The sequence below is a fragment of the Sander lucioperca genome, chromosome 5 (genome assembly GCF_008315115.2).
Source record: "Sander lucioperca isolate FBNREF2018 chromosome 5, SLUC_FBN_1.2, whole genome shotgun sequence".
NCBI classification, from domain to species: Eukaryota; Metazoa; Chordata; class Actinopteri; order Perciformes; family Percidae; genus Sander; species Sander lucioperca.
Window position 1 is genome coordinate 36,051,646 of NC_050177.1, and position 268,502 is coordinate 36,320,147.

At 40.1% G+C, this 268,502-nt stretch overlaps 9 protein-coding genes and 4 long non-coding RNA genes across 16 annotated transcripts; 10 read left to right on the forward strand and 3 right to left on the reverse strand.

Moving 5' to 3' along the window:
- Positions 1-9,780: 9,780 nt before the first annotated feature.
- On the forward strand, positions 9,781-11,718 carry LOC116038896 (general transcription factor II-I repeat domain-containing protein 2-like). Its single transcript, XM_031283595.1, has one exon. The coding sequence runs from the start codon at positions 9,781-9,783 to the stop codon at positions 11,716-11,718; it is 1,938 nt and encodes a 645-aa protein (XP_031139455.1).
- A 12,409-nt stretch (positions 11,719-24,127) lies between these two features.
- LOC116039009 lies at positions 24,128-25,547 on the forward strand. Its single transcript, XR_004102220.1, has 3 exons — positions 24,128-24,351; positions 25,168-25,304; positions 25,467-25,547. It is a non-coding gene; the product is annotated as an uncharacterized LOC116039009 (long non-coding RNA).
- A 4,437-nt stretch (positions 25,548-29,984) lies between these two features.
- LOC118495025 (THAP domain-containing protein 6-like) lies at positions 29,985-31,618 on the forward strand. Its single transcript, XM_036001124.1, has 3 exons — positions 29,985-30,158; positions 30,319-30,408; positions 31,340-31,618. The coding sequence occupies exons 1-3, from the start codon at positions 29,985-29,987 to the stop codon at positions 31,616-31,618; spliced, it is 543 nt and encodes a 180-aa protein (XP_035857017.1).
- A 90-nt stretch (positions 31,619-31,708) lies between these two features.
- LOC118495175 lies at positions 31,709-33,054 on the forward strand. Its single transcript, XR_004897500.1, has 3 exons — positions 31,709-31,860; positions 32,079-32,621; positions 32,774-33,054. It is a non-coding gene; the product is annotated as an uncharacterized LOC118495175 (long non-coding RNA).
- A 7,901-nt stretch (positions 33,055-40,955) lies between these two features.
- LOC116039002 (alpha-2-macroglobulin-like) lies at positions 40,956-201,582 on the forward strand. Its single transcript, XM_036001714.1, has 36 exons — positions 40,956-41,077; positions 41,230-41,410; positions 41,885-42,041; positions 42,867-42,919; positions 43,353-43,373; positions 43,861-44,026; positions 44,106-44,190; positions 44,296-44,446; positions 44,726-44,843; positions 44,969-45,078; positions 45,177-45,344; positions 45,547-45,774; positions 46,992-47,055; positions 47,158-47,303; positions 48,052-48,201; positions 48,603-48,749; positions 48,856-48,952; positions 49,074-49,245; positions 52,717-52,942; positions 54,301-54,427; positions 54,563-54,684; positions 54,780-54,831; positions 55,201-55,284; positions 55,581-55,757; positions 56,193-56,268; positions 56,455-56,611; positions 60,685-60,759; positions 61,759-61,933; positions 62,030-62,217; positions 62,840-63,052; positions 65,315-65,433; positions 65,651-65,741; positions 65,828-65,896; positions 65,980-66,085; positions 68,070-68,111; positions 201,408-201,582. The coding sequence occupies exons 1-36, from the start codon at positions 40,992-40,994 to the stop codon at positions 201,410-201,412; spliced, it is 4,404 nt and encodes a 1,467-aa protein (XP_035857607.1). The 5' UTR covers positions 40,956-40,991; the 3' UTR covers positions 201,413-201,582.
- LOC116039011 lies at positions 75,811-76,509 on the reverse strand. The gene is made up of 3 exons (XR_004102222.1): positions 76,465-76,509; positions 76,227-76,346; positions 75,811-75,881 (listed from the first exon to the last, which is right to left on the reverse strand). It is a non-coding gene; the product is annotated as an uncharacterized LOC116039011 (long non-coding RNA).
- Positions 89,838-107,566, forward strand: LOC116038992 (alpha-2-macroglobulin-like). Of its 2 annotated transcripts, none has more exons than XM_036001698.1 (36): positions 89,838-89,932; positions 90,086-90,266; positions 90,527-90,683; positions 91,250-91,302; positions 91,733-91,753; positions 92,583-92,748; positions 92,828-92,912; positions 93,012-93,162; positions 93,442-93,559; positions 93,689-93,798; positions 93,897-94,064; positions 94,264-94,491; positions 95,231-95,294; positions 95,381-95,526; positions 96,523-96,672; positions 97,103-97,249; positions 97,355-97,459; positions 97,581-97,726; positions 98,185-98,410; positions 99,813-99,939; positions 100,071-100,192; positions 100,290-100,341; positions 100,699-100,782; positions 101,079-101,255; positions 101,702-101,777; positions 101,957-102,113; positions 103,072-103,146; positions 104,644-104,818; positions 104,915-105,102; positions 105,614-105,826; positions 105,957-106,075; positions 106,307-106,397; positions 106,484-106,552; positions 106,636-106,741; positions 106,915-106,956; positions 107,392-107,566. In XM_036001698.1, exons 1-36 carry the CDS (start codon positions 89,853-89,855, stop codon positions 107,394-107,396), a joined length of 4,380 nt encoding a protein of 1,459 aa, XP_035857591.1. In that variant the 5' UTR covers positions 89,838-89,852; the 3' UTR covers positions 107,397-107,566. The 2 variants fall into 2 exon arrangements, with proteins under 2 accessions (XP_035857591.1, XP_035857592.1); XM_036001699.1 differs by having other exon boundaries at positions 89,853-89,932; positions 97,355-97,451; positions 97,582-97,726.
- Positions 120,716-135,665, forward strand: LOC116039013. The gene is made up of 3 exons (XR_004102224.1): positions 120,716-120,919; positions 129,019-129,024; positions 135,655-135,665. It is a non-coding gene; the product is annotated as an uncharacterized LOC116039013 (long non-coding RNA).
- On the forward strand, positions 133,147-134,759 carry LOC116039001 (aspartic acid-rich protein-like). The gene is made up of 3 exons (XM_031283756.2): positions 133,147-133,554; positions 133,679-133,870; positions 134,022-134,759. The coding sequence occupies exons 2-3, from the start codon at positions 133,790-133,792 to the stop codon at positions 134,439-134,441; spliced, it is 501 nt and encodes a 166-aa protein (XP_031139616.1). The 5' UTR covers positions 133,147-133,554; positions 133,679-133,789; the 3' UTR covers positions 134,442-134,759.
- On the reverse strand, positions 139,745-162,610 carry LOC116038991 (alpha-2-macroglobulin-like). Of its 3 annotated transcripts, none has more exons than XM_031283737.2 (36): positions 162,439-162,610; positions 162,106-162,286; positions 161,474-161,630; positions 160,595-160,647; positions 160,109-160,129; positions 159,453-159,618; positions 159,289-159,373; positions 159,030-159,180; positions 158,631-158,748; positions 158,392-158,501; positions 158,123-158,290; positions 157,639-157,866; positions 156,360-156,423; positions 156,112-156,257; positions 155,201-155,350; positions 154,644-154,790; positions 154,439-154,535; positions 154,173-154,317; positions 153,442-153,667; positions 152,133-152,259; positions 151,848-151,969; positions 151,700-151,751; positions 151,248-151,331; positions 150,775-150,951; positions 150,258-150,333; positions 149,963-150,119; positions 145,953-146,027; positions 144,724-144,898; positions 144,439-144,626; positions 143,603-143,815; positions 141,899-142,017; positions 141,591-141,681; positions 141,436-141,504; positions 141,247-141,352; positions 141,032-141,073; positions 139,745-139,933 (listed from the first exon to the last, which is right to left on the reverse strand). In XM_031283737.2, exons 1-36 carry the CDS (start codon positions 162,522-162,524, stop codon positions 139,929-139,931), a joined length of 4,377 nt encoding a protein of 1,458 aa, XP_031139597.2. In that variant the 5' UTR covers positions 162,525-162,610; the 3' UTR covers positions 139,745-139,928. The 3 variants fall into 3 exon arrangements, with proteins under 3 accessions (XP_031139597.2, XP_035857589.1, XP_035857590.1); XM_036001696.1 differs by having other exon boundaries at positions 154,173-154,318; positions 154,431-154,535; XM_036001697.1 differs by lacking the exon at positions 160,109-160,129 and having other exon boundaries at positions 154,173-154,318; positions 154,431-154,535.
- Positions 181,445-200,226, reverse strand: LOC116038993 (alpha-2-macroglobulin-like). The gene is made up of 37 exons (XM_031283738.2): positions 200,088-200,226; positions 199,274-199,361; positions 198,943-199,123; positions 198,521-198,677; positions 197,995-198,047; positions 197,550-197,570; positions 196,588-196,753; positions 196,424-196,508; positions 196,168-196,318; positions 195,774-195,891; positions 195,542-195,651; positions 195,273-195,440; positions 194,821-195,048; positions 194,016-194,079; positions 193,778-193,923; positions 192,631-192,780; positions 192,054-192,200; positions 191,867-191,954; positions 191,593-191,737; positions 190,907-191,132; positions 189,745-189,871; positions 189,492-189,613; positions 189,346-189,397; positions 188,904-188,987; positions 188,433-188,609; positions 187,933-188,008; positions 187,599-187,755; positions 186,509-186,583; positions 184,808-184,982; positions 184,526-184,713; positions 183,724-183,936; positions 183,476-183,594; positions 183,164-183,254; positions 183,009-183,077; positions 182,820-182,925; positions 182,604-182,645; positions 181,445-181,633 (listed from the first exon to the last, which is right to left on the reverse strand). The coding sequence occupies exons 2-37, from the start codon at positions 199,357-199,359 to the stop codon at positions 181,629-181,631; spliced, it is 4,368 nt and encodes a 1,455-aa protein (XP_031139598.2). The 5' UTR covers positions 199,360-199,361; positions 200,088-200,226; the 3' UTR covers positions 181,445-181,628.
- Positions 201,583-204,405: 2,823 nt separating the features above from the next.
- Positions 204,406-223,072, forward strand: LOC116039004 (alpha-2-macroglobulin-like). The gene is made up of 37 exons (XM_031283759.2): positions 204,406-204,632; positions 205,359-205,446; positions 205,597-205,777; positions 206,043-206,199; positions 206,673-206,725; positions 207,144-207,164; positions 207,967-208,132; positions 208,217-208,301; positions 208,407-208,557; positions 208,834-208,951; positions 209,074-209,183; positions 209,285-209,452; positions 209,677-209,904; positions 210,646-210,709; positions 210,802-210,947; positions 211,734-211,883; positions 212,308-212,454; positions 212,554-212,641; positions 212,772-212,916; positions 213,377-213,602; positions 214,659-214,785; positions 214,917-215,038; positions 215,133-215,184; positions 215,545-215,628; positions 215,923-216,099; positions 216,523-216,598; positions 216,788-216,944; positions 217,957-218,031; positions 219,558-219,732; positions 219,827-220,014; positions 220,606-220,818; positions 220,948-221,066; positions 221,288-221,378; positions 221,465-221,533; positions 221,617-221,722; positions 221,897-221,938; positions 222,898-223,072. Exons 2-37 carry the CDS (start codon positions 205,361-205,363, stop codon positions 222,900-222,902), a joined length of 4,368 nt encoding a protein of 1,455 aa, XP_031139619.2. The 5' UTR covers positions 204,406-204,632; positions 205,359-205,360; the 3' UTR covers positions 222,903-223,072.
- Positions 223,073-237,436: 14,364 nt separating this feature from the next.
- Positions 237,437-245,847, forward strand: LOC116038998. Its single transcript, XM_031283753.2, has 9 exons — positions 237,437-237,526; positions 241,519-241,717; positions 242,634-242,709; positions 242,838-243,097; positions 243,299-243,355; positions 244,635-244,708; positions 245,122-245,288; positions 245,408-245,602; positions 245,687-245,847. Exons 1-9 carry the CDS (start codon positions 237,468-237,470, stop codon positions 245,797-245,799), a joined length of 1,200 nt encoding a protein of 399 aa, XP_031139613.1. The 5' UTR covers positions 237,437-237,467; the 3' UTR covers positions 245,800-245,847.
- The last annotated feature ends 22,655 nt before the right edge of the window (positions 245,848-268,502 follow it).

Sequence of the window (268,502 nt, forward strand, 5' to 3'; positions counted from 1 at the left end):
TTGTATGCAAGACAGCTGTGACTGTCTAAGATTGTACCAAACTAGCATTCTTTTGTAGTAAATAAGCAAACTTATTTAGGTTTGCTTGTTGCATGCACTTTACAGAAACTATTAATCCTTTTTGTCAAGATTTTCAGAGTTGTCAGATTTTCTGGTAAGCTACCCTTTGGTTCCTAGTAGTTGACTTAAGAGTACAGTATTTTTGAAAATCTGCTTACTCTTCATGTTAACCCCTCTCTTGGTCTTGTAGTAATAGACCTGTATTTGCAGCAATTAAATATCACCATATTTGAAACCCTTTTAACAATAGACCCAGATAAAATGTACAATAAAAGGCAGATGTGATGCCATTAGGTTCTTAGTGTGACAGCGCTTATTAAATTTAAGCAGGTAATAATGAAAATAGCTCCTCACCACTTTTTATTACATTTTTGGGAGGATGATTTGGATTGATTAATTAAATAAAGTATGAGCACCAAGTGCCTACTGATGTCTGGCAATACAAAACTAACATACTACAAAGTTGTGCATTTCTTTGGGCTACTCAAACAAGCTGCAAAGGAGATCTATGCTTGATTAGTGTTGCCTGACCTCCTCCTTTACTGATTGGGTGATTAGAGTTCAAATCTATTGGCTGTGAAAGCCACAGGGCGGAGTTGATTATCAAAACGCCACCAGATGTCTAATAAGCATCTGGTGGCGTTTATTAAACGCCTGGTGACGTCACACGCGTGGTGGCGTTTAATAAACGGCAGGTGGCGTTTATTAGACGTGTAGTGGCGTTTAATAAACGCCAGGTGGCGCCACAAACGTCGTTCAAAACGCCGAACGAATTGTGACGAAATGTGACCCTTTTGGCGTTCCATAGACTTGTGTTCTTGTGTCCCTGTGAAACGTCATCTCGTGTTGCCCAAGTACTGTCCCAATACACAAGTTCGCATTTCACCAAAGAATTTCACCAAAGCGCGTCTACGGAAAGCCGTTCCACTCCCTATTAAGCCCCACGAGAGAGTGGAACTTCTTCCCTTATTAGAAATTCTTTGATTTCACCAAGAACAGTTAAGATTCCCGGAAATGTTCTTGACACGCCCATTTTACCGAGGATGCATTGGTTGGTAACTTGTATGAACTTCGCTGCACCCGTATCCCAACATTCATTTCGTCATTCAATGATGGTCGGGTTTCCGGTACATAGACAGCCCAAAAACGACAATTTGCTCCAAGGTTTTCGGAGTTTTCGGAGCTCCGTGAAGTGAGGCAGCCGCCAGCTTGCGCCTGCCCCGGCCGCTAGCTCGTCGCTCGGATAGTCACGCTCAGAGACCCCGCTGGAAGCCGGAGGTCTTTTAGACCGGTCCCGTAAATAAGAGGCTTTTATTTCGCCGTTGACGGATCGTTTGTTTAAATATCACAACGCACGCACGCACACACACACAAGGGGGAGAGAGATATACACGTTTCTTTTCGGGAGACTTGTTTAAATTATGCCATAGGCTATACATTTACGTATATATAGATTTAGTATTTTTTTGGTGTATTTGTTTTCTGATTTATTAGAAGTTGAGTTTCAGTCTGTATGATAAATTAAGAGTTGTACATAAAGTGGTAACATGCTGACATGTTATGTAGACTAAAGGGGAGACACCAACCTTTATAATTTGAATTGCTAATGTCCATCTCCCTGGGCATATACAGGGCACTACAATAAAATAGAAATGATCACGATCATGAACACATAGGACACACCAGTGCATGCCTACTTATTTTTTAATTTAAACTGACTTAAACTTATACACTAATAATAGTAGGGATCACGTTCCACTCTTTTGAATAAGTAAGGAGTGTTTGAGCTAAACCATAAACAATAAAATTAAAGCTCAATAAGTTTTATTTTTCAATATTATTGCAATAGTTGTAACATTGTGAGGTTTTCTTGTCCGGAGATTGTTTTAATATAAAGTGGTTATATTGTTGTGGTTTTTATTTCTAGCTGTTATTTTGGAGCCCTGCTGGTAGCCTCTGTGCTGGGGGGGTTGAGCAATAACAGGAAGTATGCATCGTCTCAAACTCTTAACAGTGTTTTCTGTGCTTGTGAACTTGCAAGTTCATTCTTCCAGGTACAACTAGCAAGTCCGTTCTTTGCATTCTTGGTATTGGGAAACGCCCCTGGACGGAGACCAGTGAAGGCCGTTAGAAGCACTTTTCCGGTGAGCGCTGAGCGTTACCAAAGCCCGTCTACGGAAAGCCGTTCCACTCCCTATTTAGCCCCATTGTACCTACTTTGGTTGCAGTTCCACCAGAGTTCTACTGGGGGTGATCACGGTCCAGTGCAAAATGAATGGGACCCTATGGAGCTAGACGGCTAAATTTGTCTCTTTTGCCTGATTGTCGTTGAGAAATATCAGATTTGATTGTAGTTTTTGCAAGTTCAACATGGATTATAGGTCAAAAGTTGAATGAACGAGTACTTATGCCCTTTCGATTTGTTACAGGTTGAGTCGTTGTTGCCCATAACACGCTAGCATTCTGCTAATGAATGCTGATTGGTCAGTGAAGGACTGATTACGATCGGAGATCGCGCTTGACGGCATCCGAAGCAGAACCAGAATGCCAGAGTGATTATTTCGGCGTGGTCTTTAAAACATTAGCAAACCTCTTTCTAGCACGTGTATTGACAGGGAGAGTCTAATCTGTCAGCTGTGTTGTCGATGCCTCGAGAGAAAAAAGGAAGCGACTCAGAGCTTGCCGTAAAGCAGAATCTCTGGCCGTATATGTGTATGACGTCATTGACATTTTAAAAGGCTTTTTAGAACAAAAAAGCCACTTTAAAAAAATCTAACACCCAGCAGTGTGTATATTCTTAGCCTCCCCTTTCAAATGCAACATTCAAATTACTAGACAAAAAATTATATCCTGAGAAAAGTGGATTTTGAGGGGTATAGCTCCATAGAGTCCCATTCATTCTGCACTGGCCTGTGAGCGCCCCCTATATGGAACTCTGGTGGAACTGCAACCAGTTCAGAAGCCGGAAGTAACGAGAGAGTGGAACTTCTTCCCATATTAGAAATTCTTTGGCGTTACTGCGCAGCCTCCAAATGAGAGAGACGACGTAAATGTGCCGTGAGCAACCTGTCTGAAAGTTGTAAGTCTTCTGGTAGCTGTGCCAAGAGAAATCTCAATAATTCCCAATCTTGCAGAGACGGAGAGCGTAGGTATATGTAAGGAGATAACAGGCACAGGCTAATTATTGCTAACTAAAATGCTAGTTAACATTAGCAATTACACTTAAACAGCTAATGTGAGATGAAACTGCCTGCGCGCTTCGCCTGTACTATACGGTAATTCCTCTACTATGCGATAGTAAGTCGCGTGGTTATGACACAATCGTATGGAACGCCAAAAAGCTCACATTACGTCACTTTCCTACCTGTTTTGAACGGTCAGGACGCCGTTTTTTACGTCGTCTAATGACAAAACGCCGTAAAAAGCGCCGTGGAATGCTCATCTAACGCCGCTTTTTACGTGGCTCAATACGCGTATCATGCAAAACGCCGTAAAAAGCGCCGTGGAATGCTCATCTAACGCCGCTTTTTACGTGGCTCAATACGCGTATCATGCAAAACGCCGTAAAAAGCGCCGTGGAATGCTCATCTAACGCCGCTTTTTACGTGGCTCAATACGCGTATCATGCAAAACGCCGTAAAAAGCGCCGTGGAATGCTCATCTAACGCCGCTTTTTACATGGCTCAGTACGCGTAACATAACGCGTCAAAAGACACATAGTATATATAATAATGAGCTCCACCCTTTTTTTAAATGGCCCAACTATATAGCATAAAATATTTTGTCTGATTTGACTTAAGGCAGAAGATTTACTTGCTTTAGATGACTATGTAAAGAATCTGCTCTTAAAAGGATTCACAATTACATAAATGTAACACATCGTAAGATCCACCTGATCCGAAATTATTTTCTGCTTAAATATGTAAATGCAGCCAACCCGTAAGTATGGTACTGAAAATCTTCACACACATATTTGCCTACCTGTGGACGAATGTACAGGTTTGACCGGCGCAAGGCATTATTCCGATGTATTTCACTGGGGCACATAGTGTTCAAGTTCAGAGGAATGACCAGTCTTTGGCCACTGACTCTACATAACTGAAAACCTTGCTGAGCATGCAAATCAGGAAAAGTGTCCCTCAGGACTTGAAGGAATTCATCTTGCTCTAAATCCAGGGGTACAACAACCCGGCGAGGTTCAGTGGCATCTGACAAAGCATCAAACAAAAGCATTACCTTTGTCAATAACCCATTCATTGCAAGCTGCTAAATATGATTTCAGTAATAGCTGCATGTTGTTGCTTTGTACCTAGGGACATGTGCAATGACAATAAAGTGGAATATCAAATGAGTTCAGTGATGTGGGAATCACTTATTCAACTAAACACATACAGTGGGTCGATAAAGTGAAGAACACATGCATAAAGGGTAAGCAGAAACAATGGAGACCAAAATGTCATGTAACAGGATAGACTTACCCATACATGAAGTGATCCTCTGAATGGAATTCTTCAGAAGTGATACTTTAAAAGTAATTTGTCGCCTTGCTCTGCACCTTTGTCGACGACGTAGGGGTCCACTGCTCTCAGAATTTCGAAACATCTGTAATCTGCATCAGGAATTCATTGCATTACTTCATTTAGTTTCTTTTAAATAGTAATTAGCATTGAAAACATTTTTATCCAATTTTAAAATGTAACATCAAATGTTGAAACATTTTCATGCATAACCAACTAATTTCTTAAAACTGTTTCAAGAAATTTGCCCGTGCTTAACTAAGCGGTTTACTTTGATTCATACTGTGAGTCAGCTCTAGAGCAGGCAAAAACCTAAGGAAGAGACTGGCAAGGACCCCCCTTGGTGGTCCAAGTTGGCCTCCAGTAAGTGGTTATTAAGTGTTAAACAAAAAAAAAAAGGCGTGAACGAAAAGTTTAGTGGAGAGTCAAAATGTAGGACAGCAATATTTTTCAACCAGCTGTTGACTATACCTGTCAAGATGAGATTTGAAAATAAGGAAAATATGCGTTCGCACGCGTCTATTTTTAGGGGTATATGCAAGTTAAATACTCTGTAGAACGCAGCGCCAGCCATCCTTCCCTCCCTCCTTGCGCTGCCGTTGTTCGTTTTATTGACTGTGCCGCTGACTTCTTGTCACTGTTGAAGCTAATGTTCTACATTAGCTTACCGGAGGGTAGCGTAGCAAACAGGAGCCAACTTAATCATAGACTGATGCTAAGCCATACAAAACTATAGTGGCATAACGTAATATAAATAAAATATAAATGCAAATATTAAGAAAAGGTTGTGCCTCTTGCCTTGATAAAACATCAGTTTCCTCCTCCGGACCATCCTCATTCAATAACCGATTAAACTGTGCGTTCATTCTGTCCCTTAGGTCATTTATTCTTGACCTGAAACGACTTCTCCTCTCAGCCATCCTCTTCCCAATGAAACAGAGTTTATAAAAAAAAAAAAGGCGGGGTGAAAACACGGGGAAATATTTAAAGCGCACATTTTAAATTAGGTAACGTTATAGTAGAACACAGTGAAAATTATTTTAACCCTTTAGTGCCCCTACAAAACATTAATTTTTTTGGTTCTGGATGAGCAAAAAAAGAAAAGAAAAAAATGTCTTTATTATATTACGTCAATTAGATAGACCTACAATTTTAATGAGGAACACGTAAAAATGTGTAAAATTCATGGTAATTTTGATCCAGTAATTAATCTTTGAAAATCCTCTCCAAATGCATATCCTAAAATCGTCTAAATTTCAGTCACATAAAGGTTCAGCATATTTCATAAGATATTTGAAAATGTGGAGTGTACAAAATTCTCTGAAGTTTGTGGGCTATTTAACAAAAAGACATTTTCTTTATATAAAATACAAGGGAATATCCTAACTGATCAAAATGTTAAATTTAGTGATCAGTGTGTATAAAAAAAAAAACAAAAAAATTCTGGATTTAGAATGTTGAAAGAAAACACACCTTCACTGCAGAGTTAGGGACCCTAGGAAAGACAAAACACCATGCATGATGTCTATTCCGAGGCGATCTCTGGGGCCACTAAGTGGATCAAATCGTGCTGCAACCTGTTCCATGATTGTGCTGTCCAACATGTACTGGTTAGGAGGTACAGTCACTCTGTCAGACCAGTCTACCAGTGGTGCCCTTACTGAAGTAGAGGCTTCTGCAGTGCCAGCACCATCTGGATCAGCATCACCTCCTATTGCTCCTGCAGCATGAACACCTCCCTCTGGTGCAGTTCTGGCACCAAAGATGTCCTGCATTGTAGTGCTTGGTCGTCCCTGCTGTTCCATGCAACCCCTTACAAAAAGCTGCAAGGGGCTCTGATGCCTTTCTGTCCGCAACCCATGGTTGTTCCATTGCTGTACGAAGGCTGTGATGTCCCTATTGATTTGTGGCAAGTAGACATAATGAAGAGCCCACAGGTGCATCTCATTGTCAATGTCCACAACACCGTCACTCTCCAGGAAATTGAAGAGGTCGTAATAGACATTAGTCAACCCTCGCCACACATCACCCCAGAGCCTCTCAATTCGTTGATTATGAGTGCTCCTTCCTCGGAGAGCACTTCCTCGCTCAGAGCCTCTGAGAACGTTCATCATTAGACACACCGATTCATTCTCCCCACCATAATCTGTCCTTACACGAGAGGGCACGCCATACCTGGTCACTGCATGCATGAAAAGGTCCATCACTGTGCCGCTGCGGTTGTTGTTCGAAGCACGGAGGAAGATGAGCTGACTGTAGCCATCGATACCCCCATGAACAACAATCCTCCACCTTAAATAAATATGAGAATATAAAAAACATTCACACGTAGATAATATAGATCGAGAGGAGAAATAAGCTTCTTTTAACACACACACACACACACACACACACACACACACACACAGTTTACTTGTATTATTATTAATGTATTTACTCCTTGTTGTTGTTTATATGTACGTTTATTCTTATGCTTTGGCAACAAAGATGTATTTTTGTCATGCCAATAAAGCAACAAACGAACGAGAGAGGGATAAATAAGCAATACAACTTAAACTTTGCATACATCTACCTTATCAGTTTGTGGTTCCCATCAAGGTGCCACAAGGAATTTGGTCCAGCCACGCGGTATGCTCTTCGGTGCAATCTCTGTGACATTGTTCTGAGGGCGGCTGCCCTTGGATCAACCCGCCACATACACTCTCGCACTCTGCGTCTCTGTACACAAATTCCCTGTGACCGTAGTTGTGCCTCTGGTCCAAGTAGGTCATTCCCAACTACAAGATCTTTAACCATTTCATCCAGGGCAGAGTCTGACATGTCAGAGTATGACGCAGAGCGGGTCAAATTGAACCTCCTGAGAAGTAAATTGCAGAATCACTGTATAGCTTAGGTTGTGCATTTAAAAAAAAAAAATCCCTTTTTAATGTTGTACATAAACCACACATTTGTAATCCATAAACTGCTTGTCAAGTCAGCAACCTACCTGAAACGTCGTTTGACTGTAGCTGGAGAAACATGCAGAATATCTGCAGTCTGTGACACTGTAAATCCACATGACTTTAGGAACGACAGTTGCTCTGGAGAGATGGAAAAGTGAGGTGGACCTCTAGCACCAGTCCAAGCCAGTGGAGCCTGGTAAGATAAACTGGCTGCAACAGAATTATGCACAATGTCATTCAAGTGAATTTGTTAGAATTGCAGTTTGTGTGCTGTGTGTGTGTCTGAAGGATCTGATCTTGATATTCAGCTGTGTTGTAATGAACAAAGACCAATGCCATTAACATTTTCATTTGAGAATACTGAAGCAAGAGAGGGAAGACATGAAGCAATCTAGCTACAAATGTACCATCATAATCTGTGATGCAGTGTAATTTTAACTTACCTTGTTGTTCATGCCCTCTACAGGTCGTTACTTCATGGATATATTCAGCTAGGTCTCCAAGTAAGCAATCTGTTGCTTGAACATTTATCAGCCTCCCCCTTGCCCATTCAAGGCTCCTCTGCATGGTCTCCAACCTAGAACCCAGGAAATGTAAAGATTTAACATCAAGATTATTGGCAGGAAACAATTCAGTGGAGTGCCAGTCTAAGTTTGACTTTTAACATAACTGGAAAGGAGAATTGCATTGGGATAGGAATTCTTAGGACTGCAGAAACATGGAGACAATTTAAAAACGGGATTCAATCAGGAACAAGATTTATACAATGCTGTACATCAAGGGAGAGAATATTTCGTTTCCCATTAAAATTCACAAGCATCTCTCATTACACATGCACTCTAAGTATCCTAGACAGGAAAAAGGGGTGTCAACAATTACATGTATGGGACAGATGATCTGACAATTGAAATACCTGATGACTTTATAGTCACTACAACTAACAGTCTTCACGTGAGAGTTCGTCGTTCGATTTTTAATCCTGATCATTAACTCCTTTAACGACAAGAACGATGGAACAATGTGCAAAAATAAAAACTCTGAAAGACAACAGCAAGTTGTTTTATAGTTTTCCTTGAGATCCAGTTGATTCACCTGCGGCTTAGAGTGCATAGATTCAACGTGTTAGCCTATATAAGCAGGCACTCATGAATTAACCTTCTGACAAATGTATCTGCAATGCATTAGGAATAGAACGTTAGCTGGCTAAACGTTAGTTTTACAATAACAACTGTTCGCCACAACAGCTAGCTAATAACTTTAGCCCAAAATGTTTTGTTCACACTGCTAAAACTAACCAAGCTAACATTAATCTTTTAGATCTTCGTTTGAAATGAATTCTCTAACTGTTAACGTTACTTTCCCAGTTAATTCACAGGGAATAAGATGGATACACAAAATCTACGAGCCAGGTTGACGTTACGTTACATTGAAGTTAACCCTAACCTACAGAAGTCATGGTCATCCTCTTACTAATTATATCCAGGTGCTTTGACATGGCTAACGTTAGCAAAAACTAACCCAGTCACTAGTTCAACTTGACATTCACTAGCAATATTGTAAACGAAACTACATTTCTCTAGCAATTTCACTATTACAGAAAGGTTTTTACAACTCAAGCTCTCACCTTGTTAATGTGGATTCCAACACAGCAGGCCCAGCATCATCTGTCTGCAGAAGACGAGTGCAGTCATTTAATGTCCACTTGCACTGGGAAATAAAGTTTATCCTAGCCATCTTTTTCAAAAAAAAAAAAAAAAAAAGCAGGACAGTAGCAGTAGTAACTGTCGGTACACGATCCGTTCTGCCTGCACGATCCGTTCTGCACATGCGCAAGATAATACTGTTTTACGTATCCATACGACCTGCACGATCTGTTCCACGCTAGCCTATGGCTAGCCTCCACCGGGAAGCTAACGTTAGTTTAGCTAACAGCTAATTCGGCTAACCGCTAGTTGACAGCTAGATTCAGTCTAAAACAGGGGTCGGGAACCTATGGCTCGCGAGCCAGATGTGGCTCTTTTGATGATTGCATATGGCTCGCAGATAAAACAAAATATTCTCACTTGTTTTAATCCATCCATCGATTTTTCACTGCGCATGTCCTGTTCAGGGCTGCAGGAGCAATTGTCCATTATTTTAATTGAATGATACTGGCCTACGTTTGCCGTTGCTGGGTAAAACAGGTAAACGCCCCCTTTTGAATCAGTCTGAGACTGCGTCTGCTCGGTCATTAGCTCAAAGCTAACCCTTCGACGAAGAAGATGGCGAAAAGAAAAAAAGACGACGAGTATCGTACATTTCAGGACGAATGGACCGAAGAATTCGCCTTTGTGGAGAGAGCGGGTTCTGCGGTGTGTCTAATTTGCAATGACAAAATTACATCGTTGAAACGGTCGAATGTAAAGCGGCACTTCGACACGCGCCACGCTACCTTTGCATCAAAATACCCTGCGGGAGACAGCAGAAAGAAAGCGTGCCAAGAGCTTCTGAGCAGGGTGCAAGCTAGCCAGCAGCAACTCCGCGTATGGACCCGGCAAGGTGACTATAATTCGGCTAGCTTTGCTGGTTCTTTAGCAATAGTGAGGAACGGAAAACCATTCACAGATGGCGAGTATGCTAAAACATTCATGCTGGATGTAGCCAATGAACTTTTTGATGATCTTCCGAACAAAGACAAGATAATCAAACGGATACAAGACATGCCTCTGTCGGCAAGAACTGTTCATGATCGTACCATCGTGATGGCAAACAAAGTGGAGGAAACGCAAGTGAAGGACATAAATGCAGCGCCGTTCTTTTCTCTGGCTTTGGATGAATCAACAGACGTGAGCCATTTGTCGCAGTTCAGCGTGATTGCAAGATATGCTGTTGGTGACACACTGCGCGAAGAAAGTCTTGCTGTTCTGCCATTAAAAGGGTCCACAAGAGGTGAGGATTTATTCAAGTCTTTCATGGAGTTTGCTCAAGAAAAAAGTCTACCTATGGATAAACTTCTCTCAGTGTGTACTGATGGTGCTCCGTGTATGGTGGGGAAAAACAAAGGATTTGTGGCGCTTCTCCGTGAACATGAAAATAGACCCATCCTAAGTTTCCATTGCATTATACACCAGGAGGCACTTTGTGCTCAGATGTGTGACAGGCAGTTTGGCGAAGTGATGTCGCTGGTCATTCGTGTGATCAACTTTATTGTTGGCCGAGCCTTAAATGATCGCCAGTTTAAAACACTGCTGGATGAAGTTGTAAATAACTATCCTGGTCTGCTTTTGCACAGCAATGTGCGTTGGTTGTCAAGAGGGAAGGTGCTTAGCCGTTTTGCGGCTTGCCTGAACGAAATCCGGACTTTCCTTGAAATGAAAGGCGTCGGGCATCCTGAGCTAGCCGACACCGAGTGGCTCCTCAAGTTTTACTATCTCGTAGATCTGACTGAACATCTGAACCAGCTCAACGTGAAAATGCAAGGCATTGGAAATACAGTGTTATCCCTTCAACAAGCTGTATTTGCTTTTGAAAACAAGCTGGAGCTTTTCATCACGGATCTTGAAACAGGTCGTTTACTACATTTTGAAAAACTGAGCCAATTTAAAGATGCATGCACAGCAAGTGAGCCCATTCAAAACCTTGATCTCCACCAGCTAGCTGGCTGCACATCCAGTCTCCTACAGTCCTTCAAAGCACGCTTTGGAGAATTTCGTGAGCACACTCGTCTTTTTAAGTTCATCACCCATCCAAACGAGTGTTCACTGAACACAGCCGACCTGAATTACATCCCTGGTGTCTCCATCAGAGATTTTGAAGCAGAAGTGGCTGACCTGAAGGCCTCAGACATGTGGGTGAATAAGTTCAAGTCACTGAATGAAGATTTGGAAAGAATCACACGACAGAAAGCGGAGTTGGCAAGCAAGCACATGTGGACAGAAATGAAAAAACTCCAACCTGAAGACCAGCTGATTCTCAAAACTTGGAACGCGCTTCCTGTCACATACCACACACTGCAGCGTGTGAGTATTGCTGTATTGACCATGTTTGGATCTACGTATGCATGTGAGCAGTCATTCTCACATCTTAAAAACATCAAGTCCAACCTACGATCACGTTTAACGGATGAAAGCCTCAACGCTTGCATGAAGCTTAACCTCACCAAGTACCAACCCGACTACAAAGACATCAGCAAATCCATGCAGCACCAGAAGTCGCATTAATGGTGAGTGTTATAACAACATTATTTAAAAGAATAAATTCAGAGGCTTATTATACTGACATTTAGTTGAATTCACTTTTAAAATATATTATATGGCTCTCACTGAAATAAATTTCCAAATTTTTTGCTTTCATGGCTCTCTTAGTCAAAAAGGTTCCCGACCCCTGGTCTAAAATAACGTTAACTCAAACGTAATGGGAAAAGCAGGCTACAGCTAAATTAAGACTTCACAGTAATAACAATAAAGACAAGTATTGAGTGATTGTATTTTAAATGAGCACAAGTAAAGTAGAACTGACGTAACAGCTGTTATATATGTTAGGTGTTTGTTATATATGTCAACGTTTATTTTCAAGTTTTATTTTGAGGGTCTTTTAAAGTTATTACATGCTGTCTCAGCTAGCAGTTAGCTTGGCTGTCGACCGGAAGCGTGGAACAGATCGTGCAGTGTCGTAAATCCTCGTACAACCGCGCATGCGCGAACATTTTGCGCATGTGCAGAACGGATCGTGCAGGCAGAACGGATCGTGTACCGACAGTTGTCGGTACCGACAGTAACCCTTCTATACTGTCTATGGTAGTAACAGTAACAGTAACAGTAACCGTAGTAGCTAGTAGTAGTAGTAGTAGTAGTAGTAGTAGTCGTCGTCGTTCTTCTCTCTTCTTTTGATTAAAAACAGACTGTAGCGTTATCCTTAAATAGTAAAATAATAAAATATAATAATAATAATAATAAAAAAGTGACCGCCCCCCTTATTTTGCGGTTCAGGTTCCGGTGTTACACCGAAATCTGTGACCCATTGAGATCGGTGTCCCCCTACCTCAACCTGAACCAAACCCCTGTCCCTAACCTTAACCACGGAAGGGGGCGCTACGCTTTTAACAGGAGGGACACAGATCACGACGGGTCACAGATTTCGGTGCAACACCGGATTTAAATTTCACATACATTTTCCAAAAAGCCTTATTTAATATATATATATATATATATATATATATATATATATATATATATATATATATATATATATATATATAAGTAACATAGTTGAATGGGTTCAGGTTAAATTCTACTAAATTGGCACAACTACGCCATCTACTGTTAAAAGCCGTACCTGCTTCGAGTAGTTGTAGCGCAGCATTATGGGAAATTCCTCACAACAACGGAGGATTTCCAACGAGGTAACATGTCTGTGAATGCTTGTGGACAATATCGTGTTAACTACTTGAAAAGCACTTAAAAGTTGCCCCAGTTTGTTTGGTTAGATATAATAATTGTCTGAAGCTAATTTGGCAATGGTTGTATTTAGTTACCAGCTGTTTTATTCATGTTTAACCACTCGAAAAATATTTTCTGCATGCTAACTAGCACCTACATGTGCCGTTTTTCCAGACAGAGCATGCTAGCTGTTGTCCTTTGAGATGAGCATTCACACACTGTTGTTTTCCATTGTAAATGCAGGTACATTGCAGTATGTTGTATATTGCTGTAGTCTGTGGTGAAATGTTTTGTATTGAGATATTTACTGTTGTTTTATACTGTGGGAAAAGTCCAGTACATAATTATTATTGTTAATGGTTAAAATACTGAAAAGGATATAAAAAAAAAGCAGTCCAGTATGAACAAGCCATATTGTAATTTTGTTTATATATTGACTCCTTGTTAATTTGCAAGAGAACTGCTTCAATTTTGTTTTATTTCAAATACATTTATTATTCATGTATATTGCTTTGCTAAAGTATGTGTCAAAGTTTTGCAGAGAGAAAATTAGGTTGTAGAGATGGGAAATTCCTCACAACAACGGAGGATTTCCAACGAGACAGAGCATGCTAGCTGTTGTCCTTTGAGATGAGCATTCACACACTGTTGTCTTCCATTGTAAATGCAGAGGCTGAATAAACTGGCTGTTACCAACTCGACTGGCTCCGAGTGATACCACAGACATCTCGCATAGGTCACACTGGTGCCGTGACTCGTCCATGACTACGCTGGACCGGGTGGATGTCTTCTCGCCATCAATTGGAGCTGCATATCTTTCATCTGTGTATTAGATTGTTGGGGTTATCTAATTGGTAAACAGCTATAGCCTCACAGGCCTATCCTTTTTGATACACTCAGGAGCTCATTTTATTTGATTGTGAATTTTGCTAGCAAATATGAGTCTCAGCAAATTTGGTACCTTTCAAATGACTCCTCATAATGTTGGTAGAGGGAGAGGGTTACATAGCAGTAGCACACCAGTGCCATTCTCGCTGGGTGATCATCATAAGACAATGTTGGATGTAGATTATGTACACAGTTCTCTTAGAGGTGAGGATGTAATGAACACTCACGGCCAACCTATAACTGGGACACATCCATCACCAAATACAAGCACATCTGTCCCGCACCCTTCCCCTCCCCTTGATGAAGTGAGACTGGCTGACCAGATGAGCACTATTGTGCAGCAGATTGGACAGCAAATAGCTGATAGTGTTATGACACACCTCAACACATCTGGCCCCTCAACTGCTGCACATACCAGTCATTATGAAACACACAATAAAAGAGGCCCCTCCCCCAGTCACACCCTGGATCTCTCCCAAGTCCAACTGGTCACCCAGGGCAGTGTCAAGGACCCACCTGTGTTTAGAGGGGAGAGTTTGGATACATTGTCTATTGACGATTGGGAGGAATCAATGGAAAATTACATCAGGAAGAGTGGTGTTCAGCTGGAGAATCAAGCGGAGGAAATTCTCATCCACCTGAGAGGTAGAGCCAAGGATGTTGTCAGGTTTGGGATTAGAAATGGAGAAGTTGATGTCCGGCATAACCCACAGGCCATCTATGGGCTTCTTCGCAAACATTTCAGCTCTAGTCATTTCTCCTCTGTTCCTTTAGCTGACTTTTATTCCACCTTGCCAAAAGAACGAGAAGATCCATATGAATACTGGCTGAGACTCAACCGAGCAGCTGATGTTGCTGCAAGCTGTCTTGAACAGCAGGGTAAAATGTTTGATAACCCCAGTATGGAAATCACACGTATGTTCGTCAGACACTGCCCCTGTAGAGATTTAGCTCTTACCTTCAGGTCCAAGACAATTGATAAATGGTCAGCTCGTGAAGTTCAGGAGGTGCTGGACGAATACCATTTGGAGAAGGGAGTTAAGTCTTCTGCTGAAATGGGTGGCAAAATCAGTGTGAATAAAGTTGAGCTAAGCCCTAATGCTAATCCAACTTCAGACATTCCTACACGAGAGCCAGCTGTGAGTCATGACCATCCCACTCTAGAGAGGTTGATTGGCATGCTTGAGAAAGTGCTGCTTCAAGGCCCAGGTTATGCCCGAGCAAATAGAAGGCCACCTGCTACCAATAGGCTCCCTAGAATAGAGGGCTTAACTGAAATGCCATGCTCTGTATGTAAGGACAGCTCCCACTCTGCTCTCACACACTGCCGGGAGAGCAGGCTGTGTTTCCTATGTCACTCACCTGGACATTCCCGACGCAACTGCCCGGAAGGAGGACGCCTTCCCTTTGGTCAGCAGGGAAACTGAATGATCTGCGCGTAAGGGAGGACAGCGCAGATCCTAGGAGTGAGCCTCCCACCTTGGATTTGTCAGATAAAGATGATCTTGAAACATTGTACAATACCTACAGCAACGTGGTGGAGCCTGAAAAAACATTGATTGTGCAAGGCCTGCATAGACTCTCAAAGACTGACAGCCTTTTCTACACAGACGTGACAACTGGTAATGGAGATGTTCTCAGAGCATTAGTGGACAGTGGATCTATGGCATGCACTTTGAGTGAGGCAGCTGACATGAAACTTAACCAGTCTACCCCTAACATTATAAAGTATTCAGCTGAAAAATATGTAATTGTTGGTTGTGGCGGTCACCTTGTCACACGTACTGCCATGTACGACCTCACTGTATCAGTTTATGGCTATAGAGTGATCGTTCCAGTCCTAGTCGTGCCAGGCCAGACTGAGGAGATGATTCTCGGCAGCAACGCCATAAGGTGGCTCATTTCACAAATGAAGAATACTGTTAATGACCAAAATGTCACATCGCCAGTGAACAGTGACCACCATGATGAATTGGTCCAATTAATGTCAAAGTTGTCTGCCTCAGATGAGTGGGAGAGCAGAGCAAAGCCAACCTGTATCAGCACAGCTAAGCTTAAAAGAGCGGTCACTCTGCGTCCAATGACTGAACATTTAGTTTGGGCTAAACTGCCTGCCACTGACATCTCCACAGTAGGTAGTACAGTCGTCATTGAGCCCACCCAGTCCAGGGCCAGACCTGCACAAATTCTGGTAGGGAGAGTTGTCACTTCCTTGTCAGGAGATGGATGGGTTCCAGTGAAAATAGTTAATCCCACAGAAAAGCCACTAACCCTGAAAAGGAATGCAAAGGTTGCAGATGTATCCCCTTGTCTTTCTGTGCAGGATTTACCTGAGCCAGACTACATCCAGTCAAACGCACAGTACACACAGAGCCCGTCCCCTCCACCAAGGTCAGAAGAGGAGATATCATTCATCTTAAGGGATTTGGGTTTGCAAGATTTGGACCTCTCATCCTGTGAAGTCTCCCTCGAATGGAAAGATGAACTGTTGCAGATCATTGAGCGGCATGAATCTGTCTTCTCGAGACACAAAATGGACTGTGGTGAGGCGGTGGATTTTGTCCACAGGATACGCCTGCTGGATGACAAGCCCTTCAGACTGCCATATCGGCGAGTCCCTCCATGTCACTATGACAAACTTCGGACTGCTCTAAATGAGATGGAAGAATTGAGGATAATTCGTAAGTCTCAGAGCGAGTATTCATCCCCTCTCGTCCTTGTTGTCAAGCCAAACGGTGATCTCCGCATCTGCAACGACTTCAGATGGTTGAACGCAAGAACAGTGAAAGATGCACATCCGCTGCCTCATCAGACGGAAGTCCTTGCTGCACTTGGTGGCAATGTGTTCTTTTCCACAATGGATCTCACTTCAGGCTTTTACAATGTTGGACTGCACGAGGATGACAAAAAATTCACTGCATTCTCCTCCCCATTTGGCCTACATGAATATAACAGGATGCCTCAGGGCTTGACAAATAGTCCTGCCACTTTCATGCGAATGATGATGTCCATCTTTGGCGATCAGAACTTCACAAGCCTGTTGTGCTACCTGGATGATCTGATGGTCTACGCTCCGTCTGAACAGGTTGCACTTGAGCGTTTGCAGATGGTTTTCTCACGTCTTGCTACCAACAATTTGAAGCTCTCGCCTAAAAAGTGCCATTTTCTTCGCCGGTCTGTCAAGTTTCTGGGACACATCATATGTGAAGATGGTGTTAAGACAGATCCAAGTAAAGTGCAGGCTATAAATGATGTGCAGGAGGCTGACCTGATGGAGTCCGATGGGGAAACACCGTGCGCAAGAAAGATCCGGTCCTTTTTAGGAATGGTTCTTTACCACCATCATTTCATTGAGGGCTGTTCTGCTAAAGCTAAGCCACTGTTCAAACTTGTGGCTGAGCCTGCCACAACAAAGACTAGAGGGAGAAGCCGCAAACCCAGATTTAAGAAAAGCTCTGCGAGACTGTCTCCGACTGACTGGACTGACGAATGTAGAGCAGCATTCCAGACCTTGAAACATGAGCTGGTGCACAGTGTCACATTAGCCCACCCTGACTTCACAGATAATAATCCATTAACATACATATTGACTAAGCCAAGGTTAGATGCATGCGAACAGAGATGGGTTTCAAAGCTCGCAGCATACAGTTTTGACCTTAACTATGTCCCCGGCCCGAGGAATGTGGTTGCCGATGCACTTAGCAGAGAGCCATTTGTTCAGTCATGCATGGGCCACCGTCTCTTAACTGAACCTTATGCCTTGTTACAGAAGCAAGTGAGTGGAATGATGGACAGGACAGTGCAAGACGCGTTTCACTACACTAATAACTGTCAGTTGGTTGATGAGTCTGCAGAAGAAACTGCCGTTGCCCCTCCTCCCCCTACCTGCTCCCTCTCTTCACAGGATGTTTCGGCTGTGTTGGAAGCACACGTCACGGGGGGTGTCAGTCAAGTGAGAGGCACAGGACCAAATATCCCACAGCTTGTCAGTGTCGATCTGGGTGCTTCGCTGCCAAAAAGTGAACTGGTCAACCTACAAGAACAGGATGACGTCTTGGGCAAGGTCTTCTGGTATGTCCAGCGTCATAGGAGGCCCACTAGGCGTGAACGTGCTGATGAGTCTCGTGGTGTGATGAAACTGCTGAGACATTGGGCCAAGCTCTGCGTCAAGGATGGCATGCTGTACAAAGTAAAGAAGGACAAAATAATGAACAAGACTACTTACCAGTTCATTGTTCCAGACTCCCTGAAGGCGCAAATCCTTCATGGTCTCCACGACTCAGCCGGTCATCAGGGGCAGGCTCGCACACTTTCCCTGGCCAGACAGAGGTTCTTTTGGATAGGGATGGAGCGTGACATCATCAATCACGTAAGAAACTGCTTTCGCTGTGTGGTCGGCAAGACCCCTGAACCACATGCCCGTGCCCCTCTGGAGACCACTGTGAGTTTGTTTCTCGCTTGAAACGCGACCTGTCTGAAGCGGCATGTATTGCCCGACAAAAAAGTCGTACGGAGCAGGCTCGTCAGGCGAGGTACTACGACCGCAAAGCAAAGGGGTCACCCCTCACTTTTGGAGACAGAGTCTTGCTTGCGAATCGTGGTGAAAGAGGGAAGAGGAAGATCGCAGACAGATGGGAATCCACAGTTTATGAAGTGGTGTCTGTCAAACCTGAGATCAATGTGTATCACATCAGAGATCCTGTGACATCTAGGGAAAAAGTTGTTCACAGAAACCTTCTGCTTCCTGTGAGTTTTCTCCCTGCTGGGGGGGAAGATGCCTTGGAGTCAAGTGGCCCTTCTGTTGCTGGTAGTGACGAGTCTGACCTTGTGGTCCCCACGGATGTCCAGGACAGTGAGACAAAGACAATTAACTGGCTGATGCAAATGGATGATGCGAGTGATGGTGATGCGGCTGCCAACATGTTTGATGGTCATCCAGTTGTGGCTGTAAGTGCTCTGCCCTCAGAGAGTGAAGTGGCTGTAGCCCCAAATGCTGCGTGTGAAGGTTTAAGTGTCTCAGGATCATCAGTTTATGCTGCACAGTTGCCTTCTCCCGAGTTCTCCGCTGAAGGTGTGGCATGCCAGGACGCACCCTCCCCGCCCTCAGCAGTAGTTCAAGTCCTCTCCCCTGGACGTACAGCTGACAAGACTGTCCCCTCCCCTGAACATGCTACTGACACACAACCAAGTGCATTTACACAGGCTGATGTAGTGTGCACACAGCCACCGCCAATTTTTACCAGGGCAGGTAGACATGTGAAACCCCCAGCTCGCCTTATTTGTGAAATGAACGAGCAGATTGTAGATGACTCAGCCTCAACGGTTGATTCTTTGTTTTCCTTTGTGAGGAACATGTTTTCTGAGTAGTTTGCTGGATGTTGTGGATTTTTTTTTCTTTTTGCACTTGTATTTACCTGAAGTATTATGGTAGTAGGAGTAATGTTTATCGTACGAGAGGTGTAAACGGCATCTTTTATGTCTGGGTTGGTATGGGGATTGGCCACTCCCTTGCTGACTTTGTTCCGGATGGAAAGTCTCTGACTGACTTAAACCAAGTAACGCTCCTATCGTCACACAACTTATGTACCTTTTTGTGAGTTTGTAAATCTCATCTTGTATTGTTTTCCCTTGTTTATTGTACCCCACTTTAGCAGAATTTAAGGGGGGTGTATGTAACATAGTTGAATGGGTTCAGGTTAAATTCTACTAAATTGGCACAACTACGCCATCTACTGTTAAAAGCCGTACCTGCTTCGAGTAGTTGTAGCGCAGCATTATGGGAAATTCCTCACAACAACGGAGGATTTCCAACGAGGTAACATGTCTGTGAATGCTTGTGGACAATATCGTGTTAACTACTTGAAAAGCACTTAAAAGTTGCCCCAGTTTGTTTGGTTAGATATAATAATTGTCTGAAGCTAATTTGGCAATGGTTGTATTTAGTTACCAGCTGTTTTATTCATGTTTAACCACTCGAAAAATATTTTCTGCATGCTAACTAGCACCTACATGTGCCGTTTTTCCAGACAGAGCATGCTAGCTGTTGTCCTTTGAGATGAGCATTCACACACTGTTGTCTTCCATTGTAAATGCAGGTACATTGCAGTATGTTGTATATTGCTGTAGTCTGTGGTGAAATGTTTTGTATTGAGATATTTACTGTTGTTTTATACTGTGGGAAAAGTCCAGTACATAATTATTGTTGTTAATGGTTAAAATACTGAAAAGGATATAAAAAAAAAAGCAGTCCAGTATGAACAAGCCATATTGTAATTTTGTTTATATATTGACTCCTTGTTAATTTGCAAGAGAACTGCTTCAATTTTGTTTTATTTCAAATACATTTATTATTCATGTATATTGCTTTGCTAAAGTATGTGTCAAAGTTTTGCATAGAGAAAATTAGGTTGTAGAGATGGGAAATTCCTCACAACAACGGAGGATTTCCAACGAGACAGAGCATGCTAGCTGTTGTCCTTTGAGATGAGCATTCACACACTGTTGTCTTCCATTGTAAATGCAGAGGCTGAATAAACTGGCTGTTACCAACTCGACTGGCTCCGAGTGATACCACAGACATCTCGCATAGGTCACATATATATACTTTTTCTTTTTTTTTAGAAAGGTGATTTCACCAGCCTACATATCTTTAAACTTTCTCTAACAACCTGCTTTAGTTGTGGGAGTTAATGAACAGAAAACCACCTAAATGAATTTCAAAGAATATCTGTTTCACTTCCTTTAATTGTTTAATGCTATAGCCTGACAATACCCTACACCCAGTCTCAACTCTTCAAAAGTCTAAAATGTAGCAGCTTATAGGCTACTGATTGGTCTTTTTAAAAGTCCAAGTAATAACAGTTTGTTGGTGGAAACATCCCTTGTACCATTTATGGACAGCTGGGGTTAAGATATGTTCTTTTGTTAACTTTTCATTTTAAACCAACAACTTTACTTGAGCTCTTAAATGAAGCCATTGTGTAGCGATACAGGTGCATTTCATAAAATTATAGTATCGTGGAAAAGTTTATTTCTGTAACTTTATTCAAAAAGTGAAACTTTCATATATTCTAGATTCATCACAGAAAGTTTATCATTTCAGGTTTCTTTTTTTAAAATCCTGATGATTGATTCTTCTCACGTCCACATTTCTGTATTATACATTCTTTGTTATAATATTCAAATATTTTGAGGTACGGATTTTTCATTTCCATGAGCTGTACGCCGTAATCATCAAGACTAAAACAAAAAAGGCCTTTTATGTGTAATGAATTTAGAATATATGAAAGTTTCACTTTTTGAAAAAAATAAAAATAAAAAAATAAACTTTTCCACTATATTATAATTTTATGAAATGCACCAGAGTCATTTTAGGTAGCAAGTTTTGAACCTGCATCTGTTCACAACTCCATCCTTGATTAGGAGAGTGAGAGCAGATGGGAATAAGCACAGACAACATTTTAAAATATGTGCTTAAAATGATTAAAGTGGATGGAAACCCAGCTTTTCACAGGCCAGGAAGTCCATCCACAATGTCATGAAGGTGGCTGAAAACCAAAATCAGGTATGTTCTTTGTGGAGAAGTTCTACCAGACCAGGTTTCAAGGTGCATCATGTAGGAACACACTTGCTGTTCTGCCTGCAGTGGTCCAATCGTCTGTGCTGCTGCATCCAAACCAAGACCTGCAGAATGAAAGCTTACACACAAGTTGTGCATTTGCTGAACAGTCAGTTGCACACACCAATATAGGCTACTCCCAGTTGAAAGCCTATAATTTCACTATTTACTTTATTATCATTAGGCCACTTACTTGTACTCTTAGCTACATCGCCTTGTACCTAATGTAGGAAGTAGGCCTAAGCATGTTGGTGAACTTGTTACATCAATACATTGTTGGTACGGATGTATACACTTTAAGTCTTTAAAGCCTGTTAAAAACGAATTTCTAGTGGGTGAGTGCCCCCTAGTGGATATATTGCATTATGTTTGGATTGTGGCTCTTCAAATCAACTGGATGGTTCTATCGGTTCTATTATGTTAATAAAAGTAGGGGGAAACACAGACGTTATTTACTTAATATGTAGCTACAATGCAGCGATATCAATCAAAACTAGCTCATTCATTTTCCGAGATGAAAGTCCGTGGTTTTAATTGTTGGAGGTTGGTGCACTTATTTTACCAAGAGCGAGTTAGGACAATATCAGTGGCCTTTAGTTAATTATATCTGCAGCAAACCTTCCACAAATGAAAACCTATTAAATGAAAACACAATACAGTTTATTTGCCTACAATTTTAGTTTACCGATTGCCAAACTAATAGAAAAATAGACTGTACAAAAAAAAAAACCTCTCCCAAATCCACCGAGCTTTGTTCATATTTGTACTGGGTTGGATTAATGTGGTCTGTTGTTGTTCTTTACTGATTGGGTGATAACAGTCCAAATGTATTGGCTTTGGAAAAGACAGGGTGGAGCTCATTATCATATATACTATGTGTCTTTTGACGCGTTATGTTACGCGTACTGAGCCACGTAAAAAGCGGCGTTAGATGAGCATTCCACGGCGCTTTTTACGGCGTTTTGCATGATACGCGTATTGAGCCACGTAAAAAGCTTTTTACGGCGTTTTGTCATTAGACGACGTAAAAAACGGCGTCCTGACCGTTCAAAACAGGTAGGAAAGTGACGTAATGTGAGCTTTTTGGCGTTCCATACAATCGTAGCCTATTTTTTTACAAAAACGTCTGCTACGGAGCCATAACGTGAGGTACAAGGTAATGGAGCCTTTTATACATTGTCGTGTTTCTTTAGAAATAAACAATGGACAAATAGAGTCTTTAAACGCTTCAGATGTAAAGTTATTCGCTGTCAAAGTGGCGCCAAAATGAATGGCAGTCAATAGAATGCTAACGGAAGGTGATCGCTTTGTAGCATTAAAATGGCACCATAAGAGGTTCGCGGTCCGAGGAGAAGCTTACCCCTTTGCCTTAGCCAAGTTCATACTCTGTCAACATTAGCTAGCTACACTCGACATTGATGATTGCCATTATTAACGTTAACAGGTTAGTTAGTTAAAACATTAGCAGTATTATGTCCCATATTGCCATTCTACATGTTACGACATGGTACTTAGCTAGCTAACGGTACTTAGCTACAGTTGACCATCGAGCTAGCTAGCTAACATTAACGTTAGCTATAAAACTACTGCGTCAGAGGAGAAAAAGCGTTTTTGCTGCCGAAAAGTCTTTTCTTCTGACTTATGTTAACGTTAGCTATAAAACGTTAGCTGGACTGCGTCAGAGGAGAACGATAAAAAGCGTCTTTGCCGCCTAAAAGTCTTTTGTTCTGAAATATATGTTAATGGTAAAGCAAAGCCATTTGGGTGGAATATGACTATCGGTAGCCAGTGAGGGTTTGAAATGATGATTTATTCTTTATTTTGTCGTCAAACTGTCTTAGAACATTTTCGTAAAACCATGTAATGTTAACGTTAATTAACCTACAAAGACTAACGTCAAGTTACAACACCAGTCACGTTAACGTTAACTGACAGAACCGACCAACGGTTAACCTCCCTTTCGAGTAGCTAGCTAAGCTTAACATTTAACGTTAGCTAGCTAGCTGCTGTTTTCAAAATAACCCGATTATTATCATTAATAAAAAAAAGTAAGATAGGCCTAACGTTATATTAATATTGTGTGTGTGTGTGTGTGTGTGTGTGTGTGTGTGTGTGTGTGTGTGGGTGTGTGTGTGTGTGAGAGAGACACTTTTCCAACGTCTCTAATGAGGTACGCCTAAATACTTGTGTTTTTTTTTTTAAATATTATTTGTTGGCCATTAATAGACAGGACAGCTGAAGACATGAAAGGGAATGACATGCAGCAAAGGGCCGCACGTCGGAGTCGAACCCACGGCCGCTGCGTCGAGGAGTAAACCTCTATATTTGGGCGCTCGCTCTACCAACTGAGCTATCTACAAACCCTACTTTGTGTTTTTATATGGATATTAGGTCCGGACCAAACGGACGATGATAGAAAAGCGTGATTGCATAATGTGCTTCTTAAATGTGTAACCCTTGTGTTGTCTTCCGGTCAACCTTGAAACCTTTTTTTTGACGTTTTTGATGCCTTTTTTTTCACAGTTTTTGCTTTTTCCAGCGTTTTAAATTGTTTCTTCTACACATTTTCAGCGCTTATTTCTACGTCCCATATTTTCTGATATAAAACAAAAATTGAAAACGGGTCAATGTGACCCGAAGTCAACACAAGGGGTAACGTTACATTATGCTGTTACCACGGTGGTGGTTAACATTGCTGTTTTTCTTTTCTGTATTGTACGTTAGATAATGAAGTTGACGGAGAAGCAGTGGACTATGGATTGACTGAGAGGATGGTTTCATACCTCTTTGAAGGATCGTTTAAGAAGCAAGCCAAATTTGAACCGATTTGTACAGCAGTGGAAAGAAACCGTGACACTAACGGTTGAGCCTGTCCCGGTACATTCAGAGAAGGCTACAGTGGAATCAAGGTACCGGTAACAGTAATGTTATGTGATAGTTATACCATTAGGCCCAAATAGAACCATGGAAAATAACTCTATAATCTCATAGACATATAAATAATATAAAATGTAAAGGTTACTACTGAAGAAGTTTTTATCTCGATCTGAATTCACCTGGCTCCGGTAGTTTATGTAGTGTAACATTATGCATTAGGGTGTACACACTGTAATGCATAATCTTGCACAGTCTTTGTAGTCCGAATGCAGGGGTAGAATGTAACTAAGTACATTTACTCCAGTACTGTACTTAAGTCTAAATGTTGAGGTACTTGTACTTTACTTGAGTCTTTTCTTTTCATTCCACTTTCTACTTTTTACTCCACTACATTTATCTGTTACAGCTTTAGTTACTAGTTACTTTACACATTAAGATTACTGCTCACAGAACACATGTAGTTTATAAAATCTGATGTTTGATTCTAAAGTAAACTGAGATGATTAGTCCATTAAACACACAACTGGTTGGATCCTTCACACTTTCTAACATGTTTTAATGTTTAACTACATTATCCTGATAATACTTACAGACTTTTGCTTAAGTAACATTTACACTGCAGGACTTTTACTGTAACAGTATTGTTACAGTATGGTTAATTTGCCATACATTTTAAGACTATTGTTTTATTGTAAGAGTCCATGCAGGGTTTGTCTACATGTTTTATTTCCTTATATTTGTGTTGGAGTTCATATTAAATTACTAAAGGCTCTCTTTGAAATTTAATTTTAAAATCCTATGATAATGTTGTGACATGTTTCCTGTTTGTTGTTTGTGCTGTGTTGCAGAATGAATATCTGCCGAAGATTTTAAGATGGCTTTAAGATCCTAGTACCCACAGTGCTTAGACTGACTCAAAGGAAATCTCCCCTTGCAGATCTGGCTTTGGAGGAAAGAGAGGCTGCCCTCACCGAAGATGTCCCCGGTAAGTGACTCACTGATCAGCCGTGGTCACCCCTAGTGTTGTGGAGCCATTTAAGCTTAATTTCTTTTCTATTTGTCTTCAGACAAGATAAGGCCTAACCAACCAAAATACACTGTACATTCACCTAATACACTTTCTTTTATTTTTTTACTTATTTTTCAGGGATTGATTTCAGAGCTGCAATCCTGCTGTTGCCGATCCTGTTCAGGGAGAAAAATGACATTCGCATCATACCTGGAGAGGTTTGTAATTTGCATATACTTATTTTTTGTTTACATTACTTCACGCAGAGACTGGGAGAATTATATACTGGGCCTTGGTGTGGACATGGGGGAACGCAAAGCTAAATATGGAGAGAAAAAAAAATGCATGCACAGTAAACATAAAAAAACAAAAAATGGTGTAGTCTTTTGATAGGCCATTAAATGATGGTTAAGGGTTTTACTTACCGGAGACGTTTTTGTGGGGGTGTGTGTGTATGTATATTAAGGGTGCTCCGATCAGGATTTTTGGGGCCGATCACCGATTGCTGTGAGCAGTATCGACCGATGCCGATCACCAATCACCGATCACCGGGTCTATTTGAAATCTTCTATTTATCATGTCATATATTTATCATATATTAATTTTAATATTCTTAACAACAATGAATGCATAAGTATTAAAATTAACAGAAGATAATGTATTGTGAATTGTCAACGGTTTACTTTTATTGACAGGAAACGTTCAACATTCCACTTCCTCTGTTAGAAACACACCTTAAACAGCTTAGAGCTTAACATATAGCTAAAGCCTTATTCGGAATAAATTACAAAAAAACTGTCAGTGTGTTCTTCAGCGTGTTCTGAGCAGGGTGGGGCCACTTAAATTTTTTACCAGCCACTTTTTCCAGAATTCAAATTTATAAAAGAGTGCACTATCATATTTTGAATTGCTTTATTAAATTATGTTTTATTATTAATACATATTTTATTAATATAATGGATTTATTATGTGTCAGTAGCTTGTTGATCTTTACATTGGAAGTTAATTTCCTATCCTGGCCTGGGACACACATTCATACGGTTTGATAAAGGACTTATTGGACTTTAACTTATCATTGATTTTACAATAACGAGTGTAGCTGTCCTCAATTTAGGTCATCCTGTACGTCTCATCTCCGGCTTTTCCTGCATCCACCGTGTGTGTGTGTGTGTGTGTGTGTGTGTGTGTGTGTGTGTGTGTGTGTGTGTGTGTGTCTCGTCAATCGCGGGGTAGAACTGAGCAGCAGAGAGCCAACAGGATTAAAACGGCAGCAACTTTCAAGCGACTTAAACATCGTTACAGTCTACATTGACGTTAAAATGTAAACAGGTTGGCAGGACGGTCTGAAATGTTTTGCACGGTCTTTCGCTGTACGTTTTGTCAATGCGCCACTTGAAAAATACCTTCTCTTTTTCTTTACTTCGCCCTCAACAGCTTGTACATCCATAGCTACTGCTGACTCCGCGGCGGGCCTCTTAACACCGGGGATATGTCGCCACATTTTTTTAACAGAGAATTTTCCTTTCGTCTGTACCTCAGCTCAGCTAGCTAGCTAGCTAGTTACACGGCGTCCGGGACTAGCGCTGAAAACTAGCTACTCGACTATGCGTGGTCAAAGCCCCGGCTGTGAACGGTTTCATTTCCTGTAAGTTCTTCACAATAAAAGTCCTCCGTTATTTTGGTATTTGAATGTTTTTATTATGAAGCAGCAAAATCCGGAAATGTTAGGGATTCATTAGCAGTAACGTAACGCGATTCCTATAAGCATTGTGCATTGTTTACTTAGCAACAGCATTCTTTGACAAAAACTGTCCAATCCATTACAAGGATACAAGGCTAATTTCCCACCCTGGTTCCGAGGCACTTTTTTTGACCAACTCGGGGAGACTGATCAGTCCAACTGCTTTTTCTGCCAACGGTCGGCCGTCTGGTTGGTGTGTAACTTAGCTGCGTATAGAACATTTTCTCACGAGTAGTACGTCATCTGATCGGCCTATCTGATCGGCCTTTATGGAGACCACCGATCAAACTATTTAAAGCCTTTATCGGCCGATAACGATTGGTTCCCGATCAATCGGAGCACCCTTTATATATATATATATATATATATATATATATATATATATATATATATATATATATAATTTATTTATATTTGAACAGTTGTTTTTTATGAATGTTTGTGGTAGATTTCTACAATTTAACTGAGTGAATACTACTTTATGATCTCTTGCAGGATCAGCCTGGTTGTAGCGCTATCCTATTGCATGCAGAGGGAGTTTGAAAGACAACCGTTTATCCCGCCCTTCGGATTGAGCCCTGTCAACGGAGAGTTCCCTGACCCAACATCTTGATGTGGTCTGGCCAAGCCTCCAGGAAGAGCGCCGAGTCTAAAAGCCACCATGGGCTTAGCGGATAACGGTGGTGCTGCACCCCATGGCCCAGAAAGACTTTTCACATAGACTTTGCATGGTGAAAGAAACGTCTATATTTCAGCGGATAATTTGTTTCGGGGTAAATCAACTTACCAGCCCGAACACTGAAAGGGTCCTTGGTTAAAACATTACGTTTTTAACATTTTTAACATTCACTAGAAGCGAATCCAGAATTATTAAATTTTTTAAATATATATATTCCACTAAGTTAAACCAGTCTCTTATTCACTTGCTGTACAGAAACCATTCTATACCATTTTACGTCTATAGAAAACTGAGAAGACTAGATAAAACAAAATAAATAGTATGATAATAATCGAATCCAACGATTTTATTACAGCAGCAGTAATGAGGAACCTGGTCCTCCAGGCGCCGACGGAAGCGGAGGCCGAGAAGGCCATCAAAGAGTTTCTCCGGCTGGCACCTAATCGCCACCACCACCGGCCAAGATAATTCTTTATTTTAATGTTTTAATATTTGTTAATGTTTTTTTTATGTTTATTGATTAATTATATAGTTCAAAATAAATGTTTGTTCAGCAAAAAGTGAGAAGTTTACTGGTCTTGTTTATACCAGCGATCCTACAGAGTGATTTAAGATGTTTTCAAGTAATTAGGTTAATAATTGTTTGTCATCTTCTAGACTATGATTTCTACAGATTAGACTGGTATTATTGGACTGTAGCTATAGTTTATTATAAAGTAGTAGTAGTTATAGCAGTAAAATGTTAATTAGGCCCCCTATCTAAAATATTCTCGGCGTACTAAGGTAAGTAATTAATAATTTACCGTATTTTTCGGACTATAAGTCGCTCCGGAGTATAAGTCGCATCAGTCAAAAAATGCGTCATGAAGAGGAAAAAAACATATATAAGTCGCACTGGACTATAAGTCGCATTTATTTAGAAATTGATTTCACAAAATCCAAGATCAAGAACAGACATTTAATTTGGAAAGGCAAGTTATTCAACTATACAACAGCACACAGAACAAGGGGCTGAATACGGTAGGTGTCCGGTATGTTAACGTAACACATTAACAGTTATTCAACTATACAACAGAATACAGAACAACTACCAGGGCGTGGAGACGTAACTGCACCGTTGACGTGCATCTACATCTGTGGACTCGTTCCCCAGCTCTGGCCATCTTGCTTTCAGCGCGCAACTAGCTTTCTTTGTTTCCTTCATTGCAGTAAGAGTCACCTTTACAAGTTTCTCTCTCACTCCAAACTTTCTTTCTGCTGGTCGATTACCGTTTTCGGCCGCATATTTTACTACCGTACTTGCAGTCACCTGCAGTTTCTTTTCTTTCTCAGTTGTCTTTAGAAGTAGCATTTAGTCGTCAGAAGCCTAGAGCGCCTCTGGCGGCTTTAGACGGTAATGTTTTCAGCATGAAATAACATTTAAAAACGTGAAATTATAAATATTTTGATATATAAGTCGCACCTGACTATAAGTCGCAGGACCAGCCAAAGTATGAAAAAAAGTGCGACTTATAGTCCGGAAAATACGGTAGTAATTTATTTTATCAACATTTAAAGAGTAAAGGTATGTTAGGATAACATATACGGTATATAGCGCCTGACATCTGCAGACGGTATAAATGATATCTGGTGGATGTAGAGCCTGACATCTGTACTATGTATAACAGGAAGATGACCACATCTGTAAGATGTATAGCAGATGTTAGAACGACGTATATAAGCCTGCATCTCTACGACGTATGGCCTACGTTAGAACAATGTATATATGTATACGCCGCGGAGAGAGCGGCTATGTGTCGCTGAAACATTGCGCAGCGACGTCGCGGGGACGTCGTGCCAGTGATCAAACTACCAAAATACTATGTATCCCCGATGCATTTTGATTACATCGCCAATACGTCGCCGCGACGTATGTGTGCTTACTGGGATAGTATTACAAGATTGTTGTTGACCCAAGGCTTTTTAGAAGTTTGTTTACACAATCGCTGAATCGCTGTTTCTTTTGGACACCTTTTTATAACTAGTTTAGTGTGGTTGTCTTATTCTAAAGTACATACATGATGCATACATGCACACATGCATACATAAAATTACCCCAAACATATGATAATTTAGGTGTGTATTTTTGTCCTTACCATTAATGTTGAAAGAAGGAAAAAAGGGTTGGAAATGTTGACAATAATTTATATATCTGGGTACATTTGTCATGTTTTTAAGGTTTCCCAAAACCGGAAAGATGAGGAGGCAGTGGGAACTTGCTCTAAGAAGGGACGGTTTTGTTGTCTCTGACAGGACACTGCTCTGTAGTGAGCACTTCAAGAGTGAGGACTTTGACAGAACGGGGCAGAATGTCCGGCTTAAAGATGGTGTTGTGCCAACCATTTTCAATTTTCCAGCTCATCTTCAAAGGGTATGTGTATCATTGACCAACAATAATTCAAGGTGTATACGATTGATATATCGATATGTGATTAAATGTCACTTTAGTTTTTGTTACTGCAAGTTATATAATGTGTTGTTTATTACAGCACGTTAGATACTCAAAACGTCTTTACTTGTGTTTATTTTAGCTGGTAGCAACAAGAAGCACAACCACCTCTAGAAGAGCGGAAGACAACCTGCCAATGGACTTGTCTCAGGATGCACCTCAACCTGATGTTGTGAGTATTTGCATGTGGAATATCAAACAAATGAGAGCATCATATGGCTTGTTATATTAAATCCTTTATCTTGGTGGTACCCAGAAAGGTCTATGATGGTGTTAGTAGTCTAAGAGCCCAATATTATTTGAGGTGGTACTCTGTGTAAAAAGTTTGAGAACTACTGGCTATCTCACCTGCTCTGTCACTCATACACTTGAATGAATAATCATGTGTGAACATTGAAACTACACCCAGGGGTAGGCAACCTTTTCAATCAAAAGAGCCAACCCAGAGTTGGGACCAGCAAGCAGAGCTGCTGTCTGTATAAAATCCTCCTCCTCACCTATAAAGCTCTTCATGGTCAGGCCCCTTTCACATCTTAAAGAGCTCATAGTACCCTATTACCTCTTCAGAACACTATGTTCTCTGAATGCGGGGCTACTTGTGGTTCCTATAGTCTCACTCAGTCACTCACTCACTCACTCACTCACTCACTCACTCACCCCAACTGGTCGAGTCAGACGACCACCCACCTAGAGCCGAAGAATCTGTCCTAGGTTTCTGCCTCTTAACAGGCAGTTTTTCCTTGCCCTTGTCTCCACGGTCTTGCTCATGGTGGTACTGTTGAGTCTCTGTAAATAATGTTATGAGGAGTTCGGTCTAGACCTGTTCTATTTGAAAAGTGTCCTGAGATAACTTTTGTTATGAATTGGTGCTATACAAAAAAAATTGAATTGAATTTTTGTCCAGAGCCACAAAACATATTTTTGCCTTATAAGTGGACAAGCCTATACAATTTCTTAAAAGTATGCTGTTGTGTTTTCTGTTGGAGAATTAAAAATGTATTTAGGCTCACAGAAATGAAAAGTGAAGATTGAATTGTTAAAAAAGTAACTTATTAATTTCCATATTACTATTATTTATATATTTGTATATTTTGGCAAAACAGGGAGCCACTGGAGAGAGGAGTTTGAGCCGCAAGCGGCAGGCCACTGACCACTTGTATGCATTGCCTGCTTGCCCTAAGGCTATAAAGGCCAAACTTGAAGAAGCCTCAGCGAGAGTGAGGAAACTGCAGCGGGAGAAGAGTAATGCCTTGAGGAGAGAAAAGAGGGCCAAGATGAACATGCAGGCTCTTCTGGAGGAACTGAAGGAGAAAAATCTCATCAATGAAGAGCTGAAAGACAACCTTGAATGCTACTCAGGTAAAATAAAAATATTACATTGAATATTTTGTGTATTTTATGTTCTTTGTTGACTTCCTAGTTACTATTAAAAGGATACCTACTGAATCACTTTTGCTAATTGAATTTCAGATCTTCCGGTTCATCTCCTGTCGAGGCAGGGCGTAGAGTACACCAAGGCCCAGAGAGATTTTGCCCTTACGCTCCATCTGCATGGTCCAAAGGCGTATCATTACCTGAGAGATACCCTGCATATTCAACTGCCACATCCCAGTTCATTGCAAAGGTATTCTTCATGATGTCTAATTTTATACTGAATTACATTAAGCACTACAGACAATATTATCATGAATGGTTAAACTTACTGATCTAACAGCTCATGTCTCATACTGATACATGTTGATATTATAGCTATTTTTGTATGTCCGGTGTCCACAATAGGGATGCTTGGGTTAGTGGTTAAATGGCTACATGGTTAAATGTCTACTTTTTAATTTTACTAAGGTGGCTGAGCTCTCTTGATGCCAGACCTGGTCTCAATAAAATGATGTTGGACATGCTGGAAAGACGACGTCAGGAAGATGAGGTCAAGTACGGATGTGTCACTCTGATGCTGGATGCCATGTCCATCAAAAATCACGTCCAGTATGATCCTCAGACACAAACAATGTCTGGATATGTGGACATGGGGGATCGATTGAATGAGACTGACATGGCTTCTGAGGTTCTTGTGTTTATGGTGGTTGGGCTTCAATGTTATTGGAAAGCTCCAATTGCGTATTATTTGACCAAGTCCCTCACACCACAATCACAGTCTTAGTAGAGCATGCGTTAGAAGAGCTGCATCGTCGTCAGATAAGAGTGGTGTGCATGACAATGGATGGTCATGCATCCAATGTCAGTATGTGCACTCAACTTGGGTGCGATCTCAAAGCAGACCCCTGTGAGCCCTTGAAGACCCATTTTCCACATCCAGTAACCCATGACAATGTTTTTGTTATGATGGACGCTTGCCACATGCTGAAGCTGACACGCAATATGTTGCAGGTACATGCTCATTGTTGCCTACATTATTGCGCATATTTGCTCTGGTTGACTCTGTTCTGCTTTTTATACATGTTGATTGTATTTACATAATTGTGCAGAATATGGTGCTTTACATTTGACGTGTGCAGTGAAAAAAAAATCTGATTCTGCAGGCATACAGCCCAATCAGAAGCATAACTGGCAGTATCAATTGGAAGTACATAGTTCATCTGAACAATGTCAAAAAGAAAAGTGGACTACATGCTGCCAACAGAGTCACAGATAAGCATGTGAACTTTGCTAATCAGAAGATGAAGGTATGTTTGTATGATGATTTATGTATTGAGGGCCACAATAGTAATGTGCTTTAGGACTTTATTGTGTTTTTATACTTTTTGATGATGTTTGTATCTTGTAGCGCTAATGTGCTCTTCATTTCTCCATATAAACTCAATCAAGGTCTCCCTGGCTGCTCAGACTTTGAGTAGCTCTGTGGCAGTGGCGCTCCGCACGTTGCAGGAGGTGGGCTATGGAGAGTTCAAAGATTGTGAGGCTACTTCAGAATTCATTGAGGCAATGCAACTAGGGATTTGCATCATTGACCAAAATCATTTCCAACATTTGAGTGATTAATTGCTTTAACCCTTTAACACCCACCTCCCTTTGTGGTTGGTCTGTTGGTCAGCAACCCCAAAACGAGGGTGGTTGTTAAAATGTGAATGCCACCAGGATTAACCCTTTTATCTTTTTCTTTTCTTTTTTTCAATTTGGGCATTGGGAACGATTAAATATTTATGACCATCCTCAAATTCAACAATATGCAAGAACTTGGATAAAAATGTTTATACCTACCTCATACTTACCTCAGAAGCACCCTTATTGTCACATCTCAGATTTACAGGTTTAAAGCAGTGCAGCAATTTAATTTTAAAAAGCATAGCCACAGAGGAAATGGAGAGAAATCAAACTATGCCTCTTGTTTGTGTTTACTATCTGATACCTGTTGACACTCAGTTATAGTGATGATTTCAGTGCTTCCAGTTAATTTAGATATTTGTTTATAGATAACAGACAGGCTGTTTGACATCTTGAACAGTCGCAATCCCAGAGCCAGAGGGTCAAAAGCCCCCCTTGGTTCTAGGAATTGGCCAAGCACCAGGGAGTTCTTGTCAAAAGCCAGGGGGTACTTGCTCACTTTGAAGATGGAAAATGGCAAACCCCTTTACCGAACAAAGAGGTCTTTTAAAAATAGTGACTGTTCTATTAGTGATGCACTGACACCATTTATAGTCGCCATTACCCAGTAGAAATTCTTTATTATAATTAAATTATCAGAATGAGACTGCTGATTTAGAAAATATGGGTTTATTTTATTCTTCGTTAGATGTATACAAGTAGTCAATTTAAAATCATTAAATTATCTAAGGTAAAACTCTACTGGTTTCAGTGCATCCCTCAAGTCCATGATATAAGTTCATGAGATGCTCTGTTCTCTTGTTTATCTATCTTCTGCATCAAGTTCAGATGCTCTGTCCTCCTGTCTGCATCAAGTTCATAAGATGCTCTTTTCTGTCTGCGTCAAGTTCATAAAGTGGTACGTATTATTAATATACTATCTTGCTCCAATGTGTTTGCTGTCTGCAAATTTGTTTCTGTTCCAGTACTCTTGTATTCAGCTTTTTCTCCCCAGATGCGGGTGTCAAAATGGTATGTATTGGATGGTCTGCATGTTATGTTGGGAATTGATTTCAAGGTTTAGTGCACTAAAAGTAATTTTAAGGATCCTAAACCTCACACTGATTATACTTTTAAAATCAAGGATGCAAACTAGTCAGCTTTACCCCAAATGTGGCAATGAAGAGAATTGTGTGAAATGTGGATTTGTGTCTGCCCTGAGAAGTGCTGCTCTGGGAGCATTCACTATTTTCACCCTATACTAGGGTTGGGTTAGTTTGCATCCCTGCTTTCTTGTGTCCTGTTTTGGCAGGATCATCATAGTAATACAGTATTTGCTTTTGAAGGTTCCTCTCTGTCCTGGGCTTCATCATAAACATTGACACGTTGATGTCGATGGTTCCTGTGTTGCTTGAAGGACAGCGATATGTCCTGACCTACAGGTTCAGCCAGGACCACTTGGAGCTTCTCTTCAACTCCATCAGAGCATCTGGTAGGGTTCATAATTTATATTTATCAGCCGCAACACTAAGTGACACAAAGTGTTAGCAAATGTTTGTATTGTTTTCAGTTTGTCGGTCCATATGTTTTTTTAATTTTTTGGTTAAAATGTGTTTTATATATATATATATATATATATATATATATATATATATATATATATATATATCTATAATATATATATATATATATATATATAATATATAATATATATCTATAATATATATATATATAATATATAATATATAATATATAATATATATATATATATATATAATATATATAATATATATATATCTATCTATATATATATATCTATATATATATATCTATATATATAGATATATATATATATATATCTATATCTATATATCTATATAGATATAGAGATAGATAGATAGATAGATAGATAGATAGATAGATAGATAGATATATTGTTGCCATTCTGTACACTGAGTTTTAGCAGCCTATATATTGATTTAACATAAATACCTTGTGCGTGTGTATATTCATTGCACCTATCTGTTATGTTTAATGTTATAAGAAGGCCGCCAGGTGCGGGCGTCGACCTCCATTGGCCAGCAGCGCGGACGAGACATCTAGCCTTTATATATATCTATGGTTAGAAGCAGCTGTCGGCTATCAGAGCAGAGAATACATCAGCATTTTATTTGTTAAGTGGTAGTAAATGTACAGTGTAGGTTTCCTCTGAATAAATGCTCCAGAAAGAAAGTTTCCGTGTCTCGCTTCTCAACATCACAACAAAACAAAAAGAGCCGCGGCAGTAGGGGAGAGCAGCAGTCAGCTGAAAAAACTCCGACACAGAGAAGATACGAGAGGACGGGGAAGCCCGTCTACAAACCAATCAATTATAAGTATCTGGAGACGCAGCTCACGTATGTGATGACGGCAGGACGTAGTTTTGTCACGTATAGATCTTTAGTGCGCTTGCATAACTGCAGTGTGAAACCAAAACTTACCGGATCAAATGTATACAATGTAACAAAAACATGAACCTTGGTCCAGACCTTGGTTCGGACTTTCATGTGTGAAAACGCCCTTAAACAGCTAATGTGAGATGAAATTCCCTGCGAGCTTCTCCTGTACTATATGGTAATTCCTCTACTATGCGACAGTAAGTCGCGTGGTTATGACACAATCGTTAGCCTATTTTTACAAAAACGTCTGCTACAGAGCCATAATGTGAGATACAAGGTAATGGAGTCTTTTATACATTGTCGTGTTTCTTTAGAAATAAACAATGGACAAATAGAGTCTTTAAACTCTTCAGATGTAAAGTTATTCTCTGTCAAAGTGGCGCCAAAATGAATGGCAGTCAATGGAATGCTAACGGAAGGTGATCGCTTTGTAGCATTAAAATGGCACCATAGGAGGTTCGCGGTCCGAGGAGAAGCTTACCCCCTTGAGCTGGTCTGGGTGCGCTGTAAAAAATGTCGCCTATTTATGTTTTTAACACTTGGCTGCCCACAGATGCCTATTAATCGGCTTGATATACTGGGATATTGGCAAGGGGGTAAGCTTCTCCTCGGACCGCGAACCCATGGATGTATTAAGAGAACCTCCTATGGCGCCATTTTGATGCTAATAAGCCATCACCTCCCGTTAGCATTCCATTGACTTTGACAGCGAATAACTTTACATCTGAAGTGTTTAAAGACTGTATTTGTCCAATGTTTATTTCTAAAGAAACACGATAATGTATAAAAGGCTCCATTACCTTGTACCTCACATTATGGCGCCGTAGGTTTTGTAAAAATAGGCTAACGATTGTGTCATAACCACTCGACTTACTGTCGCATAGTAGAGGAATTACCGTATAGTACAGGAGAGGCGCGCAGGCAGTTTCGTCTCACATTAGCTGTTTAAGTGTAATTACTAATGTTAACTAGCATTTTAGTTAGCAATAATTAGCCTGTGCCTGTTATCTCCTTACATATACCTACACTCTCCGTCTCTGCAAGATTCGGAATGATTGAGATTTCTCTTGGCACAGCTACCAGAAGACTTACAACTTTCAGACACGTTGCTCACGTCACATTTATGTCGTCTCTCTCAGTTGGAGGCTGCGCAGTAACGCTCAGCGCTCACCGGAAAAGTGCTTCTAATATCCTTCACTGGTCTCCGTCCAGAGCAACGGGATCTGTTGGTCCATTCGGATATTGGCCATGCCGATTATGTAAAAAAAAAAGCCAAACATCGGCCGATTAATTGGTCGACCTCTAGTCGATATTAGTAGGCCTAGTGCTTTCTTCTCTATCCCTGTAGACAAGGACAGACAGTTTTGGTTCGCATTCACCTAAAAAATGAAAAGATACACCTATACCAGAATCCCTCAAGGGTTTTGTGAGTCTCCAACCATGTTTTTGCAAATAATGTCTGCTACCTTACCAAATTTGAATCTCCAGCAAGAAGTCAACTTTTGCTTTATGTCGATGACATCTTGGTGTCTTTTGCGCCAACTTCAGGCGTATTTGTTTTTTGCAACGTGCGCGTAAAAGCATGGCGAGGTATGTACAAACAGGCCGCACTGAGGTAAAAGAGCAAACTGCCTGTTGCAGGAACTGAAAATGGAAAATTGCGCTTTTCCGTGTCATGCATATGCATTCATGGGAGGGTGAAGGGGAAACTGGGAGTTTCCCATAAAGAGATGGGAGGAGAAGCGTAAAGTGCGCCTAATTATGTATTCCGCGCTATGTAGCCTACAAAAACCGCCCGTGACAGCGCACCTCTATTTTTGCGGTGAAAATTCTCCACCTCTTAAAAGCAGGTGTAAACCTGCCGTAAGCGGGTTTCCTCGCATATGCCTCCTGGTGAAATGGCAGCAGTAATCCGAGCAAGACGAAGACATAGGCCAAGGAGACTGAAAAGATTTTTTCCACAAGGATCACACTTTTTCAGATTAAGCTATGCAATATTATAGTTATTGGAAGAAATCAAAGATGACATTGAATCTCCGACTCAATGTTCACATTCCATTCCAGCAGTTGTTAAACTCATCGCTACATTACAAATATTGGCATCAGGATCATTTCAAACAGTCATAGCATCAGTAGTGGTAATATCGCAGTCTGCACTCAGCCGTATCATAGCACCAGTACTTGACGCTTTGCTACAGCGCATTAGTCAATACATTTCCCCACCACTAATGCCGAAATAACAACCATGGCTAATGACCCACACACAACAATACACAACCCAACAACAGCAGCTCAGCAAAATTACAACCGGGCAACCGGATGCGCTGCTTGGGCCGCACAGCTGGAGCGCAATTTACAGTAGGCCTATAGTGGGCGGAGAAAAGGCGCTGATTACCCGATGAACTGTAGGTTTGGGAAATACGACAGGAGCTGAAATATCACAGTGTGCGCTTTCTGCGGGTTGGCCATGGCACTGATAACGCTACTTTCGCAAATGTACGTAGGCTACATCTGGCCGTCTGGCTTTAAATCATTTTGGCTAATATTATCTCTGCAGCGTTTAACATGTGATTTACCCATAGACTGTTAATTTTACAGTCAGTGGATTTACCACAGCAGTTATCAGAACAAAACAACGTTTCACCAGGGATCAAGTGGTGTTACACAGTTGTTGTTTTTTTAAACAACATAAAATCGACATTCGAGACAGCTAGGCTACATTTAGTGCACACATATTATAGACTATACATAAAATGCAATTACTACTTAAAGTAGAGCATTTAAGACAGACAAGGGACAGGACAGACAACAGAAGACAAAAGACAGGGCATAAGTAGACTTGTAACAGAGCACTGATTGTTATAAATGAGGTGAAGGTAGAATATACAGAATTTAGCAGAAAAGAAAAAGAAAATAAAAAAAGTGCAGGAGTGGATTTCAGTTCAGTGTGAAAAATTTGTCTGACTGCTGCTTGAGGGAAGAAGCTCTTCCCTATTCTGGAGGCTGGGAGCAGTTATACTGCGGTACCTTCTACCTGACGGCAGTAAGGAGAAGAGTGCATGCGACGGGTGTGTTATCCTGTACAATGCTTATGGCTTTGCGCAGACAATGGGTGTTGTAGATGTCAGAGAAGGAGGGAAGAGAGGCCCCAGTGATCTTTTCAGCCATCCTCCCAATCCGCTGCAGGGCCTTTCGTTCTGCAACAGTGCAGTTACCAAACCACGCTGTGATGGCACGGCTGAGGATACTCTCAATAGTCCCTCTGTAGAAGGTTGTCAGGATGGGGGAGGGAAGGTGTGCTTTCCGCAGCTTCCGCAGAAAGTAGAGGCGTTGCTGGGCTTTCTCTGTCATGTATGTAGTGTTCTGAAAGTGACGCCAGCAGACGGCGCTCTCCCCATTTATGCAGGAATTTAACAGAACCTATATACAACCGGTACACCAATATTACATATGGTTAAAGTATCACTCCCATTTTATGTACAGATGGCAGATATTATAACTGAAGTGCAACATAGACACATACATTTAAAATATTAAATGTTTAGCCCTACGCTGACAGTTTAATTACCTTGTTGCTATCCTGTACAGCTCCAGCTGCTTTTATTCTCTGCATCCACCTTTTCTGCTTGAAAAGCATGAATAATCACGGAAAGAAGCATTATTTGCATATACATTTTCATAAGAAGAAATAGTAGTAGTAGTTTTTTATTCAGCCATAATACAGTCTGCATGGAGTGCTGCTCTGTTGTTTAGAAGTTGTCCCTCTGGTGCTCTTCAGTTTGGGGATCCTATAGTTTAAAAGGTTGAAGGAATCTGAGGCACTCAAGTGGTTACGAAGTCTTCAATATCTTATTGACTATCGTGTCATGCCTTGGCATGTTTGAATGATTACATTTTAGTTTAGTTTTATTGTTTTTCAATGTACAGCACATTTCTTCTCTACTGTGTTGTAACTCATTGCCTGCATGTAACTTTATCAGTTCACAAATATTTACTTACTGGAAAATGTGTCTACTTTGGCCCTAGTAATCTTTAAGAGCTGTTTGCATGACAAAAGCAAACATACCACGCTGAGTAAAGGGCAATGTTGCAGAACTTAACCTACTGTAACATTGACACGTTCAATTGATTTAAAATAGTTAGCTACAGCAATATCATCTTGGCATTGTCACTATGGAAGGAACAAAATGCTTAAAGGTGTATGTGCATATCTTAAAAAAAATAAAACTTGGGGGGTGGGGGGTGTTTTCATGCAGCCAGGTCTCCGTTATCACCACAATAATCTGTGCGGTGGTTGGTAACCACAACTATGCAAATCATATGCATTATCAAAAAAATCTAAACTTTAGGCCTTAAAAGTCTTACATACAGTATTGTGTTCTAGGTCTTAAATCATTTTAAACAGGTCATAATTTTACTTCGTTCATGCAACGCTACTTCTAATGCTCTCTGTTTTTTCTCTCACTAGTCCCAATATTTTGCTTTATTACGACTACAAATGAGACCAACATGCAACTTGTATTGCAGCCAATCAGCTTTCGTGTTATTGGCGCAAGTCTCTTTCGGATTTTATCACAGACATAAACAGATTTTATTCTTCAGCTATGGGTAAGTTCAAGTTTATTGATACTACTAAAAAACAGAATTCATGGCATAGTTGATGTTGTGATAAAGGTCTTAAATATCGTTCATAATAGACTTAAAGGTCTTAAAAAGTCTTAAATTTGAGTTGGTGAAACTCTGGCCAGGCTGTTGTTTCTGTGCGCTTCACTGAGCCAGTAATCTCGCCAGGATGGAGCTAGATTCTCCTGGGACTCATACATCTTTTAAACACAGAATCTCAGTTACATTTTTGAGGACGTTGCCAGGTTTGTTGTGTGCCAAACTAGTAAAAAGTAAATCATGCAGTTCTTGCACAAGGTCAAATGCTGCTCCTATTTATTTATTTTTCTGGAGCATGTGGCAAGGAACTACACGTTGCACCTTTTTTTATTTGCATATTCTAAAATTATATAAAGTATAACAGACTAATTCAGTAAAAGAATATCTTTTCATATTTACATTATTATAGTTGGAATTAAACTATCAGGACTTCAAACATTGCCTAATTAAACCATAAAAAATTGCAGTCAGCATTACACACCACAAGAGGAAGTCTATAAATGATTGAATGGGTTACCTTCAAATCAATAGAGGGGATGTAGGGGTGGGTTTGTGGGGGTGGGATTCTCTATCAGACTATTAAACAGATGCTGACTCGTGATCATCTCATTCAGTCATGGATCGTCCTGGGATTCAGATGTGGACATGGAAACTGTGTGTCTTCTTGAGCTGGATGTGCGTGGGCCAAGCGGTGGCAGGACCGTAAGTTACCTCTACAGTTAAAAAATAATAATAGCCTGTGATTGAATGAATTGATGATGGGCAAGGATTTATGCTGCATAATCTTCTGAGTTGGGGTTATTTCCATGTCAGATCCAGTGAGATATGTACTGTATGTGTGTCTGTGGCTGTAGGCAGTACATGGTAGCCATTCCTGCAATTCTTGAATCTGGAGCTGAGACCAAATTCTGTGCGAGTCTCCTGCAGCCCAGCGAGACTCTGGAAATAAGCGTCACTCTGATGTCCCAAGAGAAGAATACAACCCTTCTGAAGGAGACGTCTAGTAAAGAATTTCATACCTGCACTGAATTTAAGGTCAGCAGCTTTCTGGATTTGATTGAGTTGCTCATTTGCACAAAATGTGTTGAAAAAAATTGAGTTGGAAAACATTGATGGGATTTCATAACTCATACAGACACAAACACAAAGATTTGTAACAGAAAGCACACAATATGAATACATAAATTGTGTAAATTGACATGTTGTAATACATTTGTGATTTAAGGATTTTAACAATTCAGCAGCTTTCCTGATTTGATTCACGTTCACATTTCGATAAAATGTGTTGAAGAAATTGAGTTGGAAAACATTGATTGGATTTGATAACACATACAGAACCACATACATTTGTAACAAAAAGCACACAATAGGAATAAATAAATTGTGTAAATTGACAACTGCTGTTGTAATACATTTGTGATTTTAGACAGATCAAGTTAAATATTCATAAATCATTTTTTAATAGGATGTAATGGCTCTCGGTGTCTATAAAATATCTTTCTGTCACAGGTTCCTTTAGTGCAGTATGAAGTGGTGCAGAACTTTGAGGTGGAGGTACGAGGCGACACATTCTACTCTAAAGAAGTCCGAAAAGTTAAGATCAAAGTCTATCGACCAATGACATTCATCCAAACAGATAAACCAATCTACCTCCCAGGACAAACGGGTAATTTTGAGCTGATGGGTTTTTACTTGATTTATGTTGGTTACTTTATATTTGCTTTTTTAATCTAGTTTTGCTTGTTTACTTATGTAGATTATTTGACTTTTGTATTTGCTGATAATGAGTAGTGTTTCCTTCCATAAGCCTCTAGGTTTTTTTGTGTTTTTTTTCCCTCACCTGCACAACTTGCTTCTTTTCTTATGTTGTCCTGTTTATACCGCTTTGTGTTATTTTGCAAATAAATCAAATCAAAGATCTATGACGTAGTACATAATATGGTACCATATATAGACAAGTTTCCTCTTTACAAATAATTGCAGTGCATGCAGAACAGAGTAAGAAATTAGATAATAATAAGAAGAAATGTATTGCCACAATATCATTATATTGTATATTGACATTCCCAGGATTTAAAAAAAAAAAAAAGCCCCACAATGATAGACATCTGTCAGCTCTGACTAACTATTGGCTCTAACAGGTAGTGAGAAATTGATTGTGCCCCAGAATATCAACAGTAATTTTAAAGCAACACTATGTAACTTTTAGCTGCAGCTGTAATTCCAATGAGAAAACCTGTAAGGGGAACTTGGGATATTGGGACATTTTCCACTGACCACTTTATTATTTATTAATGTACGCGGTTCTATGGCAGACAACAAGAGGGAATGCCAATAGTAAACTATCAATTGTTCTCACCTTTTCTTCTTTCTTTCAAATTTGATGTACTTTCTCATTTAACAGAAGACCAATCACTGGCCTGTTAGGATGTTTAACACTGCTGTAGAAGAGCTGTAAAGGCTCCATGTAATCTCTCTGCATGTCTCTCAGTGAATTTCAGAGTCATCACACTGGATACCAAGTTTAGACCTGTCAATCAGCTGGTGAGTGTTTGAACGGTCTTTCCTTTCTTTAAGTCTTTTTCATAAACAGTATCAGTGATATGGTTTGATAATGGTGTAGGTTTTAGTTTTGATTGAACCAGAATATGAGGTTGAATTTGAAGGTTGCTGACCCAGTAATAAATCCATTCCAACACGTGTTTCTCATTTTGTCACACATTATCCCATTTAATTGGAAATAACTGTGGAATCAATACTAAAGATTACAATAGAAAAATTATATAGTCTACTCTTGATGACAAGCCTTTTCGAAATGTTTTTTTTTCTTATGTTTTGTGTGTCACACGTTCATATATATATATATAAAATCATAAATATAAGAGCTGAAGTCTGAGTTTATCATCTTTAACTCACTTTGTGATGAGCGCAATACAAAGCAGCTTGTCCTAACAAATCTTTCTTTCTTTCTTTACAGTACGATACAATTGAAATTGAGGTAAGACTAATATCCACACTTAAACACACTACTGTGTATAATAAACTGAAAGTTAAATTCTTTTAAAGTTTGATTCAATACAAATACATGGACCAAAATATAAGATGTATTTGTCAAACTACATAAAACCTGATTTAAAAAGGATAGAAGACAAATGTGTGTATATATACTTTTTGAAGCAACTTCTTTATGTACATTTGCCCATTATACACTAATCAGACCAATATCTGTAACTGGGCACTGACATTAGCCTGCCAGTACATTCATCAGGATCTAATTGAGAGTAGTTGTTATAATATGTTGTTAAAGTGTATGCTTCAAGTTTTCATAATGTTTTTTCCCACTGAGAGTCAAGAAGTCAAATTTGTTTACACCAAACCATGGCCCAGTTTTTTCTGCCATCTTGTGGAAGGAGAAGAAGAAACGTGCTCTTCCTGTATTCATGAGTTTCCTATTGTCACATGTTCTTCTTTACTTCACTTAACAGGATTCTAACAGCAACAGGATTGGACAGTGGCTGAATGAAACATCCAATAGTAAGATATTGCAGCTTTCTTACGCCTTGAACTCTGAGGCCCGTGAAGGAGCCTACCAAGTTACTGTGTCGATTGGGTTAGATCAAATACAACACAGCTTCAAGGTGGAAAAATACGGTAAGTTAGTTTTTATTACCATCCATTTCAATCCATGTGTAATGAAGCAAAAGTTCTAATGATCGTATTTTGTCCCCAGTTTTGCCTAAATTTGATGTAAAATTAAATGCATTTGATGAAGTAAGTATTAATCAGGAAGAAATTGAAGCTGAAGTATGTGCAACGTAAGTAAAAGCTATTTCACTCATTACTCTTAAATAATCTAAAATAGGTCCAGTTTAGGGAATGGTTTCTTTTCAATAACAATGTTTTTTTTTCCATTTATTTAGGTATACATACGGCCAGCATGTGCCAGGCAGTGTTGACTTTAAGGTGTGCCGACCTTTAAATGCCTTTCATTTAATACTCCTTGTAATCACCCCTGAACATCCAGAGGGAATCCCTGAAATACAGATGCCTTGCTACGAGGAGACAAAGCAGGTACAGTAGCTATGGTGACAGTCTCATGAAGCAAGGTGCATAGACCTTACATATCCTCCTACATAATGTACACTGTGCACATTTAAAAGTACATATTGTCATCTGTCTTGTCAGTGTAATGTACAAATTGAGGAGTGTAAAAGTTCATTTTTATACAATGCAGATAGTAGTTAGACAAGATTTGACAGTTAAAAGTTTTTAAGAAGTAATGGTGATGACGTGTGGAAAGTTTGAAATGTCTTCACTTTTTCATTTTATTTTATTTAATTGTGTTTCTAGACGGATAAGAGAGGCTGTGCCACTTTCATCTTCACAATGTCAACTTTCACAAAAATTGACCAAAAGGCGCTGCTAGATGTACTGCAACTCAGTGCAAATATGGAAGAGGAGGGGACAGGCAAGTCATAACATATATTGTACTTATATTTTAGAGTTAGTAGGCCTATAATAACAACATTACTATGCCATGTATTGAAACAATATGGCGTACACATTGTTGTAACATGAAGACTTCTTGTACAGGTATTTCACGCTCCCAAGAGAAGACTACTGTGATTTCATATGTTGTTGGAAAGCTGTCTTTCACTGACACTCCCAAGATTTATAACAAAGGATCAAATGTGGAAGGAAAAGTAAGTGCATTTGGTCTTCACTTCTTCAATGTGATTCTATACACAGTCCAACTGAAGCAGTGTGCATTCTCGGTGATAAAACGTTGTGCTTCCAACAGGTTAAAGCAGTTTATTACAATAATACACCCATTCCTGACATGCCGGTGTTCCTGTTTGAGGGTGAAAGGTGGTCAGCGCGTTGGTTACAGAATCTCACAACCGACAGTGATGGTGTCGCCACTTTCTCATTAAGCACAGCTGACTTTGAAGGGGACATCCACTTACAAGTAAGAAGTAGAAACTACAATCTGTAACCCAACATTTGCCAGCCACATTATAACACTTTCATGAAGATGATAAACAGTCCAAAATCTAAAACCTAAAATGGTTTCTCAATATGCTGCAACTGACCAATGTGCCATAGGTATTCTTCTACTTCAACCACCATGATCACATTTATATTTTTTCTTTTTTCTCTCTGCTCTCTAGGTTAGCGACACACCGACACTGGGCTACCCTCCTTACAGAACGCCATACTATGATTCTAAAGATCACACAGTGTCTTTGGCCACACTTTCTTCTCCTGATACTAAAACAGTCAGCTTCCTGGACGTGAAGAAGAAGGATGAACCACTTTCCTGTGACAAAGAAGAAGACATCTCCATCCAGTACACCGTAGTTGGAGAGGCCCAGGGCTCTGTGGATGTGATGTATCTGGTGAGTGGTTGGTGAACTATTTTCCCGTCACCAGTTGTCTTCCAGAGACATGACCATGGGGAAGATGTTTTTAAAATGACCTTTACATCAGATAACTGACATCCACAGTTTACCTGGTAAGACTGGAGACACCAAATACCCAGGAGAGTTTGTGTTTTGTGCTACATTTAAGCATAGACCATGTTGAGTAACTAACATTAGGGCTAACCCCGTTTACAGTTGCAAGTATGTATTGAACAAAACTGTTAAACAAATCTGCAAAAGAAAATTCAGATTAATGTGTGTTTCCATCCACTACTTTTATCCAAATATTAAGAGTTGAGTGCATCAAGCTAAATGTCCAGTCTGGTGCGATTAAACCACTAGAGAATCACAAACGCCTATTTAGGAAAAAAGATCACAATCATTGCAGCAGAACCAGAGATTTTTTATTCCATAATTTCTTGTCAAAACCCAGCAGCTACATTACCCATAATGCAACTCAACCACTGACAGTGTGTTCAGACATTCTTGTGTGTTATGCTAGTAGTGGCTAATGTAGCTAATAGCGGGCTACAGAGGTCTTCTTTCTCCAAACCCCCAGATTATTTACATGTTCAAACTGTAGTCTTAGCCCCAACTAATGCTGACTCATGCAACTTGTGGAGTCGTAAAAGAATACATTTTTTCCACATATGCAGTAATACTTCAAAAACCTCTGTAAACAGTCTTGTGTTCAGATGGATAACATTGTCAGAGTTCCCCTTTTATTACACCTCACTGCAGGAATCAATAATAATTATATCAGTATCTTATTAAGCCGCTCTGGATATGTTGATGTTGCATTTGATTGGCTGTTTAGTATAAACCCCTCCTTCTTCACCTGCGTCAGCACATAGTTGGTTTGCTAAACTCAGAGTTAACAGGGCTAGTTTAGTAAAGTCAGATACCTCAAAGAGAGCCAGAGTAAATTCAACTTGCATCATGAGACAGGTCTGTTCTTTTAGCAACTGTATTTTAGTCAGGCAAGTGTTTATTGATGTTATACACACTAAACTTTTATGGCAAACATTTTGACATAAACCATATGAACACATTCCACTAAGCAGCCTACTTAATAACATGAAATACAACCACACATCAGAACAGCAGACAGTGTTGTAATCTGCTGTTAAAGGAAATGTGGTTTTATTGTTGCATTACTCATTCTTTGTGTCATTTTCTTTTAAATTTCCCAGGTCTTATCAAGAGGAGTCATTGTTATACAAGGAATTAAACAGGTTGAAGTTAAAGATAAATCAGGTGAGCAAAGAATGACTTGTCTTAAAATGATCCTTTGAATTAGCATGGCCAATCTATTGATCTATGGAGGCATGTGAGTGATTGTTGTTCATGTTGTTTCAGTGAATGAGGGCGAGGTGTCCTTTAAGCTGACAGTGTCTCCAGACATGGCACCAGACGTCCAGGTTGTGGCTTACGCCATCCTCCCCAGTGAGACTGTGATCGCCAACAGCGCTGACTTCTCTACTGAGCAATGCTTCAGTCACAAGGTCAGCCTGAGAAGATCTAGGACATGTGGCAAAGGTTTTTTTGGGAGATTCTAGATGCAGAATTAAAGTATATGCTATTTGTGTTACATAACATCAATATGTAGCATTTAATTTAAATAATCATTTAACTATGTAAGATATATTATTTGGAGCAATTATAAATATCACACTTTCTTACTTTAACCTTCTATTGCATAGGGTGGTCTAATCCATGTGCAGTCCTTGCTAGTTATACTTACTAACACGAGATACTTTAGTTTATGCATTAAGCATGTCCCTTGTCTGAAGCCATGGCATGCAAATCGGAGTTAGTTCAGTCAGCCAATTCATGTTAATGTAGAATAACTGCAGCGTTGCTTTTTGGCATCTAGGCTCTGACCTCATCACATCTCAAAAGGAAGCACCAGCCTTAGCAGAGCAGGGAATGGGGAGTGACAATAATATCATAATCCCCAAAATTACATTAGATACAGAGCTCCATTATGAGGAATGTATTAAGCGTCGGCGGGACCGACTGCCATGTGGCCATTCCTCTGGCAGGAAAATGCTATCTAGTGAAATCGCAGAAAGATCAGTGGTTTCATTAAAAAGCTATTCTGATGGGGCGACCTCCAGCTCACCTGGTAGAGTATGTGCCCCATGTTGGCTGAGTCCTTGGTAGCAACCCAGGTAAAGTTTAAAAATATCCCAGGTTCTCATCTACCACTAAAGTCCAGATGGTGAGATGTGTCTTTTCTGATTGTGGCAGGTGTCGCTGGAGTTTTCTCCGTCCTCGGCTGTCCCAGGAGAGGAGACCATCATGCAGGTTACCGCCCAGCCAGAATCTCTGTGTGGTGTGAGTGCTGTTGACCAGAGCGTCCTCATCAAGGAGCCAGGGAAGACTCTGGATGCAGACAAGGTAACTACTGGAATCAATCAAAACTACATGCATACATAATTTGTTAATTCTGCATGATCTTTTGCACATTTATCATCATCCATTTTTACTCTGCTGTTATCTACTTGTGCCATGGTTAAACTATGCAATGTAGCTCAAAGCTGATTTTGTTCTTTTTACCCAGTTGTAAGCATGCTGTTATGAAAATGCTATAGTATAAGATTATGATCACATATGTGAGGTGTAGCCCTCTGTAAGAGTCTGCTTTATGGATAAAGGTAATGATTTGACAAATATACTTTACATCCACGTTTCAAGATATAAGAGTAGGCCTTAGTGTCCAAGAGTTTCCCAATTGTCAGATCTTCATAGAACATCAAACATTGTCAGTTTATAACTTTGAACCAAACCTTTCTTTTCAGATATTTCAATTGTTGCCGGTCAAAAAAATATCCTATATTCCATATGATGTTCAAGATGATTTAAAATGTTTGCATGTGAGACCGAGAAGATATGTTTTGCCATACCCCCATGGTGATGGGAGAGCTGATGCTTATACAGTTTTCCAGGTACTTCCTGCACAAATGAGTGTACAAAATAAAAAATATACTAATAAGTTAGTGTTGCACGTTTATCAACTTTTCAGTGATGCCTGTTTGTTGTTGGATTATCTAGAACGTAGGGATGAAGATGGCAACGAACCTGGTTATCAGAGAGCCTTCATGCCTCAAATACAAAGGAAGAGAATACCACCAGGGCCATGGTGGCTATGGTGACTTTCTTTATTGCTCCATCAAGTGACACATGCTGAAAATTTACTACCGCATTAAAACCGGTAACTGTGTCATTGCTTCCATTTTTTTCTAATGAAAGATGTTCTACTTTCTTCTCAGGTGTTAGTTACTTGTATGATTCGGCTCCTCCAGCCAGAATGAGCGAAATGGGACCCCCTGTCCCTGTTGGAGCTGCTGGGGCCTCTGATAGGTCGTCTCCTTATAAATCACCAATAGAGACAGTCCGCACTTTCTTCCCTGAGACCTGGATATGGGACCTGGTGGAAGTTGGGTGAGTTTTTGCCACAGAGGGTTTTGATGGTAATAAATGTGTTTGAGTGTATGAGTGCATTTTTTTTGCCTAAAGAGTATGTGTACCTTCCTGCTGTCTCCCTCCACACCTGAATGGCATGAAACCAATTAGCTGACACTGCTCCTAAGCTTATTTAGGGGTCCAAGCCCGAGTCTGTAAGAACGGGCAATAGCAAAGCTATGCCATTCATACAGCAGGGCTGTAGAACCCTATTGTTTTTCTACTGATTATTCATTATTAGGGGTCCAAGCCCGAGTCTGTAAGAACCGGCAATAGCAAAGCTATGCCGTTCGTACAGCAGGGCTGTAGAACCCTATTGTTTTTCTACTGATTTTTCTTCATTATTATTCTTCTCCGCGTAAAACTCCGACTACAGCCTAAACCGTACATGGTGGGGGGTTGCCGTTTTCAGGACTAGTCCCAAATGCCGCAAGGACCTCAGGCACAAACATTCACCCACTTCCACCACTAGGTGGCGCTATAGCAGAAAAAAAATTTGATGGGCACCATCTAGGGACACTTCTGAGGCCATGTCTAGAGTGGGGTACTGAGGGGTCAAAGTGGGCGTGGCCTATGGGACCCAAGTCTAGATTCACCACTTACACTAATGTGAACAACTTTAAATTTACAGGGTAGATAGACAATGGGTCATGGACCACAACTACCAAAAATTACACATGTGGACAACTAGGTGGCGCTATAATGGTTTTTTGCCTTTAACTCCCACGTTACACGTCGCACATTAGAAATCCTTACATCCACATGTTCCTTGAATCAAGCTGAATCACATGATATAGGCCACGCCCATTTTTGCTTAAAATCTTTTTCGCAATATCGCGCAATGTGCAAAACCAACTTTTTCGAACTCGTCCTAGGCCGTGCGACGGATCAGCTCGAAACCTGGTAGGTAGCATCTCCAGATGGACCTGACCAAAAGTTACTCAAGGAATTTTGCTACGTTAAAGTATGCGCATTTGACGACCAAACAAATTTTCATAGCTAGCTACCACACACGTATCATATCATATCTCGGCCAAATTAAATGTTATCAGCAAAGAACTTGGGATTCTTGTTCAAAATGCCACTATGATGCTCTCTACCAAATTTGGCGATGATCGGCCTTTAGGGGGCGCTATAAGCAACGTTTATTTGTTTTGGCCAATGACTCAATGCATTTGAATGGGGAATTTGCAATTGCAATATCTCTGCGACGGTAAATGCAATCGACACGAAACTTGTGGTGCTCATTCAGCATGCGGCTCTGAGGCTCAGTACCAAATTTGGCCATTAGGGGGCGCTATAATCAACGTATACATGTTTTGGCCCTTTTACTCAATTTTAATGGGATATTTGCAATGGAAATGTACCACAGACCTTGCAGCTCACACTTCTCAATATTTACTTATGTTTCCCTCTTACCGTTAGGTTTTGGTCTTCACTTTTGCTTGCTCCTTTGGTTTTTTACAATAAAACAAACTTCTTAACCCACCTGACAAAGTTTCTACAACCTTCACAGCGGACAAATTCAACTCTTTTCTCTCACGTTTTCAATCCAAAATCAACACCATTCGTAGGCGGCGATACCGTGCAATTAAACATTGCAGTTGGTGCTAAGTGGAGCGTCTGTGATAGCGTGATCGGTTATGTCGGTGGCATTGATGCTTAATTTCCCACGAAGCACCCACGGAGGAAAACATAAATCGGCGCCTATGACGCCGTTTGCAAAAACTTGACCGCCTCCCCTGCTCCTTCAACCACCACGCCTGCCTCCCCCCTCCACCCTCTCGGTCACTCTCTCATTTCTCTCCGCTGTCTCCCGCGGTCAGGGGGGGTTAAGAAGTTTGTTTGTTGTAGAGCATTCTTAAAGGCGGTCCGTACACGCTTGGAGGTGAACCGTCGACCGCTACGTTTGCGACGGCGACGTACCGCAGGCGTCGCGGCTCGCGCCTCTCGACGTTTCGCGACGTTTGCCTCCCCGCCGCCCGGCTTCGGGTTCCGCTTTCGCGCGCTCCCCCGGGGCGTCGGGGGCGACTGGCGTGGGTGGCTTGGGCCCCGTCATAACTGCTTGCAGTTCTAGTTTTTCATTATTCTTCTCCACCTAAAACTCGGTGTGGGGGGTTGGCATTTTCAGGAATGGTCCCAAACTCCGCAAGGACCTCAGGCGCAAAAATAGACCTACTTCCACCACTAGGTGGCGCTATAGCAGAAAAAACGCGTTTGGCGCTATAACTCCCACACCGTACACCGGACATTCAAAAACCATATATCGCCGCGTTCCCTGGATCCAACTGAATCACGTGATATAGGCCACACCCATTTTCGCCTAAACTTTTATGCGTGAAAAATCACGATTTATCAAAAACCTACTTTTTCGAACTCCACCTAAACCGTGCGACCGATCGGCACGCAATTTGGCAGGTTGCATCTCCAGATGGGCTGAACAAAAAGTTATTAAAAAGAATTTTGATAGCGTAAAAATTGTGCATCTTACGCACGAACAAATTTGTGTAGCTAACTATGAAAACACCAACTTTGCCATATCTCAGCCAAAATAAAGGCTATCAACGCCAAACTTTAGATTCTTGTTTGCCATGACCCTCTGGAGGTGCCGCACGCGTTTTACGAAGATTGGTCACTAGGGGGCGCTACAAGTACAAAAAGTTTATATCTCATGAACGGCTCATCCAATTTTTACAAAATTTGATGGGCACCATCTAGGGACACTCCTGAGGCCAGGTCTAGAGTGGGGTACTGAGAGGTCAAAGTGGGCGTGGCCTATGGGACCCAAGTCTAGATTCACCACTTACACTAATGTGAACAACTTTAAATTTACAGGGTAGATAGACAATGGGTCATGGACCACACCTACCAAAAATTACACATGTGGACCACTAGGTGGCGCTATAATGTTTTTTTGCCTTTAACTCCCACATTACGCATCGCACATTAGAAATCATCCGCGGCTCGCGCCTCTCGATGTTTCGCGACGTTTGTCTCCCCGCTGCCCGGCTTCGGGTTCCGCTTTCGCGTGCTCCCCCGGTGCATCGGGGGCGACTGGTGTGGGTGGCTTGGGCCCCGTCATAACTGCTTGCAGTTCTAGTTTCATTTTTTGTTTTATTAAACTGATGGCTCAGTCATTTTAGGACTGTTATTTTAGTTAGTTATTCTAAGCAGAATGTTGTGTATGGGGAATAGTCTTTTTGGGCTAGAGTACACACTAAACCCAGTATAACTGCATTTATTGAGTTTCTGAGATCTCAAGGATGCAGCATATGAAACAATTTCACATTTCCACATTCTTTTTAGGTAACAGTAACTACAATGTGGTGGTGTTACTGCAATTAAGTCTACACATTAGTAATCTACTCATAGTTGTTTTTTTGACTAATCTTAATCAAGCAAGTATGTTTTTCAAGTTCACCGTATGCATCTGTGTATCTTCTGATCCAGAGAGTCTGGAACGAAGGATGTGTCCCTCACTGTCCCAGACACCATCACCACCTGGGAGACGGAGGCTTTCTGTCTGTCCCCTCAGGGTTTCGGCTTGGCTCCACGTAAAAACATCACCGTCTTCCAGCCCTTCTTCCTGGAGCTCAGCCTGCCCTACTCCATCATCCGGGGGGAGCACTTTGAACTGAAGGCAACCACCTTCAACTACCTGACCAGCTGCATCATGGTAATGCGATTTAAAAAAAGTTTTAGTGTAACATTTTACAATGGAATGCTAACATGCTGATGTTTAGCAGGTGTCATGTTTGCCATTTCCCCCACCTTTAGTGTGTTAGCATCTAAAATTAGCTAATTGGCACAAAACAAAGTACAGTAAGAGTGATTGGTCTGCAGGTATTTTGGTCGTAAACCAAAGCACTTGGCAAAATAATTATTTTCATTTTTACAATTTACCTGATGATGGCTCTAGATGAAAAGTTAAGGGATCACCAAAAACCATCCTGTGGTGGAAATGTACTGAATTAGGTGGAAATATATCCAATATTAATGCAGTTTATGGTTTTGTAATACCTTGTTTGTGTTATTATAGTTTTTTCTTCTCAGAGAAACACTGACTATCTTTCTTTTTTCATTATCTGGAACAAAAAATAAAGATCATAAATAACAGGACATGTACATATATATATATATATATATATATATATATATATATATATATATATGTAAGAGCCAATTATTGCCCTTGGTATAAACAGGAACCAATATTTCGTTCCTCGGGTGCAACCCAGAAGCACATACAGTTTTTGACCACACGCACACCAACACCACAACACCACACAGGCATACATACAAGCAGTGATTTGTCTGGAAACCCAACTAAGATCTCATGGAAATAAATGGAACCAAAGGTTTTAACTGCAAATACGACTTCAACTTTCATTGATCAAAAAGGTAAAAAGTGCGTCAATTTCTCTACCCGTGGAACAGCACGCCAGGGGCTTAAAGCTTGGGTTTAGCCTCTACAATATACATATATATAGTATATATACGTGTGTGTATATATGTGTATGTATATGTGTGTGTAATATATATGTATGTATGTATGTATGTATATATGTGTGTGTCTACGTATGACCCTAATGAATCCAAACTTTTGGATGCACAACATGCTTACAATAATTGGTTGGGTTATGCGTTGAACCTAAAGACAACTCCTTTTTCTCATTAAGCAGATTGTAATAGATAATGACTTTACCCACTCCCTTTACAATGTGGAATTAAAGGCACTTTTAAAATATTGTTGAAACCTTTAATTGATTGCTGTTTAACTCTACCGACCTCTCTAGTTTCCTGTCAACTCCCTCAAGACTTACCAAGGTTATTTTAAATACAAGGAATAATCATAATTTTCTTAATTAAGTCAATCTTCAAACTGCTTGATAATTAGATGTCACCTTTAATTTGGAAGAAAAACGCTTGCAAGATGTACCGGGGAAAGGTTAAATGCTGCAACATTGTGCTGCAGTTTGAACAGTTTTTTGCATTTGCCATAAATCTCCAGATTTAAAATTCTCTCTTGAACAGGTCACTGTGACTCCAACCCCCTCCTTAGATTACACCCTCACCCCCCTCTCTGGTGACCAGTACACATCCTGTCTGTGTGGCAGTGAGCGCAAGACCCTCAGCTGGACCATGGCCCCCTCAGTCTTAGGTGAGAGTCAAGCTTTTATCCACAAAGCTGCCGAGGTGGAGGAGCCCTTTTTGATCTGTTAAATCAGTGAGATCCACCTTAGTGACAAAATAAATAAATCTTAATCAAGTTTCACACTGTTTGTTCTTTTGTAAGGAGTTGTAAATGTGTCAGTGAGTGCTGAGGCCGTGACATCCCAAATTTCATGTGACAATGAGGTTGTGAGCGTGCCTGAAAGGGGACGAATTGACGTGGTCACACGACCTCTCATAGTAAAGGTTGGTACCTTAAAAACAAGATGATAAAGGGAGAACATTTTTATCCATTAACCAAATGGAAACTCTGTAACTCACATAATTTATTTCCCTCTCAGGCTGAGGGAACTGAGATGACAAAGACCTACAACTGGCTGCTCTGCCCAAAAGGTCAGTACGGTTTACACCAGGCCTGGCCCATCAAACATGTGAAAAGACAAATACTGGAAGTCGGGTAGATTGCATGTTAAAAACATGTAATGGAGACCTTCACTACTTGCAGATAGCACTTAGTTTCAGTGTGATTATGGCAGTTGTGCCAAGTTTAGCGCAGGTGCGTCAGATTGATTTACTGTCATTAAATACATTTGATCAAAAATACATTTTATCAATCGAAGTGAAAGAACCCTCCATTTTTATGATTTTATATTTCTTAATCCAGTCTGACCTGTTTCAATACATGATCCACTAACTGTCCATTTAATCTAAAAGACATCTTTGGTTTAGTGCTGAGTGTTTGTTCTCTCTCTCTGTTCACAGGGGAAGCTTTGACAGAGGAAATGGACATACAACTCCCTGAGAACGTGATTGATGGATCTGCCCGTGCTTCAGTATCAGTCCTTGGTAAATTAATAGAAAATTCATTTTAATTGAGAGTTGCTTTAACCAAGAAAATTCTAGGAAGGGAACAGGCTTCCATCAAAAATAAAAATCTGTGGTTAGAATGAAAATGAATCAATTGAACAATGTAAAGTCAAAATACAAAGTGCATTTATACCTTCAACATATTCATATAGTCGGGATAAACAAAAGGTGGTATAACAACATAAGAACATACAGTTTGTCTTTCAAGCCCCAGTAGAAAGTAAAGGTCAGGTTAGTTACGTGTTCGGTCTCAGTGATTCCGTGTTTTTGGGCAGGTGACATTCTGGGCCGGGCTCTGAAGAACCTGGATGGGCTGCTGCAGATGCCGTATGGATGTGGTGAGCAGAACATGGCGCTCCTTGCCCCAAACATCTACATCCTCGAGTACCTGAGAAACACACAGCAGCTGACCCCAGCCATCAGGGAAAAGGCTACCAACTTCCTGACCAGTGGTGAGTCTCCATTTACTTTGGTAGCTAAAAGAACACGTATGCCAAATCTACCGTCTGCTACATTCTGGTGCTGGTTGCACAAAATATAATAAGCAGCGTGCATAATAGCTAGACAGTGCTCGTCATTCATATTAGAGACTACAGATCAGGAGCACCCTGCTGGCCTCTGGGTTATGGTGCTGACAACAGGCCCCCACAACACCATAACTTCTAGGCCACAAGGGTGACCTTGTTGCATGTCATTCCTTCTTTCTCTCTCCTAATTTCCTGTCATCTTTTTACTGTCAGCTGTCCAGCAAATAATGTAGTTTTTCTTTACATCTGTACATTAACACTTATATATTTTATAAACAACTGTACCGAAAATCATGAACTTATTATAAATCCTATCAAATCTGTAAATGCCCTAATAAAAGTATTTCTATTGTTATACAGGCTACCAGAGACAGCTGAACTACAAACATGAGGACGGTGCTTACAGCACATTTGGAGCAGGACCAGGGAACACTTGGTGAGACCATTACTGGTCAATCATCCACAAAGAATAATTAATTATATATGGATATGTGCAACATTTACTATGACACACAGTTTACCTTTTATACTTACAACAGAGTAGATGATTATCGTGAGCCATTAAACGGATCATAAGTGCTTCCTCTTGTCTTTTTTCTGTCTTTTATTTTATTATCCTCAGGCTGACAGCATTTGTGTTGAGATCTTTTGCCAAAGCCCAGTCTTTCATCTACATTGACCCAGCGAACATTGAAGCGTCCGTGACTTGGCTGAAAAGTAAACAACGAAAAAATGGCTGTTTTGAACAGTCAGGAGAGCTCTTCAACAACAGAATGAAGGTAATTAAAGTCCCTCTTTACTAGAGTTTGTATAACAATAACAATGATAACTGAAACTGAAGAAGGTCAGTATGTTAATTTTACTAAATGACGCTTTTGCTGTAGCAGTAGTTAAATGGAAATGCACCATCAGGACTTTCATTCATGTCTCAGTAGTAAGAAATGCAGACTGGGACCCACTTCACGAAAAATGCCATAATTGTGACTCATGCATTCGAGAGCCATGTGGGACTCACAAATGTATTTGCAATTTCCGACTGACAAGCATTTGTGACACAATTAGATTGCAAACTACGTAAGAAGATCTCAAAATCACTTTTGTGAGTGTTGGAGGTACAGTGATCTATGTCTGTATATACGTAGGCCACAGTGTCACATCTGGTAAACTCTACCAAATTTGAGCCCCCCAAAAGTGACTTGTCTTTGAATCAAGTCTTATACCTACATAGTAAACAATCTGATCAGTCATCTTGTGTGAGGTTATGAGCTGAGTTTATGGTTTGAATTATGGTGGAGGTGGTCAGTTAAATCTATTAGGACTCCATTATACCAACCAGGGAATCCTAATACTAAGCTAAAAGCCACTGAAAGCTGAAGAGTGTAGTAGTGGGATGGGCAGGCAGCACTGGGATGTAATTTGAGTCAACAGCTCAATGTCGGCGCACGGCTGTGGCTTGGTAGCGTTGAATTTCATGTCCTGGTTCTCCTTCTCCATAAACAACATGAACTCAAGGAGAGGGTTAACTTTTCCTGCCACAGATTTCCGACCGTGGTCAAAAAGCACCGGGGGAGCAGAGGGGTATGCAGCAAAATGTTTGCCAGAAAAGTGCCAGACATCATTATATATGGGGTTTAAATAATACAGGTTTACTAGGTAGGCCTAGCATAATTATAAATAATTATATGGTATATATATGCATATATACTGTAAATGTACTTTATTTTCATTACAATAAATAAATCATCATTGATGGCATTTGGACATATGTGTTGCGGATGATTAAATTTGCGTTGCGTTTTTTACTACGTTCCCACTGTCAGACATAAGCTAATTGTTATATTTCCCATATGTGCCGGGTTTTGATATAGAAATGCATTTTTCATTCACAATGGCAAGATTAGCCTAATATGATATAAGGGACCGTTCGGTATTTATGGAATGGACCACCGGAGGAAATAGGGGAGGGTCATGTCTTTTTATTCTTTGATGAGGGGAGGGTCATCCAACATTTTTTAGTCTAGGAGGGGGGGAGTCACCCAACTTTTGTTTTCATGAAAAAAAGCAACATTTCAATGTGGCTTGTTTGGTGCATATTTATCCATGTAGCTCTTAGTCTCTGCCCTCCTTCGCTACCAGATGGGTCTGACCCATGAGTTTGCTGGGGGGCAGGAGGAGCACTGCCCCCCTGGTTGCTATAATTGCATTGTTTAAAAAATGAGTGGAATAATTATATCTGGCATGACCAGATCTTTTATAAATATCTTAAAAAACACAAAACAACTAAATGATGGTAGGTAATACATCAGATTCCATATACTGCTTTAGTAAAAAAAAAATATTACCTGATGGGAGCAGCAGGACGCAAAAAACGAAAGTTTTATTTAAAATAAAGGTTTCCTAAATGCCATGTATATAAATGTGATGTCAGCTTACTAATTGATTACGGGTTTTGTGTAGATTTGGATTTTTATACGTTTATTCCACTTTCTTTAAACGGCGAAGTGGAGAGGCCTCGTTCACCTGTTTGGAGCTGGCTGGTGAATGTGACGCTCGTATAGGCCTTGCTGGATACACCGTGACTCTGTTTGTGGATCTACTGATCGCTGTGGATTACTTTTTTTCCGTGTCATTGGATTACGGCAAAATATGAATCTTTTTTCTTAACGTGTCTTAACGTTTTATGGTGAGTTTGGAGAGGCATCTCAACAGCCTGTAGGTCCAACACTGATTGTTCACTGTTACATTTTAGTTGAATTTAAGTGTCGGGGCATTCAGCCACCGTCTGTTGCGTTCCAAAACAGCCGTGCCGCGATTGGATTTCATAAGGACGAATTGTTAAATTGTTACAATGTAATTTAAAATCTGCTTTAAAAATAAACATATGTGTTTTGGAATATAATGTTCAGCTTTGGCAGCTTTACCTATGTGATAAAATATACAATGACTGAGGAAGCCTAGTGACGAGTCCATAGCAACCAGTGTTGAATTGTTATTTCCCAGTGTCCTTTGCTGAATGGTCTCAATGTTTTATTGTTTTATTTCATATGAATACTAGTTTACTAGAGGAGTAACTTAGTATTTGAAGTACTGAAGTAATGCAGGAAGTGTGCATTTAGTTTCCATGCTTATTGTGTCTCCACAACAATGTTAGTGAGTAAATCTACTGAAATGGCCACCACACCATAACAGAGGAGTGGGATGTGTAAGATGAGAATGCAGAGGTTAACTTCTGTATGTCATGGCTGTAAAAAATCAAATGTCTTATGTAAATCTTTATTAAGTGTAAACTAGCACATAAGGGGAGGCCACTTTTTCAAGTCAGTTTGGGGGGTCATAGAAAAGTTATTACTGGTGAGGGGAGGGTGAAGTCTTTTTAGCCTAAAGGTCCCAAAACTCCTCTGGTGGCCCCTTAAATAAATAATGAACAGTCCCTAACAAAACATGTTAACATTATATTGCAAAATGAAACGAATGTGAGGAGGACTCGGAACTTGAACTGGACATTTAGTTTTGTGTGGTCTAATAGAACTCCTACCTGATGTCATCACTGGTCTCATCTCTACTTGACGCCATCGCCGACCTCATGTCTGTCTCATTCACTCCTTGCCTGTGTTCTTCTCCACTAAGACATATTGTCAGACATTATGTAATATATGTATATATTAGTTTTTCCATATTAATAATATTAAGAAATGAATCTGTTGGTATCAAGTGGCTCCCCCTACACTTCCACCTAATGTTAGACCTACCTGTTGCCGTCCCCTGTCTTTCCTGATCCACCATCCTCACACCTGAATGAAATGAACTCACTGTTAAATATAGCAGCCTAAATTCAATTCTTATCAGCCTAGTGATGGCATCTGATAAGACTATTATGCAGTAAGGTTGTGCTGCTGTTGAAATTACATTCGCATTTTGGATTTTATCGCATTTATTCCTTGGCAAAATGCTGCACATTTCCCTGTGACAGGTGCATCTTGTCTAGCAGCATCTACAACTTTTAGACACACCAGCTAACAAGACCCAAAAAGGGCCAACTTCTTCTTAAGAAGGGCAGCGCTGTTGTTGCCAACTTGGCCTTAATTTGTGGTGTGACTGATTCTAGTCACTAAATTTTTCAGATGAATTTAAATGAAAAGGTTGATGATTGATCATATAATCATTTTCAAAACATTCAAAACTGTTACTGTGTTATTTCTGTTTCAAAAGGCAGAAATAAATAACACATTCAAATCTAGAGTGTTCATGTAATTTCATACATTAGCAGTGAAATTAATTAATGCATAATAATCGTGATAATCGTGAGATGGTGATTATTTTTCAGACTATAATCGTACCAACAAAATCTATAATCGCTGCATCCCCAGTCAGTACTCGCTCCAAAGCTAACTGCCGTCACTCTCTCACTCGCTCTTCCACACACTCCCCTCACACACACATGCCGGCCCTGCTATTCTCTTAAAAAGATCAACACACACATCAACGCCCAAGTTTAAACTTCGGGCCACTTACGTAGGCTACAGCGAAAGCTCTCTGTTGAGCCTCCGCAGGACCATAAATCAGTCTTAAGTACACAGGGCCCTCGTGTGAGGAGGTCTCAAAAAGAACGAACGAAGAATGAACAGCTGTGGATGTGGGAAGGGGCCCATTGAGAATGCCTTTGTACCGGGCCCAGAATTTTGTTCAATGCCCCTGGCTATACAGAAAAAATACTGGCATTGGCTATAACTGATAGTGGAGATAGCAAAAAGGGAGAAGAATACTGTTTGAAATATGCGGCCAATGACAGGCCTACATTCTGCATCCAGTGAGTCAGACTAGATCACTAATTACTTATGCTTCCTCTTTACAGGGTGGTGTGTCTGATGAAGTTACTCTCAGTGCCTACATCACTGCTGCCTTCTTGGAGATGAATACTTCCATAGATGTGAGTTGATTATTTGTAATATGAATGTATATGTACGTAAGATGCATTGTAGCATTCATTTGAATTTAAATATCTATGGCATAGCACTAAAGATCCTGTGAACTGTCGTTGTAAACACTAACATATTTTTCAATTTTTTAAAATGTTTTTAAATGACCAGTGTGTAGGATGTAGGGGGGTCTATTGGCAGAAATGTTTTCATTAGTGTATAATCACCTGAAACAAAGAATTGCTGTTTTTGTTAGATTCATATCTACAGTAGGAGTGGATCCACTTTCAAAGAGCCCGCCATGTTTCTACAGTAGCCCAGAACAGACAAACCAATCACTGGCTTTAGCGAGGGCCTTTCATGTTTTTACATTGAAGTGAAGGCCACTGTAGGTTCTCCTACACGCTTGGACAGAAGGGAGTAAGCGGAGGTGTATTCAGTTGGTTGCTGCAACCTCACCGCTTGATGCCACTTAAGTAGTAGAAATACCTATTTAGTTTTGAGTACAGGCAGTATTAGGTTGTAGTGATGAATGAAACTGTCTATAATAAAAAAGTCTCTTTTTCAAAAAGCTGAGCAAAGGAGCATTTAATTAGTTAGAAGCCCAGTCTTACCCTATTATTTTTTCTTTTGCGGTGCTTCCACTCTCTCACTTGAGTAACAAGCCATCTGATGACTCAATATTTCAAATATAATGTTAGTCTTTTTTAAACATATTTCTGTTTGTTGGTTTGTATTGTATGCCTCATTTGACAATGACATTTGTGGGTAGTGGTTTATTTTGGTCGATGCAAATAGTTTTTTGTTACCTCCTTTATCATTCAGATTAGTAGCACTGGTTAATACTTGATTCCTGGCTTGTTTCTTTTTCCGCTGTGCCCTCACTTTGTCTCTAAAGCTCACTTTCTGCTTTTTTGTGTTATTGCCTCCATTGACTGAAGTCGTTCGTCGAATATGTGAATTTGTTAACACAGCGGCAAAAGACAATGTATTCTTTTAATCTGTTCTAGGATCCTGCGGTTCATGGACCTGTGAATGCTAGCTTGTCTTGCCTCAAGGAGTCCATCAGTGACCTCAGCAACACCTACACCACAGCTCTGCTGGCGTACGTCTTCACCCTGGCAGGAGACATGGAGACCCGTGCTCACCTACTGAAGCACCTAGACGCTGTTGTATTACAAGAAGGTGAGTCATCCTCCTACAGGAAATCATTCTGGCTTCATTACTGTGACGAAGCTTACCCTGTGCCTGTTTGTCTCTTTGTGGATGGCTGTTTTTTAGGCGGTTTCCTCCACTGGTCTCAGATAGCAACAGAAACGTCAGCCTCTCTGTCTGTGGAGATCAGCTCCTATGTGCTGCTGGCTAAACTCAGTGCCTCTCCGACTGTTGAAGACCTGGGCTACGCCAGCCGCATCGTTAGATGGCTGACTAGCCAGCAGAACTATTATGGAGGATTCTCCTCCACACAGGTACAGCCCCGACAGGGTTAAGCTGGACTTTGAGTCCAACACACAGTAATCTCTTCTGGGACAAATAAGATGAAGAAACAAAGTTATTTAAAAATGTATGGCTTAGCTGTGACCTTAAGCCCAAACAATGGCATGGCACAAGAAAAACAGCCCTATTTTCATGTTTGTGACAATGCATTTTTCTGCTTCTTCAATTCAATGTTTCTTTAGATGTTGTATTTAGCTTATGAAGTAAAGGAGCATTTTATCCACTTATAAAAAATGCTAAAGGCTTCAGTTTATCTTTCAAATTATTTTAAAACTGAAACTCACGTTATTTAGACATGCATAGTTCTCACAGGACAGCGACATTGCCCGATACCTCAACAGTTTAGTGTCAGTAAAACCATACCGAGAACAGCATTGTTTTAGCCCATTAACTACAAATAAAACAAAATGTGCATACTATTATGTTTTATTTTCTTAATTGATTTCTGTATGGAAATCAACAATTGGAGAGACCTGAAATTGATAAAAGTGAACTCCTACATATGAAAGCTGCTACAGGTGTAAACAAAAGAACATTTACAGTTGTATAAATTTAAGCACATAAGTATTAGGTATTTTCTTTTGTGTGTGTTAGGACACCGTGGTGGCTCTTCAGGCTCTGGCTCTCTACTCCACTCTGGTGTTCAGTCTAAAGGGTTCAAGCACAGTGACGGTCCAGTCTCCCAGTGGCCAGCTGATGTTTGATGTGAATCAGAACAACAAACTGCTCTACCAGGAGAAGCAGCTGCAGGACGTGACAGGAAAGTACAGCCTGGAGGTGAAGGGCACTGCATGTGCTGCAATACAGGTCAGTGGTTTGATGTACATAAACCACCAATCCTGATGCTTCATACTGTACATTTGAAGCAACTTGTTCACCTTTTATGATTGAGTGATTGCTTTTTTTTATTTACGTGTCATGCCTCTAAGTGGTAGCCTGGTCCTACCAGACTCTGGTACATTTCATTTGTACAGAGAGTCTGGCCTCTCTCCATTGACAAGTGTTAACTTCCTTGAAGGCGGGTACTCTGTTGAAGTTTAAAACTATTGGATCTGCCCAGAGCCACTCTGGATCTGCCATAACCAATCGCTAACGTTTGGTCGTGACGTCGGCTTAGCATCGCTAGAGTTCGCCTTAGCCACTCCTTCACCACTAACGGAGTGAGCTGGAAAATCAAACTGTTCCCAAACCCCGTGGGGAGGAGGGCCACAACATCATGGCCACCAACAAAACTCAGCAAAGATTGTTCTTGCTCGGACTTTAAAGCAGCCATATTATGCTCATTTTCAGGTTCATAATTGTATTTTAAGGTTGTACCAGAATAGGTTTACATGGTTTAATTTTCAAAAAACACCATATTTTTGTTGAACTGCACCGCTCTCTCTCACTGCTGCAGATCCTCTTTTCACCTGGTCTCTGTTTTAGCTACAGAATGAGACCTCTTTTCTTCTTCTTCTTCTTCTGTACTATCTTTGATTGCACTGCACATGTGCAGTAGCTCAGATGTAGATCATGTCAGCTAGCTAGCTCCATAGACAGTAAAAGAAAGGTTGTTTCTACAACTTCGGTCAGTTACAAGGCAGGATTAGCTGGGAGACTTCTAAATGAGGGCGCCATGTAAGTAGTTCTTTTGTAGATTATGGTGAACTTGTGTGTGTTGTAGCAGTGCTTTGCTATTGAGAACGAGGTAGCATGCTAGCGTTAGCATTGTTAGCATGCTAACGCTAACGCTACGAGCTAATAGTTGCGGTTAGCCTGCTCGTTTCGGCTTGTGACGTCACAAGCCGTGCCGATTTTGAACAGCTCACCCGGAGACTAAAGGCAGGACACATTCAGAAACCGTATCTCACTCTAAACAGCATGGATGGATTTTTTTCAAAGTTTGTATGTGTGTGGAAGCACCAGAGACACAACATAACACCCCAAATCCCAGAAAAAGTGTTTTTTTCACAATATGGGCACTTTAACTTCTGGATTTTCAGCAGCGTTGCCACAACGGACCGAATGGCTTCACTCGCATCTTTCTCCGCCGCCATTACGGAACTACAACTCTAGCACAACCTCAACGTCATCGTTCTCAGCCACTCCCTCTGTTCGCTGATTGGACCGCCAAAAATTTGGCTGGAGAAAACCCAAGACTATACCGCAAACCGCAAACCCAGAAGTATGCTGCGTTCATAGACATCGAAAAAAAAAATCGTCTTCATTCACGTCACTTCCTGTGGGAATCAGAGGTGGGAAACTCGGGCTAGATTTTGCTAACCGAGTTTCCCAGTTGGTGACGCTTTGTTGACAACTGACGTTTGATGTAGGCGACTTTGGTTCACTGAACATATTTCAATGACAATAAACTGTTTATTGTGGACAAATGCCTCTGCCAAGAAACATAACATGTTTCAAATTATTTATAAATAGGCCCATATATAAAAAAACAACACCTTATCCGTGTCCTTTCCTGTCCGTTGTCCTGCAGAAAACACAAACAAACAGCTGTCCATGTGCTGTTTCTATGCTCGTATAAGAAAACAGCAGCAAATCTTTTGTTATTGTGGCCTCCATGTTTTCACACACCTGATGCTCTAGGCTACGGCCAACAGTTGGTGGCAGACATGCAACAAGTTGTTATGCCAAATGCCAATATAACAGAAGAAGAAGAACACGCATCCAGACCATGTGAACGCTGGCAGTCGGAGAAACAACGTAAAAACGGGGGCGGCCCCTGTTATTCCCAGGTGGCATGAACGTAGCAGTAGTACTGAAGGGAAATGAAAATTGAGCGTAAGTACGTAGGAGGGCGGAACCAGGCTATCTAAGTGGCCCGTCCTACACAGAATTACATGACACCAATACAACAGTAATTAATTCCACAGCTTCCAGTCCAATGTCCACACACAACATTCACAAATAATCACAAATAAAACATACCACAGCAGCCACAACACAACAGTGCAACACATAAATTGTCCAACTAGAGCCAAACACCTCATTCACACAACAAAACCACAGACACAAAAAAATTATGTTTTCTTTTGTTTTTAATTTTATAAATATTAAACTTTCCTTGTTTAGATTTCTCTTGTCTATAACATCCCAACTCCTGCTGATGTTACCACTCTCAGTGTTGAGGTCAAACCAGAGGCTGACTGCACCAGCAAAAGACCCAAACTCAGTCTGACCCTAACGTCCCTGTAAGTAATCAACAAGCAGATCCACGACATTGACAAATACTGAAGTTTTGGCCAAATAATCCTCTGCATCTACCAGCTTGAACTATGGAACTGTTGGTGGATGGACAGGGGAGGAATGTTTACAACTTGGTAGCTAAAACTCAGCTCAAACAAACGGTAAATGGAGCCTTCCAAAGCACCAGATTGACATCATATTTTTATGGTACTTGCATTACAGATATAGTGGAAAGGAGTCCAGCACAAACATGGTTATCCTGGATATCAAAATGCTCTCTGGATTTGTCCCAGACCCAGAGTCTTTGAACATGGTGAGTGATTACGCTAACTTTAAACTGAGTAGTATTTGTGTCAGCTGTTGTTGTCATGATAACAGCTGATTATTGTCTCCTCACAGCTCAAAGGTGCCCTGCTGGTGGATCGTGTTGAACAAAAGGAGGATCATGTTCTGGTGTACATACGGGAGGTGAGAGGGATTTAAAGTGACAAACAAGAGATGATTCTCTCCAGATTTGTTACTGATCATGTCGTCTGTTTTATTTCCAACAGTTACCGAAGGACACAGGCATCAACCACAGCCTAAAGCTCATACAGGAGCACCAAGTGGAGAACCTGAAGCCAGCCGTGGTCAAGATCTACGACTACTACCAGCCAAGTAAATCAGTCCTCTCTAAACCTCATTCACAGAAGTCACAGCACACACTGCTCCGTGGTAGCTGTACAACAACCTGAACAGTTATTAAAATAGTCCTTTATAGTAGTATTGTTAATATATGATAAGCTCAAACACTGTCTAAATTTTAAGGAATTAGCTTTTATTCAAGGAGACAAACGTGTCCAAGATCTCAGAAAAGAGCTAAAGCATAAGATCAAGCTTGCTAAGCTTAATTACAAGAACAAAATGGAGGAGAGGTTCACCAGGGAAGATGTGAGGGATGCCTGGAAGTGTATTAACACCATGGTGGGCAGGACTCAGAATGCTGGCACGATCCAATGCCCAGATCCTGCTGCCTTTGCAGAGGAACTGAATACTTTCTATGCCAGGTTCAACAATGCAGATCCTGCTGAGGGTTGGATCCCACACAACATCAGCCATTGCTCTGAATTCATCTATGTGGAGGAAAAGAGGGTTGCCTCCATCTTTACCCGTCTCCATTCTACCAAAGCTCCTGGCCCGGATGGACTGAAGGGACGCATCTTAAAGGAATGTGCACCTCAGCTAGCTGGTGTGATGACACAACTTTTCCAACTGTTCCTTGATGCCAGTTTTGTACCTAGGGTGTGGAAGGAAACTACCATCATACCTGTTCCCAAATGACCCAATGTCAAAGCGATGAACGACTTCAGACCTGTGGCGCTTACCTCCCATCCTCTGCAAATGCATGGAGAGAGTTGTTGCAGATGAAATCGTCACCATGGTCAGAGAGTGCTTGGACCCACTACAGTTTGCTTATAAATCAACGTGAGGTGTAGAGGATGCCAGCCTGACTCTTCTGGACACTGTAACAAGACACCTTGACTCTCCCAACTCGTTTGTCAGGATCTTATTTATGGATTTCTCATCTGCATTCAATACAGTGAACATCAACGTTCTTCTGCACCACCTCCAACAGCTGCAAGTTAACCCAACTCTGACACTCTGGATTAAGGAGTTTTTACAGGACAGACCACAGCATGTGAGGGTAAATGTGTTTAAGTACACCAACACTATTTTAAACACAGAGTGCCTCAGGGCTGTGTGTCTCTTGTCCTATTCTCCACCTATACAAATGAGATCACCTGCAGCAGCAACGGACTCAAGCTATTTAAGTATGCTGATGACATGGCTTTGGTGGCCAACCTCACTGATGACGACTCTCTGTCCACTTTCAAGCAGTATGTCAACACAATAGCACTTTGGTTCAAGAGAAGCTCACTGGAGCTTAACATCACCAAGACCAAGGAAATGTGTTATCATAGGGGCCGACTGCTTGATACTCCTCATCCACTATCCACACCATTGAGACGGGAAGGGCAAGTAGTGGAACAGGTTGAAAGTTTCAAGTACCTTGGTACTTTGACCACCATCACACCTTCACCCTGCATGTTAACACAATTTACAAAAAAGGCCCAACAGTGCATGTGTCTCCTCAGAAGGCTTAAAGGATTGGAAGTGAGACAGGACATTTTATTCAGAGTATATCAGTCACTGATGGCCTGTCATCGCTTTCAACATCACATCTTGGTACAGCTTCCTACCAACAAATGCAAGAGAAAGCTGGCTAGGATAGCCAGGCAAGCCGTTAAGATCATAGGCATTCCACAAAAAACAGCCATCTGATATTTATATACAAGCAGTGGAAAGAAAATCCAACTTCATCTTCCAGGATGCCTCCCATCCTCTCCACCAAAGCTTTGAGGTATTACCATCAGGAAGAAGGTTCAGAGTGCCTCTGGCTAAAAAGTCATTATACAACAAATCCTTCATTCCCAATGTAATACATATACAAAACTCATGCTTACTGACAAATCACACACACTCTGCCTTAAATCAAAAGAATTTTCTAACATGGCAACATATTAGACAAAGCTTTTTGAATCTTGAATCTATTAAACACATGATGCAACTTTGAGTAATTTTCTACTTTTTTCTCCTTAAGGTGACCAGTCTCTTACAGAATACACCGACCCTTGTGTTGCAGGTAACAAACTATAATAACATACTGAAGCACTATGATGTATGTCAATTGGAATTGCTTAAAAGATTGTAAAAGTACCAATTTTGAAACCTAAAACTAGGGATGCACCGATACCACTTTTAAGATTAAGTACTTACTTACATTTGGGTACTTGCCGATACCGAGTACCGATAAGAGTATTTAATAATCCCTCTGGGGTTTGAGGGTGTTTTCAGACACACAGATGATGTTGGCCTTCTCTGATATTGTCAATTATAGCAGTATTTTGAAAGTATATGCTTGTTTTCAATTCATAGCTCAGTGCCTGGACATTTCCCCCCCGCTAGTGTTGATAAAATAAATCATTGATATCAAAATATTAAGAATGAAGAACGTCTGACGTCATTCACGTGCACATTAAGTACCCATGTGGATTTACCGATCCAGCGGAGAGGATGGTTGGTTCACGCCAGCAGCTAAGTGCACAAGATTTTGTCCAAATTTATAACCGTTAAAACGGTTGGACTACACACCAAGCTTTCTTTTTAGCCAGTTTGTTAGAAAAAAAATAAAATCGCTACTTACAGAGTAGCACTGTGGTTGTTAAAACAGCGCGGTGTAGAAACTGCATGCAGACCGAGCAGATTGAATAATCGCTTTCTTCATGTTTATGGCCATTAAGCTGATGAGGCATTGGGCTAACACCGCTACTCCAAATATCGGTGGTGAAGTTTACAGGCAACAGGCTGCTGATTTGCTTTTCCACAAAGCAGCTTTGGAAACATGGTTTCTGTGATGTGACGACTGTGAATCTCTTGGCTCCAGTACACCGAGTATTAACGACAGACAATGGCTGGTCGCCAAGTGCAATCATGCATTGGGCAAGAGCCTAGTGAGATTTTTACAGCCAAAAATCTCCAAACGGCTGGCAGTGCTCCTTTTCCGTCGCCTATACCTGCTTGATGGAGAAGTTATTGTCACATTACTATGAGGTGGTATCGGGTGTGGTAGTGTAGGAGGAATTTTAGAGGAAAAAAAGTAAGAGTACACGAGAATGGCATCGGACAGATACGTACTACCGGCACATACGGGTTGATGTTGCAGACGCATTGCAAGTTTACCCTCGTCTTGTTGCAAATCTTTGGTATGAACAGGCTTAAGTCTTTGCAACTAATTTTTATTTTTCATTATTTATTTTGCAGTTTGAAGAGCGTCTGGTCAGTCTTCGAGTCGTCTAGAAAATACATATTATGTACTTAACACCATGTCTGTTTGTATTTCCTTGTTAGTATTCTGCCACAACCCCTGACAGCTGTGTAACTACTGTGTCTGAAGTGAAATACATGCATAATGGACAATTAAATAATGTGACGTTAATGTCCTGCTTGAAACTGATCTTTTGTTGAACTTTTTCCACTGTTTAATCTTTCTGCTGTGTATTTATGGTATGTGTTTTATCCAAAGACCAGAAGTTGTGCAGCTCAGCTTAGTGTGGAAATGCAGTCACAAAAGCAAAAAGTGTTCTTTAGATAACATCTAAACTCTCTCAGAATCTTGGAGAATCTACAACTCCCATCTCCTAAAGCAGTTGAATATCAAAGTTTAGCAAATATATTGTTTTTATAATATGTAAACCCTCACCAACTCAGGTGAATGGGCTGAGACAAATTACCTTTGTGCTGCAGCAACAGATTATTTTACAAAATGATGAAAAGTCTTAGTCCATACATCTTAACCTACAGACACCTGCAATACAGAAGTATTTTGAGAAGACTGTTAATCTTAAAGTGACTTATTTTTCTTCAGTTGCAGCTTGAAGACGTGTTCCCAGTCACATTTTAAATAAACCATACATTTAAGGATTGTGTATTCAATGTCTGCTTGTGTATATTTGTGTTAAACCTGCATGTATTCATATTTTTCTGACCACTTGGGGGTAGCAAATAAGCTGCCAACACAAGACTGATACTATTAGTTTATGAACATGTTGGCAAACAATTCCCTAGTCACACAAGCAGATGCAGGCAACATTAGCGTAAATTTGGTTCACCTGAAAAATGCAATATAATATAATATATATAATATATATACAATACTACTTTTAGCTCAGTTTTGACTTAAATTAGACTTAAAGCTATCTAGGTGACCAGAATTACAACTTTAATGGAATGATTTGAATTGTTTGCTGGATAAGTTGATGCTACTGTATATCACGGGTCTGCTCCAAGAAATAGGTTGTTTGGATTAATTGGCTCCCTCAAAACTGGAACATGGACCGGTCCAAACTAAGAATAAAACCAGGGGAACCTGAGATCAGCAGGTCACTGAATGTTTAATTACTAGGAATCATTTTGCCTTTACCTTTATGAGGAAAAAGAGGGAAATTATCTTTGAGTTAAAGTCAAAATGAAAAGTTGTTTCACAGCTGAGAAAACAAGGAAAATGTGTTTCATATTAATAGTTTTATATTGCCAATATTAAGTTTTTGCATTAAGTCAAGTAATTAGACCTTACATTTAAACAACAATACATAAGATTATCAGTACCAGCTGCAGTGTTATTCAGGAAGCGACTGTCATGTGCGAGTTCAATAAGAGGTGCTATTTATTACATTATATTAGTGCATATACATAGCTGAGCTTGCACTTCTTGTGATGGATTTCAACATCATTAATGTACTTATTGATGTCTAAAAAGTCCCCATGTTTGAGAATGAAGAGGGCAACCACTGCTGTGATGGTACTTACCTGCAGTATCTCTAACTGGACAGAGTGGCCTTCAGTGATCAAATTAGAAAACAGGACATCTGCAAGCTCATCATAGACTCTGCTGACAAACTAAGGATCAGTCATTCTCTATTACTGAGTATCCACTTTGGTTTTTACTTTAAACCCCACACAACGGTTTCAAAACTGCAAGGTTAACCCTAACGTTGACAAAGCAGACTCAAACAGCAGGCAGCCAACAAGTAAGTCAAAGTACCTGAAATTTAAATCAAAACTTTACTTTGTAGACAATAGTATTTTTATAGGTGTGATTGGCAAAGGACAAAAAAGCAGGAAAATATATGGCGCACCCATGACGCTGCGACAGCCCCCTCCCCCCCCTCATTTAAAAAAAAAAATAAACCATTAAATGGCACTTTCTGGAGAGTTTTGTGCAAAAAAATGGAGAAATTGAGTCTTACATGATATGTAGGTATTAGGGCATTTAGCATTTACATTACTGTTAATCAGTCATCACTTGATCACACATTGCATTACCTTGTTATAATATAAATAATAATAGTGCCACATGAAGAGACAGTACAGCATATGACAGTAGCAACAGCTGAGAAGATTTGGGTCTGTGGTGACCAGGTCCACCTCACACAAACTTCCTTCTCCTATTCTCTCTCCTTACTACCACACCCACACCCACACCAACACACACCCATACCCACACCAGCCCACATTACCACGCCCATGCAGCCCCACCCACGGACATTTACGGATTTTTAAACATTTAATGTAACTGGCAAACAATGCTTTCTACTTTTTAAAGAGCACACGTTTATAACAAATTTTTATTTATGCCATTTGTATGCTGTTACTGTCATTCTCTACAGTATGTAGGTATGTAGTATGTATGTTGTCACTGTCTGTTCAATTGTCCGTGTTTCTCTCTGTTGACACTGTACATATTAAGTTATAACTCTAACTCTGCAATATAAATGTTTTTTATGGCTGTCTGTGATTATACTTCAGGGTTTTTCCTTGCTCAGAATTTGTTTTTGCGGGAACACACAAAGCAGGGGGGGAGGGGGTCTGGGGGTCCTCCCCCAGGAAATTCTGAGGGTAAAAAACTTCAATTCCTGCATTCTGATACATTTTTAGGCACCAATTTATGTTAAAAATGTCAATATTTATTGCAAGGAAATCACAAAATTCTGGTGGCAGGTAACAATTCAAAATACAAAATATAATGGAATATTATTATATTCAGTAGTCCAGTAAGGAGGCTTTCACATCCGGGACATGGGCCGGATACAACAACACTTGACCCTAAAGTCCAGTTGTTTGTTGGATTGACTTAGGCTACTTAATCAGTGATGTTGAATATAGCCTAGAGTGTAACGGACCACCACAGTTCATACATACATGTGAACCGCGGATTAATTGCAGAGTTTAATCTACATAGTGTAAAACTACTACGTGAATGGGGCACAGCAGAAAGACAGAGCAGAGCGACGCTGCTTGTTCAGGGTTTTCATGTGTACTCCTATAGGCCTACACTTTGCATCAGGCGTTAAAACCAACTGTACCAAATTAGACTACTATTTAACGCGAGACGTTTTTAACCGCTAATAAAACTGTCTCAATTTAATACTGATGCCGTCAGACGGCCACGCGGACAGACAGCAGTTGGAGTTCTGGCAGAGCTCTGCGCCGGTCAGCAGCGGCTTCTCACTGTACAGCCGGTCCCCCAGAGCAGCATGATCACCGGGAGGGTCCAGCCTGAACCCTGCAAACAGAGATCCCGTTTGAAGGTGACATGCTTGATTTTGACTGAACGTCTCAATTTAAGTAACCTCTGATCGGGTCGTAGCAAATTAAGTAGCTACACTAAGTTTAAGATTAGGTGTTGGGTCATTCTCAACACCTTTCTACCCCCCCCCCACACACACACACACACACTTATCAACTCTGGACTCTGTGCTGCTGCCAGCCTGTGTAACGTACGTTACTCACCATCGATCGACTGTTCAGCTGGCTAACGTTAGCTGTCAACCTCCCGACTAGCTAGTGATCTAGCGAGGATTAGCCCTTCAGACCGCAGTGGACTTCAGTGGACTCTCCATCCAATCTCCCGACTGGACCTTCGTCTACCACAACTGCCGGACTCTTTCAAATACATGTACTCCCTGTCTCCGCCGATCACTTGGTAGCGTTGGTCAGCTGTCAGCTTACGCCAGCTATCTTCTGTTAGCTTTGACCGACTGACGGCTCGCCCAGCACATCTTTTCGCTGTAGAGCTCTTTTAGCCATGTTTCCCGGCTCAACACTAAGTTAGTGTGGGCCACTACCTTTCGGCAATGCCGAAAATGGTGCTCCTAAAATATTCCTCACTGCAACTTCTCAACGTCATCTGCTACGTCGCTTCAGCTTGCATTGCCAACATAAAATAAAAATATTGTCCCGTTGTCGGCTTCAGCTAAGAAGATAGTTCGCCCCCACATGTCCAAAATTCTTATTCAGATAACCTTCCGCAACGACTGCAGCGAGATGTACTTGCTCTTTGGTGGAGCTCTGCTTTGAATGAAGTTACATCGTGACAAATTAATGGACCACTTGCGGAGTGATATGAAGACATGAGTCAGAGGTACAAAAAACGTTGACAGCAGTGACCGGTCATTATGTTTACCAATACCCCCGACCTGTGCCTTGCGACACCCTCCCCCCCCCCAAAAAAAAGAAAAAAAAAGCCGGATTTCCGGAATTATCCGGAAGAATCACACCCCTGTATTTTACGTGCTGATGATAGAATATCTGTGAATTCCACCCAGGATGACACACAACCACTAGAGGGCTCCAGTGCACAGACCCTGGTGTCCCAGCTGAAGATGTTTGTAAGAGCCAGGTCAGGCTAAATGTGACAGAAATTGAATCTCAACTGTGCCCCTGTCTGTCCATGTTCAGTGTGATATGTGGATATGTTTATGAGAGAGCCTACACTCCTCCATGGTAACAAAATCTGGTGTGGTTTTGCTTTACATCAAATTCTAATCTATACAATTCATTTATTTTACCTTCTTATGTTTTTTTCTTACTCAATTTCCTGTTTGTGGTGCGGTGTTCTTGTTTTCTTGTCATCACCCTCTTCACTCCAAACAGGAAAAACCTCACTCATTATTTTTCTGACAAATTATTATTAGTTGGGGAGACAGTGAATTATTTGAATGCATATATTTAAGTTGAGGAAAGGTTCTTCAAAGATTTACAGATGTTTGCTACTGTATTTCTGTGGTTTACGCAGTTTGCATTCAGTAAAAGTTAAAGGGTAAAGGTCACCCATGGTATCTCACCTAAACAGACTTAGGTTAATGCACATTAGTCTGTCTCTTGGACAATGTATTGATCACACACAAAACGTGACACAAATCATCAACAGTTGGTGGTGTACTATGGTTGATGTGTTGAGTAATTAGTAAAAGTTGTTTCTTGAGTGTTTCATCAGCCATCATTGTTCTGTCTGCTGTAGTATTTTATTACCACTTCTATTTTATGCCCTTCAACAATCAGCATTACTCTCCGATAATGGCCTTTTGTAAATATTGCAGTGTTACAAAGAAACACAAATACAAGTTTCAAAATAAGGTCCATGGCGTGGACCCTTTTTCACAGCAAATATTTTAAATTGTCATAGCAGCAAGCACACAGTCAAGTCCAGTCAACTTGATTGTCATTTCTGCAAAATGTGCCAGACATAGAGCAATTAAAAATACATTTCTCTCCGACCCACAAGTACAATATAAAAGATAAGAAATATAAACAAATAAAGATAAAAAGATAAGTAATATATACATTAAAAACACAAGTAAAAAAAAAAGCAAATTAGATAAAGAAAGAAAATTTATATATATATTAATTAATTTAAAAAGATAAGTATTATGTGCAATACAGTAAAAAATTCAAATAAATGCAGGTGTTACCAAGTCTCTGTTCCATTCCAGTGAGCCAGTTTGCAAAATACCAGGGCCCTCAACTTCATCAGCTGAATTCAATGCAGCCATCATTAATGTTATTAGTTACACCTGCTTTTCCTACCATAACATGTCAAAATGTCTGCCATGACAAAGGGTATTTTAGCATAATAAAAAGCAGACTATAACCATACAAAGGCATCAGTGAGAGATGCTGGATCCATCTGTCCTCAAAGTGCCAGAAATCTACAAGGACTACACCTCCGTTCTGCACCATCACCTGCATAATCCAAGTGATAGAAGAGAGAACACACTACTGTTTTCTTTGCTTACATGAATAGGTGCATGTAATGTCTGCTGACATATATTCAATTAAAATCAGACATAAGTATGTCTGATGTTTCTTAAATCGTAGTTTTTCAGAGCAATACAAAGCAGATTATTAAAGCAATGTTCATATTTGTAACAAACTAAAACCCTAATCAAGGCAAATAGGTTTTTCATGTTCAGTAACCTTAAACAAAATCCTGTACAATTAAATTTACCAGAGCTGACACGTGCAGGTTGTTAAATAGCTTTAATTAACCTTAAAAATCAAAACAATGAGTAATTCATAACAAACTGCACAATATTTAACACAAAACCTAAATAGCATATAGTTCATACGCCTGTGAAGCAGTACACTTTGTGTCACATTCAGTGTAAATGTCTGATAAATTGCATTAATATTCTCCTACACAGTATTATATTTATGTGTTAAAGGAGAACTCCGGGCAATTTTTACGTTAATCTTGATCGCTATGTGAGTACTGTCGATACCAAAAAAAAACAAGCCGAATCGGTGCTAGCTAACTGGAGCTGCTGCAGCTAATGCAGAGAGCTCCCACTTAGCTAGAATGCCAGTTTTGGGGGCATATCATAAAGAGTGTGTGCCTCTTAACAGACACAAAATACAATTAAAGCTGCAAGCAGCGATGGACGGGCCCTCGCTCCTCTGCGTGCGTCGGGGTTACCGGCATTCGCCGCTCCTTGCGACCGTGCATTTCCGCGGCATTCAGACACTGCAAATCGTCACCAATGAAAAGGGAACTCCCTGCCGAGTTCAACGATACCTCACAAAAGACTCTACGTTATACAGTTCATTAGCTGTGACATGGGGTGTGGCCAAAGCATAGGGGTCGGGGCAAAACTTTATCAATTAAAAAGAAAGTCTCTGCTGAGTTCGTTGATACCTCACATAAGACTCTACCTTAAACGTGTCACCAGTTATGAAGCATAGGGGGGCAGAACAAACCATCACCAATGAATAAGGAACTATCTGCTGAGTTCAGTTATACCTCACACAAGACTCTACCTTAAATGGGTTACCAGTAATGAAAGGGGACGTGGCTAAAGCATAGGGGGCGGGTCAAATGATGACCACTGAAAAAGGAAGTCTCTGCTGAGTTCATCGATACCTCACGCAAGACTCCACGTCATACAGTTCATTAGCTGTGAAAAGGGGCGTGGCTACATTATAGGGGGTGGGTCAAACCATTACCAATTAAAAAGGAACTCTCTTCTGAGTTCAATGATACCTCACACAAGACTACCTTAGATGGATCAGTATTTATGAAAGGAGGCGTGGCTTAAACGTAGGGGGCGGGCCAAATGATGACCAATGAAGAAGGAAGTCTCTGCTGAGTTCAATGATACCTCACACAAGGGTCTACCTTAAACAGTTCAAATGTTATGCAAGGGGGCGTGGCTTACGCATAAGGGGCGGGCCAAACCACTAAAAATGGCTGCCACACCACGCCCACACTGTCTGACGAAAAAAAATTCTTTTAATAACTTTTCATCTTTAAGGTGTTGAAAAGATACAGACCAAGTTTGAAGTCCGTCGGATGAAATCTCTAGGAGGAGTTCGTTAAAGTATAGCACCTTGACTTTTAGGCCTACTTCCTGTTGCCACTAGGGGACACTATGACTTTAAGTAAATATCGGCCTTTATTTGTCCTCAGAGTTGGACTCTTATGAATCCTGAAAAGTTTCGAGCCAGTTAGACAATGTACACTCAAGTTACAGCCACTTCCTGTTTTGATGGCGAAACGCACAAAATGGCCGCCCCTATGACGAAAATGTTTTTTCATCTTTAATGTCTTAAGATGGCGCAGACCGAATTTGAAGTTGATCGGATGAAATCTCTAGGAGGAGTTTGTTAAAGTACGACATGTGGAAATGGCCAAAATCGCACTAATTTCGAACTTTGAAATCAAAATGGCGGACTTCCTGTTGGGTTTAGGGCAGGGCATGAAATTGGCACCCGCCCACCCGCCAAATGCGGGTAACTTTTGTGATTGGCGGGTGAAACTGTCAATCTACCTGCACATTGGCGGGTAGCCAATGAGAATTGAGTGATTCAGACTCGTAACTATCGGTAAGCAGGGTACACGGTTGCTTACGGGCCTGGTCCAATCAGGGGCCCGCATCACTGGAAGACACTGATTGACAGCCGGGGCCCCCTATCGCATTTTAATTACTCACACAATCCCAGCATCCCACGTGCAGCCACTGACCAAGCGGAAGTGAGAACGGGTCAAATTAATTTCCTAGTTTCTGATATGAAGACGAGACGTGTATGTGACTCGAACGTCTAACATTTACCAACAAAACGTACAGCGAAAGACTGTGCAAAACATTTCAGACCGTCCTGCCAACATGTATACATTTTAACATCAATGTACGCTGGAACGATTTTATACTCTAAAGTCAGCGCTGCTGTTTCAAATTGTCGGCTCTCTGCAGCGGGCGGGGCTGCTCCGTTTCCCCCGCGACTGACGCGCACACACAAACACACACACAGACACACAAACACACGCACGCACAGACACACACACACACAAACGCACACGGTGGATGCAGAAAAAAAAGAAGAGACGTACAGGATGACCTAAATTGAGGACAGCTACGTTATTGTAAGTGTAATGATAAGTTAAAGTCCAATAAGTCCTTTATTAAACCGTATGAATGTGTGTCCCAGCCCAGGATAGGAAATTAACTAAACAATGTAAAGATTAACAAGCCAATGACAGTGACAGATATGTTCATATTTGATTCATCCAATAAATTATTTTGTGTCTTAAATCCACCAGCCTTTTTCATATTTTACCAACATTTGCAGCATCCTGAGCCTTTTTGGTAAAGTTCCTAGAAAATCTCAGCCCAGAGTAATTAATTAATATTAATAAGTATTATTCTCCCCAAAACAAGTTTCCTTTTTATTTATTTATTTTTATTTTTAAGAATTATACAAAAAACATTAATGTGTTATGGTGCGCATTCACCAGTGTTTTGTTGTTGTTGTTGTGGTGTGCGTAGGCTACTCCTGATTTTGTCAGTCATCTCATCTCTTATATCAGTGGCATAACGAGCCAACACCGGGCCCCTATGCAGGATTATCAAGGCGGGCTACCATCAATAGGACAGGACAGGATCATAGAGTCACAGCAATTCCTGTTTTTCACCTTTATGACGCAAAAAAAAAGTGGCTGGTAAAAAGTCCCTGTGGCAGGTGGATTTAAAAATCCACCTGCCACAGTGGCTGGTGGTCAAAAAAGTTAACTTCATGCCCTGGTTTAGGGTATGGCTCTAATGACGTTTTTGTACATCTTGACATGATACATATGTGTACCAAGTTTCATGAGTTAAACGCACTGCAGGGGCTCAATTTTTTTTAACTTTGTAGGGGGCGCTAGCGAGCCATTTTTGTACGCCTCTTCCTGAAACCCATAAAATACGTGAATTTTCACCAGACCTGATACGACCACCAAATTTGGTGAGTTTTTGAGTATGTTAAGCCCCTCAAAAAGCCAATTTACTTGCAGAAAATAATAATAATAATAATTCCTTCAGTTTCAATAGGGCCTTCGCTCGGGCCCTAATTAAAATGTCTGTGCAACATGAACAGGACCCTTACATGACAACAAAATGTGTTTTCAACTCAGACATTTTTTAAATTCACCTACCCTGTTAGCTGCAAGCTGCCGTCTGGGATGAGCGAGCCAGGCTTCGGTAATAATCATCACGCAGCAGTTCCCTGTGTATTTGTAGCATATATATCCATTTTGTGTGCGATCCATCTGGCGTTGGTGACTAGTAGTCTCTGCATTGGCAAACTGTGTGTTAGTTGCCTTGTTTGAGGACTTGGTGGACCCTCGTGACTAAAAGTTATCAAAAGAATTTTGATAGCTAAAACAATGCGCAAGTTATGGAGGAAAAACTTCCTGTAGGTGGCGGTTAAAACATGAACGGTTGTATCTTGGCAAAAGTTATTCCGATTTACATGAAACTTAGAATGTGTGGTCTACATGTAATGTTGCGTCTGCCAGTACCCCCGACTGCAAGAAGGCGAGGGCCCGTTCATCGCTGCTTGCAGCTTTAATAATATATTGCATTTCATTTAAAAGAAGCATGTGATATTGTATTTGTCATAATAGCTTAAAAACATTTCATTTCATATTTCATATTGGTTATTAGTTAAAATGATTTGTATTGGGTGTAAACATGATTAATATGTGAACATGATTTATGTGCGAATTATTTGTGAAACTACATAGATGCATTTTGTATTTTTTCTGTTTTATTCTGCAGTTTTCACGGTGTTCATGGTGCTTATGGTGCATGGTGTTCGTTGAGAGGAAGAAATAAATCGACACTTGATCAATTTATCTAAGGGGCCGCTACATCCAGTCCCCGCTCTTATTTGTTTGTTTCACGGACTTCCTGTTTTATTTTGATATGTACTGCCTGTCTGCAGTCCCGTTCACTTGTCTTCCTCTTTGTTTGTTTCCCGCCTTTTTTGATTACTTGTCCCCGCCCTAATGTGATTCACCTGTGTGTCGTTGTCTTCCCATCCCCCGTGTATATATTACTCACCTTGTTCACTCATCTGTTGCCAGATTGTTGTAGCTCCTCGTGTGTATCTCTTTCTAGCGTTTTCCTAGTGTATGTTCCAATGTTATCAGACCAACTGCTTATTCCTGACCATGTCTTCTGCCTGTCGATTCTGTACCTTTGCCTGCATTTATTGTTCGTTGAACAATAAATCCACTTACCTTTTACCTCTGCATCCTGAGTCGTGCATTTGAGTCTGCCGTTGTACCCTGACGCTTTGCCTGTAGGATTAGCAGGTACATTGATACTGGCAGATGACCCAGGTACAGGTGAGTTGGTGAGCAGGGTTATGATATGAACTAATATAAAGATAAGATAAGCCTAGTGCAGCTGTTGATTTTCACTACAAACAAAACTTGCAAATGGTTATGGTTGTAGTATAGTAGTCGCAGCAGTGGGACTTCCAGCCTTCATGGGTTGGCGATATGTTGAACGACAGATAAATGACCATGTATATTTTTTACTGACCCCGCTTTGTATTTTTTTCCTCGTTTGGTTAACCATGTTCCTGGGGATTTGGTTAATTTCAATTATAACTATATATATTGTAACTTGATATGTCCCACTGAAACCTTTTTCCCGTTTGCTGGTGGGCGCAGTGAAAGTGTGTCGACCGTTCTGTATACATTGTTGACATTCTAATAAAGCATTGGACGGCGGGGGTAAATAAACCCGGTTATAGAGTAGCCGCCTGCAATGGACGTTCTAAAGTATAGCGAACGCACTCTCAACGGGACAGGGATCATTTCATTGGTCAACACTACACCTGGCATTCTATTGGTTGGGGAATTAACGTGGTTAACCTTTATTTTCCAACCTCACATAAACACCTTTTGTTCAACAGTATTACCACGCTACATTTAAGCACTTGTCTATGTGTGTCTAAGTTACGTTTTGACTTTGGTGCATGCCGGTTTAACATTACTAACTGTGGCTAACTTAGCCCCCATTAGCTGGGCGTACCTAGCTCCAAAGCTAATAAGCTAGTTAACGTGCAAATAATGCTAATGTATAACTTTAACATAAAGTAATATTTCACTCACTGAAATAACTGGAGCGTAGACTTCTGACTGGGTGCATCACTGACGTCTGTTAGCACAATTACATCATGTGTCGGATATCTTCGTAAAACATTCTCCGAAAAGCACTAACACGGCCGGGGAGGTCAAGTGTAGCTTCAGGTGAGGATACTAGACGCCTACCAGACCTGCAGCCATGTTGCTTGAATGTGGTTATGGCCATGCCCAGTCAAACCCACCAATAGGAACTCTAATCTAAGCTATTTTTGACTCAAAACCTTTTGACATGCGAGCAAACCTTTTTCACTCACAGGAAAAACGTTTTGGTTTAAAAGCAAAACTTTTTGATTCAAAAGGAAAACATTTGTGATTTTGTCAAATCATGGGCGCCATATTGGATACTATCGTCAGATGACTCTACAGTGTAACCCATAGACTGTATAATATTAATGGACAGAGCATGTGTGACGTCACCCATTGGTTTGTGGAGATCTGCTATGAGTCGTCGAGTTTGCCGTTACGGGCGCAGCCATCCTGGTTGCGGATGTGACGATTTTAGACGTGAGGGAGGAGCCCTTGTACGTTACCTTATACACTTTCACTGTCAATCACATCATAGCCACGCCCTAAACCACCCCCTGCTTTATCACCGATTTTAAAATCAACAAGACCATAATTCAAAAAATGAACCTCAATCCCTGCTGGAATTCAGATAGAATGCAGGTTTAAGGCACTTTTGCATTTGCAGCACTTCGCCGAACCGGATGCTTTGTCCATTAATATTATACAGTCTATGGTGTAACCCTATGGGGCGAATATGCTATCTTGAAATAAATCGCTTATTTTCACCATAAACAGGCATATACATGTTATTATCAACGTTTGTCAATCTGTAAAAGGCCCTTACGGAAATATTCCAGTGTATATTTACCTTCTATATCATAAATAGGCCTCTAAAAAATGCCCATTGTAGTGAGTGACCACGTCGCCTAGTAAGTCTCTGACCAGTGTTTACCTTTCTTTTTCTCTTAGTCTCCCGAGTCCTGACGTAACCTTTCATAGTTCATCCATCACAAGATCACAAGCATTTCTAAGCATTTAGGTACATGGAGTGCTAGCAATTCATTTCTAAAGCAGTGTTAGAACTTTTTTGACAGCATGGTACGCATTAACAATGGTATTACTATATTTGTCCTATGTAATTTGTTATAAGTCAAAGAGAGAAACTGCCATTTACCTCAGACAGTAATAAGTAGTCACTTGCCCTCCAGTTTGCTCTTTTCACCTTCAGCTCCCATACTTTTCGCCTTTTTGGTTCACGGGGGAACTTGTGAAATCTTTTGCCGCTTCCCTATCTTTCATTGCAGCCAAAGCGCAACCGTAGGGCATTTTTTTTCAGTGATTTATGCCATTGTTTTAATAATTTATTAAATTTTTCCACTAGTCCCTGCACTATGTCAGTGGGAATCAGATGAATGTTGATATCCAACATGGAGTCCACGAAACACGTGACCACCTCGGAACCAATCGCATAACGGGATAGCTCAGAACATTCGATTCCCTAGTTGGCCAAACTCTCTATATACAGCTCTGGTCAGGAGTATGTTTTTTTTTTTTTTTTTTTTTTCCTTAAAAACTTTATTATTCAAGTACAGATACACAAACACACTGAAAACATTAAATGCATACATACATGAAAAAAGGGGCTCATGAAATTTACATTAAAGAGGTTGTAAGGCATTGTAAATGTTCAGAGTCCGGATGGTTTTCTTATTTGTCAGTCCTTTTTAAAGTTTCAAAATATAACTTCATGTCATTTTAAAATTGGTAAATATTTGTTTGTTTTTTTAGACCATTTACATTTGTGGATATAAAATTTTCCAAATAAAATTAAAAGATTCAAAATGAAAACATGGCATTTATCGAAATCATTTCCTTCATAGAAAAAAATGTCTCTACATTGTAATTTTATCCTAGAGCCACACAATACATGAAATACATCCTCCACATCAATCCAGAACAACATGACATAAAAACATTCACAAAACAAATGTGCAATTGTCTCTGTGAAAACACCACAAAATATGCAAGATTCAGAAAGATCAGATTTATATTTCTTTAAAATCTGATTTGTTGGGCAGATGCAATGGATAATTTTGAAATATACTTAATTTACATTATTACTAATAACATTTATTATAATAGGTCCAAATCAAATTCCAATTGATATTCCCACAGTGGTTATTCCAATAATGTTTGCATTGAGCAACTGTGGGGCAATGTGTCAAATGTCTAAAATATATATTATTGCACTTTTTATCCTTTATGTTATAGCCATTTAATAAAACATCTGTTCTAAATGTTGACTGGTCATTAGACACATTACTACCCTGCAGCAGTCTTACAGCATCAAATACTGTGCTATATTCTTCGCGCAATTATTGGCATATTAAACTTCATTAAGAATTCTGAATATGTAAGTAAGTGACCAACTGGGAAGTCAATAAAATATTGTTTTGGACCCAATTGGGATAAAATATTGACTTGTTCTTATACTTCACATCTTTATTATTCCATATCAAATGTTTGTGGGGTGAGAAAGCCAACATAAAAGAACCTGTCTATGTAAGTTAGATAGCTGAAGAGGGATTTTATCAATATTAAAATTGCACTTTAGTAAGAATTTAATACCCCCAACTTTTTGAAAAATAAAGTTTGGAATGAAATACCACAGTTTATCTTTATTTGTTTATATAATGTTAAATCCTGTTCACCTTGAAAATTATATTAGATGTATGGAAATCAATAACATTCAAACCTCCATTGTATGGATTACATAAAGTATTTTTGTTTAAATAGTGAGGCTTATTTTTCCATATAAAATTAAATAATGTAGAATCTATTTTCTTAATAAAAGGTTTTGGAACATCTAAGACTTTGGCCAGATAAACTACTCTGGATAATCCTTCAGTTTTGGATAAAAGTACTTGACCTTTGAGTGATAAATCTCTCACGAGCCATCTATCCAATTTATTTTTAACTTTTGGAATTAGAGGTTGAAAATTGGATTTCATCCTTTCTGTCAGATTTTTACAAATATTAATTCCTAAGTATGTTACTTTAACAGGAATACCCTCAAATTCTGTTGTATGTATATTGCTTTCTTTGAGTGGAAAAAGGGTAAAAAAAAAAAAAATATATTTAACGCTAATCCTGAAATTAAGACAATAACTTTTTTAACCTGAAATTCATCTTTTAAGAAAATAGCTGTATCATCAGCTAGCTGGCAACATTTTATTTATTTCCCTACAACTTTAATGCCTTGAAAGTTTTCATTGTACAAATATAGGGCCATTACTTGCATTACTAAGAGAAACAAGAATGGGGATGCAGGATCTCCTTGTTTTATACCATGGGATATGTTGAATCTATGAGTTGTTCCCCACGAAAGTATAACTGAACTATTGCAGTCATTATACAAAGTTTGTATTGCTCTTTTGAAGTATTGACCAAAACCAAAAAAATCTAACACGTCAAATAAGAGTATGCTTTACAGTATCAAAGGCTTTATATATGTCTATGAATAAAATGTAGCTGTTGTCTGTTATGTAATCCTTATAGTCAATCAAATCTAAAATCAGACGAATATTGTTACTGATGTGCCTTCCTTGCATAAATCCAGACTGGCAGTCATCTATAATTATGTCTAGACATGCCTTGAGTCTTTGTGCAAAGATGTGAGAGGATAATGTTGTATCATTATTAATTAGGGTTATGGGTCTCCAGTTATCAAGCACAAGTTTGTCTTTATTAGGTTTAGCGATCAAGGACATTATACCCTGACACATAGTTGGTGGAAGTTTGTCAGTGTCTATAGCCTCATTGAAAACGTAAAGTAAAAATTCAGACATGATTTTGATTTTTGATTTTGAAATACCTTGTAAAATTCACCAGTGAGACCATCATTACCTGGGGCTTTATTATCTTTCAGTTTACTAATATTCTTTTTTAATTCATTGAGTGACAGCACTTGATCACAGATGTCTTTTTGAGTTTGGTCTCAGCCTCGTGCCTCGTTTGTTATAGAGATGAAAAAAATCAGATGTGTTAAGACCGCCATTTTGCTTGGAATATAATTTTTTATAAAATTCTTCCACAAAATTTGAGATTTCAGGGGGATGTTCAGATATCTACTCTTTAATATTAAATGTATGTATATTATTAAGACTGGCATTTGTTTTTTCTAAACTATGAAAATATTTAGTGTTCCTTTCACCATGTTCCATCCATCTCCGTCTGGACCTGATAAAAGCCCCCCGTACTAAATATTGATATACATTTTCCAACTCAGATTGTAATTCGGTTAACTTATTGATATCTGAGACATATTGTCTTTTTCATAAATAGACATTATATTCTTAAGTATTCTATCTTGTTCAAATCTTTTCTCTTTTGCTAATTCTTTACCCCTTTTAATTGCCATATTCCGAATCTGAAATGTTGTATATTCCCAGTGTTGACCATACATTTTTTCTTCTTGAGCTTTCCTCCAGTTTTCATTTATAATTTCCTCAGCTTTTTCTTTAAAGATTTTATCACATAAAAGTGTATTGTTCAATTTCCAGAAATTTGGATTACATCTACAGTAATTAACTGGTTCTTTGTATGCAATGTTAAAGATATCATTTTGTGATGATTGAAGGTTGTATTTTGACTTATTTTACTTTATCTATTAATTAATTTGATATAAGCTAAAAGTCAATCCTGGATATTTTTAATTAATCTTTGTTATTCCAAATGAACTGGATTTGATTTGGATTATTTACTCTCCATATGTCACAGCAATTAAGATACAAGCATAAGTTATTAAATTCTCCATATGTGCCTTTTCAAGAGGTGACAATCTTTTGTGGGATTGCTGATACTATTCCAATCCCCTCCTAATAGTTTAGCATTTATGAAGGTATTCAGTAAAGTATAGATTTCATTTTCAAATTCCTCAAATAAAATTGTGTTTCATTTAGCTGACTAAAGCAACTTACAATTGCTGTATATGTCAGAGGCCGCACACCTCTGGAGCAACTAGGGGTTAAGTGTCTTGCTCAGGGACACATTGGTTGATGTATGGCAGTGGGTCTCCCACACCAAAGGCATGTGTCATATCCACTGCGCCATCACCACCCTCATATATACATATATGTTACCCAGAATGAAAATATCATCCATAAATTCAGAAACTAAAATAATCCACCATCCAGAATCATGAGCAACTGTTTTAACTACTTTTCCCTGAAAGGATCCTTTCAGAATAGCTATACCAGCAGAGTTATTATTACCATAAGCCATCCATATGTTATCTCCCCATTGACTTTCCCAAAAATTAAAATCTGAAGCTAAGGCATGCATTTCTTGAAGAAAATAAAAATCTGCCTTGAAACTCTTACAAAATAAAAAATAGCCTTCCTCTTTATCTGTTCTCGTATACCCCTTACATTAAATTAACAAAGTGACAAAGACAGGTTGAACAATAGAGCAGAAAAGTATCTAGAAAAACTAGCGTTAAATTAACCTTGTGCTAAAGGCTTTTCTTCACCTTTTGAATATTAATAAATTGCTACAAACATGCATACAAGTATATACCTCTGACCCCTGAGACTGTGCTTCATTGAGAAAAATCATTTTTGGGATGAAAGTGCCTTAAAAAGTGAAATCTCAATATTCCAATTACTTCAGAACACCACTTCCTTTTGTTTCATTTTAGATTAGATTATGCTTTAGAACTATGCTTTCAACAACAATTTGTTTCCACCCCAGTTGTGTGGAGTTTATTTTCCATAAACTATTATACTATATTTCCCCTGCTTGTGTGCATCTTCAATCCGTGGTTTGTCTTCCTTGTCTTTTGAGGTCAAGTCTTCTCCAAAGTCAATGTGGTAGATCGCATAGCCCCACACACACACACGCACGCACGCACACACACGCACACGCACACGCACAGACACACATACACGCACACGCACACCCACAGTCACACACACACGCACACCCACAGACACACACACACATCCACAGACACACACACACACATACAGACACTATTACAATGGTTTATCTCATTCATCTTATCTTCCATTGCTGTTATTCTCTTTTGATGGTCATGACTGACTTGTTTGACCATTGTAATCTCTTCTTTCATGTCATGTACTTCTTGGAAAAGACACTGATGTTTTCTTCAGATCCTCAATTGTATCAGTATTCTTCTTTATCAGTATTGCGAGGCAGTCGGCATTTTCTTAAATTTTTTTCAGCCAGAAGCCTTACAATATTATCCTGCATCTCAGAGAGAGTGGGCTCCGTTTTCCCTTTTTTTGTAGCAGGTGTACAATGGCGCTGAGTCTGGGAGTGGAGTTACTTCTGAGTCAGCATTAGTATATGAGTACATATCTCCCACTTTCACCACTTCCATGACGTCCTCTGTCAATTTTTAGTTTGAGAATAATGTGAACAACTTGTTGATTTTTTTTACCTTGGTCTCTTGTTCTTTTATCCGCCATCTCTTTTTAGTATTGGTCTTCGTTGTAGTTTTCCAAGTTAAAGGTGCACTATGAGTTTCTGCATGGTTTCAGCATGATTTAATTTTTGTCTCAAATCGCAGGCATCTCTCCTTGATCCGCTAGCTGCCTGCCCCCTGAACACACTGTGAAAAAGCCCGATCTCGGGAGACAACACAGGGGTCGTAAACGTCAAACAAACACTAGGGGGACAAGCTGTGTAAAATACAACAAACCACATTCCAGCCAATCACCGACAAGATGGTTGGGGGGGGGTTTGGTATTTACTTGGAATGTTAACAGAAGTAACGTCATGCAGGAACTCATAGTGCACCTTTAACTAGCTAGACTCTCGTTAGCTTGTTCGTCTTCGTTGGTTGTCAGTTGTCCGAGTTAGCTAGCGCGACTCCTGTTAGCTTGTTCGCCTTTTTGTCAGTTGTCACAGTTAACTACACTCCCGTTAGCTTGTCCCAATTGGTTTTGCAGCAAATGTAGAACATAAACGGCCAGAAAAGGGTCAATGAGATTCACAAGCTGTTTGCTTCAAGTAAATTCCACTTTGAAGGTAAGATAAAACATTTTAAAGTTTAGCAACGCAATTTCCCAACTGTTGCTACCGCCATCTTTTCCAGCCCCTGAGGTCTGGAGTATGTGATATTAGCTGTTCACTGAATATGACGTGTAAGCCCCACCCATTTCTAGCACTTAAGGTAGTTGTTTGCTTGCTCCTGGGTGGACCCACTTTCATCCTGATTTGCATAAAGTAGCCTGGACCACAACTATGCAAATGAGAAGAGGTTAGCTCGACGCCCTGCTTCTCAAAAGTCGCTGCGACGCTTCCAGAATGCTTTGCCTTGTTGCTCACATAGACAATGAATGGAAAGCGTGGAAATGACGCTTCCCAGTGTACACGTACCATTAGCCTAGCCTGGATCCTGGCCTGCTTGCCTCGCATTCATTTAAAATTAAACATTGCAGTTGGTGCTAAGTGGAGCGTCTGTCATAGTGTGATTGGTTGTCGGTGGCATTGATTCTTAATTTCCCACGAAGCTGATCGTGGTTACGTGTCAGTTAAACTTTTCATCTCCAATCCCATTTGTGAGAAGTGGCGCTGTACTGAGTTAAAAGCCTACTTTACGGCTTTATTTTCGAGTTAATAGGCGTGTGTGTTTGTGTCGGCCACTGTCCATTTCCTAAGGTTCTGAAATGCAAACAATTTTGGACTACTTTTTTTTTTTTTAAGGGCGTGCGCCTGTGAGCACCCACAGAGGAAAACATAAATCGGCGCCTTTGACACCATTTACAACAACCTGACCCACCTCCCCTTCTCCTTCAACCACCACAACTGCCTCCTCCCCCCTCCACCCTCTCAGTCACGCTCTCATTTCTCTCTGCTGTCCCCTGTGGTCAGGGGGGTTAAGAAATTTGTTTATTGTAGATAATTGTTAAAGGTAGTCTGTATATGCATGGAGATGAACTGTTAACCACTACATATGCAATGGATCGCAGATCTCGTGACTTACACCTCTCAATATTTACTGACGTTTGCCTCCCCACCGCCAGGCTTTGGGTTCTGCTTTTGCGCGCTCCCCGGGGCGTCGGGGGCGACTGGCATCGGTGGCTTGGACCCCGTCATAACTGCTTGCAATTCTAGTTATAGTTAGAATGACAAACTTTCTGGACTTCAAACATTGCCTAATTAAACCATAAATTGCAGTTAGCCTTTGTTGGGGATTTCCTCCTCTGTGTCCCCCCTTTTGGGACAATGTGTCTAATAAAAGACCTATATATCCCAGCGCATTCATTAAATGTGAATTACATTGATCCTAAGCAAGAGCCAAATGAGCTGATAAGATAAAGACAAATACATTGTACATGTTATACATGTTTAATCAGTCAAGCATCGGAGTTTCAATACACAGATCTGTAGGATCACAAAGCACACAGAGACTAAGTTTCCCTAGCAACAGACAAAAAGCCTGAGCCAGTCCAGGTATCTCTAGATTGTCAGACCTCGTGAGCCCCGATCTATAGGCTACTTCCCCTCATCTCTTATACTTTCTTTCTTGGGCCCCCTCTTTTCTCCAGCACAGCGAGTGTTATCTTCACACAACACACAGCAGGGTGGGGGCCACTGTGCTGTCTTGTCTTCATTTGCGCTCACGCAAAGCGGTACGTTCTGTTCCTGTTTCACTTGTTATTATTACTCAATGTACTTTGCTCGAGGCCACTGTGACCCTAACTATCTTATATTTACCGATTAAGCTAAACCATCTGTGCGTCAGAGTTTCCTTTGTTTGGGGAACCACCGGCTCTATGACAGGACACAACTCTGTGCAATAAGCATACAAAAAACACACTTGGTCTCTTATGGAAACCTTTTACATTATTATTATATGTATCTGCAATTAGTAAGAACATTATTCTACATTTTACACACCACAACATGAAGTCTATAAATGATTGAATGGGTTACCTTAAAATCAAATAGAGGGGATGTAGGGGTGTGTTTGTGGGCGTGGGATTCTCTATCAGAGACTATTAAACAGATGCTGACTCAGGATCATCTCATTCAGTCATGGGTCGTCCTGGGATTCAGATGTGGAAACTGTGTGTCTTCTTGAGCTGGATGTGCGTGGGCCAAGCGGTGGCAGGACCGTAAGTTACCTCTACAGTTAAAAAATAATAATAGCCTGTGATTGAATGAATTGATCATGGTTAAGGATTTTATGCTGCATAATCTTCTGGGTTGGGGTTATTTCCATGTCAGATCCAGTGAGATATGTACTGTATGTGTGTCTGTGGCTGTAGGCAGTACATAGTAGCCATTCCTGCAATTCTTGAATCTGGAGCTGAGACCAAATTCTGTGCGAGTCTCCTGGAGCCCAGCCAGACTCTGGAAATGAGCGTCACTCTGATGTGCCAAGAGGCGAATACAATCCTTCTGAAGAAGTCGTCCAGTAAAGAATTTCATACCTGCACTGAATTTAAGGTCAGCAGCTTTCCTGATTTTGATTGATTTCGAAAAATTGAGTTGGAAAACATTGATGGGATTTCATAACACATACAGAACCACACATAGATTTGTAAAGGAAAGCACTCAATATAAATAAATAATAAATTGTGTAAACTGCTGTTGTAATATGTGATTTTAACCATTTAAGTTACAACAGCTCAAGTTAAAGATTCATAAAAAATTGTTTAATGGGATGTAATGGCTCTCGGTGTCTATAAAATAGCTTTCTGTCACAGGTTCCTTTAGTGCAGGATGAAGTGGTGCAGAACTTTGTGGTGGAGGTACGAGGCGACACATTCTACTCTAAAGAAGTCCGAAAAGTTAAGATCAAAGTCTATCGACCAATGACATTCATCCAAACAGATAAACCAATCTACCTCCCAGGACAAACGGGTAATTTTGAGCTGATGGGTTTTTACTTGATATATGTTGGTTACTTTATATATATTTGCTTTTTTAATCTATGTTTGCTTGGTTACTTATGAAGATTACTTGACTTTTGTATTTGCTTATAATACTGATTAAGGTGAGATTCCTTCTATAAGCTTCTTTTCTTATGTTGTCCTGTTTATGCCCCTTTGGGTTATTGTGCAAATAAATCAAATCAAAGACGTAGTACATAATATGGTACCATATATAGACAAGTTTCCTCTTTACAAATTGCAGTGCATGCAGCACTGCGTATAAAATGTATTACCACAATATCATGCTAATACTAATTATGCACACTGAGCTAAAAGTGAGGTTTCCTTCTTGGGATACTGGGAAATTTTCCACTGATTACTTACAATGTGTGCAGTTCTATGGCAGACAATAGAGGGAAGACCAATAGTAAACTATCAATTTATTTTTATTTGTATAACAGTTAACAGAAGACCAATCACTGGCCTGTTAGGATGTTTAACACTGCTGTAGAAGAGCTGTAAAGGCTTCATGTAATCTCTCTGCATGTCTCTCAGTGCATTTCAGAGTCATCACACTGGATACCAAGTTAAGACCTGTCAATCAGCTGGTGAGTGTTTGAACGGTCTTTCCTTTCTTTAAGTCTCTTTCATAAACCGTATCAGTGATATGGTTTGATAATGGTGCAGGTTTTAGTTTTGATTGAACCAGAATATGAGCTCCTGGTGAAGCTCTGGGTCAATAGTACAACCACAGCCCCTTTAGGTAAACTACCAAGCTGCTTTGAAGGTTGCTGACCCAGTAATAAATCCATTCAACACATGTTTCTCATTTTGCAACATTTTGTCATACATTATCACATTTAATTGAAAAATAACTGTGGAATCTATACTAAAGATTACAATAGAACTGTATTTCTTTTCTCCAGAAAAACTATAAATCAGAATAAATATAAGAGCTCAAGTCTTTAACTCATGACAGTGTGATCAGAGGAATAGAAAGCAGGTTGTTCTAACAAATCTTTCTTTCTTTCTTTACAGTACAATATAATCGAAATTGAGGTAAGAGTAATATCCACACTTTAACATACTGGGTATATTAAACTGAAAGTTAAATTTTTTTTTAAGTTTTCTAATACAAATACCTTAAAGCAAAATGCTCCAGTTGACTTATTAGGCTATAAAAGTTCAGCATGTTAATCTCCTAAAAACATGAAGTGACCAATAAGCTGTCAGGCCCGAGCTTTATGGAATGTTTCACTGATTCTGATGTCAAATGTGACAAACACACAGTGCGTTGTGTGGAGGCCTATTTTACAACTTGAACGATGACAGTAAAGTGTAAGAATTCATGCTTGACCTTGGACACCAAAATTCTTGTTTTACATGCTGCATTTTTTGATGAAAAATCAGTGTTCAGTGTCAAAAAGTGTTTGACAAAAACCTTAACTCAAGGTCCATTTACGAGCATTTTCTGAAGATATTAACAGCCTCTAATGTTCATCAGTAGATGGGAGGTTTTTTTTGTTGCATTGCACAAACTCCAAGACTAGCTAATACAAGCTAGTAAGTGGACCAAAAGTTAAGATGGATTTGTCATACTACATAAAACTTGCTTTAAAAAGGAAATAAGACAAATATTTATCTACTTTTGCAGCAAATTCTGTACAAACGCCCATTATACACTAAGACCAATATATCTGTTAATGGGCACTGATATTAGCCTACCAGTACACTTGTGTGTTTGCGTCACGTTTTTATATTTTTCCTATTTGTACAACTTTACACCATGGCCCAGTTTTATCTGCCATCTTGTTGAAGAAGAAATGCCGCTCTTCCTGTATTCATGAGTTTCCTATTGTCACATGTTCTTCTTTACTTCACTTAACAGGATTCTAACAGCAACAGGATTGGACAGTGGCTGAATGAAACATCCAATAGTAAGATATTGCAGCTTTCTTACGCCTTGAACTCTGAGGCCCGTCAAGGAGCCTACCAAGTTACTGTGTCGATTGGGTTAGATAAAATACAACACAGCTTCAAGGTGGAAAAATACGGTAAGTTAGTTTTTATTACCATCCATTTCAATCCATGTGTAATGAAGCAAAAGTTCTAATGATCGTATTTTGTCCCCAGTTTTGCCTAAATTTGATGTAAAATTAAATGCATCTGATGAAGTAAGTATTAATCAGGAAGAAATCAAGGCTGAAGTATGTGCAACGTAAGTAAAAGCTATTTTGCTCATTACTCTTAAATAATCTAAAATAGGTCCAGTTTAGGGAATGGTTTCTTTTTAATGGTTTTTTTTCCATTTATTTAGGTATACATACGGCCAGCCTGTGCCAGGCAGTGTTGACTTTAAGGTGTGCCGACCTTTAAATGCTTATGTTGGTATACCCCTTGTAATCACCCCTGAACATCCAGAGGGAATCCCTGAAATACAGATGCCTTGCTACGAGGAGACAAAGCAGGTACAGTAGCTATGGTGACAGTCTCATGAAGCAAGGTGCATAGACCTTACATATCCTCCTACATAATGTACACTGTGCACATTTAAAACTACATATTGTCATCTGTCTTGTCAGTCTAATGTACAAATTGAGGAGCGTAAAAGTTCTTTTATACAATGAGATAGTAGTTAGACAAGATTTGACAGTTAAAAGTTTTTTAGGAAGTAATGGTGATGACGTGTGGAAAGTCTGAAATGTCCTTCACTTTTTCTTTTTATCTTATTTTATTGTGCTTTCTAGACGAATAAGAGAGGCTGTGCCACTTTTATCTTCACAATGTCAAATTTCACAAAAATTGACCAAAAGGCGCTGCGAGATGTACTGCAACTCAGTGCAAATATGGAAGAGGAGGGGACAGGCAAGTCATAACATATATTGTACTTATATTTTAAAAAGAGTTAGTAGGCCTATAATAACAATATTACTATGCCATGTATTGAAACAATATGGCGTACACATTGTTGTAACATGAAGACTTCTTGTACAGGTATTTCACGCTCCCAAGAGAAGACTACGGTGATTTCATATGTTGTTGGAAAGCTGTCTTTCACTGACACCCCCAAGATTTATAACAAAGGATCAAATGTGGAAGGAAAAGTAAGTGCATTTGGTCTTCACTTCTTCAATGTGATTCTATACACAGTGCAACTGAAGCAGTGTGCATTCTCGGTGTTAAAACGTTGTGCTTCCAACAGGTTAAAGCAGTTTATTACAATAATACACCCATTCCTGACATGCCGGTGTTCCTGTTTGAGGGTGAAAGGTGGTCAGCACGTTGGTTACAGAATCTCACAACGGACAGTGATGGTGTCGCCACTTTCTCATTAAGCACAGCTGACTTTGAAGGGGACATCCACTTACAAGTAAGAAGTAGAAACTACAATCTGTAACCCAACATTTGCTAGCCACATTATAAAACTTTCATGAAGATGATAAACAGTCCAAAATCTAAAACCTAAAATGGTTTCTCAATATGCTGCAACTGACCAATGTGCCATAGGTATTCTTCTACTTCAACCACCATCACATTTATATTTTTTCTTTTTTCTCTCTGCTCTCTAGGTTAGCGACACACCGACACTGGGCTACCCTCCTTACAGAACGCCATACTATGATTCTAAAGATCACACAGTGTCTTTGGCCACACTTTCTTCTCCTGATACTAAAACAGTCAGCTTCCTGGACGTGAAGAAGAAGGATGAACCACTTTCCTGTGACAAAGAAGAAGACATCTCCATCCAGTACACCGTAGTTGGAGAGGCCCAGGGCTTTATGGATGTGATGTATCTGGTGAGTGGTTGAACTATTTTCCTCTCACCACTTCCAGAGACATGGACATGGGGAAGATGTTTTTAAAACAACTTTACATCACTACCCAGGAGATTTTGTGCTACATGTTAACATTTAAGCATTGACAACATTGAGAAATAGAGTTTGACAGCTAACATTAGGGCCAACCCTGTTTACCGTTGCAAGCACTGTACTGGAAACACTGTAAAAGAAATCTGCAAAAGAAATTCCAGATTTGAGTTTCTACTACCTTCATCCAAATATTAAACTGAGCGAGTCAAGCTAAATATCCAGTCTGTGCGATTAAGCCACTGGAGAATCACAAATGACCGTTTAGGGAAAAGGATCAAATTCGATGCGTAATGCAACTCAACCACTGAAAGTGGTCGGACATTTGGGTGTGTCATGCTAGTAGTGGCTAATGTAGCTGAAGGGTTCCACACCCCCAGACTTTTATCATGTTGAAACTTGTAGTCTTCAGCCCCCAACCAATGCTGACTTATGCAAGGTAACATGTTATTACATTTTACTGAGTATCTCATTAAATATCCTGCTCTGGATATGTTGATGTTGCCTTTGAATAACTCCTCCTTTTTCAACTGTGACTTAAATGGAAAACTTTTTGACATGAACCATATAAACATATTCAGCTATGTACTTAATCACATGACAGAACCTCACAGCAGACAGGTGATGTTGCATTACTCATTCTTTTTTCATTGTCTTTCAAATTTCCCAGGTCTTATCAAGAGGAGCCATTGTTTTACAAGGAGTTGAACGGGTCGAAGTCGAAGATAAATTGGGTGAGCAAAGTGACTTGTCTTAAATGATCTTTTGAATTAGCATCTATTGATCTATGGAGTCATGTCAGTGATTGTTCATGTTTCAGTGAATGAGGGCAAGGTGTCCTTTAAGCTGACGGTGTCTCCAGACATGGCACCAGACGTCCAGGTTGTGGCTTATGCCATCCTCCCCAGTGAGACTGTGATCGCCAACAGCGCTGACTTCTCTACTGAGAAATGCTTCAGTCAAAAGGTCAGCCTGAGAAGAACGAAGACATGTGGCAAAGGCTGTTCTTGTCAGATTTTAGGTGCAGAATCAAAGTGTTTGTTGGTTGTTACAAAACATCAATATAGCATGTAGCCTTTTCTTGAGGAAAAAAAGCCGGTTATCTATGGAAGACATTTTTTGGAGCAATTTTTAAGTATCCCACTGAAATGAATTACATTAACCTCCTACATGTTGGGGCAACGTCTATTTTCTGTCATGACGGACAACCTTTTCTAACTCTATTGTATGGGTAGGGTGCTATAATCCATATGCAGTCTTAGTTAGTTATACTAACACAACATTATTTATGCATTAAGCATTTCCCTTGTCTGATGTCATGCCAGCCAATTTAGGTGGAATGGTTTATGTAAAAGTTTAATAAATGCAGCATTGATTTTTGGCCTCTAGGCTCTGACTCTGTCACTCCTTGAAAAGGAAGCACCAACCTTAGCAGAGCAGCGAATGCGGACTGACAATAATATCATACCTCCAAAATAACATTAGATGCATTATGAGCAATTAAGCGTCGACAGGACCAACTGCCATGTGGCCATTCCACTGACAGGAAAATGCTTTCTAGTGAAATCGCTGTGTGGGCCTGGAGTGAGGCAGTTTCCCTGCTAGGCACTTCCGATCACCAACAGAAGGATGTCGGCTCAAAGAGAAGATCAGTGGTTTCATCAAAAAGCTCTCCTGATGGGCCGACCTCCAGCTCACCCAGTAGAGTATGTGCCCCATGTTGGCTGAGTCCTTGGTAGCTTTCTGGGTTAAGTCGACCTGTGGCCCTTTGCTGCATGTAGACCGCTCTGTCTCTCCCCCCATTTCCTACTGTCAAAAACAATCTTTTAAGAACAGGCCTTCTGATTTAAAAATCAATCTGGGAGAAAAAAAATGCACGATTGTGTCAGGTTGAAAAGATCCCAGGTTCTCATCTACCACTAAAGTCCAGATGGTGAGATGTGTCTTTTCTGATTGTGTCAGGTGTCGCTGGAGTTTTGTCCGACCTCGGCTGTCCCAGGAGAGGAGACCATCATGCAGGTTACCGCCCAGCCAGAATCTCTGTGTGGTGTGAGCGCTGTTGACCAGAGCGTCCTCATCAAGGAGCCAGGGAAGACTCTGGATGCAGACAAGGTAACTACTGGAATCAACCAAAACTATATGCATACATAATTTGTTACCTCTGCATAATCTTTTGCACATTTTTACTCTACTGTTATCTACTTGTGCCATGGTTAATCTTTCTTCCTTTTCTCTCTCTACCAGTTGTACATTGTTATCAACTGTGCAATTCCGCTCAAAGCTGATTTTGTTCTTTTTACCCAGTTTTAAGCATGCTGTTATGAAAATGTTAAAGTATAAGATTATGATCACCTATGTGAGGTGTAGCCCTCTGTAAGAATCTGCCTTATGGATAAAGGCAATGATTTGACAAATATACTTTACATCCACGTTTCAAGATATAAGAGTAGGCCTTAGTGTCCAAGAGTTTCCCAATTGTCAGATCATCATAGAACATCAAACATTGTCAGTTTATAACTTTGAACCAAACCTTTCTTTTCAGATATTTCAATTGTTGCCTGTCACAAAATTGTCGTATATTCCATATGACATTGAAGATAGTGTAGAGTGTTTGCCTGTGAGACCGAGAAGAGATGTTTTGCCATACCCCAATGGTGATGGAACAGCTGATGCTTATACAGTTTTCCAGGTACTTCCTGCACAAATGAGTGTACAAAATAAAAAAAATTACTAAAGTTATTGTTGCACATTTATCAACTTTTCAGTGATGCCTGTTTGTTGTTGGATTATCTAGAATGTAGGGATGAAGATGGCAACAAACCTGGATATCCGAGTTCCTTCATGCCTCAAATACAAAGGAAAAGAATACTACCAGGGCTATGGTTACTATGGTGACTTTTTATTTTTTTTGCTCCATCAAGTGATGCATGCTGAATATTTACTTACTCATTAAAACAGGTCAGTGTGTCATTGCTTTGGTTTTTACCTAATGGAATATGTTCTACTTTTTTCCTACCATAGCCATAAGGAAAGAAGTAATGGCAGCCGGTTTCCCTGTCCCTGAAGGTGCTGGGGCTCCTAATATGCCATCTCCTGATATTTCACCATTAGTGACAGTCCGCACTTTCTTCCCTGAGACCTGGATATGGGACCTGGTAGAAGTTGGGTTAGTTTTTGCCACAGAGGGTTTTGATGGTCCTATGTGTGTTTGAGGGCATTTGTGTGTGCACCCGAGTCTCTCTCGGACTTCCTGCTGTCTCCCTCCACACGTGAATGGCATGAAAGTAATTTACTGGCACTGCTCCTTTATTTTAGCATAATGTATGTCATTTTACAGGTGATTTTCTTTTAAAATTGTGTATGGGGAATGGTCTTTTTGGGCTAGAGTACACACTAAACCCAGTATAACTGCATTTATTTGAGTTTCTGAGATCTCAACGATGCAGCATATGAAACAATTTCACATTTCCACATTCTTTTTAGGTAACAGTAACTACAATGTGGTGGTGTTACTGCAATTAAGTCTTCACATTAGTAATCTACTCATAGTTGTTTTTTTGACTAATCTGACTCATGCGAGTATGTTCAAGTTCACCGTATGCGTCTGTGTATCTTCTGATCCAGAGAGTCTGGAACGAAGGATGTGTCCCTCACTGTCCCGGACACCATCACCACCTGGGAGACGGAGGCTTTCTGTCTGTCTCCTCAGGGTTTCGGCTTGGCTCCACGTAAAAACATCACCGTCTTCCAGCCCTTCTTCCTGGAGCTCAGCCTGCCCTACTCCATCATCCGGGGGGAGCACTTTGAACTGAAGGCAACCACCTTCAACTACCTGACCAGCTGCATCATGGTAATCTTTTTTTTTTATGACCTATAAATACTAATGTTAGCATGCTAACATTCCTGCTATGGTAACATGCTGATGTTTTAGCAGGTGTCATGTTTGCCATTTTCACCACCTTTATTGTGTTAGCATCTAAAATTGGCTAATTGGCACAAAACACAAAGTACAGTAAGATGGTGATTGGTCTGCAGGTATTTTGGTCGTAAAGCTAAGTGCTTGGCAAAGTGAATCTAGATAAAAAGTTAAGGGATCACCCACAATCCTCCTGTGGTGGAAATGTACTGAATTAGATGGAAATTCATCCAGTATTAATGCAGTTTATGCTTTTGTGATACCTGTGATCATTTGATGAATCACTACTTCACTGGTTGTTTGTGCTATTAGTTTTTGCATTATTTGGAAGAAAAAATAAAGCTCATAAATAACAGGACAGAATGTATGTGCTGTGTATATAATGTGTGTATACACATATGAATCCAATCCGCACAACATACTTATGAGTTGAAACTAAAGACAACTGTTTTTTCTCATTAAACAGATTGCATCACTGCACTGGTTGCCCATTAATACATTTTTAAAATTTGTAATAATTACATACAAGGTAACCCATGGTCTTGCCCCAGATTACATTAAAGAGTTTTTAACCCCTTAAGGCCCAGCCAAGCCCCTACGATCAGCTGATCAAAATTATTTAGCTACTCCACCAACCAGACTGAAAAGGGTGACCGTGCGTTTTCGGCTTTGGAGAAGCCTTCCTCTCAGTGTGAGATCGGCTGACTCCACAGCAGCTTTTAAACGCCTCCTTAAAACTCATTTTTATGAGATGGCTTACACTTAACTGTCTTCTCTTCCATTCTCGCAACACTGCGTATTTCCTCTTTTTGCTACTATAATTGATTGAACTGATTTCTAAAGCCCTGTTCGTTCAGGGGGGGTGGGGGGGGGGGGGTGTAGATGGACTTACATTGGTTTCTGATTCCGAATTCATATCCTGTAAATCTTTTAATCTGGAAAGCTTAATGCTTGAAAAGTGCTATATAAATAAAATTATTATGATTGTATTAGATTTTACCCACTCCCTTTTCAATGTGGAATCAAAGGCACCTTTTTAAAACATTGAAACCTGTAATTGATTGCTGTTTAACTTCACCCACCTCTCCAGCCGGTCCTGTCAACTCACTCACCAAGTTTCAAGTAAATATTAGGAATAATCCTATTTTTTCTTAATTAAGTCAGTCTTCAAACTGCTCGATAATAAGTTGTCTCCTTTTTATTTGGAACAAAAACATTTGCAAGATGTACCGGGGAAAGGTTAAATGCTGCATCCTTTTGCTGCAGTTTGAACAGTTTTTTGCATTTGCCATAAATCTCCAGTTTTAAAATATATTCTTCTCTCTCTCTTGAACAGGTCACTGTGACTCCAACCCCCTCCTTAGATTACACCCTCACCCCCCTCTCTGGTGACCAGTACACATCCTGTCTGCGTGGCAGTGAGCGCAAGACCCTCAGCTGGACCATGGCCCCCTCAGTCTTAGGTGAGAGTCAAGCTTTTATCCACAAAGCTGCCGAGGTGGAGGAGCCCTTTTTGATCTGTTAAATCGGTGAGATCCACCTTAGTGACAAAATGTTGTTCTGAATCAAGTTTCACACTGTTTGTTCTTTTTAGGAGTTGTAAATGTGTCAGTGAGTGCTGAGGCCGTGACATCCCAAATTTCATGTGACAATGAGATTGTGAGCGTGCCTGAAAGGGGACGAATTGACGTGGTCACACGATCTCTCATAGTAAAGGTTGGTAACTTAAAAACAAGATGATAAAGGGAGAACATTTTTATCCATTAACCAAATGGAAACTCAGTGTAACTCACATAATTTATTTCCCTCTCAGGCTGAGGGAACTGAGATGACAAAGACCTACAACTGGCTGCTCTGCCCAAAAGGTCAGTACGGTTTACACCAGGCCTGGCCCATCAAACATGTGAAAAGACAAATACGGGAAGTTAGGAGAAGTTGAGTAGATGGCATGTTAAAAACATGTAATGGAGACCTTCACTACTTGCAGATTGCACTTAGTTTCAGTGTGATTATGGCAGATTTGTCAAGGTTAGCACAGGTGTTAGATTTACTGTAATTAAATACATTTTTATCAACCTAATGAAAGAACCCTCCATTTTTATGATTTTATTTTTCTTAATCCAGTCTGACCTGTTTCAATACATGATCCACTAACTGTCCATTTAATCTAAAAGACATCTTTGGTTTAGTGCTGAGTGTTTGTTCTCTCTCTCTGTTCACAGGGGAAGCTTTGACAGAGGAAATGAACATACAACTCCCTGAGAACGTGATTGATGGATCTGCCCGTGCTTCAGTATCAGTCCTTGGTAAATTAATAGAAAATTCATTTTAATTGAGAGTTGCTTTAACCAAGAAAATTCTAGGAAGGGAACAGGCTTCCATCAAAAATAAAAATCTGTGGTTAGAATGAAAATGAATCAATTGAACAATGTAAAGTCAAAATACCAAGTGCATTTATACCTTCATCATATTCATATAGTCGGGATTAACAAAAGGTGGTATAACAACATAAGAACATACAGTTTGTCTTTCAAGCCCCAGTAGAAAGTAAAGGTCAGGTTAGTTACGTGTTCGGTCTCAGTGATTCCGTGTTTTTGGGCAGGTGACATTCTGGGCCGGGCTCTGAAGAACCTGGATGGGCTGCTGCAGATGCCGTATGGATGTGGTGAGCAGAACATGGCGCTCCTTGCCCCAAACATCTACATCCTCGAGTACCTGAGAAACACACAGCAGCTGACCCCAGCCATCAGGGAAAAGGCTACCAACTTCCTGACCAGTGGTGAGTCTCCGTTTACTTTGGTAGCTAAAAGAACACGTATGCCAAATCTACCGTCTGCTACATTCTGGTGCTGGTTGCACAAAATATAATAAGCAGCGTGCATAATCGCTTGACAGTGCTCGTCATTCATATTAGAGACTACAGATCAGGAGCACCCTGCTGGCCTCTGGGTTATGGTGCTGACAACAGGCCCCCACACACCATAACTTCTAGGCCACCAGGGCAACCTTGGTGCATGTCATTCCTTCTTTCTCTCCCCTAATTTCCTGTCATCTTTTTACTGTCTGTCCAGTAAAGGCATAAAATGTTGGTTTTTTTGTTTTGTTTTTTTACATCTGTACATTCACACTTACAGAGCTGTTTTAAACAAATTCACCTAAAATCATGAGCTTATCAGAAATCAAATCTGTAAATTCCCTATAAAACGTGTTTCTTTTGTTATACAGGCTACCAGAGACAGCTAAATTACAAAGATAAGGACGGTGCTTACAGCACATTTGGAGCAGGACCAGGGAACACTTGGTGAGAACATTACTGGTCAATCATCCACAAAGAAGAATTAATTATATATTGACATGTGCAACATTTACTATGACACACAGTTTATACTTGTAGAGTAGATGATTATCGTGAGCCATTAAACGGATCATAAGTGCTTCCTCTTGTCTTTTTTTGTCTAACTTTTATTTTATTATCCTCAGGCTGACAGCATTTGTGCTGAGATCTTTTTCCAAAGCCCAGTCTTTCATCTACATTGACCCAGCGAACATTGAAGCGTCCGTGACTTGGCTGAAAAGTAAACAACGAAAAAATGGCTGTTTTGAACAGTCAGGAAAACTCTTCCACAACATAATGAAGGTAATTAAAGTCCCTCTTTACTAGAGTTTGTATAACAATGACTGATAACTGAAACTAAAGAAGGTCAGTATGTTAATTTTACTAAATGACGCTTTTGCTGTAGCAGTAGTTAAATGGAAATGCACCATCAGGACTTTCATTCATGTCTCAGTAGTAAGAAATGCAGACTGGGGCCCACTTCACGAAATTTGCAACACAAAAGCTCAAATTTGCAATATGAGATATTTCCCTCTTAGATTAATTTCAACAGGTTTCACTTATCAAAAATGGCATAATTGTGACTCATGGATGCGAGAGCCCTGTGGGACTCACAAATGTACTTGCAATTTCCGACTGACACGCATTTGGAAAGAGTGGCAATGTCCTGTTTCACAAATGCTTAGGAAGACTTAAGTCTACTTGAGTGGGGTGGTCCAGTGATCTATGTCTGTATATACGTAGGTCTATATACAAATATGTATGTGTAATAATATATTTTTAATATACAAATTGTGCATATTTACTAATATACTAAATACATTTGCCCATCTCTCCTTTCAATTTATTAAATAAAGGTTTATTTTTACCAAAGTGTCACATCTGGTAAACTACCAAATTTGAGCCCCCTATGTATTGAAAGGATTTAAAATCCAAAAGTGACTTGTCTTTGAATCAAGTCTTATACCTACATAGTAAACAATCTGATCAGTCGTCTTGTGTGAGGTTGAGCTGAGAGTTTATGGTTTGAATTATGGTGGAGGTGGTCAGTTAAATCTATTAGGACTCCATTACACCAACCAGGGAATCCTAATACTAACCGAAGTGCCCAGGGCCCTCGCGTGAGGAGGGCCCAAAAAGATGCTAGAATGAACAGCTATGGATGTGAATACTGTTTGAAATACGCGGCCAATGACAGGCCTGCATTCTGCATCCAGTGAGTCAGACTAGATCACTAGTTACTTATGCTTCCTCTTTACAGGGTGGTGTGTCTGATGAAGTTACTCTCAGTGCCTACATCACTGCTGCCTTCTTGGAGATGAATACTTCCATAGATGTGAGTTGATTATTTGTAATATGAATGTATATGTACGTAAGATGCATTGTAGCATTAATTTGAATTGAAATATTTATGGCATAGCACCAAAGATTCTGAACTGTAGTTGTAAACATAACAATATGTTTTTGGTTTTTTACTGTTTTTAAATGACCAGTGTGTAGGATGTAGGGGGTCTATTGGCAGAAATGTTCATTATTGTATAATCACCTGAAACAGAATTGATGTTTTCTTGATTAGAATGAGCCCTTCATATCTATATGAGGAGTGGATCTGTCACTACCCGATGTGAGTCAAGTGCAGATGTGAGTTGCGCATGCGTCACTTTGCGAAGAGTAGCCTACAAGAACCTGCTAATGAGAGACTTCTGTAATGTTAGCAATCAAACACAACAAAGGCTGTCACTTGAATGGCGTTTTGAGCTAACGTTAGCAATCAAACAATCATAGATAGCTAAAACGTTTTTGAAATGATTTCCATCTTCTGTTTGTAATGAGAAGTTCATTATTTTATGGATTTCACAAATTTCAGTGACACGTTATGCCGTAAACCGTTTAAATCTGAGCATGCGCAACTCACATCTGCACTCGACTCACATTGGGTAGTGACAGGGTCCACTGCCACGGGGCCCGCCACGTTGCACCGTCATGTTTCCCAGAACGGACAAACCAATCACTGGCTTTAGAGAGGGCCTTTCATGTTTTTACATTGAAGTGAAGGCCACTGTAGGTTCTCCTACATGCTTGGACAGAAGGGGGTAAGCGGAGGCGTATTCAGTTGGTTGCTGCAACCTCACCGCTTGATGCCACTTAAGGAGTAGAAATACACATTTAGTTGAGTACAGGCAGGAAACCCCAGTATTAGGTTGTAGTGATGTATGAAACTCTCTATCATAAAAGGTATCTTTTCAGAAAGCAGAGCAAAGGAGCATTTAAAACAGTTTTTTTTTTTTTTCCTCTTTTTGGGGCATTTTAGGCCTTTATTAGTTATTTAGGACAGTTTAGACTTGAAAGTGGAGAGAGAAGAGGAATGACCTGCAGCAAAGAGCTGCAGGTCGGAGATGAATCTGCAGCTGCTGTGTCGAGGAGTGAACCTCTCTATATGGGCGCCCGCTCTACCAGGTGAGCTAACCAGGGGCCCCAAAGGAGCATTTAATAAGGAGTCTCACTGGTCTTTTTATTTCTTTATTAAATGCTCACATTGTCATACAGTTCCAATTTTCAACAATGCAACTTCAGTAACAATTAAAAATGTAAAAACATAAAATACAACAATAGAAGTTACAGTGCAGTATAAGAAGTGAACAATTATTTAAAGACGCAGCATCAAAAAGGGGTCGTCAGCCTTGCTTTAAAAGAACAGAGTTGCGGCAGACCTGCAGTTTTCTGGGAGATATGTGGAGCATTAAAACAGAAAGCTGCTTCCCCCTGTTTAGTTCTGACTCTGGGGACAGAAACTCAGCAGCGAAAGACAATGTATTCTTTTAATCTGTTCTAGGGTCCTGCTGTTCATGGACCTGTGAATGCTAGTTTGTCTTGCCTCAAGGAGTCCATCAGTGACCTCAGCAACACCTACACCACAGCTCTGCTGGCGTACGTCTTCACCCTGGCAGGAGACATGGAGACCCGTGCTCACCTACTGAAGCACCTAGACGCTGTTGTATTACAAGAAGGTGAGTCTTCCTCCTACAGGAAATCATTCTGGCTTCATTACTGTGACGAAGCTTACCCTGTGCCTGTCTGTCTCTTTGTGGATGGCTGTTTTTTAGGAGGTTTCCTCCACTGGTCTCAGACAGCAACAGAAACGTCAGCCTCTCTGTCTGTGGAGATCAGCTCCTATGTGCTGCTGGCTAAACTCAGTGCCTCTCCGACTGTTGAAGACCTGGGCTACGCCAGCCGCATCGTTAGATGGCTGACTAGCCAGCAGAACTATTATGGAGGATTCTCCTCCACACAGGTACAGCCCAGACAGGGTTAAGCTGGACTTTGAGTCAAACGTACAGTAATCTCTTCTGGGACAAATAAGATGAACAAACAAAGTTATTTAAAAATGTATGGCTTAGCTGTGACCTTAAGCCCAAACAATGGCACAAGAAAAACAGCCCTATTTTCATGTTTGTGACAATGCATTTTTCTGCTTCTTCAATTCAATGTTTCTTTAGATGTTGTATTTAGCTTATGAAGTAAAGGAGCTTTTTATCCACTTATAAAAAAAATACTTTTTTTAGTCCTGCAAGGGAAATTACATTTAGCCCATTAACTACAAATAAAACAAAATGTGCATACTATTATGTTTTAAATGGTAATTTTCTTAACTGATTTCTGTATGAAAATCAATAATCGGAGAGACCTGAAATTGATAAAAGTGAACTACATATGAAAGCTGCTACAGGTGTAAACAAAAGAACATTTACTTTTGTATAAATTTAAGCACATAAGTATTAGGTATTTTCTTTTGTGTGTGTTAGGACACCGTGGTGGCTCTTCAGGCTCTGGCTCTCTACTCCACTCTGGTGTTCAGTCCAGAGGGTTCAAGCACAGTGACGGTCCAGTCTCCCAGTGGCCAGCTGATGTTTGATGTGAATCAGAACAACAAACTGCTCTACCAGGAGAAGCAGCTGCAGGACGTGACAGGAAAGTACAGCCTGGAGGTGAAGGGCACTGCATGTGCTGCAATACAGGTCAGTGGTTTGATGTACATAAACCACCAATCCTGATGCTTCATACTGTACATTTGAAGCAACTTCAGCAAAAAAGATTATTGAGATTCTTGTTCACATTTTATGAATATTAATTACTTTCCTTGTTTAGATTTCTCTTGTCTATAACATCCCAACTCCTGCTGATGTTACCACTCTCAGTGTTGAGGTCAAACCAGAGGCCGACTGCACCAGCAAAAGACCCAAACTCAGTCTGACCCTAACGTCCCTGTAAGTAATCAACAAGCAGATCCACGACATGGACAAATACTGAAGTTTTTGGCAAACAATCCTCTGTATCTACCAGCTTGAACTATGTAACTGTTGGTGGATGGACAGGGGAGGAATGTTTATGTTAATGTTTATGTAACTTGGTAGCTAAAACTCAGCTCAAACAAACGGTAAATGGAGCCTTCCAAAGCACCAGATTGACATCATATTTTTATGGTACTTGCATTACAGATATAGTGGAAAGGAGTCCAGTACAAACATGGTTATCCTGGATATCAAAATGCTCTCCGGATTTGTCCCAGACCCAGAGTCTTTGAACATGGTGAGTGATTACAGTAACTTTAAACTGAGTAGTATTTGTGTCAGTTGTTGTTGTCATGATAACAGCTGATTAATGTCTCCTCACAGCTCAAAGGTGCCCTGCTGGTGGATCGTGTTGAACAAAAGGAGGATCATGTTCTGGTGTACATACGGGAGGTGAGAGGGATTTAAAGTGACAAACAAGAGATGATTCTCTCCAGATTTGTTACTGATCATGTCGTCTGTTTTATTTCCAACAGTTACCGAAGGACACAGGCATCAACCACAGCCTAAAGCTCATACAGGAGCACCAAGTGGAGAACCTGAAGCCAGCCGTGGTCAAGATCTACGACTACTACCAGCCAAGTAAATCAGTCCTCTCTAAACCTCATTCACAGAAGTCACAGCACACACTGCTCCGTGGTAGCTGTACAACAACCTGAACAGTTATCAGAATAGTCATTTATAGTATGTTAAATATTATGGACTATTGAACACATGATGCAAGTTTGACTCACTTTCTACTTTTTCCCCTTAAGGTGACCAGTCTGATACAGAATACATCCACCCTTGTGTGGCAGGTAACAAACTATAATAACATACAGAAGCACTATGGCGTATGTAGATGTAAACTGGAATTGTTTAAGAGATTGTAAAAGTGCCAATTTTGTAACCTAAAACCAAATGAAGCATACAGCTAGTGTAGACTGTAAAGCTCGCACCAAATATTTGCAACGAGGAAAAAACATTTTAGAACGTTGCAGCAGTCTGATGGTGTCGCCTGCGACTCAGCTTGTCAAGTCGCCATTGGCTGGTTTTAGAACGTAAGGCACGTCACCTGTTTGAACAGCCAATTAGCTCGTAGCAAAGTCAGCTGGTCAAGTCAGTTACAAACTGTTAGCTGGTCAAAAATGGCAGAGTCCGGAGAATACTTTTAATTTTGCTCAACTGTTACATCTGCCCTCTTTTCCGAGGTATTCGCACTGAATTTTTATTTTTCATTATTTCTTTTGCAGCTTGAAGAGCGTCTGGTCAGTCCTCGAGTCGTCCAGAAGATACATATTATGTACTTAACACCATGTCTGTTTGTATTTCCTTGTTAGTATTCTGCCACAAACCCTTACAGCTGTGTAACTACTGTGTCTGAAGTGAAATACATGCATAATGGACAATTAAATAATGTGACGTTAATGTCCCGCTTGAAACTGGTCTTTTGTTGAACTTTTTCCACTGTTTAATCTTTCTGCTGTGTATTTATGGTATGTGTTTTATCCAAAGACCAGAAGTTGTGCAGCTCAGCTTAGTGTGGAAATGCAGTCACAAAAGCAAAAAGTGTTCTTTAGATAATTTAGATAATATATAAACTCTCTGACTCTTGGAGAATCTACAAATCCCATCTCCTAAAGCAGTTGGAAATCAAAGTTTAGCAAATATATTTTTATATGTACATAAACCCTCACCAACTCAGGTGAACAGGCTGAGACAAATGACCCTTGTGCTGCAGCTAACAGATTATTTTCCAAAATGATAGTCTTAGTCCATACATCTTAACCTACAGACACATACAATACAGCTCAAGTATTTTGAGAAGACTGTTAATCTTAAAGTGACTTATTTTTCTTCAGTTGCAGCTTGAAGACGTGTTCCCAGTCACATTTTTTAAATAAACCATACATTTAAGGATTGTGTATTCAGTGTCTGCTTGTGTATATTTGTGTTAAACCTGCATGTATTCATATTTTTCTGACCACTTGGGGGTAGCAAATAAGCTGCCAACACAAGACTGACACTATTAGTTTATGAACATGTTGGCAAACAATTCCCTATTCACACAAGCAGACGCAGGCAACATTAGCGTACATTTGGTTCACCTGAAAAATGCAATATTCACTCTACTTTTAGTTCAGTTTTGACTGAAATTAGACTTAAAGCTACCCAGGTGACCAGAATTACAACTTTAATGGAATGATTTGATGCTACTGTATATCACGGGTCTGCTCCAAGAAATAGGTTTTTAGGAGCCATAAATTGGGTTTGATTAGTCTTTTATGATCTTTCCTCCTTTTTCTTGCACTGTTGTGTATGTGCACGCGCATAGTGACGTCGTTGGTTACTGTGGGTGTCACCGGGGGTGTATTAGTCACCTGTGCGGGGGCTGCGGAGTGTTTGGATGATTGCTGCAGGGTGAGCACGTCGAGAAACTCTGTTGACCGTCACCATCGTTGTCTCCTGTTACTGCACTGTCTGAGGTATCTTTGCACGGCTTATGAAATGCATCAATTCAAGCAAGTGCTGTTTCTTGCTAACCTTGTGAAATGGATCAATAAAGACATCCCATCAAGGGCAATGGTTCAGCGTGAAGGCCGTGTCACATTGTACGCAGCATGCGCTGCGCTCGCCGTTAAGTTTCCCTATTCCCAACTATATTTGTTGTGCTTGCCGCCAGGCTCAGCGCAAATTTACGTCATACATGCGCCAATATTTGAATGTACGTCACGTCTGCGTCTGTAACAGAGCAATGGATGAAAGTCTGTTAATTTTAAATAAATCTAAATTTAGATTCCCAGGCCACACCAACACAGCGAGAAGGACACTGTAGGTTCGTATAAAAAAAAAATAGTATTTTATTCTGTTAAAAATTAAAGTTTAAAACAATATTAGAATGGCATCTCCTCAAATAAAAACCCGGGAGACCATAAAACCATGGATCATCCAATGTTCTGTCCCAGGGTAAAACAATACCCGAGTCCAGTCCAGCCTGGAGTCAACTCCGTGTTTCCCCGGTCGCCGGCCCGGAATGTCTTGCTTCAGCGGGGCTTCGAATAACCTATTCCAATCCAGAGATCCGGGACCAGGAATTCTGTGGTGCCGTTCTGCTTCTGTCAGTGGAGAAATGTAAAATCAATGGGTAGCCTACTCGTAGCCCGGCAACTTTAAAACAGTCTCGGATGACTAGAGTGACGACTTTCCTTTCCTGTACTTCATGTGGGCTCGTCAACAATACTGCCGTTTCTGCTGCTCTGTCGTCGGCCCCTGGATCTGGCACCTTCACAGAAATAAACCACAACTAAAAACGACTCCTTTAGCTCAAAATGCTAAAAAAAAAACACACACGCATCAGTGTGGGAGAAAAGGACCACTTCCCTTTAGTCGGAGTTTTGTGAGCGTTGACACTGCAGAGTCTGGGAGTCGGCTCCACCAGGACACAGGAGATCCAGTCCGCAGCAACACCACGGGGAAAGAAGCTCAGCAAGCCAGTCCGCTGCAGCACACGGTAGGTCCATCCGTCCAGAGCGTTCCTCTAGTAAGAGATCTAGCCTCCTTTTATTGGGAGTGGTCTGATCAGCTGGCAATCAGATCGCTAATGTGAATGGGGTTCTACAGGTGTGTCAATTAGTGTTTGTTGTTGCAGTTCGTGAAAGAGGGAAAACAATACTATGCAATGTCCACAACAAAATATAATAAAGTAAATCCACAGCAAACAATATAAAAAAACCACAGCAACCAATAAGGAAAAACACAGCAACCGATAGAGTTTTAAGGCAAAAATAAATCAATAAAATTATATACAAAATAAACTAAGGTCATCAATCACACTGCTCCACTGGTTTTATATTATGACACGTCCGGTGTTTACATCAGACTGTCGGTACACGATCCGTTCTGCCTGCACGATCCGTTCTGCACATGCGCAAGATAATACTGTTTTACGTATCCATACGACCTGCACGATCTGTTCCACGCTAGCCTATGGCTAGCCTCCACCGGGAAGCTAACGTTAGTTTAGCTAACAGCTAATTCGGCTAACCACTAGCTGACAGCTAGATTCAGTCTAAAATAACGTTAACTCAAACGTAATGGGAAAAGCAGGCTACAGCTAAATTAAGACTTCACAGTAATAACAATAAAGACAAGTATTGAGTGATTGTATTTTAAATGAGCACAAGTAAAGTAGAACTGACGTAACAGCTGTTATATATGTTAGGTGTTTGTTATATATGTCAACGTTTATTTTCAAGTTTTATTTTGAGGGTCTTTTAAAATTATTACATGCTGTCTCAGCTAGCAGTTAGCCGAATTAGCTGTTAGCTAAACTAACGTTAGCTTGCCTGTGGAGGCTAACAGCAGTTGAGTTAACGTTATTTTAGATTGAATCTAGCTGTCAGCTAGCGGTTAGCCGAATTAGCTGTTAGCTAAACTAACGTTAGCTTGGCTGTCGACCGGAAGTGTGGAACAGATCGTGCAGTGTCGTAAATCCTCGTACAACCGCGCATGCGCGAACATTTTGCGCATGTGCAGAACGGATCGTGCAGGTAGAACGGATCCTGTACCGACACAGACCATATTGATCAGACGTGCAGTAGGCTACATGCGACATTGTGTAGGATACACAGTAGTGATTTGGTGGAGACGATGTTTCTGTCTTTGAAACATAGGAAAGCCTTGTTCCGTTTGTGGATCCACTGTGTGTTCGGTGTTTACTTTTTTTCTTTTTATTCAGACACATCACAGCGCACCGCGGCCGCTCTTGCGCATGCCGCGGTCAAAGTTGAACCATGTTGAACTTTGACCGCGGCACGCGCAAGAGCGGCCAGCCGCAACATGCCGCTTGCGCGGTCGAGACAGGCAAGATGGCGGACTAGGCGGTCGAGCCTTTTGGAGCTCTCGCTCAAGTTCCTCGAAAGTTAAAAATACTGATAGTTTCTCCTCCAAAAAGTGGTTGAGTACAAGTTTAAATGCCAAAGAAAGGTAAAGGAAAAGTTTCCAGCGATACATGTCAGGAAATGACGACAAACAAGGAAGCTAATATTAGCCAAATGGCTAAAGTACCGGCGGCGCTGCTACAGCACGACTATGCGATGGAGGACATGGAAGAGACGTTAGCGGGACCGGACAAGCGGCACTTTGAAGAGTTGGAGGACTGTTCATCCAAGGAGAGTTCCCACCCGGTTCGAAAGTATATAAGGCCTAATGAGGAGGATTCAATGGCTACAGTTCTGGCTGCAATAAACACACTAGGCACCAGGTTTGATAAACAGGAGAAACAACTTGGAGATATAAAGGCTCAGATCAAAGAGAATACCGTAATGATTGGCAGCTTGGCAAAAGCCCTGGAGTTCAATGCAGCAGAACTCAAAGAATGTAAAAGTAAAGTGGTTAAGTTAGAACAGAAAATGACACTGCTGGAAAAAGAGAACGCGGACCTCAAAGGAAGAACGGCTGAACATGAAAGGAACAGTAGGAGGTGGAACTTGAGAATAAAAGGAATGAAAGAAGGGACAAATGAAAATACAAGAGAGGAGGTGATTAACCTGCTGAAGAAGGTGGCTCCGCTCTGGGCACAGAAGATGGAGGAGATGGTAGACACGACTCATCGAGTGGGGAGAAAGGAGGAGAAGAGAACACGACAGGTGATTATCCAGTTTGTGAAACGGCAACACAGAGATGGGATCTGGAGGATGACGAAGGAGTCGGAAGTGTGCAAGGAAGCGGGGGTTCGTTTCTCTGAAGATTTAACCACGGCTGAGAAACAGGCCAGAGAAGCTTTATGGCCGCAGATACAAGAAGCGAGGAGGGCCGGGAAGAAGGCTTACTTTCGAGGGCTCTTTGGATTCATTAATGGGCAGAAGATTTAGAAAGAACAGACATGAGACTCAACAGGTGATATGAGAGACTTTATACAAGAGGGGGAAATTAAGTGGTTTATGATGAGGAACCTCTGGGCAGAAAGGGCACCTAAAAAGAGGTTAGTTCTATACTTTGGTTAAAAAGTTTTGGGATATAAGGTTAAGGTATTGGCTCTGGCTTTAGTTTATGTTCTTCCTTAAGTCAGAGATTTCTTTTCTATCTTTAAATGTAAGAGGTCTAAAGGACATGGTAAAACGTAAAGCTATTTTTTTGTTTTGCAAGGGACTTAAAGCACATTGCATATTTTTTACAAGAGACTCATTCATGTGAAGAGGACACATCTTTTTGGAAAAAACAGTGGGGAGACGAGATATTTTTTTCTCATGGCAGCAATCGGTCTGGGGGTGTGGCAATATGTCTGTATGGATTTCCGGGAGAGGTAGTCACATCTAAAGTGGATAAAGATGGTCATTGGATAGCTGTAGTAGTTAAATTAGAAGGGGCATTTGCAATCTTAATTAATATCTATGGGTTCAATACGATTAGCCAAAACAAAAGAATTCTGGGAATGCTGACTGAAATTATTGCAGATTATAACAAAATGTATGGTATAAGGTTTACACTAATGGGTGGGGATTTTAATATGGTACCGGATGAGTGGTCCGATAGGTGTCCTTCGATTTACAATGACTTCCACTATAATACTGTTCTGAAGGAATTCATACAGGTTAATTCACTCATTGACATCTGGAGGGAAAAAAACCCTTTTATAAGACAGTTTTCTTGGATAACACCTAATGGGAGATCAAGATTGAGAATAGATCTTTGGTTGGTCACTTCAGAAATAATAAGTGCTGTGACAGATGTTTCAATATCTGCTGCTCCTTTAACAGATCATTGTGTAATTGGCATTACAATGAAACCAGGAAGCGATCATACATTTAGGAAGAATTATTGGAAGTTTAATGCGGACTTATTGAATGCAGAAGAATATGTTGAGGAAGTGAAGGCTTTAATAGGGGAAATTAAGGGCGATGTGGAGGTTGATACATGCTGTAAGAAATGGGAATACTTTAAATACAAGGTTAGATGTCTGTCGCTAAAATATAGTAAAATTAGAGGGCAACAACAGAAGGAAAATGAATGGAAACTCGTTCAAGAAATTAATGAATTTAGTAGAAAAGCTAATTTATCAGAAGAAGATAGAGCAATGTTAGTAAGTTTACAAGCCAGGTTAGATAAGGTATTTGTCCAGAGAGCAGAAGGGGCTTATATCAGATCCAGGGCTAAATGGATAGAACAAGGGGAAAAGAATACTTCTTATTTTTTTGGTCTTGAAAGAAGGAGACAAGAAAGAAAGAAAATAAATGTCTTGATGATTAATAATACAGAATGCTCTGACACAAAAGCAATTTATGAAAATATTTATGATTTCTTCTCTAAACTGTACTCTTCATCTTATTCAGAGGAGGAGTCATTATCATTTCTGGAAAGCGTTAAACAACATATACCTCAAATTGAGGAGGGGTTCAAAGCACGATGTGACGCTGAGATTAGTTTGAAAGAATTGGATATAGCATTAAAGCAAATGTCAGTGGGAAAATCCCCGGGTCAGGATGGACTAACTTTTATAAATTTTTCTGGGAAGATATAAAAGAATTATTATTTACTGCCCTAAAGGAATGTATTAAAAACAACAATTTACTAGCAACTATGAAACAAGGTATTATTATTCTATTACCTAAAGCTGGCAAGGACAAAAGATACATAGATAACCTGAGACCAATTACTTTATTAAATGTGGATTACAAATTACTTACTAAGGTTATGGCTAATAGGTTGAAAGATGGTATAGAACAGATAATAAGCACAACTCAATCGGGGTTTCTCAAAGAAAGATCCATTCACAATAACATTAGACTGGTCCTTGACCTACTTGATTATAACAACTGGATTGATGACAGGGGTCTTATTTTGTTTTTAGATTTTTACAAAGCTTTTGATTCAGTGGAACATGCATTTATTCTGAGATCTTTAGAGTATTTTGGTTTTGGCTCAGAATTTATTAAGGTCATAAATATGTTATATAAGGACAGTAATAGCTCAGTTTCTCTCCACCAGGGAACAACTAGAAGGTTTGAGGTTAAAAGAGGTATTTGACAGGGTTGCCCCTGTTCGCCGTTATTATTTATTTTAGTGGCAGAACTGTTGGCAATACACATAAAAAACAGCCCGGATATAGAGCCTTTAAATGTGCTAGGTAATCGCCTATTTATTTCTCAGCTGGCAGATGATTCTACCTTATTCCTCAAGAAGTCTGAACAGATCCCTCTGGTGATTAAGAGAATAGAGAGATTCTCCAAAGCCTCAGGTTTATGTTTAAATCTTAAGAAATGTGAACTAATGGCTATACATGACCACCCGCTTGTAGATTTGTATAATATTCCTGTTAAGAATGAAGTGAAATACTTAGGGGTAGTAATAACAAAAGATAGGAAAATTAGAGAAGAACTAAATATTGAGGTCGGTATAAAGAAAAGCAAAGCTATACTTAATTCTTGGTTACAGAGGGATCTGTCTATTTTTGGTCGAGTTTTAATTACTAAAATTGAATCACTATCTAGAGTTATGTACCCTGCATTCTCTCTTGCCATCCCTGATAATCTAATTAAATTAATGAATCAAACTAATTTCAAATTTATTTGGAAAAACAGACATCATTATCTGAGAAAAGGTGATGCAGTGAAAATCTTAGAAGAAGGGGGTTTAAATGTGATCGACTATGAAGCAATGAACGGAGTAATAAAACTGAGGTGGCTAAAAAAATTTATTCAAGATAGTGATGATTTCTGGTATTACATTCCTTCTAAGATTTTTGACAAATGTGGTGGAATAGACTTTCTTTTAAGATGTGATTTTAATGTTACCAAACTGCCTGTCAAGCTGTCTAGATTCCATGAGCAGGTTCTCTTATACTGGAAAATGATTTATAAACACAACTTTACTCCACATAGTTCCCCAATATGGAATAATCGGTGCATCCTTTACAAAGGGAAATCGTTATGTTATGGTGATTGGGTTGAGAGAGGTGTCTGGTCTATTCTACATTTGATGGATTTAAGTGGGACTTTTTTGGACTATGATGAATTCATTAGTAAATTTTATGTGAAGTGTACCCAAAAACAATATTCAGTAGTCATTAAAGCAATTCCACAGGCAATGGTGAATTTAGTTAAAGGCATGTTGCAGTATGACGCAGTAGTACCACGCATGCCTTCTCTGTTTATAGAGGACCGGGATTTTAAGGTGGCAAAATGCACAAACAAAATTATGAGGGGTGCCCTTACATCTGTATTATTTCCTTTACCATTGAAAAGAAAGAACTTACTTCAAGTCTATCCTGAAGAGATTGTAAGGAGAATAAGAACCAGATATCTCACTCTTCCTGTTTCACAGAAAGCAAAAGAAACTCATTTTAAAGTGTTGAATGATATATATCCATGTAATTGGTTTCTTAAACAAAGATTTAACATTGAGGAGAATAATTGTACTTTTTGTGATTCAGATATAGAAACCTTAGAACATTTATTTATTGAGTGTAGTGTAACCAAACCTTTTTGGGATTTGATCAATAATTGGATTTCTGTAAAGGATTCAGAAGCACCGTCTTTGAGTTATGGGGATATTAAATTGGGAGTGTTAATGGAGGACAAAAAAAAAAACACCTTGATTATTTTAGCTAAACACTTTATCCACAAATGCAGATTTTTGAAGGTGAGACCCTTATTTTGTGTGTTCATGAATGAATTACGCATTTATAAGAAATCTTTGAAACGTATAAAAACTAAACAAGCAGGGAATGTGCTACAGATCATACAAATATTGGTTGTGGACTAGACCTCTATTTATTTATTTACTTTTCTGTCTTTTCTTTTTCTTTATAATTCAGTTGGTTCTTTGTTATTGTTGGATACCTAGTCTGTATTTGGTACTCCATGTATTAACTGTCAAACGAAGTTTGAAGTGGCCTGAATTTGTTAAATAAAGATTTAAAAAAAAAAAAAAAAAAAAAAACATGCCGCTTGCGCTGCGCTTTGCTCAGCGCAGCGGCAGACCAGTTCTTGCGCGCGCAAGCCATTGACAATAATGTGTTTCACAGCGCAGCGCTGCCGTTTGCACGTACAATGTGAATGGCCCTTTAGCCTGCTGCGGCGTTGGATTAGTTTATAAATGTATATGCCGCATTAAGGCCGTTTCACATTGTACGCGCAAACGGCAGCGCTACGCTATGAAACCCATTATTGTCAATGGCATGCGCGCAAAAGAACTGGTCTGCCGCTGCGCTGAGCAAAGCGCAGCGCCAGTGGCATTTTGCGCTGGCCGCTCTTGCGCGTGCCGCGGTCAAAGTTCAACATGGTTCAACTTTGACCGCACAAAGCTTTCCTATGTTTCAAAGACAGAAACATCGTCTCCACCAAATCACTACTGTGTATCCACAATGTCGCATGTAGCCTACTGCACGTCTGATGTAAACACCGGACGCAGACGTGACGTGCATTCAAATATTGGCGCATGTATGACGTAAATTTGCGCTGAGCCTGGCGGCAAGCACAACAAATATAGTTGGGAATAGGAAAACCTAACGGCGAGCGCAGCGCATGCCGCGTACAATGTGAAACGGCCTTTATTTTGTCAACAGAAATTTTCGCTTTGTTGAAGCACGGAAACGTTTTGTCGGGATAACACTGGATGTTTGAAATTGTTTTCAAAGTTGTAACTTGTAATCGTTAGACGTGAACGCTCATCGTAAAGCCCATTCATAAATTTGCTGTTATGATGCTTATTCGATCGTCAGAGTCGCCACAATTGAAAGGTACACGTTTATAAACATTGCGCATTGTTTGTCAATGACGGATTGTATTCCCTGCTAGGCACAGCAGTACTTTCGCATAAGGTGATTGTACTGTTTGTTTGTTTTGGGATTTTTTGGTAGTGTTTTGGTTCGTGCGTCAAGCGGGTGAAGCATTGCGCTTGGGAGTGCCGCCGTAGTTCTGATTCTAAAGGGCCATTCACATTGTACGCGCAAACGGCAGCGCTGCGCTATGAAACCCATTATTGTCAATGGCATGCGTGCAAAAGAACTGGTCTGCCGCTGCGCTGAGAAAAGCGCAGCGCAAGCGGCATTTTGCGGCTGGCCGCTCTTGCGCGTGCCGCGGTCAAAGTTCAACATGGTTGACTTTGTGCGCTGTGATGTGTCTGAATAAAAAGAAAAAAAAGTAAACACCGAACACACGTGGATCCACAAACGGAACAAGGCTTTCTTTTGTTTCAAAGACAGAAACATCGTCTCCACCAAATCACTACTGTGTATCCTACACAATGTTGCATGTAGCCTACTGCAGTCTGATGTAAACACCGGACGCAGACGTGACGTGCATTCAAATATTGGTGCATGTATGACGTAAATTTGCGCTGAGCCCGGCGGCGAGCACAATAAATATAGTTGGGAATAGGATAATACAGGGGTTCTCAACCTTTTGCAAGCTGGGCCCCCCCAAAGCTGGTTCATTGCAGTTGGGCCCCCCCTTCCTGGCGCCACCCCCACTACACCACCTTGCATAGATAGATAGATAGATAGATAGATAGATAGATAGATAGATAGATAGATAGCCCTAGGCTAGGCTATTATTTTTAGGCCCACACTATTATTATTATTATTATTATTATTATTGTTATTATTGTCATCAGTAGCGGTAGGTATTGTTATAATTGGCAGTAGCACCAGACTTCTAATGTGAGCTTGCAGGCATTATTATTATTATTATTATCATCATCTTCAGTAGGCCTATTATCATTACTAGGCTATTGCTATAATTGGGAATTGGCACCAGACCTCTGATATGAATTCATGCTTTATTACTGTTATTATTACTAGGCCTAACAGTAGGCATATCATCTGCATTTTTGACAGAAGCTTGCAGGTAGGCGATGTTAATGTGAGACCTGAGCCAGGTATGCTTCAGTGTACCTTCAAAGCTTTTTTGCAGCTGGTGGTGCGTCGGTTGCCTTGTTGGTCCTCACTAGAAATCTCTCCATTTGTTTGGTTTTGAAATAATTTGGATGTGGATTAGTTGTGTTTTCAATAAGTTGAGGCTATGATGTAACGATGTGTGCGTGTGTGCAGCCTGGACGCGGAGTGGTGTGTGTCTCCTCTCTGCAGGCTGGGACAGCTGCGCGAGGCTACTGAGAGACTGACCGGCTGTGAGGGCTTTTGGACGGGGGAGGGGCTCACGGCAGCACCCGCTGCTCGTTGAGCACATAACTGCAGAGTGATACGTGTTTTCGAGTCTCCAAACACCACAAAAGTCTCCAATAACACCAGTAAAAGTCGCTAGATTTGTCGCTAGTCACTTTTGACAAAAACAAGTCGCCAGGAGGATGACTTGTTTTACAGTTGTGCGGAGGCTCCACACAGAGCTTTCTCCGTAGCCTACGTAAGTGGCCTGATGTTTATACTTGTGCACTGGTGTGTGCGTGGGGAATGTGTGGTAGAGGGAGAAGTGAGAGAGTGACGGCGTTTAGCTTTAGAGCGAGTATCGACTCTAGAGTCACAGTGAGAGAAACAAAGTGTCTCCTCTGTTCTTTCTGACCACGGTGGGAAATCTGGAGCAGGAAAAGTTAATCTCCTTGAGTTCATGTTGTTTATGGAGAAGGAGAACCAGGAAATGAGTCGGGGAGGAAATGCAACGCTACCCAGCCACGACCGAGCGACGTGTAGTTACATTACATTACGTGATTTTTTATTTTTTTTTTCCTCCCATCCTGTAGCCTACTCGCGCCCCCCCAGGGGAGTGTCCACGCCCCCCCAGGGGGGCGGGCCCCACCGGTTAAGAACCACTGGGATAATATAAGCTGCTGCTGCTTCTAGTGCTGCTGAAGCTGCTGCTGCTGCTTCTAGTGCTGCTGAGACTGATGACCCCACCACTAGTGATTATGTCAGTGATAATTTTTGCTTCACAGGGACTCAAACTGAATTGACTGGTGATGTCATTGAGGCTATGACCACTGAACTTCAAAGTCTTAGAATTGAAAACATTCAGTTGAGGTCTGATGTTGCACATTTGTCCACTTCCTATGACCAAAGTGCCTTTGTTGATAACGATGAAAAGGTTTTATTTTTCACTGGCCTACCTACATACCAGACACTGTTAGTACTCTTCACATTCCTTAGTCCCCACCTCCCTGTGAAGAAGTCACTTGATAAGTTTAAGCAGTTGATGCTAACATTGATGCGTCTTAGGCTTAATGTTTCCACAACCTTCCTGTCATATGCATTCAACGTGTCAATAGCCACTGCTTCAAGGATAATCACTGATGTCATTGATGTCATGTTTATTCGCGTGAAGCCACTTATCATATGGCCAGAAAGAGAACAGTTGCAAAAAACCATGCCAATGCAATTCAGGAAACATTTTGGGAAAAAATGTGCTGTTATTATTGATTGTTTTGAGATTTTTATAGAACGTCCATCTAACCTTATAGCCAGAGCAGAAACATGGTCTTCCTACAAGCACCATAACACAGTTAAATTCTTGATTGGTATTACACCCCAGGGCACAGTCTCCTACATTTCAAATGCATGGGGAGGAAGAGTAAGTGACAAATACATAACTGAAAACTGTGGATTTTTGGACAACATACTTCCTGGTGATCTAGTTCTTGCTGACCGTGGCTTTAACATTCAGGCCACTTTAGGTTGTAGAATGGCTCATGTACAAATTCCAGCCTTCACTCGTGGAAAGTCACAGTTAGCTCCTGTTGACTTAGAAACCACAAGGAAAATTGCCCACGTCAGGATTCATGTTGAGCGTGTGATTGGTTGTGTGCGCCAGAAATATACTATTTTGCAGGGGATATTGCCAATTGATTTCTTGATGTGCAAAGATAGTGATGGTTATTGTACCATAGATAAGATTGGACTTGTCTGTTGTGCTCTGGTGAACTTTTGTCCATCAGTAGTTGATTTTGACTAAAGTGTATTTTTATATGCACTTTGGCAATAAAAATATAAATTAATCCATGTCTGGACTGTGTCTGTATAACCTAGAATTATCTAGAAATGATTGTTAATTTACAGTCATTAAATCATTGTTATTGTATTGTTGTGGAAAAGAACACAGAATATCACTACCATCAGAACACAGATTTATTAAAAGGAAAAACACACTTATAAACTATACACTACTATAAATTATACTATAGTGCAATACACTAACTGTAACCACAATTTTGTATGTAACTTGAGTAACTTTTTTTGTCAGAATAGCTTTACAAAATTCTCACCAACTTGAAAGCAAATGCCAAAAATATTTAAAGAACCTATCACATTTTCAAAAAAGGTGCACAATTCTAAATGAATTAAATATAATTTAACCTACATTTAAACAAAGTGCCTGAAGTGCAAAGCTTCACAGCAGCCAATGTTTTATTACTTTGGAGGTTTCTTTCCTTTTTTTGGCAGAGACTGAGGTAGCTTTTGGCACTGTGGGCAATACCATTTTCCCTTTGGTGCAATCTTAACATTAATGCACGAGTAGTGAAACCACTTAATATGACATTTTGCATTGTAACATAGAATCATTTTTCCAAACTCAACCTGGCCACATAAACACCAAGTTTTTTCTTGGCCACTGGCACTTGCAGCACAATCAGAGCCATGTGAAAACCAAATATAAGACTAACAATAACAAAATAGTTTCTTACCACTTAAAAAAAATCAATAAATAAATAACAGGTAGGCTTATCTGCATCACTGATTCACAATTGAGGCCCCCAGGCGTCTTTAACTGAAGGGAAGGCATAAGCTTGATAGCTTCAGCCTACTCTCTGGATCTAATAGTGTGTGTTTTTGATAGTGTACAGTGTAGATAGAAAACTGGGGGTCTTTGGAATAATAAAAAAAAAACGATTGAGAGTTACTTGGCTACATCTTGAGTCTCGCAATGATATCATACAGTTAAGGTTGATTAAAGACGTTATTGCATTACTTTGGCCTTCACAACACAACGGTCGTTGATGACTTGGTACTGCGTCTCCCTCACCCATCCACACACCATCTGGTTATAAGCCTCCAAACCTTTGTATGATTTAAGGTCTTCCGCTGTGTATGGGCTCGGCGAGAAAACCAGGTAGTTGACTATATCTGGATATGTAACTGAAGGAAGAATCACCGGGTCGTCATGGATCCAAGAAGAGGGAGCCAACTCGTAGGGATCTGCACTGCCAATAAACCGTAATTTCTCGAAATATCGAGCCTTTTCTTGTGGTCCAAGTCCTTCCCTATATGCCTTTGCATCTTGGACGCGTTTTGATGTGCTTTTCTGTTGTTTAGACATGGCTACATTCACTTAAAGTATACAAAGCGCACAATACTCCATTGTACTCTGCTCAGTTCTTTACACCGAGTACCTCCAACATGGCGGCTTCCGGTCTGATGACGCGCCGTGAAAACCCTCTATCGGTATTGAGGTACATAAATACCCACCGCTAGTATGCACAGAAGACTAGGGTTGAGTTTAGCTTAGCCTCTGTGGAAGTTAGGGGGAATCAGAGACAACGCATTGTACTTCTTTCACGTGGAAACACAAGTTATAAAAAGGATGCTGTTTAGTGTCATTAGCAGATATTTTTGTGATTGTTGGATTATTTTGTATTGAAAAAAGACAAATAACACTTACACCCAAGGCTTTTGAATATAAATTGGAAAAGCTTCAAGAAGAACGGCAAATAAAAATAAGAAAGATTAAAGGTGCAATAAGAGAAATTAAAGACCTAATGCAAAGTGCTGATAATGCTGAAAAAATACGGTCATGTCTTGTAAATATATCGAGCTTGTTTAAAGAAGCAAGTCATCTTCATGGTGTTGTGGTTCCTATGCTTCCACTTGAAGAACAAGAAAAACAAAATGCTTGGTTTGGCAGTGTTGAAGAACATAAAATTGCCCTTGTGGAGGAGACAAATAAATGGCTGCTGGAGGTGCCAGACACATTAGAAGAGGTCGTTGTTGCTCCATGTTTAGGATCTGTTTCCAATGATGAGGCGCGTATATTTAAAATTGTGGAAAATGCAGTAGAAGACGACATTAGACCAAGTGATAGTGTTTCTAATGTGTCAGTGAGGTCAGAGAAACGCAGCACAGTGGTGAGTAAATCTATGTCCACTACATCATCAGCTAGAATAAAGGCTGAGGCGGAGACTGCTGCTCTTATGGCTCGGCAAAGGCTGCTGAGTCAGAAGCACGCCCTAGAGCAGTGGTCCCCAACCTTTTTTCCTTGGCGCCCCCCCCTACTTATGTCTAAGAAAAGCTGAGCCCCCCCCTCCGAAACCGAAGTTGAGGTAACTCTCGAGATAGAGCCTTACTTTCTTTTTTGATACAGAGGAGTTATCAGCACTTTTACGTTTCTCCGCCATGTTTCATTCATAAAATAGTGATGCCGTGGCGGGATGATAGCAGCTAGCAGCTGACCTGATGACAGCAGGGTCCCAGGTTAAGAGGTCCCGGAGGTTTGGCCTACTAAGTAGCTTGCCTACAAGTTTAATGCAAGAACAAAAATATATAGTTTTTATACAGACTTTTGTATACATTATATATTCTAGTGTATTATCATAATTTGTTTAACATGTGCAAATATTTCTTTTTTTTACCTCAACCTCAAACCAGATAAAGACTTGCTATGATCTCTGCCGCCCCCCTTAGGGGTCCCCGGACCCCAGGTTGGGAACCACTGCCCTAGAGGAGCAGCAGGAACTGTTGAGGAAAAAAAGGGAGGAGCTGGAATTGGACATGGAGCTGGCAGCATCTATGGCTAAAGTGAGTGTGTTCAAGGCTTCAGAAGGATCTTGTGTGTCTAACGTCTCTGTGAAATCAGATGGGATGAACTCCTATTTGGAAAGAGGGAAAAGAACACAGTTAAGGCATGAAGCTGCAACATTTGTGCCTGAGTTCAACACTCAACCATCGGCTGCAGAAGCTGGAGAGGAAGCTTTGCTTTCAGGTTATGCTGCTGTGAGGCCCGAGACACGCAACAAAATTGAGCGGCCTGCTACTGTGACTCGGGCCGGTCCGTCCACTTTGATTACTCGGCCCGCTGCTGCGACTGGGGTTGGTATGTCCACTCTGCCAGAATGTGCTTTTCATCCACCAGTTACTTACCTTCAGCCAGAAGCTGCACCTGTAACGGTGAACAATTCTGATCAGCGTTTTCTCACAGTTTTGGAAAGGCAAAATCAAATTACATTGTTATTGGTTGGACAACAGTCACTTTTTCTCTTACCTAAGCGAGACCTACATGTTTTTGACGGAGATCCACTGCAGTATCAAACCTTCATAAGAGGATTTGAACACAACATTGAAGGAAGAACACAAAGTCAGAAGGACAGGTTTGTATTACCTCGAACAGTATACGAGAGGTCAGCCCAGGGATTTAATCCGAAGCTGTCAACATCTGCCTCCATCACATGGATACACTAAGGCAAAGTCATTACTTCAGGAGCATTTTGGCGATCCATTCAAAGTAGCCTCTGCCTACATGGATAAGGTGCTTTTATGGCCGGTGGTTAAAGCTGAAGATATCAATGCTTTAAGGGCCTACAGTTTATTGTTGCAGGAATATTGCAACTCTATGGGTGCTGCCGTAAGTGACCTGAATGTGTCTACAAATATGCAAACCATCGTGAAAAAGCTGCCCTATAAGCTGCGGGATCACTGGAGAAGTGTGGCCTGCAATATTCAGAAGTTTCGTCGAAGAGCTACATTTTCGGACATTGTGGAGTTTGTTGAGAGGCAAGTCAAGATAGCAAGTGACCCTCTTTTTGGAAATATACAAGATACACCTCCGACAGGAAGAAAGGAATTAACAATGGTCAAGTCTCACTCTCAAACTAGTTCAAAGGCTAGAGGCAGTAGTTTTGCCACTACTGTAACCTGCTGAGAAGAAAGTGGAGTCTGGGTACAAAATGGAGAACTCATTAGTGAAAGTTTGTTTGTTTTGTGGAGCTGGACATTCGTTAGATGTTTGCCTTCTTTTGGATAAAAGGACACAAGATGAAAAATTGTCTTTTTTGAAGGAGAACCGTATGAGCTTTGGATGTCTGTGCGTTGGGCATATGAGTAAAGATTGCAGAATTTGCATTACGTTGTTGCATTTCTACCCCAAAGCAAAACAAAAGGGTTCGACTCAGGCCAATGGTGGCTTGGAATTGGCCAGAGAAGGCGCTGTGGTGTCTGTTCAGTCCAGTGGCTTGACTGGGGCCGGTAAGCAGGACTGTACGCTTTCTATTTTGCCTGTTCAGGTGAAATCCAAAAGGGGACAAGAGATCTTGGTCACGTATGCGTTTCTGGATCCGGGAAGTACCGCCTCATTTTGTACAGAGCGACTCATGAACCGGCTCAATCTTACAGGGAAAGAAGCTGGGGATCCTCCTTAGAACTATGGGACAGGAGAAAGTGGTGGACAGTTATAAGTTGTCAGACTTGGAAGTCGCCAGGTTGGATTCGGACAGCTTTTGTGACCTGCCTGACATTTTTACTCAAAGGAGCATGCCTGTTCATAGAGGTAACATTCCACGCTCAAAAAGACCTCCAAAGATGGCTGCACCTGAGACACATACAAATACCAGAGATCGATGCTGATGTGGACCTTCTGATCGGCACTAATGTCCCTCAAGCTCTGGAGCCGTGGGAAGTGGTTCGTGCAGTTAACGGGGGACCTTATGCAATTAAGACCATTCTGGGTTGGACTGTGAATGGCCCACTCCGAGGAGGTTGTCGGATCAATGATCAGTGTTTGCAGCCCGACATCACAGTCAATCGGATCTCAGTGGCAAGGCTTGATGAGCTCTGGGAGAAACAGCTGAAGGTGGATTTTCCTGAAACTTTGCAGGATGAACAACCTGGTCTGTCAAGGGAGGACAAGGACTTCATTGAGTCAGTTTCAGAGTCTGCCAAGCTTATTGATGGTCATTACAGTATTGGTTTGCCGGTAAGACAAAGATACCTCAAAATGCCAAACAATAAGACAGTTATAGAACAGCGTGCATTGAGTCTCAAAAGGCATTTGAATAAAGATCTATCTTTTCGCTCCGATTACATCACTTTCATGTCCGAGATGCTGACTAATGGTTACGCAGAGAGAATTCCGACTGAGCAGCTGGCCCGTTGTGATGGAAGGGTGTGGTATATACCCCATCATGGGGTGTATCATCCTAAAAAGAAAAATCTGCGGGTAGTCTTTGATTGTGGGGTCACGTTTCAGGGGACATCTTTGAACTCACAGCTTCTTCAAGGACCAGATCTAAAAAATTTGTTAGTGGGAGTCCTCATGTGATTCCGCAAAGAACCTGTGGTGCTCATGGCAGATATCGAGGCCATGTTTCATCAGGTCAGGGTGCCGGCTGAAGACTCTGACTTGTTGAGATTCTTGTGGTGGCCTGATGGAGATTGCAGTCAGGAGCTAATGGAGTACAGAATGATGGTGCATCTGTTCGGTGCTACTTCCTCCCCTAGTTGTGCCTGTTTCGCCCTGAGGAAATGTGCTGAAGACAATCGAAAGTGCTTCAGTTCTATGGCAATTAACACTGTCCTGCACAATTTCTATGTCGATGATTGTTTGGTGTCTGTTGGCTCTGAAGAGGAAGCAGTATCTTTATGTTGAGAGCTTGGTGCCTTGTGTGCTAAAGGCGGTTTTAAGCTCACGAAATGGATTAGTAACCGACGTACTGTCCTCGCTACTATCCCTCAGGAGGAGCGGGCCAAAGAGGTGAAAGATCTGGATTTGGATAGTGATGCTTTGCCTGTAGAGCGTGCTTTGGGTGTACAGTGGTGTGTCCAATCTGACTCATTCAAGTTTAAAATCACACTAAAACCCCACCCACTCACAAGAAGAGGAATCTTGTCCGTGACTAGTTCGATTTACGACCCTCTTGGTTTCTTGGCACCTGTTGTTTTGTCCGCCAAGAAAATCCTCCAAGACCTTTGCAGGAGACGTCTGGGATGGGATGATCCTTTGCCCTCTTCGGTTGCTGGAGAATGGATGGCTTGGCTGGAAGACCTTCGTAACCTTGAAAATTGGAAGGTCAGTAGGTGCTTAAAACCTGTGGATTGTGGTCGTCTTGTTTCTGCTCAGCTCCACCACTTTGCAGACGCAAGTGAGGAAGGGTTTGGGACTGTGACTTACCTGTTGCTCCATGATGATAGCGGGCAAACTCACAGTTCATTCGTAATGGGAAAGGCGCGAGTAGCTCCTCTAAAACTTGTCACCATCCCCCGTATGGAGCCGACTGCCGCAGTGGTGGCTAGCAGGATGGACAAGTTGTGGAGGAAGGAGCTGCAAATGGATCTCCAAGAGTCAGTCTTTTGGACGGACAGCACTTCTGTTTTGAAATACATAAAAAACGAGACATCTAGATTTAAAATCTTCATAGAAAACAGAGTGTCTGAAATATTGGAAATGTCTAACGTATCCCAGTGGAGGTACGTGAATATGTCAACCAACCCTGCGGATCTAGCTTCCAGAGGTGTTAAAGTTCAGTCTTTGCTAAAGACTGGTGCATGGCTCTGTGGTCCTGACTTTCTTCTTAAGCTTGAGAGCAGGTGGCCCAAAAACCCTGAGACTCTGGAAGACCCTCTTGTTGTAGATCCGGAGGTCAAGGCTGTGGTGGTTAACACTGCTCAAATTGACCATGTCAGTCCAGTGGAGAAGCTCATTGATAACTTTTCCTCATGGTTCCGTCTTAAAAGGGCTGTTGGTTGGCTTCTCAAGTTTAAGACCTTGCTTTTGTCCCGGGTGCGACATCGCAAGTTGCTGAGAGAAACCCTTTCTGGATCGGACCTTTGTGCTGAGCAGCTGGAGAAAGAGCTACAGGTCCAGATGGAAGGAGTTAAGGCTCAAGTGCCAAAAGATGTTCTGTCCATGGAGGATATGGTTGCAGCGGAATTAGATATTATCCGTTTTTGTCATAAAATAAGGTTTCCGGAAGAACTGGCCAACTTGAAGAAAGGAGAGTGTGTAAGGAGGACGAGTTACCTCTACAAGCTTAACCCGATCCTGGATGGTGATCTCATTAGGGTTGGAGGACGGCTTAGTAGAGCAGCTATGCCAGTTGAAGCAAAGCATCCAGTTATACTGGCTAAAGATCAACACGTTTCCAATCTTATTCTCTGTCATGTACACCAAGAAACAGGCCATGGTGGACAAAACCATATGCTTTCTCATTTGCGTCAGAAATATTGGATTCCTGGTGCCTGTACTGCTATTAGAAAGGTTTTGTCTAAGTGTGTCATCTGTCGTAGATTGTCTGTCTGCTTCACCTGGACATCAGAAAATGGCTGACCTTCCTCACAACAGAATAACTCCTGATGAGCCTCCTTTCAGTTGAGTTGGTTTGGACTGCTTTGGACCGTTTGAGGTTAAACGTGGAAGAGCTGTGGTCAAGAGGTATGGGCTCATTTTTACATGCTTGGCGATACGAGCCATACACCTTGAAGTTCTTTCATCTTTGGACACAGACTCCTTCATCAATGGTTTTAGAAGGTTTGTGGCGAGACGTGGTCAAGTACTGGAAATCCGTTCGGATAATGGTACTAACTTTGTGGGCGCTGAACGTGAATTGAGGGAGGCCATTGAGAATTTGAACCACAACCTCATAAATGACGTGCTGTTACAAAAGAGTGTGAAATGGGTTTTCAATCCCCCAGCAGCATCACACCATGGAGGTGTTTGGGAAAGGTTGATCCGGTCAGTCCGTAAAGTGCTAAACTCTATTCTGAAGACTCAGACTCTGGACGAAGAAAGCTTGGCGACGGTGTTTTGCGAGGCTGAGGCGATTGTTAATGGCCGTCCAATAACAAAAGCGTCAACAGACCCTCAAGACTTGGAGGCGTTGACTCCTAACCATCTACTTCTGCTTAAGTCGTGGCCGTTGTTGCCACCAGGATTGTTCAAGAAGGAGGATGTTTATGCTCGTCGTCGCTGGAAACAAGTGCAGTATATGTCGAATTTGTTCTGGAAGCGCTGGGTGAAGGAGTACCTTCCTGGACTTCAGGAGCGCCAGAAGTGGAATGCTGCTAAAAGAAACTTTGTTTCAGGAGATCTCATCGTGTTGGTGGATGATATGGCCCCTCGTAATACTTGGATTACAGGAAGAATTGTGGATACTGCTCCGGACAAAAATGGACTGGAAGCAGAGGGGCAGTGAAGATCTTTGGATACATCGGACATGAACATTGACATTAAAGGACTTTCAGAGGACTAAAAGTTCACTTTGCATTTTGATTGATCTCTGTCTCCCACAAGGTGATTATGGTGGTCAATTATTACTATGAAATAATTTGGGGCCGGAATGTAGGAGCCATAAATTGGGTTTGATTAGTCTTTTATGATTTTTCCTCCTTTTTCTTGCACTGTTGTGTATGTGCACGCGCATAGTGACGTCGTTGGTTACTTCTTCTTAACTTTCTGTTGACCGTCACCATCGTTGTCTCCTGTTACTGCACTGTCTGAGGTATCTTTGCACGGCTTATGAAATGCATCAATTCAAGTAAGTGCTGTTTCTTGCTAAGCTTGTGAAATGGATCAATAAAGACATCCCATCAAGTGCAATGGTTCAGCGTGACGCGTCTTCAGTATAAACCCACATGTCTTAGCCTGCTGCGGCGTTGGATTAGTTTCTAAATTTATATGCCGCATTAATAACAAACATTAAGGTATAGGTGACACACTCAAGTGATTTTGTCTATGCTGATATGGTAGTCTCTATAGTAGTACTTTGTTATGTTTTTATTTAATTTCCCTCTTTTTATTTGGCAGGATGGCTCTGCACCGTCACTGTCAATATGTGTGCGTGTGAACCAGAAGCCTGCACTCTGCTAAGGTATGGGCTCTGGCCAGCAACAACCGACAAGCCCCAGACAGCCTTTTCCATCCCTCTGCTAGAGCTTTTTGTTTCTGTCACTGGAGTGTCAGGTTTCTGTTGAGGGTTTTTGCAACACCCTACGCTGGAAAACAACCTTACACTTGCAGAGGTAAGTCAGTTTGCAGAGGTCAGTTAGAAGTCATGTCTGTGAAGTGAATATTTTAGTTACTTTCATGGAAGACTGACCAGTCCGCATAGATGTGACAATTTTGATGGTACTACATCATTATTATTTATCGAACCGTCTAGGATTATATAGTTGCATGCAAAATTATTATTGATATTTTTCTATAAAAGTAACGTCTGAGTAAACCACCATCACCTTGGCCTTTTATTTAGGAGATGTAATTTTATGAAAAGGTTTCTAAAAAGTAAAGGTTTTCACTGACTGCTGCTTATACTGTAGGTTAACACACTCTACAGAGCCCTGGTGGGAGAATCCATATCCCAGTTTAGACATTACCACTTTCGACAACGAAGTTTGGTAGATGTTTGCCCACAGTTAGATGATGGGACCACATGCCCAGCATGTCCAAAGGTTGGTTGTAGTTCCAGCATGGTTCTTGTTTAATTAACCATAATTGCCGTTTTTATGACCTTTTGGCATTAAATATATATTGCAAAATCACTTAATTGTTGTATAAGTATTATAATAAAATTGTGATAATATTAGTTAGTGTATCAACCAGGTATTCTCTGGTGCAACCTGCATTTATGAAGGCTGTATGAGATTAACCAGGATAAATGTTTGTTTCCCAGGCGGATGGAGATATGATAGTGACATTGGATGCCAACTTTGGCCTTGTGAGGAAGCAAAGCTCAAGGACAAGTGTGGTTGAGCCATTTCATGGAACCCGCATGTTTGTTGATGAAAAGGATGTAGAGGAATACCTTCTTTCACATCTTGACAGCTCAAAGCCTAACGAGGTTAGTCACAGTTGCAGAATACTGTATTAGGACTGAAAAATCTGAGTCCATGACATGTTAGATGTGACTCCTGGAAGAAGAACATTATTCCGCTCATAAATCGAATAGTTCCTTAAATCTTTAGGACTGCAGTAACTTCAAGGCTGGCAACGTTCTGAGGTCCCAACAACAAGCAAAGAAACTTGATGTTACAGGAGTGTTTGGAGCTTCCTGTCGTCATGAAATGCCTAATGTTTGTCAACATGAGCCAAGGAGAAAGGCAAGTAGTGACATTTATGCCTATTGACTCAATATTCAATGCTTAGGATAACATGAACCTAACATAAGCCATTCGGTCTACAGTTGCAGCCTTCGAAGGCTGCAGACCCTGAATTGGGAAACAGTTTATACATTTATTTTTTCAATCACCAAATATGAACCTCATGGAATTTTTATGGGAGATTTCAAAATATTACAAAATTTAAACCTTGCCACCATTCTAATTTTCACTTTTATTTATGTTTGGATCATGTTGAGTGTCCTTATTAAGTTTTCACTTTTCCTCAGTATGAAGTGTTTCATTATTCACATTATGTTGAAATAGATCAGCCTATCCTCTGTATGTCATTGATGAGCTTCTTCGAAGATGTGAGGACAAGAACATACACCTCAGAGTAGTCTATGAAATTGCCTGTGTTCGTTGCCTCACATTTGCGTGTAAGTACTTTTTTTTTTGTGTAAAACTGAATTATTGTTTTGATAAAAGACCTCGAAAAATTAACTTAAAATTATGCCATACTGTGTTCAATTAGAAATCAGGGGAGGGCATACCATACAACATCTCCTTGGCTGTACCAGCGTTTCACATTTATGGACACAAATTTCCCTGCCAGGTAAATTCATCATTCACTCTCTTTTTGGCCTCCATTTTTAATGTGTAGTACAAATGCCTTAAAGTAATCTTTATTCTAACATTTTCCCACCTGGTATTTGACTTGTTTCAGAGATGCACTGTTTAGTGATATGAAGTGAAAACCGCTTACAGTGTTCATATCTCTCCGGGTCAAGTTAATAACTATAAGTGGATGATTGTTATAAGCAAATTTGTTTTATTTTTGTTTATTTTTTATGCAGATTAACATCTAATTTCTATAATTATTACATTAATATCAGTGTTGGGAGTAACGCGTTACAAAAGTAACGCAATTACAGTAATGTATTCCTTTTTTCTGTAACGCAGTAATATAACGCATTACTAATTAAATTTCGGTAATATTATACTCGTTACAATCTCAGTAACGCGAGTTACAACGCATTTTAACGCAACATTTAGTGGTGCATTGGTTTTTTTAAGAATTCACCAACACCGTGACACATTTCTTCACAGGAAAAAAAAAAAAAAAAGCCGTATTATTTTCCTGTCGCTGTATTCGATGGTTGAGATGACTGCAGAGACAAATACATTTGCGAGATGGATATTATTTTCAGGAGTTATTACGCTGCGTTGAAGTGAGCTGTCCTGTTTCTGTTCCCGTGGTCAGAACCAGAGACGGTACGGACAGCATGTATGTCCCAACAGGTAACGGTATGTCAGCGGCTGACAGATATAAACATGTCGGGAATTAATGCTGAGGCTTGCTACACGTAAATATCATTGCATTTTATCAGCCGTGGAGAGTAACTCTGCCTGTAGTGGAATGGCTTCTAATGACGACCAAAAGCGCTTGTCTTTTACTGTGACCATTTACTGTTCAATATGTTGCAGTTTTACAAACAAGAAAGTGAACAACTTCAGCCTGACAGACATGTTGCTTCTCAGTAAGCTAGCAAGAGTAGGCTACACAACAGACAACTTCCGTGTAGCTTACTTCAAAATAAAAGCACTTCCTGTGACGGTTCGCAGTAAAACTAAATTACTGTTAAATAAGGTTGTGTAGGCTACCTTTTCACAAATCAGCTGTAAATCAAGTACTGTAAATAATGTTAATAGTGAGTTTTAATCACACTATAATTGAACATTTCCTTTAGAGTGTTTTAACCTAAACATGAATTTCTTATTGAAATGCTATAAACAAATATTTTACAACAATGCCATACTTTTGAGTATTTTCATTTTCTCCTACTTGCCTATTATATGTTTTACTTATCTATTTTGTATAGCTTTAGTTACTTTGCATATTTATATTAATTATACAAAATATGAATAATCTATGATGTATTAAAGTGGATAAAGACGAGACTTTATTGATCCGGTGGTGAAATTCACAAGCTAGCTGCCAAATCAAACTTCCCCTGTTATTTTGGTGAAAGTAACTCAAAAGTAATGCAAAAGTAGTGTAACGCATTACAATTCAGAGACAGTAATATTGTAATATAACTAATTACTCTCAAATGACAGTAACTAGTAATCTATAATGTATTACATTTTGGAAGTAACTGATTAACACTGATTAATATAAAGTAATGAAATGGACAGCTTCGCTACTGATTTAAAGATACAATGACACGCAACTGCACACAGGAAGCTTATGTACGTACACACACACACAAAAATGAACACTGTAAGCAGACTACTTGATTACAATAAACACATTATTTAAACAGCATTTGTATAGGAATTATTCTGTCCCAAGCTGATCCATATAGGCGGTTGGTTGCTGTAACCGTGATCACTATAAGCAGTTTCCACTGTAGTAGGATAATGCTTAGTGTCAGTGTATGTGATATTCTAAGACTTTGCTTTAATCACAGATCAAGTACAGCACCAGGCGGCTTGAAGGGTTTGGGCTCACAGATGGGGAAGAAATGGAAAGGTTGTCCAAGGCCTTCCTTATAACTTCTACAGTGTTTGGTCAGGTGTACCACAGTAATGATTTCTGGTAGGTAACCACTGAATTCTTGTGCTGTACTTCTTGTAATGTATAGATCTGGGACTCGAGAGTTGTACATGGAGGATGAAACGGAGTAAGTAGGCTGTATCTGTCTGTTGCTGTTCTCTGATCAAGTGTCTAAATAACTAGGGATGTCCCAATCAGGTTTTTTTGCCCTTGAGTCCGAGTCCGAGTCATTTGATTTTGAGTATCTACCGATACCGAGTCCTAATCCGATACTTCTATAATAATTCAACTTTATAATACCTCCAGACCGCAGACATACTCGTGCTTTCTGCTTCAAGCTGCTTCCGTGTTCTACTTTGCCGGCATTTAACCAATAGCGTCTCTGCAACAAAGTGATGTCATGCCACACGCGTTGCTGTTTCTGTGTGGAGTCAAAAGGGTCTAACTCTGTGCCACTGCATAACTATAGATGTGTTAAAAAATAATGAGAATATATATACATATATATATCTGAGTCCTGATCGGGAGGTAATGTCCGATTCTGATCGAGTCTGAAATCACGTGATCGGGCCCGATTTCCGATCACGTGATCGGATCTGGACATCCCTATAAATAACATTTAATAATATTTACTTGCTGACCATTGTAGAATTGAGAACTCTCTGCTGAACATTGAAACAAAACACCGCATTGGGAGAAGATGGAAAGAATCTGATCTAGACTTCCAGTCTACCCTTAAAGATGTTGACAGTGACCTCAGAGGCCAACTTATATGCAAGGCTAGAACTGAATCAAGGGAGAGAGCAGTCCTCCTCCATCTGAAAAGAAAATATCCAGGTAAAGTGCTGTGGATAAGTAGATAAAATAAGTACATAACATTTAAGATCCAACTTTTCAAAGGACCATACTACAAACTAATGAATTCATTTCTTTGCATGTTTGTTTTCTAACTTTGTTTCAGATGGGCAGGGCATTGCTATTAGACTGTCCAAGCAGGTAGCCAACTCCAACAAGAGACTGAGACAAGCAATCAAGGAATACAACAGTATTCAGTGGCCACTGGCCACCGCAGATGAGCATCTTCCCTGCAACAATTGATTTTCAGGAAGCATGCGATCCCTCTTGGCCTGTCTACTTCTGCTCTGATGACACTGTAAGTATAGTTACCTAAACCTAGTAACCACATTGCAATCACTCTAGTAACCATCTGACAACTGCTTAGTAACCACAACTACCTGCCAATCATTTTCATCAACCACCTGCTAACATGAGATAGCACTTTGTTTCCTTATGTCTCCTACTAGATTGAAGAAGATGATGTTTCAAGGGGTCTAAAAAGGCGTGGAATTGATGCCTTACATATGAGGACACGGGCAGCTGAAGAAAAGCACATGCTTTACCAGGAAATGAGAACTGTAACTGAACACCTCAATCAGCAGCATTTCTTTCTGTGTTCTGCCATCAATGACACAGAGCAGCCTGGTGCAAAAGCTGCTCTCATCCACCGTCTCAAACAGCTGGAAAGAAAGCTACATCATGCCACTGTGATGTTTCACCAACATGTACCAGACATTGTTCCTGCAACACATAGTTATGTCGTCCCCTACCTGTCTCAGGACCTCCCCATGTCAAGTGTACAGACACTGGTAGATGATGATGATGATGATGATGATGATGATGATGATGACGACCATGACCATGACCATGACCATGACAGCAACTAGCACTGTAAGCACTCATGACTAGAGCTGGTTTGCTGCTTCTTGGTTTTTAATGAATAGTTTGAGCAAGCTTGTATGCTTTGCTATTTATCATTCAAAATGTCTCCTTAATTCAGCGCTAACCAAAATTCATCAAACTCTGACAGTTTAGGTTCTGTGTGTTTTCATTGTAACTGATCAGGATCTAATTGATGCTGTGCTGCTGATTAGTTGATTAGTCTAACTGCAAAAAAGTGAGCTGTGGACTGTTAACTGCCAATGTGAACCAAAAAAATGATTTAAACAAGCTGTTTTTGGACAATAAACACTTTTTTGTATAAGCTGTCTAAGTAACTTTAATAAAGTTTTTTTTCAATGTTTGGTAGCAAAAGGTTTCTGGAAATACATTGTGTTTTAGGCGGAGTTTGCGCATTCTACCAAAGAATTTCTAATAAGACCGGCTTTGGTTCTACTAGAGGTTCTACAGTGTGGTTCCAGAAGTAAAAATCCCATTGATTTTCTCCATAAGGATTTAGATTATTAGCCATAATGTCTAAACCTAGTTTAGTTTAGTTTATTAAACCATCCCATAATGTCTATGTGGTTGTGTAACGAAAAGTTTCTGCACCTGTAAAAGCTAGAAGTCTGTATTTGTTTAAGAAAAACATGCCTTATCTACGATCTTATGGAGAAAAACTACACTACCCACAATGCTAAGCGTAACAGCAACGTCTCTGGTCCAATCTCGCTGTTACCATAGAAACGTTTACCCCGCGAAAATACGAACGGTTACTTTTGCCTTTTTTGCCGTTTTCAAAATGTTTTTTTTGTGCCGAATCAAATGGGTTATGCTCACTATTCATCTCGTAGCTGTTTGTCATGGTTACAGGCTTAAAACTCTTTATATCAGCTATTTTCGAAAACGAATGGGGAAAAACACTTCTGGAACCAGAGCCATTAAAAAAGTGGGCGGTCACTGTTAAGCTTTATATATCTGAAATAAACCAACATATTAACTTTTTCTTAACATAGAACATCTAGATGCTGTGTAATTACTAGTTCGGCTTTACTAGATATTTGATACATTCAGTAGATATATCTTTTCACAACCCTATTTTACAACCCTAATTTGCAAACCAGAAGAACTACAACTGTAGTGCTGATTTGTATCAAGCTACATGGCGTGGCTATAGGGAGTTGTAGTTTTAAAACATTACCGTTTTTCTTAGAATTGGAGGTTGTAAATATTGAGATGAGTAGAGTGAGGGGTTTAGGTGTATAGTAAACACATCTATGTAATCATATTTCAAATATGTAATTGTTAAATTGGTTAAAATTAATTAAATTACATTTTAACAGTATTTGACAGCACCCCCAGTTGTTTACTATAATTACTTGATAGATGAGGCCAAGAGCTTTTTATAACACTTGGTCCCATGTCTCTAACCCCTTTTGTTACTGAATTACAAGCATTAAAACATGCACCAGGGTGACGTTTCAAAGGTCGGTCATTCAAAGCCAAGGTTGGAAAAACTACAATGATTTAAGAAACATCAGACATATTTATGTCTGATTTTAATTGAATTGATTGGTACGTATATGTCAGCAGACATTACATGCACCTATTCATGTAAGCAGAGAAAACAGTAGTGTGTTCTCTCTTCTATCACTTGGATTATGCAGGTGATGGTGCAGAAAAGAGGTGTAGTCCTTGTAGATTTCTGGCACTTTGAGGACAAACAGATCCAGCAACTCTCACTGATGCCTTTCAATTTCAATTGCAATTTTATTTATAGTGTCAAATCATAACAGGGATTATCTCAGGACACTTTACAGATAGAGTAGGTCTAGACCACACGCTATAATTTACAAGGACCCAACAATTCCAGTGATTCCCCCCCAAATGCGTAAGTGCGACAGTGGCAAGGAAAAACTCCCTTTTAGGGAGAAACCTCGGACAGACCCAGGGTCTTGGTAGGCGGTGTCTGACGGTGCCAGTTGGGGGTATGATGAACAATGGCAATAATAGTCACAATAAAGATATTATAATAGTTATATTGTTCATGGTGTCGTAGAGCACAGCAGGGTGTAACAGGGCGTGACAGGGCGTCTACCGGAGATAGCAAGTCGAAGCCAGGCATTGCAGAGCTTGTGGTTATAGTCTGCTTTTTATTATGCTAAAAGACCCTGACTACCCAGACATTTTGACATGTTATGGTAGGGAAAGCAGGTGTAACTAATAACATTAATGATGGCTGCATTCAATTCAGCTGATAAAGTTCAGGGCCCTGGTATTTTGCATACTGGCTCACTGGAATGGTACACTTGATGGAACAGAGACTTGGTAACACCTGCATTTATTTGAATTTTTTTATTTTTAATGTATATATTACCTATAATTTTATCTTTATTTGTTTATATTTCTTATCTTTTAAATTATACTTGTGGGTCGGAGAGAAAGGTATTTTCCATTGCTCTGTCTAGCACATTTTGCAGAAATGACAATCAAGTTGACTGGATGTGACTGTGTGCTTGCTGCTATGACAATTTAAAAAATTTGCTGTGAAGAAGGGTCCACGCCACGGACCTTATTTTGAAACTTGAACTTGTATTTGTGTTTCTTTGTAACACTGCAATATTTACAAAAGGCCATTATCGGAGAGTAATGCTGATTGTTGAAGGGCATAAAATAGAAGTGGTAATAAAATACTACAGCAGACAGAACAATGATGGCTGAAGAAACAACTTTTACTAATTACTCAACACATCATATTTTGTGTGTGATCAATACATTGTCCAAGAGACAGACTAATGTGCATTAACCTAAGTCTGTTTAGGTGAGATACCATGGGTGACCTTTACCCTTTAACTTTTACTGAATGCAAACTGCATAAACCACAGAAATACAGTAGCATATATCTGTAAATAGTTGAAGAACCTTTCCTCAACTTAAACATCTGCATTCAAATAATTAAATGTCTCTCTATTTGACCCCAACTAATAATAATTTGCCAGAAAAATAATGAGTGAGGTTTTTCCTGTTTGGAGTGAAGAGGGTGATGACGAGAAAACAAGAAAGCCGCACCACTTACAGGACATTTAGCCTGACCTGGCTCTTACAAAGATCTTTAGCTAGGACACCAGGGTCTGTGGAGCCCTCTAGTGGTTGTGTGTCATCCTGGGTGGAATTCACAGATATTTTGTCATCAATCAATCAATCAATCAAACTTTATTTATATAGCACTTTACAGCAACCAGCAGGTATCCAAAGTGCTTAACATCGAAACCAAGAATAAAAACACATATCATACAATATAAAGAAAGTACATGTAAAATCAGCACGAAAAATACTATTGTCTACAAAGTAAAGTTTTGATTACAGTTTCAGGTACTTTGACTCACGTGTTGGTTGCCTGCTGTCTGAGTCTGATTTGTCAATATGAGGGTTAATCTTACAGTTTTGATCCTGTTGTGTGGGTTTTAAAGTGAAAACTAAAGTGGATACTCACTAGTAGTGAATGACTTAGTTTGTCAGCAGAGTCTATGATGAGCTTGCAGATGTCCTGTTTGCTAATTTGATCACTGAAGGCCACTCTGTCCAGTTAGAGATACTGCAGGTAAGTACCATCACAGCAGTGGTTGCCCTCTTCATTCTCAAACATGGGGACTTTTTAGACATCAATAAGTACATTAATGATGATGAAATCCATCACAAGAAGTGCAAGCTCAGCTATGTATCTGCACTAATATAATGTAATAAATAGCACCCCTTATTGAACTCTTACATGACAGTTGTTTCCTTTTTTGAGGGAGCCAATTAATCCAAACAACCTATTTCTTGGAGCAGACTCGTGATATACAGTAGCATCAACTTATCCAGCAAACAAATCAAATCATTCCATTAAAGTTGTAATTCTGGTCACCTGGGTAGCTTTAAGTCTAATTTCAGTCAAAACTGAGCTAAAAGTAGAGTGAATATTGCATTTTTCAGGTGAACCAAATGTACGCTAATGTTGCCTGCGTCTGCTTGTGTGAATAGGGAATTGTTTGCCAACATGTTCATAAACTAATAATGTCAGTCTTGTGTTGGCAGCTTATTTGCTACCCCCAAGTGGTCAGAAAAATATGAATACATGCAGCCATATTATGCTCATTTTCAGGTTCATAATTGTATTTTAAGGTTGTACCAGAATAGGTTTACATGGTTTAATTTTCAAAAAACACCATATTTTTGTTGTACTGCAGTGCTCTCTCTCACTGCTGCAGATCCTCTTTTCACCTGGTCTCTGTTTTAGCTACAGAGTGAGACCTCTTTTCTTCTTCTTCTGTACTATCTTTGATTGCATTCGCACATGCGCAGTAGCTCAGATGTAGATCATGTCAGCTAGCTAGCTCCATAGACAGTAAAAGAAAGGCTGTTTCTACAACTTTGGTCAGTTACAAGGCAGGATTAGCTGGGAGACTTCTAAATGAGGGCACACATGGAAGTAGTTCTTTTGAAGATTATGGTGAACTTGTGTGTGTTGTAGCAGTGCTTTGCTATTGAGAACGAGGTAGCATGCTAGCGGTAGCATGCTAGCGTTAGCATGCTAACGCTACGAGCTAATGGTTGTGGTTAGCCTGCTCGTTTCGGCTTGTGACGTCACAAGTTGTGCCGATTTTGAACAGCTCACCCAGAGACTAAAGGCAGGACACATTCAGAAACCGTATCTCACTCTAAACAGCATGGGTGGATTTTTTTCAAAGTTTGTATGTGTGTGGAAGCACCAGAGACACAACATAACACCCCAAATCCCAGAAAAAGTGATTTTTTCATAATATGGGCACTTTAACACAAATATACACAAGCAGACACTGAATACACAATCCTTAAATGTATGGTTTATTTAAAATGTGACTGGGAACACGTCTTCAAGCTGCAACTGAAGAAAAATAAGTCACTTTAAGATTAACCGTCTTCTCAAAATACTTGAGCTGTATTGTATGCGTCTGTAGGTTAAGATGTACGGACTGAGAATTTTTTTTAGCTGCAGCACAAGGGTCATTTGTCTCAGCCTGTTCACCTGAGTTGGTGAGGGTTTATGTACATATAAAAATATATTTGCTAAACTTTGATTTCCAACTACTTTAGGAGATGGGATTTGTAGATTCTCCAAGAGTCTGATATAGTTTATATATTATCTAAATTATCTAAAGACACTTTTTGCTTTTGTGACTGCATTTCCACACTAAGCTGAGCTGCACAACTTCTGGTCTTTGGATAAAACACATACCATAAATACACAGCAGAAAGATTAAACAGTGGAAAAAGTTCAACAAAAGATCAGTTTCAAGCGGGACATTAACGTCACATTATTTAATTGTCCATTATGCATGTATTTCACTTCAGACACAGTAGTTACACAGCTGTCAGGGGTTGTGGCAGAATACTAACAAGGAAATACAAACAGACGTGGTGTTAAGTACATAATATGTATCTTCTGGACGACTCGAGGACTGACCAGACGCTCTTCAAGCTGCAACAGAAATAATGAAAAATAAAAATTCAATGCGAAGACTTAAGCCGGTTCATACCAAAGATTTGCAACATTCTGACACCTGACAGTTTACACCAATGCTACTATACGAGACAGTGTATCCTCTTCATAGCAACGACTCTCTGTAGACCTACTTCCATTTGAACTTCCAGCTTATTTTGTAGCTGGATATAATTTGTAGCATATGATTGAGGATAGTTAATAATTTCCAGTAGTGATGAAATGGCAAAAAACAACAACAAAAAACAAAGGGTTAGAATTTGTTTGCATTTTTTTTTTCTACATTTGTTTTTAATTATTTGATAGAGCATCTGGAGAATGGCATGAAATGGGGGGAGATAGAAGTGATGACATGCAGCAAATAGGCCACCGATTGGATTCAAACGCCGGCCGCTGCCAAGGACTCAGCCTACATGGGGCGCACGCTCTACCGGCTGAGCTAGAGGTCGCCCCACATAACATAACAGACAAGAGATCTCCCCTCTTTTGTCCATTTCTCCCGTCTAGTCAGCAGTTCCATTGTTCAGGGGAGTTGGTGTCACCTCTAATCAGCCAAACATTAACTATCGAGGCAGCATGTCACCAGGGGAACGGATGATGATAACACTGTGCTTCTTGGAAACAGGTGAGCTACAGCTCATAGATATACAGTGTATGTTTCCTTAGTAACACTATTCTCTTGATAAGGGAAAAGAGAGCAGATGTAACAGTTGAGGAAAATTAACAGTATCCTCCGGACTCTGCCATTTTCGACCAGCTAACAGTTTGTAACTGTCTTGACCAGCTGACTTTGCTACGAGCTAATTGGCTGGTCAAACAGGTGACGTGCCTTACGTTCTAAAACCAGCCAATGGCGACTTGACAAGCTGAGTCGCAGGTGACACCATCAGACTGCTGCAACGTTCTAAAATGTTTTTTCCTCGTTGCAAATATTTGGTGCGAGCTTTACAGTCTACACTAGTTGTATGCTTCATTTGGTTTTAGGTTACAAAATTGGCACTTTTACAATCTCTTAAACAATTCCAATTTACATCTACATACGTCATAGTGCTTCTGTATGTTATTATAGTTTGTTACCTGCAACACAAGGGTGGATGTATTCTGTATCAGACTGGTCACCTTAAGGGGAAAAAGTAGAAAATGAGTCAAACTTGCATCATGTGTTCAATAGCCCATAATATTTAACATACTATAAATGACTATTCTGATAACTGTTCAGGTTGTTGTACAGCTACCACGGAGCAGTGTGTGCTGTGACTTCTGTGAATGAGGTTTAGAGAGGACTGATTTACTTGGCTGGTAGTAGTCGTAGATCTTGACCACGGCTGGCTTCAGGTTCTCCACTTGGTGCTCCTGTATGAGCTTTAGGCTGTGGTTGATGCCTGTGTCCTTCGGTAACTGTTGGAAATAAAACAGACGACATGATCAGTAACAAATCTGGAGAGAATCATCTCTTGTTTGTCACTTTAAATCCCTCTCACCTCCCGTATGTACACCAGAACATGATCCTCCTTTTGTTCAACACGATCCACCAGCAGGGCACCTTTGAGCTGTGAGGAGACATTAATCAGCTGTTATCATGACAACAACAACTGACACAAATACTACTCAGTTTAAAGTTACTGTAATCACTCACCATGTTCAAAGACTCTGGGTCTGGGACAAATCCGGAGAGCATTTTGATATCCAGGATAACCATGTTTGTGCTGGACTCATTTCCACTATATCTGTAATGCAAGTACCATAAAAATATGATGTCAATCTGGTGCTTTGGAAGGCTCCATTTACCGTTTGTTTGAGCTGAGTTTTAGCTACCAAGTTGTAAACATTCCTCCCCTGTCCATCCACCAACAGTTACATAGTTCAAGCTGGTAGATACAGAGGATTGTTTGCCAAAAACTTCAGTATTTGTCAATGTCGTGGATCTGCTTGTTGATTACTTACAGGGACGTTAGGGTCAGACTGAGTTTGGGTCTTTTGCTGGTGCAGTCGGCCTCTGGTTTGACCTCAACACTGAGAGTGGTAACATCAGCAGGAGTTGGGATGTTATAGACAAGAGAAATCTAAACAAGGAAAGTTTAATATTTATAAAATTAAAAACAAAAGAAAACATAATTTTTTTGTGTCTGTGGTTTTGTTGTGTGAATGAGGTGTTTGGCTCTAGTTGGACAATTTATGTGTTGCACTGTTGTGTTGTGGCTGCTGTGGTATGTTTTATTTGTGATTATTTGTGAATGTTGTGTGTGGACATTGGACTGGAAGCTGTGGAATTAATTACTGTTGTATTGGTGTCATGTAATTCTGTGTAGGACGGGCCACTTAGATAGCCTGGTTCCGCCCTCCTACGTACTTACGCTCAATTTTCATTTCCCTTCAGTACTACTGCTACGTTCATGCCACCTGGGAATAACAGGGGCCGCCCCCGTTTTTACGTTGTTTTTCCGACTGCCAGCGTTCGCATGGTCTGGATGCGTGTTCTTCTTCTTCTGTTATATTGGCGTTTGGCATAACAACTTGTTGCATGACTGCCACCAACTGTTGGCCGTAGCCTAGAGCATCAGGTGTGTGAAAACATGGAGGCCACAATAACAAAAGATTTGCTGCTGTTTTCTTATACGAGCATAGAAACAGCACATGGACAGCTGTTTGTTTGTGTTTTCTGCAGGACAACGGACAGGAAAGGACACGGATAAGGTGTTGTTTTTTTATACATGAGCCTATTTATGAATAATTTGAAACATGTTATGTTTCTTGGCAGAGGCATTTGTCCACAATAAACAGTTTATTGTCATTGAAATATGTTCAGTGAACCAAAGTCGCCTACATCAAACGTCAGTTGTCAACAAAGCGTCACCAACTGGGAAACTCAGTTAGCAAAATCTAGCCCGAGTTTCCCACCTCTGATTCCCACAGGAAGTGACGTGAATGACGTTTTCACTTGGAATTTTTTTTTTTTTTTTTTTTCGATGTCTATGAACGCAGCATACGTCTGGGTTTGCGGTTTGCGGTATAGTCTGCGCTATAGTCTAGGGTTTTCTCCAGTCAAAATTTTGGCGGTCCAATCAGCGAACAGAGGGAGTGGCTGAGAACGATGACGTCGAGGTTGTGCGCTAGAGTTGTAGTTCCGTAATGGCGGGGGAGAAAGATGCGAGTGAAGCCATTCGGTCCGTTGTGGCAACGCAGCCGAATATCCAGAAGTTAAAGTCCGAGCAAGAACAATCTTTGCTGAGTTTTGTTGGTGGCCATGATGTTGTGGCCCTCCTCCCCACGGGGTTTGGGAACAGTTTGATTTTCCAGCTCGCTCCGTTAGTGGTGAAGGAGTGGCTAAGGCGAACGCTAGCGATGCTAAGCCGACGTCACGACCAATCGTTAGCGATTGGTTATGGCAGATCCAGAGTGGCTCTGGGCAGATCCAATAGTTTTAAACAGAGTACCCGCCTTCAAGAAAGTTAACACTTGTCAATGGAGAGAGGCCAGACTCTCTGTACAGATGAAATGTACCAGAGTCTGGTAGGACCAGGCTACCACTTAGAGGCATGACACGTAAATAAAAAAAACAATCAATCAATCATAAAAAGTGAACAAGTTGCTTCAAATGTACAGTATGAAGCATCAGGATTGGTGGTTTATGTACATCAAACCACTGACCTGTATTGCAGCACATGCAGTGCCCTTCACCTCCAGGCTGTACTTTCCTGTCACGTCCTGCAGCTGCTTCTCCTGGTAGAGCAGTTTGTTGTTCTGATTCACATCAAACATCAGCTGGCCACTGGGAGACTGGACCGTCACTGTGCTTGAACCCTCTGGACTGAACACCAGAGTGGAGTAGAGAGCCAGAGCCTGAAGAGCCACCACGGTGTCCTACAACACACACAAAAGAAAATACCTAATACATGTGGTTAAATTTATACAACTGTAAATGTTCTTTTGTTTACACCTGTAGCAGCTTTCATATGTAGGAGTTCACTTTTATCAATTTCAGGTCTCTCCATTGTTGATTTCCATACAGAAATCAATTAAGAAAATTACCATTTAAAACATAATAGTATGCACATTTTGTTTTATTTGTAGTTAATGGGCTAAAACAATACTGTTCTTGGTATGGTTTAACTCACACTAAACTGTTGAGGTATCGGGCAGTGTTGCTGTCCTGTGAGAACTATGCATGTATAAATAACGTGAGTTTCAGTTTTAAAATAATTTGAAAGAAACTGAAGGCTTTAGTATTTTTTTATAAGTGGATAAAAAGCTCCTTTACTTCATAAGCTAAATACAACATCTAAAGAAACATTGAATTGAAGAAGCAGAAAAATGCATTGTCACAAACATGAAAATAGGGCTGTTTTTCTTGTGCCATTGTTTGGGCTTAAGGTCACAGCTAAGCCATACATTTTTAAATAACTTTGTTTGTTCATCTTATTTGTCCCAGAAGAGATTACTGTACGTTTGACTCAAAGTCCAGCTTAACCCTGTCTGGGCTGTACCTGTGTGGAGGAGAATCCTCCATAATAGTTCTGCTGGCTAGTCAGCCATCTAACGATGCGGCTGGCGTAGCCCAGGTCTTCAACAGTCGGAGAGGCACTGAGTTTAGCCAGCAGCACATAGGAGCTGATCTCCACAGACAGAGAGGCTGACGTTTCTGTTGCTGTCTGAGACCAGTGGAGGAAACCTCCTAAAAAAACAGCCATCCACAAAGAGACAGACAGGCACAGGGTAAGCTTCGTCACAGTAATGAAGCCAGAATGATTTCCTGTAGGAGGATGACTCACCTTCTTGTAATACAACAGTGTCTAGGTGCTTCAGTAGGTGAGCACGGGTCTCCATGTCTCCTGCCAGGGTGAAGACGTACGCCAGCAGAGCTGTGGTGTAGGTGTTGCTGAGGTTACTGATGGACTTCTTGAGGCAAGACAAACTAGCATTCACAGGTCCATGAACAGCAGGACCCTAGAACAGATTAAAAGAATACATTGTCTTTTGCCGCTGTGTTAACAAATTCCCATATTCAACGAACGACTTCAGTAAATGGAGGCAATAACACAAAACAGCAGAAAGTGAGCTTTAGAGACAAAGTGAGGGCACAGCAGAAAAAGAAACAGGCCAGGAATCAAGTATTAACCAGTGCTACTAATCTGAATGATAAAGGAGGTAACAAAAAACTATTTGCATCAACCAAAATAAACCACTACCCACAAATGTCATTGTCAAATGAGGCATACAATACTAACCAACAAACAGAAATATGTTTAAAAAAGACTAACATTAACATTTGAAATATTGAGTCATCAGATGGCTTGTTACTCAAGTGAGAGAGTGGAAGCACCGCAAAATAATGGAACAACTTCAAAAATAATAGGGTAAGACTGGGCTACATGGGTTGCATTCAAATTAATTCTAACTAATTAAATGCTCCTTTTCTCAGCTTTTTGAAAAAGAGACTTTTTTATGATAGACAGTTTCATTCATCACTACAACCTAATACTGGGGTTTCCTGCCTGTACTCAAAACTAAATGGGTATTTCTACTACTTAAGTGGCATCAAGCGGTGAGGTTGCAGCAACCAACTGAATACACCTCCGCTTACCCCCTTCTGTCCAAGCGTGTAGGAGAACCTACAGTGGCCTTCACTTCAATGTAAAAACATAAAAAGGCCCTCTCTAAAGCCAGTGTTTGGTTTGTCTGTTCTGGGCTACTGTAGAAACATGGCGGACTCTTTGAAAGTGGACCCACTCCTAATGTAGATATGAAGGGCTCATTCTAATCTAACAAAACAACAATTCTTTGTTTCAGGTGATTATACACTAATGAAAACATTTCTGCCAATAGACCCCCCTACATCCTACACATTGGTCCTTTAAAAACATAAAAAAAAAAAATTTAAAAATATGTTAGTGTTTACAACTACATTTCACAGGATCTTTAGTGCTATGCCATACATATTTAAATTCAAATGAATGCTACAATGCATCTTACGTACATACATTACAAATAATCAACTCACATCTATGGAAGTATTCATCTCCAAGAAGGCAGCAGTGATGTAGGCACTGAGAGTAACTTCATCAGACACACCACCCTGTAAAGAGGAAGCATAAGTAATTAGTGATCTAGTCTGACTCACTGGATGCAGAATGTAGGCCTGTCATTGGCCGCATATTTCAAACAGTATTCTTCTCCCTTTTTGCTATCTCCACTATCAGTTATAGCCAATGCCAGTATTTTTTCCGTATAGCCAGGGGCATTGCACAAAATTCTGGGCCCGGTACAAAGGCATTCTCAATGGGCCCCTTCCCACATCCACATCTGTTCATTCTCCGTTCGTTCTTTTTGAGACCTCCTCACACGTGACCCGAAGTTTAAACTTGGGCGTTGGTGTGTGCGTCGATCTTTTTAAGAGAATAGCAGGGCCGGCATGTGTGTGTGAGGGGAGTGTGTGGAAGAGCGAGTGAGAGAGTGACGGCAGTTAGCTTTGGAGCGAGTACTGACTGGGGATGCAACGATTATAGATTTTGTTGGTACGATCATAGTCTGAAAAATAATCACCATCTCTCGATTATTATGCATTAATTAATTTCACTGCAATTGCACTCATGTATGAAATTACATGAACACTCTAGATTTGAATGTGTTATTTATTTATTTAACACAGTAACATTTATTTCTGCCTTTTGAAACAGAAATAACACAGTAACAGTTTTAAATGTTTTGAAAATGATTATATGATCAATCATCAACCTTTTCATTTAAATTCATCTGAAAAAATTAGTGACTAGAATCAGTCACACCACAAATTAAGGCCAAGTTGGCAACAACAATGCTGTCCTTCTTAAGAAGAAGTTGGCCCTTTTTGGGTCTTGCTAGCTGGTGTGTCTAAAAGTTGTAGAAGCTGCTAGACAAGATGCACCTGTCACAGGGAGATGTGCAGCATTTTGCCAAGGAATAAATGCGATAAAATCCAAAATGTGAATGTAATTTCAACAGCAGCACAACCTTACTACATAATAGTCTTATCAAATGGCATCACTAGGCTGATAAGAATTGAATTTAGGCTGCTTTATTTAACAGTGAGTTCATTTCATTCAGGTGTGAGGATGGTGGATCAGGAAAGACAGGGGACGGCAACAGGTAGGTCTAACATTAGGTGGAAGTGTAGGGGGAGCCACTTGATACCAACAGATTCATTTCTTAATATTATTAATATGGAAAAACTAATATATACATATATTACATAATGTCTGACAATATGTCTTAGTGGAGAAGAACACAGGCAAGGAGTGAATGAGACAGACATGAGGTCGGCGATGGCGTCAAGTAGAGATGAGACCAGTGATGACATCAGGTAGGAGTTCTATTAGACCACACAAAACTAAATGTCCAGTTCAAGTTCCGAGTCTTTCTCACATTCATTTTGCACTTTAACATTAGTGTTGCTTACAGATGAAGTCTGATTACTTCTAATGCCAAATCAAAATAATTTAACATGTTTTGTTAGGGACTGTTCGTTATTTATTTAAGGGGCCACCAGAGGAGTTTTGGGACCTTTAGGCTAAAAAGACTTCACCCTCCCCTTGCCAGTAATAATTTTTCTATGACCCCCCCAAACTGATTTGAAAAAGTGGCCTCCCCTTATGTGCTAGTTTACACTTAATAAAGATGTACATAAGACATTTGATTTTTTACAGCCATGACATACAGAAGTTAACCTCTGCATTCTCATCTTACACATCCCACTCCTCTGTTATGGTGTGGTGGCCATTTCAGTAGATTTACTCACTAACATTGTTGTGGAGACACAATAAGCATGGAAACTAAATGCACACTTCCTGCATTACTGCAGTACTTCAAATACTAAGTTACTCCTCTAGTAAACTAGTATTCATATGAAATAAAACAATAAAACATTGAGACCATTCAGCAAAGGACACTGGGAAATAACAATTCAACACTGGTTGCTATGGACTCGTCACTAGGCTTCCTCAGTCATTGTATATTTTAGCACATAGGTAAAGCTGCCAAAGCTGAACATTATATTCCAAAACACATGTTTATTTTTAAAGCAGATTTTAAGTTACATTGTAACAATTTAACAATTCGCCCTTATGAAATCCAATCGCGGCACGGCTGTCTTGGAACGCAACAGACGGTGGCTGAATGCCCCGACACTTAAATTCAACGAAAATGTAACAGTGAACAATCAGTGTTGGACCTACAGGCTGTTGAGATGCCTCTCCAAACTGACCATAAAACGTCAAGACACACATTTATATACATGGCATTTAGGAAACCTTTATTGCAAAGTTGGCACTGCAAGATGTCCAGACTAGTGCAACAGTAACTTTCGTTTTTTGCGTCCTGCTGCTCCCATCAGGTAATATTTTTTTTTTACTAAAGCAGTATATGGAATCTGATGTATTACCTACCATCATTTAGTTGTTTTGTGTTTTTTTTAGATATTTATAGAAGATCTGGTCATGCCAGATATAATTATTCCACTCATTTTTTAAACAATGCAATTACAGCAACCAGGGGGGCAGTGCTCCTCCTGCCCCCCAGCAAACTCATGGGTCAGACCCATCTGGTAGCGAAGGAGGGAAGAGACTAAGAGCTACATGGATAAATATGCACCAAACAAGCCACATTGAAATGTTGCTTTTTTCATGAAAACAAAAGTTGGGTGACCCCCCCCTCCTAGACTAAAAAATGTTGGATGACCCTCCCCTCATCAAAGAATAAAAAGACATGACCCTCCCCTATTTCCTCCGGTGGTCCATTCCATAAATACCGAACGGTCCCTTACATCATATTAGGCTAATCTTGCCATTGTGAATGAAAAATGCATTTCTATATCAAAACCTGGCACATATGGGAAATATAACAATTAGCTTATGTCTGACAGTGGGAACGTAGTAAAAAACGCAACGCAAATTTAAACATCCGCAACACATATGTCCGAATGCCATCAATGATGATTTATTTATTGTAATGAAAATAAAGTACATTTACAGTATATATATATATATATATATATATATATATATATATATATATATATATATATATATATATATATATATATATATATACCATAACATTATTTATAATTATGCTAGGCCTACCTAGTAAACCTGTATTATTTAAACCCCATATATAATGATGTCTGGCACTTTTCTGGCAAAAATCTTGCTGCATACCCCTCTGCTCCCCCGGTGCTTTTTGACCACGGTCGGAAATCTGTAGCAGGAAAAGTTAACCCTCTCCTTGAGTTCATGTTGTTTATGGAGAAGGAGAACCAGGACATGAAATTCAACGCTACCAAGCCACAGCCGTGCGCCGACATTGAGCCGTTGACTCAAATTACATCCCAGTGCTGCCTGCCCATCCCACTACTACACTCTTCAGCTTTCAGTGGCTTTTAGCTTAGTATTAGGATTCCCTGGTTGGTATAATGGAGTCCTAATAGATTTAACTGACCACCTCCACCATAATTCAAACCATAAACTCAGCTCATAACCTCACACAAGAGGACTGATCAGATTGTTTACTATGTAGGTATAAGACTTGATTCAAAGACAAGTCACTTTTGGATGGCAATCCTTTCAATCCATAGGGGGCTCAAATTTGGTAGAGTTTACCAGATGTGACACTGTGGCCTACGTATATACAGACATAGATCACTGTACTTCCAACACTCACAAAAGTGATTTTGAGATCTTCTTACGTAGTTTGCAATCTAATTGTGTCACAAATGCTTGTCAGTCGGAAGTTGCAAATACATTTGTGAGTCCCACATGGCTCTCGAATGCATGAGTCACAATTATGGCATTTTTCGTGAAGTGGGTCCCAGTCTGCATTTCTTACTACTGAGACATGAATGAAAGTCCTGATGGTGCATTTCCATTTAACTACTGCTACAGCAAAAGTGTCATTTAGTAAAGTTAACATACTGACCTTCTTTAGTTTCAGTTATCAGTCATTGTTATACAAACTCTAGTAAAGAGGGACTTTAATTACCTTCATTCTGTTGTTGAAGAGCTTTCCTGACTGTTCAAAACAGCCATTTTTTCGTTGTTTACTTTTCAGCCAAGTCACAGACGCTTCAATGTTCGCTGGGTCAATGTAGATGAAAGACTGGGCTTTGGCAAAAGATCTCAACACAAATGCTGTCAGCCTGAGGATATTAAAACAAAAGACAAGAGGAAGCACTTATATGTATAAAAGGTAAACTGTGTGTCATGGTAAATGTTGCACAACATGTAAATATATAATTAATTATTCTTTGTGGATGATTGACCAGTAATGGTCTCACCAAGTGTTCCCTGGTCCTGCTCCAAATGTGCTGTAAGCACCGTCCTCATGTTTGTAGTTCAGCTGTCTCTGGTAGCCTGTAAAACAATAGAAACACTTTTATTAGGGCATTTACAGATTTGATAGGATTTATGATAAGTTCATGATTTTGGGTACATTTGTTTATAACATATATAAGTGTTAATGTACAGATGTAAAGAAAAACTACATTTTATGCCTTTACTGGACAGCTGACAGTAAAAAGATGACAGGAAATTAGGGGAGAGAAAGAAGGAATGACATGCAACAAGGTTGCCCTGGTGGCCTAGAAGTTATGGTGTGTGGGGGGCCTGTTGTCAGCACCATAACCCAGAGGCCAGCAGGGTGCTCCTGATCTGTAGTCTCTAATATGAATGACGAGCACTGTCAAGCGATTATGCACGCTGCTTATTATATTTTGTGCAACTAGCACCAGAATGTAGCAGACGGTAGATTTGGCATACGTGTTCTTTTAGCTACCAAAGTAAACGGAGACTCACCACTGGTCAGGAAGTTGGTAGCCTTTTCCCTGATGGCTGGGGTCAGCTGCTGTGTGTTTCTCAGGTACTCGAGGATGTAGATGTTTGGGGCAAGGAGCGCCATGTTCTGCTCACCACATCCATACGGCATCTGCAGCAGCCCATCCAGGTTCTTCAGAGCCCGGCCCAGAATGTCACCTGCCCAAAAACACGGAATCACTGAGACCGAACACGTAACTAACCTGACCTTTACTTTCTACTGGGGCTTGAAAGACAAACTGTATGTTCTTATGTTGTTATACCACCTTTTGTTATCCCGACATATATGAATATGTTGAAGGTATAAATGCACTTGGTATTTTGACTTTACATTGTTCAATTGACTCATTTTCATTCTAACCACAGATTTTTATTTTTGATGGAAGCCTGTTCCCTTCCTAGAATTTTCTTGGTTAAAGCAACTCTCAATTAAAATTAATTTTCTATTAATTTACCAAGGACTGATACTGAAGCACGGGCAGATCCATCAATCACGTTCTCAGGGAGTTGTATGTTCATTTCCTCTGTCAAAGCTTCCCCTGTGAACAGAGAGAGAGAACAAACACTCAGCACTAAACCAAAGATGTCTTTTAGATTAAATGGACAGTTAGTGGATCATGTATTGAAACAGGTCAGACTGGATTAAGAAAAATAAAATCATAAAAATGGAGGGTTCTTTCACTTCGGTTGATAAAATGTATTTTTGATCAAATGTATTTAATGACAGTAAATCAATCTGACGCACCTGCGCGAAACTTGGCACAACTGCCATAATCACACTGAAACTAAGTGCTATCTGCAAGTAGTGAAGGTCTCCATTACATTTTATAACATGCAATCTATTCAACTTCCCGTATTTGTCTTTTCACATGTTTGATGGGCCAGGCCTGGTGTAAACCGTACTGACCTTTTGGGCAGAGCAGCCAGTTGTAGGTCTTTGTCATCTCAGTTCCCTCAGCCTGAGAGGGAAAGAAATAATGTGAGTTACACAGAGTTTCCATTTGGTTAATGGATAAAAATGTTCTCCCTTTATCATCTTGTTTTAAGTTACCAACCTTTACTATGAGAGGTTGTGTGACCACGTCAATTCGTCCCCTTTCAGGCACGCTCACAACCTCATTGTCACATGAAATTTGGGATGTCACGGCCTCAGCAGTCACTGACACATTTACAACTCCTAAAAAGAACAAACAGTGTGAAACTTGATTAAGATTATTTTATTTTAATTTTTTTGCAAAAATGTCAAAACATTTTGTCACTAAGGTGGATCTCACTGATTTAACAGATCAAAAAGGGCTCCTCCACCTCGACAGCCTGGTGGATAAAAGCTTGACTCTCACCTAAGACTGAGGGGGCCATGGTCCAGCTGAGGGTCTTGCGCTCACTGCCACACAGACAGGATGTGTACTGGTCACCAGAGAGGGGGGTGAGGGTGTAATCTAAGGAGGGGGTTGGAGTCACAGTGACCTGTTCAAGAGAGAGAAGAATATATTTTGTATTTAAAATAACCTTGGTAAGTCTTGAGGGAGTTGACAGGAAACTAGAGAGGTGGGTAGAGTTAAACAGCAATCAATTACAGGTTTCAACAATATTTTAAAAGTGCCTTTGATTCCACATTGTAAAAGGGAGTGGGTAAAGTCATTATCTATTACAATCTGCTTAATGAGAAAAAGGAGTTGTCTTTAGGTTCAACGCATAACCCAACCAATTATTGTAAGCATGTTGTGCATCCAAAAGTTTGGATTCATTGGGGTCATACGTAGACACACACACATATACATACATACATACATATATGTATGTGTGTATATATATATATATTGCACACACATATACATACACATATATACACACACGTGTATATATACTGTATATTGTAGAGGCTAAACCCAAGCTTTAAGCCCCTGGCGTGCTGTTCCACGGGTAGAGTAATTGACGCACTTTTTACCTTTTTGATCAATGAAAGTTGAAGTTATATTTGCAGTTAAAACCTTTGGTTCCATTTACTTCCATGAGATCTTAGTTGGGTTTCCAGACAAATCACTGCTTGTATGTATGCCTGTGTGGTGTTGTGGTGTCGGTGTGCGTGTGGTCAAAAACTGTATGTGCTTCTGGGTTGCACCCGAGGAAAGAAAGATTGGTTCCTGTTTATACCAAGGGCAATAATTGGCTCTTACATATATATACACACATATATGTACATGTCCTGTTATTTATGATCTTTATTTTTTGTTCCAGGTAATGAAAAATTAAAAGATAGTCAGTGTTTCTCTGAGAAGAAAAAACTATAATAACACAAACAAGGTATTACAAAACCACAAACTGCATTAATATTGGATATATTTCCACCTAATTCAGTACATTTCCACCACAGGATGGTTTTTGGTGATCCCTTAACTTTTCATCTAGAGCCATCATCAGGTAAATTGTAAAAATAAAAAAATTCACTTTGCCAAGTACTTTGGTTTACAACCAAAATACCTGCAGACCAATCACTCTTACTGTACTTTGTTTTGTGCCAATTAGCTAATTTTAGATGCTAACACACTAAAGGTGGGGAAAATGGCAAACATGACACCTGCAAAACATCAGCATGTTAGCATTCCATTGTAAAAATGTTACGCTAAAAATTTTTTTAAATCGCATTACCATGATGCAGCTGGTCAGGTAGTTGAAGGTGGTTGCCTTCAGTTCAAAGTGCTCCCCCCGGATGATGGAGTAGGGCAGGCTGAGCTCCAGGAAGAAGGGCTGGAAGACGGTGATGTTTTTACGTGGAGCCAAGCCGAAACCCTGAGGGGACAGACAGAAAGCCTCCGTCTCCCAGGTGGTGATGGTGTCCGGGACAGTGAGGGACACATCCTTCGTTCCAGACTCTCTGGATCAGAAGATACACAGACGCATACGGTGAACTTGAAAAACATACTCGCTTGATTAAGATTAGTCAAAAAAAACAACTATGAGTAGATTACTAATGTGTAGACTTAATTGCAGTAACACCACCACATTGTAGTTACTGTTACCTAAAAAGAATGTGGAAATGTGAAATTGTTTCATATGCTGCATCGTTGAGATCTCAGAAACTCAAAAAATGCAGTTATACTGGGTTTAGTGTGTACTCTAGCCCAAAAAGACTATTCCCCATACACAACATTCTGCTTAGAATAACTAACTAAAATAACACTCCTAAAATGACTGAGCCAGCAGTTTAATAAAACAAAAAATGAAAAAAAGCTTAGGAGCAGTGTCAGCTAATTGGTTTCATGCCATTCAGGTGTGGAGGGAGACAGCAGGAAGGTACACATACTCTTTAGGCAAAAAAAATGCACTCATACACTCAAACACATTTATGACCATCAAAACCCTCTGTGGCAAAAACTCACCCAACTTCCACCAGGTCCCATATCCAGGTCTCAGGGAAGAAAGTGCGGACTGTCTCTATTGGTGATTTATAAGGAGACGACATATCATCTACAAGATATGCTACATTCCCTCTGATAGGAACCAGATCATACGTGTAACTAACACCTGAGAAGAAAGTAGAAAATCTTTCATTAGAAAAAAATGGAAGCAATTACACAGTGACCGGTTTTAATGAGGTAGTAAATATTCAGCATGTGTCACTTGATGGAGCAAAAAAGAAAGTCACCATAGCGAAGGTGGCCCTGGTAGTATTCTCTTCCTTTGTATTTGAGGCATGAAGGCTCTCTGATAACCATGTTCGTTGCCATCTTCATCCCTACATTCTAGATAATCCAACAACAAACAGGCATCACTGAAAAGTTGATAAATGTGCAACAATAAATTATATTTGTATATGCTTTATTTTGTACATTCATTTGTGCAGGAAGTACCTGGAAAACTGTATAAGCATCAGCTCTCCCATCACCATGGGGGTATGGCAAAACATATCTTCTCGGTCTCACATGCAAACATTTTAAATCATCTTGAACATCATATGGAATATAGGATATTTTTTTGACCGGCAACAATTGAAATATCTGAAAAGAAAGGTTTGGTTCAAAGTTATAAACTGAAAATGTTTGATGTTCTATGAAGATCTGACAATTGGGAAACTCTTGGACACTAAGGCCTACTCTTATATCTTGAAACGTGGATGTAAAGTATATTTGTCAAATCATTACCTTTATCCATAAAGCAGACTCTTACAGAGGGCTACACCTCACATACGTGATCATAACCTTATACTATAGCATTTTCATAACAGCATGCTTACAACTGGGTAAAAAGAACAAAATCAGCTTTGAGTAGAGAGAGAAAAGGAAGAAAGATTAACCACGGCACAAGTAGATAACAGCAGAGTAAAAATGGATGATGATAAATGTGCAAAAGATCATGCAGAGGTCACAAATTATGTATGCATATAGTTTTGGTTGATTCCAGTAGTTACCTTGTCTGCATCCAGAGTCTTCCCTGGCTCCTTGATGAGGACGCTCTGGTCAACAGCACTCACACCACACAGAGATTCTGGCTGGGCGGTAACCTGCAGGATGGTCTCCTCTCCTGGGACAGCCGAGGACGGAGAAAACTCCAGCGACACCTGACACAATCGGAAAAGACACATCGCAACATCTGGACTTTAGTGGTAGATGAGAACCTGCGATCTTTTTAAACTTTGCCTGGGTTGCTACCAAGGACTCAGCCAACATGGGGCACATACTCTACCAGGTGAGCTGGAGGTCGCCCCATCAGAATAGCTTTTTAATGAAACCACTGATCTTTCTGCGATTTCACTAGATAGCATTTTCCTGCCAGAGGAATGGCCACATGGCAGTCGGTCCCGCCGACGCTTAATACATTCCTCATAATGGAGCTCTGTATCTAATGTGATTTTGGGGGTTATGATATTATTGTCACTCCCCATTCCCTGCTCTGCTAAGGCTGGTGCTTCCTTTTGAGATGTGATGAGGTCAGAGCCTAGATGCCAAAAAGCAACGCTACAGTTATTCTACAATAACATAATAATCTGTTCAACGTGAATTGGCTGACTGAACTAACTCTAATTTGCATGCCATGGCTTCAGACAAGGGACATGCTTAATGCATAAACTAAAGTATCTTGTGTTAGTAAGTATAACTAGCAAGGACTGCACATGGATTAGATCACCCTATGCAATAGAAGGTTAAAGTAAGAAAGTGTGATATTTATAATTGCTCCAAATAATATATCTTACATAGATGATTATTTAAATGAAATGCTACATATTGATGTTATATAACGCAAATAGCATATACTTTGATTCTGCATCTAGAATCTCCCAAAAAAACCTTTGCCACATGTCCTAGTTCTTCTCAGGCTGACCTTGTGACTGAAGCATTGCTCAGTAGAGAAGTCAGCGCTGTTGGCGATCACAGTCTCACTGGGGAGGATGGCGTAAGCCACAACCTGGACGTCTGGTGCCATGTCTGGAGACACTGTCAGCTTAAAGGACACCTCGCCCTCATTCACTGAAACAACATGAACAACAATCACTCACATGCCTCCATAGATCAATAGATTGGCCATGCTAATTCAAAGGATCATTTTAAGACAAGTCATTCTTTGCTCACCTGATTTATCTTTAACTTCAACCTGTTTAATTCCTTGTATAATAATGACTCCTCTTGATAAGACCTGGGAAATTTAAAAGAAAATGACACAAAGAATGAGTAATGCAACAATAAAACCACATTTCCTTTAACAGCAGATTAAAACACTGGCTGCTGTTCTGATGTGTGGTTGTATTTCATGTCATTAAGTGGGCTGCTTAGTGGAATGTGTTCATATGGTTTATGTCAAAATGTTTGCCATAAAAGTTTAGTGTGTATAACATCAATAAACACTTGCCTGCCTAAAATACAGTTGCTAAAAGAACAGACCTGTCTCATGATGCAAGTTGAATTTACTCTGGCTCTCTTTGAGGTATCTGACTTTACTAAACTAGCCCTGTTAACTCTGAGTTTAGCAAACCAACTATGTGCTGACGCAGGTGAAGAAGGAGGGGTTTATACTAAACAGCCAATCAAATGCAACATCAACATATCCAGAGCAGCTTAATAATATACTGATATAATTATTATTGATTTCTGCAGTGAGATGTAATAAAAGGGGAACTCTGACAATGTTATCCATCTGAACACAACACTGTTTACAGAGGTTTTTGAAGTACTACTGCATATGTGGAAAAAATGTATCCTTTTGTGACTCCACAAGTTGCATGAGTCAGCATTAGTTGGGGCTAAGACTACAGTTTGAACATGTAAATAATCTGGGGGTTTGGAGAAAGAAGACCTCTGTAGCCCGCTATTAGCTACATTAGCCACTACTAGCATAACACACAAGAATGTCTGAACACACTGTCAGTGGTTGAGTTGCATTATGGGTAATGTAGCTGCTGGGTTTTGACAAGAAAGTATGGAATAAAAAATCTCTGGTTCTGCTGCAATGATTGTGATCTTTTTTCCTAAATAGGCGTTTGTGATTCTCTAGTGGTTTAATCGCACCAGACTGGACATTTAGCTTGATGCGCTCAATATTTAACTACTAATAACTTAATATTTGGATAAAAGTAGTGGATGGAAACACACATTAATCTGAATTTTCTTTTGCAGTTTTGTTCAATACAGTGCTTGCAACTGTAAACGGGGTTAGCCCTAATGTTAGTTACTCAACATAGTCTATGCTTAAATGTAGCACAAAACACAAACTCTCCTGGGTATTTGGTGTCTCCAGTCTTACCAGGTAAACTGTGGATGTCAGTTATCTGATGTAAAGGTCATTTTAAAAACATCTTCCCCATGTCCATGTCTCTGGAAGTGGTGAGAGGAAAATAGTTCACCAACCACTCACCAGATACATCACATCCACAGAGCCCTGGGCCTCTCCAACTACGGTGTACTGGATGAAGATGTCTTCTTCTTTGTCACAGGAAAGTGGTTCATCCTTCTTCTTCACGTCCAGGAAGCTGACTGTTTTAGTATCAGGAGAAGAAAGTGTGGCCAAAGACACTGTGTGATCTTTAGAATCATAGTATGGCGTTCTGTAAGGAGGGTAGCCCAGTGTCGGTGTGTCGCTAACCTAGAGAGCAGAGAAAAAAAAAGAAAAAATATAAATGTGATCATGGTGGTTGAAGTAGAAGAAAGCTTCAGTTTTTTCAGCCAACACAAATGTTTAGGTATAGACATAGTAGACAGTTCCTATGGTACATTGGTCAGTTGCAGCATATTGAGAAACCATTTTAGGTTTTAGATTTTGGACTGTTTATCATCTTCATGAAAGTTTTATAATGTGGCTGGCAAATGTTGGGTTACAGATTGTAGTTTCTACTTCTTACTTGTAAGTGGATGTCCCCTTCAAAGTCAGCTGTGCTTAATGAGAAAGTGGCGACACCATCACTGTCCGTTGTGAGATTCTGTAACCAACGTGCTGACCACCTTTCACCCTCAAACAGGAACACCGGCATGCCAGGAATGGGTGTATTATTGTAATAAACTGCTTTAACCTGTTGGAAGCACAACAACGTTTTAACACCGAGAATGCACACTGCTTCAGTTGCACTGTGTATAGAATCACATTGAAGAAGTGAAGACCAAATGCACTTACTTTTCCTTCCACATTTGATCCTTTGTTATAAATCTTGGGAGTGTCAGTGAAAGACAGCTTTCCAACAACATATGAAATCACCGTAGTCTTCTCTTGGGAGCGTGAAATACCTGTACAAGAAGTCTTCATGTTACAACAATGTGTACGCCATATTGTTTCAATACATGGCATAGTAATGTTGTTATTATAGGCCTACTAACTCTTTTTAAAATATAAGTACAATATATGTTATGACTTGCCTGTCCCCTCCTCTTCCATATTTGCACTGAGTTGCAGTACATCTAGCAGCGGCTTTTGGTCAATTTTTGTGAAAGTTGACATTGTGAAGATAAAAGTGGCACAGCCTCTCTTATCCGTCTAGAAACACAATTAAATAAAACAAAATGAAAAAGTGAACGACATTTCAAACTTTCCACACGTCATCACCATTACTTCCTAAAAAACTTTTAACTGTCAAATCTTGTCTAACTGCTATCTCCATTGTATAAAAATGAACTTTTACGCTCCTCAATTTGTACATTAGACTGACAAGACACATGACAATATGTAGTTTTAAATGTGCACAGTGTACATTATGTAGGAGGATATGTAAGGTCTATGCACCTTGCTTCATGAGACTGTCACCATAGCTACTGTACCTGCTTTGTCTCCTCGTAGCAAGGCATCGGGATTTCAGGGATTCGCTCTGGATATTCAGGGGTGATTACAAGGGGTATTAAATGAAAGGCATTTAAAGGTCGGCACACCTTAAAGTCAACACTGCCTGGCACAGGCTGTCCGTATGTATACCTAATTAGATGAACATAAAAAAAACATTGTTATTGAAAAGAAACCATTCCCTAAACTGGACCCATTTTAGATTATTTAAGAGTAATGAGCGAAATAGCTTTTACTTACGTTGCACATACTTCAGCCTTGATTTCTTCCTGATTAATACTTACTTCATCAAATGCATTTAATTTTACGTCAAATTTAGGCAAAACTGGGGACAAAATACGATCATTAGAACTTTTGCTTCATTACACATGGATTGAAATGGATGGTAATAAAAACTAACTTACCGTATTTTTCCACCTTGAAGCTGTGTTGTATTTGATCTAACCCAATCGACACAGTAACTTGGTAGGCTCCTTGACGGGCCTCAGAGTTCAAGGCGTAAGAAAGCTGCAATATCTTACTATTGGATGTTTCATTCAGCCACTGTCCAATCCTGTTGCTGTTAGAATCCTGTTAAGTGAAGTAAAGAAGAACATGTGACAATAGGAAACTCATGAATACAGGAAGAGCACGTTTCTTCTTCTCCTTCCACAAGATGGCAGAAAAAACTGGGCCATGGTTTGGTGTAAACAAATTTGACTTCTTGACTCTCAGTGGGAAAAAACATCATGAAAACTTGAAGCATACACTTTAACAACATATTATAACAACTACTCTCAATTAGATCCTGATGAATGTACTGGCAGGCTAATATCAGTGCCCAGTTACAGATATTGGTCTGATTAGTGTATAATGGGCAAATGTACATAAAGAAGTTGCTTCAAAAAGTATATATACACACACATTTGTCTTCTATCCTTTTTAAATCAGGTTTTATGTAGTTTGACAAATACATCTTATATTTTGGTCCATGTATTTGTTTTGAATCAAACTTTAAAAAAAATTTAACTTTCAGTTTATTATACACAGTAGTGTGTTTAAGTGTGGATATTAGTCTTACCACAATTTCAATTGTATCGTACTGTAAAGAAAGAAAGAAAGATTTGTTAGGACAAGCTGCTTTGTATTGCGCTCATCACAAAGTGAGTTAAAGATGATAAACTCAGACTTCAGCTCTTATATTTATGATTTTATATATATGAACAATTTGAATAAAATTTCAAAAAGGCTTGTCAGCAAGAGTAGACTATGTAATTTTTCTATTGTAATCTTTAGTATTGATTCCACAGTTACTTCCAATTAAATGGGATAATGTGTGACAAAATGAGAAACACGTGTTGGAATGGATTTATTACTGGGTCAGCAACCTTCAAAGCAGCTTGGTAGTTTACCTAAAGGGGCTGTGGTTGTACTATTGACCCAGAGCTTCACCAGGAGCTCATATTCTGGTTCAATCAAAATTAAAACCTGCACCATTATCAAACCATATCACTGATACGGTTTATGAAAAAGACCTAAAGAAAGGAAAGACTGTTCAAACACTCACCAGCTGATTGACAGGTCTTAACTTGGTATCCAGTGTGATGACTCTGAAATGCACTGAGAGACATGCAGAGAGATTACATGAAGCCTTTACAGCTCTTCTACAGCAGTGTTAAACATCCTAACAGGCCAGTGATTGGTCTTCTGTTAACTGAGAAAGTACATCAAATTTGAAAGAAAGAAGAAAAGGTGAGAACAATTGATAGTTTACTATTGGCATTCCCTCTTGTTGTCTGCCATAGAACCGCGTACATTAATAAATAATAAAGTGGTCAGTGGAAAATGTCCCAATATCCCAAGTTCCCCTTACAGGTTTTCTCATTGGAACTACAGCTGCAGCTAAAAGTTACATAGTGATGCTTTAAAATTACTGTTGATATTCTGGGGCACAATCAATTTCTCACTACCTGTTAGAGCCAATAGTTAGTCAGAGCTGACAGATTTCTATCATTGTGGGGCTTTTTTTTTTTAAATCCTGGGAATGTCAATATACAATATAATGATATTGTGGCAATACATTTCTTCTTATTATTATCTAATTTCTTACTCTGTTCTGCATGCACTGCAATTATTTGTAAAGAGGAAACTTGTCTATATATGGTACCATATTATGTACTACGTCATAGATCTTTGATTTGATTTATTTGCACAATAACACAAAGCGGTATAAACAGGACAACATTAGACAAGAAGCACGTTGTGCAGGTGAGGGAAAAAAAAACACAAAAAAAACCTAGAGGCTTATGGAAGGAATGTCACTACTCATTATCAGCAAATACAAAAGTCAAATAATCTACATAAGTAAACAAGCAAAACTAGATTAAAAAAGCAAATATAAAGTAACCAACATAATTCAAGTAAAAACCCATCAGCTCAAAATTACCCGTTTGTCCTGGGAGGTAGATTGGTTTATCTGTTTGGATGAATGTCATTGGTCGATAGACTTTGATCTGAACTTTTCGGACTTCTTTAGAGTAGAATGTGTCGCCTCGTACCTCCACCACAAAGTTCTGCACCACTTCATACTGCACTAAAGGAACCTGTGACAGAAAGATATTTTATAGACACTGAGAGCCATTACATCCTATTAAGAAAATGATTTATGAATATTTAACTTGATCTGTCTAAAATCACAAATGTATTACAACAGCAGTTGTCAATTTACACAATTTATTTATTCCTATTGTGTGCTTTTTGTTACAAATGTATGTGGTTCTGTATGTGTTATCAAATCCAATCAATGTTTTCCAACTCAATTTCTTCAACACATTTTATCAAAATGTGAACATGAATCAAATTAGGAAAGCTGCTGAATTGTTAAAATCCTTAAATCACAAATGTATTACAACATGTCAATTTACACAATTTATGTATTCATATTGTGTGCTTTCTGTTACAAATCTTTGTGTTTGTGTCTGTATGAGTTATGAAATCCCATCAATGTTTTCCAACTCAATTTTTTTCAACACATTTTGTGGAAATAAGCAAATCAATCAAATCAGGAAAGCTGCTGACCTTAAATTCAGTGCAGGTATGAAATTCTTTACTGGACGTCTCCTTCAGAAGGGTTGTATTCTTCTCTTGGGACATCAGAGTGACGCTCATTTCCAGAGTCTCGCTGGGCTGCAGGAGACTCGCACAGAATTTGGTCTCAGCTCCAGATTCAAGAATTGCAGGAATGGCTACCATGTACTGCCTACAGCCACAGACACACATACAGTACATATCTCACTGGATCTGACATGGAAATAACCCCAACCCAGAAGAATATGCAGCATAAATCCTTGCCCATCATCAATTCATTCAATCACAGGCTATTATTATTTTTTAACCATAGAGATAACTTACGGTCCTGCCACCGCTTGGCCCACGCACATCCAGCTCAAGAAGACACACAGTTTCCATGTCCACATCTGAATCCCAGGACGACCCATGACTGAATGAGATGATCCTGAGTCAGCATCTGTTTAATAGTCTCTGATATAGAATCCCACCCCCACATCCCCTCTATTTGATTTGAAGGTAACCCATTCAATCATTTATAGACCTCCTGTTGTGGTGTGTAATGCTGACTACAATTTTTTATGGTTTAATTAGGCAATGTTTGAAGTCCTGATAGTTTAATTACAACTATAATAATGTAAATATGAAAAGATATTCTTTTACTGAATTAGTCTGTTATACTTTATATAATTTTAGAATATGCAAATAAATAAAAAAGGTGCAACGTGTAGTTCCTTGCCACATGCTCCAGAAAAATAAATAAATAGGAGCAGCATTTGACCTTGTGCAAGAACTGCATGATTTACTTTTTACTAGTTTGGCACACAACAAACCTGGCAACGTCCTCAAAAATGTAACTGAGATTCTGTGTTTAAAAGATGTATGAGTCCCAGGAGAATCTAGCTCCATCCTGGCGAGATTACTGGCTCAGTGAAGCGCACAAAACAACAGCCTGGCCAGAGTTTCACCAACTCAAATTTAAGACTTTTTAAGACCTCTAAGACTATTATGAACGATATTTAAAACCTTTATCACAACATCAACTATGCCCTGAATTCTGTTTTTTCAAGCCAAGTATCAATAAACTTGAACTTCCCCATAGCTGAAGAATAAAATCTGTTTATGTCTGTGGTACAATCCGAAAGAGACTCGCGCCAACAACACAAAAGCTGATTGGCTGCAATACAAGTTGCATGTTGGTCTCATTTGTAGTCGTAATACAGCAAAATATTGGGACTAGTGAGAGAAAAAACAGAGAGCATTAGAAGTAGCGTTGCATGAACGAAGTAAAATTATGACCTGTTTAAAATGATTTAAGACCTAGAACACAATACTGTATGTAAGACTTTTAAGGCCTAAAGTTTAGATTTTTTTGAGCAGATGTGAGCCAAGCATGCCGGGATCCAGGCTAGGCTAACGGTACGTGTCCACTGGCAAGCGTCACTTCCACGCTTCCCATTCATTGTCTATGTGAGCTGCCGGGCAAAGCATTCTGGTAGCGTTGCAGCGACTTCAAGAAGCAGGGCGTCGAGCTAACTGCTCCTCATTTGCATAGTTGTGGTTACCAACCATCGCACAGATTATTGTGGTGATAACGGAGACCTGGCTGCATGAAAACATCCCCCCACCCCCCAAGTTTTTTTTTTTTTTTTTTAGATATGCACATACACCTTGAAGCATTTTGTACCTTCCATAGTGACAATGCCAAGATGATATTGCTGTAGCTAACTATTTTAAATCAATTGAACGTGTCAATGTTACAGTAGGTTAAGTTCTGCAACATTGCCCTTTACCCAGCGTGGTATGTTCGCTTTTGTCATGCAAACAGCTCTTAACGATCACTAGGGCCAAAGTAGACACATTTTCCAGTAAGTAAATATTTGTGAACTGATAAAGTTACATGCAGGTAATGAGTTACAACACAGTAGAGAAGAAATGTGCTGTACATTGAAAAACAATAAAACTAAACTAAAATGTAATCATTCAAACATGCCAAGGCATGACACGATAGTCAATAAGATATTGAAGACTTCTTAACCACTTGAGTGCCTCAGATTCCTTCAACCTTTTAAACTATAGGATCCCCAAACTGAAGAGCACCAGAGGGACAACTTCTAAACAACAGAGCAGCACTCCATGCAGACTGTATTATGGCTGAATAAAAAACTACTACTACTATTTCTTCTTATGAAAATGTATATGCAAATAATGCTTCTTTCCGTGATTATTCATGCTTTTCAAGCAGAAAAGGTGGATGCAGAGAATAAAAGCAGCTGGAGCTGTACAGGATAGCAACAAGGTAATTAAACTGTCAGCGTAGGTCTAAACATTTAATATTTTAAATGTATGTGTCTATGTTGCACTTCAGTTGTAATATCTGTCATCTGTACATAAAATGGGAGTCATACTTTAACCATATGTAATATTGGTGTACCGGTTGTATATAGGTTCTGTTAAATTCCTGCATAAATGGGGAGAGCGCCGTCTGCTGGCGTCACTTTCAGAACACTACATACATGACAGAGAAAGCCCAGCAACGCCTCTACTTTCTGCGGAAGCTGCGGAAAGCACACCTTCCCTCCCCCATCCTGACAACCTTCTACAGAGGGACTATTGAGAGTATCCTCAGCAGTGCCATCACAGCGTGGTTTGGTAACTGCACTGTTGCAGAATGAAAGGCCCTGCAGCAGATTGGGAGGATGGCTGAAAAGATCACTGGGGCCTCTCTTCCCTCCCTCTCTGACATCTACAACACCCACTGTCTGCGCAAAGCCATAAGCATTGTTAAGGATAACACACCTGTCCCATGCACTCTTCTCCTTACTGCCGTCAGGTAGAAGGTACCGCAGTATAACTGCTCCCAGCCTCCAGAATAGGGAAGAGCTTCTTCCCTCAAGCAGCAGTCAGACAAATTTTTCACACTGAACTGAAATCCACTCCTGCACTTTTTTTATTTTCTTTTTCTTTTCTGCTAAATTCTGTATATTCTACCTTCACCTCATTTATAACAATCAGTGCTCTGTTACAAGTCTACTTATGCCCTGTCTTTTGTCTTCTGTTGTCTGTCCTGTCCCTTGTCTGTCTTAAATGCTCTACTTTAAGTAGTAATTGCATTTTATGTATAGTCTATAATGTGTGTGCACTAAATGTAGCCTAGCTGTCTCGAATGTCGATTTTATGTTGTTTAAAAAAAACAACTGTGTAACACCACTTGATCCATGGTGAAACGTTGTTTTGTTTCACTATATACAGTGTATATGGTTGAAATGACAATAAAACCCACTTGACTTGATTTTCACATTGCGCCGCAGCGCTAAAAGTAACAAATTATGGGTAATCCACAGCAGAACTCCTGATAACTGCTGTGGTAAATCCACTGACTGTAAAATTAACAGTCTATGGGTAAATCGCATGTTAAACACTGCAGAGATAATATTAGCCAAAATGATTTAAAGCCAGACGGCCAGATGTAGCCTACGTACATTTGCGAAAGTGTGTGTTAGTGGTGGGGAAATGTATTGACTAATGCGCTGTAGCAAAGCGTCAAGTACTGGTGCTATGATACGGCTGAGTGCAGACTGCGATATTACCACTACTGATGCTATGACTGTTTTAAATGATCCTGATGCCAATATTTGTAATGTAGCGATGAGTTTAACAACTGCTGGAATGGAATGTGAACACTGAGTTGGAGATTCGATGTCATCTTTGATTTCTTCCAATAACTATAATATTGCATAGCTTAATCTGAAAAAGTGTGATCCTTGTGGAAAAAATCTTTTCAGTCTCCTTGGCCTATGTCTTCGTCTTGCTCGGATTACTGCTGCCATTTCACCAGGAGGCATATGCGAGGAAACCCGCTTACGGCAGGTTTACACCTGCTTTTAAGAGGTGGAGAATTTTCACCGCAAAAATAGAGGTGCGCTGTCACGGGCGGTTTTTGTAGGCTACATAGTGCGGAATACATAATTAGGCGCACTTTACGCTTCTCCTCCCATCTCTTTATGGGAAACTCCCAGTTTCCCCTTCACCCTCCCATGAATGCATATGCATGACACGGAAAAGCGCAATTTTCCATTTTCAGTTCCTGCAACAGGCAGTTTGCTCTTTTACCTCAGTGCGGCCTGTTTGTACATACCTCGCCATGCTTTTACGTGCACGTTGCAAAAAACAAATACGCCTGAAGTTGGCGCAAAAGCGTTAGTACATCTGGGCCAGAATGTGACGTTCAGATGGTGAAGACACCAAGATGTCATCGACATAAAGCAAAAGTTGACTTCTTGCTGGAGGTTCAAATTTGGTAAGGTAGCAAACATTATTTGCAAAAACATGGTTGGAGACTCACAAAACCCTTGAGGGATTCTGGTATAGGTGTATCTTTTCATTTTTTAGGTGAATGCGAACCAAAACTGTCTGTCCTTGTCTACAGGGATAGAGAAGAAAGCACTAGGCCTACTAATATCGACTAGAGGTCGACCAATTAATCGGCCGATGTTTGGCATTTTTTTTTACATAATCGGCATCGGCCAATATCCATAGACGTATATAAGAATGGACCAACAGATCCCGTTGCTCTGGACGGAGACCAGTGAAGGATATTAGAAGCACTTTTCCGGTGATGGCTGAGCGTTACTGTGCAGCCTCCAACTGAGAGAGACGACATAAATGTGACGTGAGCAACATGTCTGAAAGTTGTAAGTCTTCTGGTAGCTGTGCCAAGAGAAATCTCAATCATTCCCAATCTTGCAGAGACGGAGAGCGTAGGTATATGTAAGGAGATAACAGGCACAGGCTAATTATTGCTAACTAAAATGCTAGTTAACATTAGCAATTACACTTAAACAGCTAATGTGAGACGAAACTGCCTGCGCGCTTCTCCTGTACTACCCAGTAAGCACACATACTTCGCGGCGACGTACATCGCAATACATCGTAGAGAAGCAGGCTTATATACACATCGTTCTAACATCTGCTATACATCTTACAGATGTGGTCATCTTCCTGTTATACATAGTACAGATGTCAGGCTCTACATCCACCAGATATCATTTATACCGTCTGCAGATGTCAGGCGCTATATACCGTATATGTTATCCTAACATACCTTTACTCTTTAAATGTTGATAAACTAAATTACAAATAACTTACCTTAGTACACCGAGAAGATTTTAGCGGGCCCAATTAACATTTTACTGCTATAACTACTACTACTTTATAATAAACTATAGCTACAGTCCAATAATACCAGTCTAATCTGTAGAAATCATAGTCTAGAAGATGACAAACAATTATTAACGCAATTATTTGAAAACATCTTAAATCACTCTGTAGGATCGCTGGTATAAACAAGACCAGTAAACTTCTCACTTTTTGCTGAACAAACACTTATTTTGAACTATATCATTAATCAATAAACATAAAAAAAACATTAACAAATATTAAAACATTAAAATAAAGAATTATCTTGGCCGGCGGTGGTGGCGATTAGGTGCCAGCCGGAGAAACCCTTTAATGGCCTTCTCGGCCTCCGCTTCCGTCGGCGCCTGGAGGACCAGGTTCCTCATTACTGCTGCTGTAATAAAATCGTTGGATTCGATTATCATCATACTATTTATTTTGTTTTATCTAGTCTTCTCAGTTTTCTATAGAGGTAAATATAGTGTATAATGGTTTCTGTACAGCAAGTGAATAAGAGACTTTTAGAAGGTTTAATTTAGTGGAATATATATATTTAAAAAATTTAATAATTCTGGATTCGCTTCTAGTGAATGTTAAAAATGTTAAAAACGTAACGTTTTGACCAAGGACCCTTTCAGTGTTCGGGCTGGTAAGTTGATATACCCCGAAACAAATTATCCGCTGAAATATAGACGTTTCTTTCACCATGCAAAGTCTATGTGAAAAGTCTTTCTGGGCCATGGGGTGCAGTACCACTGTACCACAAGCCCATGGTGGCTTTTAGACTCGGCGCTCTTCCTGGGGGCTTGGCCAGACCACATCAAGATGTTGGGTCAGGGAACTCTCCATTGACAGGGCTCAATCCGAGGGGCGAGATAAACGGTTGTCTTTCAAACTCCCTCTGCATGCAATAGGATAGCGCTACAACCAGGCTGATCCTGCAAGAGATCATAAAGTAGTATTCACTCAGTTAAATTGCAGAAATCTACCACAAACATTCATAAAAAACAACTGTTCAAATATAAATAAATTATATATATATATATATATATATATATATATATATGTATGTACACATACATACAAAAATGTCTCCGGTAAGTAAAAACCTTAACCATCATTTAATGGCCTATCAAAAGACTACAACATTTTTTGTGAAATCAGAGATCTTTCTTACTGTGCATGCATTTTTTTTCTCTCCATATTTAGCTTTGCGTTCCCCCATGTCCACACCAAGGCCCAGTATATAATTCTCCCAGTCTCTGCGTGAAGTAATGTAAACAAAAAATAAATATATACACAAATTACACACCTCTCCAAGTATGATGAGAATGTCATTTTTCTCCCTGAACAGGATCGGCAACAGCAGGATTGCAGCTCTGAAATCAATCCCTGAAAAATAAGTAAAAAAATAAAAGAAAGTGTATTAGGTGAATGTACAGTGTATTTTGGTTGGTTAGGCCTTATCTTGTCTGAAGACAAATAGAAAAGAAATTAAGCTTAAATGGCTCCACAACACTAGGGGTGACCACGGCTGATCAGTGAGTCACTTACCGGGGACATCTTCGGTGAGGGCAGCCTCTCTTTCCTCCAAAGCCAGATCTGCAAGGGGAGATTTCCTTTGAGTCAGTCTAAGCACTGTGGGTACTAGGATCTTAAAGCCATCTTAAAATCTTCGGCAGATATTCATTCTGCAACACAGCACAAACAACAAACAGGAAACATGTCACAACATTATCATAGGATTTTAAAATTAAATTTCAAAGAGAGCCTTTAGTAATTTAATATGAACTCCAACACAAATATAAGGAAATAAAACATGTAGACAAACCCTGCATGGACTCTTACAATAAAACAATAGTCTTAAAATGTATGGCAAATTAACCATACTGTAACAATACTGTTAAAGTAAAGGTCCTGCAGTGTAAATGTTACTTAAGCAAAAGTCTGTAAGTATTATCACGATAATGTAGTTAAACATTAAAACATGTTAGAAAGTGTGAAGGATCCAACCAGTTGTGTGTTTAATGGACTAATCATCTCAGTTTACTTTAGAATCAAACATCAGATTTTATAAACTACATGTGTTCTGTGAGCAGTAATCTTAATCTGTAAAGTAACTAAAGCTGTAACAGATGAATGTAGTGGAGTAACTAAAGTAACTAGTAACTAAAGCTGTAAGAGATGAATGTAGTGGAGTAACTAAAGTAACTAGTAACTAAAGCTGTAACAGATGAATGTAGTGGAGTAACTAGTAACTAAAGCTGTAACAGATGAATGTAGTGGAGTAACTAAAGTAACTAGTAACTAAAGCTGTAAGAGATGAATGTAGTGGAGTAACTAAAGTAACTAGTAACTAAAGCTGTAACAGATGAATGTAGTGGAGTAACTAGTAACTAGTAACTAAAGCTGTAACAGATGAATGTAGTGGAGTAACTAAAGTAACTAGTAACTAAAGCTGTAACAGATGAATGTAGTGGAGTAACTAGTAACTAAAGCTGTAACAGATGTAGTGGAGTAACTAAAGCTGTAACAGATGAATGTAGTGGAGTAACTAAAGTAACTAGTAACTAAAGCTGTAACAGATGAATGTAGTGGAGTAACTTAAGTAACTAGTAACTAAAGCTGTAACAGATGAATGTAGTGGAGTAACTAGTAACTAAAGCTGTAACAGATGAATGTAGTGGAGTAAAAAGTAGAATGAAAAGAAAAGACTCAAGTAAAGTACAAGTACCTCAACATTTAGACTGAAGTACAGTACTGGAGTAAATGTACTTAGTTACATTCTACCCCTGCGTTCGGACTACAAAGACTGTGCAAGATTATGCATTACAGTGTGTACACCCTAATGCATAATGTTACACTACATAAACTACCGGAGCCAGGTGAATTCAGATCCAGATAAAAACTTCTTCAGTAGTAACCTTTACATTTTATATTATTTATATGTCTATGAGATTATAGAGTTATCTTCCGTGGTTCTACTTGGGCCTAATGTTAATCACATAACATTACTGTTACCGGTACCTTGATTCCACTGTAGCCTTCTCTGAATGTACCGGGACAGGCTCAACCGTTAGTGTCACGGTTTCTTTCCACTGCTGTACAAATCGGTTGAATTTGGCTTGCTTCTTAAACGATCCTTCAAAGAGGTATGAAACCATCCTCTCAGTCAATCCATCACAGGTGTGATTGGCAAAGGACAAAAAAGCAGGAAAATATACGGCGCACCCATGACGCTGCGACAGCCCCCTCCCCCCCTCATTTTTTTCAAAAATAAACCATTAAATGGCACTTTCTGGAGAGTTTTGTGCAAAGAAATGGAGAAATTGAGTCTTACATGATATGTAGGTATTAGGGCATTTAGCATTTACATTACTGTTAATCAGTCATCACTTGATCACACATTGCATTACCTTGTTATAATATAAATAATAATAGTGCCACATGAAGAGCCAGTACAGCATATGACAGTAGCAACAGCTGAGAAGATTTGGGTCTGTGGTGACCAGGTCCACCTCACACAAACTTCCTTCTCCTATTCTCTCTCCTTACTACCACACCCATACCCACACACACCCACACCCATACCCACACCAGCCCACATTACCACGCCCATGCAGCCCCACCCACGGACATTTACGGATTTTTAAACATTTAATGTAACTGGCAAACAATGCTTTCTACTTTTTAAAGAGCACACGTTTATAACAAATTTTTATTTATGCCGTTTGTATGCTGTTACTGTCATTCTCTACAGTATGTAGGTATGTAGTATGTATGTTGTCACTGTCTGTTCAATTGTCCGTGTTTCTCTCTGTTGACACTGTACATATTAAGTTATAACTCTAACTCTGCAATATAAATGTTTTTTATGGCTGCCTGTGATTATACTTCAGGGTTTTTCCTTGCTCAGAATTTGTCTTTGCGGGAACACACAAAGCAGGGGGGGAGGGGGTCTGGGTGTCCTCCCCCATGAAATTCTGAGAGTAAAAGACTTCAATTCCTGCATTCTGATACATTTTTAGGCACCAATTTATGGTAAAAATGTCAATATTTATTGCAAGGAAATCACAAAATTCTGGTGGCAGGTAACAATTCAAAATACAAAATATAATGGAATATTATTATATTCAGTAGTCCAGTAAGGAGGCTTTCACATCCGGGACATGGGCCGGATACAACAACACTTGACCCTAAAGTCCAGTTGTTTGACTTAGGCTACTTAATCAGTGATGTTGAATATAGCCTACAGTGTAACGGACCACCACAGTTCATACATATATGTGAACCGCGGATTAATTGCAGAGTTTAATCTACATAGTGTAAAACTACTACGTGAATGGGGCACAGCAGAAAGACAGAGCAGAGCGACGCTGCTTGTTCAAGGTTTTCATGTGTACTCCTATAGGCCTACACTTTGCATCAGGCGTTAAAACCAACTGTACCGAATTAGACTATTTAACGCGAGACGTTTTTAACCGCTAATAAAACTGTCTCAATTTAATACTGATGCCGTCAGACGGCCGCACAGACAGACAGCAGTTGGAGTTCTGGCAGAGCTCTGCGTCTGTCAGCAGCGGCTTCTCACTGTACAGCCGGTCCCCCAGAGCAGCATGATCACCGGGAGGGTCCAGCCTGAACCCTGCAAACAGAGATCCCGTTTGAAGGTGACATGCTTGATTTTGACTGAACGTCTCAATTTAAGTAACCTCTGATCGGGTCGTAGCAATTTAAGTAGCTACACTAAGTTTAAGATTAGGTGTTGGTCATTCTCAACACCTTTCTACCCCCCCCCCACTTATCAACTCTGGACTCTGTGCTGCTGCCAGCCTGTGTAACGTACGTTACTCACCATCGATCGACTGTTAGCTTCAGCTGGCTAACGTTAGCTGTCAACCTCCCGACTAGCTAGTGATCTAGCGAGGATTAGCCCTTCAGACCACAGTGGACTTCAGTGGACTCTCCATCCAATCTCCCGACTGGACCTTCGTCTACCACAACTGCCGGACTCTTTCAAATACATGTACTCCCTGTCTCCGCCGATCACTTGGTAGCGTTGGTCAACTGTCAGTTTACGCCAGCTAGCTTCTGTTAGCTTCGACCGACTGACGGCTCGCCCAGCACATCTTTTCGCTGTAGAGCTCTTTTAGCCATGTTTCCCGGCTCAACACTAAGTTAGTGTGGGCCACTACCTGGACCACTTGCGGAGTGATATGAAGACATGAGTCAGAGGCACAAAAAACGCTGACAGCAGTGACCGGTCATTATGTTTACCAATACCCCCGACCTGTGCATGCGACACACCCCACCCCCCCCCCAAAAAAAAAAAAAAAATGAGATTATCCGGAAGAATCACACCCCTGATCCATAGTCCACTGCTTCTCCGTCAACTTCATTATCTAACGTACAATACAGAAAAGAAAAACAGCAATGTTAACCACCACCGTGGTAACAGCATAATGTAACGTTACCCCTTGTGTTGACTTCGGGTCACATTGACCCATTTTCAATTTTTGTTTTATATCAGAAAATATGGAACGTAGAAATAAGCGCTGAAAATGTGTAGAAGAAAAATGTAACAATTTAAAACGCTGGAAAAAGCAAAAACAAACTGTGAAAAAAAGGCATCAAAAACGTCAAAAAAAAAGGTTTCAAGGTTGACGGGAAGACAACACAAGGGTTACACATTTAAAAGGCACATTATGCAATCCGGACCTAATATCCATATAAAAACACAAAGTAGGGTTTGTAGATAGCTCAGTTGGTAGAGCGGGCGCCCAAATATAGAGGTTTACTCCTCGACGCAGCGGCCGTGGGTTCGACTCCGACGTGCGGCCCTTTGCTGCATGTCATTCCCTTTCATGTCTTCAGCTGTCCTGTCTATTAAAGGCCTAAAATGGCCAAAAAATAATAAAAAAAAAAAAAACAGGTATTTAGGCGTACCTCATTAGTGACGTTGGAAAAGTGTCTCTCTCTCTCACACACACAATATTAATATAACGTTAGGCCTATCTTACTTTTTTTTTTATTAATGATAATAATCGGGTTATTTTGAAAACAGCAGCTAGCTAGCTAACGTTAAATGTTAAGCTTAGCTAGCTACTCGAAAGGGAGGTTAACCGTTGGTCGGTTCTGTCAGTTAACGTTAACGTGACTGGTGTTGTAACTTGACGTTAGTCTTTGTAGGTTAATTAACGTTAACATTACATGGTTTTACGAAAATGTTCTAAGACAGTTTGACGACAAAATAAAGAATAAATCATCATTTCAAACCCTCACTGGCTACCGATAGTCACATTCCGCCCAAATGGCTTTGCTTTACCATTAACATACATTTCAGAACAAAAGACTTTTAGGCGGCAAAGACGCTTTTTATCGTTCTCCTCTGACGCAGTCCAGCTAACGTTTTATAGCTAACGTTAACGTAAATCAGAAGAAAAAACTTTTCGGCGGCAAAAACGCTTTTTCTCCTCTGACGCAGTAGTTTTTATAGCTAACGTTAATGTTAGCTAGCTAGCTCGATGGTCAACTGTAGCTAAGTACCATTAGCTAGCTAAGTACCATGTCGTAACATGTAGAATGGCAATATGGGACATAATACTGCTAATGTTTTAACTAACTAACTAACCTGTTAACGTTAATAATGGCAATCATCAATGTCGAGTGTAGCTAGCTAATGTTGACAGAGTATGAACTTGGCTAGTGCTAACGGTAAAGTTAACTTCCAACTTTGAATATTAACACCACAAACACAGATTAAAAATGCACATCATTTACCTTTGAATTTACTTCGCTCCTCTTCAGTGACCTTCATTCCAAAACGAAGTAAGCCCGTGATTAAATCCTCCGTTGCTAAATGTCCAAGCGCCATCCTCCCGACTTTGATCGACACTGACGGAGACTGACAGTTGGATCACTGTCGATTCACTCATGTATCCTTCCGCGCGGCAGTATTTATGCTTCCGCCGAGTCGAGCTCTCGTTAGCATGTAGCTAGATCCTTTCAATAGAACACAACTTAAAGCGTTAACAATTATTTGTCTGTTTCATTCTAATATAAATAGGGTAAAGGGTTTGAAAATTAAATTCTTCAATAGGCTACTGTTTGTGAATATAAATATAAATTATTACATAGGCCTACTCCTCATTAACATGATTAAAAATGATTCAAAGGGACACTTCACCAAAAAAACATTCTGATTTATTTTGCCATTGTCTACTACGTGAAGACATATGGCTACTCAAAGATAATTTACACAAGTTCAGATTATTATAGAAAATAGCACACTAACACATTAAAAGTTGCTGGGCAGAATTCAGATTCACTGTCCATCACATCAACAGTGTGTGTAGTAGGGCTGAACGATTTTTGAAAATAATCTGATTGCGATTTTTTTCCCAAATATTGCGATTTCGATTTGATTATTTTTTTAAGCTTTGTCTTCTGTATTATTCAACAAAGACAAACAATAAATCATTTTATAGTATGAACAACACACAATTACATACTAGACAGTTTATACACACATACTAGACAAATTATAGTATATACACACACACAACAGTGTATTTTTTTTTACAGTGCACAGAGGAGCTGCCTCCAGCCCCTTGTTCAGAGAGGCTATCGTTGCGTTAGCTAGTTGCTGGTGTTCTTGCCGTGGGATTAACTGTATAATAAAACCGTTGAAACACTGCGGCCACGCTGCTGTGAAAGCTCCCCGAACGTCATTTATCAGAGTCTGGTTGTTACCCCTCTCAGTGGCAGCTCCTCCACTCCATATCTTTATAACGGAGCTAACCGCTAACCGCTAATCAGAGCTAGTTGCCAACCGAGCCTTCAGTTCTGCGTGTCTGTATCCATTAACTGCACGTATGGACTCGAACCAGAATAAAACCCTTCATTTTATTAAAATGGCTGTAAAAGTTTTAAACTACAACTCAGAGTTGTTTGAATGACAGAAATCAGCTCAAGGTACGGTGTAGCGCAGGGGTCACCAACACGGTGCCCGCGGGCACCAGGTAGCCCCCAAGGACCACATGAGTAGCCCTCAGGCCTGTTCTAAAAATGAAAATTGAATATTGACATTATCTGTTTCCCACCTTGTTAAGTCATTGTTGATAATTATTACATTACATGTCATTTAGCTGACACTTTTATCCAAAGCGACTTACAATTGCTATATATGTCAGAGGTTGCACGCCTCTGGAGCAACTAGGGGTTAAGTGCCTTGCTCAGGGACACATTGGTTGATGTATCACAGTGGGAATCGAACCCAGGTCTCCCACACCAAAGGCATGTGTCATATCCACTGCGCCATCACCACCCTTTATTATTAATTAATTATTGATAATAGGAAATGATTAACGTGATCAGTGTCTTCACATAGAGGAGTATCATTAATCATTAATAATCATATATAACTAAAGGCAAACTGAGCAAATTTGTTATTTCAGAAGAGTGTATCAAACTGGTAGCCCTTCGTATGACTCAGTACCCATGAAGTAGCTCTCAGTTTCAAAAAGGTTGGTGACCCCTGGTGTAGCGTTAGCATGCTAAGTTGATGCTTTCTCTGCAGAGTGCTCTCGCGAGTCATGTGACCAAATCGCAGCCTTTGCGATTAGGAAATCGCGTTTTAACATATCGCGATATTATCGCAAATGCAATTAATCGTTCAGCCCTAGTGTGTAGTAAAGATGTCCAGACGCTCATTAAACGATGCTTCCAAATGACACGTGAACAACTGAGGAACTTTTAAAACATTGTTCTGACATAGTTAATACGTCGTTGCGATGTATAGATTGCGATCATAATAAGACCTCCAGACGCTCAATAAACGATGCTTCATTATTCTTCTTTATGACCCGCGATCAATTGCAGACGAAGCGATCAATTGCATACGTCGTGCCGACGTATGTGTGCTTACTGGGTATACGGTAATTCCTCTACTATGCGACAGTAAGTCGCGTGGTTATGACACAATCGTTAGCCTATTTTTACAAAAACCTACGGAGCCATAACGTGAGGTACAAGGTAATGGAGCCTTTTATACATTATCGTGTTTCTTTAGAAATAAACATTGGACAAATACAGTCTTTAAACACTTCAACACTAAAAGGTTTTAGTGGGACATATCAACTTACATCCACAATTACAAGGGTGAGTAACAAGAGGAAATTAAGCATAGCATATGATGCTATATAGCCTAGCTTGAATGACGCTGAAGTTGGCTTCCGATTCGCAGCTTCCGATTCAGCGGTTAAGGGGAAATATATGGGAAACTTAAAGGTCCTATGACGTGCTCATTTTTGGATGCTTTTATATAGGCCTTAGTGGTCCCCTAATACTGTATCTGAAGTCTCTTTTATGTAGACCTTAGTGGTCCCCTAATACTGTATCTGAAGTCTCATTCCCGAAATTCAGCCTTGGTGCAGAATTACAGCCACTAGAGCCAGTCCCACAATGAGCTTTCCTTAGGACATGCCATTTCTATGAGTAGAGGGCGGGGTGGGGGGGGGGGGGGCAGCAAAACAGAGAAAGGGGAGGTAACCTTTCCCCTTATGACGTCATATAGGGAAGATTCCAGATTGGCCCATCTGAGCTTTCATTTTCTCAAAGGTGGAGCAGGATACCCAGGGCTCGGTTTACACCTATCGCCATTTCTAGCCACTGGGGGACCATAGGCAGGCTGGGGGAACTCATATTAATGTTAAAAAATCTCATAAAGTCAAATTTTCATGCCATGGGACCTTTAAAGCTGAATATAGCTTCCAATTCACAGCGTCCAATTCAGCTGGGAAATATAACTTACATTGCTGAGTGACTGATCCTCCGTTTTTTGAACCTCTGACCCTATTGAAAGAGTGTTAGTCATTAAGGTAAATTATTAATTATGTCTAAAACACACTTTTAGATTTGTGAAAGCTTTATTGTCTTTATGAGAACGCAATAAAGCGAGATTTCAGTTTTCTTTTTCCAATGTAGACCACATAAGACCAGGTCCAGATCCAAAACCACTATATTTAGACTTGTCAAATCTGGACTAAATTATCGCAGAGAGGCTAAAGATTCTTAAAAACACAGTTTCAGATTAGTGAAAGCTTTATTCTATTTGTGAAAATGCCATAAAGGAAGAATTCCCTTATTCTGATGTGTCTGATGTGGTCTATATATATGAAAACAATGTGAAATCCCCCTCTATTGCACTTTCACAAATAGAATAAAGCTTTCACAAATCTGAAATTGTGTTTTAAAGAATCTTTAGCCTCTCTGGGATAATTTAGTCCAGATTTCACAAGTCTAGATATAGTGGTTTTGGATCTGGACCTGGTCTTATGTGGTCTACATTTGAAAAAAAGCCTAGCTTGATTTCTGTAAACGAATAGTTTTTCTTTACAGAGTTTAGCTAGATTAAACGACGGATAAATGACAATATGTGTATTTTTAATGACCCCACTTTGTATTTTTTCTTCGTTTGGTTAACCATGTTCCTGGGGATTTGGTTAATTTCAGTCATGTTAGAGCCATGATATAGCTAACTGAAAGAACACAAGAAACTGTAATGTTAGTTTTCGTATCACTGTTAGTCTTCAATCATTCATATAACATTAGTCTGAAAATGATGGATTCATATCAGTCTTTATAAAAAGTTGTAACGTTAAGTACAATTTCACCATTATAAATAGATTATAATATATATTGATCTGTTATATTATAATAACAGATCAAGACATTTTCACTTTCTTTTCTTTCAGGTGGGGCTGAAGGACTCGACCACTGTTCAGCTGCTGCATCATAGCTGCACAGTGTCATATCACCAACCATGAAGGCTGGAAGTCCCACTGCTGCTCCAGATCTTCCTATGGCTGACGATGGACTACAACCATAACCATTTGCAAGTTTTGTTTGTAGTGAACATCAACAGCTGCACTAGGCTTATCTTATCTTTATATTAGTTCATATCATAACCCTGCTCACCAACTCACCTGTACCTGGGTCATCTGTTTGCCAATATCAATGTTCCTGCTAATCCTACTTTACAGGCGTATGAACTATATGCTATTTAGGTTTTGTGTTAAATATTGTGCAGTTTGTTATGAATTACTCATTGTTTTGACAAGGTTAATTAAAGCTATTTCACAACCTGCAAGTGTCAGCTCTGCTAAATTTAATTGTTCAGGATTTTGTTTAAGGTTAAACATGAAAAACATATTTGCCTTGATTAGGGTTTTAGTTTGTTACAAATATGAACATTGCTTTAATAATCTGTATTGTATTGCTCTGAAAAACTATGATTTAAGAAACATCAGACATGCTTATGTCTTTTAATTGAATTGATTGATTGTTTTTTTATCACTTGGATTATGCAGGTGATGGTGCAGAACGGAGGTGTAGTCCTTGTAGATTTCTGGCACTTTGAGGACCGACGGATCCAGCATCTCTCACTGATGCCTTTGTATGGTTATAGTCTGCTTTTTATTATGCTAAAAGACCCTGACTACCCAGACATTTTGACATGTTATGGTAGGGAAAGCAGGTGTAACTAATAACATTAATGATGGCTGCATTCAATTCAGCTGATAAAGTTCAGGGCCCTGGTATTTTGCAAACTGGCTCACTGGAATGGAACAGAGACTTGGTAACACCTGCATTTATTTGAATTTATTACTGTATTACTTATCTTTTGTAATTATACATATATTAATTATCTTTCTTTATCTTATTTGCACATTTTACTTAATTTTATTTTTAATGTATATATTACCTATAATTTTATCTTTGTTTATATTTCTTATCTTTTATATTATACTTGTGGGTCGGAGAGAAATGTATTTTTAATTGCTCTATGTCTGGCACATTTTGCAGAAATGACAATCAAGTTGACTGGACTTGACTGTGTGCTTGCTGCTATGACAATTTAAAATATTTGCTGTGAAAAAGGATCCACGCCACGGACCTTATTTTGAAACTTGTATTTGTGTTTCTTTGTAACAATGCAATATTTACAAAAGGCCATTATCGGAGAGTAATGCTGATTGTTGAAGGGCATAAAACAGAAGTGGTAATAAAATACTACAGCAGACAGAACAATGATGGCTGATGAAACAATAAACAACTTTTACTAATTACTCAACACATTTTGTGTGTGATCAATACATTGTCCAAGAGACAGACTAATGTGCATTAACCTAAGTCTGTTTGGGTGATATTAGATCAGACTGATTAGATACCATGGGTGACTTTTACCCTTTAACTTTTACTGAATGCAAACAGTAGCATACATCTGTAAATCTTTGAAGAACCTTTCCTCAACTTAAACATCTGCATTAAAAATAATTCAATGTCTCTCTATAGTTGACCCCAACTAATAATTTATCAGAAAAACATTAAAAATAATGTTTTTCCTGTTTGGAGTGAAGAGGGTGATGAGAAAACAAGAAAGCTGCACCACTTACAGGAAATCAAACTCAATCAACAGGAAATTGAGTAAGAAAAAAACAAGGTAAAATAAATTGTAAAGATTAGAATTTGATTTAACTTCAAATTTATGACGTAGAATGACATAAGAGAGAGCAAATTGGAGAGAGTGTAAAGCAAAACCACACCAGATTTTATCACCATGGAGGAGTGTAGCCTCTCTCAAACATATCACACTGAACATGGACAGGCAGGGGTACAGTTGAGATTCCATCTGTCACATTTAGCCTGACCTGGCTCTTACAAACTTCTTCAGCTAGGACACCAGGGTCTGACAGAATTCCGTGAAATGAACACGGCCCCTTAACTCAAAATCTGTGGCAATGTCACGGAATCGCCGAAAATTCCGTGATGGGCCCACGGAAGAATTCCGTGAAATTAACTTCTCGCTGCCATTGTTGCTCTTAATGCTACGTCATCTTCTCATTGACTTTACTTTGACATTGTTTTCCATGGTGGCCACACACAATTTTCACACATTCCGTCCCACCACCACGTAATGCGGTGTTAACAGTTCGTGATCATTTCACAGAATTCTGTGAAATCAGGTTGTACTGCACTGGATTCTGTGCACTAGAGCTCTAGTGGTTGTGTGTCATCCTGGGTGGACTTCTCAGATATTGTCATTAGCACGTAAAATACTATTGTCTACAAAGTTTTGATTAGTTTCATTACTAGTTATTACTTGTTGGCTGCCTGCTGTTTGAGTCTGCTTTGTCAATGTGAGAGTTAATCTTACAGTTTTGATCCTGGGTTTTAAAGTGAAAACTAAAGTGGATACTCACTAGTAGTGAATGATTGATCCTTAGTTTGTCAGCAGAGTCTATGATGAGCTTGCAGATGTCCTGTTTTCTAATTTGATCACTGAAGGCCACTCTGTCCAGTTAGAGATACTGCAGGTAAGTACCATCACAGCAGTGGTTGCCCTCTTCATTCTCAAACATGGGGACTTTTTAGACATCAATAAGTACATTAATGATCAACACATCCTTGTTTTCTCAGCTGTGAAACAACTTTTCATTTTGACTTTAACTCAAAGATAATTTCTCTTTTTCCTCATAAAGGTAAAGGCAAAATGATTCCTAGTAATTAAACATTCAGTGACCTGCTGATCTCAGGTTCCCCTGGTTTTATTCTTAGTTTGGACCGGTCCATGTTCCAGTTTTGAGGGAGCCAATTAATCCAAACAACCCATTTCTTGGAGCAGACCCGTGATATACAGTAGCATCAACTTATCCAGCAAATAAATCAAAATCCTTCCATTGAAGTTGTAATTCTGGTCACCTGGATAGCTTTAAGTCTAATTTCAGTCAAAACTGAGATAAAAGTAGAGCAAAGATTGCATTTAACCCAATTTACACTAATGTTGCCTGCGTCTGCTTGTGTGAATAGTGAATTGTTTGCCAACATGTTCATAAACTAATAGTCAGTCTAGTGTTGCCAGCTTACCAAGTGGTCAGAAAAATATGAATGCTAAACTGAATGTCCAACTGCTTTAGGAGATGGGATTTGTAGATTCTCCAAGAGTCTGATATAGTTTATATATTATCTAAATTATCTAAAGAACACTTTTTGCTTTTGTGACTGCATTTCCACACTAAGCTGAGCCGCACAACTTCTGGTCTTTGGATAAAAGACATACCATAAATACACAGCAGAAAGATTAAACAGTGGAAAAAGTTCAACAAAAGATCAGTTTCAAGCGGGACATTAACGTCACATTATTTAATTGTCCATTATGCATGTATTTCACTTCAGACACAGTAGTTACACAGCTGTCAGGGGTTGTGGCAGAATACTAACAAGGAAATACAAACAGACGTGGTGTTAAGTACATAATATGTATCTTCTGGACGACTCGAGGACTGACCACACGCTCTTCAAGCTGCAAAAGAAATAATGAAAAATAAAAATTCATTGCGAAGACTTAAGCCGGTTCATACCAAAGATTTGCAACATTCTGAATCCTGACAGTTTACACCAATGCTACTATACGAGACAGTGTATCCTCTTCATAGCAACGACTCTGTAGACCTACTTCATTTGAACTTCCAGCTTTTTTTGTAGCTGGATATAATTTGTAGCATATGAATGATAGTTAATTTCCAGTAAAAAAACAAGAAGGTCAGAATTTGTTTGCATTTTTTTCCTAATTTTTTATTATTTGATAGAGCATCTGAAGAATGGCATGAAATGAGGGGAGATAGAAGTGATGACATGCAGCAAATAGGCCACCGGTTGGATTTGAACGCCGGCCGCTGCCAAGGACTCAGCCTACATGGGGCGCACGCTCTACCGGCTGAGCTAGAGTTTAGGGGAGTTGGTGTCACCTCTAATCAGCCAAACATTAACCATCGAGACAGCGTGTCACCAGGGGAACGGATGATGATGATGATGATAACACTGCTTCTACAGCTCATAGATATACAGTGTATGTTTCCTTAGTAACACTATTCTCTTGATAAGGGAAAAAAGGGCAGATGTAACAGTTGAGCAAAAATAAAAGTATCCCCCTACTCTGCCATTTTCGACCAGCTAACAGTTTGTAACTGTCTTGACCAGCTGACTTCGCTACGAGCTAATTGGCTGTTCAAACAGGCGACGTGCCTTACGTTCTAAAACCAGCCAATGGCGACTTGACAAGCTGAGTCGCAGGCGACACCATCAGACTGCTGCAACGTTCTAAAATGTTTTTTCCTCGTTGCAAATATTTGGTGCGAGCTTTACAGTCTACACTAGTTGTATGCTTCATTTGGTTATAGGTTACAAAATTGGCACTTTTACAATCTCTTAAACAATTCCAATTTACATCTACATACGTCATAGTGCTTCTGTATGTTATTATAGTTTGTTACCTGCCACACAAGGGTGGATGTATTCTGTATCAGACTGGTCACCTTAAGGGAAAAAAAGTAGAAAGTGAGTCAAACTTGCATCATGTGTTCAATAGCCCATAATATTTAACATACTATAAATGACTATTCTGATAACTGTTCAGGTTGTTGTACAGCTACCACGGAGCAGTGTGTGCTGTGACTTCTGTGAATGAGGTTTAGAGAGGACTGATTTACTTGGCTGGTAGTAGTCGTAGATCTTGACCACGGCTGGCTTCAGGTTCTCCACTTGGTGCTCCTGTATGAGCTTTAGGCTGTGGTTGATGCCTGTGTCCTTCGGTAACTGTTGGAAGAAAAACAGACAACATGATCAGTAACAAATCTGGAGAGAATCAGCTCTCGTTTGTCACTTTAAAGCCCTCTCACCTCCCGTATGTACACCAGAACATGATCCTCCTTTTGTTCAACACGATCCACCAGCAGGGCACCTTTGAGCTGTGAGGAGACATTAATCAGCTGTTATCATGACAACAACAACTGATACAAATACTACTCAGTTTAAAGTTACTGTAATCACTCACCATGTTCAAAGACTCTGGGTCTGGGACAAATCCGGAGAGCATTTTGATATCCAGGATAACCATGTTTGTACTGGACTCTTTTCCACTATATCTGTAATGCAAGTACCATAAAAATATGATGTCAATCTGGTGCTTTGGAAGGCTCCATTTACCGTTTGAGCCGAGTTTTAGCTACCAAGTTACATAAACATTAACATTCCTCCCCTGTCCATCCACCAACAGTTCCATAGTTCAAGTTGGTAGATGCAGAGGATTGTTTGCCAAAAACTTCAGTATTTGTCCATGTCGTGGATCTGCTTGTTGATTACTTACAGGGATGTTAGGGTCAGACTGAGTTTGGGTCTTTTGCTGGTGCAGTCGGCCTCTGGTTTGACCTCAACACTGAGAGTGGTAACATCAGCAGGAGTTGGGATGTTATAGACAAGAGAAATCTAAACAAGGAAAGTAATTAATATTCATAAAAAGTGAACAAGAATCTCAAGAATCTTTTTGCTGAAGTTGGTTCAAATGTACAGTATGAAGCATCAGGATTGGTGGTTTATGTACATCAAACCACTGACCTGTATTGCAGCACATGCAGTGCCCTTCACCTCCAGGCTGTACTTTCCTGTCACGTCCTGCAGCTGCTTCTCCTGGTAGAGCAGTTTGTTGTTCTGATTCACATCAAACATCAGCTGGCCACTGGGAGACTGGACCGTCACTGTGCTTGAACCCTTTAGACTGAACACCAGAGTGGAGTAGAGAGCCAGAGCCTGAAGAGCCACCACGGTGTCCTAACACACACAAAAGAAAATACCTAATACTTGTGCTTAAATTTATACAAAAGTAAATGTTCTTTTGTTTACACCTGTAGCAGCTTTCATATGTAGGAGTTCAATTTCAGGTCTCCAATTGTTGATTTTCATACAGAAATCAATTAAGAAAATTACCATTTAAAAATAGTATGCACATTTAGTTTTATTTGTAGTTAATGGGATAAAACAATGCTGTTCTTGATATGGTATAATTGTCACTACTCGTATCGGGCAATGTTGCGGTCCTGTGAGAACTATGTCTAAATAATGAGTTTCAATTAAAAAAAGCTTTTTCCTTTTTTTTTTTTAAGTGGAGAGAAATGCTCCTATACTTAATAAGCCAAAGAAAGAAACATTGAAGCAGAAAAATGCATTGTCAAACATGAAAATAGGGCTGTTTTTCCTTTGTGCCATGCCATTGTTCACGGGATAACGGACTGTCAGACAAATGGGCTGTAGGTCACAGCTAAGCCATACAATTTTAAATAACTTTGTTCATCTTATTTGTCCCAGAAAAGATTACTGTGCATTTGACTTCAAGTCCAGCTTAACCCTGTCTGGGCTGTACCTGTGTGGAGGAGAATCCTCCATAATAGTTCTGCTGGCTAGTCAGCCATCTAACGATGCGGCTGGCGTAGCCCAGGTCTTCAACAGTCGGAGAGGCACTGAGTTTAGCCAGCAGCACATAGGAGCTGATCTCCACAGACAGAGAGGCTGACGTTTCTGTTGCTGTCTGAGACCAGTGGAGGAAACCTCCTAAAAAACAGCCATCCACAAAGAGAAACAGGCACAGGGTAAGCTTCGTCACAGTAATGAAGCCAGAATGATTTCCTGTAGGAGGAAGACTCACCTTCTTGTAAACCAACAGCGTCTAGGTGCTTCAGTAGGTGAGCACGGGTCTCCATGTCTCGTGCCAGGGTGAAGACGTACGCCAGCAGAGCTGTGGTGTAGGTGTTGCTGAGGTCACTGATGGACTTCTTGAGGCAAGACAAACTAGCATTCACAGGTCCATGAACCGCAGGATCCTAGAACAGATTAAAAGAATACATTGTCTTTCGCTGCTGAGTTTCTGTCCCCAGAGTCAGAACTAAACAGGGGGAAGCAGCATTCAGTTTTAATGCTCCACATATCTGGAACAAAATCCCAGAAAACTGCAGGTCTGCCGCAACTGTTCTTTTAAAGCAAGGCTGACGACCCCTTTTTGATGCTGCCTCTTTAAATAATTGTTCACTTCTTATACTGCACTGTAACTGCTATTGTTGTATTTTACATTTATATTTTTAAGTGTTACTGAAGTTGCATTGTTGAAAATTGGAACTGTATGACAATGAGCAATAAGAAATAAAAGACCAGTGAGACTACTTATTAAGTTCTCCTTTGGGGCACCTGGTTAGCTCACCTGGTAGAGCAGGCACCCATATAGAGAGGTTTACTCTTTGACATTTCTGCCAATAGACCCCCCCCACAGCCTACACACTGGTCCATTAAAAACTGTAAAAAAAAGTTAGTGTTTCCAACTACGGTTCACAGAATCTTTAGTGCTATGACAAATATTTAAATACTACAATGCATCTTACGTACATATTAGTGCTGTCAAACGATTCATTTTTTAAATCGCAATTAATTGCCAAATTTCTATAGTTAATCACGATTAAATTGCATGTTTTAATCAATTATTTTGCATTTCAGAACTGTTTAAGTACATATTAACATTGGACAGCCATTCTTACCAGTGTATCTTGATTGGGAATCAAATGAATGCAAAGAAAGTTACTTTTTTAACTTTACTTTAATATTTGTAATTCATTTACTGTAAAGAAAAATGTGTGAATCTGTCATTATTGCACAATTCCTACAAGTACCTAACTGAGATGTAACACTTTGCTTATACAGTACAATCAAAATGGTCCAAAAACCAGTTGCCACAGCACGACATTTGTAACCTATGGTTTTCTAATAATGAATGTAACAATTCTCCTGGACAGAAAAGGGGGTGGACAAGGTCCCAAATGACAAAAACAGTCAAAAAAATGAAACAGTCCTAAAACCATATGCTGATATACATAGTCAATATAGTGTGCAGTAACTTCTAAATAATTTTCATTACTCACTGACGTCCAGTGTTAATGAGAATCTCCGCGTCATACAGGCAGTGTATGCGTGAAACTACCGTCCCCCTCGACAACTTTTTAAAAAGTAAACTTTCCATTCAGAATCTTATTGGCATCCATTTCGGAGTCTCACCCTCGCCATCCACTCAAAACATAACGTTAGCCTACTACTCTTTGGCCGGCTCGCAAGCCCAAACAAGTGTGCGCGACGTGACCGTTTCGTTTCCGGTCTAGCTAGATCCGGCGTGATGTTAGTTTTTCTAACGTTAGTTGTTGCAACAGCATGTGGAAAAAAACTACAAAGTTTGCTTGGCCAAAAAGAACATTAATCTCCCGATAAAAAAAAGAAAAGAAAAGACGCTGTTAAAATGGGTTTGCGTTAACGCGTTCAACTGACAGCACTAGTACATATACATTCATATTACAAATAATCAACTCACATCTATGTACATATTCATTTCCAAGAAGGCAGCAGTGATGTAGGCACTGAGAGTAACTTCATCAGACACACCACCCTGTAAAGAGGAAGCATAAGTAATTAGTGATCTAGTCTGACTCACTGGATGCAGAATGTAGGCCTGTCATTGGCTGTGTATTTTAAACAGTATTCTTCCCTTTTGCCATCTCCACTATCAATTTTAGCCAAAGCCAGTCTATTTCCCCCATAGCCAGAGGCAATGGGCAAAATTCTGGGCCTGGTAAAAAAGGCCCTCTATTGGCCCCTCCCTGCATCCACAACTGTTCATTCTAGCATCTTTTGGGCCGCCCTCACACGAGGGCTCTGGGTACTTAGTCCCCTTCCCTTTGGTTAGTATTAGGATTCCCTGGTTGATATAATGGAGTCCTAATAGATTTATCAGACCACCTCCACCATAATTCAAACCATAAACTCTCAGCTCAACCTCACAAGACAAATGATCAGATTTACATGTAGGTATGAGACTCGATTCAAAGACAAGTCACTTTTGGATAGAAATCCTTTCAATACATAAGGGGCTAAAATGTGGTGGAGTTTACTAGATGTGACACTTTTGGAAAAAAAAAAAAACTTTATAAAATAAAGGGTAAATGGATTTAGTATATATGCACAATTTGTATATTAAAAATACTGTACATATTTGTATATAGACAGATCACTGGACCGCCCCACTCAAGTAGACTTAAGCATTTGTGAAACAGGACATCGCCACCATTTCCAAATGCGCGTCAGTCGGAAAATGCAAATACATTTGTGAGTCCCACAGGGCTCTCGCATGCATGAGTCACAATTATGGCATTTGTTTGGAGGAGTGAAACCTGTTGAAATTAATCTAAGAGAATTATCCCATATTGCAAATTGTTGTTGGTCACAAATTTCGTGAAGTGGGCCCCAGTCTGCATTTCTTACTACTGAGACATGAATGAAAGTCCTGATGGTGCATTTCCATTTAACTACAGCAAAAGCATCATTTAGTAAAATTAACATACTGACCTTCTTTAGTTTCAGTGGTCATTGGTATACAAACTCTAGTAAAGAGGGACTTTAATTACCTTCATTATGTTGTGGAAGAGCTTTCCTGACTGTTCAAAACAGCCATTTTTTCGTTGTTTACTTTTCAGCCAAGTCACGGACGCTTCAATGTTCGCTGGGTCAATGTAGATGAAAGACTGGGCTTTGGAAAAAGATCTCAGCACAAATGCTGTCAGCCTGAGGATAATAAAATAAAAACGTTACACAGAGACAAGAGGAAGCACTTATGATCCGTTTAATGGCTCACGATAATCATCTACTCTACAAGTATAAACTGTATGTCATAGTAAATGTTGCACATGTCAATATATAATTAATTATTCTTTGTGGATGATTGACCAGTAATGTTCTCACCAAGTGTTCCCTGGTCCTGCTCCAAATGTGCTGTAAGCACCGTCCTTATCTTTGTAATTTAGCTGTCTCTGGTAGCCTGTATAACAAAAGAAACACGTTTTATAGGGAATTTACAGATTTGATTTCTGATAAGCTCATGATTTTAGGTGAATTTGTTTAAAACAGCTCTGTAAGTGTGAATGTACAGATTTAAAAAACAAAGCAAAAAACCCCAACATTTTATGCCTTTACTGGACAGCTGACAGTAAAAAGATGACAGGAAATTAGGGGAGAGAAAGAAGGAATGACATGCACCAAGGTTGCCCTGGTGGCCTAGAAGTTATGGTGTTGTGGGGGGCCTGTTGTCAGCACCATAACCCAGAGGCCAGCAGGGTGCTCCTGATCTGTAGTCTCTAATATGAATGACGAGCACTGTCAAGCGATTATGCACGCTGCTTATTATATTTTGTGCAACTAGCACCAGAATGTAGCAGACGCTACCAAAATAAACGGAGACTCACCACTGGTCAGGAAGTTGGTAGCCTTTTCCCTGATGGCTGGGGTCAGCTGCTGTGTGTTTCTCAGGTACTCGAGGATGTAGATGTTTGGGGCAAGGAGCGCCATGTTCTGCTCACCACATCCATACGGCATCTGCAGCAGCCCATCCAGGTTCTTCAGAGCCCGGCCCAGAATGTCACCTGCCCAAAAACACGGAATCACTGAGACCGAACACGTAACTAACCTGACCTTTACTTTCTACTGGGGCTTGAAAGACAAACTGTATGTTCTTATACCACCTTTTGTTAATCCCGACAGAAAATATTATAATATGTTGAAGGTATAAATGCACTTTGTATTTTGACTTTACATTGTTCAATTGACTCATTTTCATTCTAACCACAGATTTTTATTTTTGATGGAAGCCTGTTCCCTTCCTAGAATTTTCTTGGTTAAAGCAACTCTCAATTAAAATGAATTTTCTATTAATTTACCAAGGACTGATACTGAAGCACGGGCAGATCCATCAATCACGTTCTCAGGGAGTTGTATGTTCATTTCCTCTGTCAAAGCTTCCCCTGTGAACAGAGAGAGAGAACAAACACTCAGCACTAAACCAAAGATGTCTTTTAGATTAAACGGACAGTTAGTGGATCATGCATTGAAACAGGTCAGACTGGATTAAGAAAAATAAAAACCATAAGAATGGAGGGTTCTTTCATTAGGTTGATAAAAATGTATTTAATTACAGTAAATCTAACACCTGTGCTAACCTTGACAAATCTGCCATAATCGCACTGAAACTAAGTGCTATCTGCAAGTAGTGAAGGTCTCCATTACATGTTTTTAACATGCCATCTACTCAACTTCTCCTAACTTCCCGTATTTGTCTTTTCACATGTTTGATGGGCCAGGCCTGGTGTAAACCGTACTGACCTTTTGGGCAGAGCAGCCAGTTGTAGGTCTTTGTCATCTCAGTTCCCTCAGCCTGAGAGGGAAAGAAATTATGCGAGTTACAGAGTTTCCATTTGGTTAATGGATAAAAATGTTCTCCCTTTATCATCTTGTTTTAAGTTACCAACCTTTACTATGAGAGGTCGTGTGACCACGTCAATTCGTCCCCTTTCAGGCACGCTCACAACCTCATTGTCACATGAAATTTGTGATGTCACGGCCTCAGCAGTCACTGACACATTTACAACTCCTAAAAAGAACAAAAAGTTTGAAACTTGATTCAGAACAACATTTTGTCACTAAGGTGGATCTCACCGATTTAACAGATCAAAAAGGGCTCCTCCACCTCGGCAGCTTTGTGGATAAAAGCTTGACTCTCACCTAAGACTGAGGGGGCCATGGTCCAGCTGAGGGTCTTGCGCTCACTGCCACACAGACAGGATGTGTACTGGTCACCAGAGAGGGGGGTGAGGGTGTAATCTAAGGAGGGGGTTGGAGTCACAGTGACCTGTTCAAGAGAGAGAAGAATATATTTTAAAACTGGAGATTTATGGCAAATGCAAAAAAACTGTTCAAACTGCAGCAAAAGGATGCAGCATTTAACCTTTCCCCGGTACATCTTGTAAATGTTGTTGTTCCAAATAAAAAGGAGACATCTTATTATCGAGCAGTTTGAAGACTGACTTAAGAAAAAAAAAAAAGGATTATTCCAAATATTTACTTGAAACTTGGTGAGTGAGTTGACAGGACCGGCTGGAGAGGTGGGTGAAGTTAAACAGCAATCAATTACAGGTTTCAATGTTTTAAAAAGGTGCCTTTGATTCCACATTGAAAAGGGAGTGGGTAAAATCTAATACAATGATAATTTTATTTATATAGCACTTTTAATCTGGAAAGCACTTTGTGCTTAATGCTTAAAGATTTACAGGATATGAATTCAGAATCAGAAACCAATGTAAGTCCATCTACACCGCCCCCCCCCACCCCCCTGAACGAACAGGGCTTTAGAAATCAGTTCAATCAATTATAGTAGCAAAAAGAGGAAATACGCAGTGTTGCGAGAATGGAAGAGAAGACCTAGTTAAGTGTAAGCCATCTCATAAAAATTAGTTTTAAGGAGGCGTTTAAAAGCTGCTGTGGAGTCAGCCGATCTCACACTGAGAGGAAGGCTTCTCCAAAGCCGAAAACGCACGGTCACCCTTTTCAGTCTGGTTGGTGGAGTAGCTAAACAATTTAGATCAGCTGATTGTACGGGCTCGGCTGGGCTATAAGGGGTTAAAAACTCTTTAATGTAATCTGGGGCAAGACCATGGTGATCTTGTATGTAATTACAAATTTTAAAAATGTATTAAAATGTATTAATGGGCAACTAGTGCAGTGATGCAATCTGTTTGAGAAAAAACCGTTGTCTTTAGTTTCAACTCATTAAATCTAACACAATAAAGGTGGGGAAAATGGCAAACATGACACCTGCTAGACATCAGCATGTTACCATAGCAGGAATGTTAGCATGCTAACATTAGTATTTATAGGTCATGATTACCATGATGCAGCTGGTCAGGTAGTTGAAGGTGGTTGCCTTCAGTTCAAAGTGCTCCCCCCGGATGATGGAGTAGGGCAGGCTGAGCTCCAGGAAGAAGGGCTGGAAGACGGTGATGTTTTTACGTGGAGCCAAGCCGAAACCCTGAGGGGACAGACAGAAAGCCTCCGTCTCCCAGGTGGTGATGGTGTCCGGGACAGTGAGGGACACATCCTTCGTTCCAGACTCTCTGGATCAGAAGATATACAGACGCATACGGTGAACTTGAACATACTCGCATGAGTCAGATTAGTCAAAAAACAACTATGAGTAGATTACTAATGTGAAGACTTCATTGCAGTAACACCACCACATTGTAGTTACTGTTACCTAAAAAGAATGTGGAAATGTGAAATTGTTTCATATGCTGCATCCTTGAGATCTCAGAAACTCACTAAATGCAGTTATACTGGGTTTAGTGTGTACTCTAGCCCAAAAAGACCATTCCCCATACACAATTTTAAAAGAAAATTGTAAATCTGTAAAATGACATACATTATGCTAAAATAAAGGAGCAGTGCCAGTAAATTACTTTCATGCCATTCACGTGTGGAGGGAGACAGCAGGAAGTCCGAGAGAGACTCGGGTGCACACACAAATGCCCTCAAACACACATAGGACCATCAAAACCCTCTGTGGCAAAAACTAACCCAACTTCTACCAGGTCCCATATCCAGGTCTCAGGGAAGAAAGTGCGGACTGTCACTAATGGTGAAATATCAGGAGATGGCATATTAGGAGCCCCAGCAGCTTCAGGGACAGGGAAACCAGCTACCATTACTTCTTTCCTTATGGCTATGGTAGGAAAAAAGTAGAACATATTCCATTAGGTAAAAACCAAAGCAATGACACACTGACCTGTTTTAATGAGTAAGTAAATATTCAGCATGCATCACTTGATGGAGCAAAAAAAAATAAAGTCACCATAGCCCTGGTAGTATTCGTTTCCTTTGTATTTGAGGCATGAAGGCACTCTGATATCCATGTTCGTTGCCATCTTCATCCCTACATTCTAGATAATCCAACAACAAACAGGCATCACTGAAAAGTTGATAAATGTGCAACAATAATTTATTAGTATATTTTGTACAGTCATTTGTGCAGGAAGTACCTGGAAAACTGTATAAGCATCAGCTGTTCCATCACCATTGGGGTATGGCAAAACATATTTTCTCGGTCTCAGAGGCAAACACTCTACACTATCTTCAATGTCATATGGAATATACGACAATTTTGTGACAGGCAACAATTGAAATATCTGAAAAGAAAGGTTTGGTTCAAAGTTATAAACTGACAATGTTTGATGTTCTATGAAGATCTGACAATTGGGAAACTCTTGGACACTAAGGCCTACTCTTATATCTTGAAACGTGGATGTAAAGTATATTTGTCAAATCATTGCCTTTATCCATAAGGCAGATTCTTACAGAGGGCTACACCTCACATAGGTGATCATAATCTTATACTTTAACATTTTCATAACAGCATGCTTACAACTGGGTAAAAAGAACAAAATCACCATTGAGCTGAATTGCACAGTTGATAACAATGTACAACTGGTAGAGCGAGAAAAGGAAGAAAGATTAACCATGGCACAAGTAGATAACAGCAGAGTAAAAATGTGCAAAAGATTATGCAGAGGTAACAAATTATGTATGCATATAGTTTTGGTTGACTCCAGTAGTTACCTTGTCTGCATCCAGAGTCTTCCCTGGCTCCTTGATGAGGACGCTCTGGTCAACAGCACTCACACCACACAGAGATTCTGGCTGGGCGGTAACCTGCATGACGGTCTCCTCTCCTGGGACAGCCGAGGTCGGACAAAACTCCAGCGACACCTGACACAATCGGAAAAGACACCGAGAGTGCACCATCTGGACTTTAGTGGTAGATGAGGACCTGGGATCTTTTCAACCTGACACAATCGTGCATTTTTTTTCTCCCAGATTGATTTTTAAAATCAGAAGTCCTGTTCTTAAAAGATATTTTAAAAAATTGTATTCAATAGTGATAGTAAGAAATTGGGGACAGACAGAGGGAATGACATGCAGCAAAGGGCCACAGGTCGACTTAACCCAGAAAGCTACCAAGGACTCAGCCAACATGGGGCACATACTCTACTGGGTGAGCTGGAGGTCGGCCCATCAGAAGAGCTTTTTGATGAAACCACTGATCTTTTCTTGGAGCAGACATCCTTCTGTTGGTGATCGGAAGTGCCTAGCAGGGAAACTGCCTCACTCCAGGCCCACACAGCGAGTCAGTGGAATGGCCACATGGCAGTTGGTCCTGTCGACGCTTAATTGCTCATAATGCATCTAATGCGATTTTGGAGTTATGATATTATCGTCAGGCCGCATTCGCTGCTCTGCTAAGGTTGGTGCTTCCTTTCGAGGAGTAACAGAGTCAGAGCCTAGAGGCCAAAAATCAATGCTGCATTTATTAAACTTTCACATAAACCATTCCACCTAAATTGGCTGGCATGACATCAGACAAGGGAAATGCTTGATGCATAAATAATCTTGTGTTAGTATAACTAGCCAAGACTGCATATGGATTATACCACCCTACCCATGCAATAGAGTCAGAAAAGGTTGTCCGTCATGACAGAAAATAGACACGGCCCCAACATGTAGGAGGTTAATGTAATTCATTTCAATGGGATACTTAAAAATTGCTCCAAAAAATGTCTTCCATAGATAACCGGCTTTTTTCCCCCTCAAGAAAAGGCTACATGCTGTATTGAGGTTTTGTAACAACCAACAAACACTTTGATTCTGCACCTAAAATCTGACAAGAACAGCCTTTGCCACATGTCTTAGTTCTTCTCAGGCTGACCTTTTGACTGAAGCATTTTTCAGTAGAGAAGTCAGCGCTGTTGGCGATCACAGTCTCACTGGGGAGGATGGCATAAGCCACAACCTGGACGTCTGGTGCCATGTCTGGAGACACCGTCAGCTTAAAGGACACCTCGCCCTCATTCACTGAAACATGAATAACAATCATCACTGACATGACTCCATAGATCAATAGATGCTAATTCAAAGGATCATTTAAGACAAGTCATTTTGCTCACCCAATTTATTTTTGACTTTGACCCGTTCAACTCCTTGTAAAACAAGGGCTCCTCTTGATAAGACCTGGGAAATTTGAAAGACAATGAAAAAAGAATGAGTAATGCAACATCACATGTCTGCTGTGAGGTTCTGTCATGTGATTAAGTACATAGCTGAATATGTTTATGGTTCATGTCAAAAAGTTTTCCATTTAAGTCAGTTGAAAAAGGAGGAGTTATTCAAAAGCAACATCAACATATCCAGAGCAGGATATTTAATAAGATACTCAGTAAAATGTAACAACATGTTACCTTGCATAAGTCAGCATTGGTTGGGGGCTGAAGACTACAAGTTTCAACATGATAAAAGTCTGGGGGTGTGGAACCCATCAGCTACATTAGCCACTACTAGCATGACACACCCGAATGTCCGACCACTTTCAGTGGTTGAGTTGCATTACGCATCGAATTTGATCCTTTTCCCTAAACGGTCCTTTGTGATTCTCCAGTGGCTTAATCGCACAGACTGGATATTTAGCTTGACTTGCTCAGTTTTTAATATTTGGATGAAGGTAGTGGAAACTCACATCTGGAATTTCTTTTGCAGATTTCTTTTACAGCGTTTCCAGTACAGTGCTTGCAACGGTAAACAGGGTTGGCCCTAATGTTAGCTGTCAAACTCTATTTCTCAATGTTGTCAATGCTTAAATGTTAACATGTAGCACAAAATCTCCTGGGTAGTGATGTAAAGCTTGTTTTAAAAACATCTTCCCCATGTCCATGTCTCTGGAAGTGGTGAGAGGAAAATAGTTCACCAACCACTCACCAGATACATCACATCCATAAAGCCCTGGGCCTCTCCAACTACGGTGTACTGGATGGAGATGTCTTCTTCTTTGTCACAGGAAAGTGGTTCATCCTTCTTCTTCACGTCCAGGAAGCTGACTGTTTTAGTATCAGGAGAAGAAAGTGTGGCCAAAGACACTGTGTGATCTTTAGAATCATAGTATGGCGTTCTGTAAGGAGGGTAGCCCAGTGTCGGTGTGTCGCTAACCTAGAGAGCAGAGAAAAAGAAAAACCCACTATAAATGAGATCATGGCAGATGAAGTAGAAGAAAGCTTCAGTTTTTACAGCCATAACAATTTTTTAGGTATAGACAGATTGTCAATATGCTGCAACTGACTAAGGTGCCATATTGGAACGAACCATTTGATTTGGACTGCGTTATCAGCTTCATGATAAATGTTGGGTTACAGATTGTAGTTTCTACTTCTTACTTGTAAGTGGATGTCCCCTTTAAAGTCAGCTGTGCTGAATGAGAAAGTGGCGACACCATCACTGTCCGTTGTGAGATTCTGTAACCAACGTGCTGACCACCTTTCACCCTCAAACAGGAACACCGGCATGTCAGGAATGGGTGTATTATTGTAATAAACTGCTTTAACCTGTTGGAAGCACAACAACGTTGTATCACCGAGAATGCACACTGCTTCAGTTGGACTGTGTATAGAATCACATTGAAGAAGTGAAGACCAAATGCACTTACTTTTCCTTCCACATTTGATCCTTTGCTATAAATCTTGGGAGTGTCAGTGAAAGACAGCTTTCCAACAACATATGAAATCACCGTAGTCTTCTCTTGGGAGCGTGAAATACCTGTACAAGAAGTCTTCATGTTACAATGTGTACGCCATATTGTTTCAATACATGGCATAGTAATTTTGTTATTATAGGCCTACTAACTCTAAAATATAAGTACAATATATGTTCTGACTTGCCTGTCCCCTCCTCTTCCATATTTGCACTGAGTTGCAGTACATCTCGCAGCACCTTTTGGTCAATTTTTGTGAAAGTTGACATTGTGAAGATGAAAGTGGCACAGCCTCTCTTATCCGTCTAGAAAGCACAATAAAAGATAAAAAGAAAGTGAAGGACATTTCAAACTTTCCACACGTCCTCACCATTACTTCCTAAAAAACTTTTAACTGTCAAATCTTGTCCAACTACTATCTCATTGTATAAAAATGAACTTTTACGCTCCTCAATTTGTACATTAGACTGACAAGACAGATGACAATATGTAGTTTTAAATGTGCACAGTGTACATTATGTAGGAGGATATGTAAGGTCTATGCACCTTGCATCATGAGACTGTCACCATAGCTACTGTACCTGCTTTGTCTCCTCATAGCAAGGCATCTGTATTTCAGGGATTCCCTCTGGATGTTCACGGGTGATTACAAGGGGTATACCAACATAAGCATCTAAAGGTCGGCACACCTTAAAGTCAACACTGCCTGGCACAGGCTGTCCGTATGTATACCTAATAAATAGAAAGAAAAAAAAAAGCCATTAAAAAGAAACCATTCCCTAAACTGGACCCATTTTAGATTATTTAAGAGTAATGAGCGAAATAGCTTTTACTTACGTTGCACATACTTCAGCCTTAATTTCTTCCTGATTAATACTTACTTCATCAGATGCATTTATTTGTAGGTCAAATTTAGGCAAAACTGGGGACAAAGGGATTATTAGCATTTTCGCTTCATTTAACAGATTAAAATGGATGGTAATAAAAAAAAAAAAACTTACCGTATTTTTCCACCTTGAAGCTGTGTTGTATTTTATCTAACCCAATCGACACAGTAACTTGGTAGGCTCCTTCACGGGCCTCAGAGTTCAAGGCGTAAGAAAGCTGCAATATCTTACTATTGGATGTTTCATTCAGCCACTGTCCAATCCTGTTGCTGTTAGAATCCTGTTAAGTGAAGTAAAGAAGAACATGTGACAATAGGAAACTCATGAATACAGGAAGAGCGGCATTTCTTCTTCAACAAGATGGCAGATAAAACTGGGCCATGGTGTAAAGTTGTACAAATAGGAAAAATATAAAAACGTGACGCATACACACAAGTGTACTGGTAGGCTAATATCATTGCCCATTAACAGATATATTGGTCTTAGTGTATAATGGGCGTTTGTACAGAATTTGCTGCAAAAGTAGATAAATATTTGTCTTATTTCCTTTTTAAAGCAAGTTTTATGTAGTATGACAAATCCATCTTAACTTTTGGTCCACTTACATCTTGGAGTTTGTGCAATGCAAAAAAAACCCAAAAAACTCCCATCTACTGATGAACATTAGAGGCTGTTAATATCTCAAAAAAATTCTCATAAATGGAGCTTGAGTTAAGATTTTTGTCAAACACTTAACAGATTGAGAAAATGCAGCATGTAAAACAAGAATTTTGGTGTCCAAGGTCAAGCATGAATTCTTACACTTTACGTCATCGTTCAAGTTGTAAAATAGGCCTCCACACAACGCACTGTGTGTTTGTCACATTTGACATCAGAATCAGTGAAACATTCCATAAAGCTCGGGCCTGACAGCTTATTGGTCACTTCATGTTTTTAGGAGATTAACATGCTGAACTTTTATAGCCTAATAAGTCAACTGGAGCGTTTTGCTTTAAGGCATTTGTATTAGAAAACTTAAAAAAAAAGTAACTTTCAGTTTAATATACCCAGTATGTTAAAGTGTGGATGTTACTTACCTCAATTTCGATTATATTGTACTGTAAAGAAAAAGAAAAATTTGTTAGGACAACCTGCTTTGTATTCCTCTGATCACACTGTCATGATTTAAAGACTTAAGCTCTTATATTTATTCTGATTTATAGTTTCTGGAGAAAAGAAATACAGTTATATTGTAATCTTTAGTATAGATGGCACTAGTATTTCCAATTAAATGGGATAATGTGTGAAAAAATGTTGCAAAATGAGAAACATGTGTTGAATGGATTTATTACTGGGTCAGCAACCTTCAAAGCAGCTTGGTAGTTTACCTAAAGGGGCTGTGGTTGTACTATTGACCCAGAGCTTCACCAGGAGCTCATATTCTGGTTCAATCAAAACTAAAACCTGCACCATTATCAAACCATATCACTGATACGGTTTATGAAAGAGACTTAAGAAAGGAAAGACCGTTCAAACACTCACCAGCTGATTGACAGGTCTTAACTTGGTATCCAGTGTGATGACTCTGAAATGCACTGAGAGACATGCAGAGAGATTACATGAAGCCTTTACAGCTCTTCTACAGCAGTGTTAAACATCCTAACAGGCCAGTGATTGGTCTTCTGTTGACGGTTATAAAAAACAAATTGATAGTTTACTATTGGTCTTCCCTCTGTTGTCTGATTACTTACAATTTGTGCAGTTCTATGGCAGTGGTAAAATGTCCCAATAGGGAAACCTCACTGTCAGCTCAGTCTGCGTAATTGGCTATTAACATTTAGGACTCTGGACACAGCCTTGGATTTCAATAAAGCGGTGAATAGTTTTGCACAGAGACGGACGGACACGCACGCGCAAAGAGGAAACTTGTCTATACAGTATATGGTACCATATTGTGTACCACATCATAGACCTTTGATTTGATGCACAATAACACAACGTGGCAAATAAAAATAAAAAAGAGCAAATAACCAACAAATCAAGTAAAAACCCATCAGCTCAAAATTACCCGTTTGTCCTGGGAGGTAGATTGGTTTATCTGTTTGGATGAATGTCATTGGTCGATAGACTTTGATCTTAACTTTTCGGACTTCTTTAGAGTAGAATGTGTTGCCTCGTACCTCCACCACAAAGTTCTGCACCACTTCATCCTGCACTAAAGGAACCTGTGACAGAAAGATATTTTATAGACACCGAGAGCCATTACATCCCATTAAAAAATGATTTATGAAGATTTAACTTGAGCTGTTGTAACTTAAACGCTTAAAAATCACGTATTACAACAGCAGTTTACACAATTCATTATTCATATTGTGTGCTTCTCTTTACTAATCTGTGTATGACTTATGAAATCCCATCAATGTTTTCCAACTCAATTTTTAAAACATTTTGTGGAAATGAGCAAAAATCAAAATCAGGAAAGCTGCTGACCTTAAATTCAGTGCAGGTATGAAATTCTTTACTAGACGACTTCTTCAGAAGGATTGTATTCTTCTCTTGGGACATCAGAGTGACGCTCATTTCCAGAGTCTCGCTGGGCTGCAGGAGACTCGCACAGAATTTGGTCTCAGCTCCAGATTCAAGAATTGCAGGAATGGCTACCATGTACTGCCTACAGCCACAGACACACATACAGTACATATCTCACTGGATCTGACATGGAAATAACCCCAACCAAGAATATGCAGCATATAATCCTTAACCATGATCAATTCATTCAACCACAGGCTATTATTATTTTTTAACTGTACAGGTAACTTACGGTCCTGCCACCGCTTGGCCCACGCACATCCAGCTCAAGAAGACACACAGTTTCCATGTCCACATCTGAATCCCAGGACGACCCATGACTGAATGAGATGATCCTGAGTCAGCATCTGTTTAATAGTCTGATAGAGAATCCCACCCCCACATCCCCTCTATTTGATTTGAAGGTAACCCATTCAATCATTTATAGACTTCATGTTGTGGTGTGTAATGAAGTCCAGAAAGTTTGTCATTCCAACTGTAATAATGTAACTATGAAAAATATTTTTTTACTGAATCAGTCTGCGGTTTGCGGATTTAATTTAAATGTCGGTTAATGAAATATACAACCATCGCGCAATACATTTAAATGTATAAAAATGTACATGAGGGCCAATTCGGGGTGGATTTTGACTCTTTCACAATCCCGCAATTGCGTCCATCCATCGAGTGTGTGACTCTGATTTCGCCAGTCGTCATTCACTTTCCCTTACAGCTTTTGTTCTTCGTTTAATTTACTTCTTTTCTGTGATGGCCCTGCCCCAGTAGGCAGCCATTTTTCAGTTGATCCAGTTGTGCTTCATGTATCGCGGATTTAAGAGCTAACTAAAAGGCCTAACGCTGGTCAGGTTAACTTGGGAAATTGGAATAAAAGAATGCAACATTTTGAAACTCTTCCATTTGCTTATAAGGCTACAACTGAACCCGAGTTTTCGATATCTCCCCCCGCCGCAAAACTGTAACAAAATCCCCAAAAGTGAAAAAGTTAATTAACTGAAAGACACGTGTAGCAGCGCCAGGTTTCAATTCCAGCTCAGTGTAAGTCTTACCTCTTTCAGACCACCTACCAGGGCTCGGCTAGCTGAGTTGTCTGATCGGGGTTCACTGCTCCTTTTGGAAATTCAAACCAAGCCAGTCTACATCTGTATATATCCCTGGTCATGACAATTCAGATCACCTGCGTCCACCCAGGAGCAATCAAACAATTACCTTAAGTGCTAGAAATGGGTGGGTCTTACACGTCATATTCAGTGAACAGGTAACATCACATAGGCCTTCTCCAGACCTGTCCGTCTTTATATCAGCAGAACTAATAGGCCTTTGTTTTGTAGCTGTCATTGTACAGTAGGGAGAGATAAAGCTTTCATGATAGTTTCACAGTGATTACGTTCTAAAGCACAAATAAATAACAAACACTTCCCAGATGACTTGTGCAGACCCTATCCCTATGGAGTTATTTTTGTTTCTTTATAACCAAACAAAAAAAAAAAAAAGTTTGAAAGCATTCTCTCACTGCAATGAAAAAGAAAGTTTGTCTTTGTTGCATCACAAAATGTTTTCCTTTTGAATCAAAACGTTTTTCCTGTGAGTGAAAAAGGTGTCTTAATAGCTTAGATTAGAGTTTCTATTGGTGGGTTTGACTGGACATGGCCATAACCACATTCAAGCACTGCAGCCAATAGATACTTGGCTGCAGCTCTGGTAGGCGTCTAGTATCCTCACCTAAAGCTACACTTGACCTCCCCGCCGCCAATTTTCTTTTGTAGGGTGGTAGGGTAAGACTCATCCCTGATTGGCTCGCCCTAACATTCTTACCCTAACCATAACCAATCCCACTCCTCTTGCCTAAACCTAACCAACCCAACCAGAGCAGGCAACGAGTACTAGCCATTCAGAGATGAGTTCCCTAATGAATATTCGTGAGTCTTCCGCTACCATCCTGCAAAACATTTTTTTGCTCCCCGGCCGTGTTAGAGCTTTTCGGAGAATGTTTTATGAATATCCGACACAAAAATAAAGGTTAACCACGTTATCTGTTTACTGTCACTGTCACTGGTTACAACCATAGACTGTATATAAGAATGGACCAACAGAGTGTTTCTGCACAGCCTTTTTTTTTTTTTTGCCAATTCATCACTACTGGAAATTATTAACTATCCTCATTCATATGCTACAAATTATATCCAGCTACAAAAAAAAAAAAGTTCAAATGGAAGTATGTCTACAGAGAGTCGTTGCTATGAAGAGGATACACTGTCTCGTATAGTAGCATTGGTGTAAACTGTCAGGTGTCAGAATGTTGCAAATCTTTGGTATGAACCGGCTTAAGTCTTCGCAATGAAATTTATTTTTCATTATTTCTGTTGCAGCTTGAAGAGCGTGTGGTCAGTCCTCGAGTCGTCCAGAAGATACATATTATGTACTTAACACCATGTCTGTTTGTATTTCCTTGTTAGTATTCTGCCACAACCCCTGACAGCTGTGTAACTACTGTGTCTGAAGTGAAATACATGCATAATGGACAATTAAATAATGTGACGTTAATGTCCTGCTTGAAACTGGTCTTTTGTTGAACTTTTTCCACTGTTTAATCTTTCTGCTGTGTATTTATGGTATGTGTTTTATCCAAAGACCAGAAGTTGTGCAGCTCAGCTTAGTGTGGAAATGCAGTCACAAAAGCAAAAAGTGTTCTTTAGATAATTTAGATAATATATAAACTATATCAGACTCTTGGAAAATCTACAAATCCCATCTCCTAAAGTAGTTGGAAATCAAAGTTTAGCAAATATATTGTTTTTATAATATGTATGTAAACCCTCACCAACTCAGGTGAACAGGCTGAGATAAATGACCCTTGTGCTGCAGCTAAAAAAAGTCTCAGTCCGTACATCTTAACCTACAGACGCATACAATACAGCTCAAGTATTTTGAGAAGACTGTTAATCTTAAAGTGACTTATTTTTCTTCAGTTGCAGCTTGAAGACGTGTTCCCAGTCACATTTTAAATAAACCATACATTTAAGGATTGTGTATTCAATGTCTGCTTGTGTATATTTGTGTTAAACCTGCATGTATTCATATTTTTCTGACCACTTGGGGGTAGCAAATAAGCTGCCAACACAAGACTGACATTATTAGTTTATGAACATGTTGGCAAACAATTCCCTATTCACACAAGCAGACGCAGGCAACATTAGCGTACATTTGGTTCACCTGAAAAATGCAATATTCACTCTACTTTTAGCTCAGTTTTGACTGAAATTAGACTTAAAGCTATCCAGGTGACCAGAATTACAACTTTAATGGAATGATTTGATTTGTTTGCTGGATAAGTTGATGCTACTGTATATCACGGGTCTGCTCCAAGAAATAGGTTGTTTGGATTAATTGGCTCCCTCAAAACTGGAACATGGACCGGTCCAAACTAAGAATAAAACCAGGGGAACCTGAGATCAGCAGGTCACTGAATGTTTAATTACTAGGAATCATTTTGCCTTTACCTTTATGAGGAAGAAGAGGGAAATTATCTTTGAGTTAAAGTCAAAATGAAAAGTTGTTTCACAGCTGAGAAAACAAGGAAAGTGTGTTTCATATTAATAGTTTTATATTGCCAATATTAAGTTTTTGTATTAAGTCAAGTAATTAGACCTTACATTTGAACAACAATACATAGGTTTATCAATACCAGCTGCAGTGTTATTCAGGAAGCGACTGTCATGTAAGAGTTCAATAAGGGGTGCTATTTATTACATTACATTAGTGCAGATACATAGCTGAGCTTGCACTTCTTGTGATGGATTTCAACATCATTAATGTACTTATTGATGTCTAAAAAGTCCCCATGTTTGAGAATGAAGAGGGCAACCACTGCTGTGATGGTACTTACCTGCAGTATCTCTAACTGGACAGAGTGGCCTTCAGTGATCAAATTAGCAAACAGGACATTTGCAAGCTCATCATAGACTCTGCTGACAAACTAAGGATCAGTCATTCTCTATTACTGAGTATCCACTTTGGTTTTTACTTTAAACCCCACACAACAGTTTCAAAACTGCAAAATTAACCCTCATATTGACAAATCAGACTCAGACAGCAGGCAACCAACACGTGAGTCAAAGTACCTGAAATTTAAATCAAAACTTTACTTTGTAGACAATAGTATTTTACGTGCTGATGACAAAATATCTGAATTCCACCCAGGATGACACACAACCACTAGAGGGCTCCAGTGCACAGACCCTGGTGTCCCAGCTGAAGAAGTTTGTAAGAGCCAGGTCAGGCTAAATGTGACAGAAATTGAATGTCAACTGTGCCCCTGCCTGTCCATGTTCAGTGTGATATGTTTATGAGAGAGGCTACACTCCTCCATGGTGACAAAATCTGGTGTGGTTTTGCTTTACACTCTCTCCAACAGGTTCTGAGTTTTGCTCTCTCTTACGTCATTCTACATCATACATTTGAAGTTAAATCAAATTCTAATCTTTACAATTAATTTACTTTACATTCTATGTTTTTTTCTTACTCAATTTCCTGTTGATTGAGTTTGATTTCCTGTAAGTGGTGCGGCTTTCTTGTTTTCTCGTCATCACCCTCTTCACTCCAAACAGGAAAAACCTCACTCATTATTTTTCTGACAAATTATTATTAGTTGGGGTCAACTATAGAGAGACATTGAATTATTTGAACGCAGATGTTTAAGTTGAGGAAAGGTTCTTCAAAGATTTACAGATATATGCTACTGTATTTCTGTGGTTTACAGAGTTTGCATTCAGTAAAAGTTAAAGGGTAAAGGTCACCCATGGTATCTCACCTAAACAGACTTAGGTTAATGCACATTAGTCTGTCTCTTGGACAATGTATTGATCACACACAAAACGTGACTCAAATCATCAACAGTTGGTGGTGTATGGTTGATGTGTTGAGTAATTAGTAAAAGTTGTTTCTTGAGTGTTTCATCAGCCATCATTGTTCTGTCTGCTGTAGTATTTTATTACCACTTCTATTTTATGCCCTTCAACAATCAGCATTACTCTCCGATAATGGCCTTTTGTAAATATTGCAGTGTTACAAAGAAACACAAATACAAGTTTCAAAATAAGGTCCGTGGCGTGGATCCTTTTTCACAGCAAATATTTTAAATTGTCATAGCAAAAGACAAACTTTCGTTTGGTTATAAAGAAACAAAAATAACTCCATAGGGATAGGGTCTGCACAAATCATCTGGGAAGTGTTTGTTATTTATTTGTGCTTTAGAACGTAATCACTGTGAAACTATCATGAAAGCTTTATCTCTCCCTACTGTACAATGACAGCTACAAAACAAAGGCCTATTAGTTCTGCTGATATAAAGACGGACAGGTCTGGAGAAGGCCTATGTGATGTTAGCTGTTCACTGAATATGACGTGTAAGACCCACCCATTTCTAGCACTTAAGGTAATTGTTTGATTGCTCCTGGGTGGACGCAGGTGATCTGAATTGTCATGACCAGGGATATATACAGATGTAGACTGGCTTGGTTTGAATTTCCAAAAGGAGCAGTGAACCCCGATCAGACAACTCAGCTAGCCGAGCCCTGGTAGGTGGTCTGAAAGAGGTAAGACTTACACTGAGCTGGAATTGAAACCTGGCGCTGCTACACGTGTCTTTCAGTTAATTAACTTTTTCACTTTTGGGGATTTTGTTACAGTTTTGCGGCGGGGGGAGATATCGAAAACTCGGGTTCAGTTGTAGCCTTATAAGCAAATGGAAGAGTTTCAAAATGTTGCATTCTTTTATTCCAATTTCCCAAGTTAACCTGACCAGCGTTAGGCCTTTTAGTTAGCTCTTAAATCCGCGATACATGAAGCACAACTGGATCAACTGAAAAATGGCTGCCTACTGGGGCAGGGCCATCACAGAAAAGAAGTAAATTAAACGAAGAACAAAAGCTGTAAGGGAAAGTGAATGACGACTGGCGAAATCAGAGTCACACACTCGATGGATGGACGCAATTGCGGGATTGTGAAAGAGTCAAAATCCACCCCGAATTGGCCCTCATGTACATTTTTATACATTTAAATGTATTGCGCGATGGTTGTATATTTCATTAACCGACATTTAAATTAAATCCGCAAACCGCAGACTGATTCAGTAAAAAAATATTTTTCATAGTTACATTATTACAGTTGGAATGACAAACTTTCTGGACTTCATTACACACCACAACATGAAGTCTATAAATGATTGAATGGGTTACCTTCAAATCAAATAGAGGGGATGTGGGGGTGGGATTCTCTATCAGACTATTAAACAGATGCTGACTCAGGATCATCTCATTCAGTCATGGGTCGTCCTGGGATTCAGATGTGGACATGGAAACTGTGTGTCTTCTTGAGCTGGATGTGCGTGGGCCAAGCGGTGGCAGGACCGTAAGTTACCTGTACAGTTAAAAAATAATAATAGCCTGTGGTTGAATGAATTGATCATGGTTAAGGATTATATGCTGCATATTCTTGGTTGGGGTTATTTCCATGTCAGATCCAGTGAGATATGTACTGTATGTGTGTCTGTGGCTGTAGGCAGTACATGGTAGCCATTCCTGCAATTCTTGAATCTGGAGCTGAGACCAAATTCTGTGCGAGTCTCCTGCAGCCCAGCGAGACTCTGGAAATGAGCGTCACTCTGATGTCCCAAGAGAAGAATACAATCCTTCTGAAGAAGTCGTCTAGTAAAGAATTTCATACCTGCACTGAATTTAAGGTCAGCAGCTTTCCTGATTTTGATTTTTGCTCATTTCCACAAAATGTTTTAAAAATTGAGTTGGAAAACATTGATGGGATTTCATAAGTCATACACAGATTAGTAAAGAGAAGCACACAATATGAATAATGAATTGTGTAAACTGCTGTTGTAATACGTGATTTTTAAGCGTTTAAGTTACAACAGCTCAAGTTAAATCTTCATAAATCATTTTTTAATGGGATGTAATGGCTCTCGGTGTCTATAAAATATCTTTCTGTCACAGGTTCCTTTAGTGCAGGATGAAGTGGTGCAGAACTTTGTGGTGGAGGTACGAGGCAACACATTCTACTCTAAAGAAGTCCGAAAAGTTAAGATCAAAGTCTATCGACCAATGACATTCATCCAAACAGATAAACCAATCTACCTCCCAGGACAAACGGGTAATTTTGAGCTGATGGGTTTTTACTTGATTTGTTGGTTATTTGCTCTTTTTTATTTTTATTTGCCACGTTGTGTTATTGTGCATCAAATCAAAGGTCTATGATGTGGTACACAATATGGTACCATATACTGTATAGACAAGTTTCCTCTTTGCGCGTGCGTGTCCGTCCGTCTCTGTGCAAAACTATTCACCGCTTTATTGAAATCCAAGGCTGTGTCCAGAGTCCTAAATGTTAATAGCCAATTACGCAGACTGAGCTGACAGTGAGGTTTCCCTATTGGGACATTTTACCACTGCCATAGAACTGCACAAATTGTAAGTAATCAGACAACAGAGGGAAGACCAATAGTAAACTATCAATTTGTTTTTTATAACCGTCAACAGAAGACCAATCACTGGCCCGTTAGGATGTTTAACACTGCTGTAGAAGAGCTGTAAAGGCTTCATGTAATCTCTCTGCATGTCTCTCAGTGCATTTCAGAGTCATCACACTGGATACCAAGTTAAGACCTGTCAATCAGCTGGTGAGTGTTTGAACGGTCTTTCCTTAAGTCTCTTTCATAAACCGTATCAGTGATATGGTTTGATAATGGTGCAGGTTTTAGTTTTGATTGAACCAGAATATGAGCTCCTGGTGAAGCTCTGGGTCAATAGTACAACCACAGCCCCTTTAGGTAAACTACCAAGCTGCTTTGAAGGTTGCTGACCCAGTAATAAATCCATTCAACACATGTTTCTCATTTTGCAACATTTTTTCACACATTATCCCATTTAATTGGAAATACTAGTGCCATCTATACTAAAGATTACAATATAACTATTTCTTTTCTCCAGAAACTATAAATCAGAATAAATATAAGAGCTTAAGTCTTTAAATCATGACGGTGTGATCAGAGGAATACAAAGCAGGTTGTCCTAACAAATTTTTCTTTTTCTTTACAGTACAATATAATCGAAATTGAGGTAAGTAACATCCACACTTTAACATACTGGGTATATTAAACTGAAAGTTACTTTTTTTTTTATTAAGTTTTCTAATACAAATGCCTTAAAGCAAAACGCTCCAGTTGACTTATTAGGCTATAAAAGTTCAGCATGTTAATCTCCTAAAAACATGAAGTGACCAATAAGCTGTCAGGCCCGAGCTTTATGGAATGTTTCACTGATTCTGATGTCAAATGTGACAAACACACAGTGCGTTGTGTGGAGGCCTATTTTACAACTTGAACGATGACGTAAAGTGTAAGAATTCATGCTTGACCTTGGACACCAAAATTCTTGTTTTACATGCTGCATTTTCTCAATCTGTTAAGTGTTTGACAAAAATCTTAACTCAAGCTCCATTTATGAGAATTTTTTTGAGATATTAACAGCCTCTAATGTTCATCAGTAGATGGGAGTTTTTTGGTTTTTTTTGCATTGCACAAACTCCAAGATGTAAGTGGACCAAAAGTTAAGATGGATTTGTCATACTACATAAAACTTGCTTTAAAAAGGAAATAAGACAAATATTTATCTACTTTTGCAGCAAATTCTGTACAAACGCCCATTATACACTAAGACCAATATATCTGTTAATGGGCAATGATATTAGCCTACCAGTACACTTGTGTGTATGTGTCACGTTTTTATATTTTTCCTATTTGTACAACTTTACACCATGGCCCAGTTTTATCTGCCATCTTGTTGAAGAAGAAATGCCGCTCTTCCTGTATTCATGAGTTTCCTATTGTCACATGTTCTTCCCATGTACTTCACTTAACAGGATTCTAACAGCAACAGGATTGGACAGTGGCTGAATGAAACATCCAATAGTAAGATATTGCAGCTTTCTTACGCCTTGAACTCTGAGGCCCGTGAAGGAGCCTACCAAGTTACTGTGTCGATTGGGTTAGATAAAATACAACACAGCTTCAAGGTGGAAAAATACGGTAAGTTAGTTTTTTTTTTTTTTATTACCATCCATTTTAATCTGTTAAATGAAGCGAAAATGCTAATAATCCCTTTGTCCCCAGTTTTGCCTAAATTTGACCTACAAATAAATGCATCTGATGAAGTAAGTATTAATCGGGAAGAAATCAAGGCTGAAGTATGTGCAACGTAAGTAAAAGCTATTTCGCTCATTACTCTTAAATAATCTAAAATGGGTCCAGTTTAGGGAATGGTTTCTTTTTAATGGCTTTTTTTTTTCTTTCTATTTATTAGGTATACATACGGACAGCCTGTGCCAGGCAGTGTTGACTTTAAGGTGTGCCGACCTTTAGATGCTTATGTTGGTATACCCCTTGTAATCACCCGTGAACATCCAGAGGGAATCCCTGAAATCCCGATGCCTTGCTACGAGGAGACAAAGCAGGTACAGTAGCTATGGTGACAGTCTCATGATGCAAGGTGCATAGACCTTACATATCCTCCTACATAATGTACACTGTGCACATTTAAAACTACATATTGTCATCTGTCTTGTCAGTCTAATGTACAAATTGAGGAGTGTAAAAGTTCATTTTTATACAATGAGATAGTAGTTAGACAAGATTTGACAGTTAAAAGTTTTTTAGGAAGTAATGGTGAGGACGTGTGGAAAGTTTGAAATGTCCTTCACTTTCTTTTTATCTTTTATTGTGCTTTCTAGACGGATAAGAGAGGCTGTGCCACTTTCATCTTCACAATGTCAACTTTCACAAAAATTGACCAAAAGGTGCTGCGAGATGTACTGCAACTCAGTGCAAATATGGAAGAGGAGGGGACAGGCAAGTCAGAACATATATTGTACTTATATTTTAGAGTTAGTAGGCCTATAATAACAAAATTACTATGCCATGTATTGAAACAATATGGCGTACACATTGTAACATGAAGACTTCTTGTACAGGTATTTCACGCTCCCAAGAGAAGACTACTGTGATTTCATATGTTGTTGGAAAGCTGTCTTTCACTGACACTCCCAAGATTTATAGCAAAGGATCAAATGTGGAAGGAAAAGTAAGTGCATTTGGTCTTCACTTCTTCAATGTGATTCTGGACACAGTCCAACTGAAGCAGTGTGCATTCTCGGTGTTAAAACGTTGTTGTGCTTCCAACAGGTTAAAGCAGTTTATTACAATAATACACCCATTCCTGACATGCCGGTGTTCCTGTTTGAGGGTGAAAGGTGGTCAGCACGTTGGTTACAGAATCTCACAACGGACAGTGATGGTGTCGCCACTTTCTCATTCAGCACAGCTGACTTTAAAGGGGACATCCACTTACAAGTAAGAAGTAGAAACTACAATCTGTAACCCAACATTTATCATGAAGCTGATAACGCAGTCCAAATCAAATGGTTCGTTCCAATATGGCACCTTAGTCAGTTGCAGCATATTGACAATCTGTCTATACCTAAAAAATTGTTATGGCTGTAAAAACTGAAGCTTTCTTCTACTTCATCTGCCATGATCTCATTTATAGTGGGTTTTTCTTTTTCTCTGCTCTCTAGGTTAGCGACACACCGACACTGGGCTACCCTCCTTACAGAACGCCATACTATGATTCTAAAGATCACACAGTGTCTTTGGCCACACTTTCTTCTCCTGATACTAAAACAGTCAGCTTCCTGGACGTGAAGAAGAAGGATGAACCACTTTCCTGTGACAAAGAAGAAGACATCTCCATCCAGTACACCGTAGTTGGAGAGGCCCAGGGCTTTATGGATGTGATGTATCTGGTGAGTGGTTGGTGAACTATTTTCCTCTCACCACTTCCAGAGACATGGACATGGGGAAGATGTTTTTAAAACAAGCTTTACATCACTACCCAGGAGATGTTGTGCTACATGTTAACATTTAAGCATTGACAACATTGAGAAATGGAGTTTGACAGCTAACATTAGGGCCAACCCTGTTTACCGTTGCAAGCACTGTACTGGAAACGCTGTAAAAGAAATCTGCAAAAGAAATTCCAGATGTGAGTTTCCACTACCTTCATCCAAATATTAAAAACTGAGCAAGTCAAGCTAAATATCCAGTCTGTGCGATTAAGCCACTGGAGAATCACAAAGGACCGTTTAGGGAAAAGGATCAAATTCGATGCGTAATGCAACTCAACCACTGAAAGTGGTCGGACATTCGGGTGTGTCATGCTAGTAGTGGCTAATGTAGCTGATGGGTTCCACACCCCCAGACTTTTATCATGTTGAAACTTGTAGTCTTCAGCCCCCAACCAATGCTGACTTATGCAAGGTAACATGTTGTTACATTTTACTGAGTATCTTATTAAATATCCTGCTCTGGATATGTTGATGTTGCCTTTGAATAACTCCTCCTTTTTCAACTGACTTAAATGGAAAACTTTTTGACATGAACCATATAAACATATTCAGCTATGTACTTAATCACATGACAGAACCTCACAGCAGACATGTGATGTTGCATTACTCATTCTTTTTTCATTCTTTCAAATTTCCCAGGTCTTATCAAGAGGAGCCATTGTTTTACAAGGAGTTGAACGGGTCAAAGTCAAAAATAAATTGGGTGAGCAAAATGACTTGTCTTAAATGATCTTTTGAATTAGCATCTATTGATCTATGGAGTCATGTCAGTGATGATTGTTGTTCATGTTTCAGTGAATGAGGGCGAGGTGTCCTTTAAGCTGACGGTGTCTCCAGACATGGCACCAGACGTCCAGGTTGTGGCTTACGCCATCCTCCCCAGTGAGACTGTGATCGCCAACAGCGCTGACTTCTCTACTGAAAAATGCTTCAGTCAAAAGGTCAGCCTGAGAAGAACGAAGACATGTGGCAAAGGCTGTTCTTGTCAGATTTTAGGTGCAGAATCAAAGTGTTTGTTGGTTGTTACAAAACCTCAATACAGCATGTAGCCTTTTCTTGAGGGGGAAAAAAGCCGGTTATCTATGGAAGACATTTTTTGGAGCAATTTTTAAGTATCCCATTGAAATGAATTACATTAACCTCCTACATGTTGGGGCCACGTCTATTTTCTGTCATGACGGACAACCTTTTCTGACTCTATTGCATGGGTAGGGTGGTATAATCCATATGCAGTCTTGGCTAGTTATACTAACACAAGATTATTTATGCATCAAGCATTTCCCTTGTCTGATGTCATGCCAGCCAATTTAGGTGGAATGGTTTATGTGAAAGTTTAATAAATGCAGCATTGATTTTTGGCCTCTAGGCTCTGACTCTGTTACTCCTCGAAAGGAAGCACCAACCTTAGCAGAGCAGCGAATGCGGCCGACCTCCAGCTCACCCAGTAGAGTATGTGCCCCATGTTGGCTGAGTCCTTGGTAGCTTTCTGGGTTAAGTCGACCTGTGGCCCTTTGCTGCATGTCATTCCCTCTGTCTGTCCCCAATTTCTTACTATCACTATTGAATACAATTTTTAAAAATATCTTTTAAGAACAGGACTTCTGATTTTAAAAATCAATCTGGGAGAAAAAAAATGCACGATTGTGTCAGGTTGAAAAGATCCCAGGTTCTCATCTACCACTAAAGTCCAGATGGTGCACTCTCGGTGTCTTTTCCGATTGTGTCAGGTGTCGCTGGAGTTTTGTCCGACCTCGGCTGTCCCAGGAGAGGAGACCATCATGCAGGTTACCGCCCAGCCAGAATCTCTGTGTGGTGTGAGTGCTGTTGACCAGAGCGTCCTCATCAAGGAGCCAGGGAAGACTCTGGATGCAGACAAGGTAACTACTGGAATCAACCAAAACTATATGCATACATAATTTGTTACCTCTGCATAATCTTTTGCACATTTTTACTCAGCTGTTATCTATCATGGTTAATCTTTCTTCCTTTTCTCGCTCTACCAGTTGTACATTGTTATCAACTGTGCAATTCAGCTCAATGGTGATTTTGTTCTTTTTACCCAGTTGTAAGCATGCTGTTATGAAAATGTTAAAGTATAAGATTATGATCACATATGTGAGGTGTAGCCCTCTGTAAGAGTCTGCTTTATGGATAAAGGTAATGATTTGACAAATATACTTTACATCCACGTTTCAAGATATAAGAGTAGGCCTTAGTGTCCAAGAGTTTCCCAATTGTCAGATCTTCATAGAACATCAAACATTGTCAGTTTATAACTTTGAACCAAACCTTTCTTTTCAGATATTTCAATTGTTGCCTGTCACAAAATTGTCGTATATTCCATATGACATTGAAGATAGTGTAGAGTGTTTGCCTCTGAGACCGAGAAAATATGTTTTGCCATACCCCCATGGTGATGGAACAGCTGATGCTTATACAGTTTTCCAGGTACTTCCTGCACAAATGACTGTACAAAATATACTAATAAATTATTGTTGCACATTTATCAACTTTTCAGTGATGCCTGTTTGTTGTTGGATTATCTAGAATGTAGGGATGAAGATGGCAACGAACATGGATATCAGAGTGCCTTCATGCCTCAAATACAAAGGAAACGAATACTACCAGGGCTATGGTGACTTTATTTTTTTTTTGCTCCATCAAGTGATGCATGCTGAATATTTACTTACTCATTAAAACAGGTCAGTGTGTCATTGCTTTGGTTTTTACCTAATGGAATATGTTCTACTTTTTTCCTACCATAGCCATAAGGAAAGAAGTAATGGTAGCCGGTTTCCCTGTCCCTGAAGCTGCTGGGGCTCCTAATATGCCATCTCCTGATATTTCACCATTAGTGACAGTCCGCACTTTCTTCCCTGAGACCTGGATATGGGACCTGGTAGAAGTTGGGTTAGTTTTTGCCACAGAGGGTTTTGATGGTCCTATGTGTGTTTGAGGGCATTTGTGTGTGCACCCGAGTCTCTCTCGGACTTCCTGCTGTCTCCCTCCACACGTGAATGGCATGAAAGTAATTTACTGGCACTGCTCCTTTATTTTAGCATAATGTATGTCATTTTACAGATTTACAATTTTCTTTTAAAATTGTGTATGGGGAATGGTCTTTTTGGGCTAGAGTACACACTAAACCCAGTATAACTGCATTTAGTGAGTTTCTGAGATCTCAAGGATGCAGCATATGAAACAATTTCACATTTCCACATTCTTTTTAGGTAACAGTAACTACAATGTGGTGGTGTTACTGCAATTAAGTCTACACATTAGTAATCTACTCATAGTTGTTTTTTGACTAATCTGACTCATGCGAGTATGTTCAAGTTCACCGTATGCATCTGTGTATCTTCTGATCCAGAGAGTCTGGAACGAAGGATGTGTCCCTCACTGTCCCGGACACCATCACCACCTGGGAGACGGAGGCTTTCTGTCTGTCTCCTCAGGGTTTCGGCTTGGCTCCACGTAAAAACATCACCGTCTTCCAGCCCTTCTTCCTGGAGCTCAGCCTGCCCTACTCCATCATCCGGGGGGAGCACTTTGAACTGAAGGCAACCACCTTCAACTACCTGACCAGCTGCATCATGGTAATTTTTTTTTTTTTCATGACCTATAAATACTAATGTTAGCATGCTAACATTCCTGCTATGGTAACATGCTGATGTCTAGCAGGTGTCATGTTTGCCATTTTCCCCACCTTTATTGTGTTAGATTTAATGAGTTGAAACTAAAGACAACGGTTTTTTCTCAAACAGATTGCATCACTGCACTAGTTGCCCATTAATACATTTTAATACATTTTTAAAATTTGTAATTACATACAAGATCACCATGGTCTTGCCCCAGATTACATTAAAGAGTTTTTAACCCCTTATAGCCCAGCCGAGCCCGTACAATCAGCTGATCTAAATTGTTTAGCTACTCCACCAACCAGACTGAAAAGGGTGACCGTGCGTTTTCGGCTTTGGAGAAGCCTTCCTCTCAGTGTGAGATCGGCTGACTCCACAGCAGCTTTTAAACGCCTCCTTAAAACTAATTTTTATGAGATGGCTTACACTTAACTAGGTCTTCTCTTCCATTCTCGCAACACTGCGTATTTCCTCTTTTTGCTACTATAATTGATTGAACTGATTTCTAAAGCCCTGTTCGTTCAGGGGGGTGGGGGGGGGGCGGTGTAGATGGACTTACATTGGTTTCTGATTCTGAATTCATATCCTGTAAATCTTTAAGCATTAAGCACAAAGTGCTTTCCAGATTAAAAGTGCTATATAAATAAAATTATTATGATTGTATTAGATTTTACCCACTCCCTTTTCAATGTGGAATCAAAGGCACCTTTTTAAAACATTGAAACCTGTAATTGATTGCTGTTTAACTTCACCCACCTCTCCAGCCGGTCCTGTCAACTCACTCACCAAGTTTCAAGTAAATATTTGGAATAATCCTATTTTTTTTTTTTTCTTAAGTCAGTCTTCAAACTGCTCGATAATAAGATGTCTCCTTTTTATTTGGAACAACAACATTTGCAAGATGTACCGGGGAAAGGTTAAATGCTGCATCCTTTTGCTGCAGTTTGAACAGTTTTTTTGCATTTGCCATAAATCTCCAGTTTTAAAATATATTCTTCTCTCTCTCTTGAACAGGTCACTGTGACTCCAACCCCCTCCTTAGATTACACCCTCACCCCCCTCTCTGGTGACCAGTACACATCCTGTCTGTGTGGCAGTGAGCGCAAGATCCTCAGCTGGACCATGGCCCCCTCAGTCTTAGGTGAGAGTCAAGCTTTTATCCACAAAGCTGCCGAGGTGGAGGAGCCCTTTTTGATCTGTTAAATCGGTGAGATCCACCTTAGTGACAAAATGTTGTTCTGAATCAAGTTTCAAACTTTTTGTTCTTTTTAGGAGTTGTAAATGTGTCAGTGAGTGCTGAGGCCGTGACATCCCAAATTTCATGTGACAATGAGGTTGTGAGCGTGCCTGAAAGGGGACGAATTGACGTGGTCACACGACCTCTCATAGTAAAGGTTGGTAACTTAAAACAAGATGATAAAGGGAGAACATTTTTATCCATTAACCAAATGGAAACTCTGTAACTCGCATAATTTCTTTCCCTCTCAGGCTGAGGGAACTGAGATGACAAAGACCTACAACTGGCTGCTCTGCCCAAAAGGTCAGTACGGTTTACACCAGGCCTGGCCCATCAAACATGTGAAAAGACAAATACGGGAAGTTAGGAGAAGTTGAGTAGATGGCATGTTAAAAACATGTAATGGAGACCTTCACTACTTGCAGATAGCACTTAGTTTCAGTGCGATTATGGCAGATTTGTCAAGGTTAGCACAGGTGTTAGATTTACTGTAATTAAATACATTTTTATCAACCTAATGAAAGAACCCTCCATTCTTATGGTTTTTATTTTTCTTAATCCAGTCTAACATGTTTCAATACATGATCCACTAACTGTCCGTTTAATCTAAAAGACATCTTTGGTTTAGTGCTGAGTGTTTGTTCTGTCTCTCTCTGTTCACAGGGAAAGCTTTGACAGATGAAATGAACATACAACTCCCTGAGAACGTGATTGATGGATCTGCCCGTGCTTCAGTATCAGTCCTTGGTAAATTAATAGAAAATTCATTTTAATTGAGAGTTGCTTTAACCAAGAAAATTCTAGGAAGGGAACAGGCTTCCATCAAAAATAAAAATCTGTGGTTAGAATGAAAATGAGTCAATTGAACAATGTAAAGTCAAAATACAAAGTGCATTTATACCTTCAACATATTATAATATTTTCTGTCGGGATTAACAAAAGGTGGTATAAGAACATACAGTTTGTCTTTCAAGCCCCAGTAGAAAGTAAAGGTCAGGTTAGTTACGTGTTCGGTCTCAGTGATTCCGTGTTTTTGGGCAGGTGACATTCTGGGCCGGGCTCTGAAGAACCTGGATGGGCTGCTGCAGATGCCGTATGGATGTGGTGAGCAGAACATGGCGCTCCTTGCCCCAAACATCTACATCCTCGAGTACCTGAGAAACACACAGCAGCTGACCCCAGCCATCAGGGAAAAGGCTACCAACTTCCTGACCAGTGGTGAGTCTCCGTTTATTTTGGTAGCGTCTGCTACATTCTGGTGCTAGTTGCACAAAATATAATAAGCAGCGTGCATAATCGCTTGACAGTGCTCGTCATTCATATTAGAGACTACAGATCAGGAGCACCCTGCTGGCCTCTGGGTTATGGTGCTGACAACAGGCCCCCACAACACCATAACTTCTAGGCCACCAGGGCAACCTTGGTGCATGTCATTCCTTCTTTCTCTCCCCTAATTTCCTGTCATCTTTTTACTGTCAGCTGTCCAGTAAAGGCATAAAATGTTGGGGTTTTTTGCTTTGTTTTTTAAATCTGTACATTCACACTTACAGAGCTGTTTTAAACAAATTCACCTAAAATCATGAGCTTATCAGAAATCAAATCTGTAAATTCCCTATAAAACGTGTTTCTTTTGTTATACAGGCTACCAGAGACAGCTAAATTACAAAGATAAGGACGGTGCTTACAGCACATTTGGAGCAGGACCAGGGAACACTTGGTGAGAACATTACTGGTCAATCATCCACAAAGAATAATTAATTATATATTGACATGTGCAACATTTACTATGACATACAGTTTATACTTGTAGAGTAGATGATTATCGTGAGCCATTAAACGGATCATAAGTGCTTCCTCTTGTCTTTTTTTTTTTTTCTGTGTAACGTTTTTATTTTATTATCCTCAGGCTGACAGCATTTGTGCTGAGATCTTTTTCCAAAGCCCAGTCTTTCATCTACATTGACCCAGCGAACATTGAAGCGTCCGTGACTTGGCTGAAAAGTAAACAACGAAAAAATGGCTGTTTTGAACAGTCAGGAAAGCTCTTCCACAACATAATGAAGGTAATTAAAGTCCCTCTTTACTAGAGTTTGTATACCAATGACCACTGAAACTAAAGAAGGTCAGTATGTTAATTTTACTAAATGATGCTTTTGCTGTAGTTAAATGGAAATGCACCATCAGGACTTTCATTCATGTCTCAGTAGTAAGAAATGCAGACTGGGGCCCACTTCACGAAATTTGTGACCAACAACAATTTGCAATATGGGATAATTCTCTTAGATTAATTTCAACAGGTTTCACTCATCAAAACAAATGCCATAATTGTGACTCATGCATGCGAGAGCCCTGTGGGACTCACAAATGTATTTGCATTTTCCGACTGACGCGCATTTGGAAATGGTGGCGATGTCCTGTTTCACAAATGCTTAAGTCTACTTGAGTGGGGCGGTCCAGTGATCTGTCTATATACAAATGTACAGTATTTTTAATATACAAATTGTGCATATATACTAAATCCATTTACCCTTTATTTTATAAAGTTTTTTTTTTTTCCAAAAGTGTCACATCTAGTAAACTCCACCACATTTTAGCCCCTTATGTATTGAAAGGATTTCTATCCAAAAGTGACTTGTCTTTGAATCGAGTCTCATACCTACATGTAAATCTGATCATTTGTCTTGTGAGGTTGAGCTGAGAGTTTATGGTTTGAATTATGGTGGAGGTGGTCTGATAAATCTATTAGGACTCCATTATATCAACCAGGGAATCCTAATACTAACCAAAGGGAAGGGGACTAAGTACCCAGAGCCCTCGCGTGAGGGCGGCCCAAAAGATGCTAGAATGAACAGTTGTGGATGCAGGGAGGGGCCAATAGAGGGCCTTTTTTACCAGGCCCAGAATTTTGCCCATTGCCTCTGGCTATGGGGGAAATAGACTGGCTTTGGCTAAAATTGATAGTGGAGATGGCAAAAGGGAAGAATACTGTTTAAAATACACAGCCAATGACAGGCCTACATTCTGCATCCAGTGAGTCAGACTAGATCACTAATTACTTATGCTTCCTCTTTACAGGGTGGTGTGTCTGATGAAGTTACTCTCAGTGCCTACATCACTGCTGCCTTCTTGGAAATGAATATGTACATAGATGTGAGTTGATTATTTGTAATATGAATGTATATGTACTAGTGCTGTCAGTTGAACGCGTTAACGCAAACCCATTTTAACAGCGTCTTTTCTTTTTTTTTATCGGGAGATTAATGTTCTTTTTGGCCAAGCAAACTTTGTAGTTTTTTTTCCACATGCTGTTGCAACAACTAACGTTAGAAAAACTAACATCACGCCGGATCTAGCTAGACCGGAAACGAAACGGTCACGTCGCGCACACTTGTTTGGGCTTGCGAGCCGGCCAAAGAGTAGTAGGCTAACGTTATGTTTTGAGTGGATGGCGAGGGTGAGACTCCGAAATGGATGCCAATAAGATTCTGAATGGAAAGTTTACTTTTTAAAAAGTTGTCGAGGGGGACGGTAGTTTCACGCATACACTGCCTGTATGACGCGGAGATTCTCATTAACACTGGACGTCAGTGAGTAATGAAAATTATTTAGAAGTTACTGCACACTATATTGACTATGTATATCAGCATATGGTTTTAGGACTGTTTCATTTTTTTGACTGTTTTTGTCATTTGGGACCTTGTCCACCCCCTTTTCTGTCCAGGAGAATTGTTACATTCATTATTAGAAAACCATAGGTTACAAATGTCGTGCTGTGGCAACTGGTTTTTGGACCATTTTGATTGTACTGTATAAGCAAAGTGTTACATCTCAGTTAGGTACTTGTAGGAATTGTGCAATAATGACAGATTCACACATTTTTCTTTACAGTAAATGAATTACAAATATTAAAGTAAAGTTAAAAAAGTAACTTTCTTTGCATTCATTTGATTCCCAATCAAGATACACTGGTAAGAATGGCTGTCCAATGTTAATATGTACTTAAACAGTTCTGAAATGCAAAATAATTGATTAAAACATGCAATTTAATCGTGATTAACTATAGAAATTTGGCAATTAATTGCGATTTAAAAAATGAATCGTTTGACAGCCCTAATATGTACGTAAGATGCATTGTAGTATTTAAATATTTGTCATAGCACTAAAGATTCTGTGAACCGTAGTTGGAAACACTAACTTTTTTTTTTACAGTTTTTAATGGACCAGTGTGTAGGCTGTAGGGGGGGGTCTATTGGCAGAAATGTCGAAGAGTAAACCTCTCTATATGGGTGCCTGCTCTACCAGGTGAGCTAACCAGGCGCCCCAAAGGAGAACTTAATAAGTAGTCTCACTGGTCTTTTATTTCTTATTGCTCATTGTCATACAGTTCCAATTTTCAACAATGCAACTTCAGTAACACTTAAAAATATAAATGTAAAATACAACAATAGCAGTTACAGTGCAGTATAAGAAGTGAACAATTATTTAAAGAGGCAGCATCAAAAAGGGGTCGTCAGCCTTGCTTTAAAAGAACAGTTGCGGCAGACCTGCAGTTTTCTGGGATTTTGTTCCAGATATGTGGAGCATTAAAACTGAATGCTGCTTCCCCCTGTTTAGTTCTGACTCTGGGGACAGAAACTCAGCAGCGAAAGACAATGTATTCTTTTAATCTGTTCTAGGATCCTGCGGTTCATGGACCTGTGAATGCTAGTTTGTCTTGCCTCAAGAAGTCCATCAGTGACCTCAGCAACACCTACACCACAGCTCTGCTGGCGTACGTCTTCACCCTGGCACGAGACATGGAGACCCGTGCTCACCTACTGAAGCACCTAGACGCTGTTGGTTTACAAGAAGGTGAGTCTTCCTCCTACAGGAAATCATTCTGGCTTCATTACTGTGACGAAGCTTACCCTGTGCCTGTTTCTCTTTGTGGATGGCTGTTTTTTAGGAGGTTTCCTCCACTGGTCTCAGACAGCAACAGAAACGTCAGCCTCTCTGTCTGTGGAGATCAGCTCCTATGTGCTGCTGGCTAAACTCAGTGCCTCTCCGACTGTTGAAGACCTGGGCTACGCCAGCCGCATCGTTAGATGGCTGACTAGCCAGCAGAACTATTATGGAGGATTCTCCTCCACACAGGTACAGCCCAGACAGGGTTAAGCTGGACTTGAAGTCAAATGCACAGTAATCTTTTCTGGGACAAATAAGATGAACAAAGTTATTTAAAATTGTATGGCTTAGCTGTGACCTAAAGCCCATTTGTCTGACAGTCCGTTATCCCGTGAACAATGGCATGGCACAAAGGAAAAACAGCCCTGTTTTCATGTTTGACAATGCATTTTTCTGCTTCAATGTTTCTTTCTTTGGCTTATTAAGTATAGGAGCATTTCTCTCCACTTAAAAAAAAAAAAGGAAAAAAAAGCTTTTTTAATTGAAACTCATTATTTAGACATAGTTCTCACAGGACCGCAACATTGCCCGATACGAGTAGTGACAATTATACCATATCAAGAACAGCATTGTTTTATCCCATTAACTACAAATAAAACTAAATGTGCATACTATTTTTAAATGGTAATTTTCTTAATTGATTTCTGTATGAAAATCAACAATTGGAGACCTGAAATTGAACTCCTACATATGAAAGCTGCTACAGGTGTAAACAAAAGAACATTTACTTTTGTATAAATTTAAGCACAAGTATTAGGTATTTTCTTTTGTGTGTGTTAGGACACCGTGGTGGCTCTTCAGGCTCTGGCTCTCTACTCCACTCTGGTGTTCAGTCTAAAGGGTTCAAGCACAGTGACGGTCCAGTCTCCCAGTGGCCAGCTGATGTTTGATGTGAATCAGAACAACAAACTGCTCTACCAGGAGAAGCAGCTGCAGGACGTGACAGGAAAGTACAGCCTGGAGGTGAAGGGCACTGCATGTGCTGCAATACAGGTCAGTGGTTTGATGTACATAAACCACCAATCCTGATGCTTCATACTGTACATTTGAACCAACTTCAGCAAAAAGATTCTTGAGATTCTTGTTCACTTTTTATGAATATTAATTACTTTCCTTGTTTAGATTTCTCTTGTCTATAACATCCCAACTCCTGCTGATGTTACCACTCTCAGTGTTGAGGTCAAACCAGAGGCCGACTGCACCAGCAAAAGACCCAAACTCAGTCTGACCCTAACGTCCCTGTAAGTAATCAACAAGCAGATCCACGACATGGACAAATACTGAAGTTTTTGGCAAACAATCCTCTGCATCTACCAACTTGAACTATGGAACTGTTGGTGGATGGACAGGGGAGGAATGTTAATGTTTATGTAACTTGGTAGCTAAAACTCGGCTCAAACGGTAAATGGAGCCTTCCAAAGCACCAGATTGACATCATATTTTTATGGTACTTGCATTACAGATATAGTGGAAAAGAGTCCAGTACAAACATGGTTATCCTGGATATCAAAATGCTCTCTGGATTTGTCCCAGACCCAGAGTCTTTGAACATGGTGAGTGATTACAGTAACTTTAAACTGAGTAGTATTTGTATCAGTTGTTGTTGTCATGATAACAGCTGATTAATGTCTCCTCACAGCTCAAAGGTGCCCTGCTGGTGGATCGTGTTGAACAAAAGGAGGATCATGTTCTGGTGTACATACGGGAGGTGAGAGGGCTTTAAAGTGACAAACGAGAGCTGATTCTCTCCAGATTTGTTACTGATCATGTTGTCTGTTTTTCTTCCAACAGTTACCGAAGGACACAGGCATCAACCACAGCCTAAAGCTCATACAGGAGCACCAAGTGGAGAACCTGAAGCCAGCCGTGGTCAAGATCTACGACTACTACCAGCCAAGTAAATCAGTCCTCTCTAAACCTCATTCACAGAAGTCACAGCACACACTGCTCCGTGGTAGCTGTACAACAACCTGAACAGTTATCAGAATAGTCATTTATAGTATGTTAAATATTATGGGCTATTGAACACATGATGCAAGTTTGACTCACTTTCTACTTTTTTTCCCTTAAGGTGACCAGTCTGATACAGAATACATCCACCCTTGTGTGGCAGGTAACAAACTATAATAACATACAGAAGCACTATGACGTATGTAGATGTAAATTGGAATTGTTTAAGAGATTGTAAAAGTGCCAATTTTGTAACCTATAACCAAATGAAGCATACAACTAGTGTAGACTGTAAAGCTCGCACCAAATATTTGCAACGAGGAAAAAACATTTTAGAACGTTGCAGCAGTCTGATGGTGTCGCCTGCGACTCAGCTTGTCAAGTCGCCATTGGCTGGTTTTAGAACGTAAGGCACGTCGCCTGTTTGAACAGCCAATTAGCTCGTAGCGAAGTCAGCTGGTCAAGACAGTTACAAACTGTTAGCTGGTCGAAAATGGCAGAGTAGGGGGATACTTTTATTTTTGCTCAACTGTTACATCTGCCCTCTTTTCCCTTATCAAGAGAATAGTGTTACTAAGGAAACATACGCTGTATATCTATGAGCTGTAGAAGCAGTTATCATCATCCGTTCCCCTGGTGACACGCTGTCTCGATGGTTAATGTTTGGCTGATTAGAGGTGACACCAACTCCCCTAAACTCTAGCTCAGCCGGTAGAGCGTGCGCCCCATGTAGGCTGAGTCCTTGGCAGCGGCCGGCGTTCAAATCCAACCAGTGGCCTATTTGCTGCATGTCATCACTTCTATCTCCCCCCATTTCATGCCATTCTTCAGATGCTCTATCAAATAATAAAAAATTAGGAAAAAAATGCAAACAAATTCTGACCTTCTTGTTTTTTTACTGGAAATTAACTATCATTCATATGCTACAAATTATATCCAGCTACAAAAAAAGCTGGAAGTTCAAATGAAGTAGGTCTACAGAGTCGTTGCTATGAAGAGGATACACTGTCTCGTATAGTAGCATTGGTGTAAACTGTCAGGATTCAGAATGTTGCAAATCTTTGGTATGAACCGGCTTAAGTCTTCGCAATGAATTTTTATTTTTCATTATTTCTTTTGCAGCTTGAAGAGCGTGTGGTCAGTCCTCGAGTCGTCCAGAAGATGCATATTATGTACTTAACACCACGTCTGTTTGTATTTCCTTGTTAGTATTCTGCCACAACCCCTTACAGCTGTGTAACTACTGTGTCTGAAGTGAAATACATGCATAATGGACAATTAAATAATGTGACGTTAATGTCCCGCTTGAAACTGGTCTTTTGTTGAACTTTTTCCACTGTTTAATCTTTCTGCTGTGTATTTATGGTATGTCTTTTATCCAAAGACCAGAAGTTGTGCGGCTCAGCTTAGTGTGGAAATGCAGTCACAAAAGCAAAAAGTGTTCTTTAGATAATTTAGATAATATATAAACTATATCAGACTCTTGGAGAATCTACAAATCCCATCTCCTAAAGCAGTTGGACATTCAGTTTAGCATTCATATTTTTCTGACCACTTGGTAAGCTGGCAACACTAGACTGACTATTAGTTTATGAACATGTTGGCAAACAATTCACTATTCACACAAGCAGACGCAGGCAACATTAGTGTAAATTGGGTTAAATGCAATCTTTGCTCTACTTTTATCTCAGTTTTGACTGAAATTAGACTTAAAGCTATCCAGGTGACCAGAATTACAACTTCAATGGAAGGATTTTGATTTATTTGCTGGATAAGTTGATGCTACTGTATATCACGGGTCTGCTCCAAGAAATAGGTTGTTTGGATTAATTGGCTCCCTCAAAACTGGAACATGGACCGGTCCAAACTAAGAATAAAACCAGGGGAACCTGAGATCAGCAGGTCACTGAATGTTTAATTACTAGGAATCATTTTGCCTTTACCTTTATGAGGAAAAAGAGAAATTATCTGAGTTAAAGTCAAAATGAAAAGTTGTTTCACAGCTGAGAAAACAAGGACGTGTTGATCATTAATGTACTTATTGATGTCTAAAAAGTCCCCATGTTTGAGAATGAAGAGGGCAACCACTGCTGTGATGGTACTTACCTGCAGTATCTCTAACTGGACAGAGTGTCCTTCAGTGATCAAATTAGAAAACAGGACATCTGCAAGCTCATCATAGACTCTGCTGACAAACTAAGGATCAATCATTCACTACTAGTGAGTATCCACTTTAGTTTTCACTTTAAAACCCAGGATCAAAACTGTAAGATTAACTCTCACATTGACAAAGCAGACTCAAACAGCAGGCAGCCAACAAGCAATAACTAGTAATGAAACTAATCAAAACTTTGTAGACAATAGTATTTTACGTGCTAATGACAAAATATCTGAGAAGTCCACCCAGGATGACACACAACCACTAGAGCTCTAGTGCACAGAATCCAGTGCAGTACAACCTGATTTCACAGAATTCTGTGAAATGATCACGAACTGTTAACACCGCATTACGTGGTGGTGGGACGGAATGTGTGAAAATTGTGTGTGGCCACCATGGAAAACAATGTCAAAGTAAAGTCAATGAGAAGATGACGTAGCATTAAGAGCAACAATGGCACCGAGAAGTTAATTTCACGGAATTCTTCCGTGGGCCCGTCACGGAATTTTCGGCGATTCCGTGACATTGCCACAGATTTTGAGTTAAGGGGCCGTGTTCATTTCACGGAATTCTGTCAGACCCTGGTGTCCTAGCTGAAGAAGTTTGTAAGAGCCAGGTCAGGCTAAATGTGACAGATGGAATCTCAACTGTACCCCTGCCTGTCCATGTTCAGTGTGATATGTTTGAGAGAGGCTACACTCCTCCATGGTGATAAAATCTGGTGTGGTTTTGCTTTACACTCTCTCCAATTTGCTCTCTCTTATGTCATTCTACGTCATAAATTTGAAGTTAAATCAAATTCTAATCTTTACAATTTATTTTACCTTGTTTTTTTCTTACTCAATTTCCTGTTGATTGAGTTTGATTTCCTGTAAGTGGTGCAGCTTTCTTGTTTTCTCATCACCCTCTTCACTCCAAACAGGAAAAACATTATTTTTAATGTTTTTCTGATAAATTATTAGTTGGGGTCAACTATAGAGAGACATTGAATTATTTTTAATGCAGATGTTTAAGTTGAGGAAAGGTTCTTCAAAGATTTACAGATGTATGCTACTGTTTGCATTCAGTAAAAGTTAAAGGGTAAAAGTCACCCATGGTATCTAATCAGTCTGATCTAATATCACCCAAACAGACTTAGGTTAATGCACATTAGTCTGTCTCTTGGACAATGTATTGATCACACACAAAATGTGTTGAGTAATTAGTAAAAGTTGTTTATTGTGTTTCATCAGCCATCATTGTTCTGTCTGCTGTAGTATTTTATTACCACTTCTGTTTTATGCCCTTCAACAATCAGCATTACTCTCCGATAATGGCCTTTTGTAAATATTGCATTGTTACAAAGAAACACAAATACAAGTTTCAAAATAAGGTCCGTGGCGTGGATCCTTTTTCACAGCAAATATTTTAAATTGTCATAGCAGCAAGCACACAGTCAAGTCCAGTCAACTTGATTGTCATTTCTGCAAAATGTGCCAGACATAGAGCAATTAAAAATACATTTCTCTCCGACCCACAAGTATAATATAAAAGATAAGAAATATAAACAAAGATAAAATTATAGGTAATATATACATTAAAAATAAAATTAAGTAAAATGTGCAAATAAGATAAAGAAAGATAATTAATATATGTATAATTACAAAAGATAAGTAATACAGTAATAAATTCAAATAAATGCAGGTGTTACCAAGTCTCTGTTCCATTCCAGTGAGCCAGTTTGCAAAATACCAGGGCCCTGAACTTTATCAGCTGAATTGAATGCAGCCATCATTAATGTTATTAGTTACACCTGCTTTCCCTACCATAACATGTCAAAATGTCTGGGTAGTCAGGGTCTTTTAGCATAATAAAAAGCAGACTATAACCATACAAAGGCATCAGTGAGAGATGCTGGATCCGTCGGTCCTCAAAGTGCCAGAAATCTACAAGGACTACACCTCCGTTCTGCACCATCACCTGCATAATCCAAGTGATAGAAGAGAGAACACACTACTGTTTTCTCTGCTTACATGAATAGGTGCATGTAATGTCTGCTGACATATATTCATATACATAAGACATAAGTATGTCTGATGTTTCTTAAATCGTAGTTTTTCAGAGCAATACAATACAGATTATTAAAGCAATGTTTGTATATGTTTGCATATTTGTAACAAACTAAAACCCTAATCAAGGCAAATAGGTTTTTCATGTTCAGTAACCTTAAACAAAATCCTGAACAATTAAATTTAGCAGAGCTGACACTTGCAGGTTGTTAAATAGCTTTAATTAACCTTGTCAAAACAATGAGTAATTCATAACAAACTGAACAATATTTAAACACAAAACCTAAATAGCATATAGTTCATACGCCTGTGAAGCAGTACACTTTGTGTCACATTCAGTGTAAATGTCTGATAAATTGCATTAATATTCTCCTACACCATAGGTCACTAACAGGCGGACCGCGGTCCGGATCCGGACCTAGAAGCCGTCCCATACGGACCCGGACCAAAACAAAAGATTATGAATTAAAACCTGACGGGACGCTTCTATTTTAATATGCGCAGCTTTTGTAGTCTTTACGGTAGTGGTTTAGTGGATGAGGAAACGCACAGACCAATTGCATGTGAGTTAAGCCATCCCACGTGATACCACTCAGCCAATGAAGTCTTTGCATTCCGGGCGGGAAACATAGGGACTCTACAGTGCAGACAGATGAGAGTTAGAAGCTACACAGGAAAAGAAAGTCGGATTAAAAAGATAACGATACATGTAGAAAACAAAGGGAGCAAAAACAGACGAATGAGACGGAGAAAGGGAGAGATACAGACGAGTGAGACGGAGAAGAGAAAGGGAGCGAAACAGACGAGTGAGACGGAGAAAGGGAGCGAAACAGACGAGTGAGACGGAGAAAGAGAGAGATACAGACGAGTGAGACGGAGAAAGAGAGAGATACAGACGAATGAGACGGAGAAAGGGAGCGAAACAGACGAAGGGAGAGATACAGACGAGTGAGACGGTGAAAGGGAGCGAAACAGACGAGTGAGACGGAGAAAGAGAGAGATACAGACGAGTGAGACGGAGAAAGAGAGAGATACAGACGAGTGAGACGGAGAAAGAGAGAGATACAGACGAATGAGACGGAGAAAGGGAGCGAAACAGACGAAGGGAGAGATACAGACGAGTGAGACGGTGAAAGGGAGAGATACAGATGAGTGAGACGGACAAAGGGAGCGAAACAGATGAGTGAGACGGAGAAAGGGTAACAGAGAAAAATAAGGGTTAAATGGCACTCTCCAAAAAAAGAAAAGTGGACAGTGAAAACGGAGCATTTAATCCAGAATGGACAGACTCATTTCTGTTCATACTTCCCAATGGCAGCACTAAACCAGTGTGTCTCATATGTGCAGAAACCGTGGCACTTATAAAAAGTGGCAATGTGAAACGCCATTATGAGACAAAACATAAAGGTTTTGAACAAACATACCCACTCAAATCTGAATTGAGATCACAGAAAATAAGTAGTCTCAGAGGCCAATATGACCAGTCCACCAGGATCCTGAGCCACACATTCACTGCCCAACAACGTGCTCTTGAGTGTTCCCTCAGTTTCTTGGATTTTGGGTAAACACAAAAAGCCATTTACAGATGGAGGGGTTGTCAAAGAATGCATGAGTGCAGTAGCTGAAACACTACTTGAGGGAAAACAAAAAAAATGAGCTTGTTTTTTAAATTGTTAAGATCTGTTGAGATTTGTTATTTGTAAAATCGGTTGACTGTTGAGTCAAGATGTGAAACAGAAAAGGAAAAATTCACACTTTTCCTCCCTTTATATTATTTTTCCGAAGTTAAGCACTTTTTTTGAAAATGCACAATTTTCACATTTTATTTATTTTCTCTTATTTGTAAATGCAGCCCTAGTTTTATTTAGTTAATGAGAGAACATTATACATATTTACAGTCTGTATGCATATATGTTCAGTTCTATGTTACGTGACAATAAATACTGTCAACAAGTTTTTGAATTGTACTGAATTAATTTGATTTGACGGTCAGTTATTGATTACATTCAGATGTTGATACAACTACTAGGCTACTTAAATATATATAACACTAAATTGTTAGACATTATGATCTTCCGGACCTTTGCTTCAAAACATTTTCTCTAACTGGACCTTTTTAAAATTTAGTTGAATACCCCTGTCCTACACAGTATTATATTTATGTGTTAACAAGACATTTTAGTTCTACAGTGCCATTGTGGGCTGTTCTGCTTTTATTTTGAAAAGCGCCGTTTTCTTCTTCTGATGTTTTTGTGATGCTAAACTTCCTGCTACTCTCTCTTCACAATAGACAGTATGTGCCCACGCATCGTCGGAGGAACGAGCTCCGAACTGTGAGGGTGTGTCGAGCTAGAGAGCATGCTAGCTGATGAAAACTCTTTGATTATCGCCCTTGGAGACCGGAATGAGGTATGAAGGAAAAATGTGTGGAGTGTGTATTATTATCAGAAAGGATTTTGTTTAAGGAAAAGAGAATGTCATTACTTCATTTGTTTATGGGTTAATTGCACATGTCATCAAGGTAAAAGAAATATATATTCTTTCTGTGAACAATTATAATATATTGCATTTCATTTAAAATAAGCATGTGATATTTTATTTGTCATAATAGCTTAAAAACATATTTCATTTCATATTTCATATTGGTTATTAGTTAAAATGATTTGTATTGGGTGTAAACATGATTAATATGTGAACATGATTTATGTGCGAATTATTTGTGAAACTACATAGAAGCATTTTGTATTTTTTCTGTTTTATTCTGCAGTTTTCACGGTGTTCATGGTGCTTATGGTGCATGGTGTTCGTTGTGAGGAAGAAATAAATCGACACCCGTTTGAAACTCTCTGCGTCTTGATCAATTTATCTAAGGGGCCGCTACATCCAGTCCCCGCTCTTATTTGTTTGTTTCACGGACTTCCTGTTTTATTTTGATATGTACTGTCTGTCTGCAGTCCCGCTCACTTGTCTTCCTCTTTGTTTGTTTCCCGCCTTTTTTGATTACTTGTCCCCGCCCTAATGTGATTCACCTGTGTGTCGTTGTCTTCCCATCCCCCGTGTATATATTACTCACCTTGTTCACTCATCTGTTGCCAGATTGTTGTAGCTCCTCGTGTGTATCTCTTTCTAGCGTTTTCCTAGTGTATGTTCCAATGTTATCAGACCAACTGCTTATTCCTGACCATGTCTTCTGCCTGTCGATTCTGTACCTTTGCCTGCATTTATTGTTCGTTGACCAATAAATCCACTTACCTTTTACCTCTGCATCCTGAGTCATGCATTTGAGTCCGCCATTGTACCCTGACGCTTTGCCTGTAGGATTAGCAGGTACATTGATATTGGCAGATGACCCAGGTACAGGTGAGTTGGTGAGCAGGGTTATGATATGAACTAATATAAAGATAAGATAAGCCTAGTGCAGCTGTTGATTTTCACTACAAACAAAACTTGCAAATGGTTATGGTTGTAGTCCATTGTCAGCCATAGGAAGATCTGGAGCAGCAGTGGGACTTCCAGCCTTCATGGGTTGGCGATATGTTGAACGACAGATAAATGACCATGTGTATTTTTTAATGACCCCACTTTGTATTTTTTTCCTCGTTTGGTTAACCATGTTCCTGGGGATTTGGTTAATTTCAATTATAACTATATATATTGTAACTTGATATGTCCCACTGAAACCTTTTTCCCGTTTGCTGGTGGGCGCAGTGAAAGTGTGTCGACCGTTCTGTATACATTGTTGACATTCTAATAAAGCATTGGACGGCGGGGGTAAATAAACCCGGTTATAGAGTAGCCGCCTGCAATGGACGTTCTAAAGTATAGCGAACGCACTCTCAACGGGACAGGGATCATTTCATTGGTCAACACTACACCTGGCATTCTATTGGTTGGGGAATTAACGTGGTTAACCTTTATTTTCCAACCTCACACAAACACCTTTTGTTCAACAGTATAACCACGCTACATTTAAGCACTTGTCTATGTGTGTCTAAGTTACGTTTTGACTTTGGTGCATGCCGGTTTAACATTACTAACTGTGGCTAACTTAGCTCCCATTAGCTGGGCGTACCTAGCTCCAAAGCTAATAAGCTAGTTAACGTGCAAATAATGCTAACGTATAACTTAACATAAAATAATATTTCACTCACCGAAATAACTGGAGCGTAGACTTCTGACGGGGTGCATCACTGACGTCTGTTAGCACAATTACATCATGTGTCGGATATCTTCATAAAACATTCTCCGAAAAGCACTAACACGGCCGGGGAGGTCAAGTGTAGCTTCAGGTGAAGATACTAGACGCCTACCAGACCTGCAGCCATGTTGCTTGAATGTGGTTATGGCCATGCCCAGTCAAACCCACCAATAGGAACTCTAATCTAAGCTATTTTTGACTCAAACCCTTTTGACATGCGAGCAAACCTTTTTCACTCACAGGAAAAACGTTTTGGTTTAAAAGCAAAACTTTTTGATTCAAAAGGAAAACATTTGTGATTTTGTCAAATCATGGGCGCCATATTGGATACTATCGTCAGATGACTCTACAGTGTAACCTGTCACTGCCCGATGTGAGTCGAGTGCAGATGGGAGTCGCGCATGCTCAGATTTAAACTGTTTACGGCATAACGTGTCATACTGAAATTTGTGAAATCTATAAAATAATAAACGTTTCTCTTTACATACAATAACAGAAGATGGTAATCATTTCAAAAACGTTGTAGCTATCTATGACTGTTTGGTTGCTAACGTTAGCTCAAAATGCCATTCAAGTGACAGCCTTTGTTGTGTTTGATTGCTAACTTGTAGCCAGCAGCAGCAGTCATTTCAAAAACGTTTTAGCTATCTATGATTGTTTGATTGCTAACGTTAGCTCATAAAGCTCAAAAAGCCGTTAGCATCTTGTAGGCTACTTGTCGCAAAGTGACGCATGCGCGACTCACATCTGCACTCGACTCACATCGGGCAGTGACATAACCCATAGACTATAATATTAATGGATAGAGCATGTGTGACGTTTATGGAGATCTGCTATGAGTCGTCGAGTTTGCCGTTACGGGCGCAGCCATCCTGGTTGCAGATGTGACGATTTTAGACGTGAGGGAGGAGCCCTTGTACTCTACGTTACACACTTTCACTGTCAATCACATCATAGCCACGCCCTTAAACACCCCCTGTGTAAAAAAGACCATTACTTTGAGCAGACTAGATTGGCTGTAGCGATATATACTCTCTCTCTCCCTGTCATCAGTGGCTCGCTCTATCTGGACTAGTAACGTATCACATGCGGTAAGGTCATGCTCTGCACCTCAGCTTAGGCACAGCGGTCTCGAGCGAGAGAGAGAAAGGCGTAAACGTGAACCGTTATGTTACTTTCTTTTTTCCCCTCATTGGACGTTGTGGACACTACTGTGTGCGTGCATCAATAAGTAAGTCTGACGTCCTGTAGGTACGGGACGATGTTATGTAGGATTTATAAGTGCATGTTAGCAACAGTAGGCTAATTCACGAGGGTGCTATTTCATGTGTAAGCTGATATTTGCGCATGTGTTCATGTGCGCTACAGGAGTTATGTTTCAGTTTGTTGAATGCGTTGTTCAGTGCGAATATAACTAAGAGTGTAGTTTAATCTCAGTAATGACGGTACAATGGGTTATTACTGTCGCTCTGTTCGAGGCAAATGTTCCACAGTGCTGTAGTTACGCAGATCACGGAGATTTTATTGAGAGTAGACTTTACGGCAGTTAAGTGGAAGTAGGTCAAACTGTAATTAACTGCCCCTACCAGCAGACGGCAGCATAGCCATGTAATACTGTCTATTTAGTTTGGGATTTAAGTTAATGGTTTATTTGAATTTATAGGATCATACACAGTATTTCTTTGTACTTATATAATTTCAGAACCACACCTCCATGTAGGCATCCACATACTGTTGGAGAAATGAGCGTGTGTTGATTGTGAGGCAATAAAGGATAATTAAGAAGTGACACTTGTCTGGTTCTTATCGGACCCCCTTCAGTGGACTCGGATTCACTACTAACCAGTCAGTTACCGGTACATGGGTAGCACCATCGTGCACCCGTATTTACATGGTCCTTCGAGCCGGATCCAGGCCCACTGTTGTTGACGATGTCAGATTATCCAGATGCGCCCACAGAGCGGGGGGCGGAGGCAGACTGCACTTCCAACACGTTTGATGGACTACTATCTTACTGGTCTAGAACCAAGGAGACGCAGTTCACTGCCTACATCAACACACGCTCCAACCGACCAAGCAAGGGAGGAAAAGGAGTATGAGAGGAGTAGAGACCAGAGTCGCTCATCTTCACCAGAAAGTCAGGAGCAGCACAGCCTATCACAATGGGTGATTCAGGACAGCTGGGATGAGAGTACCGATCTGTTACGAACGGAGAACAGAATCTTAAAGCTCGAGCAGAAGGCTCTCCTGGAGTCTATGCAGGAATTACGGCTGCGTAATGAGGATCTACACCTCCAGGCTAAAGTGAGCGAGCACAAGCCAGAGCAGCTCAGACGCCAAACTACGCATGAGACCGAGCAGCTTCATCAGCAGTTACAACACCAAGGAAGAGAACTCCAACGGTTACAAAACACTAATGGACCTGCAAGTCAGCCTCAGCCGACAATTCAGCATCAAAGTGATGATGCTGAGACGAGAGAAGGGAATAGAGTAGATCTACAATTCACCATGGCAGATGGAGGTGGAAGGCTGAAGGCTGGACAACGACTCTATGCTCACTCAGGTGCAGTTCCAACGGATTACCCTATTGAGCACCGTGAGCATCGTAAAGCTCGTTCCCCTGAGTATCGCCACATGCATCGGAGACATTCACACAGATCGGTGAGGAGTCCCGGCCAGTCACCAAGGAGCAGCCACGCTCACTCTCCTGTGAGTCACTACTCCCCAGAGTACTTACATGCCCGCTCATCTGAGAATTGGCGCACCGCCGAGAGGCCCAGATTCCGTTCCCCTGACCGTTACCGTACAGAAGGGAGAGGTAATTGGGAAGCCACCAAGCAGCGCTACTCCCCACCAAGACACGGCGGTCCACGATACTATCGCTCTCACTCCAGACACCGCAGCCACAGTCCAGCTGGTGGCCAAGAACTATGAAGGTAAATATGGTGCAAAACGTAAGAGCTTGTAAATGTGATGTGAGCACTTGAAGAATATGATGTGAGAACTTGTACAACTAAAATTGAACTCGTCGATGTGATGTGAGCACTTGAAGAACAAAAATCTGTACTTGTATGTTAACATTTCGCTTGTATAAAATATTCACACACATGAGCTGAATTTGAAGTCACAGAAAGGAAAAAAACACGAGAGCTTGTAGAAAAAAAAACTACTGCAAATTTACTCGTATTTCTTTTTTTTATACCTGAGTCATTTTTCCAGTACAACCACAACTCGATGATCACAGCTTCTCGAATCGGTCTCTGCAACCTCACAAGTGTGCTCTATCGCATCACAAAGTGACGAATCTGTGCACCTTGGCTTTTGCTACTATTGTTGCGATACATTTGGTGCAAAACAAACTTGCACTTGAAGCTGTGAAGATGTGAGAGAGCGGGGGGGCGGGGGCGCAGAGCGGGATCAGCCAATCAGAAGACGAAGCGGCCTTTTCTGTTCTTCTTCATGTCGGCGAAGATCCGCAATGGCTCAACAAGAAAGGGTAAGTTGGTTCCAAAAGCTTTGTTTTGGTAGATTTTTAACGTTACTGTGATTAACAAGTAAATAAATGATGCCACAGACGCCTCACATTCCTAATAACGTGTTACCTTAGTAACAAAATAAGAGTCAATGAATGCACTTTGGCTAACATTAGCTTTATGTTAGCTAGCTAGCTAGTTGTATATCGCTAACGATATAACAATGCAGTATTCAAATGCAGTAGTTTCAAAGGCTTCAATGAGGCTCCAAACATCTACTACTGAGGACTCGCCTTGCATTGTAACGTCAGCTAAAGTTATGATTTACCCGCTAGCAGTTATTTATTTAACATAACCTAGTCTGCTAACTAAGGTTAAGGTTAACTCTGAACTTGTAAAGTTAATAAGTAAGCTAATTATCAATAATATCTACATTCAGGGCATGAAATTGGCACCCGCCCACCCGCCAAATGCGGGTAACTTTTGTGACGGGTGAAACTGTCAATCTACCTGCCACATTGGCGGGTAGCCAATGAGAATTGAGTGATTCAGACTCGTAACTATCAGCAAAGAATTTCTAATAGTGGAAGAAGTTCCACTCTCTCGTTACTTCCGGCTTCTGAACTGGTTGCAGTTCCACCAGAGTTCCATATAGGGGGCGCTCACAGGCCAGTGCAGAATGAATGGGACTCTATGGAGCTATACCCCTCAAAATCCACTTTTCTCAGGATATAATTTTTTGTCTAGTAATTTGAATGTTGCATTTGAAAGGGGAGGCTAAGAAAATACACACTGCTGGGTGTTAGATTTTTTTAAAGTGGCTTTTTTGTTCTAAAAAGCCTTTTAAAATGTCAAAGACGTCATACACATATACGGCCAGAGATTCTGCTTTACGGCAAGCTCTGAGTCGCTTCCTTTTTTCTCTCGAGGCATCGACAACACAGCTGACAGATTATACTCTCCCTGTCAATACACGTGCTAGAAAGAGGTTTGCTAATGTTTTAAAGACCACGCCGAAATATTCACTCTGACATTCTGGTTCTGCTTCGGATGCCGTCAAGCGGGATCTCCGATCGTAATCAGTCCTTCACTGTCACACAATCAGCATTCATTAGCAGAATGCTAGCGTGTTATGGGCAACAACGACTCAACCTGTAACAAATCGAAAGGGCATAAGTACTCGTCCGTTCAACTTTCGACCTATAATCCATGTTGAACTTGCAAAAACTACAATCAAATCTGAGATTTGTCATCGACAATCGGGCGAAAGAGACAAATTTAGCCGTCTAGCTCCATAGGGTCCCATTCATTTTGCACTGGACCGTGATCACCCCCAGTGGAACTCTGGTGGAACTGCAACCAAAGTAGGTACAATGGGGCTTAATAGGGAGTGGAACGGCTTTCCGTAGACCGGCTTTGCTATCGGTAAGCAGGGTACACGGTTGCTTACGGGCCTGGTCCAATCAGGGGCCCGCATCACTGGAAGACATTGACAGCCGGGGCCCCCTATCGCATTTTCATTACTCACACAATCCCAGCATCCCACGTGCAGCCACTGACCAAGCGGGAGTGAGAACGAGTCAAATTCATTTCCTAGTTTCTGATATGAAGACGAGACGTGTATGTGACTCGAACATCTCACATTACAAACAAAACGTACAGCGAAAGACCGTGCAAAACATTTCAGACCGTCCTGCCAACCTGTAGACATTTTAACATCAATGTATGCTGTAACGATTTTTCACTCTAAAGTCAGCGCTGCTGTTTCAAATTGTCGGCTCTCTGCAGCGGGCGGGGCTGCTCCGTTTCCCCCGCGACTGACGCGCACACACAATCACACACACAGACACACAAACACACACACAGACACACAAACACACGCACGTGGTGGATGCAGGAAAAAACGCAGATGAGACGTACAGGATGACCTAAATTGAGGACAGCTATGTTATTGTAAGTGCAATGATAAGTTAAAGTCCAATAAGTCCTTTATTAAACCGTATGAATGTGTGTCCCAGCCCAGGATAGGAAATTAACTAACAATGTAAAGATTAACAAGCCACTGACAATGACAGATATGTTCATATTTGATTCATCCAATAAATTATTTTGTGTCTTAAATCCACCAGCCTTTTTCATATTTTACCAACATTTGCAGCATCCTGAGCCTTTTTGGTAAAGTTCCTAGAAAATCTCAGCCTAGAGTAATTAATTAATAGTAATAAGTATTATTCTCCCCAAAACAAGTTTCCTTTTTATTTATTTTTTTATTTTTAAGAACTATACAAAAAACATTCATGTGTTATGGTGCGCATTCACCAGTGTTTTGTTGTTGTTGTGGTGCACGTAGGCTACTCCTGATTTTGTCAGTCATCTCATCTCTTATATGCAGTGGCATAACGTGCCAACACCGGGCCCCTATGCAGGATTATCAAGGTGGGCTACCATCAATAGGACAGGACAGGATCATAGAGTCACAGCAATTCCTGTTTTTCACCTTTATGACGCAAAAAAAAAAAGTGGCTGGTAAAAAGTCCCCACAGTGGCAGGTGGATTTTTAAATCCACCTGCCACAGTGGCTGGTGGTCAAAAAAGTTAACTTCATGCCCTGTCGACATTTCATAAAGTTACAAACTTCATAGCCATTTTTAGCTTTTGGATTTAGGCAAAGGAGACATTAATAATTATTACATGGGATGCGACAGCCGGATACACTCTTGTTCCAGACACATAAGGCTCTCATTAATGTCCTGGTATCATTACCTCGACGTTAGCTGCTTAGAAAGCTGTTATTACATTTTTGAAAATCACAGACCTGAAAAATCAACATTTCTTTAATTTTTTTTTTACAACAGTTAGATAGCTAGTCAGTGTTACATGTGCCTCTGGTGTGTGTTTCTTGTTTTCTCTCTCTGTCTCTCTCTCTCTGTGCCTTGTTCTGCCCTCCTCCCTCTGCCTGTTGAACACCTGAGCGTAATCAGTGCTCAGTTAGAGTGGGGGGAGGGGGGGCGATAATAAGGCAGAGAGTGAAGGGACAGAGGCACATGGAGGGCACGCCAGCAGCACACTTTAATCATTGTTCTCCACAAGCAGGTTTGTGTTTCCCAACCTCCATACACACTTGTAGTGTTTATTTTGTTAGTTTGGGCTGGATATTAACAGTAGTTCAGTTATCCCTCTTTGGTTTGTTCTAGGATTAGGTTACCCCTTTTTAGGTAATTTAGGGGGAGAAGTGGGGAGTGATGGCCCATTGCGAGGTTGGTCCAGCGTCTTCCCATCTTTTGTTTTTTTTGGCTGGGGTCTCCGGTCCCTTTTTTGTTTCTCTTTGTTTGCTACTTGGTAATATTTTTGCATTATTTAATCAAGCTTGTTGGTTAATTGTTAACCTTGTGTCTGGCATCCTTTTTTATATGTTGCATCCTCCAATCTCTTTTGAGCCTTTGTTTGTTTCTTTAAATGGAGGCCGTAACAACAGTACATTTATAGGGTGGCAACAGTCCCCTTCATAGAGAGGCAGAGTTGCGGTTGCAATCTGTATTACCATATTTTGTAGGCTCACATCCCATGGCCACCCTTAGATTTGTCACATTCGTCGTCCGTTATGAATGTGTGTTATGAATGCGTGTAACGTTATATCAGTGTCTGTTTCTTACTGAGCTTGGTCCAGTGTCTATGCCATCATGTATAGTCATACGTTATTTTTCTCTCAGGAACCACATGATGCTGCAATTGAAAATGCAGTGAGAGGTCTTCTCAGCTGCATCCAAAACTTTAAAAAATCCAATGTGGAGAGGCCTAGCAGTTCTGTAAGGCCCATGGAATCTCCTGGAACTAGCAGTTCCGTCAACAACCCTGTTCATCGGGAAATGCAAAGGTAAGTTAATATGCGCTTAAATTAATCCAATTCCAGGATTTTGTGTTTGTCCATGTAAATAGATGGCAATTAAGTTTTTTTGACACTTTAAACACATTTTAAATTGCAATACTGGCCTGTTTTTACTCCATTGTTGGTTAAATAAACCTTTTACACCCAAAAAGTACAGGAAAAACTCTTAAAACATACAGTTTTGTCTAGTGTTAAGCCCTGTATCAAAAGGTTAGTATCAATTACCAAACTGGGGTCCGTTTCAGAGAGCAGGTTTAGTGAAAACTGAGTTTGTTAACCCTGAGATGAGGGGAAACTCTGGGTTTTCGGTTTCAGAAAGAGAGGTAACTTCACCACAGAGTCAGTTACTATGGTAACTGAGTCTGTGAACCTAACCTGGTCGGGAGCAGGTTTTCTTCACGAAACCCTGAGTTTCTCTCAGTCTCCTCCCTCTGACACAGTGTCAGAGACTGAGAGAAACTCGGGGTTTCTTCTCTCTCATTTCCTCATTCATTCATTCATTCATTCATTCATTCATTCAGTCAGTCTGTATCAGGCGCATTTTCATGCAGTTTATCTGCATGAATAAAAACTTAATAAATAAAACTTATTGTTTAGTGCAGATTATGAAACGTTTTTTTCTCAAACATGTCATGTCCTTTTGTCGACGATCCCGTTGATGAAAAAGCTGTATTACTTCACAGAGAGTTTACGTCGGGAGATGATATTGAGTCCCGACTAAATGTATTTTCATTTCCACATTTTTTCACAGTCCATCAGATAGGCTACCTTATCCGTCCTCATATCACTAACATCCACTATCATGGACATGCTTTAACATCCCAGCAGATTCTTTGTCGCATTACGTTTTTTGCAAACGGCATTTTTCTTTATTGGTGATGCGGATCATACTGTAGTAGTAGGAAGCCACTGTAGCCGTCAGAAAAGTGTGACTCGCTCTGAAACATTTTTTGAACATTTTTTGTAGTTGTTCCCTGGACACAAACCAGTGCCATTAAAAAGAAATAAATTATTATACATTATAGTTCTGTTAATGATCATGGTGCTGCCTCAGAATGGGATATAGGCCTAGTAGTAGCTTACTTTTTCACCCGCAGGATTGCACCCAAATGAAATTATAGGTGTAATACAATTCCAGTATTCACCAGTAATATTATAAGTTAAATATGTGATTAAATATGAAATTAATACACTGTTAATGCTTACGCATTGACTCGAGCAGCAATTTTCTCCCACACCAATTCTCTCTCTGGAACCGAAAACTCAGAGTTTCCCATCTCAGGGAAAATTAACTCAGACATCAGGGTTACACTCAGAGTTTGTTAAACCTCCTTCCTGAAACGGACCCCACAGGGGTGTGATTCTTCCGGATAATTCCGGAAATCCGGCTTTTCTGACCTGAAAATGAAGCTCTCGTAAATCATGCAAATCCGCTTTTTTCTTTTTTTTTTTGGGGGGGGGGGGTTGTCGCAAGGCACAGGTCGGGGGTATTGGTAAACATAATGACCGGTCACTGCTGTCAACGTTTTTTGTGCCTCTGACTCATGTCTTCATATCACTCTGCAAGTGGTCCATTAATTTGTCACGATGTAACTTCATTCAAAGCAGAGCTCCACCAAAGAGCCTGCAATCGTTGCGGAAGGTTATTTGAATAAGAATTTTGGACGAGTGGGGGCGAACTATCTTCTTAGCTGAAGCCGACAATGGGACAATATTTTTATTTTATGTTGGCAATGCAAGCTGAAGCGACGTAGCAGATGACGTTGAGAAGTTGCAGTGAGGAATATTTTAGGAGCACCATTTTCGGCAGTGCAGAAAGGTAGTGGCCCACACTAACTTAGTGTTGAGCCGGGAAACATGGCTAAAAGAGCTCTACAGCGAAAAGATGTGCTGGGCGAGCCGTCAGTCGGTGGACGCTAACAGAAGCTAGCTGGCGTAAGCTGACAGCTGACCACCAAGTCAGCAAGTGATTGGCGGAGACAGGGAGTACATGTATTTGAAAGAGTCCGGCAGTTGTGGTAGACGAAGGTCCAGTCGGGAGATTGGATGGAGAGTCCACTGAAGTCCACTGTGGTCTGAAGGGCTAATCCTCGCTAGATCACTAGCTAGTCGGGAGGTTGACAGCTAACGTTAGCCAGCTGAAGCTAACAGTCGATCGATGGTGAGTAACGTACGTTACACAGGCTGGCAGCAGCACAGAGTCCAGAGTTGATGGGGGGGGTAGAAAGGTGTTGAGAATGACCAACACCTAATCTTAAACTTAGTGTACTTAATTTGCTACGACCCGATCAGAGGTTACTTAAATTGGGACATCAGTCAAAATCAAGCATGTCACCTTCAAACGGGATCTCTGTTTGCAGGGTTCAGGCTGGACCCTCCCGGTGATCATGCTGCTCTGGGGGACCGGCTGTACAGTGAGAAGCCGCTGCTGACCGGCGCAGAGCTCTGCCAGAACTCCAACTGCTGTCTGTCCGCGCGGCCGTCTGACGGCATCAGTATTAAATTGAGACAGTTTTATTAGCGGTTAAAAACGTCTCGCGTTAAATAGTAGTCTAATTTGGTACAGTTGGTTTTAACACCTGATGCGAAGTGTAGGCCTATAGGAGTACACATGAAAACCCTGAACAAGCAGCGTCGCTCTGCTCTGTCTTTCTGCTGTGCCCCATTCACGTAGTAGTTTTACACTATGTAGATTAAACTCTGCAATTAATCCGCGGTTCACATGTATGTATGAACTGTGGTGGTCCGTTACACTGTAGGCTATATTCAACATCACTGATTAAGTAGCCTAAGTCAATCCTACAAACAACTGGACTTTAGGGTCAAGTGTTGTTGTATCCGGCCCATGTCCCGGATGTGAAAGCCTCCTTACTGGACTACTGAATATAATAATATTCCATTATATTTTGTATTTTGAATTGTTACCTGCCACCAGAATTTTGTGATTTCCTTGCAATAAATATTGACATTTTTACCATAAATTGGTGCCTAAACATGTATCAGAATGCAGGAATTGAAGTCATTTACTCTCAGAATTTCCTCCCCCAGACCCCCCCCTGCTTTGTGTGTTCCCACAAAGACAAATTCTGAGCAAGGAAAAACCCTGAAGTATAATCACAGACAGCCATAAAAAACATTTAAATTGCAGAGTTAGAGTTATAACTTAATATGTACAGTGTCAACAGAGAGAAACACGGACAATTGAACAGACAGTGACAACATACATACTACATACCTACATACTGTAGAGAATGACAGTAACAGCATACAAACGGCATAAATAAAAATTTGTTATAAACGTGTGCTCTTTAAAAAGTAGAAAGCATTGTTTGCCAGTTACATTAAATGTTTAAAAATCCGTAAATGTCCGTGGGTGGGGCTGCATGGGCGTGGTAATGTGGGCTGGTGTGGGTGTGGTAGTAAGGAGAGAGAATAGGAGAAGGAAGTTTGTGTGAGGTGGACCTGGTCACCACAGACCCAAATCTTCTCAGCTGTTGCTACTGTCATATGCTGCACTGTCTCTTCATGTGGCACTATTATTATTTATATTATAACAAGGTAATGCAATGTGTGATCAAGTGATGACTGATTAACAGTAATGTAAATGCTAAATGCCCTAATACCTACATATCATGTAAGACTCAATTTCTCCATTTCTTCGCACAAAACTCTCCAGAAAGTGCCATTTAATGGTTTATTTTTTTTTTTAAATGAGGGGGGGGGGGGCTGTCGCAGTGTCATGGGTGCGCCGTATATTTTCCTGCTTTTTTGTCCTTTGCCAATCACACCTATGACCCCAGAAGTGTGTCTATTGCTATTATTTTTACCCTGGTGGCATCGATACTCTGCAGTTATTCAACTGTAAAGTGCTTACTAATACTGAAATGCAGCCATTGTTAAAAAATATCCCAAGACCAACAGCTGATTCTGTCATCCTTGTTGATTTTGCTCCCCCCTCTTATTTTTCAACTTGTTTAAAGATCTTTTCCAGCAATATATGCTGGAAGCCGTAAAAGAAAGGCACCTGAACCTCCAAGATCAACTTCTAAAGTAATAGAACTCCAGTTCTGCCTGCAGCCAGAGAACTCGGATAGGACACCAAAAGACGAAACCATGCTCCTGCAAGCGGGCTTAGGAATGAGAACTGTACATCTTAATGACGATGCTGATCACACTGAGGTACGCCATTTTTTTTTTTACAGCATGACACTTTAGTTGGTATGAAAAATATTATCAAATCAAAGAAGATATCATTGTGGAGATACAATACCATAAATGTAAAAAAAGAAGTGTGCTTTTTGGGCATTATTTTGTACATGTGACGGTTGAGACAGACAGCCAGGAAAACGTTTCGCACAGTATGGTAATTTCATTCATTGTTAATGAATGAGCATTGTTATTTTCTGTCTACATGTCTACTGTAGTTTGTGGTTTTTAACTACTGTGAATGTAGCCTGACACTCACCACTGGCAGGGCTTAATCCGAGGGGCGGGATAAACGGTTGTCTTTCAAATTTCCTCTGCACGCTACAACCAACCAGAGCAAAAACATCTTTGTTTTCAAGTAGCAGGGAACTAACGCGGAACCGTCGCAACTCTGCCGTCATTATGTTAAGCCCCGTCCACCGACTCTATACACGATGTGATTGGCCTGACCAGAATTTGGTATATCCAGCTTGCAAGCCAACGGAGAGTTGCAGACGAACCTGGCTGCAACTTACATTTTCTGCTGCCAGGGTGCATCTATTTCTATGATTTCTAGGCTACTGTTCATGGGCTGTTTTGGATCAAAAATCTCTTCTGGAAGGTTATAGGACAGGTGTTGAGTTTAGGTTAGATTGTAGCAAAAAGTTTTTTTGACCGTTACAACATAGCAAAGTAACACACAATTATAGAAACATATATGTAAAGTTAAAAGTTTTGGCACTGAATGAATAGTAATTAAGTAGCCTAACTTCTGCTACAAAGTGAAAACATTAAGTACTCTGTCAAAATTAAAGACAGCACAAGGCAAGTGATTGATTCCAGCCCCCAGCATCATGTGTGTGGAATGTGGTATCATTACCCACTTTCCATCATGTGTTTTGATCTTCAGATAACCAGAGTTCTGCTTGAGGAATACCCTAAATTGCGAAATTTGCGTGGCGGTTGGCTTCTCCAAAAAGCTGCAGGTGAGCTAATTTACACCGGGCAGAAGAGTTGAGCCTCCATACCTGTTCAGTACTTCATATTTGAAAACTTTTGGAATAATAATGAACTTCCATTTTTGCGCTTTTTTAATTCTTTTTTTCTTTCAAAGGAGGCAGTGGACAAAGGAAGACTACTCCACTGGCCCATGGTTCCCAGGGCTACACAGCAAAAATATTGGAGTCCTCCTCAAACAATGGAAAGAACATCATCTATATTGTCCCCCTTCAAGAAAAGATTGACACAACCCCCTTGCCATATGATTCACCAGAGTTTCAGAATATGCCAAAAAATAACTGCATGACCTGTGGCACATCAGTTCCTCTTCAGTTGCTGCCTTTCCACATTGAATCCTGTCAGTGTCATGATAATGTAAGTGATCTGATTCAATGCTGTTGCTAAGAACAATACATTCCCATAGTTGTTTAAGGCTTTATAATCTATACCTATTCCTAACATATAATACATGTATTTGGGTTGTGTTCTGCATATTAGATAGATATTACATATACATAGATATTACGTTTGTAGAAAAAATGATAATGATACTTTTTTTCCACATTCCTTGTGGAGAATTTTGAACTTGTGGCAGAAGAGGAGAAAGACCAGGAACCAGATGTTATTTGTGTGGTAAGCAATTATTAAGATTTAAATTAACAAAGTCACAAAAGCTCAAATCAATACTGAAGTCTCATTGCTTGAGTCCAATTCTCACTTTAAATGTTAATCTGAAATCAGTCATTCTAATCTATCAAAAAGGTACTAGCCCTGATGTTATTACTTGAGATTTTACAAGTGAAAAGTGGATGTCAGTGTCGGTGGGCTTGTCCATAATCGGAGGGACCTGATGTCCGAAATACACCCGGTGTGAATTTCACTCAGCGCCTTGATTAAAGCTGAACTGCTGCATAGATCACGGTAGCCACACACATCTGCACGGGCATCACACTGCTTGTCTCTATTTTTTTTACGCAGTTAGTCTATAACATAAATACCTCATTGTACCCGAGGCAATGTGACCAGCAGAGCAACCTTGTAGGTGTTTGTACTAGTGTTAATTTCGTCAGAGTAAATATGTTCGTCAATTAACTTTTTTCCATGACTATGACGAGACTGCACCAATGTCCAAAAACGCTGACTAAGACTAAATGAACATGCATTATTGTTGACGAAAAAGACGAGATTAAAATGTTTTGCATAAAATAAAAACTAAGATAAAATCTCTCTACATTTTCGTCTACAATCGTCTCTACTTTTTACCAATTGCTGCTTGGTTCCCAGTAACAAAGTTGCATTCAACAAAAATGATTCAACAAGTGTATTTTGTCAGGTAATTATGACATTTAACCAATATTTGAGATGTGAAACACTATTTGACTGAAATGTTATCAGAAATGTCAAATAATTTATTTAAAAAGACTAAAATGTTTTGACTAAAACTGGACTAAGATACCTTGTTCCCTTTTGACTAAAACTAGACTAAAATGACGAGACTTTTAGTTGACTAAAACTTGACTAAAAAAAATATGTGACTGAATAAATATGACTAAAACTAACAAGGACATTTGGCACAAGACTAAGACTAAATTAAAAATAGGTGACAAAATGAACACTAGTTTGTACATTTCACATTAAATTAATCAAATTAATGTATCCATAATCCTGTAGTTAAAACACTTTCACAACCTACCAACTGCATTACATTAATATCGATGCAGTGAAGCTGGCAGCAACTACACAGAGCAAATATGGAGTCTGTGTAGCAGGTTAAAAAAAAAACCTTGCACAACTTGTGTGACGCATTGCATCCCTGCCCCATGTTTTGGCTGTAATATTCATGTATCTAATTTAGTGTCATGTGAACCTGGTTAATCAAGTGTTATACTAAACCTCATTGTTGACTCCGCAGGATTCTTGCCCAATATGTGGAGAGCAATTTGCTGCTGAGGCGATGGCCCTCCATGCAAGTTCATGTGGGGAAAGGTAATGTCAACATGTCACTGGAGTATCCGCAACAATTGACACTATATTTTACACAATGGCAAGTGAAACAAGGCCCTGTAACACCAATTAAAACCATCACCAAGTCACTAAAGGAGCTGCAACACAGCTCAAAGTCATAACTAGGGTCCTACTAAACTCTTGGCCCTGAGAATTGCATTACAGACTGAAATCAACCATTTACTTTGTAATTTACCTTTTTTTTTTTTTTTTATTAAATGCAGAATTTAGGTGAGCTTTGCATTAATTAGTTTGATAAAATAGTGCAATGAAATGTTTATTTTTTAGCTTTATTTATCATTTTAGATGTCTGTAATGCATTTACAATTTTTGTTTTTGTCAATAACATCAAAATGTGTTTTTTTTTTTGTTTTTGTTTTTTTAATATCATCTAGTTTTCCTCTGAATTCCATAATGGCGGCTGCATCTGAAAACAGCACTTCAGCACCAGAGGTTTCCACAAGCAGTGTCACTGAAAGCAGCCTTGCTAGCCCATCCAGTTATGGGTACTTAACACCTGGCACATCACAAACCTCAGGGCCAGTACCTGCAATATCTGACGGTGTGTTTTCACGGGTCTTAACATTTCTTTTACTTTTTTTCCAGAAACAGAATGTTAATGATACTCCCACAGAAATATTATACCCTTATACAAACACAATTATGAAAAATATTTTTCAGCCTGGAAGAGGGTTGAAGTTCCAGAGAGGGCAGCGATACTATACAGAAGGCATTTGCTTCAGGAAAAAGAGGATGAACCAACACTGAAAGTAAGAATTGACATGAGAGAGGACGTTGAAGATCAGGAGGGACTAATCAGCTTTTACAAGGTTTATAAAGTAGATTGGGCCAGACCACTCCATTGCAGATTGGAAGGTAACTACATTTTACAAATATATTGTACCTAAAGTAGTATGTAGTTGCTTCAATTGACAAGTAACAATAGTATTTGTTTTATAGGTGATGTAGCAACTGGAGAGGGTGTGAAGCGCCATTTCTTCAGCCTAGTGATGCACAAGTTGCAGAATGGATTCTTGATGGATTTTGGACAGTTTATTAATTTAATTATGTAGCCCTTTTATCACAAGCATGTTTCAAATGACTTTACAGAGAATGAACTTCACTAAAGTCTACGTATGTGATAACCTGTATAATTAAAGGAGATGCCCCATGCTCCATTGCTCTCCATGCAGGAAATAGAACAAGCACTATGCTTTTTGAGGGCCAAGCTGATCACCTCATCCCTTCCACCTCCCAAGTGCTTGTGCAGAGTGACTTGTTCAAGATGGCAGGGAGGATGATAGGTCACTCTTTTCTGCATGGTGGTCCTCCACTGACAGGTGTCAGCCCAGCAATTCTGCACGTTTTGTTAGGGGGCCCCCGGGAGACAGCAACCGTCGTGCTGGAAGATGTGGCAGACATTGATATCCGCGAGACAATACAGCTGGTAGGTTTGGAGCGGAATGTAAAGTATGAACTAAGCCACATGAATACTTGCATGCATGTCACCATATTCATATACCTTGTCTCAACCATCCATTAAGCTTGAGAGGAAAACAAGCAGTGAGCTGACAGAGGATCAGAGGGCTGCTGTTAACCAGTTGGCATTATCTTGGGACCTTCCTGTGTTGACACAAGCCAACCATGTCTGGCTTTTACACAGTCTTCTACAGCATGCGGTAAGCTCAAACAACCAAAACTTTATGTTCATAAAGAAAGGGATTTCTCTGTTGTGGTAAGAGTTTGATTCACCAACTGTTAATTTTGCTATTTCTGGTGAAATGTACAGTATTTTACTGCTTAATTATGATTTTTAAACCATACCAAGTTTTTATGCCCATTACTCCTTGAAAGAATTAACTCACTTTAATATCTATGTAGGTGTTAGGGCGAACCTCCCAACAAGTGAAACAGCTGAGGCAGGGACTGCAGGACACTGTTATGGCCACTGTTGGAGGCCAGGCCAGATGTGGTTCCAGTGGTTTTCCCATGTCAGTCTATGGCTAAATGCAGTGCTCAGGTATTTTAATCCATGTTATTAAAGATATATATTGCTGATTTAAATCCTGCTGTGTCATGGCAGTGTGTACCAAATAGTGTTTGACTTTTCTCTGTGGCGCCAGTGCATGGAGCAGCTGAGGTCTACTGGATCTTGGCAGACCTCTGTTGCTCTGCACAGGCGCCACGGAAGGAAGCCAAACACACTGTCCACACAAACATGGCTCATAGATGTTTTAAAATTGGCAAAGTATCCCTAAAATTAATAAGTTTTGCTTTTTTTGTACTGTTCAGTGCATTCTTATTATTCAAATATTACATTCAGATGGTTCTAGACAACATCATCTGGCCTGGAGAAGAGGAAAAGGAGGACGACAATGGAATCTCTGTTGCAATCAGATGCAAAATGGCTGGCTACCTACGTCAGTTTGTGGAGACAGGTATATCGTTTTTCGTACTTTCCAAGTTGTGTGCATTTAGGATCTACAGGTTTTGTTATGGAACATGTTGAAAGCAATAACATTTACAATAATAGTGAAGACTTAAAATAACACACATGGAATTCTGCAGTGATCAAAAAGCTGTGTTAAAAGATACATTTTAGATTGTGGCCTCCTTGTGCCTTCATGGAAAGATAAGGGCTTTAGAAAGAAATTCATACATACCTTTACTATTTATTTGTCTAAACTAATTTTGAGCAATTAATTGCAGACTTGAGACTCAGAATCATAATATCATTGATGTAACATTTGTTGTCCTCTCTTCCATTGGTGTGTTATTATCCATTTAAGTGACTGAAGAAAAACTCAAGCAGCTGGTAAAATTCTGGGTTGGCTGGTAGCTGCCCATGCAGGACATGTAAGTGGAGGTGGTGCAGGCAGACCATCCAACATCTTCCACCTGCTTCCATATCCTGCGCTTGCCTGGTTACTACACCAATTACCAAGAGTTCCATGATCATCTGGAAGGTTGCATTGCAACAAATGATACTGGGTTTGGACTGATATAAAGTCTAAAAACATGGTGGCAAGTTCTGCTGCGTGCTATTGTTAGGCCACACCACAAATGTTGAGAAAAAAGTAGTTGAGAAAAGTTCAGAAAGTAGGGGGCAGCCATTTTTGCTTTTCATGAAAAACATAAATACACATGGTAGTTTTCATTTTGTTTTACTTTTAATAACAAGAATGTATGCATTTTATCTATGCATTTTATTTATTGACAAAGTTGTTTACATTTACCAATATGGTTGGGCATCGAGAACCGATTCCTACTTGGAATCGTTTCAAAAATTACGATTCCAGTAGAATTGTTTCTTTATTGGAATCGTTTGGAGGATTTGGTTTGAAATCTGATCATGGATTTCAAATTTAACATGTGCAACTTTTTGTTTCCGACGCGGCCAGGCGCTTGTTGTGTTGCAGCCTTGGAGCACAGTAAGCGGTGCTCTAGTGTAGCTTTATTTTACGTTGAAAAAGCCCCGTCAAACTGCAACTCACCATTGAATCAAAATAAAACTTTCCTCTTTTGTGAAATAAGCATGTGACCCGTTTCAACTCCACACTCAAAGAATCGGAATAGAGAATCGATAAGAACCGGAATTGAAAGGAAGAATCGCAATTGGAATCAGAATCTTTAAAATCTAAACGATGCCCAACCCTACTTACCAAGATGTTTATATAGTGTCTTCCATTGAAAGGGTTTGTTTTATTTAACAGTAAAAGAAGTGTTTTAAAACAATTCTGTGCATGTGTTCTTTAATAAAAAAAAAAAATGCTTGAAGTAGAAAGTTGCATGCTGCCTGAAAACTGCTGACAAAGACTGATAAAGAGTCTGCTTTAAACTAAAAGTAGTCGCTTGCACTAGTGTACCAGACGAAAACAAAAAATTGACTAAAGGTTTTGTCAGTTACAAGAAAATAGGAAATTGTATAGAAGGAGTCACTGATAATGATCAAGCCGTATTTTAACATTCTGTTATGTGTTTAAGACCTAAAGTTAAACTGATATCTCAAAGTATAGTAAAGTGAATCTCTCTCTCATCTATGTCTATATTATCTATTTATTCTCCAAATATGCTGCATAAGCACGTCAGTGAACAACAAACAGGTCAGGAGGGATGTGAAGTGTTACATATATTTAAGATCTCAACAGAATAAATGTGCTTTTCAGTTATCACATAATTTAATCACACTGCACTAATAAAGATCCTTCCTAGTCTCTAGTCCTTGCTCGTTTTTCAGGGGGACATGAGAAGCAGTTTACAGAGATTACCCTACTCATAGCCAATGCTGTGCATGTACTCCAGTGCAGCTAAATATCTGTCTATTCCCATGCATGTTGAAGGTCCCATTGGGTCCACAGCAGCACAAAGTCCAGCCAGCTCATCAGGTCTCAAAGGGCAATCACTTTCAGGGACATGGATGCCACAGTTTGGATCAGAGGGTATAAGGCCACTACTCTCCTAGTCAATCAGAGGGATGTGCAAATCCTGTAAGATCAGAAGTAATTATTTATTCTGCCTTAACTCCATGCTGTGCTGAGCATATTTCAGAAATACATACCTCATTGTACTCTTCTGAGTTGTGCTGTAGTCCCATGTGCCATAGTTGGTGAGATTTCTCTCAGTTGAAAGGGGATGATTGTCCCAGCCATCTGTGAACACATCAAGCTGGGCTTGCAAGCGGGGAATAAACACATAGTGGCAGCAGAAAAGGTGAGCACTACTCGACAGGTCAAGAAGACCATCCTCTTCCAGCTGGTGCAGCAGATTGTAGAAGAGATGTGACTGCTCTAAAGATATCTCGCCAGAGACGTTCAATTCTGTTTAAAGCACAATAGAGGAAGTGAGAATCAATTGATGATGTCATGTCATTTAATAGCAGCATAACAATTTTAACACATTTATGTATATGTGTTCTCGTTACCTCTGATTATGCACACTTTTTCCCGCGATGAAGCTGTTTCTCCCAGCTCCTCGAACGGAGAACATAAGGCGGGCCACATCAACATTTTCCACCCCATGGTCTCCCCGAACCCTTATAGGTGAAGTTTGTTATAGTTAAAGGTATACATTGTTTTCAATTTAATGAAGAACCTTTACCTTTGTGGTAAGCCATGCTTCTCAACCGCTTCATTGAAGAAGGCAAGAGTAGTGGAGGCCTTGTTGTTATCAGCAACACCAAGATACATTATCTGTGAGAATAATACAGAAAACACTCCATCACACCCTAAACCGCACATTTTGATTTAGGTATACAAGATTACATTCATGACCTGAACTTTAAACTACTAGGTGTCCATATGAAAATTTAGATTTTCTGCATAAACAAATAATTAGTCAACATAATTGTTATGCAAAAATTAAAAGGCATGTGTGATTATCAGTACCTTTCTTGAGTAGCCATCAATTCCTCCGAATATCACCATATTGTACCTTAATTGACATGGAGAAAAAATAGGCATAATCATTTATCCCCTTATTTTCTACATTGTGAACCTGCAATAGTTTTCTATTAGACTAACACAACAAACCTTATAAGTTTGTGGTTTGTGTCAATATGCATCAAAGATCTGGGTGCTGGGACAGAGTATGTCCTGCGTACCACACACCGCAACTCAGCCATTCTGGACACAATCCCTACAGTGTCAACTCTGTGCATTGATGCACGAATCCTCTGCCACTGTACACGATGTCCCTGTGCTCGCAGCAGTCCCATCGTCATACGGTATCCTGCATTTCGGTTGCTGGAATGAATGGCTGACACCAGGATGTCAAGTTCATCATCAGTTAGGTCACTGTACAGACCCCTCACAGACAAACCCCATTTGTTCATGCGTCTCTGCAGCGTCCACCTAGAAACCCCTACAAGCTTCGCAATGCACTTTACAGATAGGCCCATATTAAGAAGCTCAGACACATATTCCTCGCTTAATATAACTCTAGGGCGGCCACTATTTCCCCTTTCCAGCAAAACTGTTACAGCTGTTTCCTGTTCATTTTTCCTAGAGACTAAGCGATGCACCTCAGTAATGGCATCATACACAGCTTGAGGGATCTCAAGCTGGCTTGATAGTGAGCTGAGTACAACTAGCTCCTGCGAACAAATAAACTCGAGGTAATCTATGTCCAGAGGGGCACGATCGAGGGCACTTGATAGTCTGTTGTAGAGCCTGGTCAATAAATGATCGAGCAGCCTTTCCTAGAGGGGAAAAAAAAAAAAATTGTTACAATAATGTAACACTATGTGATAATAGGCCAGTAACAATTCCAAATTTAGCTGGACAATTAATTGTCTCAGAATTAATAATTTATTACTTTTTTTAACAAATTGTTTAAATGAATCCCAGGATACAACTTTTGTTATATATCACTGTTAGTGACCCAGATACGCAGGATCACAGCCTACGAAGTAAACAACGCCTCTTTATTATCATAAAACATTGTATTTTTTGCTTAAATCTACAAAAAATAATTAAAATAGAACATTTATTACCGTCAATAACAAACAAAGCATAATCAGAAACAAAAAACAGAGCATGTTTAATTCCTCTGGCTTTAGACGGTCACACCCCAGGATGTTTGGCTAAACAGTCCAACAAATAATCATTTATATAATTTAAATTTGGCATCTAAACACAATCAACAATTATCATCAACAGTCATACCCCTTAGGACGTTAGCAAAAGTTAGCAAACAAGTTGTTCTGTAGGCTACAGATTATAAAAATAAAAGCACAATCCCTGTGGAACTACGTCAGCATAATGTTATTGAATGACGGCCATTTCTGCTACAGCATCGTCATTTAGCTAGCTACAGTAACGTTACTAATTAGAGCTAATGTTAGCCAAAGTGCATTCATTGACTCTTATTTTGTTACTGACGTAATAATGTTAAAAATCTACCAAAACAAAGCTTTTGGAACCAACTTACCCTTTCTTGTTGAGCCATTGCGGATCTTCGCCGACATGAAGAAGAACAGAAGAACAGCTTCAAGTGCAAGTTTGTTTTGCACCAAATGTATCGCAACAATAGTAGCAAAAGCCAAGGTGCACAGATTCGTCACTTTGTGATGCGATAGAGCACACTTGTGAGGTTGCAGAGACCGATTCGAGAAGCTGTGATCATCGAGTTGTGGTTGTACTGGAAAAATGAAAAAAGAAATACGAGTAAATTTGCAGTACAGTTTTTTTTTCTACAAGCTCTCATGTTTTTTCCTTTCTGTGACTTCAAATTCAGCTCATGCGTGTGAATATTTTATACAAGCGAAATGTTAATGTACAAGTACAGATTTTTGTTCTTCAAGTGCTCACATCACATCTACGAGTTCAATGTTAACATACAAGTACAGATTTTTGTTCTTCAAGTGCTCACATCACATCTACGAGTTCAATTTTAGTTGTACAAGTTCTCACATCATATTCTTCAAGTGCTCACATCACATTTACAAGCTCTCATGTTTTGCACCATATTTAGCTTCATAAGAACGGTCATATAGAGGTCCAACGCCTACTATACCAGACTTTGTTCATCCAAATCCTCGAGAGTTTGCACATCTGAAAGTTGCACTAGACAACATCCTACCAGCTGATGCAACTGAAAGGTTCAAGTTCCAAATCCTAGTTGATCACCTGAAGCTTGAGGAAGCCCTATTGATTGCTGACTCCTACTCAAACTCACAGTACCCTTTCGCAGACACTATGGCTGCTCTTACTGAGCAGTACGGGCAGCCTCATCAGTTAGCTCTACAGAGGATTGCAGAGTTAATGGACGCTCCCAATGTAGCCAGCGGGGATGTAAAGGCCTTCCGCATGTTTGCATTAAAGGTGCGTTCCCTTGTGAGCATGCTGGAGCAGCTGAGGGGAAAGGGGAGAATGGAGCTGCAGTGTGGGTCCCATGTGTCTAGGTTGCTAGGGAAGCTACCTCATGACCTGAGAGCCAGTTTCCGTCGTTCTATTCACCCTCATCACACTCCCATTCCCACGCTTTTGGATCTTTCGGACTGGTTAGAGTTTGAGATTCAAGTCCAAGTGGATACTGCTCGATACGGCTCAAAGGGAGAGACATCAGCAAGGAAAGAAACACGGAAGGAACCCAAGTCTTCTGGGAAGATCACAACCATCTTCCTCGGCACAGAAAATAAACCGTCTGAGGGCAAGCCTGAGCCTAAATACCCCAAAGAGAGGCCAAAGAAATACTGTCCATACTGTGATAGTAGTAGGCATTCACTAAATGCATGCACTAATTTCAAGCAGTTGACAACACCTCAGAAACACAGCTGGATCAAGGATACTAAGGCCTGTTGGCGCTGTGGGCGGGCCCATCGAGCATCAGAGTGCAACTTGAAGATGTGTTGCCAGACATGCAACAATCGGCACCTACTTGTGCTCCACGAGGTAAATGAGAAGGCTGATAACCGAGTAGTGAACAGCAACAGTTCTCCAACGACTGCAGAGGAAGTACTCTACATTGATCGGCCAGTGGAAGGGCGCAAGGTTCTCCTTAAAGTCACTAAAGTCCTGTTACATTACGGAGATCAGACCCTAGAATCGTACGCGATCCTGGATGACGGGACAGCTAAGAAACTGGGTTTGGCTGAACATACACACCCAGTCAGCTCACTTAAGCAGAAGTACCGACATCTCAGGGGACTACCACTACAGGACTTGGACCGGGTCTGCCCTGTGTTGCTTATCGGCTCGGACAATCCCCACTTAATTACGCCCATAGAGCCAGTTCGCTTTGCTCCCCCAGGAGGTCCTGCCGCCATCAATACACGCCTAGGCTGGACATTGCAGGGTCCAGCTCAGGAGCTGCTGCACCGCTTTACTGACCAGCAGTGTCTATTCACATGCCCGGAGCCACGGTATGGAGACCTGTACAGCAATGTTGAGAAACTGTGGCAAATGGACGTGCTGCCATGGCGCAGTGCGAAGGCCAGCACCAGGTCTCACCAGGACCAAGAAGCGATAAAGCTTCTCGAAGCCAAGACCATAAGAGTAGATGATAATGGACTTATGCGTTATGCCACTCCCCTACTGCGTGTCCCTAACATGCCACAATTGCAAGCACCAAAGGAGGCGGTGCTCCCACAGTTACGCAGTACAGAGAGGAGACTGGCTAAATCAGCCGAGCAGGCAAAGGCCTACATTGCTGAGATCTGTAGGCTTGAAGAGGCAGGCTATGTAGTGAAGCTGGAGCCAGGAACAGAAGAAACCAAGAACAGCTGGTACATCCCCCACCATATGGTCCAGCACAATGGCAAGAACAGAGTTGTTTTCAACTGTTCGTTCCAGTTCCAGGGTGACAATCTCAACCAGCTCCCCCTTCCTGGGCCCACGTGGGGGCCTTCCCTCCTGGCTTCGCTACTTCGATTCCGGGAGCATGCTGTCGCCATCAGCAGTGATATTCGTGGAATGTTCCACCAGGTCAGACTGCTCCCCGAAGACCAGCCGCTTCTTAGATTCCTGTGGCGTGATCTGAAGCGAGAAGAACCTATCACTGTTTACGAATGGAGAGTTCTCCCATTCGGAACAACATGCAGTCCTTGTTGCGCGACATACGCATTGCAGAAGCATGTGCTGGATCACAGCCAGCCAGGAGAGGATGTACGCCAGACCGTTTTGCACTCCTTCTATGTGGACAACTGTCTGCAGAGCTTACCATCAGAAGAAGAAGCACAAGTCCTTGTTGATAAGCTGCTAAACTTGCTTGCCGATGGGGGCTTCGAACTGAGACAGTGGGCAAGCAACAGGCCAGCTGTTATCAGTCACCTCCCAGCTGAAGCTAGGTCAGATAGTGCCGATCTTTGGATAGCACAAGGCCAACCGAATGCTCAGGAATCAACATTGGGATTGCACTGGCACTGCCCCACGGACACCCTATCCTACAAGCTACGCCTGCCAGTGTTCCCACAGGTCACTATGCGTACCATTTACAAAGTTCTGGCCAGCCAATACGACCCCCTTGGATTCATCATCCCTTACACGAGGGCCAAGGTGATAGTGCAGCAGCTATGGACTAAGCAACGTGACTGGGACGATCCTAACCTGCCTGAGCAGCTTCTTCACGCTTGGAAGGAATGGGAGAGCGAGTTGCCAGACCTGCAACACATTTCGCTACCACGATGCTACACCAGCTCAGAGATGGACCCTGGCAACAGTCAAAGAGAAATCCATGTGTTCTGTGATGCGTCTGAGCGTGCCTATGGCTCAGTAGCCTATCTCAGGACTGAGGACCCAAGCGGTCAGGTGGAAATCGCCTTTCTAGCTGCTCGGTCAAGGGTAGCACCAAGAAAGCAGCAGACCATCCCAAGGTTAGAGCTCTGTGCAGCACTTACAGGAGCCCAATTATTCACAGTACTCAGCACAGAACTGTCTTTGCCCATCCATCAGGTTGTTTTATGGTCAGACTCCACCACCGTCCTATCCTGGCTGCAGTCCGACTCATGTCGGTTTAAAGTCTTCGTTGGAACAAGGGTGGCGGAGATTCAAGACTTAACAGACCGGGAGGCATGCCGTTATGTAGACTCTGCCCAAAACCCAGCGGATGACATCACCCGGGGGAAAAGACTGTCAGAGCTTGGAAAGCAGTATCGTTGGTATCAGGGCCCCTCTTTCCTCTACAGCTCACCAGACCTGGTCCAGAGATCCAAGCCCAGCTTGCCCCATAGCAAATCAAATTCAGGTTCAACCCACCAAGTGCACCACATTTCGGGGGCTGTTGGGAAAGGGAGATTCGCTCCCTCAAAAATGCTCTGCAAGTCACCCTGGGAGCACAGTCCGTTACAGAGGAAGTGTTACGCACAGTGTTGATTGAGATTGAAGGGATTTTGAACTCAAAACCCCTTGGCTACGTTTCCTCCGACATAAGAGACCCGGATCCGGTTACCCCTAACTCCCTGCTATTGGGGCAGCCAGATGCCTCCCTTCCCCAGGTTGTCTATCCCAAAACTGAACTGTTGTCCAGGCGCAGATGGAGACACAGTCAACTGCTTGCAGACCATTTCTGGAAGCACTTCATCCAGTATTACTTACCAACTTTGCAGGCCTGGCAGAAATGGCTCTCTGAAACCCCAAACCTTTCTGCTGGTGCAGTTGTCGTGGTAGTGGACCCACAGTAACCACGGGCGTTATGGCCCGTCGGACGGATTACCCAGTGCATGGCAGGATCTGATGGTCGGGTCAGGTCTGTTAAAGTAGAAGTAGGCAGACATACCTACTTACGGCCAGTGTCTCGGATTATACGCCTCCCTGCTTTGCCAGACTAAATTGATGATCAGGTCTCTGGTCTTACTGACTGTGCAGATTTCTACACGAAATCTGGGGGCGGCTGTAAAAAAGACCATTACTTTGAGCAGACTAGATTGGCTGTAGCGATATATACTCTCTCTCTCCCTGTCATCAGTGGCTCGCTCTATCTGGACTAGTAACGTATCACATGCGGTAAGGTCATGCTCTGCACCTCAGCTTAGGCACAGCGGTCTCGAGCGAGAGAGAGAAAGGCGTAAACGTGAACCGTTATGTTACTTTCTTTTTTCCCCTCATTGGACGTTGTGGACACTACTGTGTGCGTGCATCAATAAGTAAGTCTGACGTCCTGTAGGTACGGGACGATGTTATGTAGGATTTATAAGTGCATGTTAGCAACAGTAGGCTAATTCACGAGGGTGCTATTTCATGTGTAAGCTAATATTTGCGCATGTGTTCATGTGCGCTACAGGAGTTATGTTTCAGTTTGTTGAATGCGTTGTTCAGTGCGAATATAACTAAGAGTGTAGTTTAATCTCAGTAATGACGGTACAATGGGTTATTACTGTCGCTCTGTTCGAGGCAAATGTTCCACAGTGCTGTAGTTACGCAGATCACGGAGATTTTATTGAGAGTAGACTTTACGGCAGTTAAGTGGAAGTAGGTCAAACTGTAATTAACTGCCCCTACCAGCAGGCGGCAGCATAGCCATGTAATACTGTCTATTTAGTTTGGGATTTAAGTTAATGGTTTATTTGAACTTATAGGATCATACACAGTATTTCTTTGTACTTATATAATTTCAGAACCACACCTCCATGTAGGCATCCACATACTGTTGGAGAAATGAGCGTGTGTTGATTGTGAGGCAACAAAGGATAATTAAGAAGTGACACTTGTCTGGTTCTTATCGGACCCCCTTCAGTGGACTCGGATTCACTACTAACCAGTCAGTTACCGGTACATGGGTAGCACCATCGTGCACCCGTATTTACACCCTGCTTTATCGCCGATTTTAAAATCAACGAGACCATAATTAAAAATATTAACATCATTCTGTGTTGCAGAAGACTTAAAACTAGCGATTGAGACCATAAACTCATTATAAAAATGTTTACTGAGGTAATAAATCAAGTGAGAAGTGGGTCACTTTCTCATAGACTTCTACAGAAACTGACCTCCTTCTGCAACCGCACGTGTCGCCCCCTGCCGGAATTCAGATAGAATGCAGGTTTAAGGCACTTTCGCATTTGCAGCACTTCGCCGAACCGGATGCTTTGTCCATTAATATTATACAGTCTATGGTGTAACCCTATGGGGCGAATATGCTATCTTGAAATAAATCGCTTACTTTCACAATAAACAGGCATATACATGTTATTATCAACGTTTGTCAATATGTAAAAGGCCCTTACGGAAATATTCCAGTGTATATTTACCTTCTATATCGTAAATAGGCCTCTAAAAAAATGCCCATTGTAGTGAGTGACCATGTCGCCTAATAAGTCTCTGACCAGTGTTTACCTTTCTTTTTCTCTTAGTCTCCCGAGTCCTGACGTAACCTTTCATAGTTCATCCATCACAAGATCACAAGCATTTCTAAGCATTTAGGTACATGGAGTGCTAGTGAAAAAACTTTGTGTGTTGTTCACAATGTTCACAGACATTTTTAACACCTCACTGGAGACATGTCACGTGCCAGCCTGCTTCAAGACCTCAACCATAATCCCTGTCCCCAAGAAGCCAAGGACCACAGGACTTAATGACTTCAGACCTGTCGCCCTGACCTCTGTGGTTATGAAGTCCTTTGAGCGCCTTGTGCTTTCACACCTCAAAGCAATCACCGACCCCCTCCTGGACCCCCTGCAGTTTGCCTACAGAGCCAATAGGTCTGTAGATGATGCAGTCAACCTGGCCCTCCACTACATCCTCCAGAACCTGGACTCCGCAGGAACCTACGCCAGGATCCTGTTTGTGGACTTCAGCTCTGGTGATTGGCTGCAATCTGCCGCCGCTCCAGGACCTATACGCCACCAGGACTCTGAAGCGTGCTGGAAAGATTGTGGCTGACCCCTCCCACCCCGGACACAAGCTCTTTCAGCCACTCCCCTCTGGCAGGAGGATGAGGTCCATCAGGACCAAAACCTCACGCCACATAAACAGTTTTTTCCCCTCCGCCACTAGCCTTATTAACAAGGCCCGGAAACCACCCTGACTCTCTCCAAACTACACCTCTGGCTCCTCATGCCACTGTACCTACTCTGCTGTAGCGTTCCTTTTTACTACTGTTTAACTTATTTTACTATTTATTTAAATTTATTTTATCGTTATTAATACATACTGTGTGTATATGTTTATACTTATATTGTTTATATTCTTTTTATCCTTCTTATATTTGAATGTGTGACATGCTCCAACAACACCATGACAAATTCCTCGTATGTGCAACGTACTTGGCAATAAAGCCCTTTCTGATTCTGATTCTAACTTCAAACTTCATTCATTTCTAAAGCAGTGTTAGAACTTTTTTGACAGCATGGTACGCATTAACAATGGTATTACTCTATTTGTCCTATGTAATTTGTTATAAGTCAAAGAGAGAAACTGCCATTTACCTCACACAGTAATAAGTAGTCACTTGCCCTCCAGTTTGCTCTTTTCACCTTCAGCTCCCACACTTTTCGCCTTTTTGGTTCACGGGGGAACTTGTGAAATCTTTTGCCGCTTCCCTATCTTTCATTGCAGCCAAAGCGCAACCGTAGGGCATTTTTTTCAGTGATTTATGCCATTGTTTTAATAATTTATTACATTTTTCCACTAGTCCCTGCACTATGTCAGTGGGAATCAGATGAATGTTGATATCCAACATGGAGTCCACGAAACATGTGACCACCTCGGAACCAATCGCATAACGGGATAGCTCAGAACATTCGATTCCCTAGTTGGCCAAACTCTCTATATACAGCTCTGGTCAGGAGTATGTTTTGTTTTTTTTTCTTCAAAAAACTTTATTATTCAAGTACAGATACACAAACACACTGAAAACATTAAATGCACACATACATGAAAAAAGGGGCTCATGAAATTTACATTAAAGAGGTTGTAAGGCATTGTAAATGTTCAGAGTCCGGATGGTTTTCTTATTTGTCAGTCCTTTTTAAAGTTTCAAAATATAACTTCATGTCATTTTAAAATTGGTAAATATTTGTTTGTTTTTTTAGACCATTTACATTTGTGGATATAAAATTTTCCAAATAAAATTAAAAGATTCAAAATGAAAACATGGCATTTATCGAAATCATTTCCTTCATAGAAAAAAATAATGTCTCTACTTTGTAATTTTATCCTAGAGCCACACAATACATGAAATACATCCTCCACATCAATCCAGAACAACATGACATAAAAACATTCACAAAACAAATGTGCAATTGTCTCTGTGAAAACACCACAAAATATGCAGGATTCAGAAAGATCAGATTTATATTTCTTTAAAATCTGATTTGTTGCAATGGATAATTTTGAAATATACTTAATTTACTTTATTACTAACAACATATTTATTGTAGTAGGTCCAAATCAAATTCCAATTGATATTCCCACAGTGGTTATTCCAATAATGTTTACATCGAGCAACTGTGGGGCAATGTGTCAAATGTCTAAAATATCTATTATTGCACTTTTTATCCTTTATGTTATAGCCATTTAATAAAACATCTGTTCTAAATGTTGACTGGTCATTAGACACATTACTACCCTGCAGCAGTCTTACAGCATCAAATACTATGCTATATTCTTCGCGCAATTATTGGCATATTAAACTTCATTAAGAATTCTGAATATGTAAGTAAGTGACCAACTGGGAAGTCAATAAAATATTGTTTTGGACCCAATTGGGATAAAATATTGACTTGTTCTTATACTTCACATCTTTATTATTCCATATCAAATGTTTGTGGGGTGAGAAAGCCAACATAAAAGAACCTGTCTATGTAAGTTAGATAGCTGAAGAGGGATTTTATCAATATTAAAATTGCACTTTAGTAAGAATTCAATACCCCCAACTTTTTGAAAAATAAAGTTTGGAATGAAATACCACAGTTTATCTTTATTTGTTTATATAATGTTAAATCCTGTTCACCTTGAAAATTATATTAGATGTATGGAAATCAATAACATTCAAACGTCCTTCATTGTATGGATTACATAAAGTATTTTTGTTTAAATAGTGAGGCTTATTTTTCCATATAAAATTAAATAATGTAGAATCTATTTTCTTAATAAAAGGTTTTGGAACATCTAAGACTTTGGCCAGATAAACTACTCTGGATAATCCTTCAGTTTTGGATAAAAGTACTTGACCTTTGAGTGATAAATCTCTCACGAGCCATCTATCCAATTTATTTTTAACTTTTGGAATTAGAGGTTGAAAATTGGATTTCATCCTTTCTGTCAGATTTTTACAAATATGAATTCCTAAGTATGTTACTTTAACAGGAATACCCTCAGAGTCTGTTGTATGTATATTGCTTTCTTTGAGTGGAAAAAGGGTAAAAAAAAAAAAAATTATATTTAACGCTAATCCTGAAATTAAGACAATAACTTTTTTAACCTGAAATTCATCTTTTAAGAAAATAGCTGTATCATCAGCTAGCTGGCAACATTTTATTTATTTCCCTACAACTTTAATGCCTTGAAAGTTTTCATTGTACAAATATAGGGCCATTACTTGCATTACTAAGAGAAACAAGAATGGGGATGCAGGATCTCCTTGTTTTATACCATGGGATATGTTGAATCTATGAGTTGTTCCCCACGAAAGTATAACTGAACTATTGCAGTCATTATACAAAGTTTGTATTGCTCTTTTGAAGTATTGACCAAAACCAAAAAAATCTAACACGTCAAATAAAAGACTATGCTTTACAGTATCAAAGGCTTTATATATGTCTATGAATAAAATGTAGCTGTTGTCTGTTATGTAATCCTTATAGTCAATCAAATCTAAAATCAGACGAATATTGTTACTGATGTGCCTTGCATAAATCCAGACTGGCAGTCATCTATAATTGTGTCTAGACATGCCTTGAGTCTTTGTGCAAAGATGTGAGAGAATAATGTTGTATCATTATTAATTAGGGTTATGGGTCTCCAGTTATCAAGCACAAGTTTGTCTTTATTAGGTTTAGCGATCAAGGACATTATACCCTGACACATAGTTGGTGGAAGTTTGTCAGTGTCTATAGCCTCATTGAAAATGTAAAGTAAATATTCAGACATGATTTTGATTTTTGATTTTGAAATACCTTGTAAAATTCACCAGTGAGACCATCATTACCTGGGGCTTTATTATCTTTTAGTTTACTAATATTCTTTTTTTAATTCATTGAGTGACAGCACTTGATCACAGATGTCTTTTTGAGTTTGGTCTCAGCCTCGTGCCTCGTTTGTTATAGAGATGAAAAAAATCAGATGTGTTAAGACCGCCATTTTGCTTGGAATATAATTTTTTATAAAATTCTTCCACAAAATTTGAGATTTCAGGGGGATGTTCAGATATCTGCTCTTTAATATTAAATGTATGTATATTATTAAGACTGGCATTTGTTTTTTCTAAACTATGAAAATATTTAGTGTTCCTTTCACCATGTTCCATCCATCTCCGTCTGGACCTGATAAAAGCCCCCCGTACTAAATATTGATAATTTTCCAACTCAGATTGTAATTCGGTTAACTTATTGATATCTGTTTGAGACATATTGTCTTTTTCATAAATAGACATTATATTCTTAAGTATTCTATCTTGTTCAAATCTTTTCTCTTTTGCTAATTCTTTACCCCTTTTAATTGCCATATTCCAAATCTGAAATGTTGTATATTCCCAGTGTTGACCATACATTTTTTCTTCTTGAGCTTTCCTCCAGTTTTCATTTATAATTTCCTCAGCTTTTTCTTTAAAGATTTTATCACATAAAAGTGTATTGTTCAATTTCCAGAAATTTGGATTACATCTACAGTAATTAACTGGTTCTTTGTATGCAATGTTAAAGATATCATTTTGTGATTAGTGAAGATTGAAGGTTGTATTTTGACTTATTTTACTTTATCTATTAATTAATTTGATATAAGCTAAAAGTCAATCCTGGATATTTTTAATTAATCTTTGTTATTCCAAGTGAACTGGATTTGATTTGGATTATTTACTCTCCATATGTTACAGCAATTAAGATACAAGCATAAGTTATTAAATTCTCCATATGTGCCTTTTCAAGAGGTGACAATCTTTTGTGGGATTGCTGATACTATTCCAATCCCCTCCTAATAGTTTAGCATTTATGAAGGTATTCAGTAAAGTATAGATTTCATTTTCAAATTCCTCAAATAAAAATGTGTTTCTTGGGCTGTTACATGTTACATTACATGTCATTTAGCTGACTAAAGCGACTTACAATTGCTGTATATGTCTTGCTCAGGGACACATTGGTTGATGTATTGCAGTGGGTCTCCCACACCAAAGGCATGTGTCATATCCACTGCGCCATCACCACCCTCATATAGGAAAATAAGTATTTGAACACCCTGCTATTTTGCAAGTTCTCCCACTTAGAAATCATGGAGGGGTCTGAAATTGTCATCGTAGGTGCATGTCCACTGTGAGAGACATAATCTAAAAAAAAAAATCCAGAAATCACAATGTATCATTTTTTAACTATTTATTTATATGATACAGCTGCAAATAAGTATTTGAACACCTGTCAATCAGCTAGAATTCTGACCCTCAAAGACCTGTTAGTCTGCCTTTAAAATGTCCACCTCCACTCCATTTATTATCCTAAATTAGATGCACCTGTTTGAGGTCGTTAGCTGCATAAAGACACCTGTCCACCCCATACAATCAGTAAGAATCCAACTACTAACATGGCCAAGACCAAAGAGCTGTCCAAAGACACTAGAGACAAAATTGTACACCTCCACAAGGCTGGAAAGGACTACGGGGAAATTGCCAAGCAGCTTGGTGAAAAAAGGTCCACTGTTGGAGCAATCATTAGAAAATGGAAGAAGCTAAACATGACTGTCAATCTCCCTCGGACTGGGGCTCCATGCAAGATCTCACCTCGTGGGGTCTCAATGATCCTAAGAAAGGTGAGAAATCAGCCCAGAACTACACGGGAGGAGCTGGTCAATGACCTGAAAAGAGCTGGGACCACCGTTTCCAAGGTTACTGTTGGTAATACACTAAGACGTCATGGTTTGAAATCATGCATGGCACAGAAGGTTCCCCTGCTTAAACCAGCACATGTCAAGGCCCGTCTTAAGTTTGCCAATGGCCATTTGGATGATCCAGAGGAGTCATGGGAGAAAGTCATGTGGTCAGATGAGACCAAAATAGAACTTTTTGGTCATAATTCCACTAACCGTGTTTGGAGGAAGAAGAATGATGAGTACCATCCCAAGAACACCATCCCTACTGTGAAGCATGGGGGTGGTAGCATCATGCTTTGGGGGTGTTTTTCTGCACATGGGACAGGGCGACGGCACTGTATTAAGGAGAGGATGACCGGGGCCATGTATTGCGAGATTTTGGGGAACAACCTCCTTCCCTCAGTTAGAGCATTGAACATGGGTCGAGGCTGGGTCTTTCAACATGACAATGACCCGAAGCACACAGCCAGGATAACCAAGGAGTGGCTCTGTAAGAAGCATATCAAGGTTCTGGCGTGGCCTAGCCAGTCTCCAGACCTAAACCCAATAGAGAATCTTTGGAGGGAGCTCAAACTCCGTGTTTCTCAGCGACAGCCCAGAAACCTGACTGATCTAGAGAAGATCTGTGTGGAGGAGTGGGCCAAAATCCCTCCTGCAGTGTGTGCAAACCTGGTGAAAAACTACAGGAAACGTTTGACCTCTGTAATTGCGAACAAAGGCTACTGTACCAAATATTAACATTGATTTTCTCAGGTGTTCAAATACTTATTTGCAGCTGTATCATACAAATAAATAGTTAAAAAAAAATGATACATTGTGATTTCTGGATTTTTTTTTTTTAGATTATGTCTCTCACAGTGGACATGCACCTACGATGACAATTTCAGACCCCTCCATGATTTCTAAGTGGGAGAACTTGCAAAATAGCAGGGTGTTCAAATACTTATTTTCCTCACTGTATATGTTACCCAGAATGAAAATATCATCTATAAATTCAGAAACTAAAATAATCCACCATCCAGAATCATGAGCAACTGTTTTAACTACTTTTCCCTGAAAGGATCCTTTCAGAATAGCTATACCAGCAGAGTTATTATTACCATAAGCCATCCATATGTTATCTCCCCATTGACTTTTCCAAAAATTAAAATCTGAAGCTAAGGCATGCATTTCTTGAAGAAAATAAAAATCTCCCTTGAAACTCTTACAAAATAAAAAATAGCCTTCCTCTTTATCTGTTCTCGTATACCCCTTACATTAAATTAACAAAGTGACAAAGACAGGTTGAACAATTGAGCAGAAAAGTATCTAGAAAAACTAGCGTTAAATTAACCTTGTGCTAAAGGCTTTTCTTCACCTTTTGAATATTAATAAATTGCTACAAACATGCATACAAGTATATACCTCTGACCCCTGAGACTGTGCTTCATTGAGAAAAATCATTTTTGGGATGAAAGTGCCTTAAAAAGTGAAATCTCAATATTTCAATTACTTCAGAACACCACTTCCTTTTGTTTCATTTTAGATTAGATTATGCTTTAGAACTATGCTTTCAACAACAATTTGTTTCCACCCCAGTTGTGTGGAGTTTATTTTCCATAAACTATTATACTCTGATTTCTTTACCATCAACGAAGGCTCTGGCTCCGACAAAGAAGGCTTTTTTCCCCTGCTTGTGTGCATCTTCAATCCATGGCCCAAGTTTGTTGCACGCTTCCTTGTGTTTTGAGGTCAAATCTTCTCCAAAGTCAATGTGGTAGATCGTATAGCCACACACACACACACACACACACGCGCGCACACACACACCCACAGACACACATACACACACAGTCACACACACACACACGCACACGCACACACACACACACACACACACACGCGCACATCCACATCCACAGACACACACACACACACACACACACACACACACACACACATACAGACACTATTACAATGGTTTATCTCATTCATCTTATCTTCCATTGCTGTTATTCTCTTTTGATGGTCATGACTGACTTGTTTGACCATTGTAATCTCTTCTTTCATGTCATGTACTTCTTGGAAAAGACACTGATGTTTTCTTCAGATCCTCAATTGTATCAGTATTCTTCTTTATCAGTATTGCGAGGCAGTCGGCATTTTCTTAAATTTTTTCAGCCACAAGCCTTACAATATTATCCTGCATCTCAGAGAGAGTGGGCTCCGTTTTCCCTTTTTTTGTAGCAGGTGTACATGGCGCTGAGTCTGGGAGTGGAGTTACTTCTGAGTCAGCATTAGTATATGAGTACATATCTCCCACTTTCACCACTTCCATGACGTCCTCTGTCAATTTTTAGTTTGAGAATAATGTGAACAACTTGTTGATTTTTTTACCTTCGTCTCTTGTTCTTTTATCCGCCATCTCTTTTTAGTATTGGTCTTCGTTGTAGTTTTCCAAGTTAAAGGTGCACTATGAGTTTCTGCATGGTTTCAGCATGATTTAATTTTTGTCTCAAATCGCAGGCATCTCTCCTTGATCCGCTAGCTGCCTGCCCCCTGAACACACTGTGAAAAAGGCCGATCTCGGGAGACAACACGGGTCGTAAACGTCAAACAAACACTAGGGGGACAAGCTGTGTAAAATACAACAAACCACATTTCAGCCAATCACCGACAAGATGGTTGGGGGGGGTTGGTATTTACTTGGAATGTTAACAGAAGTAACGTCATGCAGGAACTCATAGTGCACCTTTAACTAGCTAGACTCCCGTTAGCTTGTTCGTCTTCGTTGGTTGTCAGTTGTCCGAGTTAGCTAGCGCAACTCCTGTTAGCTTGTTCGCCTTTTTGTCAGTTGTCACAGTTAACTAGACTCCCGTTAGCTTGTCCCAATTGGTTTTGCAGCAAATGTAGAACATAAACGGCCAGAAAACGGTCAATGAGATTCACAAGCTGTTTGCTTCAAGTAAATTCCACTTTGAAGGTAAGAAAAAACATTTTAAAGTTTAGCAACGCAATTTCCCGACTGTTGCTACTGCCATCTTTTCCAGCCCCTGAGGTCTGGAGTATGTGATGTTAGCTGTTCACTGAATATGACGTGTAAGCCCCACCCATTTCTAGCACTTAAGGTAGTTGTTTGATTGCTCCTGGGTGGACCCACTTTCATCCTGATTTGCATAAAGTAGCCTGGACCACAACTATGCAAATGAGAAGAGGTTAGCTCGACGCCCTGCTTCTCAAAAGTCGCTGCGACGCTTCCAGAATGCTTTGCCTTAGCCTAGCCTAGCCTGGATCCCGGCCTGCTTGCCTCGCTTCTGCTTCCCCTCGCATCGCCGCCTGTGCATCCTCTCTGCCAGGCTGTTTCACGCCATTGAGCTAGACTCTTGCAACGGTCTTTTAAATGCAGAATCTGTTACATTTTTGGGGATGGTTTGTTGTGGGCCAAAACTGTTCACAAACTTAAATTTTTTTTTAAAAAGGGCAGCAGCAAATAACTACACATTGCACCTTTTTTAAATTTGCATATATTAGAATGAGATAAGAGAGTTATGATGAAGTGAAGTACCGCAGACTGATTCAGTAAAAAATATCTTTCATAGTTACATTATTAGTGGTCCAAGCCCGAGTCTGGAAGAAGCCGGCGTGTTCGCACAACAGGGCCGTGGAACGGCCTACTGTTTTTCTAAGGATTATTCTTCTCCGCCTAAAACTCCGACTACAGCCTAAACCATACAAATACAATAATACAAAATACAAATTTGCGTAGCTAACTATGAAAACACCAACTTTGCCATATCTCGGCCAAAATAAATGCCTTTAACGCCAAATTTTAGATTCTTGTTTGCCATGACCCTCTGGAGGTCCCCCACACATTTTTCGAAAATTGGTCACTGGGGGGCGTGTTTTGGCCCTTTTATTCAATCAATGTTAATGGGATATTTGCAATGGGAATGTACCACAGGACTTGCAGCTCACACTTCTCAATATTTACTGATGTTTGCCTCCTACTGTTACGTTTTGGTTTTTGCATTGGCGTTCTCCCCTGGTTTTCTACAATAAACAAACTTCTTAACCCACCTGACAAAGTTTCTACAACCTTCACAGTGGACAAATGCAACTCTTTTCTTTCACTTTTTCAATCCAAAATCAACACCATTCATAGGCGCCGGAAAATACTGAGCACCCACGTGTGCCAGACTGCCAGTAAAATTAAAATTAAACATTGCAGTTGGTGCTAAGTGGAGCGTCTGTCATAGTGTGATTGGTTGTCGGTGGCATTGATTCTTAATTTCCCACGAAGCTGATCGTGGGTACGTGTCAGTTAAACTTTTCATCTCCAATCCCATTTGTGAGAAGTGGCGCTGTTAAAGTGCCGAGTTAAAAGCCTACTTTACGGCTTTATTTTCGAGTTAATAGGCGTGTGTGTTTGTGTCGGCCACTGTCCATTTCCTAAGGTTCTGAAATGCAAACAATTTTTGACTTTTTTTTTTTTTTAAAAGGGCGTGCGCCTGTGAGCACCCACAGAGGAAAACATAAATTGACGTCTGTGACACCATTTACAACAACCTGACCCACCTCCCCTTCTCCTTCAACCACCACAACTGCCTCCTCCCCCCTCCACCCTCTCAGTCATGCTCTCATTTCTCTCTGCTGTCCCCTGTGGTCAGGGGGGTTAAGAAATTTGTTTATTGTAGATAATTGTTAAAGGTAGTCTGTATATGCATGGAGATGAACTGTTAACCACTACATATGCAATGGCAATGTACTGCAGATCTCGCGACTTACACCTCTCAATATTTACTGACGTTTGCCTCCCCACCGCCAGGCTTTGGGTTCTGCTTTTGCGCGCTCCCCGGGGCGTCGGGGGCGACTGGCATCGGTGGCTTGGACCCCGTCATAACTGCTTGCAATTCTAGTTATAGTTAGAATGACAAACTTTCTGGACTTCAAACATTGCCTAATTAAACCATAAATTGCAGTTAGCCTTTGTTGGGGATTTCCTCCTCTGTGTCCCCCCTTTTGGGACAATGTGTCTAATAAAAGACCTATATATCCCAGCGCATTCATTAAATGTGAATTACATTGATCCTAAGCAAGAGCCAAATGAGCTGATAAGATAAAGACAAATACATTGTACATGTTATACATGTTTAATCAGTCAAGCATCGGAGTTTCAATACACAGATCTGTAGGATCACAAAGCACACAGAGACTAAGTTTCCCTAGCAACAGACAAAAAGCCTGAGCCAGTCCAGGTATCTCTAGATTGTCAGACCTCGTGAGCCCCGATCTATAGGCTACTTCCCCTCATCTCTTATACTTTCTTTCTTGGGCCCCCTCTTTTCTCCAGC

Bases quoted from the DNA above. Each gene is read 5' to 3' on its own strand.
- LOC116038896 (XM_031283595.1), top strand. From the start codon at position 9,781: ATGGCGAAAAGAAAAAAAGACGACGAGTATCGTACATTTCAGGACGAA.
- LOC118495025 (XM_036001124.1), top strand. From the start codon at position 29,985: ATGAGGAGGCAGTGGGAACTTGCTCTAAGAAGGGACGGTTTTGTTGTC. The intron at 30,159-30,318 runs GTATGTGTATCA...TGTTTATTTTAG, and splicing joins TTCCAGCTCATCTTCAAAGG to CTGGTAGCAACAAGAAGCAC. The intron at 30,409-31,339 runs GTGAGTATTTGC...TTGGCAAAACAG, and splicing joins ATGCACCTCAACCTGATGTT to GGAGCCACTGGAGAGAGGAG.
- LOC116039002 (XM_036001714.1), top strand. From the start codon at position 40,992: ATGGATCGTCCTGGGATTCAGATGTGGACATGGAAACTGTGTGTCTTC. The intron at 44,027-44,105 runs GTAAGTTAGTTT...TTTTGTCCCCAG, and splicing joins CTTCAAGGTGGAAAAATACG to TTTTGCCTAAATTTGATGTA. The intron at 56,269-56,454 runs GTGAGACCATTA...TATTATCCTCAG, and splicing joins GCAGGACCAGGGAACACTTG to GCTGACAGCATTTGTGTTGA.
- LOC116038992 (XM_036001698.1), top strand. From the start codon at position 89,853: ATGGGTCGTCCTGGGATTCAGATGTGGAAACTGTGTGTCTTCTTGAGC. The intron at 89,933-90,085 runs GTAAGTTACCTC...CTGTGGCTGTAG, and splicing joins GGCCAAGCGGTGGCAGGACC to GCAGTACATAGTAGCCATTC. The intron at 92,749-92,827 runs GTAAGTTAGTTT...TTTTGTCCCCAG, and splicing joins CTTCAAGGTGGAAAAATACG to TTTTGCCTAAATTTGATGTA.
- LOC116039001 (XM_031283756.2), top strand. From the start codon at position 133,790: ATGAGCATCTTCCCTGCAACAATTGATTTTCAGGAAGCATGCGATCCC. The intron at 133,871-134,021 runs GTAAGTATAGTT...GTCTCCTACTAG, and splicing joins ACTTCTGCTCTGATGACACT to ATTGAAGAAGATGATGTTTC.
- LOC116038991 (XM_036001696.1), bottom strand. From the start codon at position 162,524: ATGGGTCGTCCTGGGATTCAGATGTGGACATGGAAACTGTGTGTCTTC. The intron at 153,668-154,172 runs GTGAGTTTTTGC...CTTCTGATCCAG, and splicing joins TGGGACCTGGTGGAAGTTGG to AGAGTCTGGAACGAAGGATG. The intron at 150,334-150,774 runs GTGAGTCTCCGT...ATTGTTTTACAG, and splicing joins TACCAACTTCCTGACCAGTG to GCTACCAGAGACAGCTGAAC.
- LOC116038993 (XM_031283738.2), bottom strand. From the start codon at position 199,359: ATGGGTCGTCCTGGGATTCAGATGTGGACATGGAAACTGTGTGTCTTC. The intron at 196,754-197,549 runs GTAAGTAACATC...TTCACTTAACAG, and splicing joins ACAATATAATCGAAATTGAG to GATTCTAACAGCAACAGGAT. The intron at 189,398-189,491 runs GTTGGTAACTTA...TTTCCCTCTCAG, and splicing joins CACGACCTCTCATAGTAAAG to GCTGAGGGAACTGAGATGAC.
- LOC116039004 (XM_031283759.2), top strand. From the start codon at position 205,361: ATGGGTCGTCCTGGGATTCAGATGTGGACATGGAAACTGTGTGTCTTC. The intron at 206,200-206,672 runs GTAATTTTGAGC...CATGTCTCTCAG, and splicing joins CTACCTCCCAGGACAAACGG to TGCATTTCAGAGTCATCACA. The intron at 210,948-211,733 runs GTCAGCCTGAGA...CGATTGTGTCAG, and splicing joins AAAAATGCTTCAGTCAAAAG to GTGTCGCTGGAGTTTTGTCC.
- LOC116038998 (XM_031283753.2), top strand. From the start codon at position 237,468: ATGGAATCTCCTGGAACTAGCAGTTCCGTCAACAACCCTGTTCATCGG. The intron at 243,098-243,298 runs GTAAGTGATCTG...TTCCTTGTGGAG, and splicing joins CCTGTCAGTGTCATGATAAT to AATTTTGAACTTGTGGCAGA. The intron at 243,356-244,634 runs GTAAGCAATTAT...TTGACTCCGCAG, and splicing joins AACCAGATGTTATTTGTGTG to GATTCTTGCCCAATATGTGG.